The sequence below is a fragment of the Pezoporus flaviventris genome, unplaced genomic scaffold (assembly GCF_033815535.1).
Source record: "Pezoporus flaviventris isolate CSIRO_AGI_PZ_B2104156 unplaced genomic scaffold, CSIRO_AGI_Pfla_v1 ptg000001l, whole genome shotgun sequence".
Taxonomy (NCBI): Eukaryota; Metazoa; Chordata; class Aves; order Psittaciformes; family Psittacidae; genus Pezoporus; species Pezoporus flaviventris.
Window position 1 is genome coordinate 50,820,070 of NW_026892549.1, and position 288,358 is coordinate 51,108,427.

At 41.9% G+C, this 288,358-nt stretch overlaps 5 protein-coding genes and 1 long non-coding RNA gene across 17 annotated transcripts in view; 3 read left to right on the plus strand and 3 right to left on the minus strand.

The window, feature by feature from the left end:
• Positions 1-38,532: 38,532 nt before the first annotated feature.
• Positions 38,533-77,556, plus strand: STAT4 (signal transducer and activator of transcription 4). Its single transcript, XM_061457351.1, has 23 exons — positions 38,533-38,684; positions 40,186-40,330; positions 52,690-52,788; positions 53,569-53,661; positions 55,583-55,661; positions 58,050-58,135; positions 59,005-59,156; positions 60,333-60,491; positions 61,367-61,459; positions 62,257-62,316; positions 63,625-63,642; positions 63,722-63,815; positions 64,669-64,713; positions 67,734-67,817; positions 68,084-68,182; positions 69,373-69,508; positions 71,053-71,105; positions 71,918-72,012; positions 72,463-72,599; positions 72,999-73,190; positions 74,443-74,509; positions 75,022-75,130; positions 77,226-77,556. The coding sequence occupies exons 1-23, from the start codon at positions 38,533-38,535 to the stop codon at positions 77,250-77,252; spliced, it is 2,274 nt and encodes a 757-aa protein (XP_061313335.1). The 3' UTR covers positions 77,253-77,556.
• A 3,505-nt stretch (positions 77,557-81,061) lies between these two features.
• On the plus strand, positions 81,062-108,175 carry STAT1 (signal transducer and activator of transcription 1). Of its 3 annotated transcripts, XM_061457615.1 has the most exons (24): positions 81,062-81,183; positions 82,898-83,026; positions 83,609-83,753; positions 85,061-85,159; positions 87,061-87,156; positions 87,850-87,928; positions 89,018-89,109; positions 89,702-89,853; positions 90,122-90,280; positions 91,630-91,722; positions 92,147-92,206; positions 97,033-97,062; positions 97,145-97,238; positions 98,135-98,176; positions 98,647-98,730; positions 99,260-99,358; positions 99,859-99,994; positions 101,826-101,881; positions 102,988-103,082; positions 105,063-105,202; positions 105,796-105,981; positions 106,636-106,711; positions 107,172-107,274; positions 107,806-108,175. In XM_061457615.1, the coding sequence occupies exons 2-24, from the start codon at positions 82,899-82,901 to the stop codon at positions 107,827-107,829; spliced, it is 2,268 nt and encodes a 755-aa protein (XP_061313599.1). In that variant the 5' UTR covers positions 81,062-81,183; position 82,898; the 3' UTR covers positions 107,830-108,175. The 3 variants fall into 3 exon arrangements, with proteins under 3 accessions (XP_061313599.1, XP_061313609.1, XP_061313619.1); XM_061457625.1 differs by lacking the exon at positions 97,033-97,062; XM_061457635.1 differs by lacking the exons at positions 92,147-92,206; positions 97,033-97,062 and having other exon boundaries at positions 81,063-81,183.
• A 2,789-nt stretch (positions 108,176-110,964) lies between these two features.
• Positions 110,965-177,720, minus strand: GLS (glutaminase). Of its 4 annotated transcripts, XM_061457361.1 has the most exons (18): positions 177,328-177,719; positions 169,015-169,111; positions 168,423-168,544; positions 162,379-162,508; positions 161,561-161,640; positions 159,544-159,707; positions 153,179-153,237; positions 145,594-145,626; positions 145,265-145,323; positions 144,040-144,106; positions 143,468-143,518; positions 140,819-140,995; positions 139,617-139,748; positions 137,949-138,041; positions 115,670-115,731; positions 114,684-114,760; positions 114,459-114,522; positions 110,965-114,254 (listed from the first exon to the last, which is right to left on the minus strand). In XM_061457361.1, the coding sequence occupies exons 1-18, from the start codon at positions 177,678-177,680 to the stop codon at positions 114,098-114,100; spliced, it is 1,977 nt and encodes a 658-aa protein (XP_061313345.1). In that variant the 5' UTR covers positions 177,681-177,719; the 3' UTR covers positions 110,965-114,097. The 4 variants fall into 4 exon arrangements, with proteins under 4 accessions (XP_061313345.1, XP_061313372.1, XP_061313364.1 ...); XM_061457372.1 differs by lacking the exons at positions 110,965-114,254; positions 114,459-114,522; positions 114,684-114,760; positions 115,670-115,731 and adding an exon at positions 136,327-137,175 and having other exon boundaries at positions 177,328-177,720; XM_061457388.1 differs by lacking the exons at positions 159,544-159,707; positions 161,561-161,640; positions 162,379-162,508; ... (1 more) ...; positions 169,015-169,111; positions 177,328-177,719 and adding an exon at positions 147,120-147,169.
• Positions 177,721-203,589: 25,869 nt separating this feature from the next.
• Positions 203,590-213,505, minus strand: LOC133267665 (uncharacterized). The gene is made up of 3 exons (XR_009742831.1): positions 213,363-213,505; positions 204,906-205,014; positions 203,590-203,852 (listed from the first exon to the last, which is right to left on the minus strand). It is a non-coding gene; the product is annotated as an uncharacterized LOC133267665 (long non-coding RNA).
• Positions 213,506-228,567: 15,062 nt separating this feature from the next.
• On the minus strand, positions 228,568-253,728 carry NAB1 (NGFI-A binding protein 1). 5 transcript variants are annotated; one of them, XM_061457711.1, is made up of 10 exons: positions 253,435-253,728; positions 251,732-251,819; positions 250,622-250,796; positions 247,296-248,129; positions 241,626-241,759; positions 240,590-240,641; positions 235,570-235,680; positions 233,142-233,283; positions 231,828-231,977; positions 228,568-231,229 (listed from the first exon to the last, which is right to left on the minus strand). In XM_061457711.1, the coding sequence occupies exons 4-10, from the start codon at positions 248,112-248,114 to the stop codon at positions 231,138-231,140; spliced, it is 1,500 nt and encodes a 499-aa protein (XP_061313695.1). In that variant the 5' UTR covers positions 248,115-248,129; positions 250,622-250,796; positions 251,732-251,819; positions 253,435-253,728; the 3' UTR covers positions 228,568-231,137. The 5 variants fall into 5 exon arrangements, with proteins under 5 accessions (XP_061313695.1, XP_061313675.1, XP_061313685.1 ...); XM_061457691.1 differs by lacking the exon at positions 250,622-250,796; XM_061457701.1 differs by lacking the exon at positions 253,435-253,728 and having other exon boundaries at positions 251,732-252,651.
• Positions 253,729-278,052: 24,324 nt separating this feature from the next.
• NEMP2 (nuclear envelope integral membrane protein 2) overlaps positions 278,053-288,358 on the plus strand; it is a 13,966-nt gene continuing 3,660 nt past the window's right edge. For 2 of the 3 annotated variants that reach the window (XR_009744150.1, XM_061457470.1), the window contains exons 1-8: positions 278,053-278,192; positions 280,377-280,492; positions 282,040-282,268; positions 282,445-282,517; positions 283,553-283,646; positions 284,270-284,384; positions 285,003-285,228; positions 286,572-286,748. Coding sequence is in view for 2 of the 3 variants with exons in the window: in XM_061457470.1 (XP_061313454.1) it covers positions 278,087-278,192; positions 280,377-280,492; positions 282,040-282,268; positions 282,445-282,517; positions 283,553-283,646; positions 284,270-284,384; positions 285,003-285,228; positions 286,572-286,748 (1,136 nt within the window). In the remaining variant the exon portion in view is untranslated. Of the gene's footprint in view, positions 278,193-279,289; positions 279,309-280,376; positions 280,493-282,039; positions 282,269-282,444; positions 282,518-283,552; positions 283,647-284,269; positions 284,385-285,002; positions 285,229-286,571; positions 286,749-288,358 lie in introns of those variants that run through there. The other variant, XM_061457486.1, reaches the window with a different exon arrangement.

The window sequence follows — 288,358 nt, forward strand, 5'->3', positions numbered from 1 at the left end:
TAGGGCAAGAGGAAACGGCCTCGAGCTGCACCAGGGGAGGTTTAGATTGGATACTAGGAACAATTTCTTCACAGGAAGGATGATCAGGCATCGGAACAGGCTGCCCAGGAAAGCGGTGAAATCTCTGTCCCTGGAAGTGTTCAAAACCGTGTAGCCGTTAGTGACATGCTTTGGTGGTAGACTGGGCAGTCTGGGGTAATGGTTGGACTTGATGATCTTAAAGGTCTTTTCCAACCTAGCTGATTCTATGATTCTACTTCTAACATCCCCAGCCGGATTCCTGCAAGGTCGTTTTCAGCACCTCCTGAAAACATGCCAGCATTTTAAATGTAAGCACCCAAAAGTATTTACAGCAGGGTAACGCATCTTATCTGCCCAGCCCTGCCCCTGATAAGCACATAAACCATCAACAGTGTAGGTCGACTGCCCCATTGTGTAAAGAGAGGGAAAGAAAGGAAAAGCCCTAAGGGCTGTGTTCATACTGTGTGGCCATTCTCTGGCTTGAAACCGGGTCTGTGGGCAAGTAAGCAGAGGTTTCTCCCCAGCCCCCAAAACCTCCCCAGTTGAGACAGGGCAGTATTTAGGTTTACAGACCACACTCACACAGCAAAATACCCCCCATGAAGAGTTTCACCGCATGTGCTTTTTCCTAATAAGCCAACTTCCATGTTACCTCATTGTTATTTTTTTCATGTTTGAAAGTAGGCTCTTTTCAAGCTGGGTTGTTTTTAAACAACAAGAAGCTTCAACTCAACTACAAGCTAACCCCGTGTTGGACAGGTAACAGCAAAGAGGATCTCAGCTGCACACACACCAGAACCCTGCACAGTATGTGGAAGAAATGCAGCATACATCACCAGGTTCAATATGATCAGAAACACGCAGTGAAGATGCAAAATGCATTTTTAAAGCCCTTCTTGTTAAAACACGTTAGTTATTTCATAGTGAGTACTGATTCATAACTCATCACTATTTTATTACCTGGAAATCAGCTCCTAAGATTTGTCTCACCCTCTCATTCTTAATCTGTAAAAATGACTACTTTCACCAGAAGTGGTCAAAAACTGCTTCAACAAAATACTTTCCTCACTGAAAAATTTAAGGCTTGGTTAAAACTCCGAAACAGTGATAGTGTGATGCAGGTATTCTCAGGAAGGTAATTTAGGTTTGGGGTGGTCTGGAAGAGGCAAGAGCCATTCCTGAGCAGCACCATGACTCCATCCTTTTGCCCTGTTCTTCATTCAGGTTAATGTCACTTTGCTCGTGACTTTGCTTGCTGTTCTGCGACTTAGTTATTGCATTCTTTCCCAATTAATGAAGGGGGAAAAGTACTTTATTTTTACTCCTTATCTAAATGAAAACTAAATTCAGGTTTTTGTAAGGAAAGTAGTCACTGCCCAGCCAATGCTATTTACCAAAACTGCACCCAGAACATTCAGTAGCATCACAAGGCAGTCACTGCAAACATTGCACAAAGTATCTATTTCAACTTTACACATGAAAATTATCAAAACTTTTTGCATTGTTATGAAAACACAACATCTTCTACCTCAGAAGTTAAAATTCCCCATTTCATCCAAAGGGAAGCATCAGCACAGGACAAAAGCAGTGTAGCTTTCCTGCCACAGTCTTACTGCTGTGGTTCAAAAGGGTTAATGGTGGTTACTTCTCAGCCACACTCTTTGTGCCTCTTTGCTGCTTAGATTCCTGTAAATAACAATGTCCATCTGTAATAGGTGGTGGTATTTGGTAGCATTTATAACATGGATAATAATTAGCATCCTTGTGAAGGTGCCTTGTCCTCCAGGAAACAAACCAAAACTATCCAGAGTTCTCTAGTCTTCCAGCACTCTGTTCCCACTTTGTTTCATCTCTGTGTGAAAGAAGATAACCTCATCACCCATCCTTATTCTGAGGCAGTTTTACATTCTTGTGAATGTGAATTAGAAGCCTATCACTGGAGCACCTCCCATACAAAGACAGCCTGAGAGAGCTGGACTTGTCCAGCCTGAAGAAGAGAAGGCTCCAGGGAGACCTTATTGTTGCATCCCACTACCCAAAGGGGGCCTAACAAGAAATCTGGAGAGGAACATTTTACAAGGCATGTAGGGGTAGGATGGGGTGCAATGGTTTTAAACTGAAGGAAGGGTGATTTAAGTTAGATACAAGGAAGAAATTCTTCCCTGTGAGGGTGGAGAGGCACTGGAAAAGGCTGCCCAGAGAAGCTGTGTCTGCCCCATCCCTGGCAGTGTTCAAGGCCAGGCTGGACAAGGCTTGGAGCAACCTGAGCTAGTGGAAGGTGTCCCTTCCCATGGCAGGGGGTTTAAGGTCCTTTCCAACCCAAACCATTCTATGATTCTTTTTACTACATCTACTGGACTACCATAATTACTACTGGCACAAATCTGCAGTAAACGTAAAAAAAAAAAAAACAAATTTAAAATAACCTAAAAGATGTACAGGCAGATACCAAGAATGCTTTTCTTCTGGAAATATCACATTTCTTAAAGCCAAATGGTGTATCGGCATATAAGTGATCAGGGATGATCAGTATTCAACACACATTCAGGTCTCTTTTGAACATCAGTTAACCTAGAGGATATTTAAGAGGAATTTCCAACTACTGAACCATTAAGCGTGTTTTCTTAGCACACACATACGTCATTCTGAAAGGGCAGAGGCTTCATTTGGCAAGAGCCTAGAGCAATTTCAGAGAGAAAATGGGAATGTGGCTGCATCCCTGTTTCGCAGCTCCCAAATCACGGCCGCGCCAGAAGCTGTGGCAGACATCTGTGTCCATCAGAGCAGTTTAGGAACTGCTTATTTACAGACAACCTCTTTTTATTTTCCTTTTCTTCTTTTGGACATTTCCACAGGGTGGACACTACCCTTTCTTGATTACAGCCTACAGCTTCACAAGCCAAGCAAGTCAGACACAAACCCAACTGTAAAACCAGCTGTTGCTAAGACTGTAAGGGCAAAACTGTGGCATTTCATGGTCCCATTTAGATTGACAACCCACAAGTCAAACACAAAACAGCCCTTGCATTTGTCTATGACAGTCCCTGGCAATTAGAAGAGCACTAGTTAATGTCTAAAAGTACCTCCTAGCCAAGCTTGCCTAGAAAAGCAGGCAAAGAACAGCTGAGCCAGGCACTTCAGAGGGCAAAACCAGAACTACTATGAGCCATAATTTGTACTGCCTGTCAGGAACTGCAGCAAGGCAGGATAGTAATCTAGTCTCAGTTGTGTCCATGGCTCTAGGATGAAGTAGCTCACTAGAAATACAGAAATATCTGACATTATTAGATAAAATTGGATGAGAGAGAGAAGCACTCTCAAATGAATTTAGTTGGTTAAATTTAAATGCCGTAATTAAAAAATCAATACTTGAGACAAATATTCTTATCTATAACTTAAAATTAGTTTTCAACAGTTAAAAAAAAAAAAAGAGAGAGAGAAAACAAAATAAAACCAATCCTTGTTTTTCTTAATATTTCTTTCAGCCAGCAAAGATAGTTACTGATTGATGTGACCTATTATTTCATCTTGTTTGGGTATACAATTCTCATATATGGAGAGACGAACCAAGTGAGTTCAAATTATTCCTATTTGTAAATGAGGAAACTGAGTCACCAAGCAAAAATAAAATAAAATAATAAAATAAAATTAAATTAAAATAAATAAATTAAAAATAAAAATAAAAATAAAAATAAAAATAAAATAAATACAGCAGTTCCTTCACAGAGCTGAAAACACAATTTAGATGTTCACGTTCCTAATCTCATACTTAGCTGCCAGTCCAAGCTTAGCCATTTTTCCTACACCCAGGAAAAAGTGAGAAAATTCCATGCCCTCTGAATATGTTGCAGCTATACCTCTGTTCTAAATCAGTGGGACTGGGTGCATATCAGAAGTTATGGGAATACCCCTTACAGTAGCTGTAATACTTTTCCATTTCAAGCAAAAAAAACCCAGTACTCGTAACACCACCACAGATAACCTTGCTCTAAGACCAAGCACAGGGATTTAAAAATAGTGTCTGGCTTATTTGTCGTGGAAAATGGCTACAGGTTTGAACTCTATCTGCACCCAAGTGAATGATTCAACAAGCAAGCTGCCATTGGTCCAGCGAATTCCAGTTTTGTGACTGGAAAACCAGAAAGCAAAGACTGTACATGAACACAGCTCATCCTTCACCCACCTGTGGCAAATTAAACTGCATATAAGTTATAATGAACACGCAGTGGCTCTGTACAGCCTCTTGCTGGAATGCTCCTCAAGTGTTTTGGAACGCATAGATTAAATTCAGTACTGAGATCATCTGCTTTCTCCAGTGGTGGATCTTACACAGGATTTATATTCCCACCTGTCAAAACACTGTCAGCTTTCCATTTTGCCATAATGTCTCCTCACTGTGCCAAATAGGGACTTTCCCTTTTTACCCAGGCACAGCAATATGCCTTCAGTTAGCACGATATTTTTATCCTTTGCAGCAAAGACCTGCATAAGACAGCCTGAGGGTCTAGACCCAGAATTCAAGAGGAGAGGTCACCCATGGGAGATTTCACCCTGTGTGTTGGCATTAAGCACAGGACAGGATTTGAGAAGCAGCATTCACTTTCTTTCTGTCTGATTCAGGCTTGACATCAGTTTGGTGCATGATGCAAGCTATCAGAGTTCTCCAACCTAGCCTGTATGTTTCATGCTAACATCCTCAGTCCAATCCAGTGATCTCAGTAGCTGTACCTAATATCCCACCAGGCAAAATGAACCTCAGCATGGTTCATCTGCTCTGAAGGGCTGAGCATCTCCCTCTTACAAACTTGGGTGATCATTTTCTGGTTTCTCTTTGTAAGTACCTGCGATGCAACGCACAGAAAAATGGACTCCCCAGGAAAGCAGATACTGCAGTGTCTGATGGATACACCAGCTGCTGGATCAGCACATTGAGCCATGAAGCCAGGAGACCCCAAACAGGTTTTCTTCTCTCACTATTTTTAAACAAACCTCATACACATTTCCCCGATACAGTGCCTTAGTAACTCTGCTTTTCAGTTCAAGGGTAAGTACTTCCATTGAAATCGAGAAAAACACAGAAAAAGAAAATTAAAAACATGAGAGATATAAGAACCTTCTGAAACGACATCTTAATTCTGCAAACTTCTAATGTATTTCAAGAGCCTAAGGAGGAATTTGATCAGAGGTAACACTTGACATTTCAGACTTCTTAAATAATACTTACCCACCCACCCAAATTATTGTACTGTTGATGTTACAGAACAGGGGAAGGTCCTATTTTTCCTAATAGGACAGATTCATTTTCCCTTCCTCTATAAAACAGATATTTTTGAGACACAGCTGCATGTATCCATTCACAAGCACCCCCTCAAGCAAATTGTAAAAAACATAATTAAGGGAGGGAAAGGCCCAGTGTCCTGTGAGACTGAAAAGTTCATCTCACATCAGTCCTCACATTTAGTGGCAAGGGAAAAACCTGCAGTTTGAAACCATGTAGGACTAGAGAGACGTGTCTTTGCGCAGCAAAATGCAAACACAAGTATTCCCTCTGCAATCTCCATGCATACAGGGATGCGCAGCCTGAAAATCTCTGCAGCAGGATATTTATGGATATTCCTTCCTCATTTTATATCCTTCTCACAGAGTTCTTTGATTTTGTAATGCATATGTTTTTTGTGGATTCCCAAGCACAATATGTCATGTGTTAAAGATGGACTTGCACTTATATTGAGATTTCTAGCCACATGTCACATCTGTTTGTGGAGATCCTCTTTCCCACAGGCATACGAATGTAGCAATGACATGTTCTTGTGCTTTGTATGGTTCTCTATTATCTGGGACTCCACTTAGAAAGAAAACTTGCACTTGGATTAAGGATATTGGACTGCAACTATTCTTGCAAGCAAAATTACCCAAACATAAGTGTTGGAATTGAACTGTAGGTATGTGCAAGCTTATTTTCAGAGTAAACCCATATATATTATAATAATAAATCCCACATCACGTATTGAGGCTTAACAAGTTGCTGCAGACTGGAAATGACCATTCCTGTGTGGTAGTATGAAAGATGTGAAATTTCTACATATTTATATGTATTTATACATATAAATTTATACATAGTCATACAGTATTTATCAAGACTTCTAATGAGGAATTATGCTTTATCACTATTTTTCCCACTCTTTAAATCTGGTCTTCAGTTTCCACTAGAACTTGTAAAATGAAAGCCTACTTCCTACAAAAGGAATCAACAGAAGACAGTGTTAGAAAAGGAGTTGCACCACTTAAGCCAACGGAAGTTTAATAGAGAATAACATTATAAAAGATCTCAACCTAAATGCTAATACTGAAAGGTGGCCAGGCACTCACAGATAAAGAAGTTATTATGCGTGTAATTCCTTTAGTTATGTATGATTCTCTCACCTTTGTGATTTTCTTCAAGAAGAGTTAAAAGGGAAACTGACTATGGAAGTTTTAGGCTGTGGATTCAAAATCGTTTTGACTGCAATTGAAAGGGCAGACAGATGGACAATTCAGCCAAACTCTTTGCTGGCTATCCACCAACCTACGGATGGTAGCAACAATGAAGGCAGTATAAACAATGAAGAGAAGTGCAGCATGGAAAAATCAATGGCTGAAGAACTCAGGAATGAGATGTTTCTGGAAGTTCCATCTTAATAATTTTGTAAGCCTGAAAGCCTTCTATTTCCCCCGCTAGCAAAAGAAAAGGGATCAGATTGTCTGGGGCACATGAGGACAATTTTTTTCTTCCAACCTAATTGCAAGAAAAGCCTGTGGAAGGTAACCCAGCTGTGAAGGATGTGACTGCACATGCCAGACAGACGTTGCCAGCACCACAGTTCTTCCTATGTTCCCCAAATGTTAACTACTCACTGGGGATTATGCACATCTTATATGCAGGGAAATAGCAATTCCTTTGTTCTCCAGCTTTATTACAACACAGTGAACTCTTTAGGAGTGAAACCTTTTGCCAACAAGGAGCAAATGAATAACATCTGTAAATGGTGTGTTTCTGCTTCCACCATAGGTGAATGCAGCACTTGTAAGAGATGATGTTAGCAAGCTTCTTGAAGCAATCCAGCCCCAGCTACACCAGCTGGAACCAACTGCAATTCTACTGGAAGAAGCAAGGCAACAGTGACGTAACTGGTGCCTCAGCCAAACTTTTAACTCTGTCCAAATAGAAACAGAGCAAACACATCAATGCAACTTTCCTCTACATTGCCCTATTAACTCCTCATCATTGCAGTTACTCAAGCTATTCCACTACCTGTTTGAATCTGAGAATATACTTAATGAAATGTCATCAGATTAATCACTAGTCTATCAAAATGTAACTTACAGTTACGCTTTCAGCATTCACTGATTGTGATTGATTTCACTATTGTCTGTGATTATTATTCTGTGTAATATACAGATTCTCATTTTCACATTAAAAAAAAATGTAAATTCTGTATGTTTATGGTGTGTGGTCCCATGCATGTGTTGCCCTATAATACGTATTACAAACCATTTTCTTTCTTAGATCTCATAGACAGTCACAGCCTGTCTTTTCTTCAAAACAACTTTTGTCATTTCATATTCACTCATTAAAAACACTTTTACTGTGCGAGTAATAAACCATCTTTATCTCAATACTGGTTTAGCTAAAGAGGCCTTGTTACTTTTTGAAGGACTGCAGTCAGTGAAGTGCACAAACCATGTTCATCCTTAAGTACTGTTCCTAAATGTGTGCTTATTTGAAACAGAATAGCTGGGCTGAGCCAGGCTTTGAACATTGAAAATACTCTCCGTAAAATCCATAATAACTGCTTAACAAAGATCGCTATTTTTGTTCATCAGAGGCACAGGCTTGGGGCTGACTACCCCACAAGCCCTAGGTATTGTGCCCACTTCCAGCATGAGGTAAAAAAGGGTAAAGAGAGAAGGACGTAAATAAAAACCCTGTGCCAAGCCGATTTTTACCCAGCAGACCACAACAGGTCTGAAGGTCACATTTCACGTGCATAAACAGGGATATTTCTAACCGACACTTACTAAACAAGCACTACTTGCTTTAGACAGCCCTGAACAAATATTAATTGAAACCATCTGTAGGACACGTTATCTCTGAAGTGACTAAAGATGTACAGTTGACTTTGGACTAAATAACCCAACAGCTGCCACACAGAAAAGGCACATTCATGAAAGTGATTTACTGTTTTAATATAACAACGCAACTAGAGAGGGCTCACACATGACCCGATGGTTTCTATGATTATTCTCTTTAGGAAAGCACAACCAAGAAAGAGAAAATAGCTAGAAAGCTGCAGTTTCATCTGTATAATTTGTCTGTGAGCTTTGAAGCACCTGCTTAAGGGACGAATTACTCTTTTGCCTTAAAAAATTAATGAGAGAGGGGGTCCTGGGAAAAAGAGAAACAAAAGGAATCTTTCCTCCAGCACCCATCCCAAGAGCTGGTGAGAGTTAGATGTGTTATACTTAGTACAGCACAAGGATTGTTCCTCCTGTAAATCTTATAAATACTGGGAAGCCGATAAGGAAAAGGGTGCTTGCCTCTCTTCTCCATCTCATCTGCTTCTTAGTGCCTATACAAAAATAGGTCAAAGTTACTTGCTGCACTGCCTCTTGTATTTAGCAGCTACCTCAGCAGGGACAATGCCAGAAAAACTTTCATTATAGGATATGTGATGAGGGTTACAGGGCTGTACTTTACAGGGAACCATACTGTCAAAGTCAACAATGTGCCAGCAAGGCCATGGAACCCAGCAGGCTCTTGAAACACAGGACAAGTAAAGCAAAAAGGCAACACAGAAGCAGGAGCAGGTACTGTGGATATGTGTGCTATTCTAGCCCTTGAAAAGAACACTCATAGCAAGGGAGCATCTGTGATCTGATGAAAGGATGGATAAAACACACTTGCTGCGGTGGAAGACTTAGGGATGGTAACTTTATCAAGACAGCATACCAGAAAAGACAAAAAAGTCTGCAAAAAGCTGGATTCTTTATTGCAAACAAAGCTGGTAGACTTCAAGTAAAACTATGTAGGCTATAATGAATGTTTTTGCCTGTAGGGAGAAAAATGAATGGCTTGAGTCCAGAAACTGTCTCTGCCTACATACAAAGCTAGGTCTGTAGGAGATCCTTATTCAGCACGTTTCCTACAAAAGACATTAATTTACATTTTCTTGTTTAAAGAACAGATAACTTTCTCCATGTGAGATATTCCAGCAGACAGGGGCTCAGAAGAGCAAAGGAGCGCACTGCAGAGAAACACACACGTTTCATACAAACACTCACCAACTGTTGCTGCTTTGAGATTTCAAAGCTTGTGAGGAAAATGCATTGGGTTAAGGGTTTGGTTTTTTTCAGAGCAGAAACGAGGATATCAACCCTGATTAGCCTGCAGCTGCTCACCTCCTGACAGTGCAGTTTGAGAGGCATGAGGCCTTAATCAAGCTCAGATGTAAGGAAGGATTTCTTTTAAAGGCTATCAATGTTAATGAACAACTGGGTCTTGTTTAAACATCCAGACTGTGATATGGGCAAGTCTCTGAGTTTATCATGTCCTTAATCTTTTGAACAGTGAGATTTTATTTGCTAAGCATTGGTCAAGCCAAAAAGAATAAGTTTATCCTGAGTGGCAGTGGCTGGACTTAAGTCTGGACTTTAGATAGCAAAACATTCAGGATTTTAAGCAATTTTGCCCCAGCTACCTATGTGGAGTTTCAGGCTGTCTTTGTAAACCCAGAGACTAAAGGAAACTGTCCTGGAGCCTTACTGTAAAACAGAAAGGCACATTCTCACCCTAAAAGGCTTTTACTTTGTGCTTCTGTATCTAAAAGCTAAAAAGAGATGCTGAATCTTTGTGCCAAAAGCAACAATACAAGCACAACTGGATGTACTAATGTTAGCTATGGCTTTGTTATTCCTTGAGCATGTTAGGAGAAGAGGATTCCAAATTAAACACTATACTGAAGGCTAGAAACTAAATACCATACCAGTTTTAAAAACAAACCCTTCAGAAAACTATCCTCTTCACCTCATTTATGAGGTGAATTTATATGGGCTCATTTTACCCTATGAGTCCATATAAACCAGTTTTTTACTGGTTTTGGTTATGCCAGTAGTCTATAGCTGCAATACTGCTGCAAAAAACATACAGGTGTTTAATTTAAAATAAAAAGGCTTTTGTGTGATTTTTTTAATCATGAGACTGTTTTTACTGATATTAGATTTTTATGAAGCCTTTTGAACTTACACTTTTCATATACAGTGGTTCAGATCATACACTAAAGTATGTCCTGTGAAATTAGAATAGGCCTGCATAATTATTACTAAAACAAGGCTTTCCAAATGCTAACTCACTGATCTGTTCTGGGTACTGTTGCACAACAGCTCCTCATGAATTTATTAATCGCTGCTGAAACATTCAGTATCTTACACAGGGGCTTCCCACTTCTTCCCTCAGGGTAGACTCCTTTCTTACTGCTCCGGCTCACACAGTATCTGTATTATTGACTTTTTCAGTAATGCTGCAGTTCAATCTTTGAAGTCTTTAAAGAAAAGAGTTGCTGTAGAAAGATGTGCACAGGAAAGGGTATGAAATACCGATTTGTATGTCCAGCCTCCCATTGAAACAAAGACCTACCCTCTGCAAGCAAGATTCAACTAATAATGGGGCAAGTGCACTTTTAATGACCAGTGATACTCATTTAGTACTCCACATCCCTTCCAACTGGAGTGGAAGAACGGTTGCAGCTACTCCTGCAGCCTCTTACCCCTCTTGCTTTTTCAGCCCTCACTGCAGCCAAACTTTTAGGAAATTTGGTGAGATTTATATTCAGCCAATAAATAATTTTCTGAAAATCATGCCCTAAATCTGGAGCTTTGCAGATATCAGGTGGTGAAGGACTTCAACTTTTAGCTTGATCCTGCAGCTGCATTAACACTTCCTCAGGGAAGTCTGGGTTTGTTCCAAAGTTCTTATCTGCCGCCACTCTAAATACAACACAGCATGAAGTTTAGATTCAAAGTTATTTACGTAAAGATGTGATGGAAATGCTATTGTCAACTTAGTCATCCCGTGTCCACATTACACAGATATTTCAAAACAGACACCAATTACAGGGAATTTTGTTTAAAATAATTTTAACTCTGTACTTAAGAAAAATCATATAGCAAGACAAACATCCTGATGCACAAGCACAGGATGGGATCATGCTACCGCTTCACACAGTGTTAAATTCACCACCACACTGATACCCAACACAACACCCAATTATCACTGAAATAGCAAATTTTTCCTTTAGGATGCACATCTTCTGTGTCCTCATTAGCAGAAGACTATGGCACAGCTGTGGAAACTGCTGCCCTTCCGTTTTCCTAAAAGATCCACAGAATTGCTAGGGTCACTAAGAGAAAGAAAAAGAGAAACAATCTGCCCCCACATGCCAGCTGACCTTTTAGACATAGGGCAACACCTACCAGCTACGGAAGCTGGAACCCACGGATGGGAGCCCCAAGACTGCCTCTGAATGTCCTTTGATATGGTTGAGGGTGTAGTCATGTCAGGATAGAGCTAACAAGGACTGCTTGCACTATCTGAAGTCATGCTTTAGTCTTCACTGCAGGCATTCCCTTAGTGTTTTGAGGCATAGTCACTCTTTTAGTATTAAGCAGTTCGTAATTTTAAGTAGGGAGACCATGCATACCTATAGTCTTGCCTTAAAAATTATTAAACAGCAAGGCTAATTACTGATCTTAGATGTCTTTTTTTTTTTCACTTGGCACTTAAAAAGCAATAAAAATAACAAGTTGGTTTTGTTTGTTTGGGATTTTTTTAAGAGAAAAACTGTTCATCCACCTGTGTCCTTCCATGATCTGTGTGAAGAAATCTTGAGCAGCATCTCCTTCCTCCCCTTTCCTTGCCAACCAGTTAGCTACAGCTGATTTCAAACACAACAGGAATCTATAGTAACTTATTTTATTTACACAAGGGATTCAGTATTGTCTTGTTCTCTTTCTTCAGCATAGTCTTCCTAAAAAAAGAAGAAAGCATTACATATTCTAGTTCCACAGGATGCCAAACATAGACATCCCCTGAGCAAACAGAGTAAGTTACTCAGTAAAACAATAAAGACAAGAGTAAGATTACAAGAAAACATCCTTTAAAGCTGTAAATACTAGCTGCAAGGCTTAATATTACACCATAACATTTTCATGCTGGGGCTATTCTGATCTCAGTCTCTTCTTACTGCTAAAGCAAGCAGAATTGTTTCATTATTATGGATCTCCCAGGCACTATTTTTGCAGAAACAAAGGGACTTATGTTGACGAATGTGTCTGACAGCCAATCAAAACTAATACTGGATCATGCATCTCTTGTTTTAAGATTTGGCACCCCCAATAAAATAAAATACATTTAAAACAAAAAAAGAAATCAGAAGTGAATAGCCTGGGGAGTTTCTGCTTTGGCAGAACTAGTGTAAGGCAGTAGCCAAACACATTGCTACTGGCATCCAGTCTTGGAAATTTTAAGCCAGCAAGATCACAGCTTGCTTCAGTATAATTAAAACAGATGTTCAAAAGGAGCCCTGTAAGGCTAAGTGAAGAAATTATACAAAATGTATTTTAATAATCAAAATGTCTTAAGCCATCAGGAGAGGGGGAAATGGTATTTCTGTGCTTTGAAACTAAATCAGGAAAATTGAAAAAAAAAACAAAAAAAAAACACCCAAATTATTTATGGTAGTAATTAGATGAGAGTTCTCCTCCATGCCCTAAAACAGTCAGTGTCAACACTAGTGCAATGTGTTAAATGTTGTATTCTATAGGTCTTTAATTTTGCAAGCCCAAAATGCAAAGATTTTACAAAGAATAGTAAGCCATAAACCAAGGTCTTCTAAATTCATGTATTGCCATTTTCTTTAGAACACTGTTGGCTATTATGATGTTATTGCTCAGATGGACAAACTTTTAACTACATGGAAAGTGTTCATAGCATTACCCACTATATGTGCTTCACTGCGACTGCTTTTTCCTGATTGTGAAGGGGGAAAAAAGCCATCAAACTATTTAATAACTGGTTAAGGAAAGCTCATGCCTAAAACCATTAGGGTCATCATAGCTATTCTTGTCAAGCTCCATACAGTCTCTATAGGAAACAACTATCACTTTGTAAGGAAACATGATTTTCTGTTCAGCTTCTTCAGTTTCTAACAGATTTTGGATGTGTCTGTTCACATTGCTATTTTGAAGTCACTCACCTCATTTTTTAATGACTTCATAAACAGGGCTATTGTCTCCTGGATAAAGCACTGTCTGATTTACGTCTGTATTAAATACTCCTTATGACTCTCTCCAGCAGTATAGAGGACCTTCATGGAACCGTATGACACTCAGGCTGACTAAGACCCATTGCAAATGTCAGAATGAAGTAGAGGGGTCTCTTTAGAAAGGGAGAAGTTAGGCTCCCTAGCATTTAAAGAAAAAGTGAGGTACAAGCCATATGCATCTATTCTATTTTCTCCATGGATGGCAATAATCCATATGGTGACATTTCATCTATGAATTCCGTATTTTTTAGCAATATTAAGTAATAGCTTTCTAGTCTTTTGTTCAGAATTGGCACACATACTGCAGTCCTCAAAATGTTGCAGCAGACTTATGGCAGGGAAGTTGTTAAAAGAATTCCAAGGCATAGGCATTAGGAATTTGGTGGCAGAACAAGGGCAATTCAAAGCACAGCATTTTTACAGTCACTCTAAGTAAGTCCATGCAGATAAGATAGAGGTATGGCTCACAAGACACACGATAAAAGAAACACACTTTATCCAGCCTACAACATGGTTCCTGCACTCCTCAGCCTCTCCTTAGAGAAATCTGAGGGGGGCCATAAATCAGGTCAATATGTTAAGGTTGTTAAAAGAATGACTAGAAGTATTACCTTATTTTGGTTCCAGGATATTCTAAATTGCTTCACCGAAACCCTTCAGTGGCTGCTGACTGAGCTCTGCCCTGCTAGTCACAGAACCCAGAGGCATCAGAAACTGCTCGTGGGCAAGATCGTCCCTGCTGTACACTTCCAGCCATTTTTTACATCCCCATTTCAGTGTGCTGAGCAGTCTAGTTTCTAGGTATTACACAAAGTAATTGTTCCACATGCTAAGAGATGTCCTATGTGTCACAGGCAGATCTAACTTGTCTTCTTAATTTAACTTTGGATAAAGAGATGATTATTGGTCTTGTGATCAAATTTAAGATACCTTATTCTCTACATGTCAAAATTATTTTGAGTAGCCTTATGCATCTTATACAGTATAAGAATACAATGGGGAAAATAAAATCCAGGTAAGAAAACTGTACTTGGTAATACAGAGTACCACTACCCAGCCTGAAAATCTGGTAGTCAAGCTATCTCTAGTGACCTCATGGTTCTGCTATGATTCACAAATATAGGAATCCACTAAAATGCTTTCATTAATCCCTGATGTTTTACTGTACGCAAAAGGCATGCAGCTTAAATACCAAATTATACAACAGGCTTTAACCTTCTGCTGTGGCTCCCTCCTGAATCTTGCTGGCTCAGGGAGAGAAGCGGATGATGAATTTGAATTTCGTCAATTAAAAATTTAGAGACAAGGTAGGGCAAAATGTTTTGCAAGATACGGTTATCATGACTACTACGTTTGATTGAATAAATGATATTCTGAAGGCCATGGTTCACCACCTTTTTATATGAATGGGAAACCAGTCAGCTTTACCTTCCTGAAAATAGGTTGTGCAACCCCTGTAAAAACGGGTGCAGACAGGAGCTGAGGAAAAAACTAAAAAGTATGTTAAGGGAGGGAAACAACTTATTTTATTAAAACCAAGCAATTTTTGCTGTATTCCCCCTCCAGCTTCTTCTCCATTGGTGTGCATTTACATGGATTGTTATGGGATTGCTGTTGCTGTTGTTGTTCTGAAGACAGTTATAAAAGCTAGGTTCCATTCTGTTGCTTTCATTAACAGTTAACAAAAACAGCAACAAAAAAACCCACCGCATAAGCAGACACAAAAGTTACACACCAGCTGATGAGCTCCATATTTGCTACTGAACAGCAGTGATTGCTGTCCTGCATAGCTGCTTCCAGAGCCATTGGGACTGGTCCTACTCAGAGGAATCAGAAGAAATAATAAACTGCAGCCTTTTAAAAATGAAACACTTCCCTGAACTTAAAGACATGGGTTTCTACCTCCTGAATCTTTCTGCCTGCCTCCTTTCAAGGGGTAGTAATCAGGTGGCTGCAATGCAGGTAAGCTATACGGCTGTGCCCAACAGCAAGCCAACTGCCACCACTTCCAGGCTGTTTGAAATGCTTAGTTGCTTCTAGCTCTCTGCCCCCTCAAAGTTACTCACTCTTTCCTGATGAAATGCTACCTGGGCTTACCCAGAGGTCTCCAAGACACCCAGGAGCTACTGAGGGAACAGTTGTCCATCAACACGAGGGCACAGAAGCCAGCATAGCTGGAAGGAGTTGTTCTGGGCTCACCAGGGCTGGGCCATGTTGCCACCTACAAAGAGTCAACCAGCCTGATTAGACACTCATTCCTTTCATCAACCCTGCCTTCACCACCATCATCAACCTACACCACAACTCACACAGCTGCTGTTTCATCATACCCTCACAGACAGGTCACACAAGGCTTTCACCTCAGCAGAAGTGCTCAAGGCCAGCACCAGCGTAGGTCTCCGCCGCTGGCCCCTCAGTCCCGTGCAAGCATCATTTCTGTCTCATGCTGTTAGCCGAAGCAAAAGCTCTGCTTTGTCTCCACTGATATATTGAGGCTGTGGGAAGCATCTCTCTACACATAACTACTCCACCAGAAAGCACTCATTGCCTATCTGGTGAACACATTACCTCAGATGCCCAGCCCCACTGTCTTGATCAAGTAATTTCACTTTACTTATTCATGCCTAGAAAACAACCAGCACGCCCAACTTTTAAAGTTCACCATGGTAACTCAAAATTAACGCATTCAAGGGTAAAAAAGATTTAAAAAGAGGTGCCAGAACCAAGGAAGCAGTGTTTGCATCACAGGAGATTTGCTTGTAAACTTCTTTCCAACCTAAATCACGACCCACCATCTTGATCTCTTAACCCTGTCAATCTTTTTTCCAAGCTCTACTGAACCTTTTAAGCAGTACAATCATGACTGTAAGTCCTGTAGCATTCACTGACAAACATTGACTAGAGCAAAAACATACATTTCTAAATCTGAAAACCAACCAAGAAAACTAAATTTTCTGTTGTAATATAAAATCAAACCTGTCAATCCTTCTTTTTATTTTTTTTCTTTCTTATTTTTCAAGGTAAGCTTTAAATTAATGACCATTCTGGGAATACACTTGGGGGGGGGGGGGGGGGGGAGTGGGGGTGTATTCCTTCTTCTCATTCAGATTTGAAAGATTAACTCTTCTATTATTAAACTGCATGAACAGATGTGCAGTCTCCTTTTAAAAGTACATGAAAGATTAGTATAACCAGAATACCTGGAATAAGAACATTGAGGAAAACTCTGCCATGCAGAAAGCTGAAATTTGTGTTTGAGATCTGCTATATCAATTTACAGTTAATCTGAAGCTTGCTCTGAGGGGGGCTCAGGTCATTTTTTAATGGACTTCAGCAGCTGCACACACATGAACCTCCCCTCCCCAAATCAGCATTCAACACGCTAGTTTCCACCTATGGGGACGATTCAAATCCTTAGCAAAACGATTTGATGCCTGGTTTACATTTGAAACGGCATATTAATTTACAGGAGGCAAGATATCACAAGTTTGTCTTTAACAAAAATGAGTGGGATGGGGCTATTTCAAACTGGGATTGATGCATTTCTCTAGAGCCACCAGTTGGTCCTTTTGAGCTGCTGCTAAAATCCTGGTGCCCATATTTCCCAGGACTTGTGCTTTGCAGAGCTCCAGGGTGAGGAGGAGGGAGGAAGCAGAAATTTCTCCAAAGCATCACACTATACTTAGTGGTTAGTGCTACTCTTTGCAGACCAGGGCAAACCTAAAATCCACCTTTAACAGAGGTGCTGTTCCTCATAGACATTAGTAAAACAAGAGCCCTCCACACAGGTCCTCTGAGGGTCTCCTAAATATCTCACCCTGCCTATAAAACTCAGTGATTTTTGTGAGAAGACTCTCAGTTTGCACCTTTCAGCATCTGTTTCCTCAAGAAATTCAGCATGTCCAAAACCTACCCCAGCACACCTCTGCATTTAGGGGAACAACATCTCATTTTGCAAAACCTCACCTTTTTAGCACCTATCCCTAGTCAGAAAGTCTAGTAGAGGTTGCCCTCAGTGAATGATGTCTGGTGATGTCTTTCAGAATCTCCTTCTGAACATTATGCCTCATGAAGGGTTCACTGCCGTTTCTTGACGCACTAACTCCAGGCTACAAGGACCTGACATAACATACTAATATCAAACGTAAGTTGCCTCATTTAAAAAACTCCTTTAACTTCCATAAAGTACTACTTCCGAACTCACTCCATAGATCTGACTAAGCTGAGACACAACAGGACATGAAAGTAAGTGCTGATAAAATTATATGACCCCTTGAGAACAAGCTTTATTTTGGTGGTAGTTTCTGCATCATGTAAGCTGAGGCAAGAGAGAATTCACACACACAGCCAGCTAAGATGTCATGCGATGATCATCAGTCTTGAAACAAGTATTATAGCACTAGCAGGCGTCAGAAGAGCATCAGCACAGCAAGAGTTAAGAGCACGTACTTTACTGGTGGGAACAGTATGGGGAACAGAAACAGCAGGAATAGGATCCTTTACTATGACTTCAGTTTTTATTAACGTATTTTTACAGGATATCCCAGTTAAGCCAGACAGCTTGTTTACAATAGGGCCCTGTCCAAGGACAGCTTAAAACTATTATACAGTACATACAGAAGGACAATACAGTCCCAGTACAAGCTACCAGCAGGCAGTAAATCATGTCAAAGCCTCATGTTACACCTGATTAACTGCTTGGCTCCAGTACTACAACCTGTTCCAAGAATGCTTGCTTCAATGTAGTTAAGAGTTGTCAGAGAATTTATGTCATTTGATGGCAAGTTATATAAAACAGTGCCCCAGTGTATCATTTAAGAACTATTACTTGGCATGAGCTGCAAGAGTGTGCTCTTCACACCTGCAGCGTCCTCTGGTGCTATGTATCCTTAAAAAGGGACTCCATTTAGACGTCTCATTTACTTAGAGAAATCACATCACCTCTGTCCCAGCAGGATCACCTAAGCCTGGATTACAACTCTATCTGAATTATGCTTCATCAAATTCATCCAAAATGTTATCCCTTAGGAGCTGGCCCATCCTCAACACAGCCACTGCAATTAAACTAAATTTTCCGCAGAATTTTTCTTGATTCTGTGAAATGGGTTAAAAAGAGATATCCTTGTACAGCTGGAGAACTTACAGTTTTCACTAAACATAAGAGCCTGTAAGTGGACCAAACAATGAAATCTTTGCACCATGGGAACACAAAGAAAACCTTGTTTCTGTGAGGCTCAAAATCAACCCAGGCCACTAAAAAGGCAAATTGCAAAAGCATCCTAAGGTCCTTAGATGGCATGCCTGTCAAACATTCAAGGCACTATGAAAACCAGCAAATAATCTTTATGAAGTCTGTCTTCATCCAATTGTCAACCAGCAAGCCATGTGGCATTAACTGAGCTGTCATGTGTCTTGATCAAGAGTTAAGAATTTAATTGTAAAATCCATCAGCTCTGCCTCTATATGCACAGCTTTTTCCAGAGCTGTGCAGGAGCCTAGCAGAAAGACGGAGCTCAATTTTAGCAGAAACACTCTCAACACACACACAAGTGAACAAATCCAACATTTTATAGCATTCTTCACACCTCGCCAGCAGGAGGCTTCTTTATAGTTTAACAGATCAGTATCTTTTTCTAAAGCACAGTCTCATAATTATTGTATCTTTCCTTGGTCAAGGCAAGTGATACATCAGCTTTAGCCTTGATTTCATAAACTGGTAAACTGGTTTGCGCTTAAAGTCTGTGTAGGAAATGTAAACCTAGCAAAGAGGAGAATTTCTTACATTTGGCATATTGCAATACACGTGGTGGGAAGAGCACCTGAATTCCACCTCTTGTTTATTGGGTGAGGCGATGTCTTATTTTAACAATAATGTCACAGATCATAGTAAAACATTTTCTTCTAAAACTGAGTTCAGTTAAGTCTTCCAAAAATAACTGCAGAACAGCAAAGCACACATCTGTGTGCAAACCTATTTATTTGCTTTTTCTGCTTAGTCATAAAAGCATTTCCCACAGCTGTTACCAGCTATTAACAAATCAAAAGCCTGATATTCCATCACTTTTCGCTGATAGATGATGACAGAAGAGCTAGTAACAAATCCAAAGCCTGATATTCTATCGCTTTTCGCTGATAGATGATGACAAAGAACTCCTTACTCCTTCTGGAGTAAGACCCAAACTAAATACCAAGACTTTGGTGAAACAGACATGCAAAATCTTTTAGAAATCCAGATTTGGAAATGCAGATCATCCACAAGCTGTAGAGACATTTAAGGCAGAGGAGAGCACCTGAACGGTATCTCTTTGGTAGCATTTAAACACAAGCCTTTGTGGAACTGGAAGGGAAGGCAGAAACCAGCACTCATTCCTTAGCAAGACATGACATGAGTGCCAAGCACGGGGGAACAGCAACCTGAAATGGAAATACATGTGACAGCACTGGTGGGGGGAAGCTTTTGGGGGAGCAGTTAATGCTGGGGAAATGTTTGGGGATGGGTTAGCTGAGGCCAGCTTTTCTGAGGACTTTTGAATCCTGAGCAGCGTAGGAATTGTCCTTACAGATGGCACAGCTTCAAGGGACAGTAGCTCTGGCAGGACCATCTCTAATGCTGCCACGTTTATGGATTCAAAACTTGCAGCTGCCTAGCTGGGGAAGGAAGAAGGATGGGTGGGAGGGAAGCAGCTCAGCCATCATTAAGCTCAGTAGTTGTAATTGTCAGCAAGGCTGAATAGAAGTGCTCACAGAGTTTAATGTATTGCTCTCCAAGCCTTTGTGTTAGACGGGAGCTAAGAGCTATGCTGCCATGACACAAACCACTGGGCACAGCGTACCAGTTCAGACACAATGTACAGGATCCTCTTTGTGGCTGGAAGTCATGCTGACTGCTTGGCAGACAGAGTGATCATGCTGCAGTGCAATAGCTAGGTCAGGGATGGGACTTGCTAGTTGCCATCCCATTTAGTTGTCGTTTGCAGAGCTCAGTGTCTTGACCAGCCCTGATACTTGCAGATTTGAGCTGAACATTTTAATCAGATCTGCTCTGGATAATACAAAATTAATAGTAAATTTGTTTTTACCCACCTTGTTAATCTCCAGGTGGTTTTATTTAATGGCAAGAAAAATCAGAGGTTCAGTCTGAACTAAGGTTTCAGTGAGTTCAGCTCTTCAAAGTGCAACAGAAAATCAGTGACTAAAGCTAGCTGTGTTCATTGCCTTGCTCAACTGCATGCAAATGCATTAAGTGGAAGCAGTGGTATCTGCCTGTATGGACTTGGTGACCAAGTACAGATATTGCTGCACTCCATGATTTTCTTTTCCCAGTCTTGCAAGTCTTCACCCAGAGCATCAAATACCAGAGCCATGATGTGTTAACACCACCTTTCCTGTTGAACTATGCTCTACCCATTCCATGCTAGGTTTCCAAGAAGTGTGTGCCTCTGGTAATTCAGCCTGCTAGAAGTACTTGTAAGGAAAAATTGAAAGGAAACTGCTATATTCCATCCAAATGGATCCATGCAATTTTAAAATTGACTTTCAGAAATACACCAAATATACCCAGGGGAAATAAACTAACAATGTGGATTGCTGCCTGAAATCATTATACAGATAGCTCAGGGCATTTAGTTCTGCAAAGAAAGAAAAGAAACAAGAAAGAGAGATTAGCAGGCTTCACAGAAATAACATGGTTTAGTAAATCCAGCACTTCCCCTTCTGCAACAGAAAGTCTGACATCACCTAGATTTATAGAGTACTGTACATGTTGGTTTTCCCAGGTCAGAAATCCCTACTAATAATTTCAATATTACATGGGAAATATGCCTATAGTAAAGGGCTAGCTACTACCCTCATTTAGACATACCTGCAAATTTGTGACATTATCAGCTCACTGCACAGCTTTATAAGAAGTGATTTTACTGCAAATAAGGCTACTTCCTCATAAAAAGGCATGTACATTCAAGTAAGGCACTTGAAAGGCAGCTAAAGTTTTGCTTTGCCAGTATATTAGACTAGATTGACTCTTGCTGAGGAACAACACAAAGATAGATAATGGACTTCAGGAGGTCTCGAAGTCAGAGTTAGGAGCTGAACTGCCTAAATACATAGCAAGCCTCAAAATCCTAACAAGGTTTCTCTTATTTAACTTACTTCAACAGAATTTAAAGGGAACGCAGGCACCATCTGTAGGAGAGCATAGTCTGATGAAGCTCCAAAAAATAAACCTTTAGGGTTTTTTTTAGTATTTCCTTTAAAGGAAATATTCCTATGATACTGGTTACACTTAAGCAAGATAGAGGCAAGTTTTAGCATGTGCACTGAAATGATATTTTGGTATCTTCAAATAACCAGCAGGATGAGGTATCAGATGCGTTAGTCCTGGCTGTATTGTTCTTCCACTGAAACTACACCTACAGTATTTCAGCATTGCAACAATTTGCACTTGCATCATCTTTTCCCTTATTAAAAAAAACAAAACCAACATAACCTGACCAGTGTTTCTACAAGCACCTCTTGCTCAATTTAAGTGATATATCCAAACAGATTTATGCTACACCCTGTTTTGTCATGAAAGTAGTTAACTCCAGGCAATGAGTATATGTGGGAGTATCTGAACTCTGAACTCCTGTTTTAAACATATTTTCCGGACATACCTTCCATATAGAATCATAGAATCATAGAATAGTTAGGGTTGGAAAGGACCTTAAGATCATCTAGTTCCAACCCCCCTGCCATGGGCAGGGACACCTCACACTAAACCATGCCACCCAAGGCCTTGTCCAACCTGGCCTTGAACACTGCCAGGGATGGAGCATTCACAACCTCCCTGGGCAACCTATTCCAGTGCCTCACCACCCTCACAGGAAAGAATTTCCTCCTTATATCCAATCTAAACTTCCCATGTTTAAGTTTTAACCCGTTACCCCTTGTCCTATCACTACAGTCCCTAATGAAGAGTCCCTCCCCAGCATTCCTATAGACCCCCTTCAGATACTGGAAGGCTGCTATGAGGTCTCCACGCAGCCTTCTCTTCTCCAGGCTGAACAGCTCCAACTTCCTCAGCCTGTCTTCATACGGGAGCTGCTCCAGTCCCCTGATCGTCCTCGTGGCCCTTCTCTGGACTTGTTCCAACAGCTCCATGTCCTTTTTATGTTGAGGACACCAGAACTGCACCCAATACTCCAGGTGAGGTCTCACAAGATCAGAGTAGAGGGGCAGGATCACCTCCTTCGACCTGCTGGTCATGCTCCTTTTGATGCAGCCCAGGATACGGTTGGCTTTCTGGGCTGCGAGCACACACTGAAGTTGGCTCATGTTCATTTTCTCATCAACCAGCACCCCCAAGTCCTTCTCTGCAGGGCTGCTCTGAATCTCTTCTCTACCCAGCCTGTCGCTGTGCCTGGGATTGCTCCAACCCAGGTGTAGGACCTTGCACTTGGCATGGTTAAACTTCATGAGGTTGGCATCAGCCCACCTCACAAGCATGTCAAGGTCCCTCTGGATGGCATTCCTTCCCTCCAGCGTATCAACCGAACCACACAGCTTGGTGTCTTGGGCAAACTTGCTGAGGGCGCACTCAATCTCACTGTCCATGTCAGCGACAAAGATGTTGAACAAGACCGGTCTCAACACCGATCCCTGAGGGTCACCACTCATTACTGGTCTCCAGCTGGACATTGAGCCATTGACCACAACTCTTTGTGTGCGGCCATCCAGCCAGTTCTTTATCCACCGAGTGGTCCAGGGGAAGGTTAATGGGGAAGAATCAGTAAAACTGAATTGTTAAAATTTCACAGAAGGATAAAGGAAGTTAAGTACAAGAAAGGTGTTATTTTTTTGTTATGGCTTTGTTTTTTAAGGCTTGAAATCTTGGGATCCATGAGAGATAGAATCACAGAGTAGAAACTACATTGTGAACAATGAAACAACAAAATAAATAGTCTAAAAAGTTTTCCCTTAGTTAGCAAAATGCCTCTAAACATTTCTGGTATTAAACCTGCTGAATTACCCCTGGTAGTCACTTGCTGGTGTGATCTCAACAGTATTTCCTTGGTTTGTTAGGTATCACATCCCTACGTGTGAATTTCAACAGAAACACTGACTGTTTGGGATCCAGGTGCCATGGGACCCTCATTCCTAGGTGCAGAGCCACCCCCCACCCCCCAGCAAAAAAGAGTAACATGAATGAAGAAAGAACAAAAGTTAACAGATAATGACTGAGGTGATCTTTAAAGTAATCTATACTGTACTTGAAAATCTTTATTCATCTATATCAGGGTGATTTTAATAACACCATCTACTTGAAAATAAATAAGGCAGTTCTAATTATACTGCTATTAACAAATATAATGGCAGTATCATCAGAACAGCATTCTCATGAAAAACCAACAAGAACTATACAAGCAGGACAACCAGCTTCCTAGATGGCTATAGCTATTTGCATGTTACAGATAGATGCAGATAGAAACAGAGACACTTGAAGCCAAGCATGTTAACCTAAGGGGCTTTGGCTCAAAATTTAAATCAGAGAGGCAGCTGAGGGACATGACTACTGCTTCAAATGCTGACCACTGATACACTGATACTCTGCTGTCACCTTTTATTCCCCCTTCTACATTTCTACTTCTCATTCAACTGCACACTCATTTACCTTTAAATAATAAGCACTTTGGGTGAGAGATGCATACAATGTCTAGCAAAATTGAGTCAGGTCTTCTAAACATCATCTCTACACATGCAATCAGAGTGGTAGCAGTCCTAAGCCTGCCTATAGGATGGACTGGAAGGAATGATTGCAAGAGGGAATTTTTATTGTAATAAAGCTCATCATATTAATCTGACACTTCTGTTTTGCATAACTGATGCCCAACCTCACCACTCTGAAGTATCTGTGTGGTTATTATCATGCTTTTTTCCTCTAGGTCAAACAAGCATATCTGTTAGCAATTAAGATATAAACACTAAAAAAGAAGGAACAAAAAAGGAACCATAATTAGAAACATCCCTTTGAAGACAATACCAAAATAGTAAAGCAGACACTGAAACAAATTAAACATTTTATTACTGAAGAAACACTTCTATGATCTGGCAGATATGTGACATACACAAACCTGAACACCGGTGGAAAACCAAACAGGCTTCTACAGTTTGAATCTGAGCTTTGCTCCTGGACTGCTTGAAGTGCCTTTTCCAGCCAGCACTCTCTTTAGCCTGTTTTCCATATTCAGAAAGAATAGTTACAATTCATGGAAGAAAATGAACTGATTTCATGTTTTAATGGATAACAGCTCTTGGATAATCTGAATCTCAGAGTGAGACATAACTTGCTTTCCAATTTACTGGAATTAGACACACCTCATAACACACGCTACTTTGGCTTAGTTTCAAGAGGTTCTCCATGTCCCACCCAACTGGCAGACTACAAAGCCAAGACAATCTTCAGGCCAGAAAAGGTACCTATGGGTAACATAGGGAGCTATGGGAATTTGGTTTGGAAACAAGCTGTATCGAGCAGGTCCAGAGGAGGGCCATGAAGATGATCAGCAGGCTGGAGCAGCTCTCCTATGAAGACAGGCTGAGAGAGCTGGGCTTGTTCAGCCTGGAGAAGAGAAGGCTTCAGGGAGACCTCAGAACAGCTTCCAGCACCTAAAGGGTGCCTACAGGAAACCTGGAGAGGGGCTTTTTTACAAGGGAATGGAGAGACAGGACAAGAGGGAATGGCTTTAAACTGACAGAGGGGAGATTGAGATTAGATATTGGGAAGAAATTATTCCCTGTGAGGGTGCTGAGGTGCTGGCACAGGGCACTCAGAGAAGCTGTGGCTGCCCCATCCTTGGCAGTGCTCAAGGCCAGGTTGGATAGGGCTTGGAGCAACCTGCTCTAGTGGAAGGTGTCCCTGCCCATGGCAGGGGGTTGGAACTGGGTGAGCTTTAAGGTCCCTTCCAACCCAACCCATTTCATGATTCTATGTGCTACCAGTATTATCTTTCTGTAACATCAGGTACATCTTTCTCAACAGGACCTTTTAGTGTGGCAATATTAATTTAATATAAATTTTCATTTTGGTAATTTTATCAGAATATCTCTTAATAGTCAATCTTCTTGTTTATTACTTGCTACCTAGTACACCATTAGCTTTTGGTAAAGAAAGCCACATGGAAAGCACAGTCTTTACCTTGGTGATCTCCGTCAATATGACCACATTGCCTGAAAACAGTTGTCATGCATCTCAGATGTGGCCGCCTCTGAGTCACCACACAAATCCCCTGACAGCACACAACCTCCTGTCATTTGAGAACCTCATTAAACCTATCAACACTTGTATCTCTTCAGACTGGTGAAACAGGAGAAGTTTCAAGATAGCAGCAGGTTTTGCTGTCATCTAGCTATAATCTACTGAGCTTTGGAATCACCTTACTGTTGTTTTCTCTTTTAGTGCTAATGGACATGGCACAAAGAGTGGATTCACACCTTTATTCAGAATAAGGATCTTCCGTTTGAGAAAAACATAGGCAGTTCACAAAGCAATGTGAAGATGCTCGCTCCCAGCAGAACTGCAAATCAGTAAACCTTCAAATAAGAAAAAAATTCTGATTTTTAAAAAAGACACTTTAATTACTGTCTGGTTTGCTCAGTTTTCTTTTGAAGATGAAAAACATATGGCATGATTTACACAACACTGGTAGTGAGCTCAAGACAGAAGATACAAATCTAGCTGCAGAAGAATGCAAAACTTAACACCCCACATGAAGATCATTTTTCTCATCAGCTGAGTAAGGCCATTTAAGTTTGCATATATAGCTAATTCCTATTGCTGAATATTATTTTAATACTAAGAAATGTATTTTTATGTTTTCATATGTATGGTTTGGAGTCGCAGATGATGACCTAGGAGCCGCCAAGGGGTGGAGATCCCCTCCTTCCAGATTTGCACTAACTCTCCTGGCTCCAATTAAATTTTAATATCAATTAATAAAAAAGAAATTTGTGTACAAGGGAATGGCACTTTACAAGATGTCATCCTCAAATTACACAGCATACAGACCCCAGCTGTACCTCCCTCCCTTCTTTGTTTGTGCAGGTCCCTTCTGAGGTGCCCCAGGACTCAGCACCCTATGAGCTGTGCCAGCCATAAAGCCACTGCAGAGCTGCCTCTTCCACCAAGGGCAGGCATGACAAGAGGTTGGGCAAAACCCCCCAGCCATCTGTTTTCTTTCTAGGGCTTCAAGGAAAGAAGTTACAAAAGGGGCCATATACTACAAAATACTATAACCTTCAATAATATTGATGCCTTTTGGCATTGCTCAGTGCACCTCCCAGTGCTCTGCACATTCAAATACAGCATTATGTTATTTCCTTCACAGTAAATGCACTTTAAAAATCAACAACATATGGCTTGTAAAGCAAAGTTGAAAAAAAAAATACCACAAGCAGTATTAGCAGCAGTTTAACTGAGAACCTCTTGCTCAGTTCTCAGGAGTTTAGAGAACTCAGTGGTTTCTTTTCTGACAAAAGATAATGTCAGTGGTGTAGGTTATCTGCACCGCTGTAGCTCCTGGAGCAGCACTTATCAGTCTCTGGGTCACAAGTAGGTCACAAACCTTCATGCAGCAGTCTGCAAAACAGCTATACACAAAGGAAGACTTTTTTGAAAGGTGTGTGTACATTCCCAGGCATGGAAAGAACTAAACAAAATCAGCACTGGAAAAGTGATAATAATTCAAGAGCTTTGCCTCATTTTTTTGACTGCAAATGATAACTACTGTGGCAGCACTCCACAATGCAGGTGAGATTCGGTTTCTCCCCACAAAAAAAGTTAGGCAATTCTCAGATTTTTCCGGATTTTTTAGGAAGCCATATGAATAAAAAAACCCAAACTTAAGAATCACTGGTTTAGATGGTCTTGCCATCAGGGTTCCCTGTCTGAAAATCTGAGTCACAGATTCTCACCAGGGAGATGCTAGGGATTCTGAATTAGAGGAAAGAAGAGGAAAACAGAGATCACAGATTTCCGCTCATGTTGGTTTTAGGTTCAAAGATGCAAACCATACAAAGTTTATTCTGTGCTCAAAGCACTGACTAGTGTGAGAAATACATAACGTTAAATATTAGAAATGACAAATGAGTCAAAGAACATGAGAGAAAAAGTGATTGATGACTTGTATTTTAAAGGAGTACCTTCATAGTACCTGCCATTTTAATATTTTGGCAACATTTACATTAGTAGACACTTAGGACAGAAGAGGAAAAGCCCTTAACTCCTGTTAATGACTGTGAGTCTGTGCACAGAACAGCAGCGACACAGCAGTTTGTTATCTAACACAAGGCAGCATATCAAAGCAAACCTTAGAATCATAGAATCATAGAATAATTAGAGTTGGAAAGGACCTTTAGATCATCTAGTTCCAACCCCCCTGCCATGGGCAGGGACACCTTATGTTAAATCATACCACCCAAGACCTCGTCCAACCTGGTCTTGAACACTGCCAGGGATGGAACATTCACAACCTCCCTGGGCAACCCATTCCAGTGCCTCACCACCCTAACAGGAAAGAATTTCCTCCTTTTATCCAATCTAAACTTCCCTTGTTTAAGTTTTAACCCGTTACCCCTTGTCCTATCACTACAGTCTCTAATGAAGAGTCCCTCTTCTCCAGCATCCCTATAGGCCCCCTTAAGATACTGGAAGGCTGCTATGAGGTCTCCACGTAGCCTTCTATTCTCCAGGCTGAACAGCCCCAATTTTCTCAGCCTGTCTTCATACAGGAGGTGCTCCAGTCCCCTGATCGTCCTCATGGCCCTCCTCTGGACTTGTTCCAACAGTTCCAAGTCCTTTTTATGTTGAGGACACCAGAAGTGCACACAATATTCCAGCTTTATTTTTAATTAAAGACAAAGTCCTACATGCACTTAAAATGAAATCTGGATGGCATTTAGGAGCCAAGCTGAGGAATCCAGTCTTAAGAATTGCTGCCCAGTCTTTTACAAACCTAGAATTTGTGGGTGAGTGATGCCACCAAAGTTGTGCTGCCCATACCTAGGTTTGCTCAGCAGCTTGCTTCCCACTTCAGCCCTAGCTCACTTCTGAGTCAGGACTCTCCAATTTGGCAAGAGCCCAGCACACTAATCCAGATCACAAGCTTAAACAACACACAACAGGCACCAGTCTCAGGATGGAATTCCTGCTGCAAACATTGCCTTCCCCTTCAAATCCATGCACCATTTTGCAAATAAATGAGTAAGTCAGCATTCACCAGGACTCAAAGACCCTGTGTAAGTTCCTGAAGGAACCCAGACATTCTCTCTCTTTTCCTCTCCCAGCAGACTCCCGCAATCCTGCAACTGCAGGCTGCCTTGCAGTGTTAAAGAGGAAGGGTGAGGAGTACTTTCCCCACAGCTGAAGCTGTGCCACTTCATCAGACCAGGAATGAAAGCATCATTATGCCCAATTGCAAAGGCCCTCAGCTTTTACTGGGAAGAAGGCTGGGCTTTGATTCCAGTTACATGTATGTCATGACTTCTTCAGGTGAAGTGCAAAGTCCTTAGACTCTGATGCTGGACTGCCTGAATGACCAGACTGCAGTGAATCAGCAGGCTCTCTCCTTGAATATCAAATCTTTTTCTGCAGGAAAAATGAGAGAACACCCATTCCCACCTCACAGGACCATCATGACCAGAACAGCTTCAGGGACAGTACAAGATAGGAGGCTGAATGACCACAGACTGATAAAAGAATTGACCTTAAGTTTTCCCCATGTTCTTTCATGGCCACAAGCTGCTTTCTTCCCTACTGGCATTTCACCTCAAGTTAGACAGCTCTAGAAATCACTGGTTTCTCCTCGTGAAGACAAGAGAATAACATGAGTTTTATTCACACCATTAGAATAACTCCCAGTGCTAAATTTTCACATACAGACTCATTTCTTCACATCATCCTACACCCACAGACACTCGAATTGTCTCCCAGTGAAAACAAGCTTGTTTTCGTTTCTGCTGGGAACTGATCATACTAAAATCTGATTCATACTGAAAACTTTCAAACATACTATGAACAGCCACTTGGAAAATTCAGAAACAATTATGATTTCCAGAATAAATACAGGATCATTACACTAATCCATACTGCTCCTCTTTCCCCTCTGTCTTGGGAATTGCACTGCGTGAGGGACATAACAGTTTGCAGCTAACCTTCCCATCACAAGAACCCTTATCTACAGCATGCTGAGGGGCTGGGATCCAGGAACAAGCAGGTTTACAGAGGAAAAATAGTATCTCATCTGACTGGGATCTGTTGTAGGAGACTGGAGAGGAACAGAAGGATCCAACCACATACCACTTTTTTACATCCTAGAAGGAAGACAGTGAGTCCATAACAGGCATGGGATTGCCATCCTCCTTGTGATATCCGACAGTGCAATTATGGTGAACTGTACAACTGCTTCAGATTTGTTGATATTTTATTGCCTAGACAAGGAAAAAGACGACTTTATTTCTGAAGATCTGTGCTTTGTTATACAAACAATATAAACAATATAGTAAGATAAGGAGTTTCAGAGAGTAACAGAAATCAGGAGGCTCTTTAGGTACCATCAGAGTTACAACCTGTAACTTTAATATAGAATATTTCAAGTATTATCAAGCAGAGATAATCAGACTTTGGTTTAATTGCTCCCTTTGTGAAAAGACTTTATTAAATTAATTAACCAAGTTATCTTCTCAGAGCACGATCCATTACTAATTCTAAAATTATTGACCTTTTCATTTGGAAGTCATTGTTTGGCATCACACTGGATTTTACAATTAGCATACACTAGCAAGCTTATAAAACTCAAGGACTCCTCTAAGGACCCAAGAGACTGCAAAATGAAAATATTCCTGAGTATGCTCAGAAATTACCATTATGCATAGTCATCTTGATCCCAGGCAAAGCAGGCACTAAGAATTTAAGCAACTATTGACAGCACAAATCCCAGGTGAACTTACTATGAGAAAATTCTCTTTTCTCTTGTCCAGCCAACATTGACTAACATACTAATCAAATTGCATCACCAAGGGTCTCCATTTCACCCTCCAAGCTTTACCTTGCAGGAACACCTATACAAAACCACAGCATTCCCCAGATCACACTGACTTTGTATTCCTTTCTCACACTCTACTTTGGAAACCACTAATCACAAAGTCTTCAGTTTCCATGCAAACAAAAAGTGATCATTACCAATTGACAGGGAAGCTGCTGCATAAAATAAGAGAAAAGCTTCCTGAGCATCCACAGATTACACTGAGTGGAAAATTCTATTAAAATAGCACTACTAGCATTCCTGATAATCTACCTAACTACAGACAACAAAGGAAGCCTGGCTCTAAATGAAGAAAAGTAAGAGTTAAATTTGTACAATACCACTGAGGAAGTGGAAGAGTTAAATCAATCATATCTATCACACAATGAAAATTGATGAAAAAAGTAGTTATAGGAAGAGGTAACCAGGCAAAGCAGATATACAATGATATTGCACAATGCAGCCTGTCATTACCAAGGAAGTTTCATTTACAATACAAGGTAATTAATACAAGGCCCCTGAGTTCCTCTCCTTCTCCTTGCTCTTCTAAATTACTTTCTTTGCCCTCACTTCTTTCCATGCTTCCTCCATTTCTTCACAGGTGCCCTTTCCATAAGCAATGACAGATTAGCATTCAGGTAATCTCTTTCTACCTTAATTTTGTTTGTGTGTAAGTTTGTGTGGTGACTGTAGGACCCCGAGTGGTATTGGCCTTAACTTTTACAAGAGAGATGCACAGGCTTCTTTCTCCTTAGAGAAGTACCTCCCTTACAGAAAAAACTCACCAGAATATCCAAATCTTTCCTCTTGAGAGCAAATACCTCTGAGTTTTCCCAGGGTACACATTAAACCACCCAGTGCAGGACTGCAAATATGACATCAAGAGGTAAAACAATAAACAAGGCATGCAACAGCCTGTTGTTCAAAGATAACAATAAACGAAGAGAACTCCTGATGTCCCAGCTTGACAGAAGATCATCTGGCTTTGACCTTGCTAGGAGCCAGTGCGGAAGATCCTCTCCCCAGCAGCAGCAGTGGGAATGAACCCTCCGTTAGGGCCAAAGAGGTCTGGGCACCGGCACAAGTCACAGCAAAAAGCCTCAGAAGGGAAGTCCTCTACCTACAAGGCACTCGTTCTGACCTGCTCCTGCACTGCTCAGTGGTTGCTTTACCTCTACCTGCCCAAAAAGCACAGCAGTATCAAAAGGCCAGACTGCCACAAAAGCAGAGACCTAAGTCCAGTTCAGTGGGAGAAACCTTCATTTTCTGTAACTCCTGATTTCTTGTTATTCTCCACATGGCAAGTTAATTACTTTTTTTCTAGCTGATATCATCTTGAATTCGGTGAGAAGCTTTTTCGCATGGATTTATACATCTGCACACATGATTCATTCATTGCTGGAAGGGGGAAAACGATAAATTTTTCAGCAAATGAGAAAAACCAAACAGCCAACCCCCCCCCCCCCCCAATCTTTTCTAAGGATAACATTCATTCATTTGGCTACACACAAACACTGAGCTAAGAATTCTTTCCAGTATTCATAAGCAGCTTCCTACAGCATGTAACTGCAGGACAATATTGCTGTCCCTGTCTTTTCTCTAAATAAAGGACAGTAAGGGATGTGACCTGCACACACAACTGATGATTTAGCCTGTGCTGACTAGGAGGAACTACACTGTCAGCAAGACAGTTTCTCACAATTACAGTGTTTCCTACCCCCACTGAGACCAGAAGTCCATGTTCTGAATGTAAGAAGAGAAGCTACGAACAGTTCAGGTACAAGACGCAACGCATATATAGCGTGTACAAGCTAAATGAGTCCTCTGTGTAAAAGATAGATGACACATACTTTAATTAAAGGTTAGTCAATGAGTATAATGACTAGAGGCCAAACATGAGATGATAATCTTGATTACAGGTTGGTCAGACAGCTCAAAGTAATAAATTGACTCCATGTTCCTAGAAACAACTTTGTGAACTTTTGATGAGATTACCACATCCTTCTCCATCACTTGAGACTTTTTCTTCCCTTTAAACAGCCCACACAATTTAGACGCTTGTTTCTTATCCTCCTGCTTCAACTGGTGCTGAAACACTAGTGGGGTGAAATGCTACACAGTGAATATTAGCCTTGACCTGCCAAACTCAACAGAGGTCTGAACCTTTCATGGCTTGTGCCCATCTGTACCCTCCAGGGCTGCAACCTGCACCCTCACTGTGCCACTGTGAATCAATGCAGCTGAAGAAACTCCTTTTCCCTCCATGGGCTGCCTAGGCTCTTTACTTCCACACTTCATAAGCATCATTTCAGCCAGCCCTGCCTTGCCAGTGTGTCTCACTGAACTTCTTTCAGCCCACACAGCTGCCTCCCTTACACCCTCCTCATGTGTTAGCTCTACAGTAATCACTGCCTGCCTTACGCCATCTCCTCCAGGATCCTATTCACACAGCTCTCCTCCAGAGCTTCCTAGCTGTCCTGGACCATCTCTTTCTTCCTATCTCAGTCCTTCTCCACAGCAGTTTCCCTCACATCTCCAAGCATGATCACATCCTTCATGGTGTGCTAACACACCCCACTGACCCTTCCTTCAAGACAACAAAGCTGAGCCATCCCTCAGCCTCAGAAGGGAACCTCTTAGCCCTCACCACCTCTGACAGTGTCCTCTGCTGCTCCACACTCTCCTTTCTCCCACCTGTGCTTCTCAAACAGCCCCCCTCTTCTCCGGTCTGCCTTATATTCCTATGCAAACTTCAGGCCTTTTCACACTCAGCCATAACTCAACCCCTTTGTCGATCCAACTCTAACACCCTAGTACCACAAGCCTCTTTTATTCCCCTCCTCCAAGTAAAGTGCACTTCCCTTCCACAGTCTCCAGTGAGCTTCTGTAAAGCCCCAGGGCTCCCCTTGAGTCACTGTAATGCCACAAGTGACTCCACTCATTCTCCTGTGCCCCTTGATGTGGGGATCACAGCCCTGTTCTCCTGCCTCCACAGCCATGGCTCGTATCCATCATCCTGCATCCCAAACAGCTTGTTCCAGAGCTGCTCTCCATCCCAGCAGTTCACCTGCCTCTACTGCCATACCTGTCAGAAAATGGGGGGAGGAAGGAGGGAAGAGGGGAATAAGAACCATTTTCCCAGAAACTCATCTCTGAACTTCAGATGAAGAATGACCTCTGATTGACAGAGGTTTTGGGAATGACACCTAACTGAGCTTTTTTCTAATGGCCTCTTGGAGCAAGCCTTAATAGATACTTGCATTAGAGCTTAGTATCTTCTTAATAGCAACCACTCCACCATACATCTTCTTTTCTAGGTTAAGCAGAGAAACAGCAAACACAAAGGGGACTGGAAACCTGTTACCGTCTTATTTGATTGGGATGGTATGAACTACCTGTCTTATAATTATGGATAGCAATTATGTAAGAATACTCAGAGAATGAGTGCTTAATCTAAAAAGAAAAATAAATGGTTACCAATATTTATTTACATACTAAAGAAAAAAGTACAGTGCAATAGTTCCCCCTACTGACAGCACCAAATCACATAACTAATCAGTTTCGTTTCCTGGGTGGTCCTCAAATTACTAATTCAATGTCCCGACAGGGCACCTACACAGGCTTACCTGTGTACAATGTGACAATCAGCTACCTTAAAAAATGATGAAGATTTGCCAAATGGTAGAGAACAAAATCTGACAAAGCTGTAGTTGACTCCTGAGATGATATATAGGGAATATATAGGGAAGGATAGGAATAGGCATATAGGGAAGGATAGTATGCAGTCTTACGGGAATGTTATAAAATGTATGTGAGTGTATGTATTCTGAATGAAATGCCAGGATATCCATCAGCAAAACCAGAAATGTGAGTGAAGTGCAGCTGTATTGCTCCCTGTGCCTGCTGAAACACAGAGGACAGATGGCAGGTCTGAGCACAGACTTGCCAAACTCTGGGTGTATTTGGGGACTGACCTCTTCAGACAGACAGCAAGTCTGACACTCAGTCTGGTCCCCAGTTCCCAGCAAAAGGCAGTGAATATATTGTCATTCTGCTCTAGTATCAGCTCTTTTGAGCCAGTGGTGGCTCCATTAAATCAAAACCAAGAATAGGCACTTACAGAAGTCAAAATGCAATTTGGGACTAGATGGGTGCCTGGTAGTGAAGAGCAACAGCAGCATTCCTCCGGCCTCATATACCTATAGTTGTAAAGCAAACATGATTTTGCACTCCGGTCATTCAGAAAAAAAATAAGATTGTGAAGAAAATCCTCTAGTACATTATGTCCCATCTCACTTGAAAAGGGTAATGAACAAATACACAACAATACAACAGAAAATAATAATAATTTAAAAGAGGATATATTGAAATACAAATCAGACCACGCAGCTCTATAAATCAGGATTTTGCAGACTTCTTTCATGATCCTGGCTCTCTGTATACATATGCACCTGAAAAATTGCTGGATGCTATTAAAGATAAAGCCAAATTTCATTTTAAGCATGTGTGCAGTAAATATGACATCTACACAGCTGGTAATTCAGACACGGGTCAGCTGCTGACACCTGTATACCATCTTCTAGAATCTGGCTATGTGTCAAAGCTTCTACCCTCGCTTTCAATTCTCCCTCTGCTCTAACTGGAAAATATAATTACTCCTCAGTAGGGACATGCACATTCCTCTTGACTGCATCTCTGGCACCTGGCTTGTCACTTGAACCAGGCATCGCTCTCCTCCCAGCACTCGGTTGGCTCCCTGGCAGGTTCTCCGAGAATCCCTCTTACTCCAGGTTTGCACAGCCTGGCGCAGAAAAGCCTTGCTAGTGACTGAGGTTTCTGGTGAGACAAAATATGAGAAGTAAAACTATAGTCAGATTAAAGGATCCTTCTTAAGGCAGATTGCAGCTGCTTCACATCACACCGGAGCTACAATCCTACCACTCAGGCTCTGTGCCAAAGGAAGATGGATTTGAAATGGTCATAATTTAGCATTTTCCACTCAGTTTGGTTTTAGCAGCACTGTACCTCCTGTTACAGAAATCCTCTTTACAATAATGTACTTCTTTAGGGAAAAAAACAAACACTTGGAGTGTGTCTTTACTGCCATAGCCCTCGCTGTAAGAATATCATTTACAGGTTCGATGTTGGATCATTAACTCCTCAGGGCAGGGACCAAACCTCGGAGAGAAGCTCCTGCATCCCAGGTACTGCCTGAAACGAGGGATGCCGCAGAAAGCCACGGTACACGCCGTTTTCACCAAGCCCTTTGCCTTTGAACCGGCGCTCACCAGCGGATGGTGCCAGCCTCACCGCGCCGCCCCACAACCCTACGGGTACACAGGCGGGCTGGGGGCCCCACGGGCGCACCCCGCCTGACGCACAGGAAGGCCGCTCGCTGCCGCCGGCTCCGGGCGCGGCATAAAGCTGGCGGCGGGGCGGGGAGCGGGCAGGAGGCAGCAGCCGCCGCCGGCAGCAGGGCTCGGCCGGGACCCGCGGGCGCAGGCAAGTGGGGAGCGGGGCGCGGCGGGGCCGGGGCTGCTCCGGCTGGGAGCGGCGGCGCGGTTCTGTGCCGCGGGCGATGCTCGCGTAAGGTTTAGCGGTGGCTAATCCGGCTGCAGTTAAACCATCACTCGGCCACATCAGAAGCAGGGACCCAGCCGCTGCGTTCTCGCTATTGACACCGCCTGCTTCTTGCTACTCGCTGTTACACGTCGCCCGCTTCTGCTAGCGGCCTTCGGGGGCGACCCAGAACAAACAGTAGCTACCTCGGCTTCTTTAGCTTTTCGTGCGAATCCTTGTGTGCAGTGTAAGGGAAATGTATGCCGGTGTGCACTATACCCAGCACCGTTACAAAACCCCCATGTACAAACTGGCCCCACGTGTCCATGCGTGTGAGCATCCCTGCACGCTGGTCCATAGAAGGCTGAAGTGGGTTGCAGCCTGCACAAAATCTCGCCTTTTTTCCCTTTGTTTTCTTTAGGTGATAATATTGAGTTTTCTTACTTACCTTTTTAGGATATCACGATCACCAAAAATTGCAATTAAAGTCACACTAAAAGGGAACAGGCTTACAGATCTTCATCTTATTTCTGAGTGTTATTAATACACCATGACATGGTTCCTTGCACCTCAAGAAATGAGGCCTGTGGTTCTTTATAACTCCCAGTATAGCAAGGCAGACAGTGAAACACTCCTATACACTGCTCCTTTTCAGCAACGTAGAGAAACGGGTAAATGTTAGGCAATATATTTTCCTCTCTCAATGGAGCTAATGAAGAGGAGAGAAATGTCCCTGGGCACATTCCCACTGATGTTATATACAGTGTCCTTCATACCACACATAGAGTTATCCCATCCAGCCTTTGTTAAAGAGAAACTAAAACCTGTCACCTTTACTTTTGCATGAGTAAGTACTCAGGACATTGTTACACCTTGACGTATTTCATGATTTTATTTTTTTTCCCCTCTGACTTAAGGAAACACAAAATGAAAGACCACAGCGTTAAAAATATGATGTATTCTCTACTTCAAACTGTTGACATTCTGAAACTATGATTCAGAATTGGAAATAGAAAAGCTGTTTATGGAAAGGTCAGCTTTCCATAAAAATGTCAATTTTGATGAAATCTCATCTTTTTTTTTTTTTTTTTCTCCAGAAAAATTCCTATGAGAAGTGTTCAAACAGATGTAATATGTTTAGAAAGAGCCTTGGGTGACATGGTTTAGTGTGAGGTGTCCTTGCCCATGGCAGGGGGGTTGGAACTTGATGATCTCAGGGTTCATTCCAACCCTAACTATCCTATAATTTTATGTTGACCTACTGCAGTGCAACCTTCAGACTATATCTGGATTCTGTATAGTTTGTTAATGCAAACACCCTAATTAAAGGGAAGACAACCTCTGATATAGGGGTCAGGGTGGGCAGAGCCCACTGGAGGATTGATAATCCAGGGCATAGGCCTTAGGGCATCCTTCTCCTCTGCTCATCCATGATGGACTGTTCTCAGCTCTGACTTTTATCTGCATGCCATATCTAGAATTACAGCCCGGTGTTGCCTGCCCTAGGGCAATATGTTATCTTTAGTCTTTCCTGCATTGAAAAAATCACAGTGAAAACGGTGTCTTCACCTGTAGGATTAATGATGGGTGATTGGGTGCAACCCCAGATTGCAGGTACCAGAAAGGTAACATTCTCCTAAGCAGAGAGTGTCATTCAGGCTGAGGCGTCTACGTGGAGAGCCTGCTCACCCAAAACAATCTGCTCACTCCATGGAGAGAAGCAGGTGTTAATTCAGCCCAGCTAATATCTGGAGAACCAAGCTCCTAACTCCAGTATCTCAGTGAACAGCCCAAACTTGCTTGGGATAGCTTTTCCAGTAGAATTTCAGAGCCTGTCATTGGGCTATTTATGCTACACTTAGTACAATTCTGCTCTTGCTTTTCTTATAGTTTTCATATGAATTTACGTTTCCTATTTTTCTTTCTGTAACATCAAATCTCAGAACTCTGTGGCAATTACAAATGGAAAAGATGTACTAGATAAACAATTTATGTTGGAAAACGAACAGTACTCTCCAAACAGAATCTGTGGGGCTCGAGGAACAGCACAGTAACATACAACTATTATGGCTTCAGGAAAAAATGGGGCAATATAAATTCACTAGAAAGGGAGCAAATTTATTGCTTTCTACTACTCTTTCATAAGAATAGTTTTACCTGGATTTGAGGAGTACAATCTTAACCTGTCTTGGTGAGAGACACTGTGTAAATCTCCCTGTTTTATAAGCATCATACAGCACCCCAAAACATTCACGTTAAGGAAGGAAATTGGCAGAGATGCCCATTCAAGTGTAAGAGCTAGAACTTCTTTCAATGGTCTTACTCCCTCTTCTGTCTTTTTTTTCCCCTCTTTTCTCCCTCTTCTCTCTCTTTTTTTCCCTCTTTTCTCCCTCTTCCCTTTATCTGAGTAACTTTACTCAGGTACTGTCTGTTTCAAAAGACAGAATAAACAGAAACATTAAAATATATAACAAGAACTACCATGAAAGCGATTAATGCACTTTGGATTATTAATTCATATTCACCTTTCAATGGCAAAGATGTTTTATCTTCTCTTTTGCAGTATGTCCCAATGGAGTCAAGTTCAGCAACTGGAAATAAAGTTTTTGGAGCAGGTAGACCAGTTCTATGATGATAACTTCCCTATGGAAATCCGGCACTTACTAGCACAATGGATAGAAAGCCAAGATTGGTAGGATTCAGTTTATTCCCTCTCATACGATTTCAGTCAAGACTAATTCTTTCATTATCTGCCAGATTTTAGAGTGCTCATTTGTGAACTGTGCAGGCCTCTGCACCCCAAGAACAGTAGCCCATTGAACTGTCAAGGTTTAAATTTAAGGAATGTCTGGAGGTGAGGCTTCATTTGAACTTAATCCTAAACAAAATCCAGTAAAAATTGTCTAGCAAATTAACGGCATTACAGGTTTTTCATAGGAAAAAAAAAAAACAACAAACCAAAACCAACTCAAGTTAGTTTTCAATAGAAATGTATATATTTACCTCTTACATCATAAAACTCCTCACTTGTCTCTGCTGAAAGGTGGATATGTAATCTTGGAGAACAATCCAGCCATTTGCAGAAATTGTTCTCTAAAAGATGAATTTATACACAAATTTGCATCAAACTCATTGGATAGTTATCTTGAGAAAATTCTGAACTACATGTCAAAACAAAGTTTGTATTAGTCATGCCAGAAAGAGGCATCTTAATTTTTCATGCTAAATCCACAAGACTATTGGAGGACTATTGAAAAAAAGGAGAATAATCTGGAAGGGAATATAGTCTTTCCTTACTGTTTATAGCTCGATGTTTATGGGGCTGTAGAAACATGGGAAACATTAAAATCTTCTTTTCGACAGATTTAGCATGCATATCTCAAAACCAGACATCTGCCATTTGTGGAGCAAGGAGAGAGAATATCCCAAGGACAAGGATGCCATGCAGTCCAAAGTCTATCTTCCTCTATTTAGCTCACTAACGTTACTGCCTTTCATGTTCCATAAACAGCAGAGCCAGTAAAGCCTGATTGCGTTTGTGTCCTTTGTCCCCTACACACCCTTCACCAGTAGCTGCAGAGTCTTCCTGTATCCCCAAATATTTTGGCTGGGCAAAGGCTCATCTGGTGCCTGGTGTGAAGATCTATATCTGCTGACTGGCCATCTGGCTGCTGCCTCCTGCAGCAAGTTATTACTGCAATTTTCCTCAGTGGAGGCACTAATTTGGATTCCTCCCCTCTACCAACCTGCCAGTTTTACATGAAATCTGTAAGAACATACTATCTTTTGGACTTTGAGCCCACTGTCAGCTTTGAAATGATATCTGTGTGTGAGTGGCAGAGGGAGAGGGACAGCATGCATAAGCCCCATGTCCTCTGAGAAGTGGGCTAAAAATGATTAAATATTCACTGGACCAGAGACTAGAAAACCCTCGGTTGTCTCCCTTCTGGCTGACTCCATAGGCTGTGCTAAGAACATCCTCACCCTGTCTTTATAGCTGCATATCTAAATGAATATAAATAGAAAAAGATCACAAAGTCAATCATTCACAAACCTCTATGTGCAAGTCAACATACATTTAAAGCCTTTCTTTTCCTTCCTAGATTTCTGAATAGATTGTAGTTTTCTGTACAGATAGATTGATACTTGATGACATTTTAAACATGCGTGGTTCTCAATTGTTGATTCTTTAGGGAGGCTGCATCCAACAATGAAGCAATGGCAACGATCCTGTTGCAGAATTTGCTGATACAAGTGGATGAACAGCTGGACCGGGTTTCACAGGAGAAGAATCTTCTGTTAATACACAACCTGAAAAGAATCAGGAAGCTGCTGCAGGTGGGTCCTTACTGCAGATGACAAATCACACACTGATTTCTAAAGGCAGTGCCCAGCCTCCACCGAACAGTTTGTTCCTGTGCGCAGCTCAGAGCTGTCCTGATTGGTATGGACTCCCAGCAGCTATGGGAAGACCAAGCCTTCAACAGGATAATTCAAAATAATTCTACTGGCTGTTACTTTGTGGAACAATAACTCACATTTTAATGCATGCTGCTCATTTGTAAGTGCTGTGGCTTCTTAGCTCTGTGTGTGTCTGTGTTTCAGCGAGACTCTGCAGTGCTTATGGACGTTCACATTTATCACCAATGTAGTTACCACCTTTCAGACACAGATACTTAACTATGGAGTAAAAATACATATTTGGGGCTTAAAGCAGCAGCCTGAAAAAGGAACCCCTGTAAATCATTAGCATGTTTGCTGTTTTATGCTTAGCTGGGATTATTTGTTATGAATAGCTTAAAGGATTTTCCATTAGGCTTCTGCAAAATATTTATTTTGATTGTTCGAATGTTTCTCTAATAATTGTTTATCTAAGGCAAGGATTCTCAGAGTTCCACTTCATTAGTCACTTACTTCCTGACATCTATCTGTCTTCTGCATAAAACAGATATTCATCTAAGCTTAATGAAAGTTTGGGTTTTTTTCTCTCCTTTGATGGTGTTTTCCATAAGTACTTAAATGACAATTATATTGCTTGCAAAATATTCTCTTTATTTGAGATATATATATATATATACATATACTGGTCTGGAAAATCTTAGCATAACCTTACCAGTTGTTTTGTTTTCTTTATGGCTCTGTGTCTTTCTATTCTTTATCCCTAATGGAGGTCTCTTAAAAAATGTGCCAGTATTTCCATTGTTACCACTTTTTCTTCCAGTGTTATGCAAGCAGTCTCATGAAACTTAAAACTAAGGTTGCTTTTGTTTCTTTTCTGGTTTGTGTAGCAGCACTATCCATGATTTCAGTACTGCTCAAATGCCAGATTTACTTAACTGCTTCTGGAGCTAACTGCATAAAAGGTTAATCCTGTTATTTCTGGCATGGTCTTGGCACACTTTACCACAGTAGGGCCAAGAGAGAGCTGTATCACCTTAGCAGGGGTATCCTCCCACAGCAGCATACACAGAAAGAGCATTTCAGGTCACTGAATTGCATTGCCACTGAAATGGCTTAAAACATTGTGCATTTATGATTATACCACCACAATGTGCACCAGCAAAAGGACTGGTATATATTTACATACAGGCTCTACAAAATTAAGGTCTCTCACTGTTCCTTCTCCTCTTCATACCATTTATTTTATTATAAAACTTTTACTAAAGCTTGAAGTGGCATCTCTGCATGCCCTGTGAAATTGGGCATACCAATGCAAGTAATCAGGCCTTGGGCACACATGGCCAAGTTTACATAATAGGCAGTGTGAAAATGGGCAGAATGAAAACCATTTCCTTTAAGTCCTGGCATGTTTGGAAGTTGTATTGTGATGTGCTTCCCAAAGAGGCTCATTCCAGAAAAACAAAAGAAGGGGAGTTTTAAGTGATTTCTGATTAAGTGGTTACTCAGGTGGCAAAGATCTGAGTACAGAACAAGCCAAAACACTCAGCTGTCTCCATCACAACTGTACAGCTATAGTATACAACAGACCTAGCCTTTTCCTTCTCTAGATAAAGCAACAGAAAAGGTCTACATGGGGTGTCCTAACCCATAATTTCACTTGATTGCTGGCTTTGGAAAGAAATGCCACACAAATTGCAACTTGCACCAATGTGTTCTATCACCCTGTAGCACTGCAAAGCCCTGACTTAGCAAGATTTCTCAAGCAGCAAGGTCTCTCTGCTCCCTTGGGTTGCACAGGTCTGTAGCTTTGCAGTCTAAAGCATGATGAACTTCCTGAGAGAACGTGTTATGCTGGAATTACGCCACTTATTAAAAAGGATCTGTCTTGAGAGCAAAATAATACAACAGCTCTCTCCGCCGCTAATAATGTTGGCCTTTCTCCATTAGATCAAGACAGTAGATAACCTGTATTTAGATAAAAAGCTAGTCCTTCAGTTTCAAAATACGGGTGTGAAACACCAGATACTGAACAGCGCTTTCACTATTAAAGCTTTTCCCGATTTCCTATGACCTTTCACGCTATCACCTACAGTCTGTTCTTATTGCCAAATAATTTCTATAAGCTGGAGTAGGGCCAGATTTGGTACTTTTATTGTTATTTTAGATAAGACAAATCACTTAAACTTTTTCTTCAGACATCTGTGACACAGGTATTTTGTGCCTTTGTTTAAAATATTATGTTATGACTTGTAATTTGTAGAACATAGATGATAAATGCATTTATAGCTGACATGTGGGCTGTGTGTTCTACAGGGTTGTACAGGAAGTCTCCTAAGCTTCAGCTGTTAAAATTATTTCTTTATTGGTTAGGGAAGTATATCAGAAAAAAAATGCTATAGTGGTTGTAATCAGCTGACATCCTATTCTTAACTATCAAGTATTATTAATGGAGTATGTATGAACTGTACATGATCTAATAGACAGTATATGCTGTAATGTCCTCAAATTTGAGTATGCAAATTATGTAATTTTTTTTAGTGCATCACTGAGTGTATTTTACTGCTGGAACTGGGAATTTGGAACTGGGTTTTTGGCTCCCTCCCACAGCTGGATGCTCTTGCAGATACCCAGCTCTTGCAATCTAGTTTGTGACTGTTTCATGAGACCACAGTAGTAAAAGGTGACTGATGCACATAGTACAGTGCTGTGGTCCCTTTCGTCCCAACGTGCCATCTAGAGAAAGGGAGACTGTAAGGGTACTCTGTGAAACTAGTGAGATATTTCACTGTCTTGGATGGAGGGAAGACTGAGTTCCTAAGAAGGGAAGAAAGCCGCATTTGTGAACACCTTTTCCTTTCTGGTGACTCTGCAAACAGCATTGGTTTGACTTCTCTGAAGGTGAGTTACCATGAGCCCACCTTTATCTCTGCTCTCTAGCGCAAGCACTTCTTTGAAATTTCACAGTTCACTCCCCTTCCTTCCCCTCTGTACCACACACACAGACATACAGACACATATACGGCACACACACACATACACACACACAGAGCTGTTTCACCTCAATACATGACCTGAGTGCAATATTTTCTCGTTCTTTTGAGCCCAATTGTGTTACCATAATTGAGTAATACTTGTCAAACTAGATAATGCTGGAAACCAGTGCTTATTGCTATTGCAGGGCAGTATTTTGAGCTCTGGTATAGGTTATCAAATACTATGACAATAGCAATAATACAGTAATTAAAACTGGAGAACACACAAAAGCCATTCAGACACAATCTGTAGTTCTTTACAAAAGGCAAAGTGAGGGACTAATGTTTAATTAGAAATATAACTAGCTTATTAAAAGCACCCTTAGAAGAGGAAGCAATGCACACTTTACAAATGGCTTCTGCAGCTGTTTTCTAGACAGCAAAGGACTCATTAAAAACAACATTCCTGATGCTGTTATTGAATCTGGAGAGAATTATGCCCATAAGTTACCAGCACCACAGCCAAGGGCACCCCATTTGAAAGATCTCTCTGGGATTAATTTTGTTATAAAATGGAGAAAACATTCTGTTCTGAACTTCACCTGAAGCATCTTTACATAAACATCTTAGTTGCTCCATGAAAATAATGATGGAAGTAATGGAAGAAGTGAGAACTTGCCTGCTCATACTTGCAATACAGCTTTGGGCAATTTTAGGTGTTGTGAAGGGCAAAGAGTAGAAGTCTTAGCAGGAAGACTACTCTGCCTGGCATCATTGCTTTTAGAACACAAGGGCCAACCCTATTCTCTTGCCATTAGAGAGTAACTATGGAACATGGCATTTCTGCTCAGGCTGCTGACATTCCAACATTATCTTGGGGCAAAAAGAAACACTGACCAGGAGACATGCTATTTGACAAAGTTACAAGAACTTGAAAACAGTGCTGAGAAACTTAGCTGAGCAGCTGAGGTTGCAGTTAGCTCTCAGTAATTTGCTTCTCTATGTCTTGCTTTCATTGAAACATTGCTTCTTGACATTAACCTGGTATAAATGCACATATTCTGTTAAAATCAGGGAGAGCATTTTAGGTTAAAATCTTTAATATTTACTTCTTACATTCCTTCTTTAGTTAATAGATTGGATTCCTTTTTTATAGCAAGCAGCCTTTTGTTACTGTGCTTTTCAGCAGGAAACAGTACAGCACAGTCACTTGCTAAGGTTATATTTTCTGTCCATCTTCCTACAGAACTCCTGCCTCTCCCTCAGCACCAGTTGTGGAAAGGGATGAGGAAAGAACATGTTTGGAGGCAGTGGGGAAAAGAGGGGGGAAATTATGTCTGTGGTTCTTTCTCCTGCTTAAAACCTAGATGGAGCAAAGCAAAGCAGCTTAGTGCTGTGCAAGGCAATGGTTTGTGCTGCTGCCATGACAACAAAACGTGAAGGGCAAATGTTAAGCTTGGATGAGCTGCCTACCACTTCTAGGAGCCAAACTGCAGCTGCAACAGTCTGCACAACCTTAGCCCAGTTACAGCTTAGTTTTCAGAAGAAATGTTTTTTAAATAACAGCTAACCTGTCCCTGTGCAATACAGGAGTAGATATGGCACTGAGGGACAGCCCGTGTCATATAGAGACACACGTAAGATGGGCACTGTCCATCTTCCTGAGTGACGTGCCAAGATCTTTGTTTAGGGGATTGCAGCTGGGCTGCAGTGCATCAGGGGAGGTTTGGAGCAGCCTGGGAACCAGAGACAGTCAGCAGACCCCAGTGTCCCACTGCTCAATTTAGGATCAGTGCTGGTGGGCGATTGCCTGTCGGTCTGTATAATCCAGGATGTTCACCTCAAGGATGTTCTCCCACCTTCACACTCCAAGCTGGAAATTGGGAGAACTTAGCAGGTACCTGCTAGAGAAGATGTAACTCTGTGGGAAGCAGCCTGTCCTGTATGAGGGCTCAGGTGAGCTCCCAGGAACTGAAGAGCCATGGGCTGTTCTGCACACCCCGATGGGCGCATGGGAACGACAGCAGGAAAAAGCAGAAATTCCCAGAATCGTCCTACTCATAATCGAAGCTGTCATTTATACTCTGGCCTCAAGACAGCTTTTGAAAGCAATCCCTTCTCATTAACGGCAACATGCATCCATGTCACACCACTGTTTATGGTATTCAGGGGAAAACCTGATTACATAAATCTTCTTTTATAAAAGTGAAATAACAGATTTCAAGAATAATAAGAAGGGCTGCTCTGCTCATTTACTATTGAAGCTTGAGTTAATGAGTATACTGTGTGCTCTGGGGAACAATTTGCTGTAAATGATGTATATTCATGATATTCATTTAATACTCACAGCAGATTCTAAGGTACTGTTGAACTTTACCCACTCACAGCCCTGCTACAGCCTAGGATGAGGGGAGGAAGGAGAAGAGGGATTCTGCCTGAGCGAGCAGGTCTGAATGCACACCATTAGTACCTCGGGGTGTGCTTACAAAGGGAGAGGTGAGGCAGAATAACTGAATTTGCCAATTCACATCACCAGTTGTATCATAACAAGCTTTTGGAAGCATATAGTTACACTATGAAGTTAGGAAATAATACTTTAGTCATATTTCTTTCTCCTGTACAGCCCTAACCTTTTATGGAGAGATCCTGAATAGCATCTGAAAGTATCTTCTGTTACCTTAATCAACATATGTTAACATTATGGTACTTATTTCTAGATAAAATTTACCCTGTTTCGAAGTACTATAAACAAATAGCACCTTACTTTACACAACGCTATTTAAAACATTAACACACTAGTGTGTTCCTGTTTCTGTTTCAGGTTCTCAGTTATACTCCCCAGCTTGTTTCCGTCTGAAATGAGAACAGACTATCTTTGTGCTTCTCCAGATAGATCTAAAACAAACATATAAAGGCTTTTAGTTCAGGTGACTGTTTACACAAGTCACTATACTGGAAAGGTACATGCATGAGGGATCCTAATATTTAAGTATATCAAAGAAAAAGGACAAAATAGCGTTAGATACAAAACAGGACATTCCAGTCAGTACTTAACAAACAATTCTAATAAGCACTGTGCTGAGAAACAGTTGCAAAGAATGGAAACATAACCATTGATGTTAAAGTTGCAGTTTCCTGTTAAAGCTTACAACAGGGTGAGAATGGAACAAAACAGAGAAAGTTTCTAATACACCACAGGAGATCCATTTCAAAATGTTATTTACATATACTTGGTGTTCAGGTAACCTGCCAGATAACAAAGCAACAGCTTATAGTAGGAAATGTGCTTTGAACCAGTTGTCTAATGCAATTCAGATTGATTTAGTATTGGCTTCTTGCCCCCAGTAAGTTTTGCAGTTCAACCATTAAAACTGATTACAAAAAATTCTGGCCTACAAATAGGAAACTCCACACAGAAGTCTGTGCTAAAGCAGCTGTCTGCTGTTTGCCATCACAGGCTGGAAACTGCACATCAGTTAGTAAGGATTTGTAAAAATTACTGCTACAAGACCAAAAAAAAAGGTTACTTATTAAAAGTAATGTATTTTTGAGTTCCTAGTTATTATGTAAAGAACACAACTCTAACAGTTTATAAATATTTCAGTTTGGTTTTGTAGAACAAATAAGTGTTAACTTTGAAACAGAAGTAAAAACCCAAGCAGACAAATTAAACAACCTCCTGTGGGCTTTGTTTGTTGTGGTGTATCAAGGGCCCAGGCGCAGTCAAACATATGCCCAAGAGGTTAGTTAATAATACCCGGCTCTTTGTGTCCAGAAGATGGAGTGGGAGGGGGAAATCTGCCTCTTCTGCTGTTTTATGGTTTTTCATAGGAAACACTCTACTTGTATTTATTATGAAACAAATCTCATTTAAATAAGAAGCATCACTGCATTATTCATCCCCCCTGGCAGCACAGTTCTGCTATCTGATGATGAGACCTATAGGCATATATTTGCTACAGCTTTGTCTCACCCTATGCTTAGAAATATGCTGTTTCTATAGACTGTTCCCTGACTGGGTTTAGTGTCTGCTGGGAGGGACTCAGCAGTGGAATTTCGGGGCAAACTGGGAGAAATATCTGTGTCTTCACAGCTTATTCACTGTGCTTTTATAGCTTTGCCTATTGCAGTTTGGTTGCACACGCCCTAAAGGTATGAACTTTTGGAAATTACGCATTATACGATACCAAAAAAGCAAAAGTACAACACTACAGACCTATGTGTTAGGACTTCCCACACATCACAGGAGTTGTCTAAAACAATGAGGTTTAATGCCTTTAAGTTCTCTCATGTATTTTGAGAGGAGGAAGGGGAAATCTAAAAATAAAAGTCAACAAGAGCAGTCTAAACAGATAGTGTCACAGGTACTTCCTCTCAAAGACCTAGATAAAACAGAGCCATCTTCCTAGTAGAAAAAGATATTTTAGTAAGAGTATTACTCTTAATAAATCTTAATTAAATCTCTTAATAAAGATTTTTTAGTATTTAATCCCATTTGAATACAGGTTTTCAAAAAACTCCCAAGCACTTTACCTATATCAGGGTAACACAAGGACAGACTCTTTGTATTTTAGTACTGTCTTCGTTGGACTTTCTGCCTGGATGCATAAACAAAGGTAGAAAACAAATCAAGGCAAAATGTTGTTTGTCATATTTGATGGTGAACATGAGAAATAAGTGTGGATGGTGGACGGTTATGTCTTTTCACCCACAATTTTCCTTGAGATACCCAACTATAGCAAAGTCTTTTTTCTTTCAAAAATAAAATCATAGATAAAAGGGTTTTTTTTCCTCTCCTCCCCTTTTTTTTAATTACATGAAAGATGAAATATCTGCTTATCTAGAAAGATGCAGAGTATCAGACTTAGTAAAATAATAAGCATATTAGAACTGAGCAACAGGGATGGACATGTAGTTTTGCTTGACATTGTAATCCTTTTTCCTACCTCTCTGTGCCCCATCTCCCTTCTGTCAGCTGCTTTAAATACTTGTTCAACAAAAATACATCAACGGTCATACTAGTTAACAATTCCATGCCTCCAGGTAAAGCTCAATTAAAAGGCTCAAGCAGGGTTTTTCTATCAGAAACAAGAAAAAAATACAGCTGATGTTTTTCACAACTTAAAAAAGGGGAAGGAGTGAATAAAGAGAAAATCAGGGGAAAAATAACCAAATTCTGAAGAGCTTTTTCAGAATTAGAAAGCACTAAAACCTACTCAAGTTCTTTTTAGGGCATCTTGAAAAGCAGGGGATAACCAGGTAAACCCCTGACTGACTTTCTAACAGTTGCACAGCACATACTTCTACATTAAAGCATCTTAACATATTCCAAATAGTTCAAGCTGCTTTAAAATTTGGCTAAAGGGTCTAAATTGGGCACATTACAATGTACACGTTGTTTTTTGCAGAAATGCCTCTTTGTTGTTCTTCACAATCTAGTAAGATACTACCGCAGCAGATGTCTCTGGGGTAGAGAGAGTGCATGTTGCATGGTGATAGGGAGGTTTTCTCCCAAGGAAATGTCATCAGCATTCAGAGAAAATCTTCAGCTGCTCAGAATGAAAGTTTAACCTCCTCGGTTGCTTGAATTCAGCATCTTGCTGGCAGTTATTGAGAAGAAGCGAGCCCAAAATAACAGCATTGTTGTTTGTTGTGAATCCTGGTATGAAAGACCTCATCAAAACTGAAGGGAGGAATAAGAAAATTTCTAAGAACCACAGAATTACAGTAATGTTTGTTAGCAGATAAGACTGATGTTTCCAATTGAAACATGAGATGAAAAGTGAATCCTCAATTTCTCTTTATTGGTGTTTATCAAAACAGTTATAAGTTTTCTTTCTAAATATGTAAGCTTATTAATACAATTTTGCATAACTACAGAATTCTCACCCTTCCCTCCTTTCCTGGCTGTCAATGCTCATGTCACATTAAGTTAGGATTCCTCCATCCCAAGGTTTTTTGTTGTTAAATTTCCTTTACATTCCAAATTATACTCTCTTTCAATGACAGGAAATAATTTTCAATTAGTAATGCAAAAGTGAAGGTCATCTTGAACAAATTCTGCTCTCCATCAAAGACAAAATGGAAGTGCAGAAGAGCAGCAGTTGGCAGAAGATAGATAAAGGAATACAAAGTGGCATGTTCTGAAGTGTAATTACCTTTGAGAAGTATAAAACATGGGGGGAAGATATTCAGTATTATTCTTTTGACAGTCTAAAACATCAGTTATTGTGACTTTTAGTAATTATTGTTATTTAAGAAGTTACAATTATTGAGATATTTAACATTACAATTTATTATTTATCAATTTTTATAATGGAGTTGCAATCCAACTGCTAGATTACTGCAAATGAAGCTATTGGTAAGATCCACCATTATTCTAGTCTGAGAGACTTCTGCTTCAGGAGAGCAGGTGGCAGTTCTCTGTTGACCTGCTTGGTATCTGCTCAAATTGAACCACGCTGAACAAGCACTGGACAGACACAAGTATGGGAATCACTATGGGCACAACTTGTTATTAGAGCTTTACAAGTTAGAGGAGAAATAGGAAAAAAACAAGTGAATATTCACTTCATCTCTGGGTTCAGATGGTTTTCTCTTAGTGAAACAAAGCAAAAAAAGAGAGAGAGTTTTTGCATATGAACAGTATCTAGAAATGCTAGGAAAGTCCCGCATACCTGGCATTTTTTGTGGGGGATTTTAAAACATCCCACTGTTAGAAGATTTTACTTAAGTGCCTTTTCTACATAAACACATTTTCCAGCTCCAAGAGAGAATTTGTATTTCTTCTTGGCTTTTGGTAAATAGCTTTGGTTTGACTCCTTTTTGTCACAGGGTAAAAACAAAAAGCAACCATCAGTCCTTTGAGGGCTTGAATTCTGTTGGGCAGTGGTAAACCAGGATTTAACACTTCTCAAGCTTTGTAGCTTCAGATAGCCTACGGGTACCAGTGTGAGGTATAGTCCTCATATAGTAGCCATCTGTGTGGAAGGTGAGACCCTGTTGTACCAGCAAACAAGCAGAAATGAGCAGACACTAACTGAAGAATTAATACGCACATCCATGGATTTACACCAGATGTCTCACCACAGCTTTCATCCCAAGCCTCACTAAAAAGGTGACTTTTTTTCTGTCATCAAGGTGCAGATGAGACAGGCTTAGCAATACAACTGACTGCAGAAACAAGGCAGGCCTGTTCTCCCCTCTCCCAGCAAACCTCTGCTAACTCCACATGTGCTAGTCCTTGACAGCCACCTCATCCTTTGCTCGCTGAGGAGCAGAAAACCCATTCAGCAAAAAAAGCACGAGTGGTTTCCATCCCATTTAGCAATATAGGTTGGCTTGCTAAGGAACCAGACGGGCACCAGACTTGCATGAAACAAGGCTGGCACTGCACAGCCAGGAGCATAACCGTTCTTTGCAGCAGTTACTTTTCTCTGGCTGTTGCTGTTGGACCCTACCTTTGCCTTACTTCTGCATGAAACTCCACTCTGCTCTTAATCTTTTGCAGGAAAAGCATAGCCATCTCCCATGTTCCTGTATTCCCTTCCCAAAGTTACATCCTGACATAAAAAAAGCAGGCTACAGATATATTCCTGGACCTGAAGTTCAGTTGTGCTGAAGGAGGTGTGCAGTGGGAACATAATTACTACCCCTATAGCCAAGAGGCTGGCAGGGAGCAACAGCAGATCTTTGGCATTGTTGTATGACATGGAAATCAGCAGTGTATCCTTAACGTTAAAGTCCCCCCTCACTGGCCAGCAAGAGCATGCTTAGTGTTTCATCTGAGGCTGCCTGTCTTGGTGTAGTATTTATTACTCACCACTTTTTTTTTCCAGAGAAAGTCCTAAAATCACAGTCTAGTCCATCACTGCTGTCCTCAGGGTAACTGAAACAGACGATTGGTGGAGTAATACACCACCCTGAATTGCTTTTAAAGAGATCAAAGGAGGCACAGCTGTGGTTGCACTGTGGGGCATGTACTTTGTCTTGAGAAAACTTCAGAAAACCTAGGAACATTAAAGAGCTAAGTTTCATTGCCAACAATTCCACAGCAGTCACAGCTTCTTTACAAGCGAACATTTCGCGCACTAATTATTTAGTTTTAAAAGTCCTATGGCTTTCACCTTAGTCTCTACCTGGAACCATGGTATAACCAACAGCATGGTATTTAACACTATGCAGCTCAAACCAAGTCTCTATGATTAAAATTACCATTTTTAATATAATATTTCCTTACCTCATAATTGAAGTCAAAACATATTATGAAAAAGCCTTTCAGATTATTCAGATATCAGACAAAAGCATCCAGGAAAAGATTCAGTTCTGTTTGTCTAGTAAAAAGTGTTAGAAATTCATGTTCACTGTCATCATAGTAGTTGGCATATAGAAGCAGTGTGTTCACATTTCTATCGATCAGATGTGTTCATACACTTGTTTCTAATGCAACAACTGTAAACTTATTTTGTCACATTTATAGAAAGCAAAAATAAATCAAGTTCTGAGTGGAAGCAAACTATGAGAATAAAAACTAATCAGAAAGAGAATAAAATAGAACAAGCTCAAAACTGGAAAAGCTTAATTCAATGAATGGCTAAAAACTGTACGAGCACTGAATAAAGGGCATCTGAATGAATACGTGAATACTGAATAAAAGGCATAAAGAATATTGAGAAATGCTATAAGAATACATCACCATGCAAGAGCCTGCTTGAGAGTCCTCAATCATTCCAATTTGATAAATACAGCACAAACCAGTATCAGTTCAAATTGTACGCAGTGCATCAGAAATTCTACACCTTATTTTATGGTGGTGTAAAAATATAGACCTTTTTTTGGTTCTCAGGCTAAATTGTCCATAGACATTAAAATTGAAGTCTTCTGCTTTATGCTGACGAAGCATTTCTGCTTGCATCATTACCGTATTGATATGCTTATCGTTTTTTGTTGGCAGAAGTGCTACCTGCCAACAGCAGCATCCTATTGACAATGGAAGACATGATAGAATCATGCACAGAATAGGCTGACAGGAAAGCCCTTTCAAAACAGCTGTGTTAGCAGTACAGCAATTTGATCTTCAGATGATGTACATTGGAGTTGTATCTTTATAATCTCTGTAGAACATTATTAAGAATGTTTTATGGCAACAGTACTAACTAGTGCTGCACTGCAAGGCTGAACCAGCACTAACAAAGGTCAAGAACAGTAGGAGAGTCTTTTCCATCTGAACCAAACCATAGTTCATAGACACTGAAGCACATTGTGATTTCAGAGTGACACCTTGAATTCTGAATTTTAAAAAGTTGTATTTACTTGTGCTTGCAGGGCAAATATCATGGTAATCCCATGCATATAGCAGTGATCATCTCAAACTGTTTAAGAGAAGAAAGAAGAATATTGGCTGCAGCTAGCATGCCAGTACAGGTAATGAATTACATTTCACTAATCTGCTCCATGTTAATCTGCTCACATGCTTTTAGGACCAAATCCTGTCCTTTCATTTCACTTGAGTGATTTGCGTGTGCTAGCGGTTGCCAAAGGTTGCCCTTTAAACTCATATTTATACTTCATTAGTGGCTCTACTGCTGCAAGCATTGCTGTAAGTGACTTCTATGTCACAGCTTATCTTCAAAGAGCCTAATCTGTGGGAAAGGCTTTAAAGAGATTATTCTTCACAAAACATGTGTATATTTTAAATTATGCAGTGCATGAGTTCAGATTAATTATGCAATGTAAAAGACATTCTATCTGATGTTGCAAAGGCGTTGATAGGTTTTATATGAAATTTTAAAGTTTTTTCTTCAAACGACATAAAGCCATCTGGGGAAATTGTTACATGATTGAAAAACAGATAGAATTTTTTAGTCATATGTATTCTTTTTAATCACCTGTGGGTGTAATAAGTATTCATATATGAGTATCAGGTCTTTTTAAGAAATCTAATCATTTATGTTTCAGTTTCTTTAATTGACTAGATATTTAATGTTTCCAGTATACCCACACCCTTTCACCTTTTGGATTTCAAAAGTTAAAGCAGCATGTTCTTCAGATCTGTGGAACTAAACAGATTTGCCTGTTTACACCACTCTCCAGCTGGTTGAAGACGAGCTTTTGAATTCCCTCTCTATGCTAGGATTTGCAGTACAGTTACTGTCACTTGTTAGTATTACTCATCCACCCGTTATCTGGTTCAATGTGTTCCAGGGGCCGCTGGAAAAGTCTCTGCAGAACTCTGTGGTTTCAGAACGACAAAGAAATGTAGAACACAAAGTTTCAGCCATCAAGAACAGCGCTCAGGTATTGTATTTGTCGTGTTTGCTGTTTACACAGCCATGATTTTCACACAGACATACTTGAACTACCTTTAAGCTGAACTAACTTTCACACATACTTAAACTACCGAAAGCTCAAATGCTTTTGCTAGCAAGCTGCACCAACCATTTTCAGTTATTCTGAGGACCTCAGCCCAGACTGACTACTCAGGGCATACCTGGATCCCCAAGTTTTTACAGCTGCTCTGGGTCCAAGCTATTTTAAAGCTATCCCACTCATCCCTATGGGAGTTGCAGGCAGACCACTGAGTTCAATAAGACCATACCTACTGTCTCTAAAAAGACATGAGGTTCAGTAAATGTATCTCTGCAACTTCACCTCTTTGCTAGCACTAGCTAGCCTTTGTGACCTGTGAGTCACATACCAAGGACTTTGTAAAGCTGAAGGCTACATGGCATAATTATGTGTTTAGGAGACATGAGGGGAGAGCACTGGGAGCTGATGGTTAACAGTTCTCCAGGAGTTTCCCATACCATTGCAGGGCAGAGCTGGGCTGAGCCAAACCTGTAGCGATGTCCCATAAAGACCTTGAAAGTTTAGTCAGAGAATACATGCCTGTTCAGTTCAAGGCAGGGTAAGGATTCGTATTACCTACAGTCTCTTTACTACTACAGCCCCACTTTCAGCTCTGCAGTCTTCATGTAGAAGTTACATTTGACATGCCCGTGTCTATACCATTCAAGAGCGACACTTCTTGTATATCAGAAAGAGGTCCTAGTAGCATTTTCTCATCAGTGTCCCCCCTACATGGGGAAGAAGTGTTAGAGAAATTGAACCCTTATAAGGATAAAGCTAGTTTTAGAAGAATGTGATATGAGATCTCTATATATGTTTTAAGGTAAAAGAGTTGCAGAGCAAAAGCAAAGCTGCAACACAGCAGGCTACCATGCTGCTCCTTCTGCCTGCATGGGGATGCACAGCCAGCCCTGAAGACCAGTGAAAATGAGGTTTTTTTAGTAGGTAATTAAGTTGAACACAGAAATCAGCCAGTTCCTTGTGTATATAATTTCATGCTTTACACATATAATTTGAAAGTTTAGTATCCAAAATAAAGAGGAAACCAGAATGGCTAATTCTGTGTGTCCTAATTTAGCAAACAAGTGTTTGTATTTCGACAGGCACTTGCACATCTTGGAGAACTAAGAAGTGTTTTTTATGAGTTGTTGGCAGAAACAAGGCTTCCTATAAACAGCATAGAAAAGACCTTCAAAGTAAAACAGATGATTGCCTACAGTTTTTCTTGTTTTGATGTGTCTTTTTTTGAATTATCATTGTTTGGTTACTAGAAAACACCTCCTAAACTTTTTGCAGTACATATGAAAACAAACCCTTACAAAAAGTCAAAGCAGCAAAAATGTTTCAGTTCTTCACCCAAATTCCTAAGTAATTCTCCAAATGAAGTTTCTGAGCTCTGCTGCTGTTTCTGCCTCCATCTTACTTGGCTTTGCACACCCCATCCCAGTTCCATTGAAGTCAATGCAAAATAATCCATGTGCCCCATTTTAAAGCTCCAAGAGGAGTGTTAGGTTATTGTCATAATAACTTTAATTTAGCTCAGGCTAAATGGAATCATTCCTACTTTCACTGTGTCACTGAACTAGTAAACAAGTGGTTAAGCTGTATCAACTACTGTTTGAGGGCAAGAGAATAATAGTTGGCTTTCTGAACAAGTAAAATGAATCTGTGTTTATAAATGTGCATTTCTAATAAAATCAGCTTTTTAGAAGTTTACAAGATAGTAAACAAGAGTTCCCAGAACTGATTAGGGATTTTGAAATGGTAGGAAAGGAAAAATACTACATATGCATTTTCCCATTACTAAACAAATTCCTTGTTATGTCCCTGTGAAAACCCAAGTAACTTTACTTTCTTTTCCCTGGGAAAGATGACTGACCAAGATGTCAAATACTTGGAAGACTTGCAAGAGGAATTTGACTTCAGGTATAAAACAATACAAAGCTTAGGTAAGAGGTTTTGTAATAACTTTTAGATTGTCTATGAAACGGCTGATTCTGCAGCTAGACTCCAGTATCAGGGAGTTTTTGTGCATTACTATTATGGTTTATCAACAGCCAGCAAGTAAGCACCACAATGCTACTTACTTACTCCTCCCCCCTCCCCACTTCCTCACCCTTTAGTATGGGGAATAGAAGAGTAAAAGTGAGAAAACTCATGGGTTGAGATAAAGACAGTTTAATATGTAAAACAAGAGCCATGCTCACAAGCAAAGCACAACAGGGAATTCATTCCCCACTTCCCATGGTCAGGAAGGTGTTCAGCCATCCCCAGGCAAACAGGGCTCCATCATGGTTGTGAATGCTCCATCCCTGGCAGTGTTCAAGGCCAGGCTGGACGAAGCCTTGGGTGACATGGTTTAGTGTGAGGTGTCCCCACCCATGGCAGGGGGGTTGGAACTGGATGATCTTAAGGTCCTTTCCAAACCTAACTATTCTATGATTCTATGTGTAATGGTTACTTGGGAAAACAAATGCCATCATTCCGAACATCACCCCCTTCCTTCTTCCCACAGCCCTATATGCTGAGCATGACCTCATATGCTCTGGAACATCCCTTTGGTCAGTTGGGGTCAGGTGTGCTGCCTGTGTCCCCTCCCAGATCCTTATGCCCCTCATCCTGCTCACTGCTGGGGTGGGGTGAGGAGCAGAAAAGGCCTTGGGTCTGTGTAAGCTCTGCTCAGCAATAACTAAAACATCCCTGTGTTATCCACACTGCTTCCAGCACAAACCCAAAACACAGCCCCATTGTAGCTACTACAAAGAAAATTAACCCTACCCCAGCCAAAAACAGCACAGTTACTCAGATAATGTATGTAAACATAAAAATGGATTTTTTGGTGTTTATAAAGTCTTGGAACATAATAACTTTTTGGGGTTAGCAAGGTAAAGAAGATCTTGTCAAATAAGTATACATATTTTCCATAGATAAGATGCATAATGGCATGAACAGTAGTACTTTCCTTAATTTAAAGAACTTTTCCATTTTCCTCACTTTTGATAAGGCACTTCCTTGGATGCAGAAAAGCCTCTTCTTTTCCTTAGTAGAGCTGTGCAAAATTGATTTTTTAGCCTCTAAAGGCGAGTTTTAGCCTCTAACTTGGGTTTTTATTCTTTTTTTGACTACAGTGGTGATAACCAGCTGGTAAGCACTCAATGCATGTTTGATCAGCCTGTGATGGTTGAGATCTGCATATGGCAACAGTCCTTGCATGATCTCTTTCAGAAAAGAAACTGAGGTCCACCTGTGTCTGCTCAGATATCTTCATATTATCTCCTTTTTACCATGCAAAGATATTGGGCTTGAAATGTCTGAGTTCTTAAATGTGTCAGTCCTTTATGATTAAGGCCTCATGTGGCCAGACAATCAGAAGAGATCAAGTTGATACGGTTTAATGAGTTGTTAGTCATCAGGCCAATGATAATTATTTACCACAGATAATTGAAGCCTGTCCCACTTTCAAAATGAAACATGCTTACATAAATGACTTTCAGGGCTTAAAATTTCACTGTGTCAACAAATGCTCTACACCAGCACAGCCAGCTTGTAGTACCTTACAATGCGAGTGAGAAATTGCTGTGGCTGAGCTGACAATCACTTTCCTGTCTGCCTCTATTGAAGCATCTACTCTAATATAATAGGAAGATGTCAGTCCAGAGCTTAGCAGAGGCACAGTTGGCACCCATTTCTTTTTTGAAGGTGGCATGAAAGATGCGGAGCAGCAAAGGGTGGGGGAAGGTGAGGGTGGGGGAAGACCTGCATATGAAGAGCATGGGGCCATCTTGGGGAAGCTTGAAACTAATGCATGATCCAGGGAAGGGAAAGAGAGAGAGAAATACCCAGTGAGATCAGTACTCCTGGCTGCTGAAATCCCCATGGTGTTTAACACTATCTCCATTTCAAATGCCTAACCTCCATTATCTCAGCCAGACACATAATTCACATCAAGTCCAAAGAGCTTTATTCTGACTGCTGACACCACAGGCATGTTTCAGTAGAGTACAGACCCATCACCGATCCAAGACAGATGTACATAATACACATGCAGATGCACATAAAACATTTATAGATTTCTAGGTATCATCTGTATGTTCTCTAGCTTTTCCTGTTCCACATACACACCTAAAGTGTGGACTCATAAAACCTTATCTTAAACTTATACTAAGGTTAGTCCATTCAAATGAAATATGCTATTACATAACCTATTGATTTCTGCAGTTTATTTTTTCACCAGCTCATGCTGCACTCTGGTCGTGGTTTCTTTCCCTCCTTTCCTTATAAACACTCACACGCAGCCACACATGCATTTATACTGCTTTTTTTTTCATCCCCTGCAGAGCAGAGCGACAAAAACAGCGCCCTCATTAAACAGGAAATGTTGGCGTTGCAGGCGATGCTCAATACTTTAGACTACAAGAGAAAGGTTTGTGACGTGTTCTGTGGTCACTTTGCTTTCTCCCCTTATTCCCACGCCAAATACTCAAATGTGTACATGTGCCTTTTTAGATTCTCCTCTCAGAACAACAAATAACAGAGGAGTTAAAAATCCACATAAAGTTTGGGTGGGTATGGGTGATTTTACCTAGCAGTTAAGAAACTGGCAATTTAGTAAGAGCTCTATCAAGGATATGGTTCTACATACCTTAGAAGTAAGGTAAGGGCATCTCGTACATGCTGTACAAAATGGATAACTTAACTGGCAATCCATAGCTTTTAAAGTAAATAAAATACATTCGAAGTAAATGTAATCTAATAATTGCCAAGAAAAACAAACAGAAAAACAACAACCCACCAATGGTATTTGCTCTGTTCAGCAACTGAGATTTGCAAATATGACAAATATTCCCCTGACTACTTCTTTGCTGGCATAGAAAACTGTACATTTAGGCAATTTGTTCAAGTCCACGTACTTTTTACGGTTAAAAGCAAGCAAGCAAAAAAATCCCAATGCACTGGATATGATGCAGATCAAAAGGAGAACTTTTTGACCTTGAAAGTGCTAGTAAGTGTCAGCTTTTTGGAGGTGTTATGCCCACAAAGAATGCAACAATCCTCCCTCCCACCCCCCAGAAAAGACGGTTTACTGAGGAAGAGTTCATGAAGATTCAAGATTTATTTCAGTTACGATGAGTGATGAATCCAGTCACCTCTGAGTTACAGACTGAAGTGTGAGAGACCAAATACAGTTACTTCCAAAATAATTGAAAACAAATGCAATCAGCATTTATGATACTTGCTGAATTTTGTGGCTGCTCCCTGTGGTCAGTTAGTGACACCTGTCCTATTTTACAGGAAGTACTCAGTAAAATAGGGCGTGTGATTCATGAAATCGATATGCTTATGAGCAACATGCTGACTGAAGAGCTGCTGGACTGGAAGAGACGGCAGCAGATTGCTTGTATTGGGGGTCCTCTCCATGGCGGGCTTGATCAGCTCCAGAACTGGTAAACTTGCCTTGAGCTTTTGTTTCCACTGAAAACCACAGGAAGTCTGCTGCACGTGAAATGATCATTCCTTTAGATCAGCTGCAACAGCAGCAAATTCATGAGTAGCTAAGAAAGTAAATAGCTAAAAATACATTTTGCTTTGATGGACAGTATTTGCTATCCAGAATTAATAATATTAGTGAACTGCTGAGCCTGAGCTGCGGCTATCACTCATTTTTTGGCTTGATAGTTGTTCCAGATAAGTGATACATGCCCTCTTGGGGGTTTTGCTTGAGTAAGAACTGTGCTGACTGAGTTTATCACTGAGGACAGTGGGAGCTTTGTCTAGGCAGGAGCCGGGTAGACACCTTATGCTTTGACTCACTAGGTACATCACTCCTCCAGACTTCAAGCTATGCAGGAATTGAATGGCATTAGTCTCTGTGGCAACTTGCACTTTTGATTGCAAATCAAAAGAAAATAGCATGTTTAAAAAGATAATGCAGCCAGGGAATGTCAATGTCATAAACATTTTGTTCCCATCAAAATTCTCTCCTGGCAAAGGTGAGGTAAAAAGAAAAGAAGGAAAACAACCAAAAACCTTTTTAGGTTGGGAAAAAAAAAAAGTAATTTTTGCCTCCTTTTTTTTGTTTTTCCACTGAAGGTTGTTTTTTTTTGTTCCAATTAAGATGTTAAAAATAGATTTTAAAATTTGATTTTATACACACATACCCATTAAACTGTTAGCAAGTGTGCTTGCATTTGATTTTCCTTACTGTTTTTACATTTCCTCAGTCTTGGTAACTTGCGCATATTATATAAATATTATCCTTTTAAATAAGATTGCATTTTGCAAAACTACTGAGCAATAGGAAGCCATTACATTGGCACAGTTTCCCAGCATGTAAAACATCAGCAGCATGTATAGATTTCTTCTGAATTATCACACAGCATAGCATTGCTGTTGATGACACCCTTTACATAAATATTTCCTTTTGGAATGAAGTAGTTACTTTGCCTGAATTATTCATACACTCCCGTGAATAAAAGATGAACAGACATGAGTTTGGATAAAGCTAGAAAGCACCAGTCAGCACTGATTCTGATTTCCCAGAGCAAGAACTTCGGTGGCCACTATGTTCTAAGAAATGGTTTACATGGAAGATTGTAAACTAATCCTTTGTCTTGCTGTAGTTTCACGCTGTTGGCAGAGAGTCTCTTTCAAGTCAGAAGGCAGCTAGAAAAACTGGATGAACTGCTGACCAGACTGACTTACGATGGGGACCCAATCCCACTGCAAAGACCTCAGCTGCTGGAAAAAGTCAACTTTCTGCTGTACAATCTCTTCCGGAAGTACGTAAGCTATTGTCAATGTACATAAGTTTATTTGACTTGACTCAGATTTATTGGCAACAGTGAGACCATATCGTTAAGAAGGAAAAAAATGAAACAAGCTTGAGTCCCTGAGGATCTTGCAGACCAAGTTTCCAATATAAAAAGTATGTACAACCATCATCAAAAATCCTAGGAGCTGAAGGTGCCAGGCAGCTTCTCATGTTCAGCAGTTAAAGGTTTGTGATCAAGTTCTGCCTCTAAGTGAACACACAAAATCCACTTATTTCAGTATGAGTTATGTACATAATGCTGAGAAAAATTGTGGTGGTTGGCTGTGGTTTTTCAAAGTGGCAGGTGCCAATTTGTTTCTTGTCTTTCCTCTTCCCCACCAAGACATTCTTCCCCACCCAATTCACCCTTCTACGAATAGGTAAATTATCATCATCCCTCTCACCTTTTTTACTGGCTATACTGGAGATACACCACAAATTACTATCTGAAAGCAAAACATGGTCAACTTTTCTTTATAAAAAATGAAAAAAAGAGAAAATGATTGTTAATTCCATTGGAGCCAGGCTCTGTATTTTCATGCTCTGCTTTATGGTTCTGTTAAAAGTCTTGGTCTTCCAGATATTTATCAGCCTCGTACTTTAGGACTATGGAATTGTTAGTTTGGGGGGTTATTTTTTGATGTATGGAACAAGTCAACTCTAAGTTAGACCACTGGATCATTTTGAGAGCTGAGAGTTAGAATACATACCTCCCAGTTCACATCTGTGGAGAAATAATCTCTAAGATATACAAGCACTTCCCTCCCCACCCCACCCTGCCTAATACAGCTCCATGTTTATGCATATTCCTCACAATCTATTGTTTCACTTCTTTTCACGCAGTTCATTTGTGGTTGAAAGGCAGCCCTGCATGCCAACACATCCCCAGAGGCCAATGGTTCTTAAAACATTAATACAGTTCACGGTTAAATTGAGGTAAGGAAGGGAAATCTGATATAAACTCCTTCATTTGCATACTGCATTTTATGCTAGTTGAATCTAGAAAGCAAAGCAGACCAACTTGTGTCAGAGACCCTTTTGACTCCATGGAGATTTTCTGGAATGGAGATATAAAAGCCACAGGACCTGTCACTCGTAATAAGTGGCAATAAAGAGTAAATCAGTGAGGAAGGAAGGCAGATTGTGGCCAAAAGTCAGCAACTTCAGGGTTGTGTAGGCACTGAAATCTTGTTTTAATGACTTTGCAAACTCAGTAAATAACAATAAATATCATACAAGCCAACATCAGAGAAATTTCTGCATTTTTGGGGAGCTCAGGAAAATCAATGACAACTTGATTCACCCCCACTATCTCCTTGTCCGACTTTGTGAAAAGACTGAAGACTGGAGAACTCTCATTTCCACCTCACAGTAAGAATGTAAGGATGGTTGGGTGGTGTGGAAAGGGTACGTGAAGGAAACTACTTGTACATCTACAGTGCAGTCAGATAAATCCATCCCTTAATTGTTACTTCTTTGTTGTCTCTCTCTAGCCATTCCCTCAAACACACTTTCCCACATACTTGCAGGGAGGGTAGAACACCTGCCACTGGAACAGCCCAGCTCCTCTTACTGAGTGTACAACTCTGTAAATCATGATATAATACTATATGCTGATCTGTTTTCAGATTATAATTATTACAGACACTTTAGTGAGAAGCAACTGGTCTCCAATATCTTCTGTTGAGAAATTTATTCTATTAATATTTACTTTTACATTTTCTGTTTTGAAGGTTGCTGATTAAATTGCCGGAGCTGAACTACCAGATCAGAGTGAAGGCAACTATTGACAAGTAAGGACGTTTAAAGTATATAAAGAAAATATTCTCTCCTCCTCTACAGAAACACAGGTTTTTCAATTGCTACTGGATCTGATTTAGAAGTTGCTCTAAAAAGGAAAAAAGCAAAGCAAAAAAATCCCCAAGCAAAACAACACCCCCCCCCCCCATAGTTAAAACACCAAGTAATGTTTTTCTATTTTTAATGTGGAAGACTTGTCTTTTTCTAAAAAAAAGCTGCTATGTCTAATTGGTATTTTCAAATTGGAGGCAGGAAGTCATTTAAGATTTGTTTCAAGACCGATAAAATTCATTGGTCTGAAATAGTATCATCACACAAAGTTTTAAATTAAACCATATTGCATTGTTAGCTTTGAAATACAACTTTATTCTACTTGTGTTAATAGGCCCAGTAGCTTTGATGCAGCTGCTCCAAGCAGCACCCAAACCTCGTGCTTGAAAAGCTAATGCTATTATTAGTAATTGGCAGCTTAGTTTTACCCCTGCTTGAAATTAAGGCTGCTATGTAAACTCTTCCTTCCTAAAATGTTTGATTCTCCTTTATGTTCCCATTATTTCTTACAGTAGACCCAAATGAACAGGATCCCCAGCTTCTCTGATTATAATTTCCTAAGTAAAAAGCATCTCAGGGCCTGTCTATACTATGTGAAAACAGTATTAATGCTGCCTGGTGTCTCTTTAAGTTGATGCATCTTCTCTCAGCAAGGTATATTATCTTAAGCAATGCCCCGTACTGTGGAGCAAGCTTGGTGACAGATAGGTCACGGCACCCTAGCATGATTAAACACAGGACAGAAGACTTGCTGACAAGGTATGATATCAAAATCAGCAAAGGGGATCCAAAGGGCCACTAAAACCCACCTTGACCACATGCACATAGATGTTGGCCCAAAAGAAGGAAGGAAAACAGTAGCAGAGAAGCTAGGACTGTTTCTCTCAAAAGCTGTATACTGTCCAGTTTGCTGCTATGCACATGTTCTCCCCATACACCAGGAGCTAAATACATAGGCTTGTATTGTTCCAGAACACAGGCATGCAGGTGATTAAATAGTACTGCAGCTTTGAATACCCACATCATTCCAGTAGGAGGAAAAAGCTAAATATACTACTTGCATCTGGCCAGGTACAAATTTCAGTTCTTTAGTTCAGAAATTGTTGCTTGATTTTACTGGTACTACAAGTTAACTTTGACAAGGCAAAATCTACCACCTCAAGATATATTTCTCAATACAAGTTATGGCTTATACATTTATTGATTCACAATCTGTTCTCCCCTCTTCCCCTGCCCCTCTTCTGTTTTAGGAATGTTTCAACAGTAAGGTAAGAATATAAAACATCATATTTCTTAGCTTAATCAATATGACATCATTGGAGTACATAACTGTAATGTCCCCCATAGTAACCGTAGATTCATTCTGTGTGGAACACACACGAAAGCAATGAACATGGATGAATCTGCAAATGGAAGCCTGTCTGTAGAATTTCGACATTTGGTAAGTTTGACTTCTTTTCCTGTCATTTACCTTTGGTATAGAAATCAAAGAGTCTTTAAAGGCTATGCTGGGAGAACTGTATTACTGTCACGTATACACACTCATTTTCTTTTTCCTTATACAGAAAGTTTACCCCTGGAACCTCTTTATCCCATTCCATACTTTATCCATTCCGTAAAATAAGACTGTATATTTTCACTGAAATAACAAAGCAAATCCTAACTAATACCAGAAAAGGAGAAGACTAATTATGCTGAACTACAGTTTCTCAGAAACTGGGTTTTATTTATAAGAAAAAAAAACCAAACCAAACATCATCACTGTCTAGGGAAAATTATAATTGAATGCTCTAGATCTAGTTGAAACTAATGCCTGCCTGCAATAACTGTCTTTTGAGAGATTACAGCACTACTTCTGTAGCTTCTCTAATATCTCATTGAGCCATGCTTTCTGACTGGACTCGCTTCCCTATGGTATTTTCTAGAGCTTAACCACAGATGCAGTGAGTCAGTGTAGGTTTGCAACAGGCGATGGAAAGTGACAGTCATTAGTGCTTTTTCTATTATACATTTTGTAAGCACCCTAATTAACACTTTGTTACATTAATTTCTTAAAAAATACTTTAAAAATATCAAAAGACTATTCACTGAATAGACTTTCCAAGGCATAGTGTCAGAGACTTTGTCACAGAGTATGTATGAAAATAAAACCTTATCATATGAAGAATATCATGGTTAAACATGTTAAATATTAAAAATTAAATAATTAGAATTTATTAAATAAAAATACGGCCTTTATATGTATTTCTGTCTATAGTTTCTTTGGCACATAAACATTGTTTTGCTTTATACAGCAACCCAAAGAAATGAAATCAAGTGCTGGCAGCAAAGGAAATGAGGTTTGTGCATTTATTTTTCATGTTATTCTTGATTACTCTCACAAATATTTAAGATAGAATTTTATTTAAATCAAAGATCAACCATAGGTCTTTTCCAGCCTAGTTGATTCTGTGATTCTATTCTATTCATATGTTGTTAGATTTTGAAATACATATTATCCTTATAATAAGTATAGGACCCAACTGTCATATGATAGTATAATGAGAACTTTTCAGAACTACTCAGAAATTTTAATTATATGCCGTAGTATCATATATTTTTAAAGTTACAATAGAAGGTAAGAAGTAATAATTTCAATACATGCATTCTTCTTTTAGGCTTCCTTTTTGGTCACTTACATTTTGGGAAAAAGAAGCTTTACAATGTTTTTGTTGAAACAATTTCTCCTATAGGAATGGTTCTTTTTCTGTTGGCCAAGTTTAAAGCTGAAGTAAGGGTATAATTACATTTGCATCAAAGAAGTTTGCGTGCCTCAACCAGGACCAAAAGTGTGCTTAGTTTAGCAATACTCATTCGACTCTGGCTGTAGGTTCCCCTCTTGTGGTGACACTTATACTATGACATGTCAGCCCTAACAAAACAGCAGATACATTGTAGTACCCAGGTTTCAGAGATATGCAGGTACCACCCGACACACAAGGTGAAAAGGTATTGCAATGCTTGCTTGCCAGCTGGGGAGTTCAAAATCCACGCATTCTTGCTTTGTGGAGAGCAGCAACCAGAAGTATTGACATCAGCACACCCAGAACACTGTGTACCTGTGATCACCTGTATTGTATAGCACTCTTTCCATTCCTTTAGCACCCCTATACTTCTTCCCTTGCCCAACTCCTAACCCCTTCCCCTTCCTCAGCATCTGCACAGCTCTACTATGTGTCCTTCTTCTCTGCTCTGGGGCTGGAACTAGATGATCTTAAGGTCCTTTCCAACCCTAACTATTCTATGATTCCCAAGTGCCTCAGGTGTCACAGACAAAATCAGAATCCCAGTTACCGCATGCCTTCATTCACCTTCTGCATCTCTGCCAGGAGGGGAAAGGAGAACCACCCCAGCAGGGGAGAAGGCAGGATTATCCTCTTCCAAGCCATGCTGGAGGCAGCAGGCAGGGAGGGGGAATGCACAAGTACACACAAGAACTAGGGTGGCCCGTCACTGTAAATTTAGCATGGCTATTTGACAGGGAAAATATGCACATAAATCTCTTACCGAAGCAAGAGTCAGAATTCTGCAGCCATTGATACAGCCTCTGCCAGTGCTACCACAATTGTGTTTCCCAAGATAACTGCAGTCATAAAATGCTTCTATGAATGCCACCTACTTACCTATGAGGGAAAGTAGCTTATACTGGTTTAAGGTATCTCTGTACACTTTTTTGCAGAGTGGAAGTGCCAAGGGGAAAGTTGTACTAGCAAGTTTAAAAAAAATATTTAATAATAAAATCACTCATCACAGATGTAGTTGTACCAACATAAAAGTTATTACAAGTAGTCTTTAAATACAAAGCAAAGGTGTGATCAGCATGGAGAATTTTAAGCAAGAGCCTAAAGCAGAAGATACTTGTGCATCTTTCGCGTGGTGTTTCTGAATGGAATAACTTGCAACCTGATTAGCAAGACTGAAACTCAAAGCTGGCCTCTCAATTGCTTTGACCAAGTCATTTGCATCAAGACAAGCAAATGCAAAAATGTAGGTGTAAAACTGTTAGTGTTCTACTTCTGGTAGCATTTTACTCCCACTTTCACATACTGTGCTTTTATAACTGTGTAAAACACAGAGCTGTGGAGAATTAGGACAGCTGAGCTGTGACACTGCTGATTTCCTCAACCAGAGCTTCTCCTTGGTCAAAATCAGTCTGGGAAGTCATTGCTAACATAAGCATTGGATGATTCTACCTGTATTAAAACATTTGAGTTCACTTGATGGTTAATTATCTCATGTAAAAGCCCTCAGCTCTAAACTGGATTTTCCCTTTGCAAGGCAGATTTATTATTCAGATACCTGAGGATCTCCTGTGGTCTCAATCCCTTATTTATACAGTATCTTTGGTTGCAGTGGCCTGCATGTGTCTTGGAGGAGGTGTTCCATGGGAAAGATAAGGCCACAAAGCACTTTCCCAAGGAACAGTTTTATTTTACATTGATTGAAACCAGAGTAGCACAATAATTGGGAGCATCTTGATTTGGGATTTTTGATCCTTTTTACAAGTCTGATAAAACAATTATGTGATGGGGAGGGGAAAAACACCACCATAGGAAAAGGACAGATGGATTTTACTTATGGGGATGGAAATATATTTCAAAAGACCTGTTTCCCAAGGGGCAGAGATTCGGATCTTTACAGAGCTATGCTGGTTTGTAATCAAAATAAAATGCTTGTATTCCAAACTTTAAATCAACTATGACAGACAGACTCCCTACCTGGAAAAGCTTGGCGTTTTAATACCAGATTTACATTAGGTTAGTGATTTAGAGCTCTACTCCTTCAGCTAGTACCATCAAAGTATACTTATGACAGGCCTGCGTTCCTAGAGGCAGCCTACTTGTCTGCCTGTCATTAAAGTTGTGGCTTATTCTTTCATTTCTAGGTTGTTTCTCCTGAAGTTTAACATCTCTTTTTAAATCAGAATTGTTATTCAGTAAAGAAACTTTAGGAAAAGTTGGAGATACTCTTTATCAGACGCAAAAAATAATCCGTTAACATTTTGTGTGAAAATCTGTGTTTAAAAGTACCCTTTTATTAAAAAATTAAAGGCGAAAATTTGAAGTTTAAAAGTGTTCCTTTAACAATGTCAAGGGGTTTTTTTAGATTCATCAGGAAAAAACACACCAGACTTCTGGACTAATTTAACATCAGTGTTTAACAAACAAACGATTTCCTTCACTGCCTTCTTTTCCTGTTCTACTTATATCTTGGATATGTGTTTTCTTGCGAAGTTGTGTCATGTCAGCAGTCAGATCCCTAGAACAGTGTTAAATACCATCTGTGAATTCACAGTTTTATAACCTATTTACTCCCACAGGGCCCTCACATGGTGACCGAGGAGCTGCATTCCATCAGCTTTGAAACGCAGATCTGCCTATATGGATTGACTATAAACTTGGAAGTGAGTATTCAAGCCAGATTTTTTGAGGCAAGAATAAAAGGCGTTTTTCCAGCAGTTTACGGAAGAACAATAGTGTTGGGCCAGACCACGGGTCTCTATCCTAGATGTTATCTTCAGCAGTGAGCAGACGCAGACATAATATTCCAGAACTTCTGGACAGAACTGTATGCTTAAGCAAGAAAGAGGAGGCTAAAAAAACAAAGTATAACACAGCAGTAACACTTTCCTTGGCAGCATTTACATACTGCACTCATTCTTTCCACCAGACCAGCTCCTTGCCTGTGGTGATGATTTCCAATGTCAGCCAGCTACCCAATGCGTGGGCTTCTATTATTTGGTACAATCTGTCAACCAACGATCCTCAGGTAGGTTTTCAGTGTGCAAGTACTGACTTGCTGCATTTTCACATTCCTATTAGTCAGTTACCAAATATACTCATTATAAAAAGGCTGTGTTTCCCTCAAACTGGACCTGTTTTCTTCACATACACTGTTATCAAGATCATAGGTTTATGTTTGCTTTATCCTTTGCTCCCTGTCCAGATACAAAACCATATGCATGCTTAGCTTTCCTTTTTGTAGGCTAGAATAGCATTCTTAATCTAAAGACAGTCAATAGCCTTTCTCCACAACTTTTCTAGTTTCAATTTGTCTTTTTTGGATGTGATTGACCAAAGCTGTAGATGGTACAAAATAATTCTATTAGTACAATTCAAAACTATCCAAGTAGGTGCATAGGTGGGTCTGCAATGGACTCAAGTTCTGCTTTCCTGCATACCTTTTATTGGAGCTTTCTGTGGAGAAGATAAATGTCAAGTAGCACCTTCTATGGGCTCTAACTGTGAACAAAAGCAGAGTCTCAGGCTCTAAATTCAGTCTACAGTGTTTGCAGACTGTAGAATAATACTGTCAGTAGCTCTCATGCTTTCAGCTGGGGATTAGTGGCAATCACAGAGTGTTTGGAGGAGAGAAAGGGTGAGAGTTGACCATAGAGTGTGCCTAAGAATGATGGCAGGCCAGCCGACCACCAGCCTGGACTATGTTATCACTCTGTGAGGCTCCCAAAGAGCTTTTGCACGGTCTTTAGTACGTTTATGGTATGTACCAGAAACCAAATGAAAAACTAAGATGAACCAAATGATTCAACAACATATCACTATGAGTACATGATGGTTTAAGATTTCCATGCACCAAACATATTAAAGTATGAGACTATCTGCATTAATTGGACAAGACTTAAACATATTTTCACTGTCTTAATAGACAATGCTATCAGAAGCATAGCAAGAAATTTTATCATCCAAGATGCACACGCAGACTCTGTCTCTCTCTAGGGGTTTCCCCCTACAACTCTGCTCAGGCACCCAAGTGGACCTTGCTGGGTACCTGCAGGGGGAAGGGTCAGCCTTTTGGCCAATTTGCCCCAATATATCCCCCTCTGCACACCTCATTTTTAACACTTCCAGATTCTGCTCAAGTTCTTGCAGCCTCTTTCACAGCCTGCACTGTATTTCATGGTTGCTAACTGTCTAAACAAAGCATTAATTCTGTTGCAGAATTTGTCTTTCTTCAATAACCCTCCTGCTGCCACTTTAAGTCAGCTCTTAGAAGTACTGAGCTGGCAATTTTCCTCGTATGTCGGCCGTGGACTCAATTCTGAGCAGCTCAACATGCTGGCAGAGAAACTTACGGGTAAGAGTGTAGAAACATACAGGTTTTATTTGCTCATGAGCTCTTATATTTGATAGTTGCAGGTAATGAGTTCAAGCATATGTCATGGCTTAACACCAGGCAGCAGCTAAGCTCACCACTTCCCATGGTCAGGCAGGTGTTCAGCCATCCCCAGGCAAACAGGGCTCCATCATGTGTAATGGTTCTTTGGGAAGACAAACACCATCACTGCAAACATCCCCCCCTTCCCTTCTTCCTCCTCCAGCTCTATATGCTGAGCATGACACCATAAGGAATGGATCATCCCTTTGGTCAGTTGGGGTCAGCTGTCCCAGCTGTGTCCCCTCCCAGCTCCTTGTGCCCCCTATCCTACTCACAGCTGGGGAGGGGTGAGAAGCAGAAAAGGCCTTGGCTCTGTGTAAGCTCTGCTCAGCAATAACTAAAACATCCCTGTGTTATCAACACAGTTTCCAGCACAAACCCAAAGCAGCCCCATTGTAGCTACTGTGAAGAAAACAATCCCAGCCAGCCCAGACAGCATGACCTTCACTTCCAGAGCTCACATCAAAAATGCCACAGGGACATTCTTTTCTTTAAAGAAAAGCACATGTCAGCTTATTGTCTCCACAAAATGATTCAACTTCTGAACTTCCAGACTGCTAAACTGAAGAGGGCATCAGCGTCACGCTGAACTGTGATGTTATTTTGTTACCTTAGCAAGTAATTACCTCATGCATCTGAAATCAAAAGGAAGTCTTTTTGCTTGCTTATGTGGTTTGGTTTAGGTTTTGTTTCAGTTTTAGTATCTGTCTGTGTGGGTCTGTTTAGTTCTGGGACCCATCCTTCACCAGTGACAGCATAGCAAGGGGGCCCTGTAGCTTCAGAGAGATGGACTATTGAACACTTTGAGCTGACTGTCCCGCAGAAGAGAGTCCTTAGAAGAAAGCTGGCAGAAGGAAAGAAAGCTTTATCTGTTTCTGAAGAAGAAACAGTTATAAAACATGTGGTGAACTGTAAGAAACTCCATGCTGAGGGTGTAATAAAACATCTAATCTTAGGCAAGAACAGAAGCATTTGTCAAAGACCAGGGGGAATCTTTACTTTTATTGTTTCAAAGCTGGAAGCAAATACTGGTTTCCCTGCATAACAGTCACTTCCCCTGCTGGTTTCTTGGAGGTTCCTTGCTTAGTGGAGGTAGCAGAGTTGAGAGGTGTCATTGTAAATCCACAGAAATCATAAAAAAAAAAATAAACTGTCTTAAAATGTGGAGGTTCAAGGTAGAGCAAATGCCAAGAGAAGTAACACTTGGGCTAAAAACTAAAACTGAGCATAGCGTTGCAGAAACAAAGTCCCACACTACTTCAGGCAAATATTCCCAAAACTACTATTATCAGCTGCTTCAAAAGAATACAGAAAATCTGATCTACATCCCCTTAGCACACCCCTCTCAATCCGTCTCCAGGTCTTGGAAGTACTGTACTTCTCCCCCTGCACCAACTATATCAAGGTTTATCTATTTCAAGACTTCAGAAACACAGGCTCACCATTTGTTTTTTCCCTCGCAGGACAACAAGTTAGTTACAATGATTATCAACTATCCTGGGCAAAGTTCTGCAAGGTAGGGTTCCAAAAGTAAAACTGAATTCTTCTTTCTCTTGCCGCTCATGTGTGTGCCTGTCTCTCAGATGCTACTGATAAGACTCCCACTTGTGATGTGTGGGACTTACAGCCCAGCACAATCACATTCCTTGTAAAAGTTTAACTAGGAAAATAGTATTTCCAGAATTTTAAAGTTTGGGCTAAGAGATATACTTACAATATAGAGTTACATTGCTACAGATATTGGAAACTGTCATTATAGCATGCCCTATATACTTCTGAAAATGGCCAATAGATCGTGCTGGCAAACCATACAGTATATTTTCATAATATATTTTTCATATATATAGCCACACAATATATTTTTCATAAAGCACACGGTAATTTTTTTCATATGGTCAGCTGTGACCTAAATTATTTCAAGTTAGATGATATATTCAGCAACTTTGATGAAGAACAGATAAATTGTTGAGAAAGAAGGGTAAAATCATTTTATTCTCATTAACTACATTATTTAAATAAGTATGGAACCTTGGAAGAAAGCTCAACTTTCTTGTCATCATTTCTGTCAAAATGGAATTTCATAACCAGGAAGAAACAATGACTCTTGTTTTTTTTTTCCTTGAAAAATGAGGTGCTTCCAATGCGGATCTTAAAAATCAATTGGTTTTATGTCAGGCTGAAAGAGAGACATTACTCAAAACAGCAGTTCAAATTTGTAATTCTGGCTTGAACAAACTAGATTATTCTTAAATACCAAGACAGCCATGTCATATGGATGTTGGCTAACACCTCTCACTTCTCTCATGGTTGTTTTTTTTTAATGATTAGGAACATTTGCCTGGAAAGTCTTTTACCTTTTGGGTTTGGCTTGAAGCTATCCTGGACTTAATTAAAAAGCACATTCTTCCTCTTTGGATTGATGGGTGAGCAACAAGGAAACTGCTCTGTATTGATCTCTGCCTGCTTTGTCTTTTTTTCTCTTTACTAATCATCTCAGTTTTACCTATGCAGAAGAGAATTTACAAAGAGTTTAAAACTTCTCCCTCTTCCCATTTATAACTTTTGGAATATTTTGCCAACAGGGACCACCACTGAATCTCTTAGAAACAGCAGGTTATCTATTTATCTGTTCTGCCAGTGTACAGTCAAGTACTGAGATAAATTTCATTATGCTTCATAGCACTCTGCACTCAATGCCATTGAGCTCCACCTATAAATCACATGAAGCTTTTGTCATAGTTTCAAGACCTTGTAAAGCTTTTGTAACCAGCCTTTGAACATCTATATAAAGTTTGGCCAGTTGCACTGAACAGACTGAAATCTGTACTTTTTTTCCAATAGTAAACCCATGATATTTTTTTGTTACACTTCAGGTACATAATGGGATTTGTAAGCAAAGAAAAGGAGCGAATTTTGCTCAAAGACAAGACACCAGGAACATTTTTGTTAAGATTTAGTGAAAGCAATCTAGGTGGAATTACCTTTACTTGGGTGGATCAGTTAGAAAATGGTAAGTATAATTTTTTAAAAAATAACATAAACCTCAGACTTTGCAATACACCTGTAATACAGAAGCCATGGTTTCTTCCATTTGAAACTAAAATTCACGAGTATCATGTCTTAGTATGGTTTCGGGCAAGATACAAGTATTGTATTTACTGAAACATAAACCAAAACTCTGAAAATCCACCTCTCATTTTTTAGCTATCTTAAGTTCCTTAGGAAATGAACTTCCTTACTGCAGGCTTTAAATTTGCGTACGCATGCACAGAAGGTATATCTTGAAAGCTCATCTGAACAGGTAAAATCCACACCAGTGTAAGTTGCAAGAGAAAGGCAAAAAACCATTTCAACAGTAGATACTGATCTACCAGTTATCAGTGGTCATGATGCCTTTGTATTTTTACAGGAGACGTTACATTTCATTCAGTGGAACCCTATAACAAAGGTCGCTTATCTGCACTGCCTTTTGCTGACATACTGCGTGATTACAAAGTTATTATGGCAGACAATGTTCCTGAAAATCCTCTGAAGTATCTGTATCCAGACATTCCCAAAGATAAGGCGTTTGGCAAACACTACAGCTGTCAGCCAAATGAAGGTTAGGCTCCATTTCTCTATTTGACCTTTCTGCAAAGCAGCTGCAAAATCAAGAGGCAATTTGAGGCATGTGGGGAGGGGAGAAAGAGAACAGATTAAGATGCCTCCTTTAATTGGCATCAAGATAAGTGTTTTAACATGTGTCTATCATTTAGACAGCTTCATTTTGTAAATACATTCTTGGTCTTAGAGGTTATATTAGAGGGGACAACAACATTTCAAAGAAGCTAAGAAATAGATCTTAGGGTACAAACAGTCAAAAAATCAGGATTACTTCTTTTCCTGACCAATGCATTACAAAATTCAGTGCTCGAGTGTTCAAAGGAGATGAAACTGAAAAGTCATCTTGCTGATTGGCTTTGTAATTATGTTACAGTAGCATGCAGTCTCTTCAATTTCAAGAGAATTCTGTATTTTCCAAACAGCTTGGAAGACCCGTTTTATTTCATTTCATTAGGTGGAACCCTATAGCAAAAGGTCACTTACCTACACTGCCTTTTGCTGACCTACTTTGCAATTACAAAGTTATTATGGCAGACAGTGTTCTTAAAAAACCCTGGCAACTGAACTGGAAAATACAAAAAGGCTAGAAAAGAATGGCTTCAAATACGTCCAGGCCCACACTTGCTCTTGCCTAAGTTACAGGTCAGGCCATTTTTAGACTAAACTTGCTCTTGCTCAAAAAGCCCTCAAAGCCTTGATTTTTTTAGTAGATAATACACATTCTTCTAGACTTCCGATATTAAAGGTTACAATTCCATCTGAGTTCCAATTCCTACTCTACTCAAAAATATTTGGAGGCTACAAGTGGTTTTCCTCTTCATTTTAATGCAGTTGACTTTGCCTAATGCTCCATGTATGTGCTTAATTTCATGCAAAAGACATCGCTGAAGCTATATGTGTAGAGAGAGAGCACAAGCATTTGCAGAACTGAAATCTAGAAGCTCAAAATCACCAAGCTTGTAAAATTATGGTATATTTGCTTTTGAAACCCCACCAAGATCTCTTTCACCAGGTCTAATGTTCTGATAGGGCAATTCATATAAAGGGAGCACAGTCAATTATGTGACTAAGACCTGAGCCCAAAGACCAGTCTCAGGAATTCCCCTCATTTTTATGGCTGTTTATTCAAACATGAACAGCAACATTTCTGTCTTAATATAGTATGGTCTGCAGCACTTAGAGCAGATATCTAATTTCAAATAAATAATAAAACTACTAGGCAATATTTAATTTCTAACATTTATTTTTAGTCTCAAAGCCCTCAGATGGAGGCGGCAAAGGTTACGTTCCTTCTGTATTTATCCCAGTCTCTAAAATGTAAGTATTCTTATGGATGTATTACATTTCAAATGTTATCTTTATTAAATTTACATACTGCTTCAAAGTTATCCCTGCCTCCCTTCTCCCATTCTAATAGTTCAGGAAAGCAATACATTGCATGTTTTTGTTTGGCCAAAGACTGCTAAACACAAGAAATGGAGGTAAAGAGCTTCACTTTTATGGAGCTTTTCCCATCCATGTGGCAAAACATTTGTAAAAATTGAATGAAGGCTTTACAGTACTCTGATCTACTAATCTTTCATTGCCTCCTTTTTCTCTCCAGCAACTGATATTACAGTCAGGTTTATCCTCTCTTCACTTGGTCCTATCTCCTACATTTTTAAGTGTATACCAGCTTGTTAGCATGTGCTTACAGGCCAACCAGCAAGCCCAACTATAAGCTTAACTTAAACATTCACCCTACTCCACTGGTATGCATCAAGTTAGAGGGATTTAGGTTGCTTTTAAGATTATTTTTGTGGTTTGTTCTTTTTCCTTTTTTTTTTAAGCTTAAATGATTCTGCAGATCCACATTCTCCATCAGATCTTCTTCCAATGTCTCCAAGTGTTTATGCTGTGCTGAGAGAACATCTGAGTCCCACTGTGATCGAAACTGCTGTATGTTGTAAACTTTTCCATTCATAAGTTAATGCTGTACATACATAAGCAAGTTGAACATGTACAACACAGATGCTGTTTATACAAAAGGCTGCTTGTACAATTATTAGAAAAATCAGTGCTCTTTCATCATGCAATGCAGACATTTCCTATTCTAAATGGGACAGGATGTACAAGCATATTTGGAATCACTGTATTATATGAAATTGTCTGACACACTGGCCAGTGAATCGTGAATGTCAAAATTCGAAGATCCTGGAGTTCTTGCACAAATGAAACCTTTACACTGACAAATACACAATGATTACACTAATTCTGTAGCTAGCACAAAGGACTTGTCTTGCATAGGGAAGCTGCACAAAGAATATAAAAACTTGTGATTCAGCAAACTTGCACTTTTCTGTGCTTCAAGTTTCTACTTGAGGTACCAAAGTCAGAAATTAGAAGTCAACTAAAATCTTCTTAGCAAATAAAACTAATATTCACTAAGTATATAGAAGGATTGGGAAAATACTGTACCAACATCCTATGTGAAATATTTCCCTCTTCTACTTACTGACTAGAAATTGTGTTCTGAATCATTGCGGTATAGAATACTTCAAGCACTGATGTGTAGCCACTGGAGATTTGCCCAGCAGACTTCTATCAGGAAACAAAGTAGTGGTTTGGCTTTGAGATCTTTAAAAGAATACCTCATTTTTTAATACTAGGTCTTGGTTTTCTCTATGTTCAATGACTTATGGTCTTAAAATAGTTATGCATTTAAATGCTTGTGAACTCCCCTTCAAATGCCTCTCTGTAAACACTCCTCCTCACCCACAGACCAAAACTAAACAAGAATCCTGACTGCTGATGATTTGAAGCAGAGCTAAACTTTATATACAAATAGAGGAGTTCTTTAATATACACCAAGCTGAAGATCTGTTCAAGAGCAAAGTATCTTTTTCTTGCTTCTTCACCCTTTTCTCCAATACCAAACTAGTTCTTCACCTAAAACTGAAATACTACCCTGAATGGAAAGTCTGTATTAAAATGTACACACCCTATTTGAGACATGACCCCACTCGCTTGTTGTTTGGTTTATGCCATATGAAAACAGTTCTGACCTAAACTGCATTCGTGAACTAATATGCCTTTGCCTTTCTCAAAGTTTAGGGAGTGCAAATAACAGTTGGCTTCACTTCTGCTTATCATCAGGCTCCAAATGTTTTTGGTTTCTTTTAGCATTCAACAGTAATTCTCAAACCAGCTCTTTCCAGAGCCTATAAACAAGCTGTGACCATTGCCACCATTTTGAGTCATAACTGTACAAAAACCCCCATGTGTTTGGTAATGAACTGGGAGGGTCAAATACAATCACATTGCAGTTTTTAAGGGTACAAGTGAAATAGTTCAGTGCTGCTAAATGGTAGATGATTTTCTAGAGGCTCTTAACTAGAAATATTTTCTAGAATTAGTTGAGAAAATAGTTTTAGAGGATTTTAAGTAGTCCCTCCTTAGTTTTAACATTCTATTCAACTTGATAAATGGAAAAGAGGAAAATAAGGAGGTTTTTTCCTTTATCATCCCAAATTCACACAACAAACTACCCTAGTGAAGATGTGCCCAAGTAGAGCAAGCAGACGATATGCATTATTAAAGAAATATGTTCTCTCACTAAGATGCCAGTGATAAAGCACTGTGTGAGATGCGGAGAACAAGGGTGCAATCTGCAGTGGAACAAATTATCCTGTAACTCAGTAACTCAGTCTTAGAAAGATACACTTTCTGTATTCTTGCTGCATTCCCTTCTAGTTCCCCCCTCCCAGGTTTCCCTACACATCAGGAAAACAAGACTCCACTAAAACCCCTGCACTAATGCAAGAATCACAGAAGTTCAAATAAAAATGTCTCTTTTATTGCAACTACCACACAGTGTTTTCTAATGAGCATTCCAATATTTTGTGAAGAACCAGAAATGGGATCCTCAGTTTGTATTATGTTGTCAAAATGACACTGCAATTACATGGAGCCAAAAAAGGTTTAATGTGCAGTTACTTTTGAATGAACAGCAGTTAACTGCCACAAGACTAATCTTTCCCTTCTTTTCTTGCAGCTGGGTTCTCCTTACTCAACTGACTGAAGTTCACAAACCAGAAAAATCAGTAATCATGTGTGGGTTAAAGATGCAGTAATTTTTATAGTTTTCCCCCTCCATCATGTAAATCAGCATTTCCCAGAAACCATTAGAATGTTATTCTTGGGACCCTGTTACCAATATCATGTAAGCCGGGAATCTTCTCCCTAGGGATTACGAATAGCCTCCTGCAAGTCAGAATTCCTCTCCTCACTGATAAAAGGCCAAATCCTTTCTGGCTTGCAGGTCATTTGACTTCGGCAGGGTCCAGCAGAATAATTCTGCAAGTAAAATTTATCGTCCATAGAATTGCTGTAAATAAAAGTACAAGAAAAGAATGTTTTGCTTCTGAAAATAGCACATAAGGATAACTAAAGACATTAATGCATGTGAGGAAATGATGATTTATTGTTCTAAGTAGTTTCTGTTTAATCATCATCTTGCACACTATTGGTTTAGCGACTATTTTAAAGTGAAGATTCTCATCCCCCTGAGTTGAGATGTCCCGTAGGTGTCCGGGATTTGCTTTTTCCAAAGATGAACTAGCTTCAGCATAGATTTTTATGTGCCACCACAGCACAAGTTGTGGAAGAAAAAAGGTCCGCAAGACAAGGGTGTTCCAGAAAGGAAACAGCCACAAAATCTGTGGTGACAAAAGGCTGTCTCCATTTTGCTGCTGAAGTGCAGAAGTAAATCTATTTGTGCATAAAGCACTCAGATACTACAGCAAGAACTATCAGAGTTTAACGTGGAAAAAACCTGATCTGGCAGAGTCTGGATGCTATCTGGTAAATGTGGACTGGGAGGCAGTTTTAAAGAAATAATTACTGAAGAGCTACAGCATTTGCTGATCACTGGGCAATTTGTGCTACATGACAAAGTATTGCATGCCTGTCAGATTCATTTAACAAGCAGAATAACTAGTTTTTGTATAAATGGTAAAGTCCCTTTTTAAAATATTCTCCTTTTTTTTATTATTTCAGGCACTGTGTAGTGCTGGGTTTGGGCTGTTTCGTTTTGTTGTTGGTTTGGGTTTTTTTCACTTTCCTATCAATATTATCCCCAAAACCCCTGTTAATAATAAACATGCAATTCCAAGGCTGCTGTATTTCACGTATACAGTCTCATTCAAGATTTAAATCTTGTCTGCAGAATATGTGGTTAATGCATGCAAATGCTGGCACATTTGCACCTTGCGATCTTCTGCAAATTAGGTTCAAATTAGACATCTGGGATGAAAACAACCTCCTTGAATCAGTAAGTCCTGAATTTTGCTTTCATTTTGCCTTTTTTACTCACTCCTCTCATGCATACTTTTAACGTTAGTTGAAAGCAAGTGAATGGAAACAGAGTAATGAGATATTTCTGTGCTACATAGGAACATGAACAAACATGTCTCTGTTCATCAGAGTGAATTAAAGCAAGCTGCAGATAAGAAGTCATTTTCCCCTCAGAAAGCATCATGTATAAATAATTTTCCAAAACAACCATTGTGTATATAGTTTGGTAACATCTGTAATTTATATGACCAGCATAAATAAAAATGGATTTTAGCTTAAAGTTGGATATCTGGGCTTCTGTGGCATTTTTTCCAGATAGAACAAAAAGAGTCAAGCCTTCCTTGTGATGATCTCAAGTCTGAACTACAAGTAGTAACAGACTTCTAAAGCAGCAAACATAACTTTACCTCACACCGGCTAATTGAATGCTTTTTCTTTCTAACCTCAATACAAACGAAACGGCGGGTAACCTGTCCTTTTGACCATGTAAACTTCATGGTGAGTACTGTGAGTACTGTTTCATGAAACAATCTTCCCTCTCCTTCTTCCTTGCCCCTTGTGCAATGCAACTCTTCAAGACTCTCGAGTCTTGACTTCAACACAATATACTTTGTGTTACTGAATAGCATTGTGGATAAGGTTTTGGCATTACTGCTCCTACTATTGTTTAAACTCAGATTTCACAAGCGGTAGGTTTAACATTTAATTGAAAGCCATGTGACTTTAAATCAGTTCACTCCTTTAAAGGAAAACTGGGGTCATTTTCTGTAAGATAAATATATACAGTCCAAGCCTCCTTCCATTAAAAAAGTGAGAATTTTGTCCTTATGCCACTTTGAGTAAGAACAGGGCTCTCTAGCAAAATGATGGGGGGAGAGAGAGGGAGGAGAGAAAAAATTGTACTGAAAGGGATGCCTCAAGACACTGCCAGAAGAAATGAAACATCTGCTTTTAAGTACTTTTACTGTGGTTGTGCTTTCACTGTATTTTGCAACAGCAGAGTCAAAAATAACAGGAAAATAAAAAAAAAAACCCCAAACGTGATTGTTCTGTACGTTTTGTCTTGCCACACCACCGTAATGATTCCAATCAAAAAAAAAAAAAGTGAAAACAGCCATTTACCTTCTGCTACAGCTTTCATTTATAGCCACATTTATACCCACTACTTGGTAGCATTTCATACCATACAAAAGATACCAAAAAGGATCCAAGTATCTTGCAGACTTGCATCAAACCCTGAACTTAATTCCTTCTGGCCTTTGTTGACACATACACAAGACAAAACTTGCCACGGCAAAGTAGCACCAAGCGTCCTAGCAAATAACACAGTTGCAAGAAAGATTACATGAAGGAAACCAAAACTACTTTGTCAAATTATTCCCTGGGAAGGAAACTCTCAACTGACAAACGCTGGGAACTGTTAAGACACTCAGCCACCTGCAGTTTATAGGCATTCTTAGTTTCTGTAACTTGGATGAAAATCTGGGTTACAGTTCATAGCGGTTTCAGCTGTTTGTACAGCCCTTATTGCACTGGCATGCCTTCTTTCTGTGCAGTTGAGACCATGGCTGCCCTCACAGGCCTCTGCCCCAGCTCCTGCTTTCCAGCGCTAGCCCACCGCTCCGCCAGCGAGTATCCCACCAGCAGCACTTGCAAAGGGTCATTTTCTCATCGCTACAGAGGGAAAGGGTGGCGGGGGGTGTCCGGGGCTGGAAAGGGGGTTTCTGGTTTCTGTTTCGACTTCCCCTCAGCCGCCCCTTCCGGATACTCCGCTGCCTTCCCAGAAGTCACGTGGCGCGGCTGTTCCCGGCTCGCCCTCCCCTCCTCCCGCGCCTGCGCATTAGGCCAGGCAGGCTCGGCTGGGGGCGTGCTGAGGCGGCTGTGCTCGGAGCTCTTACTCTGCGGCGAGGAGGAGGCGAGGAACGGCGCTAGGAGCTTTGCGGCGGTGCAATAACTGCACCTCAGGAGAAAAGCCCGGTGTAACTAACCGGCGGCTCCCTGCGACCAGCCACCGCTGGCCAGCTCGCCGTCCTTGGTGCTGTCTAGGGATCGCCCTTTGAGCTTTACGCTTCACTGTCTTTCCTCCTGGGGGAACGGGAGCCATCTACTAAGAGTCTTCACTCCCGACAGGGTCACCTCCTTCCTGCAGGGACACCGTAGCAGCATCGCCACCCTCCCAGGCAGCGGGCCGTGTTTTCCTTTCACCGTTACACCTGCTCACAGATCCTGCTGCTTAAACGTCCCGTAGCCACTCTGCGGCTGCACATTCCCTCACACGCTTCCAGCACTGCTCGGGAGCGCCAGAAACAGAGGCGTCCCTGGGGTCGGCGCTCTCCCTGTTATTGTCAGCACCTGATGGACAGCTTTTTCCTAACGGGTGCAGCCGCTGCCTGTCCACCCCGCCCAGCTCTCCAGTCGGGCCGCCGGAGCCCCGCGGCACGGCTCAGCGGCGGAATCACCCCGATCCCACCCCAAAGCGGAAGGGAAAGGGCTGTGGGCGGTGCATCCCGGCATTCTCGCACTCCCATTGGCAGAGGCTGCAGGGGGCTAGGCTCTGATTGGCCCCGCGGTCCGCCGCCGGTCCACGGCTTCTCGGGTATTTCTGGACAAGAGTGAGGGTCTGTGGAGTGGCGTTGGAGTGCAGCTTCGTCTCACGGGTAAGTGCGGGCGGTCGAGGGCGGACCGGCGCTGCCGCGGTGGCGGGGCGGGGAAGGTAGGCCTCGGGGCCGGCCATCCCCCGGCCTTTGCTCCTGAACTACCATCGCGCGGCTGCGCTGCGATCACCCGGGAGCGACGTGAACTGTTAGGAGGCAGCGGGGTTAAATGTAGTTAGTGGGCAGCCAGGAGCGAGTGCGAGCTTGGTGCACGGGTGTTACCGAGGCCCCCACAGCTACAGATGAGCCACCCATTTAGGGGCTTCCAGCAGGGGCTCTTCTCTCCAGAGACTGCAGTTGTATTGCCCTTACCCAGGGCAAGGCAGACCAGCAAGATGTCCCTCCTACACCACCTCACTTCTCAGTGACAGCCTGTATGCCAGTGTCATATACTGGGATCCGTGTATCCCAGTACTGGTCTCTCTAGTGCTATCTCCACAAAAGTTGCCGACTTCCTGCTTTTTAAGTGTTTCTCTGCTTGCATCCTCAAGGATCACGTTTGCTGCATTATCATATTGTTCTGTAGCCACCTCTTTGGATGGTTTCTGCCACCAACCCTAAGTCCTTTCCCAGTCTGATTGCTTTAAGACACAGGAAGACTGGAGTACATTTGCATTTAAGGACTAGAGGAAAAATAATTAAGTTCATGTATTTAGACAAAATCTTCCAGCTTAGCTTTCCTTGCCAATGTCACATTAAACTGTTTGCCTTGGTGCCGCTACAGTATAATCAAATGGTGTGTTACTTGTAATCTGAATCCCATGCTTGGTCTCAGTCCTGTATCGAAATCTTCAAAGCCCTCACATTAAACATAATTGCATTTTAAACTCTCATTTACTTCTCGCGCTTAGCATGTGCCACTCAGCAGCTGAGGAAACGGGCATGGAAACACGGACTGGCAGTAAGCCCTTTACCCCCTTGCCACCCTGTTCTTCGAATAGGTCTTAGAACCCTTTTAAGGAAAAGTTGCAGATGGGAGAGAACTTGCATCCCACCACCCATGTTCTCATCCTGGACTTATCCTTGGATATATCTTTATATGCCATTTCCACTACAGGATCCTAACTTGCAGCCCAGTGAGAAGACTGTAACTAGTCTGCAGCTAGAGACCGTACATCAGAACATAAAGCCACTCTATCATAGAAGTGTCATCGTACAGCATAGCTTCTGTCAGTCATATTGATATTAAGTAACCTTTGTCTGCTGCACGGATTACTTGAATTTAACCTGAACATTTGATCTTGGGAACTACGTATCAGAAAAAATATCTTCCCCGTACTTCTCCATTTCAGGTGATTTGAGATCTAGTCCATATTCAGAGCAGCAAATGGGGCACAAATATCACCTGAAAAAGGGCCCCCTAGAGGTTTGGTTGGGTTTTTTTCCCCCACTCACACTCTTGATGTTGGGGAGCTCATTTGCACCAATGTGAAATGAAATTCCACATACAGGATCTCAGTCAGGCAGTGTACAGGATCCTGGTGGGATTGGGTGTAGAATCCAAAGAGTGAAAACAAGAAAACTTAATGGGTTGGGATAAAGGCAGTTTAACAAGTAAAGCAAAAGCCGTGCTCACAAACAAAGCAAAATAAGGAATTAATTCTCCACTTCCCATGGTCCAGGCAGGGGTTCAGCCATCTGCAGGCAGGCAGGGCTCCATCATGTGTTGCTTGAGAAGACAACTGTTTACACTGTTCTTACTCCCACCTCTCTTCAGGATGGCTCAGTGGTATCAGCTACAGCAACTTGATTCCAAGTTTTTGGAGCAAGTTCACCAGCTATACGATGACAGCTTTCCTATGGAGATCAGGCAGTACCTGGCACAGTGGCTGGAAAACCAGGACTGGTAAGCATAGAAACTGGCCTTCAGCTTACGTGCTAAGCAATGTTCTCATACATTCAGTTACAGGCAGCAGCAGAATACTGGGGAGGCAAGCTACTAGGTTAACCTTTGCTGGTAGGACACTTCAGTAGCTGTGTGGGTGCTATAGCCTCTGTTCCTCCCCTCTTCAGGCTGCCTTTCTAGAGGGGACTGACACCTAGAATAACAAGTGTACTATCTATCTCATATTTCCCGTGGCCGTTTTGTAACAAAAGTGGCTGTTTTAAGACCCATCAGTTACTACCTTGGCAGTTCAGTCTCTCGCTGTTCACAGACTGAACTTTTTGCCAAGATTTTGTAGAGTGTCTTCTCTTTAGATGTGCATGGAATGGGTAAATGAAGTTGCACAGAACATGGCAAAAATAGAGCAGACAGCATTTTGTATTAAGGAAAGTCAATGAAACTGGCTTATATTGGAAGGTAATCGTTACTGCTTGCATATACTACAACTGGAGTTGGGGATTAAAAATAATTTACTCCTGTATGTGTTTCTTGAATGCTGTATTAAAAGTGCATTTAACACAAGTATGCCTTAAACTATTATAGGGAACATGCAGCTAACAACGTCTCTTTTGCTACGGTGTTATTCCATGACCTGCTGTCACAGCTTGATGATCAATTTAGCAGATTCTTGATAGAAAACAACTTTCTGCTGCAACACAACATAAGGAAAAGCAAACGTAACCTTCAGGTATGCCTGGGGTATATGTCTATGCATTTGCTTCAATTACTTCAGTAGTGCAATTGGATGCCTCTAGGCAAATTACAGTGCAATGAGGGATCTTCACAGAGAAGGTGGGAATCCTAATTTAAAAACCAGAATCCAAATGTTGTCTTACTTTCAGTTTAATTTGCTACAGTTAGAAAGTTAGTTTCGTTACCAGTACGATTACAGTTTCTGAGAACACGAGGAAAAAGAAAGTTCTAGTTTTTACAGTGTTTACTGGAGCACTTACTTGAATGTAATTTCACTTTTTCCACCCCTTCGTCAGCCAGTTTCCTGAGCATCCTAATAAGTTTCTAATTCAAAACAAACACAGGGTAAGAAATCCCTCAAATATAACCACAGGGCTACAGTTAATAGCAAAGGACTTGTCATTAGACAGCACTTCTGTGCCTTGTATTGTACTGACAAAGAAAAGGGCCAAAGCAGTTGGCAGTGAGTGTCAGTGCAGAACTTAATCCTTGGTGACTTACCTACTTCTGTTAGTTGGTCCTCCTCTCCTCCCTGTAGGGCTCTATGCTAGGTGGTCTTCCATAGAGTCACTTTCTCCACAGCATATATTTCCACACACCTAGCTTCTCCTCACCACAAATTGGTGACTAGGGACTGTTTTCTGAACAAACAGGACCAGGCTGTACTTACCTGATAGTAACTACAGACCACCAATGAAAGATCAGTCAAGAAGGCTGGTACAGCTCAGCAACACCATCCCAAGTGGAGCAGGGTAATACTCAATCCAGAGCATGTTTCAACTTTGTATGCATGTAAAACCATAAGGTTGAATTTGTATCCAGCCTTGACTCTGTGTTCATAAATGGCAGCTACACACATCTCCTTTACGTTACTGAGCAAGAGCTGTACCTGCTAAACTATAACCACTGCCCTTCAAAACCAGCAGTTGTACTTCAGAGGTGTGGGAGGGTGGCTCTCAAGAGAAGATGTGCTCTCTCTGGGACTGTAGGGTAGTACCTCACTTCTCCCAGTAATATCTCTGACTCTTTCCTGTTGTTTTGTGCCAAGTTTCATCTCTTCATACACTGATGAACTAAAATAGAAACTCATTCTTTGAGATGGTTGCATCTGTCACATCCCCTGTAATGCTGGAGCATATTATGCTATGACCAATGTGTTTCCTCTCTCACACACACACACACACACACACACACACACACACACACACACACAGTTATCCACTGATCTTTTTGCCAGTCTGTTTACTGAAGTATAAGAAATTATGGGTATGAACTTTAACAACAGACTGTCTCTAATGCCAGGATAATTTCCAAGAGGACCCAATACAAATGGCAATGATCATCTGTAGCTGTCTGAAAGAAGAGAGAAAAATTCTAAGCAGTGCCCAGCTGTCAAATCAGGTAACAGTCTTGGAACATACTGCGATTGTATCTACCCTTTTCTATTGTTTGGGACAGAGGGAGTGGAAGAAAACTGAAAGAAGAAACAGGCTATCTTCTCTGCCCAGCAAAATGTTTCCGGGAGACGAAAGAGTTAACACTAATACATACCAGCTGGACAGTGTGCCTTGTTTGTGCTGTATGAAGCATCTGGAGGGGAAATGGCCAGGAAGTAGTTGCTATTCCTTGAGTGATACAAAAGCTATGCTTTTTTTTTTTTTTCCTTAATTCTTCTGTATAGTCTAATGTACTCATCAGATTTTACTGCAATTTAATAATTAGTGCTTGCCTTGTTTCTCCAGCAAGATTCTAGCTTTTTTCTCCTGCATTTCACTCCTGCACTTACTCCATATTAAGCAGCTGAGCCTTGGTGTTCTCTGGACTGTCGCTGTGAGAAAATGATGCGTCCCCTTTCCAGTTGCCTCCAAGTATTTATTTATTTATTTTTTATTTTTTTAAATGAAGCCCGTTTCGTTCTTCTGAACTATGGGTAAAGCCATGTTCCGCTCCTTCCTCATCTGCTCTCTTACTTTTCATCTTTGTTTTTATCTTTTCAGGGAGAACTGTTTTGCAATAAAAAAAAATCTGCAGTTGGGAAAGGCATGTAAGCAGTATAGCTAGATGTAATCTACTTCTGTGTAATAAAGTGATGACTGACTGAGCATGACAAGTTCTGATACCAAAATACTTCCCCTTAGGGCAAGTTTTTGAATACATATTGGTAGAGCGAGAACATTAAGGCATAGGGTTTCAACAAGGGGCCTGATGCAACTGTGTCCAAAGCAGCTCCTCTAAAAATGTGACTCTTACAGAGCCCTTGGAGCTGCAGCACAGCCATTCAGTTCCTGTTTTGGCCGATGATGCAGTTGGCAGTTGTGAGTGCTATGTATGTGATGCATTTGGGCCATCAAAAAGGGAAATAAGTCATCCTATACTTACTGTTGGCAGTAGGTAAAACACCATGTCTTACCTCTGCTTTTTGGTAAGTGTTCTCATTTCCCAAAGCTGAGAAGATTAAATGCAGAGCAAGAACAATTATAAGCATCATAAAAAATAAAGGAAAATCCCAAATGCACGAGTATGCTCAGATTGCCATCATAGTCTGACATAAATCTATGATGGGGGACCTCTGGCAGTTTACCAAATAAGCTAAGGTTGTCTAAAGTATTTAAGTTGAAGCGTTAGAGCAACAGTGCATTCCTGACTGTCTTGCAGTGGAGGAACAGCAAGCTTCTAACACCAATAGTACTGTTAACATGCAGAATGAAAAGATCCTGCCTTTTAAATTACTGCAGCTCTCTCTAAGTGATGTCATGTAATAAAATTCCTGAATGTTACTGAGGTCAGCTTTCAGAAAAACTGTACAGAGATCTAAAATGTGCTTGAATGCTCAGTAGTAAAGAAATTACATACCAAGTTACCCCATTTGCCTATATACAGACATATCCTGTTCTTTACTCTTAGCCCATTTTTCTCCATATGCCCTATGGATGAACATAATACTTGATGTAGATGTCATCCAGCCTTCAGGGCTGCTGTTTCTTTGAAATACATTTAGAAGATACATGAAAATAAGAAGAATATATTTGTGCAGAGAGAAAACAAAATATGTTTATAGCTTTATATTGCTATGATGAAAATACATCATTACCACACAACAGGCAATTTTTAATCCTCCCTTGTTTCTGCAGATTCATCAGAACCCAATTTTGTATTATAAAGCCTTAGTATGATCTGTCAGAACCAGCCAGCTTCATCAGGTTGATTGTCAACAAAAGCCACTAACTTACATTAATGAAAAAGTATTTGCTGTCATCAGTCACTCTGGTTTGACTTCTGTTACTGTTCTGTTTGTTCCTCAGATGGAGGTAGGGGGTATACAGAACACTGTGATTGGGATGCTGGACAAACAGAAGGGGCTTGATGTGGAAGTTAAAGGTGTAAAAAACAGTGTTATAGTAAGTATAGTAGAACTTTTTAAAGTAGCGTTTGTTAATTCGCAGATGTTGAAAACTTTTGGTACATGAGTTATTTTAAAATAAAAATAATGAAAAAATGGTTTGGTTTTCAAGTTATAACTGGTGATTGAAAATAGAAAGTAATTATTTGTTAGTAGCAACATAATACAGATTGGGATTTGACTGGTTTAGCCAGATCAAATTTCTTGTGCCTAAATTTTAACAACAACATTTTACCCATCTGAAGTACTAGCAACTGAGGAAACTCTGAAGAAGTGATATACTGACTAATTTGGTATTAACTAGAAGATAGATTTTCATTTAGCATATGTATTTATGGTCTTGTCATGACAGATATTGCTTGGAAAAAAGATTTCTAAGAATTTGAGGTTTTGTTTTAAATGCTGTGTACTGTTCCAAGGTTTCCCACTCTAGCTTAGGTTCTCATGAACTCCATATTTTCCATACTTTATTAATAACAATTATAGTTAGCTAAGAGGAGGAGGAAGGTTGAGTCAGTAAAAGGTTGTTAAGTTTAGGCATATTTCCTGTTAGGGAGGTCCAGGAAAAGGCATGGCTACAAAACTGGACTTCATCTCTGTAAAGGGTTGATACCATGCAATTCCTAATCACAAGTTACTCATTACATGAAGGTATTGAATAATTGTGGCCACCTTAATTTGTGCTTTGTAGGATGTGGAGCAAGACATCAAGACATTAGAGGATATGCAAGATGAATATGACTTCAAATGTAAAACCTTGCAGAATAGAGGTAATACCAAGGACATATCCCATTGCATGTACTTTCTCACGGTAAACTGCTGTCTTATGTCAGGATTCTAAACCTAATGAGATGTAGCCAAACTTATTGGCAATGTCCCTTCTTTATTAATTCTGCTTTGATAATGTCCCTCCTTCATTAATTCTGCTTTGTGCTGAAACCTAAATTCCTGAAAATGCATTCTCTGCTTCTGTCCTGACAAGTAAAAGAGCCTCTTTGTTAATGTAGTGTTCTTTTGTCCTTTACATCCTTTTGGTACTAGAAATAGCAAACCCTATAGATTTTGTGATCATTCAACCTTACACCTGAATATTCAAGTTTAGGCTTCTCTTTGCTATCTTGTATTTCACAAATGCCTTCCTGCTTCAAGTTTTGTAGGCGTTTGTCTACCAAGGGAAGCACGTGCAGCTGGTTTCATTATATAGATCTGTCTTTTTGACTTTGTTCTAGAAAAGGCTTCAGTTTCCAACACAAATGAGCAGTTGACTGTCCCTCAGAACAGGGATGTGTTCAGAAGATATTAAGGGGAGCATTGAGCCACAATCTTGCTCTTTGTGTCTGGGGGCAGGTAGCACTTCCATGAGGCAGATGGGAACCTCTAACCTAAGGTCATTGGCAGCAGAGGTAGTAACTAGAGTGACTGTAGGATCTGTCAGCCTGGGCTATCCTCAGGAGGCTGTAAACATCCTCCCTTAAAATAACAGTTAGCTACTGTTGCAAGGTTAAATACTAATTATTCATGTCTGAAGTCAGCATGAGAACAAATTGCTCAGCATGTATCTTTATGCAATATAACTATTTTAGATTAGTTTCTTGCTCTTAAGAAGTAAGCAAACTCAAATCTCAATTACTTCACTGGGGTGACAGCTTTCCCTTGTGTTAGTGCTTCAGGTGTAGACTGTCCTTTCAGAAGGAAAAGGAATCATAATAACCTAGAAGGCAGTAAACATTTTCTCCCTTAAGCTTTAAAGATATACCTAGACATTAGCCAGGCAGGTCCCCTCCTCCCCTCAGTGGTTTTCTCACTCATACTTCAGCACTCCACCAGGCTCACCTTCACAATTTGGACTTATTTTACAGAGCACGAGTCCAACAGTACGTCGCAGGAGGAATATAAGAAAGAACAGATGAATCTCAATAAGATGTTTTTATCACTTGACCTGAAGAGAAAGGTAGCACTCAAGTTTTCTTTCAGGAGGCAACAGCACTTCATTTTGACTGCATTTTCATTGGATTTTCATTGGCTTGGCATAAATTATGTAAAAGAAAACTTTTCTACTACTATTAGTTGTGTTAAGATTTCATTCTTTCCACCCTGACTGAAAATCTGGGATCTCTGTAAGCAATTCTGATTCTCTTTAAGGAGCCTTTACCAAACTCTCAGGTAAAGCAAAACAGTAAGAGGGAAAAGGTGTCCTATCAATACCATTAGAGTTAAAAGTGCTCACTCTTCTTGTAATGCTCAAAACTACAGCAAACACTGGGTAATCCCAGATATACACCTGGGACATCCATGAAACATTGGCTCTTCAGAATTCAGCGATACTGAATGTGCTTTGTTTCTCCGTTGTTCCTTCACTTAATGTAGCAACTACTCCAGTTAAAACAAAGCGGGTGTTTTCTAAAAGCAGCCTCTGTTGACAGAAGTTAGTACTCTGAGATGCTTGCAGAGTTTTGCAAGACAGATAGCATTAGCTAAAACAGTACTTAGTTTTCCTGTGTGAAGTATTTTTAATAAACAGGGTAATTTAATACTCTCTGTAGGAAGTGGTGAACAAGATAGTACAGCTGCTGAATGCCACAGAGCACACACAGACTGCTCTTATTAATGAGGAGCTGGTGGAGTGGAAACGCAGGCAACAGACAGCATGCATTGGTGGCCCACCCAATGCCTGTCTTGACCAGCTACAGAACTGGTAAGTCTGTATTCAAGGACTGCATTGGACGGGAACTTGTAATGTTTTACAAGAACACTGGATCTGTGAAATACCCTGGTGATTTGTATTATACATTTTCATTCTGTCACAGTATAACTACGTTTCATTGATTTTATTACCTTACCACATTTCCAGTGAGAAAGAAGTGTTCTCTGTACACTGCCTAGTCCTTTGGGACAATCACCTGCCGTCTCAGCATTATTACACTAAAAAACATGCTAACAGTAATAAGACTGTGTAATTGTAGGTTCACTATTGTTGCTGAAAGTCTACAGCAAGTTCGTCAGCAGCTCAAAAAGCTTGAGGAGCTGGAACAGAAGTTTACCTATGACCCTGATCCCATCACAAAAAATAAACAAGTTCTGCAGGACCGAACACACAGTCTTTTCAAACAACTCATCCAGAGGTAACAGACAAGAAGTGTCTTTTTGCATGAATAAGGGGATGGAGAGCACCTTCTCTTCCGTTTCCTCAATGTTTCCTGAATGCTAACTTTGCATTTTCTGAGGTTTTCCTAGGTTTGTCACAAACATTAAAATAAATGACCACTTTTGAGATTTACTCCATCTAGGGTTTCCACAGGTTTAGGCCCATGGAAAGGGTTTGTGATCAGTCATCATTTAACTTGGCAGGAGCTATGCTACAACATGCGTTGACTACAGAATCAAACTCCTAGGCTGCTAGTCCTTTTCATGCTTTAAGCTTCAGCCCTGCAAAGCTCTGGTAAATGGAGGCAGGAAACTATCTGCCCTAACCTATGCCCAAGGTAAATGCACGCTAGATTCTCCAACCCTTTGTCTCTGGGCACCTCTTTTCCTTGAGCTTAGAGATGTCAGCCCTATTACTACCATCTCCACGATGCAAAATCCTGTAGCTGGTAGTTGTCAAACATAAGATCTGAGTCCCATTCTGTAAACATACAGTAGGCAAATTGATGCTGCAGAAGACTTGAATCTAGCAGATAAGAGAGGGGCTTTGATACAGGAGGTAACACTCTGTTATGGGGGGGCTAGAACCCAGGTTTTCTGAGTCCTGTTCAGATGCCTTGACCCCTAATCTTCAATTGGAAAACATAGGTACTGTTTTTTAAATGAAGTGAAGGCAATGAGGAAGAGCTGTAGAAATCCAGCTGCTGTTTAGTTATCTTGCCTATAAGTATAGTTGAAGGAAAGGTCTCCATGCTGTGCAGGGCTAGGTAACAATTTCAGGATTTAGGTCTACACAGCACAGTTCTACACAAAAAGGCACCCAAAAGAGCAACAGTTTGGAGTGTCAGAACAAGTTAGCCTCAGGAGGTTCCTTCATGGGGTTAGCTAGCCATTATCAAATCCCCAGCTAGTTTATCTGGCTCTTCGGCATGTTCTTACATAGCACTGTAACTAAGTGTAGCAGGCACTGGGATTGGCAAACAAAGCAACACTCTCCTTACTTGGATTGTGCTGAGTTACATCAGTGTTTATATGCCGTTTGATTTTAGGGAAGTTTGAGGTAGTGCTGTCCTTCCACAAGCCATCAGTATATTTAGGAAAAGCCAATCCTTGTGAAATCACTTTATACTTGCAATATTTCTAGCCCCATTGATACAAATGAAAGAAACCAACACACACCCCTCTGTGTAGATTGAAACGGAATGAACAAAGTGTGTAGTACTACTGGTAATTCACTGTTCTTTTGAAGTTCGCTTTTTACATAACTTCTTATTCCTTAAGTACAACATTGATAAATAAGAGTTCTTTTAATCTGTTTTTTCCATAGCTCCTTTGTGGTGGAGAGGCAGCCTTGCATGCCAACACATCCTCAGAGGCCACTAGTCCTGAAGACAGGAGTACAATTTACTGTAAAGCTAAGGTATGTTTTCCCCTTTCCCCTTCCTGTTTTGTGGTAAGCCTGTTGTGTCACCAGCTTCCTACAGCCGAGAGGATTGCACATCTTACACTTGTAGCCCAGGTGCTATGGTCAAGAGGAGGAAAGTGCCACGTGGCAGGGAGTCTATCTTCTAGCAAAGTTTAACTTGCATTAACAGAATTGAGGGACATTGAATATACAAGAAACACATCCACAGGCAAGAAAATATGTGCAGACAGCCTTGCCAGCAAAACCAGTAACTTGTCCATCTACTTTCCCCTCTAAACACTATCTTGTATGGAGCAAGCTTGGAGCCTGTATGCAACCCAGAGTTGTGCAGCTTAAATATATATCTGTGATAAGTAACATAGTAGAAGAGAATCTGTCTTTTGCAGCTGCAGTCATTTAAAAAAAATTCTCTTTCCAGATTGCTGGTGAAATTGCAAGAATTGAACTACAACTTGAAAGTGAAAGTCTTATTCGATAAGTATGTTGCATTTTTCTCATCTCTGTGTTTATTAATGGTAAGCAGTCCCCATCTTCAGACATCCAAAAGGCAGTGATATTTAAGTGTTGAGTTGACCAGGAGCAGGCTGATTCTCCATGGCAGCAGGTATACCCTCCATTTTTTATACTCATGCCCTTGCTCTAAATCTCTCTGCCATTGGAGACATGTCACAGAGTACAGACAACTTCATCTTCTCACCACTAGCTCCACTCGGGTGCACCAAGGAGAGCCCACTGCTGCTAAATCAGTTTAAGCACAGAGCAGCACTTGTGCTTTTGCAGAGCACATGCTGCCCTTCTCTGTTGTGCGAGTTTCACTTGGGCTAGCACTAGATGAAAGCAGAGAATTGAGCTTTCAGTTGCATGGAATTCAGTCATGTCTTCTAAAAGTCTTACTTTTTGGGTAGTCCCTAGTGAAGAATAGCTATTCTAAAGCTATCTCTGAATTAAGAGTATAAGCAGTCTACCATTAACATATCACATGTTCCCAGTTTGTGGAAAACTTAAAGGAATCTAAGCTGACTACTACCAACGTTTTGTAAGCAAGTTCATTTTTTTAAAAGCAATACGGTTCAGATGAAGGAGAGGTAGGTGAGAATGTGGGGCAAGGCCAGCCCACAAGGCCACATAGGGAAAGGGAGTCAACTTTGCACCTCAAGACTGCCTCTGTTAAGAAAGAAAGAAGGGTCATTGTAGTAGGGGATTCCCTTCTGAGAGGAACAGAGGGCCCGATATGCAGAGTTGACCCTCATCATAGGGAAGTGTGTAGTCTGCCTGGAGCCCGGATCAGGGATATCACCAGGGCGCTCCCCAACCTGGTGCACCCGACAGACTATTACCCGCTGCTGGTCTTCCAGACAGGTGGGGAGGAAGCTGCTTCCCGCAGTCTGAGGGGGATGAAGAAAGACTACAGGGCCTTGGGGCGGATGGTGAAAGAGTCTGGGGCTCAAGTGATCTTCTCCTCTCTCCTTCCATCTTCCACTGATGTGGGAAGGAATGGGAAGATTCAGTTCATGAACAATTGGCTTCGAGACTGGTGCTACAGGCAGGGCTTTGGATTCTTTGATAACGGCTGGTTTTATAGGGCACCAGTCTGGACAATGACAAGTGAGAAAGGTTTGTCTCACAGAGGGAAAAGGATGCTGGGGCACGAATTAGCAGGGCTCATTTGGAGAGCTTTAAACTAGATTCGAAGGGGGATGGGCTTGTAGCTGGGCTTGCCCCAGTGGGGCAGCGCTCCAGAATTAATGAAGACTGGGAGGCCTCCTACAATCCTAGGGTGAAATCGGTGTGCTCAGCTCGCTCCCTGAAATGCCTGTACACCAATGCGCGCAGCATGGGAAATAAGCAGGAGGAGTTGGAAACCTGTGTTAAGTCAGGAGATTATGATCTGGTGGCAATTACAGAGACGTGGTGGGACAGCTCACATGACTGGAATATAGTCATGGAAGGCTATGTCCTTTTCAGGAAAGACAGGCCAGCCAGGCGGGGTGGTGGGGTTGCTCTTTATGTGCGGGAGGAACTACAGTGCACAGAGTTCTGTCCAGGGACAGATGATGAGCGAGTTGAGAGTCTGTGGGTGAGAATTAAGGGGCAGGCTGGCAGGGGGGATACTGTTGTAGGTGTCTGTTACAGACCACCGGATCAGGGTGAGGAAGTTGACGAGACCTTCTACAGGCAGCTGAGAGCGGCCTCACAGTCACAGGCCGTGGTCGTCGTGGGGGATTTTAACTTCCCTGATGTTTGCTGGAAGGACCACTCGGCAACCCAGCCACAGTCCAGGAGGTTCCTCCAGTGTATGGATGATAACTTCCTCCTGCAAATGGTGGATGAGCCGACCAGGAGAGGAGCGCTGCTGGATCTCATCCTCACTAACAAGGAGGATCTGGTCGAAGCAGTAAGGGTTGAGGGCTGCCTTGGTTGCAGCGACCACGAGATGGTGGAGTTCAGGATCTTGTGTGGCAGGACTAGTAGAATACCAAGTAGAATTGCAACCCTGGACTTTAGCAGGGCAAACTTTGGCCTTTTCAAGCAATTGCTAGGGGAAATCCCATGGGCAGGGCTGCTTGAAGGTAAAGGGGCCCAAGATAGTTGGTTGACATTCAAGGACTGCTTTTTCCGTGCTCAAGATCGGAGCATCCCGACACGTAGGAAGTCAAGGAAGAGGGCCAAGAGACCTGCGTGGCTAAATAGGGAATTGCTGGGTATGCTCAAGTGGAAGAGGAGAGTTTACAGGTCATGGAAGGAGGGGCTGGCCACTTGGGAGGAATATAAGGCTGCTGCTAGAAGATGTAGGAAGGCAGCTAGGAGGACTAAGGCATCCTTAGAATTAAACCTGGCAAGAAGGGTCAAGGACAGCAAAAAGAGCTTTTTTAAATACATGGCAGACAAAACTAACACCAGAGGCAATGTAGGCCCACTGATGAACGGGATGGGTGCCCTGGTGACAGAAGATAAAGAGATGGCAGAGTTACTGAATGCCTTCTTTGTCTCTGTCTACTCTGCTGCGGGCAGTCCTGAAGAGCCCTGTACCCCTGAGACCTTAGATGAAGTCAGGTCGATGGAGCGGTTTGCCTTAGTCGATGAGGAATGGGTTAGAGACCAGTTGAGCAATCTGGACATCCATAAATCCATGGGTCCAGATGGGATGCACCCGCGGGTGCTGAGGGAACTGGCGGAAGTCATTGCTAGACCACTCTCCATCATCTTTACCAAGTCTTGGGAAACGGGAGAGGTGCCTGAGGACTGGAGGAAAGCAAATGTCACTCCAGTCTTCAAAAAGGGCAAGAAGGAGGACCCGGGTAACTACAGACCGGTCAGCCTCACCTCCATCCCTGGGAAAGTGATGGAACACCTTATCCTTGGTACCATCTTAAGGCATATCAAGGATAAGAAGGTTATGAGGGGCAGTCAACATGGCTTCACCAGGGGGAAATCATGTTTGACCAATCTCTTAGCCTTTTATGAGGAAATAACACAGTGGATGGATGATGGCAGAGCGGTGGATGTGGTCTACCTTGACCTCAGCAAAGCATTTGACACAGTCTCCCACAGCATCCTCACGGCTAAAATGAGGAAGTGTGGACTGGATGATCAGGTAGTGAGGTGGACTGCGAACTGGCTGAAGGAGAGAAGCCAGAGAGTTGTAGTCTATGGGGCTGAGTCTAGTTGGAGGCCTGTGACTAGTGGAGTGCCTCAAGGGTCAGTACTGGGACCGGTATTATTTAATATATTCATCAATGATTTAGATGAGGGAATTGAGTGTACTATCAGCAAGTTTGCTGATGACACTAAGCTGGGAGGAGTGGCTGATACGCCAGAAGGCTGTGCTGCCATCCAGCGAGACCTGGATAGGCTGGAGAGTTGGGCAGGGAGTAACTTGATGAAATATAACAAGGGAAAGTGTAGAGTCCTGCATCTGGGCAGGAACAACCCCAGGTTCCAGTATAGGTTGGGGAACGACCTGTTAGAGAGCAGTGTAGGGGAGAGGGACCTGGGGGTCCTAGTGGACGACAGGATGACCATGAGCCAACACTGTGCCCTTGTGGCTAAGAAGGCCAATGGCATCCTGGGGTGTATTAGAAGGGCGGTGGTTAGTAGGTCGAGAGAGGTCCTCCTTCCCCTCTACTCTGCCCTGGTGAGACCGCATCTGGAGTATTGTGTCCAGTTCTGGGCCCCTCAGTTCAAGAAGGACAGGGACCTGCTGGAGAGAGTCCAGCGCAGGGCAACAAAGATGATTAAGGGAGTGGAACATCTCCCTTATGAGGAAAGACTGAGGGAGCTGGGTCTCTATAGTTTGGAGAAGAGGAGACTGAGGGGTGACCTTATCAGTGTCTATAAATATATAAAGGGGGAGTGTCACGAGGACGGAGCCAGGCTCTACTCAGTGGCAAACAATGATAGGACAAGGGGTAATGGGTACAAACTGGAACACAAGAGGTTCCACTTAAACTTGAGAAGAAACTTCTTCTCAGTGAGGGTGACGGAACCCTGGAACAGGCTGCCCAGGGAGGTTGTGGAGTCTCCTTCCCTGGAGACATTCAAAACCCGCCTGGACGCATTCCTGTGTAACATTATCTAGGTGTTCCTGCTCTGGCAGGGGGATTGGACTAGATGATCTTTCGAGGTCCCTTCCAATCTCTAACATACTGTGATACTGTGATACTGTGTGAATTTAACACTTACTGTAAGGACAGGGAAAGAAATGTAACAGGCTGTCCAAAATAATGACAGTGGCCATGCTTGCAAGAAGGTAGGTGGGTTTTTGTCTTGCCATTCAAGCCTTTTGGGGGCATTCTGTTCATTTGAAACACCTCGGGGGTCCAGAAGCTTGAATGGAATTGGGAAAAGGAAATGAAAAAGAAATTCTTACACGGTGGATGTGGGGGCTGAGGCTTTGAGAAGTGCAGATAAAACACAACTCAGTAAAATCCCAAGGGTTGGGAAAACAGATTGAAGTGGCACAGCAATTTATTTGGTAAGTTGTATGGCTTGAAAGCAGATTTGGAATAACAGTACTATATAATTTCTCAGACCAAGAGTTAAAACCTATCCAGTGAAAGAAAAGACTTTGATTATAAACCTACCATACCAAAATTTAAGCCTCAGTAAAAGACACCCTGTGTAGCACAATATTGATGTTGACTGCCTGAACCAGTTGCTTCTTCTTTTACACTTTGTGCGCTTTTCGCAGAAGCATTTATCAGTTCTCAATCTGCTCTATCAGCCACTAAAACACACACACATTTTCTGTCTGTGGAAGAATCTTTTAGAGATTGTTACTTTGTCTTTTTTTCTTTTTGACAGAGATGTAAGCGAGAAGAACTCGGTCAAAGGGTATGTGGCATCAGTTTGGTATGTTCATGTTGGGTTCTTTCAATGAACTTGAGACTCAAATCATTTTTCTCTCTTTGAGAAGGTTCAGGAAATTTAATATTTTGGGAACAAGCACAAAAGTGATGAACATGGAAGAATCCACTAATGGAAGTCTAGCAGCAGAATTCAGGCACTTGGTACGGGATTTTTTTGTCTTTTATTAACTCATCCATTTAATTGTGTGGGTAGAGGGTGTGGTAGGAAGGAGACAAATTGTTTTTATTGTTGAAGTCATAGTTTCCTTTTCTATTAGAGGAACTGTGGTCATCTCTGCTTTTCTTTGTTCTTCTCTCTTTGAAATCTTTAGCCTGTTTCAATTGAAAAGCTACTGCTTTTGTCACTGAAATAGGGCCAGAAATGAAAACGAGTATTTGCTGCCATACAGTTTATGTTGCAATGAGTTCTTTGGAGGAGTAAGAAAAATAAGCCTAGAAATGCTTTTCTGGGTCTTTAAGAGGAAGGGTCGCAGGTAGGAAAGCTTAGACTACTTTAAAGAGTTTTGGGTCTGGAAGATGAAATGGACAGCTACAAGAAAGTCAGTGCCTTCAGCAAACTATACAACACGTCTGATCTGCAGATTGTGAGATAAGTCAAATTGGTTCCACCATTACAACATGAAAGGAAGAATTCAAGTCCTGACAAGTGAACATGGGATTTCCCCTTCCTCCCTTCATTGCCCAGAACAGATGCTGTGTAGAGCTTATTGTCCATTTCAGAGGGGTACTTCGATAAACCACTATTTCGTCTAATCCTTTCCAATTTCACATTACTTCTGTTCTTATAAGGCTTCTTACATAAAGACATCACATCATAATGGTGCAATATCTATTTTCACAGCTGAATAGTTTATAAAATAGTAGCTACCTACAATTTAATCCTTTGGCTTCCACAGCTTAGAACCAAATAGAGTCAGACACTAGTGCAGCAAGTTTGCATACAGTTGAACTACCAGAGCATGCAAACATTTCCATCCTCTACCACTTTCATTTGTGGCTGATGTAAATGACAGGGTATTTTTTTTGTCTGTTTGCAGCAACTGAAAGAACAGAAAAATGCAGGAAGCAGAACAAATGAGGTAAGCAGCACTCACCTTGTTTGTAAAGCTTTTGCATAATACTAAAAAGGCATTTAAGATGGTGCTCTGCTCAACCCCACAAGGAACCACACGGGATGACAGACTAATAGGAGACAAGTTGAGTCTCTTAAGAAATGTATGTGTAGATGGTGCCTACAAATGAGAATGGCTGCCAGAATGGTGTCACCTCAGGGCTCTCCCTCACTGGCATCTAGCTTTAGCAGGACTTTCAGGCAAGGACAGATTTCTCTATGGCTTCCAGGTAGGTGCAAAAAAGTGCCTAGAGAATACCTATTGTAACAGGCAGTTTTAGGAAGTCAGCATCATCACTTGACTTCGATTTGTAAACTGAGGTCTAGAGCAAGTCATCTTGATCAGAAAAGGCTTTTCCTTTGTGATAAATCCTCTTACCTTCCCCATAAACAATTTTCAATCTCTGAAAGGTTTGTTGGCTTTTGTTTCTTTTAAAGGGTCCTCTCATTGTAACAGAAGAACTTCACTCTCTGAGTTTTGAGACACAGCTGTGCCAGCCTGGCTTGGTAATAGACCTAGAGGTATGTCTTAGGTGATGCAAATGGACTTAAATTCCTGTATGTCACTCATGCTGACAATCTAAACTTTCTTTTTCTTTTGTTTTTTTAGAAGTATCAAGCACTTTCAGTTATTTCAAATATATGAATGACACTTCACAACATCTCTGCATAGACAGATACACTGAGAATGCTGTCAAAACTCTGGCTGAATAGGAGTAGATGTGCTTTGCAAAGTGTCTGATAACCAACCCTGTGCCTTAAGCTCTCTAAGTATCAGTTTTAATTTATTTCAGAAGCAATATGCTATGAACTTTACCATTACTATCAGTGCTGTCATAACTGACACTAAATGAGAAGGTCTTGATCAGACAAAACCACATCTTTCTAATAATTCATCATAGTAACATTTTCACCCCTACACACAGACTTTGAGAAGTTAAGATGATGCAAGTGAGGAATTACAATGGAATTGAGTTTGTAGGTAGTCTAGAGGAGGACAGCAAGACCAGTGCAGGGTAGCCCAACATGTTTCCTTTTGTGTCCCTTTCAGACCACGTCGCTCCCCATTGTTGTTATCTCAAATGTGAGCCAGCTTCCAAGTGGATGGGCTTCTATCTTATGGTTCAACATGCTGTCTACTGATCCCAAGGTATTTAAAAGGAAAATGTATGAGAAATACCATTTGCTGTTTTCAAGCATTGTCTGTATACCAGTGGCTGCTGCATTTTTTTCCATGCACATGACTCTTAATGGCTTTTAGGTACAGAGAGAAGCACAGTGACATACTTCCCTATGCTAAACAGATCAATGTTTCAAACCCACGTAAGGATACTACTATACATTGTATTCAGCATATATAGTACACAGTGAGAAGCCAAATAAACATCCAGGAATTCAAATATAGCACACTTGAATGATCTAGGAATTCTGCCCACTGTAAGAAGGCAAGTCCAAAGCAGAGTCATCATCCCAGAAGTTGCTTTTCCTGGTAATGAGTCAGAATAGCAACTTGCTTTTGCAGCGTTGTCTCAGACTGACATCTATTCTTAAGTCTCCATTTTGTTTCAGGATTACGCTTCTGTAAATTCAAATGCCATTCCAAAATTAGTATTTATTGACTATAGATTGTATTTTTCCCTTCCATTCCAGAACTTGTCCTTCTTTCTGAATCCACCTTATGCAAAGTGGTCTAAACTTTCTGAAGTTCTGAGTTGGCAGTTTTCATCTGTAACAAAGAGAGGACTTAACGCAGATCAGCTGAGCATGTTGGGAGAGAAGCTACTTGGTATGGTCTGCTTCCATCACACATGGCCTGTTTGAACTGGACCTAGTTCTAGGTCTTTTCTGTAATCTGTTTTAAGTTGTCATTTCCTCTCATACCTTTTCCCCCTCATACAATATCTCTTTATAGGACTGAAGTGTTTTCAGTATGGTAGAGTTTGTAAAGGTCATGACAAAATCTGCAGTTCTAACTTACGAGCTCTGTTCATAAGTTAGAAGTTCTAAGTCATAATGCAGACTGGGGATACTTCTGCTTTTGGAAGAGCTACTGCATGTGTTTAGTCAATCTTTGAGGTGACTGCCTTTATTTTTTTTGTTTTGTTTTTAAATCGATCTCCATTAATTTTAACTTCATGTGTGTCTTCAGCTACAGTAAGGGTTTTCTCTGCATAAACAGAGTTGCAGTATCAAAATGCAAACACTATGAAACTGTTAAAGGATATAGAATTTATCATCTCCCAGATAAGAGTCCTTAGTAAAAGCCTAACCATCCATGAGTTGTTTCCAAGCAATTCATCAGTTTGCCTTATAGGCAGGGCACTTGACACTGCTACTGAGTGTGCATAGTAGACTCTAGATAAAAATACTGTTGATTCGGTATATTCCCCTAACCTTAAGTTTCAGGAAACATTTATACTTTAAGAGATTTGACATTATTTGGTCTAGGTGGCAAGTACAGCATTCCAGTGTCTAATTCCTTTCCTCTGATTTCCCCAAGACACAAGATGTGACAAAAAGCTTACTGATTTAATAGATTACTTGTCAAAATTCCACAGGGAAAGTAATTTTTTTGTTTTAATTAGCCACCATGAAGACAAAGTGACCACTGACATATTTTGTGGTCAGCTTGCATTTCAGAGCTTCAGAGATTTTTGTCAAGCTCTGGTAACAGTAGGGATGCTATTTAAATCTTATCTCTATAGCCAGAAGTATTTCACTACTGAAAAAAATCCAGGTATTTGAACATGACATATCTGGGACTCCTTAATGGAAGCTAACAGGGTGCCAGCATACAACTCGCTGTTGTGATGTGAAAGTTGACAGAATCTTGATCTCTTAAAATTAGCAGCATCAGAAACAAGCTTCCCTAACCCAATTTACTTTTAGAGAGATGAGAGGAAAAAGCAGCATATTTCTGACTTTATTGAAATCTGTGGCATGATCTGTAATGGAAGGAATTTGGCTCTGAATACAATATCAGGGTCTGCAAAGCTTTAGCTACTGTACTCACAGCATAGTATTCTCTTTGTGGTTTGGCTGTGGTTTATGAAACACTGTTGACATAAAAACAAAGCAGGGAGGAAACGATTGCAACAGGAGCGAGATGAGTCTGTTGTGGGGCAGACCTAGGAGCCAAGAGTTCCTGGGGCAAAAGCCTACAAGTCACTAGAATTGAGACAGTAGAGTGCTTAATCTAATAAAGCCATTGTAGGGTCTGCTGAGCTTCTACAGAAGAGCTTACAGGTTGCAGTTTTCTTGTTTTGCTGGAGAGATGTGCAAGATTACAGTCCCCTTTCCATTTCAAAATGGAAGCATTTTGTAAGTGGTGTTGGGTATAGCACAGTGTAGAAAGGGTCAGAATGAATTGGTGCCCGTAATCAATAAGTTTGTATTGGAATGCATACGTTTGGTTATTCTGATGCAGTGAACTCCAGAGGGGAACTTTGCAAGCTGTCCGTACATGAGCTGTGAAAATATAGTAGCCTTCCATTTCATTTTAGTCCAACAGCTCAGAGTTGTAAATAAACAGTCAGAACTTGGTTCTCCAGCTACTTTCCCTTCAGCCTTACTAAGTAACTTATGGAACATGACTGAAGTCAATTTATTCTGTCCAGGGCCAACAAGTGGAGGATCTCACGATTGCCTTATTCCTTGGACAAGATTCTGCAAGGTATGAACACAATTTAAACATTGAGATGGAAGAGGGAGCTTTGTCTTGGTTTGTTTGGCTTTTTTTCCCAGGGTACTTTCTCAGTAGTGTACCCTAATTATTCTGGAGCTTACATGGCTGTGGGAGGTTTTGGTGGTGAGGTTAAGGTAGCAGCAGAAAGAGAAAAAAGGGCTCATAATAGCAAGGAGTAGGTGATTTTGAGATTGCTTTTGAGCCACGTAAACCACCCTAAAAGATGCATTTTCCTAACACAACGTTTTAATTATTAATACAGTTGCTTTTAGTAGTTCTCCATTTTAGCTGTTACAGAAAATGTAAAACCAACCAAACCAAAACCAAACAGCAAGATGGTCATAGGGAAGGATGCTTGTGAGACTAGGGACACCTGGATTAGGGTGAGAATTAGCACAGGATGGCCAGGGGGGGTCAGCACAGTGACAGAAAAATGAATCATTATATTCCGTAACCCCGGCTGCATCAAGACAGGATGACATTTCACATTTTCTTTGGCTTTTTTTTTAGTTGTCCTAAACTGGTATAAATAAGCAGGTGATGGTAGCAGGCAGGAGCAGACTCTGGGGAAAGAGCAAAGCTCTTGTGCCCTACAAGCACTCAAATTCATTAATACAGGTGTCTCATGGGGAATTGAAATCGAGTCTGAACAGAAAGTGTCTCTAAGCTGTTCTGCTAGCCAGCCTGGTTGAATGTCCAGTAGGATGGTTTGGATGTCCAAGAGCTGTGATAAGGCCCAGGCAGGAGCCAGCGCCTTTGCTTTTAAACCAGAGTTTTTGCAAGAGAAGCTATGGATGATGTTTGTGGGTACTGTAGGCTTAAACAGGCATTTCTGTCACACTGCCTCTTGCCTTAAGATTCAGTACATGCTTCATGCCCAATAGTTTCTGTCCTGGAGTAGAGAAACAGAAAGGGGGGGGGGGGGGGAATTGTAAGAGAATATGGGGAGGGTGGGACAGAAGAAAGAGGGAAGAAAAACGCTACAACAAGTAGATGCTGGCAGGATTGAGAGCTTGCACCCTCTCTGCTTACCAAAACTCATGTTTTGTTACCTTTGTTCTCCCACCCCTGTCTTGCCATATTCTGAATTCCAGGAAAATATAAATGATAAAAATTTCTCCTTTTGGCTGTGGATTGAGGGAATCCTGGAGCTTATTAAGAAACACCTCCTGTGTCTCTGGAATGATGGGTAAGACCTGACTGAAGTTAAAGATCTGGTCATTGCCTTCTATCTCCATTTAGGCTAGAAATTCTGTCCTCAGGTCCTGAGGATGTTTATGCAGATCCAATAAAGGGGGGCTTGGAACTAGAAAAGTCTGAGGCAAATGAATTCTAGTAGTGAGGAAGTTCTAATGAGGAAACCGCTTAAAGCAAAACCAGCAGATGACCAAGCTGTCCCAGCTAAGTCACAGAGCAGGGCTTTGAATGTTTGCTATTTTTTTGCCTCTGCTCCCACTGTAAGTAGGTTCTTTTCACACCCTAGAACCCTCTTCTCTGATGGGGAAGACTGAAGTACAAAGTCGTGAAGGGATCGTCCGCGTTTGAACCGAAACACAAAAACCCTACCCACAGGCCTATTGTGAGCCTCCTGTAGGTGGCAGCAGCCACACTGAACATCTGTATCTTCAGTGAGTCCAGAAAGTAGTCTTTATTGATTTAATAGAGTATTATTAATTAGTAAGACCCTGCCGGAAGGAAAACCAGCTCGATTTGCCCTTTACTACAGGTTTAGTAAACTTTCAGTTCTGGTATTGCCGATTTCAGAAGTAACTGCTGCCAAAACCAGGACAAGCCAAGGTCACAATCCTGCATTTTAGATTTAGCCACATTATGAAACCCTGTCAATAGCACACTCACATTGGAGCATCCTTGCATCCCACAGTTTTCAGGATCTACAACAGCAGGGTTCTATCGTGCTACATTCAGCTGCTGCAAATGATTACCCCCTAGTTTTGTCAAAGCCTCTTTGCACTGCCTAAAACCTAGATATTTCTTAGCTAAGTGGACTCCAGTGCAGCAGGGGCTTTTGTCAGCATTACTGAAAGAGAGTTGCAGTTCTCTCTTATTCAGTGTTCTGCCTCAGCATGGCTGCATGCCTGCAGGATTGTTTTTGCATGTGGCTCTCATAGCATACAGTCTTGAGTAGAGCTCATTTCTCTCAGGTGTGAGGACAATCCCCTGCTTAGGGTTTAACAGAAAGAGGTGGTGCAAGTCAAATCCTGAATGTAATCAAAACCAGAGATTTAGTGCAATTTGGTTTTCCTCCCTCAGCTGGCTTTGTTGGATAGAGATCTTTATTGCCTAGAAAGGCAAAAAGGGAAACTGAAGGGAAAACTTGTCAACTGCAAAGATACTTTAGTGGGAGAGACAAATCTATAGTATTAATTATAATAGAGACTCCCTTTCTTTACAAAATAGTAAGTACTACAGCCTTAAGGACTTGAAAGATGGGAAGGCAAGAGACTTTCATTATGTATAGGATATTTCCTACTGAACACATTTATTACCTAAAGCATACCATTAAAAAACAAAACAAACAAGACCCCATAGAACAGGCCCTCTGAATTTCTAAGCAAAACCATGATTTAGTAGGTTTTGTGCAGAAAGCACTTTCCTTAATTTAATGCACAGAAGGCCAGCATCGGCACTCAAAACTTAATTATTGATAGAGTATTTTGAGGAATAAGCAGCATTATAAATAAATTCTGACTGTTTATAGAAGCAGTTGGGGTATGAACAGGGTTATGCCCTAGTGCTGCTGGCTTGTACAACTTCCTCCCCAGTACCTCTTCAGACCAACAATCCATTTCTTACAGTAACTGCTGGCTGGGATCTGACCATATTACATACATATAGCTTTACTTCTGCTTCTACCTCATAGCTTTTATTCTGAGCTCAGAAAAACATCTGTATAAGCCACCAGACTGAAGGAGGAGTGCTAGGGGAAGCTGTGGCAACTCATGGCTTCCACACAGTAGCCTGCTACTAGATTTCCAGCTACTAGATAGCCTGCTGCTAGATTTCCAGCTATTCCCAAGACAATGCCTTCTGTGAGGCTTTCACAAGTACTTCAGCACTTTTGATTGACAAAAGCTTTTTGGTTCTCCTAGCTAGCCCAGCATAGGTTTTACATTGAGGAGTAAACTCAGCTTTGTTTTCAACATTACAGTTGCATCATGGGTTTCATCAGCAAAGAGAAAGAACGTACTTTATTGAAGGACCAGAGTCCAGGAACATTTTTGCTAAGGTTCAGTGAAAGCAGCAGAGAGGGAGCAATCACATTTACCTGGGTAGAAGGATCTCAGATTGGTAAGTCAGTAACAGAGAACTTCTTTGTCTTCAAGATACAAGCTTACATCAGAAGAAGTCATGTTTATGCTCTTCTCTTTCACACTGAGAACCAATGCAATACACCACCCTAGCAGTCCCAACCCTTACAAGCAACAAGCTGCAAGCAACAGCAGACACATACCTTAGTGTTAGCTCGTAAGCCACGCTGTCAATTGGTGTTCAAGGTTACAGCTAGGACTAGTACCACTTCTCAGGTACTGCTTCTGGCCTGGAAGTCTGTTGAGGACTTTACTAAACCCTACATCCACAGTTTTTTTCTTAGCAAGACACCTTTAGTACATGTGCACCTGCATCTCCCTCCAAACACATAGCACCTTATCCCTCAGATTCATTTTGTCATTCCAAACACAAAATACACCAATAGCAAGGGTATGCTATCCCTGCATGTGCCTTCCTATCCCACAGAAGAGTTTTGCTTCCTTTGATGGTCATTAAATACTGATCTGCAGCATAGACCTATGAATTTGTGGAAGTGGCTGCAGCTTTACTGGGCAGTTACAGAAAACAACTTTGAAACCACCTTTAAGAGTTGCTGCTTCTCTCACCTGCAGAGCCCCAGTTCCATTCAGTGGAACCATACACCAAGAAGGAGCTTTCTGCTGTTACTTTCCCTGACATCATTCGCAACTACAAAGTGATGGCAGCTGAAAACATTCCTGAAAATCCACTGAGATTTCTGTACCCAGATATACCCAAAGACAATGCCTTTGGCAAATATTACTCCAGGCCTAAGGAGGGTAAGTGCTATAAATGACTCACACAGTGTGTGATGTTTGTTCTGGAGGTACTTGTGCACTGTGTAATAGAAAGAAAGGGTGGCAGTCGGAGTGAATGTCTTGGCAGCTTATCCCATGCTTGAGTGCAGCTCAGCTGAAAGGTGAGAACAGGCACCTAAGCTTTAGTAGGTTAAGAAAAGGTCTGGTTTTAAAGAGGCACAAGATTGAGATCCAGTCAGATCAGAACCTGAAAATGTTGCTTCACTGGCCCTCTGATTCAGCTTTCAAATGAGCCTGTGAGACACTTCAGAGATGCAGGTTCTAGCTAACAGCTGGACCCGTGACTCATATTTGACTGTTACACAGGACTGATCCTGGCTGTGTGGGCCTGGCAGGATGTGTTGATGCAGCTACATCAAACCTAAGGAGAGGTTTTGTTCCTCATTTTCTATAGGGGAAAAACAGAAACGAAAAGCGGACTAAAGAATGGAATGAAATCATCTTAGTGCTGTAAAATGCATAAGAGAGAGACTTGCACATTATCTGGGTCACAGGCTTTATTTTTGGTACAATAAAAAGATAGCAAAGTGAAGTAAACTTGCTAAAAAAAAAACACCACCACCAAGGAAAAACCCACCCAAAACCAAGCTTTTTTCCTTTTTCCCCTCCTTGAAGCACCAGAGCCTATGGATTTGGATGGTCCCAAGGGAAACGGCTACATCAAGACTGAGTTAATCTCTGTATCTGAAGTGTAAGTTTCTACAGAAATGCTGGGTTTCTAGGAGCTGATCATAAATTTTTTGCTATAGTTTATGTCTCTTCACAGTATTTAAAGTGAGGGGGCCCTGTCAGGGGCCCCTCTTTCCCTTTGAGGATCTGATCACACCACATTCATGCAGTGCTGTGTTTGAAAGACCGTTTTTAGGTAAAACCCCAAGAAACTTACAGGTAGTTGCACTGGCAAATAATTTCATGAAAAGCAAGTTCTTAAAGACTTGTTGGATTTGCTTGATTACAATGTAGATCACTGAGTAGTCCCAGGTTTCATTTAAATCCGTGCTGGCTTTGCAAAGCATGGCGTATTGCTCATAGGCTAGGACTTCTTCACAGGAGACCTCAGTAGTAGCCCTTCTGGACTCAGAGCTAGACATGATAGCTCAAGTGTGCCTCACTTTAGTGAAGGTTTGTCCTTACCCTTCTCCTTCTGTTAGCCACCCTTCCAGGCTCCAGTCTCCAGAAAATCTGCTCCCCATGTCTCCTGAAGAGTTTGATGAGGTGTCCCGGATTGTGGGCCCAGCAGAGATTGACACTGTGGTATGTATCATAACCCAGCCTTTTGCAGGAGGGCTCAGCCAGAATTTGCTTTCTCCTTTTTTTTTTCCTTTCAAATGCATAGGAAAAGGTGGGAATCCAGAGTTAGACTGGGATTGCTATCAGTTGTTGTTTCCACTTGTTTGTGAGGATGGGGATAGGGATGAAGAACAAGAGAACAAAACTACCAGTGTGTATCTTGCAGGAAGGGCTGAAGGAATGGATGAAGGAGTAACACTGTGGTCCTTCTTGTGGGGTCTGGGTGAGGAGGAAAGCTGGAGGAAGGTGTGCAGCTTGCATTGTTGCCTTGCCAAGGCTGGCAAGGTACTGCCGTTAACAGAGCAGAGCCATCCCTTTGGGGTGTGCTTCAGAAAAAACCCAAATCCCAGCTTCCTCCCTCCATGGTAGTTTGACCCTAAGATGCAAACCTGGTGCTACTTGGTGAAGACCTGGTTGTGCTCTGTGGTTAGCAAAAACTAGAGCATTAGGGCTTTATTTGGCTAGTTTAGTTGACATTTACTTTTCTTGTTGCAGATGTGTTCAGCGTATTCAAGTTAAAGGTTGAGCTTCTTACTGCATCATTAACATCATTGATTAGCTTATGCATCCTGCTTTGCAGCCAATGACTTGGTGACATGCTTCACTTCAGTTTTTTGGTTTCTCCACCTGAAGGTCCAGTGGCAAGTTTTAACTAATGGGAATATAAACAGCAGTCTGAGTAGCCTCCTTCCATGCACTTCTTTTGTTTAGAAGTTCTTTGTTAAAGTATTTCCAGTTAGTGAGATACCGTACCAGAGTGAAGATAGGAATGAGAGGTCCTCAGCAAGAGTGATGAGTAACATGCATTTTTTGTGTAATGGAATTAGTTAAATATAGTGTGTAAAACAGCTGGCTGTACATAGAAGGCTTCAAAGGAAAGCTAGTTCTTTTGCAGAGGTTCTGTTCAGAGAGCTTGCACCTTTTGCGTAACTGCGTCTGAAGAACTTTCATAGCTTTGAATTTTCATCTGTGTCGCAGAAAGGAGAAGAGAAACACTCTGCAGGTGTGTGCCACACTGAATCCATCCTGCTGGAGTTTGTCCTGGTTTTGCTTTTTCTGAGGGCATGGCATACTGAAAAAACGTAAGCCAGATCATTATAGAATCCCAGATTGGTTTGGGTTGGAAGGGACCTTAAAGCTCAGTTCCAACCCCCCTGCCATAGGCAGGGACACCTTCCACCAGACCAGGCTGCACAAAGCCTTGTCCAGCCTGGCCTTGAACACTGCCAGGAATGGGGCAGCCACAGCTTCTCTGGACAACTGGCTCTGGTGTCTCACCACTGTAACAATAAAGAATTACTTCCCAATATCGAACCTAAATCTTCCCTCTTCCAGGTTATAGCCATTCCCCCTTGTCCTGTCACTACATGCCCTTGTAAAAAGTCCCTCTCCAGCATAGCCTTGTAGGCCCCCTTTAGGTACTGGAAGTCTGTGAAAAGGTCTCCCCTTAGGAGCCTTCTTTTCTCCAGGCTGAACCAGCCCATCTCTCTCAGCCTGGCTCCAGAGCAGAGCTGCTCCAGCCCTTGCAGCACCTCCGTGGCCTCCTCTGGACTTGGTCCAACAGCTCCACATCCCTCTTGTATTGGGGATCCCAGAGCTGAACATAGGACTGGGGGGGGGGGGGGGGGGGAGGTGTCTCATGAGAGATTTCATTTTCAGTTCTGCTGTCTTGCACTTGCAGTACCAGACAAAATGAGAAACTACTCTTACAGTGCAAAAGGGGTTGATGTATGTTTTTACTCACTGTGCTTCATCTGCCAAGGTGAGGATCTGGTGAATTTGTATCTTTTACAATAATACGTGCTCCATTAGGTTGTAACAAGTGGAATAGAACTTAATTTTCAGATGCACTATGAACCAGGGCATTTATTTAACTGTTGATTTGAATAGCTGCAAGACCCTACCAACTTTGATACTGAAGTGGTTTTGCAGTTAGGGATAAGGCCCAGGAAAGTGAAGGAAGTTCAATTCAAATGGAGTAATGGTTGCAGGATATGCAGTCCTTAGCACTTAAAGAATGAAGTTGTGCTTCCACCAGAGGAGGAGCAGGTTTGTTTCTCTGCATGCTTGAAGATAATTAACAACTCACAGTTAAGAGGCAAGGTTGTCTTGAGTAGCTGATGTCTTGGACTAAGGGCATCTATTAGTCCAGACTGCTAACTAGCACAGAGCTGAGCAGAGGGACTCCAGAACCCTGGTACTGGATCCCATCTGTTCAGGTACAGGTCCTGCTTGAGCTTGGGGATGGAAAAGATATTACGTCCAGCAGTCCCTCCAACCTCAGCCGCTCTGTGCCACAGTTGCTACTGCTGTGGCAGACCCTGCTGCTGTCTATTCCCCATGCCGGGGAGGGCAGCAGTGGCCAGTGAGGCTCAGGGGTGGCAGAGCTGCTTCTCCACTACTCAGAAATGGTAGATTGGTCACCTGCTGCTTATATGTTAAACAACTGGTTCAGTTTAGTGTTGTGCGCAGGAAGACTGATGTGCCCCCTGCAACACTCCAGAGAAAGAAAAGTGAAAGGACCTAGAGCAGTAACGTACGTATTTAAATGGAAAGCATTGCTAAACTGACTTGGTTTTGGTGCCTTGTGGTACAGGGGTTACAGTGCTGCAGCATATTCACATGCTAACTGAATGCCTTTATCTTTCTGTAACTAGCTGAATGTGTATCTTTATTGTAATACAAAAATCAAACACTTGTTTCTTGAGCTACACTTGTATTCACGTTCTAGATGCAGCAGTTTGTTTTCATTATACTTCAATTTTATCAATCAGGGTGAAATTTTCTGGTGAGGTTTAAAGCCACAGCCTTATTCATGGCTTTGTCTTTACTTAGCCAATAGTTCTAAAACCCATGGTTTTTTTTTCCCCTGCTGGAATAGCCTTTTGCCATTTTAAATAAATGGAACTGTCACAGTTGACACTTTTGTCCTTTCTCTTGTGTTTTGGCTACTTCTGTTGCAACAATGATGTGGCTGCCAGTAGGTTACTGTATTCATACTGTTTAAAATGTACTCATTTTAAACTTGTTTGTACAATGCAACAGTTAGAGCTCTGAAGTCCAAAGGCAGTATGGATGCTCTTAATTCACTGCACTGTTCTGCCCATCTGCATTACAAGGATCTTGAAAGGTGGCTGTTGGAATAATTTATTATTCTTATTTTTCCTCCCCAACCAAACTTTAATAAACTAAACTCGAATTTCTAACTGGAGTTCATCAGTAGGATAACTGACCTACAGCTAAACCTGGTGAGCTGCCAAGCTGGCCATCTCCTGCACCACTTTTCTCTGGGGCTGTCGAGTGCCTCACACTTGTGACGCTCTTATATTAACGACACAGACAGAAGTATAATAAAGGAAAGAATCAGTTGGTGCAGTGAAGGATAGCAGGGGCGAAGAGTAGGAATGAGAAAGGTAGAGCTGTTGAGGGCGCTGGGCCAATCCATGTAAGAATCACTTTAACAAAACGCAACCAGTGAAAGGACATAGGGAAACAAAGCAAAACCAGATCAGATAAACTCATTCTGACTTCCTGTAAGCTTTGTGCAACAGAAATGGCCAAGGGAGTTTTTACTGGACAGCCTTCCCCATGACAGAAGGCTTTATTTCAACATCAACCGCACAGACAAACCAGTAAAACCCACCACAACCATCATCTTGGTATTTCCATTTATTATGCTGTAAAAAGCAACACTATCTGGATTTTATTTCTTAAAATAAATAACTTTCATTTTCAGAACCAGCACAGCTCAAGTTTAGATTCATTCATGGGAAACTGCTAGAAATACATTCATCACTGTCTATTCCCCACAATACTGAATCTAAGAGTCAAGATCAGCCCAGTCAATTACAATGACCAGAAGTACACTGCCAATAAGTATAGTCACTGATAGTCCAGCTCTGAAGCAAAAAAATCTGGTACAATACATTTTGTTCACAAAGAGAGGCCTAATTAATGCTAAGACTATCACAATATTTCTGAGTACAAAGCATTAAGTTAGCTTGACGATTTTAGGTTGTGATACAGAAGAAACATACGTGACATAAAAACAAAGGAGTAGGGGAATCCTCTTTGGAGCATAAGGAAGTCAGCGACTGATAAGATAACCAAAAGCTATTTACGATAAAATCTACATGTCAGTGTCATGAATGCTAAACAGCCAAACCAATGTACTGCATCTACTGATATTTATAAATATAACGTCATGTCTAGATAGCTGCATTGCTGAATTGGACGTTACAAAATAATCCATCTTCTCACAATGAGAAAATACTAAAACTAACCAGCATAAATGCACTGAAGCAAGGACTGGCTAAAAGCACTCAGTATGATTCAGGAAAGCATTAAGCTTAGGGACAGCCATGATCCTTAAATGTTAACTCAGTATAAATCCTTCTTTTGGGTTGGTTTGGTTCTTAATACACGTGTATTCTATAATATACCTCTATTTTAAAAATGCCAGTTCAAGCAATGCAAATTTCAGTTAAATAAAGCTGAATCAGGTATTTTTCTGAGAAGCTAAAGGATATGTCTTAATAGGAAATAAAACATGGAAGAAGTCAGATTAGCACTGAGATACAGAATACTTCACTGGAATCCATCTGAAAATATTCCTCTGCACTGAATTTGACAGAGAAAACATGCTGGGATTTAGTTCAGGGTGCAGTAGGGCAGAGGCCTTGTGCTACTGTGTGACTGATGTGGCTCAAAGAGCCAGAGGCCGTTTTGTGTAGTTCTTGGTTAGAAGTGGGTGGCTGTGATACAGGATGTGAAAAGAATGGGTTAAAAGCCTTCAGAAAAATAGCTGATCTCCAAAAAAGAGAAGGAGAAAAAAAACAAACAAAAAACCCCAGTTTAAGAACAGTAAGATTGATGAGAAGTGTTTGATAACCATACCAGTCAGCTTCAAAATGCTATGTTGGGCCTTAGGCTTTCAGACTCTTCCAAGATTCCACCATCATGAGGACAGTCGCTGCTCGTGATGAGTATCAAGCACTTTTCCCTGCCAGGAGGCAGTATGGCATATACCAGCCAGAGCCTGTACAGGAACGTGAGAGAATTTACTCTCAGCCACGCTGACCTGCTGGGTCACTCTGGAGAAGTTACTTCTCTCTATGCCTCAGTGTACTCGTTTGCAAAAGGACGATAATGTGGTTCAGATCATCTTTATAAAGTGCTCGGGCCATTCCAGAAAGGATTTGGGCATTATTTCAGGAGGATTTTGGTGCCTCAACACAGAAAATTTTGACTTTGAGATCTACTGCTGGCTTGTACACTATGTGCTAGAATAAAAACAGCCACACACACAACTCTCAAACACAATCTCCTTTTCCATGTGCTAAATGACTCTTGCCTATAATTCTTGTGCTAAAACTCTTGCCTATGTGCACACCTGTGGTGTTTTGTGAATATCCAACCCCTCCGTGACTGATCACTTCAGAGGTTCTGTGCCACGGTATCAGCAGAAGCAATTGCACGTGGGATAGGGAACAAGTAACGTACTTCCGCAAATAGCAAGTATCTGCAATGACATTTCCCCATGATGGGGCACATGCTGAGCTGGCTCCAGTGACAAGGCAGGAGTGCCACCGTTCACCACAAAAGGCATCACCTGCTTGTGCTCCTGATGCTGAACAACATGTTCTGCACCAGTGGAACCCCACTGGTGCAATATCCTGCTCCCTGGTTGATGGCAGTCCAAGAAGAGAACATACCCAAAAATTTGGCTTATCTCCTGCTCTGCTCGTTCTTTGACTGGCTCTATGCTCCTTAAAGCTGGTTGACTCTGTCCGTGTTCCTTATCGCAAGCCTAAAGTAAGTCAGATCTACATGCAATATTTGGTTTAGTACTTTGCCTTTCACATGCTTCCATACCCCTCTCTGGTTCCTGGTGCAAGCACCAAGAACAGCACGCATGAGCCCACTGGGGGGTTCTGCAGCTTGCCAAGGCTTGCTGTAGTGCAAATGTACCTGGCTAGGAACACAACTGCATAGAGTGGAAGCACCCGCTTTCCCCAGTGACAGGGAAGTACTTTAGCAGCTGAACATGGAGAGCGAGGAGGGAGGTGAGACAAAGGGAACTGAAAGAAACTCTTCCAAGACAAAAACCTCACTAAACACTCTTTGATGTCCCATTCCCCTACGCTATTTGGTCAAAAAACCTTAAAACAAATTCCGTGACAAGACTACCTAAGAACAAGTCTAGACCATTGACAACTGTCATCTATATACTCTGTTGATATTTATATTATGTAAACAAGGTGGACTTTTTTACTTAGGTTTATTTTCCCAGCAGTAAGTGCAGATCCTTACTTAACACACCCAGCTTAAATCTACATCTGCATCCTCAGCTTGTGAAAAACCTCACTGATGCTCAGACCTGACAGCACTCTGGCTCACCTTGGCCATACTGGAAACAGAGGCTATAGGAAACAAAAACTCAGCAGAAAAAATCCTGACCACAGACTAGAGTTCACATAGAACACAAAAATAAATTAAGTAGTGCACAGTAAAGCCAACAACAGCTAAATATTTTTATACATCAATTATATGCAGCATGAGGTAATATTGCTCACATTATGGAGGGAGATTCTTAGTTGGTTTTGTTTCTTTAGAGAGAGATTGGATTTGTCCTGTGCGTATAGAAACTCCTGTAACATAACACTGAAGTAACAGAGACTTCCGTAAAATATATACCACTATCAGATAGAAACACACACGCTCTTCATTACTTATGTATACCACAATTAAATAGGTGATTTGATTCTTAGGATCTAGCTGAAGATGATTATAGTAAGCCATCTAGATTTTTATGAACCGTTCGGTTCTCCTTCCCATTCTTGGAATCCTCTGATGGCGTGTATTGGACCTGATATTCTTGAAGAATTTTAAACACATCGTGGTGTCCGAAATGTAAAGCTTCATCCATAGGAGTGTTATTCCACCTACAAGAAGGAGCACAGTATTTCCAAGATCAGCACCTAAGCACAGAGCCAAAAGCACCAACAATCTACTTCTTTACATACTGTGCTAGTAATTCTGAATACATTCCAATCTGACTTGACAGACACGTTCTCCTCAGGGGTGCTAAAGCATCTCGGAGAGATGCTATTAGTGTCTTTCCTCAAAATTTCAGTAAAACCACTCACCTGTCTTTGGGGAAAGGATTCACTTTGCATGCTTCCAACAAGAATTTAACAACATCCACATGTCCTATAAGAAAAACAAGCTTGTGAGTGTATATATTTTATCTATGTGTATCTATGTATATACAAAGTTTTTAAAAGCAGGTATGCACATAGAGTGAAGACACTCTAATGCAAGATGACTACACTCCATCAACAGATAGCAAACAACATCGGAGGAAACACTACCTTCTGCCGCTGCTACATGCAGGGCTGTTCGTGAGTCATAGTCTCTTTGTTCCATATCCATTCCTGACAGAGCAAATCTAGAAAAACAAACATATATTACGAAAAAAAAAAGTCTTACATAACTAAAACAAGCTACAGAACTAGCACGGAACAATACACCTAAGCTACAACAATGAAACTTCCACTGCAAGAGGATATGAACGGTATCAAGAGCCCATCCTACCTTCAGTTATAAGGAAAGGGGCCTTTACTGCTTTGGCTTTAACTTTCAGTTCTCTAGTTGTTAGAAAGAAACATAAAGTGTCTTTACAGGAAACTTAATATATCTGATTTAAAATCTTACATGGACAAGCTAAGTCATAGAAGGCAAATTACATTTATGCCACCTGAGGAAATCCAGGGAAGACTCCCAGGCCTGAAAAGCCCAAATCCAGAGTTAAGCTATTGGCAGGGTTCTTTCATCACACTACAGTGCTCTGGGACAGCAGAGTTAAACTATATGTGTTTTTCCATTCACTAGCTATATTTAGGTATATTGTAGCCAAATTAATACATTCATTTAGTCTCTTACCATCATTACTTTAAACGTTGCCAGATTCTATTCCAGATTTAAAAAGCAAAGCTAGTTTTTCTAACCTCTACAACAACAATGCCTGAATCTTTGTGTCAGTTTCAGAACTGAATTATAAAGCAGGTGAGAGCACAGATAGGGTTTTCTGCCATGACTATAAAAAAAAAAATGGTTAAGGAAACTTATTTCACTGTGATCCAGAAACATAAAGCAATGAGGTTGCAGCATAGCATGAGGATACCTCTGTGATGGTTTGAGTTGGGTTTGTTTGGTTGGCATTTGGGTGAACACAGTCAGCCTCCAGCACAGCTGAGATGTTCCCAACACAGACACAGTGCATATGCATATCCATAAACAGTAACAGCAGGTACCAAACAAGCAGCATTCTTATTCCCAACCCCACACCGATTTTTACCTCCGGAGCGCAGACACATCCCCCGTGTAGGCAGCAAACAGAAGATTTATCACAGACTTCACCTACAAAGAGAGATGAGATCCTGTTTATTTAGCTTCTTTCCTCAGAAAGAAAACTGATGGAAAACCCAGAAAACTCCAGCATGGCCAGAGTTGATCCAGTGCTTATGAACTCGTTAATTTTGGCCACATTTTGCAGTATAGTGTAAAACACCAGAAGAATTTGTTCCAGCTTGCTTTGTTACCAGTGCTTTCAGGTCTGTCTTTCCAAGGTTGAAGTCATAAGGACAGTAACAGAACCATAAAATGTGCATTTTTACCCTGCTGTGGTAAAAAGTATGAGCCTTGCTGTATGAACAAACCAGATTTCACTCTGATTACCCAATGATACTGAATATTGAATTACAAAGACAGTGTCACTTTGCATAATGCAAAAAAGCATAAATAACTCATGAGACAAACTCATTCCAGAAAATAAACTGGGTTTGGGCTTTTTGGAGGGTTTTTTGTTTTGTTTTTTCTTTTTGTGTGTGGGTTTGTTTTTCCAGAGAAGACTCCTAATGCTAGAAGAAATCTGTGTTAGCAGACGAGAAGAATGGCACGGGGTTTGCTTTATGTTACGTATTTTCTTTACATACATTTAATGCAGAGGCTTACTTCAAGTAAACCATTTAAAGCAATTCTATCACATAATGAGCTGCTGCAAGAACAGCAAGGTTTCGAGGCAGATAAAAGTAGACTCCTCCTAGATCAAGTAACGCGGGTAAAGCCTCAGGCAAAGCAGTGTTTTTTTCAGCTGTATTAATTACTCTAGTAAGAAACGCTACCTCAACTTTGTCTTGTGCACATTTTTAACATGGCTGTAACAACTCCGCAAGTTTTAAGAACCCAGACTGACAAAAAGAGATGGTTTTAAGCATCCCACATTAGCGTCTTTCATAAACAGATACAGCCACTTCTAGGCACCATTTCACAGTCATTTCCAGTCAGCTTTCCAAATGCTGCACTACTTGTCGAGCCTGTAAAGTTCTGTCGCTGGTACGAGCCAAGTAACAGAGATAAAGGAGAAAACTGATGCTGCATTGACCTTCTACAACAAGGAGGAGAAACAAACCAAGAATCATGGCCCACAAACAAGCCTCCCACAGATTTCTGCAGAAACACTGGCATATTTTCACAGGGCCACAGATGAGCCAACATCTGCGCCTCCTGTAAACCCAAGCCAAAGAACTGCTTAGTGTTCTTTACACCTTAAATGTTCACTGATGCAAAGAGGGACTGAAGCAAAAGGAGATGGAGGCACAAAGGCCGGGATGGATACACACGGGGGACACAGAACACTCTCCTTACTCCGGTATCCACAACCTCCTGCAGCTCCTTTCCAGCTTGCACTCTGGGGCTCCTCAGGCTTACCAGCCATGCGCAGCGAGTGTGAGACCTGCTGGGCAAGATCCGCAGGTCTCCATCCCTCCTCATGAGGCTCAGTGTCCCCCAGGAAGCTCCCAAACCTGACTGGCTTCAAAGGCTGTGCCCTGGGCTCTACCTCAGCAATGACCTGAAAGCAGCCGCATCACCTTTAACTGCAGCAACCCTGACATCATGTCCCAGACCAAGCACTGCAGAGGACAGGCTTGGAGCAATTCTGCTCCTCTTATGAAGATGTTTTTAGTTTAAAGCTTCTGAAAAAGACAAACCCAAACCCAGTGACAACAATACAGCATGTCAGCATGGGCTTTGCTCCGGATGCAGAATCAGCCATCCCTGCCTGAGCTCACTCACCCCTATGGCCCTTCTTCTCCACACAACACAGGCAGCTCCTCCCAGGCTGCCCCTGCCTTCTCTCAACCCCTGGCTCAGCACAGGAATTACAGGAACAAACCATTACAAGCACTCTTCAGGGCTGCTGTGTCTCATCCTTGCTGTGGCAAACTTCTGTGGCTTGGATGTGGAGACTTCCATCACAAAGGCTGGTTAAGGGCAGCAAATACCCAACAGTGCTCTCCTTAGGCTTCAGTAGAAAATACCACACTTGCACCAAATTATTAAAGCCTCCTAAAAGAATGTACATCTTTTACAGCCATTGGGCTGCAAACTGTATTCACACACAGGCATGAAAGGGGAATTTAGTCCGATCATCTCTAGGTTTCACCAATATGATTCAGGAGTTCTCCTTGCTGAGAAAGAAGTTGAGCATCGCTCTACTGCTGGTGCCATGCAGACAGGACAAAGCTGGTTGCGCTCAGACACTGCAGGTTCTTCAGGTGCTAAACACTCTCCCTTTTCAGGATCGAGGATGATCAAAGGACGTTCTGTCTTTAATAAAAAGCCATTTCAGAGGTAAATGATAATTTTGGCTGGGCTTCCTTATGTTTCTGGGAAATGCAAATCTGCATTAAAATAACATAAAAATAACACACATTCCTTCCTCACAAAAAATAACCTTCAAGTGCAGATGGGGCCAAGAATCCCTCTGGATTCAGCTGAGCATTTTGCTAACAAGACATTTTCATTTCCCAGAACGATGTGACAAAGTGCAGTCTGGAGATTCCTGAGGCTTTCTACACAATAGGGCCAGATCTTCCAGCAATCTGGGAAACATTAAAGCATAAATGTAAAATCCAAGGTCACATTTGATGAAACTGAACTTCTTGACAGACCAAAAGGAAACGCAAGTCCAGACAAAAAGAAAAAACATAAATCTCTGCTTCTTTAGTTCAGAAAAGAAAATTTGAGAAGAAATATGACTGCCCTCTGTATAACAATAAAGGTAATGGGATACAAAAGGCAGGACACAAACAAATTTAGGAGGACAATTGTTAGCAGAATAATTATCCAAAACTGGCCAGGAATGAACTCAAGCTGGAAAGAAAAGCAGACAGAGTTCAGACATCATAGCTGAAACAGCCCCCATAGGGCTACCTGCCTGTGTTTCAAGTGAGACTTCAAATGACTTTATGGGAGACTTAGGTTGGATTTGCTAGCAGCAAAACACACTCTAACTCTGTAACTGCACCCTGCTCTACCAACAGCATGGTTATTTTTTGGCCTGGATGTATTTTATAAGGACCAAAATGAAACTGCTCAAAAGGCAACACGAACAGCAAAGATGGATGTAAAAAGTGAATTCAAGAATAAAATCTAAAAATTTGCAAACACAAAATCCACTCTGAATTCAAAGGAAGAAGATACAGTTTTCATCAACTGTCTCTAGACAGTAAGAGGCTATTTACACTAAGAAAGAGTTATCATTTGAAAACAACTTGCTGCCAGAAGCTTTGTATCTGCATCAAGTCTCACTTGGACTGCCATGAAGTCATACACAATCAAGGCTTCAAAAACGCAAGTAAAAGTTCTCTACCCCCAAATTCGCAGCCCATCAGCCCAAAATAGCAGATCCATTGCAAAAATAAGGAGCCAAAGAAACTCAGAGTGGGAGCAGCAAACATATGACTGTGATTTGGGTTTTTCTACTGTAGAGGAGGAAAAAACAAGATCGAAGACAACAGATGAGCTGTATCCATTCAAACTAAGTAGGGTACAAGAGACAAGCCAACTCATTTAAGTGGTTAGGGACTGTCAAATAGTTTCTCACCGAGTGGTTCATTATCTTCTATATATCACATTCAGTGCTTGTGTTTCTGTTAACTGTAGTGATGAACACAGGTTTTCCCTTATCTTCAGAAGCAAGAACAAAAAAATTTACTTTCAACCTAACAGCCATAAATTACAGTTTTCTACCATGCTGAATACTTTAACTATGAAAGTTTAGTAACAGGAAAAGGGATGCGGTCCCTTTGCTATGTATGAGCTGGATCAAGCATTACTGAACAGCTATACAGTAGTATCAAACCCAGAGCAAAAACCGTTCCACCTTTTGTCAAATGGGAAATAACCTGCATGCACCATGCCAGAGGAACTTAACAGCTCTCTTGTCGTTGTGCCAGAAACGCACAGCACTACTCCCTCAGCTATGATGAAACCCTCTGTACAACAATCCTTCCCAAGTGCTGGGCATAATCCTTGTTATCCAAGTGGTGAAACCAGCAAGGGAAGTTTTTCCTCAGGGATAGTTGTGTCACTCAACACTAAGATCAGAAGCCCCAGACCACACACCTTGTACTTTCACCTTCAGGGTAGGTGCTAGAGGTCTCAGGCTCAGCTGGATGAAGCCATGATGGACTCAAGCTAATTCTGGCAACTGTCCTGCTTCACACTGGAAGTGGCCAAATGACAGTGACCTCCAGAGGTACTTTCCAACAAACAGCTCTGTGAGTCCATGGGCAAGAATGTCAGCAGCACAAGAAAGATAAACCAAGACTGTTGTTGCTGAAGAACGGAGGTCAAGTTAAAGGAAGGCAACACTCGGAGTTCGGACCAGCAGGAAGACACAGACAGTTCAGATAAACATATACAAGGCAAAAGGAAAAAGAAGTAAAACACTCAACCCAAACCCCAAACCAAGTGAGATACAGCACTGAAAGATATAAAGGATAACCCAGTGTTAGTGACTCCTAGTCCAAAGCTTTCATACTGCAGTTAAGTATCTCCTGAGCCTGACTGTGCTAGAAGTTTCAAACTACTCTCCTCCAAGCAGCAGGATTGCAATGGGAAGCTAACTGCACAGGAATGGAAGAAGAGCAGCAAAACACACTGGCTGCCCCTGTGTTTTAGGAAGCACATGCCCAGCAAGTGCACTGCTGTCCCCCATTTCTCTGTGAACACATTATCATTGGTAGGACATGACCATCTTTGGTTTTCAATTCTCAGGGTACCAACCTGAAAACCCCAGTGAAAATATCAGTTTAACTTCAGTATTAATGTGCTGAGGTTACTTATCACAAGCAAAATTTCAATACATTAATTGATTTGAAAGGCCTGACTGGTATGTGGGAACAGCCTTGGTGGAGTATTTGTAACAAATTAGTCCTTCCTAGCTGAGCTGCATGCCCAAATCCAGCCCACACAAGATGACTTACTTCAATAGTCTCGGTCTCATGATGGCTAACAGCAAATCCCCATACAAGGCTGAGATGAGACTCACTTCTCCCAGCACAGACTAGTTCAGAGGACTTTAAATGTACAAGAACAGAACATGTATCACTGCCTACTCTAATGCTATCAACACAAGATCTCTCCAAACACTTCACAAGAGAACAAGCTGCTATCATTAACAGCACTAGAATGGAAAACTGAGGCCCAGAGATGGAATTGAACTGGGGGTCTTGCTGTGAACAAACAGCGACCTGGCAGCTTCTGCCCACTGGCTCAGATGCTTCAGTGTTGCTATAAAACAGCCGAACCTTAAGCAGGAAACAAACCCAAGCAAGCTGACCCTGCCAGCCCATGCTCTGCACCTGCCTGTGTGTCCCTGCTGCTACAAGGCCATCCATCCTGCACTGCTATCACTGCCATGGCTCCAGCGAGCCACTGCTCCGTATGCTGCTTGGGTCAGGAGAGGGAAAATCCAGACAGCTGTGCATGCAAAGAACACAAATCCTTCAGAAAAATTAATTTAGCTTAGAGCAGGACTAATTCCATGAGAAGCTCTTGGCTAAAAAGGTCACGGAATCTGGGTTTTAATTTCCTACCGTGTCCCACTTCCTGAGAGAGCTCACACGCGCACACACACACACACAAGTCCTTTGAAAACATCACAGAATTTACAGCCTAAAAAAGGATTAATTCCAACTTTTCTGTTTCTCCAGGTGGCGAACAAATACAGTCGAGCACAAAAGTTTACAGGCAGGGCTGCTAAAGGTAGTGCAACCAGGAATAAACAAACAACCGCCCCTAATCTTTCCAGTGCACTTTCCATATGTTTAGGGACAATGCCACAGGTTAGCAGTCAGAAAAGATGTTCAAAATACTGGAGAAAACGGGTTGTTTGAATGCATATTGTTTCTCAATAACTCTGCCATATCGGAACTTTACTATGCACCAGACCCAGTATGCCAACAGGTTCAAATACAAGGGGAGGTAAAAAAGATAGTAGAGCTAGTCAAGATAAAAAGCCACCACTCTTATGTCTTATGTTTTTGTGCTTAAATTGGGATCCAGTGTTTCCTTTTGGGAACATTGTCCTCCTCACTAAATGGCCTGAAGAGCGGTTTTAAACATTCCCCTGCACAGCACAGAGGTGTGGAGATAAATCGGGATATAAGCTTCAGCTCTTGCAGCTCAGGACTTTCCTAATGACAAGCAACTGTCATACTGACCCCAGGTCCTGATGCCCTGAGATGTCAGAGGAGGTCCCAGATAAGCAAGAGTCTTGGTGCACAACACTCCACCACCCAGACCCTGACAAATGCTTCCAGCTGCAGGAGAGGTGGAACACCCACTGAAGGGGGAATAAAGTTCTGTGGCTCTTCATCAGTGCACAATGCACCAGAGAAATGAGACTGACTTGTCTGGATGTGTCTGAGGCACAGTTCTCCACACCACTAAAACCTACCAATGCTGCAGCACACACAGTCTGCATTTACGATACCGTGGCTATCTTCCTTTGGCACCTGCACCAACAGCCGAGGATGATGGAGCACAATTTGCTTCTCATATAAATTATATGAGAAGCCTGTCCAAAATTATTCTTCACCCTGAGGGTGGTGCACGGTTTGGCCAGAGAAGCTGTGGAGGCCCCGTCCCTGGCAGTGCTCAAGGCCAGGCTGGATGGGGCTTGGAGCAACCTGCTCTAGTGGAAGGTGTCCCTGCCCATGGCAGGGGGTTGGAACTGGGTGAGCTTTAAAATCCCTTCCAACCCAAACCATTCTATGATTCTATGCTATTCCAAAACTGCAGATCCTGGCAGCACACTGTGACAACAAGGAGAAAGACAAGAGCACCAAGTGTTCAGTAATTCCTCTTACACGGTCTCTCCTCTCCCACCCCATTTGGCAGCTGGGTCATACTGACAGAGTGGACACATGAGCGAAGGCCCTGCTTGCCAAGAGACCTTGAGGTGCCCCTGCACCCACAGCCACAGCCACTGCTGTGCGTGCTGAGCTCTCGCACCCATTGTTATCAGCACACGGTATCACTAATCCAGCTCAGTGCCGGATTAACGCTGAAAGGCAGAAAATAGATTTTTAAGCCATCCAAGGTGCGTGTTTGTCCAGTGAACAAGGATTAACATTTCATACTGGGAAGAGGCTGACTGCTATAAACTCTTCCTATTCTCCTGACCTGTGCAAATGACCAAGTACCAACAAGTAAGGCAGGAGCAAAGAGTTTACAGGAGACAAAAGGGTTTGCACAGAGTAATAAAAGCTCCAAAATGAACAGAAATTCAACTTCACAGTCACTGCTCTACTTTTCCTAAAGATGATCTCCTAATGATGGTCACCTGAGTATCACATTCCTCACATTCTTCAGAAAAACTGCAGCTTTTTAGAAACTTATCAAAAGGAAAAAAAATCCTGAAATCCAAGACGCCAACATAAATTCTGGAACAGCAGTGGTGACCTACATAAACAGAAAAAGTAAATCTAGAGCACAACAACCCAGTCACCCAGCTCTTCACACTGAACTTATAATTCAGCAACACAGAAGCACAGCCCATAGATTACCTTTCTCCCTCCATATAAGGTTTCAAAATAGAATTGTAAAAAATCAAAAGCCAAACCTTCCCAAAATGAATTTTCATGCTTCAACTTCGAAATTAAACCTAGAATGCGAATAATCCCTGAAAGGACAAAAATAAACTAGGGGTGAATCTCAGAGTGTCTGCACATTCAGACACTATAGATAGGACCACTTACGTTAAAGCAATTGACCACTTTTGTATTTACAATTAATGTGCAGTAAGGTGGCATCAGCTCTCCAGGATCTGCTAACAAGGCAGGTCCATTTCTTCTTCAGGACTTTCTCTCCCCACCTCTTTAGCCTGTTTTCCACACTACTGATCCTTGTTTCCTCATGTAATTTGAGGAAAGTGCAAAAATAACTCTAGAATATGCAAATATTGACTCTTCTGTGTCAGGAAAAAAATAAATCACCGTTCAAGTCCAGAGGAGACAGACACAGTTTTCCGTTAAAACACTAGTCCTCAACATGAAGGTAAGCTGTACTTTGTAGGGAAAGAAAACTCAACTGTAAGTCAGTATCTCTGCAACCGAGCTTCTGCTTCGCTGCCCATGAAATAAAATGAGGGTTACTACTTAAAGGCAAAACATTTACTTTTAATAGCAAAAACTATGGCTGAACTGCAAAGAAGTATCTAAGCAAAACAGCATGGGTCTGTCAAAAGCTCTTAAGTATTACTCTACCCTCCCACTGAAGTCTCTTTGAGATTTTAAAACAGCCGGTTTTCAGTCTGGCACAAACAGATCTCTAACATCCAACATATTTGAAGAACTGATACTGGTATTTAGATGTCCACGGTGCCCTGGAGGAGTGCAGGCATAACAGCTCTCAGCAGAGGTCTCCCAGCACAGCTAAGCATCACCTCCACTCCACAGCTGAGATGCAAACACCATGCTTACCACATGCCCCATCCCAGTGCCAGCATCCTGCCAGGATACAACACCCAAACCCACGTGCTGCGCTTTATTCACCCAATCCCAGACTAGTTTAGGTGCCACCCAGGTGAGGGCCAGCTCTGAAGCATCCTGAGAGGGTCCCTGGGGAGGTTCTGCCTTCAAGTATTTCTAAGGATGGGTAGTCAATGAAGGCACTCTCAGCAGCCTCTGCATTAAGCCACAGCACTAACTGATTCTAAGTTAGGTAAGGTAATTTCTCTGACTTTGTGAAGCATGCAAAAATAAGTCTTTCAGCCTGAGTAAAAGTGATCAACAGACCCCACCTGGCTCTACAGCCAACCTAACAACAACTACCTCTAACACAGCCTCTTGCTCCAACTTTAAACCAACACAAGGATTGTAACAGGTTTATAAAGCTGGAATTCCTTGGGAAAATCTCTGTTCCCATTATAGTATAAGTAACTAGAGGATATGTGAATAAATTAATGCATACACATACACACACTAATGACATACAGAAATACTTGAAAATACAAACAAGGCTACCTGTTCCATAAAACTTCCATTTCGTCTTCAGGACTTTCTCCCCCCACCTCTTTAGCCTATTTTCCGCACTACCGATCCTTGCTTCCTCATGCACTTTGAGGAATCTGCAAATATTTACTCTTCTGTGCTTTGAAACTCACTCAGAAACAAGATTCTGTCATTTTTTCATTCCAGTCCCTTTTGTAACACCTCAACTATCATTTGCTACCACGGAGTTTATTTTTGGAGTCTCTCTGGTGGAATTAACTTGAAATGCCACTTGCACAGATACTACCCACATAGCTTGTGCTGCTTGTAGAAAACTAAGACTCATAAAACATTTATTCCTCGGTAACTGCCTTAGTTCTCAACAGCCATGTTCAAACACCACCCGTGTGTACACTGGAAGCTGCATGTCCCAACAGTTACATCTAAACTGCAGCCACACAAGAGGCTGTGTTTTCACATTAATGTACCCAAAGCAGCTTTAAGCCAAGTCCACTGCAATAGCTGCAAAAACCTCAGGCAAGCCAGCAAGCCAGGTATTTATTCCCCTGGGTTCACAGAAGAGCTTCCCTGTCTCCCCATGGCCATATCAGATGGCAGTACAGCACTAACAGCTTCCAGTGTGGCATCACTTAGATGCATTAATTGCATTTATGACTGCAAGACCTGTTACAGTGCTCTGTAACCTACACACAGATCCTTACTGAGTCTGGATAGCTGAGCTGATAAAACAGAAATACAAGGAACATATTGTTTTAGGTAATATTCCTGCTTTTTTGTAAATTTATACTTTATTAAAAATGATACAATGTGCTGGATCATTTTCTAAGTCGAAAGGGTTTTTTGACCTTTAAAGTACTGATCAGCGACAGATCAGGACAGCAGCAGGCAGCAGCTGCTAAAAGCAGCTAAGCAGGTTATGGGAAATGAACTGATGCCCAATTAGCAGGCAGCAAGTAAGCGCATGAGAGACAAGGGCATGAGAGAACTTCCAGAGAATTTCCAGAAAAGAGAATTCAGAAAGCTAACACTGCAGCTACCACCTCTGCCCTCAGCATCAGAGCACACTTTGGACAGAGCGAGAGGAAGGTAGGAAAAGTCACAAGGCAGGTACTTTCGCTAACAAACAGATCAATTCAGCAGGAGAACTATGTGAACCTGAGATTTATTTTTTTTTAATCAAGTATCAAGCTGGGAAAAATCCCAGTAGGATTTTCAGGTCTTATTGCAATTCAGCTTTTAAAACTGTTTCAAATCCAAATTCAATCTTTCAGAACGAAGTTGGTCATTTTCTTCTTCTGACTTCATACATTTTTGAATTGGCTGGTACACACTGACGAAAAAGACTTCTATGATCCTAATAGTGTCAGCTTAAATCTGAGAACAGAGCAAGGAGTACTAAGTTCAATTCAGACACAGGAGCACTAACGTACAAACAAGCTTGTACCGATAGCTCAATCTCAGTACTTGTCGCAGAAGCTGTGTATGTAGCTGAAGGTAAGAAACATTTAATTAAATCAAATGTATACATTGAAGATTTCTCTCAGCACCAGAAAAAAAAGCAAAAACTAAAAAAACAGAAACAACAAATTCCTTCCTTCAACCTAAGAACAACTCTTAATCTCCTTTACTGGAAAAGGTATAGGCTGAAGTCACAAAAAGAAAAGGGCAGCCTTCCTGCAGTTGAAGGCTGAGCAGAGATGGTTTCCCTCTCACTCCCTACTCGCTGGTTTCAAACAGATTTCTGCTATTCCTGCTTCCTTCAGAACCAAGCCTTTTAGATGAGTCAGAAAATTTAGAGTGCTAGATTATGCCACACAAAATTGCAAAACAATGCCTCATTTTGGCCTTTAAGGTGCCTTCCTCCCTTCCAACCCTAACCATCCTATGATTTTACAGTAAACAGCATTTCTTCTCTGCCTGAAGTCCTTTTTGTAAGAATACTTTAAATTACTCTAGGTTTTAAAAAGCATCTAAAAATGATACAAACTAGCCCAATACCCTGTTTGTGCATCTTTTCTGGTCTGTTACTGTGCTATTTTGCATTAAATGTTAAAAGCCTAACAAGTTCAGAGGAAGCAGTAACTGGGAGCAAAAGGTACTTTTTCTTTCAATCACATCTGGAGCCATGAAAGACAGACTAAACCAGAATTCACCTCTTCCAATACAAACCTCTTGCTCATAAGCGGCCATCAAGAGGTCACATATTTCTGGAAAGAGTCTCTCTCACTTGTATTCCTCAAAACAACATCTCTCTACCTGTGAAAAGGATAATTAATCTTAAATACTAACAGGCAGGACATGCAAGCTCTTCAAAAGGTCAAAAAAACATCCTGTAACTCAGACGGGGAAAAAAGCAAGAATCATAGACAGGACTGAGCTCAGTTCTACAACTGACTGCATACTCAGACCATCACATTTAACTCTCATAATTTTAAGTGATAAAGAAGATTTAGTATCTTGTAAATTAAGTTTAAAATACTATACATTTCCAATATAGTTTTTGAATCCATACGTAATAGCCTACTTTGTAACATGTCTGGTTTAGCTCAAGTGCCTGAAAGACAATAACAACAGCACTGATTGAACTGTCCTTGAAGATGTCAAGCTACAGAAGTAGAGACCTAATTTCACCACAACAAACACTGTGAATTTGCAATGACTCATTATTTATACCTATGGCTACCAATTAATTCTAAAGTACTAGCAAGCTGACTGTTAAAATTATAGACAAGACTATTTAATTAAAACAAATGAGTTACATGATTTAACAAAATTTTTACTAGATTAAGTGAAACATCTACTTACATTCAGGAACTGAGATTCTTTCAAAAAGACCATGCCCATTTAATTCCATTCCTGAGATGTGTAAACCCCATGGGGTGAGGCAAGGCTGTTTTGGCCAGCCATGTTTCTCAGCTCATGCACTCCCACCCCTGCCTCCCCCAGTGGAGGCAGAAGAATCGATCCTTCACCAATACTGACTCCAGAGGTGGACAGCGGGCCACACAAACCAAAGTTTAGTTGAACCCCTGCATACAAGCCTTCCCCACAAGAATCGGGGCATTCAAACTAATACTAAGCTAGAAAATCTTACATAATATTGCGAGAACATCCAAGGTGCGTGGATGAAGCAGCTTCTCCTGTCCTGTACAGAGGCAGGGGGAACTCAGCATGACAGCAGGAAACGTGGCAAGACCAGTGCATGACTGGTTTGTCTTTCCCCCTCCTAGCAGACAGAACCATCATTAAAGATGAACTGCTTCAAGGGGTACACAGAAAACCCACACAAGGCAGAGCTTAGGATTAAGAGCCACTCACTCCATTAGTATCAGACTGCAAGATCCCAGGAACAGAAACCTTTGTAGCTGGAAGACAATTCCTGCAAAAAGGCCTCAAGATTCCCTTATACACAACTATGCTACACAGTATTAAGAACAGGTACTAGGATGTACACTGCCAATATTGCTCTGTCACAGACAGCCCTGAAAGACTGACAGGTGGTCCTAAATTCTTCAACACTAGAGGTCTTCAGTAACTAATGAAGCTTCATCAGGGATTCGATGATGATGTACTGACTAGAGAGCTTCCTTCCTCACGCACATGCGTGCTCAGACAAATAGACAAGTCTGGCAGAAGAGCAGCTTATCTCAAGTACTACTCACTGACAATTACTTTCAGATGTTTTATACCTATGAACTTTGCTTTAGGGATGATTATGTTGACTTCAAAAGGTTTGAATACTGGGAAGAGGAGAGAAACTTGAGTAACAAAACTGCCCTGACTAGATTACAATTAGCATAGTCATGCTTGGTTCCACCTGCTGCTTCTGATTTCTTCTGGTATAAATGAATAAACACACGTTTTACTCTTGGATACAATAGAATTAAGCAGCATATTACTGACAAGACTCCCAAAAAGAAGATTTAATGATCTTTCACCAGACTGAAGACCTAAAGCTGGCTGATTCCACTTAACCAAACAAAACCACACCAGACTCAAATTCCATGAACATTAATAAACTCATAAATCATACCAGCAAGCAAAATAAAACCCAGTAAGGAAAACCAAGTTAGAGTAACTGCAGTCAATCAGGCAGTTCCAGAGAACCATGACTTAACAGGAGGAAGTAACAGAAAAACCCAGCCTGGCTCCTGTCTTGAGGATGTTACTGCTGTATTGTTTGCCATGAAACGCATGACAAAGGAATAGTACGTAGACAAATTATTCCAACAAAAAATTTTACTAGATCAAGTGGAACATTATGGCATGAAGAGGCACAAAGACTTTCCACCCTCCAAGACAGAAGATAAAGAGCAGGCAAATGTCCAGGTTTAGGTGGTCTGCATTTGCCATCAGTAGCTTGGATGGGAATATATGAATTTTGCTGCCATGTCTAAAGCATCAACTTACGTGGAAGAAAATGTATGATTCTCCCAAAGGCTTTAGCTTACTCTGCTGTCAAACTTCTTCAGCACTTATCCCAGTGAAATAGGGTTAGAGTTAGGGTTGTTCAAAAACGGTAGAACAATAATTCTTGCAGTAAACTACTACAGGAATCTTAGGGTCATCATCATCTCCTGATACAGACTTTGGTAGTTCCTGTTCAGTCCTTTTTCATGGGCTAATCCCTGCAAACAATTCTGCAAGAAAAAGCATGCAGAATACGTACAGAAATCTTAGCAGTGGGAATGACGACTCACTAGTTAACTCTGGATGCAGAAAAACAAAACCCAAGAGCCTTTGAAGTAGTGGATACAGACATTATTTACACTGCAAGATTTGGAAGATCTGGAAGCAAAGGACTGGATCAACAATAATCACATGGATAAAGCAGAACAGTGATGGGTGCTTTAGTGATACTAGTTGTATTAAGCTCATAGGACAAAAGAATGTCTGCCTTTCCAAGGCCCTATTGACTGCAACTGAAATACATACAACCCAGTAGAGCAGTGCTCCCGCTTCCCAGGCTATAGGTATTTTGCAATTTATGGACAATGGTTTACTCCTAACTGCGAGACTTGGAGCTGGAATTATTCCCCAAATAAAGGAGGATGTTCTCAAAGATACTTACTGGAACTTTTCTAGCAGGAGACTGACTACACCCTACAGGCTGACAGGAGAATAGGCGAAATCTTACCAGAAATTCGTACTCTATTCTTGTTGGGAGGGTTGTTTCTAAACTATTAGGAAGAAGTTTCTAGAATTTCTAGCCTATTTATTCAGTATCTACTTTTGTTGCATCAGATATATTCATTAGCTTAAACAGATGTTCTGCCTCCATGGTTTTATCTCCAGATTGTATTATTCCCCATCAGCCTTTGGTATATGGGGCAAAATATACTCAGCTCTTTTAGCTGCTTCTCCATGTCCTCTATCATAACTTTTCATTCTTTTTTGCAACGGCATAGGTGGGGTTATGTTGAACATGCTTGATCTGAACAGTTTAGTCTCAGACAGAGAGGACATTTTAATTAGTTGTCTTGCAATAATTAGATGCTGGAGAAGCTTAATAATCCTTTAAAAGTGTGAAATGCACTTCCCATACAGAAAGCCTAAGCTGCGCATAAAAGAAAAACCACGTCTATCAGGCCAAAAGACAGATATTGAATGAATTCCTGAACAAACAATAAAGTTGCCTGCCTCAAGGAAAAAGCTGGACTAGTGAATGACATCAACAGGAAGCAAGCAACATTATCTCTTCCTATCACTCGTGTTCTCAGTTCATTGTTTTGATAAGCGCTCTGATCACAAGGGGTCCTAATAGTAACATGCTGTCCCTCAGCAAATAACATACTTCCATGTTTGCACTTAGCCTGTTACGCTTTAGTAGAAAAATAAAAAGGGAAGCTGGCCTTTTCAAATCCTTAAATCACTCTATTTTCAGTGATATAAAGAGCATAAAAAAAAATAGGATCCAGTAGAAAAATACAGCAAGAGGTGAAAATGTTAGTTATTACTGACCAAAAGCCATTTTTAGCTATGCCACACTTCTAGGACTCCCTAAAGGCCATCAGATTTCCACAGTGAATGTCATCATCATAAGCTGCAGAAAGAGAAAATTTCAACTGGAGGATAGGGAAAAATATTCTTTGATGGAAGTGGTAAAGCACTGGGAACGTTACCCAGTGAGATTACAGAAACCCCATCCCTGGGGATGTTCAACACTTGACCGGCAAAGTCCCTGAGAAACATGATCTAACCAATAAGATCCTGCTGTAAGCATGAGGTTGGAGTAGACTATTTCCAGAGATCCCTTCCAAGTTCTATGATCTTATGGTCTCATTCTTAGGCTGATTATAGTCAGTAGAATCTCATGCACTGGGTCATGATGACTGCACCACGTGAAGTACAACTGACCTGAGTTAAGATAGAGTATGAAGATAAAACCCCAATTTACAGTGTGCACAAGAATCTTGCAATAACACTTGAATACTTCAAATTCTGCATACCAGCTCTTTGGCAACCAAAGTAAAAAGCCTAATTAACAACAGCACTTTACTATTGAAGAACCTTCCAAAGAAAACAACAGGTATTTGTTGACTGTATCAGCAAAACAATTACTTCAAATTTCCAGAATATTCAACAATGTAAAAAGAAGAATCAAGTTCAAGCAATTTCACTGAAAAATCATGCCTGATTAACAGAAGTGCAAATATGGGGTGGGATGAGATGGCACGTCAGGCTTTATTCTAAGTCTGACCAAATAACAATGAAATGAAAGCACACTGACCTCTAAGGGGAGAAGCACTACCTGCTGCCCAAAATTTACAAAATAATAGTGCTCCTTAACTGATGAACATCCGCTGTAACTGATCAGATAAAGGGGTCAAAGGAAATCTGGAACAAAGATATGCAGAAGACAGCTTTTGCCTGGTATCAGGAAAGCACGCTGATGACAGCACAGAAAGCACCAGCTACGTGCCAGCTGGGTCAAAACCAGAGCAGAGCAGCAGCTAACACAGGAAGTGTTGCTTCACAAGAGATCTGCTCTCTCACATGCCCACTGCATAAATGAAACACATGAAAGTACGGCTGGGGCTGGAACATTTCTGAGGGTAGAAAAGCATTCAGAATTATTTCCTTTTCCACTTGTCCTTCCTCCAACCTTGTTTTCCTCATCAGCCTTAGCGCAGATGTGTCAAAATGCCTGTTATTCCTCCAACATGTAATCATGCCTGTCTTCCTTTTGGAAGATCTGCATGGTCCAGTTAACTAACAGCCTTGCTCTAGCTCTAGATCCTGCATCCATGTCAGCTTCATTACTCAAATAAGCTGTATTTAAACTAGTTCAACCAGTGGGAGAAAACAAGCAAGGAAACAAAACCATCACACAAAAAGAAAGCCCTCCCAAAACCCCAGAAACACAACAACAAACTTGCCCCCACCACACTCCTGCCATCCTAAACTCTACTGTAGGCTTTTATCTAGTTTAACTGCAGCTTCAGATGTAACCATTACACTTCTGCTATGCGCAGAAGAAATGCATGTGAATTCTCAGAATTAACTGAACTGCAGGTCTTGAAAGAAAAACCACAGCCAACTTCCAAATTCTGAGTGTGCAAGTGATAACAACATCTGCATAAAGCAATATTAGATACTAGTAATAAAGTAACTTCTAATTGCATGAAAACCAGAGGGAAACGGGGCATTTCTATTTTGCACACAACAGTCTCTAGAATGAGGAAATAGTAATTTGAAAAGCACACTCGATTCAAAGTAGGTAATTTAGATTGCAACCAACTATTCAACATACCAGGACAAGTAACAGAAAGAAAACGGGGTTGTTCATGACCCACCCTTTAAAAGCACATCACTATACATACTACTTAATCATGCATTTTCTAGACTGGGTAAGAGGTGTGGAACAGGCAAGATACTAGCATGACAAAAAAAAACTAACTAAACATTAGATTACACTAGATTTCTACCTGATTAAAAGCTTCTTACCATCCCTGCAACTACTATAGACATCTGTGACATTCAAATTCCTCGAGACCCTGCACTAAAGATAAATCATTAGCTGTATTCAGCCAACCCAGGAAGAACTGCTGGAAAAATGTCTGTTTTCACTGGAAAAACTGCGTCTGAACTCCCGCCAGAAAACTACGGAAATATTTAAAGAAAATTAAAAAAATAGTCAAAGCCAACAAACAATGTTTTGGATACTAAAACAATAGATATAAATTACAATAAACTATGACACTCATAATTTACTACTTTGCTCACAGCTAACTACCATGCATGCATGTATCAAGACCGAGAGAAGTAAGAGCAAATGGAAACCCAACATTCTCTATTCCCCTCCCACCCACCCCCTTCTGACTCCACTGCCTTTTATTCATCTACCCACCCCACTGGTCTTTTGACGCAAATGCACAATGAAAACCAGTAAGAGCCAAACTAATTCTACAGTAAATCACGCGTGGTTCTCCCTTTGTACTTAACTACTCTTCTACTCTTCCTTTTCTTTATGGCTTTTACAGAATTAACTCTTCTGATATGTGATATTTTATGTACAATAAAACATACAGCTACCTTTAAAAAGGTTGTACAAGTAACTGCAGTTTATAAACCAACCTACCAGAAAAGCTAAATTAATAGTTACGGCCACTCTCAGTATAGGCATGATTCTAGTGAAAAAGTCTAGCCTTGGAACCATCACGTCTACTATTTAGTATCTGAAATAAATTTTCATGGAAAAAAAGGTAAGCCTGTGACAAAGGGCAAGTGCTTTGCCAGGAGCCCAGATTCAACTAACTGTTGTTCAGACCCCACTCTTGGGTGTGGGTTTGGACCCACTAGGCTGTGGGTTTGGACCATTCTTGCTAAGCGTGACTTATTACAAGCTATATCGTTCAAGTCATGATGCTCAGGATCAACAGTTACTACCATACCACTGATACCATTAACCACATATTCTCCCAGTGACTGAATTAGTATCTTTAAAACCACACAAATGCACAGTGACATTAATATCCTACCGCACCATGACATTTATAATCAAAAAGTAATGGTGAGAAAGTTCTCCAACTTTGACTTTTGCTTTCAACTTTAAGATAATAGGTCAAATTTTTCAAAGAGAAAAATAATTAGATTATTATACAAGATGTTTAAGAAATTTCAGGAAGGTTTTTAATGGCTGGTTTAACCAAATCTGCTTATTCCACCTACTTCTCCAGAATTTTATCTTTCTTAGAACGGAGCGCTCACTATCTCACCACCTCCAGTCTCAAAAATGTGTTTGAGCAAATCTGTTCTCCATTGAGAGAAAAAAAATACAATAAAAATCAGCTTAAAATAAATTTATTAAACAATACAAAAATAAGCATGCTGGAAATTGAGATACATAAATAACGTACAATGCAAATGAAAAATGGAAAACGAGACAGGTAACTTAACAACTGAGCCAAAAGGTACAACACAAATGCTAAAGTAAAATTTTAAAAAGCATTTACATTTCTAATGAAATGTTAATGATGCTGACAAAGAAAAACAAACAAACAGCTAAAATGCTTGAATATCAAGAATTGCTATTACTGTAGCACAGGTGAACACTAAAACCGTTGCAGACTTCAAACATTCAATGACTAGCCTCTATCACCGCATTCTTTCAGACCCGCTCACCAAACACAACGTAGACATGGGTAAGTTGTCATGGCAGGCCTAACCGTGGTCCCCCGCTTCCTGTGTACCCTGCCACCAGTACAAGCCATCTGCAGGCATGGCAGGCCAGAACAAGGAACTGAGTGTGGGCAAGTTACACAATAAGGAACCTCCTCATGATCCCTCCTGGCTAGAGGCTGGCTTAAATTCTGAGACAGGCTTCAAAAGCATGTATTACAGAACTGCATTATATATATATATATATACACACATATCTATCTCTAAAGTAAAGATTGTGTACAGTGTACCCTAAATATTCTTATTATGCATATTAAGAGCTAGTAGTTTCCTTAATTTTAGATCTCCCATGCAGGACTTGTCTCTACCACAAGTTTTGTACATAACTAGTAAGCATAAACATGGTAAAGATTTTTAAGTTGAAGATGGAAAATTATTCCATCTGGGTTTCAACCACATTTTTAGAATTAGCTTCAAATAGTACTAAACCCCAGAAAATTATGTGTGTAGAATTAGATCACGCAAGTCCTGCATCATACACTTGCCTTTTTTTATTTGAATCAGTAACTTAACTAGCAACATGTAATCACTGTAAATACTTTCCAGTATCAGCAGACACCTTATTTTCCCTCTTGCAGTTGAGGGTACTTCAGGTAAAGACATGTTGTTTTGCAGGATCTGTATACTTGTTTTGCCTCTGTAACTACTAGCTTACTGTAAAAATCTTCAAAAAAGTGAGACATTTCTGTAATTTAAGACTTTGCCTTTACTTCAGTTTATTTTCAAGATAAGCACTGACAAACCCAACCTCATCATCAGTGATAAGATTATAAAACAGCTATTACTCAGCAATTTATCACTGACAATATTACTGACATCTGCACCGCAGATTTAACTCTTCATCTCAGTAAGACTTCAAATTCACTGAAAATTGATGTTCTGTATTGTTTTCCTTAGACATTTTAAGCTTAGCCTTCAAAGACAGGAAGTCCATCCTTTTACAACATACTACTAGACTAAGACTATTCAGGGCTTAATCAGAGCTTATTTCAAATGTTTACACAGGACTAACAATACCTAAACAGAGCAATTAAGAACAGCCTGCTTTCTCAGAGAACATTAGCTTTGCTTTATGCATCTTTCTGAATTAATAAATATTCAGATGGGTCAAAAAAGGGGCAGGAAAAAACCTAACTCTCCCCTTACGCAAAACTCTTATATGAGCGTACTCTGGAGTTTTAGACAACTAAGAAGGATAAGGGGGTAGAGGTGTTATTAAGGAGTTATCTGCCTTCATCTTTTAAAATTCACATCAAATACTATTTATCATTACTTGGATGAGTTTTCTGCGGTTGTATAAACCAGGACTCTGCATGATGTGTACTGGGGGTGGTGTCTATCAAGTTATCTTCAAACTTATAAAGGGGAAAGCTTTGCAGAGAATAACTTTCTAAGATTTTTAGCATCATTAAGAATGTCAAGAGTTTAGCAAGTCTGTGCCCTCTTTCCAGCATTGCCTATTGAGCCTATCTGAAGCTTACATACACCATGCCAAGCTACACCCTACTCAAGAGACTAAAAATGATTATCAAGTGCAGATGAACAGATGCGCTGTCTGTAGAAGAATGTAAGTCCTGTTTCTCAGCAAGCTGGCAGAGGTGCAAACTCACTAACACTTTAAAAATAGCAATTATGGATAACTCTTAAAAAATCTGCTTATGTGATAACTTTTAAAAATATTGCTGTCATAGATGAACATAAACACACATAAGCAGCTGAAAAATAAGTTAATTGTAAACAATTTTAATAGTATCTACCTATCTGCTTTCCTCAGAATACACTTCCTGTTCACTACTCGGTTGGTTGCTGCTCTCAACCCAAGATTGCTGACATTCCTCTCTAGGGTGGAGCACAGCATTATTACTAAGGCAGACTTCTGAGTCATAGCTACCAGCTGGCAGTACAGGCAGCTAGCAAGACACTCAAAATAGTTTGGTCAGAAATCTTTCTGCTGCATTAGTCATTTTCCCCCCCTTCTCACAATCCTCCCCAGCCATTTTTGTTCTTTTAAGTTTTAGCATTAATAATTATTAAAGGTTTGATTAAAAAGAACCCAAACAAGATATTAACCTCACTAGCATGGCCTATGCAAAAGATCCATTTCTGATCATAACAATCTGAAAGCTCATATTAAAAAAAAATGGTAATACCATGACTCAGAATCTATCTCCACTTAATACACAATTATTTAGAGATCCATGAACTTCCTGTATGTTGCTGACATTATTTTACTTTATATTTTAATTCAAATTCTTCTCTCTTTACACGCTGACCCTGATCACAGGACACATCAAAAGTTCTTGCTTATCCTTTAAAGTTAATTTACTTAAAATTCTCAGATATAAACAAAAACAAACAGATATACACAAAAGTGGTATATCTTTGAAAACATTCAGATTTATCTTTTTATTTTTTCCTTTTCTTCTTTTTTTTTTAAGCAAATGTGTTTTACGTAACTACAAGAGTCAGTTAACAGCTTTGGGTTTTGTTGTTTGTATGTGCTTCCCCCCACGCTTAAGCTTTGACAGTCTATTTGGTACAGCATACAGAATTTACACAAAATGTATATATAAATGAAACACCAGGCAAACAATATTCAAATCAAAGTTAAATCTAGAGATGCTTGAGGGTTTTTAAAATGAAGATTTGAGTGAAACTAGAACCCATTCGTTTAGTTTTGCTCTCCCCGACCTTCCATTCTATACACTACGGTTCTGGAGATGTCCTCGTTTGATTCAGGTGACACTTTTTTCCATACTGTTTCTTTTAAAGCAAGTTCTTGTTGGAGATTCTCATAGTCCATTGGTCCAAAGGAATGCTAGTTGTTCAAGCAACATACATTATTTATTAGTGTATTTGAAGGAAAAATATCCATACTTGCAGTCAATGCTAACAGACTCAAGTCTCTCACCTCTTCACATAAAACTCCTATTTTCTCTTTTCCATTTATAAAAAACTCAAATTCCAAATTGGCTATTTTTTAGATGTACACATGCAAATAGAAGCATTTTAAAAATCATTCTACCACATCTTCTCCCATTGAAATCTTCATGCCATAGTTAAAACATTAATGATAATAAAAGCAGAGCTTTTCCTTATCTCAAGCTCCCTCACACTTTCCTCTTTTGTACTGTAGCTGGAGTGGATTCAGTTCCTTCCCAGAGATTGCTTATACTGCTTCCTTAGAAACAGGCACTTATCCACAGCACTGTAACACCTGAATTCACTGCCTGTGCAACTCTCAGCAAGATCTATGGTCTCAGAGACATCACTGCAAAAAAATGCTAAACACACATCTCATGCACTGCAGCACAGAAAGATTAAGCCCATCAGCTGGTCAAATCTTCATTAGAGGCAACCAGTACAGTAAGACTCTGCAACTTTTATCAGATACCACATATTTAGTCTAGCACTACCCCGTGATAGTGTGGTCCACCCAGGTAAGTGTCCACTAATAATGTAAACTAGGTAGGTTATATGAAAGCTTTGATGCAATGCATGTCATTGAGCAATTCTGCATTTAGAGAAGAACTTTCTGTATTTCTTCTAATGCCTACAAGCAATGCTCACTAAACACACGTATTAACTTACCCGCTGATCACCACCTTCTCTGCGAGGATCAAGCTTTTTTGCAAAGTGCCTCAAGTTATCGTAGTTATGGAAATTGCACAGAGAAACCAGATCCTGCAAATATTTGAAGAACATGTATTACTATTTGCATGGCAGTCAAATGCATATTAAGATTATAATACTGCTATCACTTGCATTTTACAGCACAACCTAGTAACTTAAACCATTAATGAGAAGGTTATTTAGTAAGCCAATACGAATGTCTACAAGCCCCTCAAACATGATACAACTATATGATTAAGTTCTAAAAAAACCACTAAACTCATTTTTAAAGAAGTACCAACCAAGCAGCAAGTTGCAGAATACCCATTTTAATATATTTCTACTCCAGCTTTTTCAAACACTTCAGGAAGAATAGTCTGGGTGAGCCCAGTTCATAAAACTTTAATCAAAAGGATAAAACAAGAAAATGTGTGACATAATGGACTTTAATTTAGTTTTAATTACTACATTAAACATTATAATTACAGGACTTTGCCATGCTGTTGTATTTTTAAATGTGAATGTTATATTCATGTTGTATGCCATGATCATCAGGTTTTAGGTCTCATTATAACACACAAAAAAAAGGAGTAAGTCCTTTGCTTACCTATTGTTCTAGGATTTTGTATTAAATTATATTTTATATCAAATTTTATATTAAATTATCAAGTCTATTTCATATGAACCTTTAATATACTTAAACTAGAATTAGTGATTTCTTAGTACTCTTAATTGGCAGCTGTACATTTAGATAAACAGAAATATTAATAGTTAACTGCTGCTTATCCACATAAACTACACCCTTGAAGAGCCTAGTTTGAACACTAGCAATCATCTTATGTTTCCTATAGGGTTCTAAATAGCCTACTATTCTCTTTTTTGAGATTCTTTCCCCAGTTTATAATTACTTGATTGGCACTACAAGGTAATTTTAGGGGAGAAAATAAAGACAATTTTTTACATTCTTCTCTCCCACAAAACATCTTTATTCATCACTACAAAGTACTTGACAAAATCTTTCCTGCGTCTAATGCTGCTATAAACAGACCGTCCACAGCCCGTTTCAAAGCAAGAGATGAAGCTAAAAACGGCTTGTCCAACTGGGTCTGATCTATGAAGGCATGTTTCATGTCAGATTGTTTATAAAAATCACTGAAAAATACATCAGAACTACTGTATTTCATTAGAATCTTTTCCTCTTATTGTATTGATAGTTGCGTTTCCAGAAAATTGTTTACTTTATGACTAGAAAGAAAAATGAGTCTGTAAATAGAGGTCTGCACCTTCTCGTGCAGTACACGGAGACCAGCTCTTCCATTACTTCATGCAGTGTTCCTTTTAAAAGCCTTTCCGCAATAAGTTTCTCCAATGCTTCTGGCATCATATTTTCTTACTGCCCACTGAATTAAAAGTGTTATTTATTACTAAAATGAAAAGCCTCTTCTTGGACTTTCACCCTTGGATCAGATGAAACTTGCTATGCACAGAAGAATAACAAATCAGCATTTAATTCACTCAGATCTCACCATACTAACTGAAGCTCGGTAAGCATCAGCTGCAAAAGGAAAAAACAAAAAAACACACCAAAAAAAACCCCAACAAAACCCACACACACCCCCAAAAGGCACTAAAAGCAATGCAGCTTACATGACAAAAGTGAATTCCTTTAACACTGTTGCCCATCTTGTCCAAAGGAGGTGACCAGCACATCAAGCCCATGACATTAGGAACAACCAGAAGAATCCCACCAGCAACTCCAGATTTTGCAGGAAGACCAACCTATAGAATAATCAGAGAATTGCTGTCCTCTGCGAACATTCTTCACTATTGTAACCCAATGCATTAGGCGTTTTACTGAAGATTATGATGCAGCATTATAAAATGTAGATCTGGAAAGCACTTGAAGCTAGGAAAGCATTAGATAAATGACAACCTGAAGCACAGTTTGTGGCAATCCAAAGTACATGATCATAAAAACTACTCGCTCTGAGTAACACAGTCAGTAATACAGTGAAAAAGACAATTAATCCTTATAAAAAAGCAATTATGACTAAGCAGCAGTACACAAGTGTATCTGTCATGAACAGTTTGCAAGAAGGTAATAATACAAAGCTATACAAATGAAAAAATACTGACTGGGAAAAACAAAACCTCAAGAACACAAAAGAGTCTGTCCAGGAAATCACACAATAACCTACTTGTTTATAATCTAGATAAAGATAGGAATTAACATGTCATATACCCTCACAGATCTGTGAGTAGTAGCTTTTAGGTCACACACAATCAAGTTTATGTATATGCAGTAAGGAAAAATTTAAAAATGCTGAAAACAAAATGCTGAAAACAAGATGCAGTGTATCTTGAAATACTTACATGTAAGGAACATACTGCTGTAAAACAGGATGGTATATATGCTGTGTACGACAGCCACTTTTACAACATGAGGACAATTCATGAGCCCAAGTTAGTGAAGAAAAAGCAATTATCTGCAAAGGCTTTTTGCTATTCTTTACTCCCATATAACAGGATTTCTTCAGATAAGTTGTTTCCAGTTACTTCTGTATCATGAGCTTTTTTTCTCTCAGGAACAGCCTTTCTTAAGGGACAGTACTTCTGGTTCAACATGAAAATTATGCCCAAATGTAAGTGCCATAAGATATGCTGTACTAGTAGTGTCATGAATACTAGGTGAAATTTTCTGATACGGAGTGTTTAATTTCTAAACAATTTATGCAACACCCTCTCCTCTTCCCCAGAAGCAAGCAAGCAAACAAGCCCTGGAACATGGAAAACACCAGCACAGACTAACCTTCCTGATCAGCTATAACACGTATCTGAAAACTACTTACATGGAAGGCAAACTGCCCTGAGAAGTCATACATGCCACAGGAATGCATCAAACTCAAGGTATTCCGGACTGCTTCAGGACTCAGTACTCTTTCACCAGTGATTGGGCAAAAGCCACCATTAGCCAGAGTTGCTGCCATCACACTTGCCGATTCACATGTTACCTCTATTGAGCAAAGCTTATGAAAAAGAAAGAGAGGTTGTAAGAACTGACACTTCTAGCACAGTAAGGCCAACTATAGCAGGATCAACTATATGTCTCTAAAGAAATAACATCTCAAAATAACATGTAGTTTAACAATCATTACAGATTATGCTAGCCGCATCAATTCATATGGTCTGAATCTTCCTACTATAAAGATCCCAGCAACAGTGTTTGCAAGCCCTCTTAATAGTCTGGGACAGCATTTTGCATAGGTTAGTGTTTTGTTCAATTCCTCCCCCCACCCCCCTTATGTTCCTTTGACAGGAAGAGGTGTGGAAAACAATCTCGGTATTTTGCATCTGCTTAAATGGCAAAGCCACAGAATGACTGGGTTTGGTTGTTTTTCCGTTGGAGTTTGTTTTGTGTGGTTTGGTGTTTTATTTTATTTTTTTTTAAGCCTTAGAAGACCCCACACATTATTAAAAGTACACTTGAAAGCTGCAAACTCTAGCACATGCAAATCTTAATGCCAGCACTTCCTGCTGATGCAGCCTTATTTCACCTTTCTCTCATATATACTTAATGATATGTTAATGATACAACCACACGATAGTTTCTCCCAGGATCCCTGCTTCAGTACAAACTATACATACTTTGGTGACAGATCAGGAAATGTGATATGATGCCATCACCTGATGCTGCCTCATTTCTGCAGAAACCAAAAGATAAGCTGGTTTCAACCTGAAGCTGAAATGCTACTCTGAAAAGTAAACAATTTAGTGCTTGTATTCTTGCTTTTGCCAAACAGACATTACATGATACTTCATGAAGTTACCTAAGCCAAGTTTTCATGAGTAGTTACTACCTGGAATTCTTATTTTCCGGGTGCCAAACTCAATACATCCTAGTCCAATCAACTGGAGTTGCAAATCAAGAGATTGTCAGAGACGCATCTAAAATGGCAACTGTGTTTTAAACATATGAAGCATTACATAATATCACCTACTTTGAAAAAAAAAAGTGTTTCTAGGTTCTCAGTTTAAGCACCTGCATTTTGTACTTCGGTTCTCTAAAATGAGAATTATCCATCCTCACTTTACAGAGATAAAACGGAAAAAAAGTTTATTCCTGCTCAGAAAGGTCACAACTTACACGAGGGAGGGAGGAGCATCACACAAAACCCAAAGAAGAGGAATAACTAGCCTTTTAAGTAGCATCTGAGTAAAGTGTTGGAAAGCAAGCATTGCACAGGGAGAAGAAAACAGAACTGCTGCTCATGTATGAGCTGTCCTTTTTCTGATGATGGAGCGAAAAGGGGATTTTGCGAGGGTTAAAAGAAAAAATGACACACAGTCATGAAATTAGAGGTTATAACGCACTAAATGAGGTCACATTAAAATACACAGAAGAGTTAGTTTTGACATTTTGTAACTTATTAATAAGCTTTACATTCAGAAGCCTATCAAGACTTGAGGCAGTGGGATAGGAAGCGTTTAAAAAGCATGTTAAGCAGTAAATTTAAATAAATTATCTGTTTTGTTCTGTAAGAACAGAAGCTCGCAGTAGACTATTAACTTGCACCTAGTTTCCAATTCAATAAAAGGTCAATTAAGGCTAATCACATGCACCTTATTTCATAAACAGTCATTCCATACAAAGATGCATCCTGATACAAAAACCTCAGATAAAATTTGCATTTAAAAAATGTTGTTTGCAATTTGCATAAGTACAAGCAAGTCTCATGAACCAAAACCAGATTCATTTGATAACTAAATTCGGGTGGGTTTGGGGTTTTCTGGGGGAGGATTTGGGTAGGCTTTTTTGTTAGTTTGTTCCGTTTTGGGTTTTTTTAAGAACTATCCCAGACTCAATCAGTACCACAACTTGAACTGCCTCTTGATCAATATATGCAGCAGACCTGAGTTTGTTTTAACATTAGGAAACCCCTACTGAGGAAATACCTCACACTTGCCAAGTTCTCACTTTGTGACAGTTGCAAGTAACTTGCTGAAAGTCAAAAAGGAAAAAAAAATGGGGAGGGGGAACATATATGACTAGATTCTTCGTTTTACTCATAAGCACCAAATTAAAAAGGAGATACTCATATTATTTCATTGATAACACTACCCTTGAGCTTACAATACAGCATGCATATACTATTCTAGTTATACACGGAGTTTAAAGTACTTCACAATAAAGAGCAGCAACCCCAAGAAACAAAAATATTTTGTCAAACTCACTGAATACAAGACATTTTAAAACAGTAGTAGTTAGGAACTTCAAGATTATTGCTACTTTGCATTAGTAGTAAAGACACCTAATTACATCACATAAACAAAACCAAATCTGGATACATCAGGCATACATCGTTCCTTTCTAGAGTTTAGCAGAACCTGACAAGTTTTAACTACAAGCCATTAAAGCCTTTACAACTATGAACAAATCAGCTTCTACAGCTTATAATAATTCTAAGTCTGTAACAAATCTCAGTTTTCAAGTCAGTTACCTGAAAATAGAAGTCTAGTATAGCAACCATATCCGTGCCTTCAGGAAAGCACTAAGGAAGAAAAATAAAAGAGTCTTTAGGGAAAATTATAATTTTTAAATAAGACTTTCACAGAAACAAATTAATCTGTATTCTTGTCAGCACATTAAGCACTAGGCAGATTTTAAATTAAATATTTATTTCAATGCAACAGTAAAAATATTAAGTCTCATCAGATAAAAAAAGGGCTAAAAAAAGGGCACTGAGGTCAATAAGCTAGGTATTAAAATATTTTTAGTACAGCTTTCAACATCTTTAAATCAGAAAACTGCATTTAAGAGTTTTATAAAGTCATTTGTACAGCTCAGATTATGGATTTTACAACAAATAAAACAAATTATCATGGCTACGATGCAGAAAAATGATAACAGCATTCTATTAGAATGACCGCATTCTGAAGAGCGGTAGAAAGCATATACAACATTGGAATAATTTATGCCATACTGTACATTGAATAAATAAAACATCTCCACTGACTATGAAATGAACCCCACCACACAGTCTTCAAAATACAATGAATAAAAGAGATCAACCTTTTTTTCTTTCAAGTAATAGCCGATTGCAAAATTTCTATCTCCACTCTCTCTTTCTGACTGGAACCTTAAATAAACAAATAAAAAATGAAAAAAGGCAACACGACAAACTTTCAAAGAAAACCAGTGAATTTCGGAGACACATCATGTCATTCACTATAACTGCATGTAAAATACACACTACTGCTGAACACAAACATTCTACAAACAGGACAGACGCTGCCTTAGAAGCTCATCCCAGTAAACCCAATTGGAGTGAATTAGCTTTGACATCTGAATACACACAGTACTGGTTATCTACACATACATAGCTGACTTTGGCATAAGGCAAAGCAGCGTTAAGATCCCGATGCTTGAAGCATTATCTAAAAAGGCCACAGAGGAACAAAACATTCCTCAAGAGCTGCAGAGAATGGGTAATTCACTTACAACACTGACCAAACTAGAGAGGAACCTGAAGATCAAGTTGCAGGTCAGGTAACAATCAACTGATAGCTGCACAGTTATCATGATGATTAATTAAGGATGAAACCTGAAGGAGGAATCTGTATGACGCAAGCATAGGTAATTCTCTCCTGTCTGCTTTTTTCCATGGTAAGGATTTTTACATTAACAAAGCTCAGGAAAAACACTAGTTGATCTCATTCACTTCTCTGCAACCTGGAAGCAATTTTGCTATATGGAATCTTTATGATTTTCCTAGTGCTGTCTCAAAATGATCTCAAGATTTTTGGAATGCTATACATTGAGTTAATGAGGGGAATTGCTTTAGAAAATTATTTCAATGTGCAAAAAAGAATTATAGAATGATTAGGGATGGAAAAGACCTTAAGATCATCTACTTTCAAGCATGAAGAGTCCCAGTTGTAAGAAGTATGCTTGCTAAACATTTGATATGCAGCTTTCAGCTTGCAGAGTTTGATTTTTAATATGAATGCCAGTAAGAGCTGCACTTACAGCTCTCACTGACATAACACCAAGAGAGCACTAAGAGTAATGCAATCTTGAAGAGATAACCAACACTTTCATGTGACATTTAGCCACAGTAATGTTAGAAACATGCACAACTTTAGTTCTTGTAAATTTTAAGCCAAAGACACCCTCTAATATTAGAGATTAAGTGATAGCTTCAGTATCAATATCTAACTTTGCCATAAGATCAATAGGTTAACTATCAGTTGAGGCATATTCCACCTAAATTCATTAAATAAATAAAAATACTTACGTAGCATTACTGAATCCAACATACTCATTACCAGCCATTTTATTCATGAATTGCATTACCTGTTAAGAGACAGAGAGGATGGGGGAAAAGCATGCTAACATTTTCAGACATTAAAGTTACAACTAACAAACTTTTAATCCAGCTTTACCCTAAAAATCTTATAACACATTTACAAACGCAGTTCACATCACTACACATGTAAACAACCAAGCGCAGACAAAAAGACAAAACACCTGAAATTACTAAAATTTCACTTGCAATCCCTTCACCATCTTGAAATGTTTACCACCGAGTTTAGTTAAAAAAGGAATGTTGTAACATTAACTTACGTAGTCAAACTTTTCTGCATTATTTGCTCCTTGCTGCAAGAAAAGAAAAAATAATTTACAAAAATTGTTAACATAAGAAAGAAGTTAGTTCACTTAACAGTATTAGGAATTTTAATGCATATAACTAAGGTATGAGGCTAATTAAGAATAAGGTACTACAATCATTTCATATATTAATGAAAAATTAAAGTGTTAGATAAGTAAAGCTTTAATTATCATTTAAATTACAAAATACTGTAAGAGTTTTAACAAACAACCTGTACGTTGAAAATGACTTTAAACTGAAAAAGGTATGCTTTAAGTGTTCTCTATTTTACTTTACGTGTTTAGCACAAAGTAAATGTAAAAAAATACCAAAGTAACTACAACTAGAATAATTATAATGAAAATACTAACTTTTTCTAGATTAGTAACCCAAAGGTATTTATGTATTACCAACAGAGCTGAGCATAGGAAAAGTTTAGGCTACTGAAGTTAAAGTATTTCCATGGCTAGCATTCATTTTAAGAATTTAGATGAAAGACTTAAGTGTTACCCCTTACTACAAAAATACTTGAATTGAATCAAAAATATCTGATTTGATTAATAGCTGATTAATGCCTCACCTATTAAAAATGAAACAGCTAGAAAAATAGAATTTTACATCATGTAAGGGAAAAAAAAAAATCTAAATTCCACTTAAGGATGATAGTGAAACTTAATTCTCAGGGCTGGTTGGTTTGTTTTTTCATGGAGGACAAGGGGTGTTATTCTGGGCCTTCCCTCGAGTTTAATAACAATTTAACAGCTGCTAGTTAAAGACTGTATTAATTCTTTACAGGTCTCTGATAGGTGACCTTTCACAAATTTCTGTAGCAAGATGGTTAAAGAGTGGCGGGAGGTAAGTAACAGCACATGGTGTCCCTGGGGGAGTTTTTAACTTTTTGAAAAAGCCAACTAGAATTTTTAAGTAAGTCTAAAAAACAATGGCACCACATCCACAAATGGAAATAATATATGTGGAGAAGATGCTTTTATAAATAATTTTAGCATTGAAGATACTCTATTTAGATAACATAATTCTGTTTCACACATCTCAAACAAACTCAAGACGCTACTTGCACTGTGTTTGGTATGTGAATGGGGAAGGACGTGGAAAAAAACTGAAGCTTTGTATCAACCAGTATTTTACTTAATGAAACACATAAAGCCAGTCTTATTTCCCACTCTGTATGTGGATTATGGTGTTGCAGATAATCTTTGAAGCCCATGCATCAGCTCAGCTACAAGAGGATGTGCAGTCATACACGTACGATCACTAGCTGAAAGGAACACCACACTGTTTGGTCAAAATTATACACCAGTGGTTACCTTACGCTTAAAGGCTAATAACCTTACTCTTAAAGGCAATACTAAATTGCAGTAAGATAGAAAAAAAAATTATGATACATTTCATCAAAATGTTTCTGTATAATACACCAGAACACAAGTCTTAAAAATTTATCTCCAAATCTGTTCAATGAAAAATAATTAAAAGAAGAAATTACCAACTTCATTGAACTGTTGCAGTTGTCAAAATATTCCATAGATCCTAATGCTGTAAAATATGTAACAACATTTAAACCACAAAAACCTTTTCAACCTTTCAAATGCACAATGAACATCTTTTTTTCTGGGAAAGTGGGTCAGCATTAGTCATGGGATGCTGCATTGATAACTGTATGGTTAGAGACATATAACAAATTGAAACAAGTTCTTTTTGTTAAAAAAAAGAAAGAGGGGGAAAGGGATCATGCTTTCTGCAAAAATACAAACACATAATGCTTCACTTTTGTGTGTAGTTGAAAAAAAAAAAAATTCCTATCCCTTCAACAAAAACCTGGCTTTCCCAGCAGCATGTAAAACTGGTGGGCAAAAGACTATGCAAACTTTTTCCACATCAGCTTGTTATAAAAAAAGTTTTCCTTTTGAAATTTACATCTCATCTTGTATTTTGGGAAGAAAATCTTCTACATGCTAACTCAGATGATCCATTTTTAGTCTCTGAGGTTCCACACACTTGTATACATACTCTGTATCAAACACAAAAGCATCATTACCAACATTAGACTGCTTGTATAACTAAAGTATTTGCCTAAGTAATGACATGATCAAGACCTCGGTAGGGATTTAACATAATGCAGAACTAAGCCAGGAAACTGCTTCCATACACACGACAACTGAAAACCCAACATACTAGCTTCCCTCTTTCAGCAGCTGACAGAGGCATGCTGCTCCTGAAAAGCTGAAGAGACACAGAGGTAACACATATTCTATGATTAAAATTCAACTGCAAATATAAAAACCTAACATTCAGAGTACTGAGCAACACTTCCATAATAATTTAAACAAGAGACAAGAAAACTTCCGTTCTTGCACAAGTGCTTCTTATTTTTAGCTTGATTGTATAAGGTTGAGGGCATTGTGACAATATTTCTCAAAAAGCATTTTGGTTAAGTCCAGATGAAATACATCTGTCTAGAACATCAAAGGAAACATTCCATGCACTAACTCCACAAATACTTAGTACACTTACTGGAACATATGTTCATATACACACTTATGTACACATGCTTGTGTGTATACGCATATGGAAAAAACACTTCTAAATGAACACAAAATGAATTTGAAAATGTTAAGATTGAAGCAGTTTGAGAGGCAGAAAATTCAAACTTGCAGAAGACAGCACAATACAATTCTGCAAATACTTAAAGCCACAATGGACACTACAGCTGTCAATCGTAAATTTGAATTTTTTGACTGTGTCAGGTTCTAGTGATCTTCTCTTTTTCCATTTTAAACAAGGTACTTTCATTATCTGTATTTCTACTAGAAAAATATAAGCAGTTGCATAGGTTGCATGCCTACATGTACATAGGAAAGAAGAGACTCATGGATACTCACCAGAGCTTGCAACAACAAAATCAGGCAATATTTATTAGAAAAGTCGTTAATATTAGCCACTTTTCATTGATCAACATTGAGTTTACACAATTAGACCACATAAGCTCTTACCATGTGTCTCTTGTTAAAGTCATTTTTCAATTTTGAATCTAAGCCAAGCTAATAAAAACATCTGGATCATCAGAAGTTTATAATCTTCTAATAATATAAGGTTATTTAAAAAAAATTTTCTAGTTTGATTTTTTTTTTAAGCCAAATTTATAACCTATCACTGTATGAAAAACATCCAGGGGAAATAAAATAATCTTAATACTATGTCAAGGATGCAAGAAAACATTGTTTACATTTGTGCATTTTACATTAACTAATGTGTTTAGTTTTCTGTACTTACATATGTTTTTAATTATATGTGTTAATCTGGGCCTTTTCTGTGAGAACTGGTGTCTTGACGGCTTAGCGTGCCATTGCAGCTCTGAAATACTTGAGAGCACACTGTCACCGACAGCATTTGACCCACTAAGACCAGTACTATTACTATTTGAAATACATGTAGGAATTATTTGTGTCCTTCAGGTATTAAAATATTTATATGTGACCATTCAACATATGTCATTTTAAACATCACTACTACATATTCTATGTCAAATAATGTTCAATACACTGAAGTTATAATAAAAAGTGCAGAATAACATGAAAGTATATTCTATCCAAAATTAGTTACTCCAGGAGAATTAATAACTCAGGAAGAGAGGAAACTTCATCAAAATAAAGACAAGTATCTGGCAAAGAAGATCACAATGCCAACACATGTTTTAAGGTGGTATGTATATACATTTACACATCAGTCTATCAGGAAGGGTAACTGCAGTGGGTAGCATACAGCAATTAAGCTAAATCTGTACTATTTATTGTAACTATATTGTCAAATAAACCCAATAAACCATGTGTTTTTCCCCACTCCTCACGTAGTAAGCCATAACTGTATGGGTTTCCCAGTAACTATCCCAACGGCAAACAGATCCTTGGCACAGCTGGACAGGTTTTTGCACCACACTTTGTCTCATTTGTTTTATGATTTATCAGCAGAAAGCTCTTAAATATATCATAGAATCAGCCTCGTTGGAAAAGACATTTAAGATCAAGTCCAACTGTTATATCAGATACACCTCCATGTTTTATACAAAAAAAACCAAAAAACAACCCCCAAACCAACAACACAAAGCTTTCACTGAATGTAGTTTCTTCAGGGTCAGTAAGATCAGCATTTTCATCTTGTACACCACTTCTTCTGCAAGGACTATGATTATTGCTGTGCCACCCCAACATGTCTAAATGCTTCCCACATTAATCTGCCACCACAGAATACCTCCCCCTTCACTGAGCATTCTAGTCTACCACAGTCTGTATAAGATTATGCATGTGGCTGTCAGCACCTGGAGGATTCATAAACACTGTATTTGCTGTTTTACTATGAAAATGTCTATCTACAGATGGAATCTTGAATCTCTGGTGATTCCTTCCACAGCCATTTGCCTCCTTCTACATATTTCACTCCAAAACCTTTTTTCTTCACCTCATTTGCATCTCTACTGCACCATCCTCCCCAGTCAGGAAAGATACATGTAAGTGGGCAACTGCTGACACAAACACTGACATTTCTGGAGTTCTCAGGCTTTGCAAATTGAGTTTGAGGTTTAAGAAAAAAACAACAGCTCAAACACTAAATACCTACTCATACTACAGGCAATGAAGACTTATCCTAGTCAATGTGATGTGCAGAAAGCTGAGTGGTTACAGAGCACTGAATCTGTACTAAATCTGAATCTTCTGATTTCAAGCACCTGCATTTCCTTGGAGACACGGAAGAATTTACCATTTTATCAAATATCACTTTTCCACAAACTTCGGTAATTGCCACTACAATTTTCTTTTTGGTAAGAGTTATTTGAAAATTCTTGCAGCTATGCAATTTATGTAAGTAGTAATAAAGGCAAATGGCTGTACAATTACAATCAAAGGAAAAGGTTCTTAGGGGTTTAGAAAATTTTATTTCCTTAAAACTGGCCCACAGGAGGTCATTTTGCTCAAGCATTTTTATTGTCGATACATGCTTTAAATTGCTGTAAAGTCTGTGGAGTGCAATGCAAGTACAGTTAGAACAGAGCCATGAGCTAAAGCATCAAAATGTAAATATATCGTAGTTCCAAGCACATGACAACAGAAGAATCATGTAAGCTGGTAAAAGTATGACACAGTCATGCCCAAGTAAGCCAAATAAATGTTGTACTAAACATGCACATACACTTTCTTATGAGTAGCATGGACTAAACGTAACGTTATAGTTTAGGTCTATGCTCTAAGTTCCAAGGTGTGTATACCAAATTCTTAAATTTGGAGCTGGGGATATGATGCTAAGAACCTTTCCCCCCCCACCTCTCTCCCCCCCCCCAAATGTTATATTAACATTACATATTCTGACAAAAAGCATCATCTCTTAGTAATTGTAATTTGTGTCAGATACTAAGGACAGTTGTGTGCAAGAGCGTGCACGCTAACATCTGCTAAATTCAGTGTGATGTACGTAAATTTTGGAAGACTTCTTGAATCAATTTCTCAGAAAGGTAAAATAATGACTATCAAAGGAGGTAACAGTGAAATACAGCAACATCTCTCTACAGCTATCAACATGTTACCATTAGATGAGTGTCATACATGCTGAATGCAACCATGTTTAAGAATCTCTTAATTTTCTTGGACTCTAAGTGCCATACAGAGTCTTCAAGATACGCAAGTAACACCTTAGTAGACAGAACGAATGCACAGGAACTGAGGGCAAAACATGGGTTAATGAAGCCAGCTTTTCCAGAAAAAAAAATAAAAATAAAGACTTAGATTAGATCAAATATAGAAGCCAATCACTTAAATTGCTGCATAGTTAGTAGGAATTTTGTTAAGTTGGAGACTGAGAAGAAGTTATTTTACAACAAATGCAACTATTAAGTAACTTTGTACCTGTGACCCTCTATGTAATTTTCCTCAGAATATGTTTACTTTGGTTAGTTATTCAAATGATAAATGGTATCTTAGTATAAGCAGTACATAATATAATCTACATTTTAATCACACTGGAAACAAATAATGGAGTGTGATAAGATATGCGTCCATTAGACGTGCAGTTACCACATGCAAAAAATGTTAGTGCAATGCAACACTCTTCGTAAGAACATTATGGAAAAAAAGAAATTAAAAAAAAAAACAACACCCAGCAAAAACAATCCCCCAACCTTCTAACAAATACCACAATTGCATGCAGTAAACAAATCCATGTTATCTGTTCAGAAGTACACCATTTATCAAGAACTATGTGCCTTCAAGAGGCACATGCTTGTGTCTTGCCTTCTGACCAGTAGGGCATGTTGTAGTACGACTAACATTTCAGACAAATGTGTTCAGTCAGGTTTTTAAAATTCACTATTATCCAAAGTGAATTTCAATGCTCAGTCAACCTTTAAAAAGATATTAAACGTGAATAAATTTACCTGTCATACTTAAGGCCATTTTCTTTCACCTACAGCTATTAAAGATAAATGTCTTTAAGCAGGAGTTCTTATACCTTCTTTAAATATAAAATAACAGAAAATCATGATCTAAGTAATTTTAAAAATCAACAATTTGGAAATAGGAAGTAGGAAACACACTGATGGACCTTGAAACATAAAAAGAAAAACAAGATTTTTAGACCTCTGAAGTAACAGTATTAAATTTTCTACTTCAAAACTCCAGGGGACTGACATGTTCCCTACAGTTTTACGCAGCTACCCTCCGGAAAAATAAAAACAAATAGTATTTTTATTGTAACAGTGGCTACCAAAAAAAGTCAGAAAATACAAGTAAAGTATCTGGCAAACATTAGCAATACACGGAATTTGTGCCACTTACAACTGCAAGAGATATATACAGCTACACTAAGGAAAAATCAAATACAGTTTTCTAGAAATCTCAAGATCATGGACTAAAGATGCTTTGTCATTATTCAGCTATGCTTTACTGCATAAAACACAGGTAACTGTTTCCAAACATACTTATTTGAGAAAACACATTTAACATACCAACAGAAACTACGAAGCATCAAAATTAAACATGATTTAGTTGTAGAGTATGTTAATAGCAGACAAATTCAGTATTAAAACTGACATATAGCTGCATTGCTCCTGTACAGGTTATAGTCTCTTGCATTTCTTTTGCACAGCAAGAAATATTCTTGTAACTTTATACTATATAAGAGCATTAGACATTCAGAAACACATTTCTGAGTGCTACAGAGTATACTCCTGAGGATATATTCTTAGCATTTAACAAGTATGAGGCAATTCTCTCAAGAGAGTATCAAGTACTGTGCAGCTGAAGAAGGAAACAAAACTAAAAACTCTAAGGAAAAAGAGAGTCCTTCAGCTGCACTGTTTCTTTTAAAAACCTACTAATCCAATACTGCATTTGTTTGGAAGCGTTACTGTTTCCAAAACATCAGTCTGTCTACCTACTCATGAGTAAACTGCCATCCAATAATGCACACACAAAATGAAAACAGTTCATAATCTGCACAAAATACTTTTTCTACCTTCTATTAAAATACTCCGAGAGAAACTAAAAATTAACTTTTTACCTTGATTAAAGATGTGATCACAATTGCTCCAGCATTCACCATAGGGTTATGAGGCCTGTCTGTGAAATAAAGTTTTCAATTACAAATACATGCCAAGACACATTTGTCAAACAAAACTAGAAAAGTAATTAAGAGAAAAATTTTAAGTATTAACTAGCATTTAAGAGAAAAATTATAAATATTAAGGTAAAACCAAGTATTAATCTATGACTGAAAGTTATGATTACAGAATACCATCCTAAATTAAAAACTTTTTAGTCCAACATTATACAGACGGTTTTGTAATTGTGAGCAAAGTATTTTTACACTTTAGGACACACTTAGCCTAACACTGATTAATAGCCCAGTAAATTTATCTGTTTGCTGTCATTTCTTTTCTTGAAGATTTTGAATCCTCCTCAGTGTTTCAAGATTTGATCAATGCAACACATCCAAGTGGAACAATCCCTAAAGGACTTTCCAATTTTTCCTGCAAGTTACCAAGTCTCAGTGATTTTAAGCATTCAGACAGGTCCTTAAACAAAAAGAATTCCAGTTCTTGAATTTCTTTATTGCTGTACATGAATACAAAATCCTGTGTCTTTTTAAAAATCAAGAGGTTCCTATTGGCAGTTCCTGAAATACAACTAACAATTTACTCATCCTCACTAGAACTTACTTTATAATTGACTTGCATGTACCTAATACACTGAAGTTGTTTATCACTAACCTCCCTATTAACAGTATTTTTACATTCCCAGTCATTCTACCGGCTCATGTGAATGAATCTTTCTTTTCCATAAGAAGCTTTCCTTATCAGCCATTTTTAAAAAGTACATTCATTCATTAACATCTACCTCCTAATACTTATCTTCTTTTGCTGTTGTATTAACTAACATTTTTGCTGTGCCTTTAAACTAGGATGTCGATTCTTGAGAGTTCTGGTGTCTGAAAACCTCAACCAATTCTCAATGCATTAATATTGTGGTAAGTTTGAATTCTTCCTTTAATTTGCCATTACTTTGTTTATCTCCAAAATATTTATTTTAAAAACACACACAGAGTTCACTATTCCTATATAACACATGCACATTTTAAAAAGAACTTGAGATGACTGCTTTTTGGAGATTAGTCTCATATTCACAGTATATACGCAGACATGTATTTTGTCATGAAAATTATCCTGGTCATGGTCAATAGCATTTAGCCATACAGAACTATAAGATAATCTTAAAAAACGAATCATCTCAAGTTCCTTTTAATATGTTTCAGAAAACCAACATTAAAAGGAACTTTTTAAAAAGAAAAAAAAAATCAAGTTATTCTATTAGTGAAAAGCTAAGACCAATACCTTAAGTGAAATATATTTGACTTCTGATTAAAAACAGATTTTGAGTAAGAAAAACGTAGCACTTCCATAGCTTCCCAACTCTCTCTCCTTAGGGACTACAAACCTGAAAACCAGTCAAAGGCGTTTCAAGTCAAATGACAAACCCCAGCATCACAGACTGCTGGTCAGAAGGAACATCTGGAGGTCATCTCCTCCACCCTCCTACTCATAGCCAAGCTATTGCCAAGGGTTCATCAGATCAGTCATACCTTTATTCAAGTCTTGAAAACAACCAAACATGGCAAATCCTCTAACTCTCCATCAATCCTGATCCTTCTAGAGTTTACCCTAACATCCAGCCTGCAAGTCCCAAGCCACACTGGGGAGGCCACTGGTCCTTTTTATATCACCTGCCACTACCAAGAAGAGTTACACAAACCTTCACCTTTGCAATTGCTCCTCAAGAGTTTAAATGGCTCCCAGGGGAGCTCCTAACCTCCTCTTTCAACTGCTCCTTGAAGTTACATGGCCAGGACTGCACAGCGCTTTGGTAGTCATTCACTGAAGCCCTCTCCAGTTTTTCAACTGGAGATCCCAACTCCAGACACACAGTCCAACACAACACTGGCTTTGTGCATTGCTTGCTCTAGCTACACTTAGGGTATACCGTTTCCTCTCATCAACATCAGGTATTATTCCAGTCCATAAGTACATTAATGACTTAAATCACACACAATCCTCTACACATCACATGTATATTTTATTAAAAAGGATATATAATGTTTATTCAGCATTTGGCAACTCAAAAGCTTATCAATGTGATACATCCACAGAGCACATGCCCTCAGAAATTCTACTGCATCTCACTTCCTTCAAGAATTCTCCACTTATCTTCACTGTCACAAGGCATTCTTGGTTACCTTTTCCTTTACTCTGCAGATTCCCATCTCTCATTGCTTAGAATCTCAAACTACGTGTACCAGTTCTGGCCCCTTTCCAACCAACACACCTCTATGTGCTGCCCTCACATAAGAATGGCAAGAACCTTCTGATGAAATTAAACATGGACTTTTCTGAATGTGCTTCTGAAATTCTGATGTTGTATTTTGTTTCCACCTTGATAAGTCAGCAAAGAAAAATCATTGTGGAAGCATTCACAGCTACGGGGACATACAGCAGTCTGGCTTACCACACACTAACAAAAGCTCTTCTCTGAGGGTCTCCTACTGCTGCCTAAAAAACAGCACATTACAGCTCTGACACCCTCCATTAATCCACTGCTGCCTCTTCTAAGCAGAATAAACCTTGTCAGGGTACTAGGTCCCAGGAAAGCAATTTTCACTATTATCCCTAGATAGTGAAAGCACCAGATAATACCATTTAACACCTCTTGCCACAATAGCTACATAGGCATCCTGGAGAGATGGTGGATGCTCTAAACCTGTCAGCCTTTAAAAGGCATTTGGACAACACCTTTAATAACATGCTTTAACTTTTGGCCAGCCCTGAAGCAGTCAAGCAGTTGAACTAGATGACTGTTGTAGGTCACTCCCAACAAAAATATTCTATTCTATTCTACAATGAAGAAACTCTCCACAGACTTACTGGCCTTTTCTAAGGGCCAGGATGCCTAGAAAAAAAAAAAATCTTTGAAAGATTCCTGCTTATTTCAAAGAAGAGCTGTCTTCCACTCCCATCAATAACACTTCCATTCCCCGGTATTTTTTTCACCTCTTAGGGATATATAGGCACCATCAGCAAGGGTATTTCACATTGTACAACAAGTAATGAAGGTTGATAACATAATTGCAACAAAAAGGTGAACAAATGGATCTATTAATTGTTAGAGATATCAAACTCTGCAAAGCTAACTGACACACATCATAAACACACACACATATGTTACATATAATCAAATAACAAAGGCAGTGATCTGCTCAGACTGAAAAAAACCTTTTATGAGACTTGCAGAAGTTGTGTATTACTGTATCATTACACTCTGGAGTAAATTCATGTTTTTAGCCTTAATGAAAAGCACAAGTCTTAATAACCCTTTGCCTTTATCTGGGGTGCCCTGATTAAGTTTACCACTGATTCAACAATTTGCCTCTTGCATAAACCACCCACCTAATAGCCTCTGAATAATAAATGCATTCTTCACTAATACAGCACAGTGCTCCCTGTGGGAAGGAGATACTTATCTGGAACAGCCTTTTACCTAGACAGCTGTAACATATTTAATAGGTATATCTAAATTCAAAATAAGAGAAAATATATTTAGTTATTAGAAAATGCCTCCACTGAACATCACTACTGAAATGGTGAAAAATACATAATTTTTAATATCTCAAAACTGTTTGACAGCTCGCACAACTGCTCTACCAACCTGCCATGAAATTATGCCATAGACAAACCAGAGCTTTCCCCTAATAAGCTGAAGTTACAGTGCTTTTCCTCTGCCAGTTCTTCTGAACTTTTTTGTCCATCATTCACCTTAGGCCTTTCTTGTACAACTGGCTCACAGTGTTTGTCCAAGACAATAACTTACAGAAAGAATGATGTCTTCAGTTAACAAAATCCTTCAGCAGAATAAAGAGTTTCCTAGTGATCCCTCATTTAATTACAATGCAACATTTATTACTGCACTAAATTCCACAAAATTATATTACAGCACTAACTTTACAGATTATCAGCAAGAGAAGGTCATGTGTATGGGCAAGAGATATTAACTGTACATGCATACAGGTATTGTCAGACATGTTGCATTATAAACTCAAAAGGCATGAAAAAAACTGCAAACTGCTCAATGACATAACCAGGAAAATTATTCCTGATGATACCTACTTCAGACACATTTTACTATGCAAGATTCTTGATCTACTTCAATCAACTATAATAATCTTGTTTTAATTAACATGGGAACTGCTTTATTCCTCCAGAACTCTGAACTGTTTGATGTGTTCCTTTTGATTAAAGGAAAGTTTTAAAATTTAATATTCATAAAGCTGCAGAAATTCCCAAATTTCTATCGTGCAGCACAGATTTTTATTCAAAACTTATAACAAAACAATGTTACTAAAAATCACGTAAGTTGACATTTTTAGCTGATTTAAAATTGCCTTGTAATAGTCTTGCTCGAATCTCAATACTAGTAAACAAAGAAAATGAAGAACATCCTGGTTTATGAATCTTTAATGCAGTAAGTATAAAAAAACAGCTAACCAGTTTTCAAGTATCTGTATATCACTTCATCAAACCCTGATTACAAACATGAAATTCAACTATATCAGAGTCAGAAACCAAATAAATATCATTTTTTATTTTCAAATCTGATCTTCAAAGTAGTTATGTATGTTCAAACTGCCAAATACTCCACATATCCAAATTTCATACAACAATTTAAGTCTTCATACATTAAGTGTAATCCCTGCCTCCCTCCTCTTCCTTTACTCACAGAAACTCAAATTCTCTTTCCCTATAACTGAAATGTTCCTATTTATTAGACTCCTACATTCTGCTTTAGATCTGTTGTTTAAGAAGCTTTTCAGGTTATATTCTAATGCATTTTTCTCATGCCGATTGTATCAGCCACACAAGCACAAACTTGAAAACTACAACTTTTACCACGTGAATTAGTTTTCTCTATGAACTTCATGCACACTGGTCAAACTTTCAATAATCCCAATTCTCTTGCTGCATAAGTCTTACAAGCACTCTTGAAGTCTAACCGTAATATAAAATACCCCGGCCTAACAATTCACCTCCTCGTATTTCAATTTTAAAAGTAGCAATAAAAAAAGAAATTATTACACTATAATTCCATTAAAAGTAAAAATAAAAAAAAAACACAACAAACACACACAAAACCAAAGAACACCTATATTGAGCCAAAGAAAAAATGAGCAATTTTCAGCACCAAAGCTGGTTTTTTTTTTTATCTGAAAGTTTTCTTAGGACATGAAAGGTAGTCATCTTTACACTCTATGACACTGTATTTGGAAAAACTGGGAAAGCAAAAACAAGACAGCAAAGCTTGACAAAAGGCTTCATTCCTTCTTGGCCATATATATGCATGTTGGTATTTCATTACCACTTACTAACATAATAAAAAAGAAGGAAAAAATTGTGTTTAAGTTTGAAAAGATGATTGTAAGGTATATACTAAATACAATTATGTACCATTAACATATTTAATAATATAGATATTTAAGTCAGAATTCAATAGAGTCCTTGCCAAAATATAATCCAAGCCCTATGCTGTTAATTAAATATTAATTTCAATACCATGGTAACAGAAACATTGCCTGTTCTCCGCTAGAAGGAACATTTGTGTTTCAGAGATAACACCCAGTATCTCCTCTAAAGCTACATGAGTCACTCAACTCAGATTTTTGCCACAATGTTTTTAAAAATAACATTTTCATGCTTGAGAGTTAGTATAACAGGAAAAAAAGAAATAATCTAAGTAAGTAATGTATGAGAAATTCATGCTAAAGCACTCCTGCCACAGGGAAAAAATACAGTGCTTTGAAACAGTAGCCAAATTCACTTTAGAATAATCTGTGGGAAGATATGTTCAGTTTTGCCTTCTGGAACCTGCCCAGTGCTGGCCTTTGGCACCAGCACCTGCTTCTCAGAGGTCTGAGAAAGGAAGGAATATAAAAGTTTCTTAAAATCAGTTTAACATCTTTGATTCTTTCACCATCATTTTTACAGAAGACACTATTAAGAAACACATGCTATCAACTCATCTAAATAAATATACATTTCAAATACTCGCATTATCAAAATTCATTGTTTTTTCCTACAGCTGGATAACGAGCAGATAAAACAGAAGTAATAAAACATCTTTTACTACCATTCTAAATTAGGCTAAAGCAAGTGACAAAGGATAAGCCTACCTTGCCGATAGCAAAATATTTTGGGACATTTTCTAATAGTAAGACTCAAGAGGATATGGCAAAATGAACAGACAAACAAAAAAACAAAAACCTGCATAGCTTGTTTCATAATTTTCTAAAATTATTTGCATTATTAAGTATTATACATCTCTTACCATCTTCATTCAGGAACAATTTGTTGAATCTTAATCCACTAGGCTCTTTACCAACGTATCTGTGCACATACTCTGTGCCAAGATCATTAACAGCAATAGCATATTTCAAAGGTTTTACACAGGACTGGAGACAAAATGGAACTTTGGTATCGCCAACAGAATGCCTGGGAAAAACAAAACAGATTATGAATTTCTTGTTTGCCAGCTGTAGCAAGTACAGTGGTAAACGCTTCATTCTATAACATATTAGGACTATTAACAAAAGACTCCCAAAACCAAATGCATATTACTATTAGGTCTCTTTTTAAACATGTCAAAAAGCTTTAAAGTCTTTAACAATTGCCTCCGTAAGCTAAGCATAACAAAGTCAGGTGCTGGTGATTACTTCAAATATAACAAAATAAACCATGTTCAGAAATGGGTCTGTACCAGAGAAAATAAAATCACTTCAGACCTCTAGTACACTTACCCTACTCAACTGTAAACACATACTCTACAGCTGACATGAATATAGCCTCTATACAAACCCAAGCTTATATAAACAAAGATGAGATTCAATTCAGTTTTAGAACTTGAGGGCAACAATTAAATAGCTGTATTTACATTCCCTTTGATAACAGCATAGGTATTTTATAGCAATTATTAAATGCTATCTTTTGGACAGTTTACTTTCAACATCTAAGACTGCATCAAAGAAGGACTCATACAAGCATCATATGCCCAATCTAGAGCAAAAGGCTCCAAGCAACCGCTTGTCTGATGGCAAAAATCCAAAGTCTGCTTTCTTCTTTTTTTTTTTTCAGAAAGCTCACAAAACCAATTTGTCATTATAAAAACTAACATTACACACCATTAAATGTTATAAAAATTAACATCATAAAAACTTTCATTAGTACCTGTTATAGTATCCAAAACAAAGCAAAGTGCCAATTTAAAAATTGTGAAAAGGGAGAATATTTTTACTTTTAAAGCTGTTTTACCATTAATAGATTATAATTCAGACACTTTAGCAGGAAGCTGAAAAAGACTTCAGCTCACTTGTACAGCTCTTCCCCTACAGATTATGAGCCATATGCTCTATAAAAAACAAACATACAGGACATAAGATAACATTAAAATGAACACCAATCCACAATCACCATAAGCAAGTCTGATGCTCTTTTCAGGAATGCCTCAACACCTAAAAATTGTGTCAGTCAGAATACGCAGTGTAACCTATCAAACTGCAGGCCAGCAGAGACATGCAAGCTGATGAGTATCTCATATTGTCTAGTCACAGAGGCAGACATGAAATAGTTTACCTTACTTCTCAGATAGTCGGTGTGAGACAGCCCTTTACACCAGCTCACAACTGTCTCTTCTACACCAAGTTATGAATGAAGGAAAAATAAAAGTAAGATGACTCTAGCTACATTCAAGACGTATATACACCCTTACAGGACAAAGTTCCATGAAACTAAAAAGCAAAATCATGTTAAGCTCTGTACAGATTCCCCATCTTTGTTTTCTTTTTAAATATGGATCAGATTTTTTTTTTTTTTTGGTGACATACAGCAATCGCATAAAAATCGTACAGTAAGAACATTAAAATGCAGAAAAGGTATTAACTTTCAAGTACATCGTGACCTGCAGAAAAAGTAATACAGCCTGGGGCTTGCATACTGTTAGACAAATCTTCAACCTCCAAAGATTAATACTACATAAGCATTGTCTCTATCCTGTCCTTTCATAATGATAATTACATACAGCTTCATTACTGTTTGGATCTTAAACGCAACATAATCCAGCTTTAAATACAGTATTTACGAATACTATTTAAACAATATTTTATGAGAGCAAAATAATTCAGATAAACAGAAAAGTTGAAAAAAGTTAAGAAAGATGACCAAGTGTATTTTACTTCTTTAACAACTCCAATAAATCTTTTCCTTTATTAAGCCATGAGATAACATGAAGTGCTGTATATGTTAAATAGTTCAAGTAACTGAAATAGCAAAATCTAAAAGTTAGAATATACCTCTGTCCGTCCACTGTGCAAAGTGACACACCCCACAAATCAGGGCTGAACTTGGCCAGTTGTGGAATATAGTCAGCAACCTATTACATGAATAAATAGAGAGACATTACAACATCCAAAATGTTTAACTATGTGTTAATAAACATTAATTAAAATAAATGTCAATGGAAAGGATGCACAACATACAACTGCATTATTCCACTAATAACCACCTAGTGTACCTAAAATTTCATTAGAAATTATTATACTCATATTATATAGACGATTATAAAACCATTTTTTTCAAAGTGCAAACTTCAGCACATTCTGCAAGGAATCCCTTCTGTGTTACAGCATGTTCACCTTTTCAAAACACATAAAACTTTAGCTTGTGACAAAGTTCAAAGGTATTCAATTTATTTATTAGAAATAACCGTTAGAATAAATTTTCATTATGAACACAGGTACAGTGTTGGCAATTATTTGACACACAACCTAGCCAGTTGTGCAGGGTAGCATAATTTTTTTACATACTGCTTAGTCTGACAAATTGTACAGCGGTTTTATAATTTATGCATAGTTTATGTAAAATAAAGAACAATGCTATTTCTCATTCTGATCTCAAAACTGTAAAGTCTGTTAGAGGTAAGAAGCTGTATTTCTAACACAGTTTAGAAGTTGCAGACATAACTGAACTTCCAAAACTATTTAAGCAAGTTATCAATTTAACATTTTGCTAAAACATTAAGAAAAACCTGCCCACTTAAAGAATGAAGAATGTATTTGGTTAATATTAAGAAATCTACAGAAGTCTGAAGTTGAATTTACAAAGAGGTTACCTTCCCTCCAGATTGCTTTTTAGCACTTTCATAGAGCTCATCAATATGTGAAGTAAACGACATAAAATCTGGAATGACAAACTTCCTCCTGAAAGCTTGAGTAAGCAACACAATGTTACTTTGTACACACCTGCAAGAAGTTAAAAATTTATTAGTATTTTTGACAAAGTACTGCCAAAAAGCCTACTTAAGTAGCAATTACATGCTATTTAAATAAGGACCATCAGTCCCTTGTAGTTATATGTCCACAAGAACATGTCTTTACTATGCAAGTTTGTTTTTACATTATTTACAAACGTGTCATTGCATTCATTCTTACGCCTTTTTACTTAAAACTCTTCTTTGAGGTTTCAGCTGTGAGGCTGTCCTGCTAAACACTATCAATTTGCCTTCAAGTAGCATCTAAACTTGCATAAGGGATCTAACCAACCCCTTTAAGATCAAGACATGAAGGTCCTCTAACCCAGCTCTTGCCCAAGTAAGCACCAATTTCAGAGTCAGGACAAACTTCCAAGGTTCAGGGTTGGTCTGTCTCACTTCCAACTAGTTTCTCCATGAATGGAGCGAGAACCCTGCCAACAAACCAAACTGGAATAAGGCTCCACTCGAGCGAAACCTGTGGAGTTACTCAATAACATCTTCTAAACTAAGCAAAAGTTAACAGTGAGCAGTACTACAAGTCTCTTGCTCCAAACTACCGCCAGTTAAGGCATCTTTGCTGCCTTTTAGCCCAGAACACAGTTATATTATCACCCACACCCTCCAAACATCAGCCCATCTGGTACATTTAAAAAACTGAAGAATTAAAAAGGAAAGAAACAGATGAAAGGGAGGACAGAAACACAAGCCGAGGCATGCTGCTGGAAGTGGTGTGCCAATGAGTGGGGACTGAGCAGGAGCAGGGGTGGGAACTGGAAGCCATTATCACGACAGTTAAAATATGACCTGATAAAGGGTATTAACAGCCCCATCCCAGTGCAAGGAAGAGAAAGGGAGATTTAACACCAAACAGTTAACACATTCATACTCTGCTTTCTGGCAGTAATAACAAAAGAAACAAACTGTTAATACAGACAACTGGAAAATTAGGAACAATGAAATAACACACTAATTTTTAGGGAAATGTTTCCACTTGGAATAAATACTTCCAATAATCTTATTATTAAAAGTCATTATCAGTTCAAAATTAAGATGCATGAAGACCAATGAACAGACAGAATGATCTTTCCTTTGAATCCCCTCTCTTTTTTTAAACCTTCAGGCTGAAATCCTTCAAAGGACTTGGGAGACTTTATCCCAAACTGAACTAACAGCAATTTCAAATGCTGGCAGGCACTGCTTTCCAAGGGCAAACAAGAAACATTTGAGAATTTTCCATTTCCATTTTCAGAATTGCTCCGTAATACACTTGTTAGTCTAATACTGCAGTTGAGCCGGTTTTGTTGCAACTTGTTATGCTTATCCACTCCTTTTTTATTTATCTTGTAAAAAATCCTGTTTTGTTCCCAGCAGCCACCAATTACAGTTACTTACTCCAGGTGCAACAACCCTTTTTTGACAGTAATTAGTAACAGTTAAGGCAGCTAGATGTGCAGAAGGAGTAACAACATAACACGCTCTATGTTTAAAATTCAGATGCAGCCTTACATTGTCTGTACCACCCAGACAGCATTAAGCACTCTTCTTGGGTTACCTACACCTATTAGAACAACTCAGTAAAAAGCACGGAAAAGAACAAGAATACAGCATGCACTGAAATACAACCCTCTGAAACCACATTGCATTTTTGAAAAAGGAAGGGCTTTTACGCATGTACTAACTTACAGCAAGTCTAGGATGCTCACTTCCTAGAGACTGAAAATCACCGCAGAAACTGCTATGCTGGTTAAGGACACTACCTATTTTTGCAAGCAGATGCTGTTCCCAGAATTCAGCCAAGGTCAGTGTCTGGGTATTTATCCTGCATACCTACCCTTAACCCAGGCAAATTATATGAATTTACAGACTAAACTAAATAAAGGAGTTTAACTAATCTAGATGAGTATTCAGAACTACCCTTGCATAGACAAAATAACGTAAGTCCTGGAAAACTCTAATTAACAGGGCAGTAATACTTTCAGTCAACACAACACTAGCCTTGACAGCCTCTAATATTCTGCAACTGACATATCCTCCCCATCAGAGTTTCCAACCAGTTTACGTCCCAGGTAACCCTTCAGAGATGAATGGCCTCAGGCTGAGGGTAAGTGCAGCAGCAAGAAAAGATAAGGAAGGAATTTAAATAAATATATATACTGATAAATAAAAGTCTTTCTACAATCAAATTCGACAAACAGCTTAGGCCTTATCTCCCACATACTTTAGTGGTGTTCAAGATAGGTAGACTAAAAACCTTCCAACCTCAAATTCTTCCATTTCCCCAAACTTTATGATCTCAACCTAAAATATAAAATTTGCCTTGTCAAATCCCAACCCTAGTATTTCTTTTTCTATTTGAGAACAGGTCTTCCAAACTACAAAACTTCCCCAACACATTTGCTATTGAGGATTAGGATGCGAGTCTTACCATCTGTAACAACTTTCAGCAACTTGTATAACCTGAATATAAATTTAAGTTTTGGTTGGGTTGGCTGATGTTTAGGTTTGGTTTTTTTTTTTTAAACCGAATCTTTGGGCTTAGCATAAAGATTGAATAATTTTGTTTCCTTTATCATACAACTTGTTACGTTTACTATTCTTTTTAAAGTTCTGTCTCACACTGCTGATTATTGCTTCCCTACACAAGTAAATACTTGCTAAAATAAAAACAAAGCACAACAGCCTGCACTCCCAGCTGAAGAACTGTTCAGCTATCTATATAACTGAATGGAAACCTTTTCTCCTGTTCTAAGAGCTACAGTATAAGCATTACGGAATGTAAAACTTTATTTCCAATGAGCGAGATTAGGTCTGTAGAAGTGTAAATATATCTATTAAACATTTCAGAAGGAAAAGTGATGTCATTTTGACAAACGAAGTATTAATATTACAGCAGAAGTCCTCTGCATCTTCTGTCAAAACTTTTCTAATTGCTCAAAGAGGATGAAAACATTTATTAATATCTGGGTTAAGGACAGCTCAAATTAAGGTTTTGCTCAGGATTTGCTACCTAGACTGAGAGCAGCACAGCACCTCAGCAACAAATAGATAACCATGTCTGAGATCCAGCAACAGATTGTCTAGCTCAGAACATAAAACTTATCCAGATTGCTGCTTCCTACCCACAGATCATAGGAAATTTGGCTAGCAAGACCACAGTTCTAGGTCAATAAAGCAGGACAGGCATCACCTCATGACAAAGCCAAGTGAATCAATATGAAAAAGAATTGGGTTTAAACCTTAGTTGTAACTATTACTCAGTAGCTATCATCCCATCCAAGTGTAAACCATTTTCAAAATAACACAGTTCCGATAGCCTCACGCCTTCTTCTCACCCTAATATTGTCAGATAAGAAATAGGGCTTTTTGCAAGTCTTCTCTTTTTCTGTTAGAATTCTGACGATTAGTGTGTACAATCTTTCGTATTTTTTGAGCTGCCTAAGTTTCATCTAACAGTAGTTAGAGTGCTACTACTATATTAAGTAGTACCATAAGGTACCAAAAAAAGAGAAAACAATTCACAGAGCAGACTAACTAGCCCGCTGTTCTGCTTTCAGTAAACATGCTGCTCCCAGTGAGGTATCACTCATTCTGCAAGGACCATGTTATGCTAAATAGATGCAACATGAACAGCTAAACCACTCTCTCCACAACATACACTACTGAAGCCTTCAACTCCAGAAACTCTGGACATAAAAGATTAAAATCCCAAGTTGTTGTGCCTGTAACTGGGATTATTTTTTTTTCCCCCAAAGTTTTATTTAGGTGGAGAGCACTACAAAGCAAAAAATCTCCAAAATAAAGCAATTTTAGCCAAATTGGAGCCTAATGTTTAGAATCACTAAAAAGATCGCGAAATTTCTGTTAGAGGCACAGATGCGTGAGGTAACGTATTGTACAGGTAATTTCTAATGGACTTCATCAATTCAGGCAAGCTTATGCTAACACTACTCCACGTCATTTATCCTTAATGCTTTACATGATCTAGCAACTTTGGATTCAAATTCAACAGAACTATACCACTGACTTTTAAGCTTAGGGAACTGAAGCTTCAAAGTCCTAAGGTAATTACAACAGAGTAGATACATTATTATATTTCACTCCTTAAATACTTGGAGAAGAATAAAAAATGCAGGAACCTTGCACAAGTCTCTACATGGCAAATGCAGTGTGCCTGGGAAGAACATAAAACTGAAGTTGGGGGGGATAATTTATAAAAAATGTTAACACCTGCTGCTGTGCAGAAAAATCTGCTACGTGGAAAGAGATTCACTTCTCCACCCTCTGTATTATGTCTTTGTTCAAAACTCTTCCTACATAAGAAGCAACCCATGTAAGATTTCTAAAAATTATCATATTAACATCACTCCTCTAACAAAGGGGATCAAATCCTAGAGCTTGGCCATAAAATTATGCTAATCTTGCTAAATTGCAATCATGTGCCTTTTGTTTTAATGTGGAGCCTTTGCCTAAAAACATAATCCATAGCTTACTACTACAAACAAGCCTTCTAGTAGAAGTGTAATGCATAATAGCAAATGCATTTTCTTTCCAGTCCAACCACAAACCCAGGAAGGTGCCCGACTGTAACAAATTAAGAGTTTTTACTGCACTGACAAATAACCACTAAAGACCTGGTCTTAGACTTAAATACAGGAATACAGTTAGTCCATGATGTACCTTTAAGATGTATCCTACATTTGATTAAAGAGTTGACTGGTTTGTTATCTTGTCACACAAAATTTTTTCTCAACGTACTTCCAAAAATGTTTAGATATATATACATATATTAAAAACCACATGACATATATACTTTATATTTACATAAATCATGTAAATATGTAAGTATATGTCATATACAATATACTTTATATACTTAAGTGTATATACACTAATATATACATATATGTAATATATATACACAATACACATAAACACACTTTTGTATACAAGTACGTATTTTAACTTGTTAGAGGAAACAGCACTAAACAGCATTCATTTACAAATTAAAAACAATAATATACAGCAGCAAAAAATGTACCATTTTGAGAAAAGTATACTTTTCACAAAAGAAGCAAGTTTTAGATATTATGTCATTTACCCTGCAAATGGAATAAAGATACAGACTCAAAAAATTCTACAAATTTAATGTCAAGATTTAACAGCCTCTAAACTTCCAATCTTTCAGCCCACAGAAACTGTAGGCAGGGGAGCAAAGGAATGTGCTTGGAAAGAACTGAAGACAACCTGAACAGTGCTTATATTGTTCAGCTACCTAACCCCAGACTTCTCTTAAAAAAAAAAATAAAAAAGCACCACTAAAATATGGCACACAAATCTTTTCCAAAACAAACCAGAGCAGTGACTACAGTCCTAACTGCTCTCATCTCTACATATCCCGAAATTTAATGTCACTCTATTTTTCATATACTCACTTTTAGAATTAGCTATGGGAGTACAGATATATACTGTGTATACATACAGATACAGTATATGCAGACATATACTATATCTGTACACCCAACTTCTCGCTACACAGAAGCGGCATCCTGAATTCCTGATTAAAAACTGGTGAGGCAGCGAGAGAGAAGTTTTATGTACTCATACTAAATACTCCCTGCTGCCTCAATCAATTCATTTGGCATCTGACCAAGAGTTGAAGGATGGGGTCAGATACACATGCAAACAACACTGATACATTAAACTCTTGTGGAGATCACACAATCCATCTGCTCCACGAAACCAGAGAACAAACTCATATGAAAATAGCATCAGTAGGAGTGTGCGTTTGACTCCCCTTCTAGTTATGCATAGATATATATACGCCTCTCCCAATAGAGCAGTCAGTAACACACAGACAATATTCATCCAGAATTATACAATTACATTATTGACACAAAGTTTACTTTTTAAAAAGGTCTTTGTCCAGCATAACGCCATCTGAAGTTGTTTGAAGGGTCAATCTTAACATATCCATGCATTCTTTCAATCGGGGATCAGATGTACGCAATCCTGTAGATTTGAGTGCCTATTACAAGAAAAGAATAATTACTAAAATGAGAATGTAAGTTTTTACTATCAAGTTCTCTATTGCTCAGCCTCATTTATCAAGATGAGAGCCATCTGCTACTGCGCTCTCAACACAGAGACATTTTGACAGTTTTTTTGATCCTTTCGCCATTTTCTTTTGCCATTTTGGCTGCATCTTATGTAAAAGGATTAGTCATTGAAATCCACAGTGGCCCAACTGCATTTTACATGTGTGCAAACACTACAGACACAGACACAGATGCATTAAAGCTTACTCTTCTGCACAGCAAAGTAGTAACAATACAAGTACACTCATTCTCTTAAATACAGAAACATTGGGGGTGGGGGAAATTAAGTTACATTCCTTGCTGCAGCTATCCATGTATAATAAATTCTTTGCTTTGTATCCTTGCATTTGGAATGTTTCATATAGCACTTTCATATAGCACTCCAGAGCGGTAAACTTACAGTTATGAATTTATGAACTGGTATTTTTTCTTGTCCTTCTGCAATAGTATAGAAAAGTAGATCTTCTAAGCTAGGAAGGAGCCCTTGCTTCACTTTACTGGAAAAAAAAATAAGGAAAAAAGACAAAAGACAAACTAGTGCATATTTTTCTTTATATGCATTTTTGCATTATTTACAAGGAAAAAGCATATTTACATTACCAATACAGCTGCTACCACTAATTTCAATGCGCACTCTTATTAGTGAATACAAAGCTTAATTCAGCTTTAAATAGGAAAACAACAGTAATATTACAAGTAGCATACATATCCTTTACAGTGGCAAGCATTCTTAACTGCAATGTAGTCATATTTTTACTAACACGGATTTATTGCTCAGATACTATTTAGAATTTTTTTGGAGTAAATTCATCACTTTTCCCTCTTCTTGATGTCACCAAGGATAGACGCATATCTCACACAGAGGATAAAGATTCAAAGACCTACATGCCTCATAATAAAGCTGTAAGAGCAGATTGACCCAATGATTTTATAAGCAAGAGGTGATAAATGCATATTATTTTCACCAAACTAGTCCTGCTTTTAGGAACTCCTAATAGGAGTCCTAAAGCCCTTCTAGAAGCTTATGTAAGCCACATCAGTTACAGTGAAAGCAAGTAAAGCTATCTGCATAATGCAGTAACCTGAACCAGCTCAGGCAGCAGCAACTCATATCATGCATATTTATCAAGGTTAACATGCAGTGTAGATACATCTTCAATGGTCACTATGTTTATCAAAGGAAATACACTGGCTTTCCAAATATTCTATGTGTTAGCTATTTTACTCCAAAATACGCTTACTGTATGTCTCTTTGTCATAACTTACATCTCCATTTTAAGTGAAATGTGAAGGAAACCTACCAGATTAAGCATCGATATTCCTTTCAAGAAAGAAACCTTTTAATACTGACAGCTTTCCCTCAAAGTCTTTGGATGCTGTCTATTGGTTTAACCTTGGAGTTTCCCCTTTCCTTGATACTCCAAAGCACCCTGCAGCAGGCAGGAGCACAAGACAGCACTCAGTTGTTCACACTTCCCCTGTTATATACAGCATCATAGCATAGACTTCCAAAATGTACACTTCCAAACTGCTTGGGGCAATGACAGCAAAGGGCTTCGGAGCAACTATTTTAGTCCTTTGAAGTGATCAGATTTGCTTCCAGACAAAGTCAGTTTAGAGAAAGCCAGTGTTCCAACGTTTGACAAACAAAAAATAAAACCAAAACAGTTTGCTAGTAAACATAGAAGTAAACTAACTGAAAAGCAGAGTATGCAGTCCTACATTATTTTAGCTAACAGTTCTAAAGTTCAATCTTATAATTTAGTAACACTGGCAGTACTTTGTTACTATAGTATATATACTTTGTTATTTAAATAATATATAAAATCTTTTAATTAATAATTTTTCTACTTACATAAATTCAGTATCCATTACTATAAATAAAAATATATAAAGAATTAAATAATTTTTACTGCCCTAAACTAGAATGTTCAGTGGCAATTTATCTATTTTTATACACGCATGCATATGCGTACAAAAAGCAGGTCTAAAGTTTTCACAAGACTACTAAATCTTTGAATACCAGTACCTAGGGTTAAAACTACAAAAATAAAATACTACAACTAAGCACAGATCCTAGGTAAGCCAGTGCAATCTCACAGACTGACATTTAATCCTCCTTCCTCACCCAGAACTAGCTTATTCAAGCTCAACAATAGGCCAGATTTATGATTGGTTTTGATGAAAATCTGATTACATCCAAGTACCCTTTTAAATTTAAGACAAACTAGACTGCACTTGCCTCCCTCCTTTCCTCATAACTAGCAGTGAAAACCAGTAGTAAAAATCTCCCTTCTCATTTTCCAATTTATTTAAAACACTGTACTTACATACTAAGAATAGAAGACAGCTTTGTAAGCCAACAGAACTTTCTTTGTCTTCCAGTCTGGTTTTTGGGCGTTTTTTTTTTAAATGATGCTAGCTGACTAATGCACAGACAGGCTGGCAATTCAAGCAAGACAAATAACTTGCAACTACCTCAAGCAAATCACTGAACAACATTTTTCCTAAAGAAAATTCAGGCCTTCCATGAAACACATTGCGCTTTCAATCTTTTGAGAACAGTACATCCAGTCAAGCCAGCAGAACCAGAACTACCAACATACCAATTATAACTTCAGCCTGTACCTGCAGCGTAACTCTGCAGCTATGGACTTTTTTACAGCTATGCCGAGTTACAGCCTACACCCCTACACACAGCATTTAACAAAGTTACCCAAAATGTTGACATTTCGCGTTTTAAGGAATGTCTCTGCTACAAGATTCCTTACTCGATTGCTGAAGGTTTGACAGAGAAAAACTTTCGTATTTCACTTTGACAAGACAATCCAGGGAACACATTGAGTAATTTTAACTGACAACCTACTTAATTACAAGTTCCTGAGCAATTACGCAGAATTTAACAGCTGTTCCAAATGTGGAGTTTTTATCTGGGAGGGTGCAGAACAAAAAAATTCCGACATCTCAACAAGATTTTTACCTGCTTCTTCATGAGATTTTAATCTATTAAAAAGAGATGTGCACCTTTCGCAGCATAAACTATCTCTTGACGTCGTTTCTGTATCTTTCACATCTGCTGCTGTTCAATATTGGGTCAGTCAGCCTAATTAAACAATGGATCTGCACTAGCTGGCAAAGCAAAGAGGATGGCATTCAATATATTTACAGAAAATTGCTCTTTGTCAAATAGTCCATCTTTTGATAAAGTTTATCAGTTAAATAGAGGTGGAAAGGCTTGCTCTGCAGTTTATCAGGGCAGTGATGTCAGTAACTAATGTTTGCCTAACCTAAAAGCTATGTTTTGGCACCACGAGCACACTTAGCATGATAGTGCTGTTCAACAGATGTTTTTCAAGTCAGGGAACTTGCAATTTTCACAGCTGAATTAAAGTGGAAAAAAATCCAGTCTATTTCACTCCATGAATTATGGCTTATGATCCTTATTTCCCTTCTTAAAATAATAATAATTAATCACCAGACTATTACACAACTAGACTTCTTCAGTGGTAATCCAAGCTGTGGACTAGAATTCTGGCAGAGGCTTCACACTGCTTTTTGAATACACACACACACACATATATATATACACATACACATATATAAAGCAGGAATTCCAAGCACAAGGACTTTGCAATTTTTATTGTTCCCTCCTTCAGCTCCTCCTTTTGCATCAGTACAATACTTATACCAGATTCCATGGAGGATTTCATTTTTACAAAAACTGAATTAGAATCACTACAATATAAGAAATTAAATTCCTACCTTGCGCTTGAAGATGCAACTGCTAAAATGCAGAACATGATTTATGGAACAACAAAACATATAAAGATATGATACAGGTAATAATAATTTCAGGTTCATTGTTAAGGCACCAGTCATTAAAATGAGGTCACAACTGTCCCCAGCAACAGTCCCTCAGGGGGTCTGTACTGGGACCAGTACTGTTTAGTATCTTTGTCAGTGACATGGACAGTGGGATTGGAGTGCCATCCTCAGCAAGTCTGCAGCTGACACCAAGCTGAGCGACGCAGCTGACACACCTGAAGGAAGGGATGCCATCCAGAGGGACCTAGACAAGCTCATGAAATCAGCACACATGACCCTCGTAAGATTCAACAAGGCCAAATGCAAGATACTGAACCTGGGTCAGCACAACCCCCTGTATCAATACAGGCTGGGGGATGAAGGGATTGAGAGCAGCCCTGCTGAGGATGACTTGGGATATTGGTGGATGAAAAGCTGAACGTGAGGCAGCAAAGTACACCCGCAGACCAGGAGGCCAACTGTATCCTGGGCTGCATCGAAAGAAGCGTGATCAGCAGGTTGAGGGAGGAGATTCTGCCCCTCTACCCTGCTCTTGTGAGACCCCACCTGGAAAACTGCCTTCAGGTCTGGGAGCCCCAGCATAAAAAGGACATGGGCCTGTTGGAGTGAGTACAGAGGAGGGCCACAAAGATGATCAGAGGGATGAAGCACCTCTCCTATGGAGAAAGGCTGAGAGAGCTGGAATTGTTCAGCCTGGAGTACAGCAGGTTCCACAGAGACCTTATTGCAGCCTTTCAGAACTTAACAGCAGCCTACAGGAAAGATGGGGACAAACTCCTTAGCAGGGCCTGTTGTGATAGGACAAAGGGTAATGGTTTTAAACTAAAAGAGGGCAGATTTAGACTAGATATAAGGAAGAAATATTTTACTATGAGGGTGGTGAAATACTAGAATAGGTTGCTCAGAGAGACGGCAGATGCCCCATCCCTGGAAACATTCAAGGCCGGGTTGCACAGGGCTTTCAGCAACCTGACCTAGTCCAAGATGTTCTTGCTCACTGGAGGAGGGGAGGATGAGATGACCTTTAAAGGTCCCTTCCAATTCAAACTATCCTATGATTCTACGAAAGCTGCAAGGGCTGCAACTCGCAGTTGTTAGTCACTCTATCTAAAACAGGTATCTTAAAGACGTTGTCACCATACTACAGATGACCATCTCCAACTAAGAGATACACACACCCAAGTCACTAAATAACTATCTTCTGTTCACTTGCATAATTAGCCACTGATCCCATAAACACTGGTGGATAATCATTTATTTACTTGAGAACTTCCCAAGATTCAGACAAAACTATGTATTTATAAACCCAGACCAAAGACAGACACGCTTTAGTAGATGTCAAAGTGTTTACAGTAAAAACAAGAACTGTTGCTTCAAAACCTTAGCCTCTAAGGAAGTTATGAAAGGTCTACTGAAAGCGCAGTTTCTTGTATCTGTCAGCGTGGCAGCCACACTCTGACAGGAGTAACAGTGTGATGAACTATACAGTTCCTATACAACTGGTTCCTTTACAGTTGAATCTGGCTTGGATGCAAAAGCAAGATTAAAAGACATCTCCAAAATTCACCTCTGTCCTTAAAAAGGAGTGCTACCACTTCCTTGACATTCTAAGGAAAGAGAAACAAATAAAAAACCCCAACCCAAACCGAGACCAACACACTTCCATCAACCATTTGCTACATTCCATATACTAGTACTCATCAGTATTGCAATTTAGCTATACTTTAAAAATCAGGGTTGCTCACATTTTGCTCCTCTCTCTCACCCTCATAAGGCCTTTAAAATTTAGAAATAGCTTAGACTTAGGTAAACTACGTTTGATCCTACTACTGTCCAGTATAAGATGCAAGAACAATGCATACTTACACTGAAAGTAAAAGTGAACAATACACAGTTATATCAAAAGTAAAAGTAAACACTAATAAATACTATACAAGTTTATAATTTAGGACTGTACTGTGTTATTCTGTTGTAATTATTTAGGCATGGACATATAGAAATGATTGCATTTTAATCCACAGCCCTCACTAATCAAAATTACCAGTGTGTGACCAGTCTCAGTTTAAGCTGAAATATTTTTCCTTTCCAAAAGGAAAGGAAATTTCCAGTTTCAGGTGGATGCACAGAGTGAAGACTGGATAGCAGGGATTAGGAGGTGGTGGAAAATATTCAGGGAAAAAAAAAAAAAACCAACACAGAAGGATCTGGTTATGCAATGGGATACTAGTTATTTCATCAGCCACAGGGCTCATCATTTATTCTCTCTATGAGGAGTTAAACTGTTCTACATTTCTGTATACTTTTTGCACAAAACATTTTAGGTTTTCACTTGTAACTCCCACTCTGTAAATGAGGACTGTCAGGCAAGCAAAGAAGCAAGAAAATCTTAGTGCTGCCTTCTGACACTGTAGGTTATTCCAGTATCCTAGAACCACAACCTTACATGCAAATGGGGGGGGGGGGGGGGGGAGGTAAACCCCCAAAACAAACAAAACAAGGAAAGCCTCAAAAGGACTACTGTCTTCCCAGTTGGGCCCACAAACCATCTGCCAAACACAGCTCAAACGTTATATACTTCTGGATTGCAAAGCGCTGGAATCAGCAGAACACAGACTGCCCTGACTTAGCTCAGCTGTCAGCTTAGAACTTTTCTTCCAAACCCTGTCTTAATACAGTGGTGATGACCACATGCAATGTACCATTTACAAATGCTTAAGGAAGATTTTCATAATTCTGCATCAAGAAAAGTAAGAACGAAAGTATCCAGCAGCCTGGCTAACACATCACCAGGAATTCCTGCAGAGCTGGAACTGAAAAGAAACTGTTTCCAGTTTTTCACTTGTTCATAACTACATGCTACATGTCATATTTCCTTGTTCATTTTGCAGTAAGGCTCAAAGAATGAGCATTTGACTTTCAAATACATCCTTCTGTCAAAAGCCAAAAATGACTTAAAGTGTATAACTGGTTGTGACTACATAGCTTTACCAGACATACTAGAAATGACAGGATTTCCCTAACTGATGCTAGCTGTAGGAAGCTGTTATAAAAGCTCAGGTTAAAATCATGTTACCCCTTTAATATATTACCTTTTCAGCATTCTCAGAACCCCCTCATAGTTGGCACACTTGTTTTTTATAGTACTTTCTGTATTTCTTATTGAAAACATAAGTACAACCTTTATACACACCTACTTCAGACACAGCTGAATAATTTTTGTTTCAAAATGTTACATATAGAGCTAATTGAAAGACTTCAGATACGTTGAACAATTTTATAACTACAATAATCATAATAATACACATATAATTGCGTATTATATTCTACATAGTTATGTAACCTTAGTTGCACGTATTTTTTAAAGGATTTTGACAGCAGCAATTTTAAGTGATACCTTTAAAGAAGACTATATCCCACTGAAACAAAAGGCTTGAACAAAGCTGAGCAGCTAAGACACTTACTGGAGAGAACAAGAAGAGAGCTTCTTTTCCTGCCTGCCTGCCATGCTGAAGTAGAAGTTGATGTTAAAAGAAAACAAACCCAAAACCACAACTCAAAAGCAGAACTATTGATGAGTTAAGGGCTGCAGCCTTCCCAGCTGGCTTTGTGGAAGACTTCCTCTTAGCATCAGGGTAACAGAGACTTTGTCCACTATTAAAACAAAGTATTCCTTTATTGGCCTTATTTCCTCTGTCTTTTGATTTTTATATCTAGACAATAAGCATAGCAAAGCCTGGGAAAGTGACTTCAGTTTAGACTTTAATTAGGCTGCCCCATAAGCAGCACAAAGAAGACACACAGGCTGCCTACAGGAAAGCCAAGGGTCAAGCTCTGAACACACACAAAGGAGATGTGTCTTCATGGGGATTGCAGTTAATCTGCCAAACTTCATGTAAAAGGTTATCAGCCACTAAGTGTATCCAGGTTCAAACAAGCAATGGAAAATCTGTCAGACGGGGAGGTGAGAAATGAACAAGGCTTCTTCAAGAGCTGCATGATGCTGAGGACTACCAGAGCAGAATGCTTGAGAGCCATCAATCCATTTACCTTGTCATTATACTCTGTGTTTTCAACCACTGGTCATCACAAACTGGAGCTGATACGCTTGTCCCTGACCACTTCTGTAAAGAGTATTTCAGGTTCCTAACGAAGGAATATTAACTTCACAAATATATACAGTCTTATTCTATTACCTGCATGTACCTTTGTCACGTAGGGACATATCAGTGCTTCTTGGCACAGGGTCGCATTCTGTAGCGCCTATTAACATTTGTGGCGTTATCCATCCCTAGCTGCACTAGATGCAGACATGAAGACAGCGCTGCTAAACTTCCCGGGCAGAACTACACACCATGTATACCGCCTTTAATAATTAACGTGAGATGACACAGCTTTCACTTCAATAGGAAAACACCTTTTATGCAAGTAGCAGCGCTAGAAAAAGCCACACTAGCGTACGCTGGCTGCGAGCTCCGAACCAAGACACGGGCACGGCCGTATGCGGAAGGGACGCCGAGCCCGGTGGAAGCTCAGGGTGCGGCAGGACGCGAGTAGCGGCAAGGGCAGCACCGAGAGGCACACACGCTCCTCAGGCCACACGTCTGCTCGCGCTTCCTCCCCACTCCGAGCCCGCCCTCCGTGCCCCGCGGGACCCCACCTGGCCGGACAGGCCCGCACCGCGCCCCACGAGCTGCCCACAGACCCCAGCCCGCCGCGGCAGGGCCGCGGGAGAGGCGATGCCCGCGCTTCGCACCTGCCGGGACAGCGGCCCCCGCGCCCCGCCCGGCCCCCTCCCGCAGCCACCACGCGTGCGACTGGAAGGCGGCGCTCACATGGCGCCTCCGCATCCCGCCGCCCGGCCCAGCCCCACCGTCCTCCTCGCACTCACTTCTCCCCCCCGCCGCCGCCTCCGGCCAGCTCCTTGCCGCCGCCGTGGTTATTGTTGTGGCCGCTGTCGGCGGAGGGCTCGCCGGGGGTCGGCGACGGCGCCTGCGCTCCCTTCCCCGGCTCCTCCAAGGCTCCCTCCGAGCGCGTGCACAAACCCCTAGCCGAAGGCGGCGGCGGCGGCAGCAGCCCCGGGCCGCCGCGGCGGGAGACGGGTGGGCTCGCTCCAAAGGCAGCCAGCGGCGACGGGCGGCGCCTGGTGCCGGCACCGGTACCTGAGCCGCTGCCGCCGGCCGGCCCCGGCGGCCCGAGCAGCAGCAGCTCCCGCAGCAACGCCGATCGCCACAGCCGCATCATGCTGCGCCACTTCCCTCCGCCGAATGCTCCGAAGCGCCGGCCTGCGGCGCCTCTCGCGCCCCACCGCTCCCGCCCCCCCGCTCATCCCATTGGCAGAGGCCGCATAACTGTCAGGCACACTGCGCGCTCATTGGCTGTCAGGGACGCCACTCCAGCCGAGGCCGCGCCCCCCCCGGCAGGACGAGCCGCCCGCAGGCAGCCTAGGTCCCGACGCGCGAGGCCGGCGGCGCAGCGCGGGAGGTTGGGAGGAGGCGGGAGAGGCGCGAGAGGAGCGCGGGGGCCCGCGGGCGGGAAAGGACGAGGGGGGGGGCCTGTGCAACCTGCGGGCGGGAACAGTGCCCCCTAGCGAGCGGTCCCGCTGAGGGGAGCGGCGAGGCGTAGCGGGCTCTGCACCGCGGTCACCGCACCCTGCTCCACCGCCTCCATTTTTTACCGGCCCCGGCTCTGAGAGAGTGGGAAATTTGAGTACCCGGCAAGCGCGGGAGGGCCCAGGCCGCGGCCCAGCGGCGGCGGGGAAGCGGAGCCCGGTGAGTATGGCACCTGCGCCGCGCCTGGCGCGCCCGGGGATCCCCGCGGGCCTCGGGGCGGTACTTCCCGCCCTCTGGGACGTGGGGGGGGGGGGGGGGGGGGGGGGGGAGGTAGAAACAGGCTGGGCTCCCTCGGTGTCAGGTTTAGGTTGTCATGGAAACGGGTGGTTTACTTTTTTCCCCCAGTTTCATGTTTTTCGCTACGAAGCACATCGCCTCTCCCGGGCCTGAGGAGCGGAAAGGCAGGCACCCCGGTCTCACCGTCAGGCGCTATAGTAAAGTGCTGGAGCTCATTAGAAATGCCCTTAAGGGGACTAGGAGTTTCCAAGCTCTTGAGACCAATTTAGACCCGGTTTCCATGCACTTGCAGCAGAAGAAGAATGGTGTAGCTTGATGTCAAAACTTGGTGGAGGCCAAAGCATACAAATTTAAAAGCAAACCAAGAAGCAAAGGACCTGGTTGAACTGGGTGCAGCTGCTCTTCCTGTTCATCAAACATTAATCAGTGTGAAAATTCTGCTCCTACTCATCTACAGGTCTCAGTTTGGGAACCACCGACCCATAGTGATGCGACACCAAAGGCCAAAGTGGGAAGACTGGCAGAAAATAACTGTAAGGCTTCAGCACAGGGTATAAACGTCACTCCTTACATATAGTTAAGCTTCTGTCACAGCATCTCAGCATGCTGCTTGCCAGTATATAGCATCTTGAAGTGATGGATTTCGCAGTTACTCAGTGAAATTTTTTGCTCACATAACCAATAGCTAAATTTGTCCTAGATGAGTGCAAATCTATATTAGTAAATTGTACCCGTTATGGGTAACAGTAGAAGAGGAGCCCTGCTGCCATCCTAATTCATCAGTAATGCCAACACGGAAACCAGTATTGAAATCGTCGCTAGTTTTCTCACTTCAGGAGCCATCATTTTGTGAGAAAAAATGTAAATACATCTGGAGTTCTGAGCCTATTACTGCGAAATTTCCTTGTGAACAATTTTTTCCCCATCATGCTGGTTTATTTCCTTCGGTATGTATATTATAGGAGAGGTTGGAGGTGGAGAAGTTGTAGTTCTGAGTTAAGGTGATCTTGCTGCACATTTTATTGGAAATCTTTTACTCTGAAGATACTGATATTTTAGTTTCCACCACACACCCTCCTCCCAGATTGAATGTTTCAGCTGTCTGGGCATATTTAATTGCTCTTAAATAAAGCACAGAGGGTTTTTTGTTACCCGTTTTCCACGCACTCCGAGTTTGAGACAATCACTACTAATAGACATCATGAATAGCCCTTGCTTATACTTACACAGCAGCACAAATGCCCACAGGAGTTCCCTATGCTAATAAATTGTCACAACAGCCATGAAGGGTTTTGGAAGCAGATTTAAAGATAGCTGATAATCTGTGCCTATAAAATGAGCCTCAGCGCACTGATGGCTTTCCTTCCCACTGAACAAGGAAACTTGAAATATCAGTGTGGGATGTGTAATCCTGTACTGCAGTTACTTCACATACAGAAATGCAAAGTACCTACAGTTCTCACATACTTATTACATTACCTATTATATTTCCTGGAACTAATTCTGGATTTCCATTTGCCAAGTCTTTTTGGCAAGCCAGTAACTGCCTCTTTTGTCCCGCCACCCAATAACAATATTTCTCATCTTTTAAGTTTTGTTATATAAAAGAAAGATAGAACTTTTTCAGGCACCTATTCCATTCTCTCTACATGGGCTACTGCTGAGGACCAGACAGTAAGTATGCTTCCAGTCTGTGCATTTGGTCACTAATTGAACACAGTTCTGCAGACACAAGACATCCTGCTGACTTTTAGTGCCAAGGTGATATTTTTGGTGTGACATCTGTGCTCTTTCACAAGCCAGCTGTTTAGCAATGACCTGATTCAAAAACTTGTCTAGTTTCTTATACTGTAGGGGCAGGGGGAGAAGAGGAAGAATGCAAAATGTAAAGATCTGGATCTTTCCTTTCAGCACTCTGGCTTCTGTTCAAAACAGTGCAGATAAGGTTGTGGGAAGAAAAGGAAAAAAGTACTACATTAACAAAAACACTTGCCTCTCATGGCAGCACCCTGTGTTACATTCTTGACCCTACATGAACTCTTCAATTTTACTCATTTCCTTTCTTTTTTTTTCCCCCTTTGCATGCTACTGCCTAGTTTCTTTATTTAACCTTTCAGTAGTAGCTTCAGTAATCTCCCAACACAAACATTCTTCAATTAAGCTTTTCTTAAAACTCACTTCAAGAAATTAATCCTCAACTTCTCTCCCTGGAAATTCCCTTTTGTGTGAGGGCAGAAAAGGCAAGTTCCTCTCTGAGTGGAACTGCATATACACAGCTCAGGAACAATGCAAAATGATAAATATAGTTTCAGATTCACAAAGTTCAAGGGCAGCAGTGACTCACTCCCTATTCTGAGAACTTTTACTGCATATTTCAGGCCATCACTCCCTGCTCCTCTTATGACTAAGCCTGAGAAATATCACCCAGTGATTCTCTCCCCTCCTCCCAAAGATGAGGGTATAATAGAGGGTCTTAATTTAAATATTAATTTTTTTTTTTCTTTTTAAACTGACTCTTATTTTTGTTTTCATCCAGATGTTGGACCAGGCTTTCCATACCTCTGTGAAACTCTCTTTAGACTTCCCTCTCACACAGGGTGATATTGGTTTTCTCTTTGGAAAGAGAAGACAGGCCATCTGCTCTGCCATTCTGTGTTCCACACAGTATCCCAAGGAAACAGAAAATGACAAAAATGGTTTCCAACAAAGTGCAAAGAAATTTGAAATTAAAATTCCATGTAGCTTTTCTTTTGAGTTAGTTACACAACTGGCAGTTACCATAAACTGATGATTCTCTTTAATTTCTACAACTATACATGTACTTTTGTAAGACAAAAATGATGAGAATTTAAGACATTGTGGTTCTTCTGCAAAGACAAAAAGTGGATCCTTTAAACAGGCATTATTAAGTATTTCCCCTAAGCTATATTGTAGCAAAATATTCCTAGTACATGCTTCTAAAAATAATCCATATTTCAGAGGATATCCTTTCAAAAAGGGGCACAGTAGTACTAATATTCTAGGAGAAAGGGCTCTGAAAAGCAGGTGGAAAGAGGTCTTCTCAGTTCAAGCACATACACTGGTAACAGCTTTCAGGAAGGTTAAATCCTGGCATCAGATAGGCAGGGCAGATCTCAGATAAGCAGCAGAAATTAAGGATTATCTTGACTACAACACGAACTGTTTACTTTGCCATTTTAAATGGTTGTGTTGGCTCCATTTCATTTGTTGCTGGGTAATGCTTTCCAAAAGAGGACTGAGGACCAGACACCACAATTTATACTCTATTCAGAGTAATCCTACCGACTCTAGCAGCAGCTCCTAAAAATAACTTTTTCTTTTGTGAGGCTAACTTGCTGCACATTTGGGTTACATTCTGATATTGATTCAGATGAAAAGTTCTCAGTGACAAGAAACTTTCCCTGTTGGATTGTATCAAGGATACAGTGTAGAAACATAAGCAGTAAATAAAGTTACTGTTTCATCTAAGAAAAAAAATGAAGGCTTGAATGTTTAGGTGTAATAGCTCAGAAAGCTAACAAGGAAGAAAATACTCAGACGAAAAATTTACCTGGAAAGTGATAGTTGAGGGAGTGACCCTCAAGTGACAAGCAATAGAAAACACATCAAAATCATCTTCCCTGTGTAGTGTGTCAATGAGACCACAGCTCATTTGTCATCACTCTCATTCCAGGCAAATAGGGACAGTGAGGAATTAATTCAAAGAAAGGGAACAAAAATATGTGGATGATTTGCTGAGACTGAAATGAAGAGAGACTACAGGGGCTTAGGACATTCCTAGCATGGTTAACAGAAAATATATGATGTTTTCTAGTGTATACCTCAGAGCAAGCAAACAATAGAAGTAGGTTTATTGGAGATGATCTGCAAAGACTGGCATAATTTTTTCCTATTACTCTTATTTGTTAACTTGCTTCCTTTCATCTTCACCAGTGAGACAGCACCATCGTTCCTCCTGCACATTATCAGTTATAACACTCTTCAGGTATAAAATTCTTCACACATCAGAACATTCACCTTCAGAAAACAACAACTTACCTACCCAAGAACTATTTTCTGCTGCACCCAGCACACTGCATGTTATCTGTGCTATAATATACCTAAATCATAGCATTCCAAACTCCATGCATTCCACCCACAATCATATTTAATGCTTAATTCTGATAACATTTGTCAAACTGTAGTCCAGGTTTTGATACTACAGAAGGCCAGGGAGTGGAAGCAAACTTGGATCTTCTGTTCATGTTCTCGATCCTCAAATATTACCTTTGGTAACCTTGTGCTAACAAACAGAAACAAGGGACAACATCATCTGCTGCATGCATGAGAGAGCCTGGGAGCTCAGGGAATTGAGTCCGTGAACACGTGTAGCTGCTTTTGAGAACGGACACGTAAAATTGCTGCCTGCATTTAAGCAAAGGTCAGAGCACTTAGGCTGGCTTATCATAGGATGGTTGGGGTTGGAAAGGACCTTAAGGTCATCTAGTTCTAACCCCCCTGCCATGGGCAGGGATGCCTCACACAAGATCATGCCACCCAAGGCCCTGTCAGCAATGGCTAGCTGATACTGACATCTGCATGTGCCACCCCGGTCCTTAAGTGTTGGAGATGACAGTGTTCTGTGGCCACACCTCATCCTGAGCCGATTGCATTCAGCTCTCACTTCCAGCACCTTACAAAAAGACACTTGGAGAGATGCAGTCTTTCAAGCAAAGACATGCAAGTGAATCCCATGTAATAGTTCCGTGTAGGAAAAACCCTCTCTCACACATCTGGTTTTTCCCTTTCACAAATTGAGGTTGAAATTATTTGTGGGTATGTAGAAGCTTAAGCTTACAAGGACATTAGGGTTTAGGAGCAGAGCTACCCATCCTGGAGAAAAACAAAACAAGGTATAATGTCAAGCAAGCAAAACAAGCAGTCAAACTGCAATGGAAACTGTCTCATCATAAGTGGTAATCCAAATAGTTTGTTTCCCACCTCCAGAAGCTCCTCTGGAGTACACAGAAAGCACCCTGAGTGCAGGGAATAATGGTAGCACCAAGAAAACCCTGCTACCTCTGAAATGGAAAACTAATCAGCAAAACCACACATTTCTTTCTGCCCTCATACTTTTTGGCACCTTTTCATTTCCCAGCCTTCCTTTGCAACCACCATGAGTTATGAGCCTCCTTGCAAGCTGCAAGACTGTTTAAGTCTCCTGTTGACTTAAAAACAAACAGCTCCCAAAAGACTAATGGCAAAACATCCGATGTTTTTAATTCTTGAAGGATGTAACCTTGAAAGAAGATTTCCCCCCCACCTCGTCTAATCCTGTCTTTATAAACACCTAACTTTTTTAAGGAGGTGATAGGGAGAAGGCAAGGAAGCATAACAAAGCAGATACTCTTCGTACCCGTGGGTGAGCCTACCTGTTCCCGGTGATTGTGGACATGCTACCAGCAGCACTTCCAGTAGCACACAATGTACCATGACACTCCAAGGGTATTTAATATTTAAACAAAGACTTATGAGCTGTTCCACAACAGTAGGCCAGTGAGGACTGAAGATTTGCAAAACTGGATTCATAGATTAAAAAAATAGTAATAAAAATAATAGAGCAATCAAGATTGTGAATTAACCTGGATTAAGCATATGTTTTTGCTAATAACCAGTTCTTAAATGTGTGTGTGTTCCTCCTAACTTCCAAAACTATAAACATTAAAAATATTTGTAATTAAGGTATTTTTGGGCATATGAAACATTTCTGAAAGCACAAGATTCGTGCTTCGTTAAGGTAAATTGCAGTCACAGAACATCTTCACATCATCTTCAACTGCTCCATATTGCTCCAACTGTTCAGACAGGGCTTGAAACAACTCTCACAGAAGTCAAGAGTCGATGGAAAAAAATACAAGAAAAGAAAAACTCTATTTTTTATAGAGTATTTTTTAGCCTTCAGCATAGTTTCCATAGCAGTATTAAACCAAACTATTTGGGATTTTGCCTCAACTGACTGGCTTATGCTGTTGCAATTCAGAGCATTTCTAACATTACATGATGTTAGAATTCCATGATTTCTGGTGGCAAAGTCACTCATTTCCATGCACATGCCGCGGCTTGTCACCCACAAGTTGTTCTGACACGACTATTGAATTGGGTCACACTCTAAACTGTGTGAGGCAACCTGGGTAAAAACTGATGAGTGATAATTCTCCTCTTTGAGAAAGAGGAGTTTCACACAATAAATCTGTGGAAGATGTCTTGAAGAGCTTTGAATTAGACATACCATAGGAATAGCATTAGCCAAGAAGCATTGATAATTTTGTTTTTCCCTGTATACTTGGCCTTGCACCACAGGAAAGGGATGTTGTCGGACAACAGTGTTCACAGACTTCCTGTCACAGACAATTTTTAAATGATGACCAGGTGATTGGGTATTTTGAATATTTAAAGTTTCACCTGGTTGCTTGATCAATGAACAGAGCTTTGTGCAATTAGATATCCTTATAATAAATCGTGAAGCCAAACTGTTGTCTGTCTGGATAGTACAGTTATATTGATTTTAGGAGGAGATAAAAGCAGTTCTGGAATTACTAGATCACTTATTCTGTCACATACTTGCACACAAAGTAACCTTTAATACCCGACAATAATCATCCAAGCCATTGCAGGCCTAATTTGAGCACAAATCTAATAAAGCCTATCAGCAGTTCATTTGGTAATGATTTTATTTCCCTTCAGGCTCTTTGCCATATATGCTATGTTAGACTAAACCCTCATTAGATACTTGAGGATCAGCCCTGCTAAAACAGTCAGAAGAACAGTGGCATAGCTGAGCAACAAGACCAGAAGCAGGCTGTGGTATTTTGTGGATATTTTGGGCTAAATGGGCTTGAACACAACAAATGAAAAAGGAACTATGTTGAGTATTTTGGGCCAGAAGGCATGCAGGACAGACACATGTAATTATTCACGTACTTATGGTTAGGAAAACATCATCCAGTCACCTTTATATTTCCTCCCCAGCTTTGACTTACTGCATCGTGTCTGCAACAGAATTACAAAGTTTAAAGATAGGCACTATTTTTCCTATTAGTCATGGTTGATCAAGAAGTTATGTTTGGTTTATTTCTTGGACTTTCATTATGTGTATTCTGATGCAGTTCTTTTATTCAGTTTATCTCACTTTGTGCATTTCTGCAAGCTTTTCTTTTGGTTAGCTATTTTCTAAGTTGTATCTCTTTGTCCTTTGATTGATATACTTTAATAGAGAGAGCATGGTCTAGAAAAGTAGTTCAAATAGTGACTCAGTTTTGTTTTACCTGTTAGTTACATTGTTTGATATGTCAACATATTTTATTAGTATTAAAGGTGAAATTCAGAGTTGAATAAAACTCAAGTAGTAGAATGTATTGGCTCTTTACACAGCAGTGTGATTGAAGAGAAAGGTAATAACTGCTCAGTGTAGCTTACTTAATCTACCTTGGTGTAAAGCCAAATAAATTTCACTCTCTGAAATAAAAAGTAATTCTTAAACTGCCAGTAGTTGTTAATGATTACTAGAACTGGAAATAATCAATCAACATCCACATGCTAGTGACTAATAATCTTCTAGAAACATCCTGAATACAGAGACTATATTTTAACAGCTAACAAAGAAAAGGTGAAATTACATCTCAGTACTAATTTGCCTAATGAGAACCATTAACTTATGAAGTTAATGAACTGATACATCCACCAACTCAGTCCAATGACCCTGCACTGTGGGAAAAGCTGAAGGACGTGTGTGGTGGAATGCTGCTGACCATTTCTTGAGGATTTGGCTGGGTTCTGAGAGCCTGGTGAATAGCATTCTGCCCTGCTCAGGCTAGGGAGTTGTTTGGAAAAAGAAAACCATGAGGAACGGTGCTCTTCCCACACAGTAGTTCTGAAAAAAGGCTACTGGCATTTTTTCGCATCCCTGAATAGATTGCACACAATTGGCTCCAACATTGTCCATTAAACATTATAGCGAGGAGAAAAAGCATGAGCACCTTTAATAGCATTAGAGCTGTGCTTTCTCACCTGCTCATTCCTGTCCCTTGTACACTTCTAATGTTTAAGCAACATTTATTGGCATGCTGAGACTTGCAACTTAAACATCAGAAGGGCATTGCATCAGTGAGATGAAGGGTAGAAGTAGCTTAGTCACTGGATAGCTGTCACCTCGACGGACAGTTGTGAACCAAATCCTAAGTACTGCTGAAACTCAACGTTGGGAACTTTGTGCTCCCCAAAAAAAGACAGAGCAGACCAGCTTCTGCTTGCCTAGAGCAGGACAAAGCTGGTTTCTCTGTACCTCTGCTACCTACTGGTCTTCTCAGTTCAAGGGCATGGGAAGAGGCAGCTGCGCTGAGAAGGCTACAAGTGTAACCTTTCAATGCATATTTCAGAGTTCACCTATAAAGTCAGCCTGTCTATTCCAGCTGGAACTCAAACTGCTTAACCTTCAATCTCAGCATCTTTCAGATCAGGGCTGCAAATGGATGAAGAAGATTGTTTCCAAACAGCCTGGCAGCCTGTTACACATTATCTTGGAGTGGGCAGAGGGATGTCAGGGCGCTCCGTCCCAGCATGAAAGGATACCCTAGGATACAGCCCACTGGTCCACAGCTTGTGTGTGCATAAGTTCAGGCAAGTTTGTTAAAAGGCCATGCAATGCCCCAGGAGGGAGGCCATTTGTATAAGTGCCTTCCTCAAAGGTGTCAAGAAGCTGTAAGAGATGCGAGGCTTCCACTGAAGGCAGTTGAGAGCTAGGTGCTTGAAATTCCTTAGAATTGGGCTGCATGACAATGAAGTCATAACTACTTCACTTTTCCTCCCTAAAGAGTTACATACATTTTTACTGTGCAATAATAAAGAGAGAAGAGGACATACGTTTTTACTGTGTAATAATAAAGTGATGACAGAAGAAGACATGTTTTTACTGTGTAATAATAAAGTGATGAGAGAAGAGGTGAGGGATGATGATACTGAGGTTTGTAGTATTTCTAACAAAGCTAATTAGTTTTGGTTTAAAAATACAAAAAAAAAAAAACACTAACCCACAACACTGTGTTCCGGAAGTGAGCCTCTAAGGATGAACTATGCCATATTCTACAAAAAAAAAATAAAATCCAGAACTCTAAGTGGCAGTTTACACAGAAGGGCAACCATAATCTGTTCACTTCTCACTGTTGTGAGCCATTTCAGTTTTTACTCATATTAATGCAGCAGATTGAACATACCTTTGCATGGGAAAGGTTTCTTTCTGTAGCATTTTATCCATCCTCAGTAGAATTGGCTACAACACAGTACATTTTAGCAGCAGTGCCAATCTGTTCAGCTTTTGTGACATGAGGCAGCACACGGGAGCACTGCTCCTGGCAGAGGCCCAGCCATCAGTGCTCTGCATGCTGCCCTGAAAATGGAGAAGACGTTTCTTTTGAGCTGGGGCTGGTGTTGCAAGCAAACAGGAGCAGAAATTGCTTCACAATAGCCAAACAGAAGCTTATCATTTTTATGATTGTCTTTTAGAACTAAACCTTGCTTAAAGCAACTGTTATGAGCACAAAACACAAGAACAAAACCACCCCTTTTCAGCTGTGAGGAAGTTCATCTTTTATGAAACCTGGAGGAACAGATGTTACTGTGTTCCCAGGCAAGTAAAATCTGGAAGGAAATGAACACCATTATCCAGGAAATGAAAATGATTGGAAGCAGCTGTAAACTGGAGCCTTCTGACTTTTTCCTAGCATGTTCTGTGGCCGTCGCTCATCCCTGCAAAGCATGGCTTCAGTGTCCCTTTAATTCATTTTACACTGTCAGGGACACCCCCGTGGAGGCTGGCTGCCACAGCCCCACTAACATACTTGAAGATTAGTTTAGGGAAAGCACAGATGCTCTCCTAATCCCACGTGGAAGCCGCGAGAGAGTGCAAACTCCGTGTTACACAAGATCCCTTCTCTGACTCAGTGGAAAGGATTTCCTGGATGCCCAAGGCAGTGTTTGATCAGACGCAGGGAGAATATGCACGTGAGTGTGAGTGCAGCTCAGTCAGTTACACCACAGACATGGCCTATCCAAGCACTTGAAATAAGAGTTATTGGCACATTTCTACATTTCTAGGCAGCCTTCCTGCCTACAGGACCAATATGCTCGTGTGAACCCATGCAGCTATTTGGTTCAGAACCCTAAGGATTAAAACAGACCTATGTGAGGCTTCCCATTGTTGTTCTCAGATGTGTACAGCCAAGATCCATGTACCTGTGCTGTGTGCCCAGCTTCTCCTCACCACAAAAACATCCTTCCTAGCTGCTGCCAGAAAAGAGTGCTGTGATTGCCACCACCTCGCAGCCATCTTCTGCAGCCTGGCTGATGGCTGTCAGCGCTTGCAAGGAGCTGAAGACAAATGAAGGGAGGGCTTTCAGCAATCTGATAATGCTGCAATCTGATAGCAACTGCACAAAGCAAGCTTTCCTGGCCCGAAGAAAGGTGCATGATGAAAGAGGCTATAATACTATAGCCATAGCAACACAAATGTAATGTCTTGTGTCTAGGAAGGGTTTGAAATAATATGGATGGTGTTATTAACCACCTGCATTTTAGATATGCTAAATCATCGCAAGAGCTCTGATGCAGGGCAAGTGGAAGAGATCCTTTTTTGTTCATCTAGAGATGAAACACACCCTCACCCTGTGTTTGTTTGAATACATGAGCCCTGCTGAGAGGACTACCGGCAGTCAAGGTCTTCATCAGCTGCTTGGGGACACGCAGGTGACATCAGCCACAGCATTAAAGAGGTGGCATGACAATAACAAAGAGAGCATGAGTTGTCTCGAGCAAGCTAGTCCATGTTCTCCAACTGGCTCCAAGCCCCAGCTCAGAAAGTCACATAGCTGTGAGTCATCCCCTGATACTGTGTCCCCGGAACAACTCATGTGGTTTGGCAGCACTGAGGGAGGTTCCTTCTCCTTTCTTGGAGCCCAGAGTTAGTGTTGACCTACAGAACATACAAAGGGGTAAAGCCACCAGAAGAAATCTATACAGCAACTTGACCACCTTGCTAGTCATCTTCACCTCCTAGGTGATGACTAGCAGCACCAGACAGGATTCATACCACAAGCGTTACTTGCAAAGCTGTCTAGATGGAGAAATATGTATCAACACAGCCAAAATACACCCACCTACAACAAAAATAAATGTTTACAGCCCAGGTTGACTAATAGACTTAGACTCTCCAAAGTCCCTGCTTAAATACCAGAACGCATACAGATCTTAGCCAAACGCAAACAACAGACATTCACAAAACACTAAGATGGATAGCCGATCCACACAGCACTGCAAAGTCAGGCCCATCAGGTCATACAGATTTTATTCATGGTCTGCACCATTATACCCTCTGAATCTACTCCCTAACCAGACAGTCAAAGCATCGGAACATGACTGGCATCCTGACAATGTCCGCTAGGACATTGCCGACTGTCACTCCATCAGAGTATGCTCAAAGCCACCATTCTCCCACAAAACCACCCTTTCGGCTTGGGCTGGCAGGTACAGGGGCTAAAGCCACAGCCTGCAGCAGCTGGCTGTAGTCAACTGGGAAAGACGCACATAAATGTGACAGGGTACATTAATCACAGAGAAAGGCAGGCAGAAAGCTCAGATGCAGTGGGTCTTCTGGCAGAACATGGAGCAGAGGGGTTCAGGAGCAAGGGAAGAAAATAACAACAAACAAACCATGCAAGTACATTTGAAAATTACAGTCCTCAGACTAACCTCAGGTTTGAGCCCCCTGAGTTTTGGCTAAACTTAAACATTAAAAAAGTCGTGTGCATCAGAGGAAAGACACACTGTTTCAGGAGCAAGGACATGGAACTAACAGATGAGAGAAGCAGAAGCAAGGCAAGGCAGGAGTCCTCCCAGCTTGCCAGACGTGGCTCCATCCATTCTAGACAGGTACTGCCGGTTAACCTGGAGGAACAGATGCTACATGTGGAAGGAAAACTGCCTCACTGGAGTGCACAACAGCACCTGGCATGTAATTTGTCACTTTAATGATAATGGAAGGATTATATTAATAGGCAGGTAGCTATAAAGAGAATAGTGACACAGACCACAAACAGTACATCTTTTCAGATGCAAAAAGAAATGGCCATGGTGACTGAGCAGTCTATTGACCATACAGACAGATGTTTAAGATGGGTGCTTAAAAACATAGTTTTTCATGAAGAGCAGAGCAACTGAGACCACATTAGGTCTGATGGTCATCAGCTCAAGAACAGCTGGGATTTTTCTTCTGCAGTGAAAGAAAATATATATTTCAACCCTTAGCTAAAAGCTGTCATCTCAAAATGCTGGATAAAGTGCTGCAAAACACCAAGGCTGTTTTGTATCATTGCAGAGATGATTCGTGCCTTTGAAGGCTGTGCTAAGCCAAGACAGATCCTAAGCCATGAGGCTACTGGACATAGAGCTCAGTATGTGCCACACCAACCCTGGTCAGTTTTAAGGCCTGTTACAGGAGCAGTGCTAACAGCAGCACCTCAGCAGCTGCCTTTGACCATCCTCATTGCCATGTCAGTGCTGCAGCCAGTGCAGTGGCTGCCCTGGACCTGCTGCAAGGTCTACTGCTATGTGCTTTCCAGGTGTTGAGAGACCACCACTCCAAGGAGCTCACAGCCTGAGGTGTTTAACATCTCTGGTGGACACCAGAGGCACATCACATCATCTGTTGCTTGTCACCAGCAATGCAGGTAGCACATCTCAGCCTGCATAGCTGTGATGCTCAAGAGGACATGTGAGCGGCTGCCACCACCACCATGGCAGACGCTTCTGTTTAACAGAGCACAAGATGAGCGGCGAATGAGCCCAGAACAGCCTTCAAGTCAAAGGCAAGTCATAATATGCACCTGAAACAACGTTATGCGTACAACTGTCTACTCCAAAAAGCTACATTATGCATTTAGGGATAGACACCAGAAAAGTGGTTAGGGAAACCATACACTAAAATCACAGGTTAGAAAAAGGATGCTCAATAATACTTTTCTAGATGCTAAAATACTGACAAGAGGCAAAGCTGGGAGTTTTAACCAAGGCTCATACAAAAGAACTTACACTCTGTTTCCCAAACTATGTGTTAAAGTTACTCATTAGCAGTTCTCAGTCAGACAGAGGGATGGTTAGTCAGGGCATGAATGTATGTTAGTTTTTATTTCCTCAGAAGCATGTAGCTTACATCTGAGGAAGATCAATTATTAACTCCGGCCTGAGATGGAAGTGTAGAGGTTTAACTTTCCTTAGGGACATCATGTTTCTAGATCAGAAAGGTTCTGTTGTGTCTTGCTCCCACGCAGGTCATTAGATATCAGCAAACAGTGAAATGGTCTCACTGGGAGAAAGGACACCACAGTAAGTACTGACGGGGATGAGACATGCATTGATTTAATTTAAATTCAATTTTTTACAGTGTTAATAGAAACAGTGTTGCTGGGAAAAAAAGGATTTATTCTTCCTCATTAATCCTAGGGCTTTGGTTTTGTGAAAACCTGTTAAAGGGGTTTTGTCAAGGTGCAATGTTCTACACCTGTGCTTCATGGGTGATATTTCAGTCTTCTAGAGAGCCACTTATGTACACATGCATTTAATGTGGGAAAACATCTTTGTGCCTCTGAAGGCTGCTCTTGAAGTGTAACCCTAGGCTCATTCATCAGACCTAATTGAGCTTTTGAATATCAGGTGTTTCTGCACAAATACAGTTTTTCCATGCACAGCCATATATATGTATCTTTACATTTTTACATATATATGTATTTTTACCATTTTATTCTGTCGATCCTTCTGTGAGGGGAATTGTTGCTTTAATAACATCAGCTCTTTATCCTTGCCACCTAAAAATTAACCCGGCTTTACAGCTATGTGACAGAGCAACATCACCCGTACCTACTAAGAGCAGCGGCAGTGGTTGGTACACGAGTGCTCCCACAAGTGGGTTTCACATGTTACACAGCCAATTGCCCTCGGGGTGTATTCTGGAGCTAGACCTCCTCCCCAAAAGTCATACCCAGGTTCAGAGCACCTCTGATGACCTGTACTAAACGCCTCCCTCAGAGGTACCTCTCCCCTTCAGGGAAGATCCATTTAACTCAAAAGCAGAAGGAGACTGATCAAGCTGAATTCCCGAAGTGCGGAGGTCTCTGCCCCATGCTGTGGTCTTCAAAGCTGTGCTCAACACCAGGCAAGATCAGGTGAAGCTCTTCCGTTGGATGACAGCACACAGCAAGCTGGCGGTGGTTTCTCAGTTTTGGCCCGTGTCTTCTAAAATGAGCAAGGGAACTTCCCCACATCTGCTGGTTTGCAAATGCAGTTTCTGTCTGACAGTACACTACAGCAGCCTGCTATAGCAGCACTGGAGGAAGCACAGGCAGAGCCAGGGGCTGGAGTATTGCCACAATACTCTGCTTTGGGAAGCTGCCTTCCATACAAAGAAGACCTTATACTCTCCCACTGAGGCTGTGTTTCATCCCATCCCATCCCAGCAAGCCCTCTGCAACCACTGCCTCGCAGCTGAGATGCTGAAACCCAGGGGAGTGATGTGGCTGCGTGGCAGACATTAGCAGATCTATTTAAATTGATTATACTTCAAACAAAACTGGTGCTGTCAACGTCTATTTTTATTAAGGTTTCAGGAACAATTCATAACCACTTACCCTTTTAATTAAAAACATGCATTACCTCCATTGCTGAGCCAGCAGTTCTTGCAAAGCATCTTTGCTGTCTCCTAACACTGTGTTAGCTCAGGAAGGGACCTGTAGCACAGGAAAAGGAGCTCCTGGCCCAATTTCCCCTCTCAAAACCAGTGCACTGCTTGGGCACATCTTCAGATTGATAAGGCTCTTAGAGACTGCAGCATGAATGATTTGCCTCTAAAACCAGAGAGGACAGCTCAGACTGGGGAACAGGGTGAGAGCCAGGAGCTAAGACAGGCATGTTTCCTAAACCAGGGAAGGAACCCTCTCCATCCAGCTGAAAGTGGATGCCTGGTAGTCCAGAAGGCGTTGATAGCTTCCAGCTGAGGAGGAGTCAGTAGTACCAGTCTGCAATAAAGACACTCTGCGCTGGCTGTTACAAAGGAGGCTCCTGTTCAGACCAACTTGTAGATGTTTCTTTGGCATGTCTGCACACACTGCTCTTCAGAAAGAAGCTGGTGGCCTCTTGCATGCTGAAGTCATTTAAAGGAGGGTTGTTTTTCTGGCCATCCCTGCAACCTCCTATTTGACACACCACGGCATCGCTTTATGGATTTCTCTGCCAAGGACAGGCTCGTTGGAGAACTGCGCTTTCCGGCAGCTCCCTTATAAGGCAAAGCTCTGGGCTCAGCTGGGCATAGCTATTCCATTAATCTTTAGTTTTCATTGCAAAAATAGACCCTCGCTCTGGTGTCCATTGTACCGGTGTCAAACTGGAAAGAACACGATTCCTCTGTTTCCTTTGGCTAAACACCAGCTGACTTCACCAATTGAAAATAAATAAATAAACAATTACTCCACCCCCCCCAAAACAAGCAGCGCAGAGAATGTGTCATGATTGTACCATTAGCTTTGCCCACCAACAACATCTTGCGAACTCTTCAGCTCCTGTGTCTTGACCACATGCCCATACAGTGCTTGACTCGACAGAGCTCTGCCCCTCATCCCTGACCCCTGGGCATTACAGCCATATGATCATTACAGGACATAGGGACAGACCCATCAGACAATGCCCTGTGATGACTTGGGTTACCAGGAGACTGGGCTGGGCCCTTACTCATCCCTCTGAGGAGCCCTCTCACAAAGGGCACCAGATAATAGGTAATAACACATGCACCAGCCCAGCTAACTCCCTTTTGGGCCTTTAGCCAAAAACAGCTATTGTCACAAAGGCAGGGGCTGCAATGCAGTTTGAAGATGACAAACACTTCGGTTACTGCAGCAGCAATCCTGAGAAGCAAATGGAAGAGACAGAATACATGTACATGGGTACATTTATACTATGCTCAAGTTGGAAGCCAAGTTTAAGCCCAACCATGTTCATGCTGATAAGGCTCAGCCCAGATCTCAATTCCTAAATTTTCCAAGGAGCTGTAGAGGTGTAAGTTTTTACTTAGTTCTGCACATGATTGTGGTGCCCTGGGTAAAGTTATTCTATGTCAACCACCCTAATCCATAAAGTCTTAACAATTAACACCTCACTGCAAGTGTAAAGTGGATTACGCATTTGCCAAAAAATGTGCTTTTCTTAAAGAAAACCTATGGCTCAGATCCAGTTTCAACCACCCTAATGAACTACACAGGCAAGGTGACAGAAAAGATGATAATCTGCAGCAGACAGGGCAGCTGAGGATAGCAAGCCAGTGGCCAAGCGTCTCTTTAGCTTCAGCCTCCTCTGTGTAAGCAACAGCAATTACTCTGGGATAGCAAAATAACAAAGTCTATTTGTAAATGATTAGCAATATCCCCACTGATCTTCCTATATGCCCGTCACTGGTCTGCTTAAAGCTTGATGACTGAAGCTACAAATGCAAGTCACCCTGCTCTGCAAGGCAATTGAAAGGAGTCATTGTGTGCTCCTTGACTTAGAGATGACTCACTTTCAAAACTGAAATGTAATTAGTTACATGGTGGTTTCTCAAGCCCAAAGAGCATTCAGTTGGAATAATGTCATAGGGGAGAAAAAAAAAGTCATGTTAGCTAAAGGGACAAGCTGAAAATCACCACCTTGTAGCTGCTGTCTGCTTTATTTGTTACCTGTCTGGTAGGACATCACCTTACTACATGTTGTTTCCTTTCTGAAGGGACACTTCATGAGCCCTTTGCAAAACCAGTGCATAACAGGCTCTCCCTCCCCAGTCCTTTTTCCTCCCTAGCAAACTAGCCATGCTCTTGGGATGGAAGAGAAGAGCTGCCCCCATGCACACGTAAGCCCTGCTGAATGAGTGCCCGGACATGTGCAGAGTCAACGGGGGATTTACTGCTCCACCCAAAATTAATCTCGTCATAATCAAAGCTATTTGTATATGAGCATCCGCTTTGCTTTAGATAACAACCAGGGCTACTGTGCTACAGGAGGCTTGTCTATTAGGTGGGGCACGTAGTATCACCCATTGCTTTCACGTGTTACCTTACAAATACTATTGCAGCAACAAGAACAAAGGCAGGAGGTCATAAAAGGTACTGGAGGACAACATAAATATTTTGATTGGTAGGTTTGTAGTGTGTTGTGTTTACTTCCTTGTGTAGTACCACCATGCATGCCGCAGCGACTGCTTAATCCAAAATAACATTATTTTTGTGTGTGAGAGGAGGAGGAGAACCGAGAGAGGAACATGCTGTAAAAACAATGAAACTGGGTATACAGAAATGAGGGATATTTTTGTTTTCTTCTACAACGTCACTATGCAAAGAAAAATAAAACCTGTCATAACTAAATTCAATTTATACAATCTCCCCATTGCCTCCTGTGCCTGCCATGTCCAAGTTACTTCTGCATTTAGCAGCACAACCCTTCCCTAACGTAACAGCAAAATCAGCCCAAGCTATTCACAAAGTTTGAGAGCTGGTACATTATCAGGCGTGGTGAATGACAGTGACATTTCATCATGAAAAACAAACAAACAAACAAGCAAACACTCTCAACCATAAAAAACCTTATCAATCCCAGGGTTTGCCTCATGCCATTGACGTTCATTATGCAAGCTCAAACATCCCAACTATATTAGGCACTTCCCCTGAATGACTGTTTGCTCTGCAAGTGCTGCAGGGCAAAGATCTGTCTTCCAAGGCTTTAAAGTGCTCAGCACACTGTTGGCGTCATGTAAAAGTATCATAAAGCATATACAAACGCATATCTGCATAGATTATTACTATTCAGGTCGCTGCTACATTTGCTGTTATTTTACCCTGCAGTGGCTACCTCACTCTGATTTATTATAAGCTCATTATGGGTTTATAGAAATGCAGGCGTAATCTATCAAATGCAAGCGATTAACAATTCCCCCAACAAAAATAATCTGCGAGGAGTGAAATGCAAAATGCGTCATTTCGCAGGCAGGGTCTGGGAGAGCAACTGGAGCTGATGAGAAAAGCTGTCCAGAAGCACAACCTGCAGGTGTAAAGTGATACTGCATTTAAGGTTGCAGGGCTCACACGGAGTTTATGCTTAGGGAAAACCACCTCGGTTTAGAAGGTAAAGTGTCCGGTTCCCAGAGCCGCCCTCCCCCCCCCCCCGATTTACAGGTTAAAAACGGGTTATGGATGCAAAAGAGAAATAAATTCCCAGAGCACAGGATCCAAACGCACCCTCACAAAGCCTGCCACTCACCCTTCCCAGGGAAGGATCTGAAAGAGGATTTCCAAACCAGTTATGAACACACAGCACAAAGTACTGGGAAGGAAGAGTGAATGAAGGTTGAATCATCATATTAACGATGATTTTCCATTTAAGTTCTTCCCTTGAAGTGAATTAGGCACCATAATTTGTAATATCACTTCCTCCTCCAACAAGTCAGGAAGACCAGGAAGTCCACACAAGCATCATTTACACCTGATACAGAGAAGATAAACGGCAAAAGGAAACATGGCTTACCTCCAGGTGAGGGTCCTGGTCTTCAGATTTCTCCATGAGTAGCTCTGCAGGCACCCTTCCAGCTACCCTTTCCATCTCCATCCCCTTTCTCACAGTGATTTCACAGGGAAAAGTCCAAGATCCATATCCCTACGTCCCAAGGACATCACTTTTATTACCAGGCAACACCAGGAACACCTCAACGGCTTACCTCCAGTCCCACCAGCATACCCAGGTTCAGCAAGCTTATGCACAGCCCTAGCAAGCAGCTACAGCCAGGGGACCAGGGCTTGTAGGGCACCCATCTATCATGAGCAGGACCATGCTGCTACCAGGTTGCTGTGGTTATCCAGATCATGGGTGGGGGAAGAAGAGCAGAGACCCTGTTGGGTGCTAATGCTCAGACAGCTGTGCTCCCTGGGGTCACACACCAGAAACAAGGGATCCTTTCAATTCCTCTCTCCCCAGGCAGCTATTTCTACATCATGGTTATGTCTACATCAGTCTTATGACTCCTAAATACATTAAAATTGTGTATGTGTCTCAAAGCCTGCAGGTGTTCAGCCACTCCAGAACTAGTGAACAAGGGTGTCTCTGGCCTGACAGCTCTAAAAAAAGCCTGGGTTTCAGCTGCAATTCCTCAAAATTGGCTCCGCTTGAGAGGTTTCAAGTGGGATGGCCAACAATTGCCTTCATCTCGTCAGAGTATCAGCCTTTGTATTTGCCCTGTGAAGGCCAAATACAACTGCTCCCAGGTAATTCAGTCTTGCTGTGAATAGCAGCAGGTCTCTGTGTGGAAATTGACTGGAAAAGCTATTTCTGAATCACTACAGACATTTGGGGATAAAGGGAGCATTATTTCCTTGATTCCTTTTCTTTCTTTCTTTTTTCTTTTCTTTTGGTGGAGAGTCATATGGAGGCAATCATCACATGGGCATCTGGGAGAGATTCCAGAGCAGAAGCAAAGAACATTTTTTTTCTCTGTTGCTATTCCAGTAATTTTCTTCATGTGGAAAAACACTGACAATGGTCAAGCTCATAGTGTTGCTTAGCTCTTTTAGGGCATGGAGAGGTGTCGTATACCCTACTTTAGATCTTAGCGTTTCAGCTACTCATGTGATGTGTGTGAGGATGGAGGCACGGACCCAGAGGTAGAGTGCAAGCTGGATCGTTTATTGCAAAGATTACAGGATATTTATATGCTTCCAAGCAATTAGCCAAGCACATCTGTGTTTGCCTTGCGGTTACATCAGGTGAAAGGTCTATCTGATTTTCTTATCGACATCCTCTTTCCAGTTCCGACGTCCTTGTTCCTTGCCAGTTCCAACATCTTCCAAGTACCAGTCAGGGACAGGTCACTCTTAATTGCCTGCTGTAGTTCTTCCTTCTCATGGTCACTCTTAATTGCCAGCTTTAGTTTCTCCTTCCCATGGTCTCTGACAGCTTTGATACATTCCAGCCCCCACAATGTGTAGCTACACATTCAGCAGGCACACAGATCTGGTGGAGATTTCCAAAAGCACTGGGATCTGGGGCAGGAGTCCACCCAGTCAGGCAGCCTCCCCAGCTTCTGCAGATCCCTCCTTAGCAGCTCATGTTTTCAGGAATGGCAAAAAGAGTTAATGTAGGTTATAAAAGACAAGAAAGCTGCCTTTTAATGAACTATGTATGTATTTCGTTTGCACTCTCCTTACAAACCAGCAGGGTGTGCCTGCAGACCAGCTTTCTTGCACATAAACAACTCATGTTTTGCCTTAAATGATGCAAACTCTCTTCTGTATGCATCATGGCTTTTTTCAGTCAATAAAAAGAAGAGGCTATGCCCCCAGTTAAACTCATGAAAAAGGATCGCCCTTGCTGACACTAAACCACCTCTCTGTAGTCTCTCACAAAGAGTGCAACTAAACTTCCTCAATGCATAAAATGAGCAGTGAGCTGAGAAACGGAAACCACCTCTGGTTTCCTAATGAACACAAAATACTCTCAACCTCCTCTTTACGCTGCCTGCTCTTAGGCGAATCAGCTTGGCAGCCTTCCCACCAGGACCTCTAAAAGCAGACTTCCTGGGAAGGCAAACGAGGGCACCACCGCTCCTTCTTCCACCCTGGTCCCGCCAGACCCTGCTTAGAACCACTAAATTTAGCGACTTCTCCAGCTCATGGGGTTAAGAAGGAACCGTGCCTCCAGGAAGTGCCCCATCAGCAGCACAGCCAAAGCCAAGAACTGGATGCAAAGACTGAATTGCACAACACTGAAAGCTGAATCTATGCAGAATAATACTTTTATAGTATCAGGCAATTTAGCTTACTGCTGGGACACACAAAGAATTGGGCTGTGCAAAAGGACAGGAGAAATAGAATTTGAAAAGCTGTTTAAAAGCACTTTGTGCTGCTAATAGGAACTCCAGGTTTTTCCCTGCCATTGCAATATTGTGCACATCAATCTGTGAGTTCACCTCCACTGACCCAAAAGAGCTACAGCTGGCATTTGATCTGTTTTTGACACTAATGCAAAAAAGCTGTCCTGGATTACTGCGAGCACCATCTGCTCTTTGCAACTGAAATGCCATCAATTCACACACCAGGGCCAGGAGCTGCAAAAATAGCTAGTCTAAAGTGAGATGCCTCGATCTGTATTTAGGCACCTGCCTGACTTTCAGGGACAGCTGAGCGTGCTGCAGCTCTATTAACCTGGATTCAGTGCCCCCTGCCACTGCAGCCTTGGCTGTGTCCTCTGGGATTCTCCAGCCTAGAGGCTGGCAAAAAAAGGGCTGGTTTGTACTAAATGCTGATCTAGCAGTCTCCCAGATGAGTGAAATTCTCCAAAGCATCTAGAGCACCAAAGCTTGAAGTGACCAGATTGCCACTGACTTTCCATTTCTTAAGCCAGAACTACTTTTTAGCTCAGTTACTTTAAAAACCATGAAGTTAGAAAGGTAATTTTCACTTCATGGAGATAATAAAAGACAAACTCCACTTTTAGTGTTTACAAAGTAAAAATCAGTTTGCACGAGCAATGGGAATGCTACGCTAAACTGGCAGCTACAGTCCCTTGCGCCCTATTTACACAAAAGACTTTCAGGAATATCTTTGTTCGTACCACACGGATACACCATTTCATTTTCTTCCAAAGGGGACCAGAGAAATGCAGTGTCGTATCTACAGTGTAGGTCCAGGAAGATGTTTCTGTACCAGTGGAGATTTGGCATTTTTACAATGCAACATAAAAAATTCTGAAAGCTATAAAAGATGTTTTCACTGTATTAGTGACTATCATTTTGATGTGAAACTCTCTTTAATGAATACCTGACAACCAAACCTTTTAAAGGAATGATTTGACTTTGACATGAATGTATTCAACTGCTGTTTGTTGAACGATACCCCTCTTAAACAGCCAGCCAAAGAATATAGCGACACTGTAAATCAAGGTTTTACAACTCTCAGGACCCTGTTTAAAACCTGCCAGTGTACTCAGGCCAATATGATACTGGATTTAAGAATAAGTTTAGTGGGATTTGCACAAGCAGAGAGAGGCCTTCAGCAAGCCAGTAGTTTCCATGTAGCCAAAAAACAGTCCTCACCACAAATATTACCAGATATTGTACGCAGAATAGTTTTTTCCATCAAATGCAGACTGACACAAAGCCAGCCTCCATGGACAAGGTGCTCACCAGTTTTAGTTCAACTGCCCAACTCCAGCCTCACTGCTCCAGCCAGAGCAGGGCACTGATGTGTGAGTATGCCTGGCAGCTCCATGGCCCATCCAAGCTCTACAAAATGCCATTTAAGCACCCTTGGACCAAGCAGGTCCCTCCTGCACAAGATTTTTTGCTGGGACCCATAGAGGTTAGCAGGCTTGCAGTCACAGGGTCTCCATGCTCCTCCTCTCCATCACTAGTGCCTTCCTCCACAAATGCAGCAGGCAGTTCAGGTAACACAGAGGGCAAAAGCTGTACAAAGCTGATGGCATCTTTACAGCAAAATGACAATGAAACATTTTCAAGTTTAATGAGTTTAGGGGTTGAGTTCTTTGGAAAGCTCATCTTTTGCAGAGTCAAAGAGATATGATGTCTATAGATATGTCCTGTACACATAGGTGCCTTGGACAAGTACATTCCAACTGCCAAAATCAGTCAGAGTACTGAGAATATCAAATCAGAGCACCAAGAAGGCCTGGACAGGCAAGTGGTAAGAGATGCATGCTTTTTGGACAAATAAAAAGCCACAAAGCAGGTCTGTTTTCTGAAAGGGAGCCGTGCCTTTCCTTTACCAGCAGGTGTCAGATGGAAGTAAGATGTCTCAGCTGACATTGCATTGTCCCCTTCCCCAGGGGCAACAAGCCTGTCCCGAGCTCAAGGTGGTCCTGAGGTCTGTCAGCTATGATCCTCATCATTTACAGACACATTACATTCCACATAGGGGTCCTGGATAGCACTTCAGAAGCCACCTCTCACTAGGCAGTTCTCTAACAGGACACACCAGCTTGCTTTCTCATACGAATAATGACTGATAAGGGCAAAGATGCCTGACAAGTAACACTTAGCATACACGCATGGATGGGGGATTTTAGCAGGACATGTGAGAGCAAGGGTTTGGGTGGTGTTTCTTTTTGGAAGCACTGAGATTCCCTTTCCAAGATGTGACCTGTGAATGGTGAGCAAAAGAAATACAGGCAAATAATGATTTCTCATCTCAAGACAATTTCTAAGCTTTGAGTAAACACCATCTAGGTCATTTTCTAAAGCACTTCAACAGCTGTTCTCACTCAGTGGAGTCCTATGGAACCGGAATCTCTCCTCAAGCAGCCTGCCAGAAACACCATGGGCCTCAGCATGGCTGCACAGCAGAGACACTAATTCCCACCTCTCTCAGAGCATCACCTCCTGGAAGGAAACCTGCACGGGTGTATGCTAGCAACACCTGCACGGGTGTATGCTAGCAACACCTCTACCACCACTTGCACTGCAGACTCCCCTGCTCCTGAGGACTTCGCACAGGAGGCCTGAGAAAGGTGTCCCCAAGTACACCATGGGCTGAGGCATCTTGGTGATAGCCACGCCATTGGACCTCAGCTCTGCAGGGGAAACCCTGTGCTGGACACCGGGATGAAGGGAATTTGGCCTTGGATAAGTGCCTTCAGCTCTGCTAGACCACTGGTAAGAGGGAGTGACAACCATTTCTTTGCCCAAAAGGAGAGTCCTGAACTGTAAGCTTATTAATACCCAGAGTACGTGTTATCTGAGGAAACTCTCCATGTAAGCAGCTGCTGCACTACAAAGTCTAGGAGATGTCTAGGAGAGAAGCAAATCATGACAATTACAACTCTATTAAATATAATCATTGATCAGTGCAATTCACAAAGTCAGAACTCTTCTAGAATTATGCCATGTTATCTCACTTTGAGAGAGAGGTTTTGCTTCTAACTTTGCTTCCAGAAAAGTGGGCATCCGTTACAGAATCCATACAGCCTTGTACTCTGTTCCCCTCCTGGACCAAATACAAAGGGGAAGATAGATGCTTCATAGGTATCAATTTTCAACAGCCCCGTGAAAGTGTGGGAGTATGAATGTCTGACATCCCCCCAGCTCCAAGCATCCCCAGCCCTATCTACTGCTTGCTGGCTCCACCAGCCGATGATAACCTGAAATACCTTGAAATAGAAATGATTCATTTGTATGAGCTGGTAGCTAGCGTTTCTTTCATCAACCTTCTGTAAGCAAGAGAAGAGTCTTTCAATATATAAAAAGGAAAAAAAGACAACAAAAGCATGAGTTTTACTGAAATGAAACGTTCCACAAAGCTTTAAAACTTAAAAATAAAACATCAGGGTGACTAATATACTCACTGCAGCTGGGGGGAAGGAAAAAACATAAAGAGGAGGTTTAAGTTTCTGTCCAAAGCTCTCCTTGCTGGTCCCAGGATTTGTCTGCCTTTCACAACCTTCACTAGGCAGGGCCAACACTTCACATGGACTTGTAAAACCAGCACTGTTGTTGCTGGTTTATAGCACCTCTTCCTTGTGGCTGAACCGTTCTGCAGCAGCAGCCATGCCAGTTCAGGCATGCCCCAGCACTTGCTTCAGCTAAGGTTTGGGTTGCCACCCCTCCTGTGGCCAGCACCTCCTCTGCTCTGCGTGAGATGGTCCTTCTATCTGTGCTTCCACTACAGGACAGCTTTTGCTCCCTCCCTCTCCTTCTCTATTTGGTAGGCAGGTTTCCAGTACAGACCTCGGGAAACAAAACCGCAGATTTGTGCTTTGTTGACTTGGAGCAAGCAAGCAGCACAGCTTGAGTAGCACAAGCGGCACCGAAATGCTCTGCAGCGCTGGGACTGAAGTGACCCACACTCATTGTTGCCAGACAAGAAGCAAGCTCACAAGTGAAGTCATCTCAGGATGGATATACTCTACCAGGGATGCAGGGCAGAGTCTCCCATGCACACACAGTACACACACAGGGGAGAGGAGCAGACAGGAAACACACATGCAGAAACATTCGCTTTGCTCAAGCGATGCATGGCCGCATCATTCCACCATCTCACTATCAGTCTGTTTCCCCATCATCATTTCTCTCCCTTCCCAGGCCTCATTCATCCTGGGACCAGCAGCTCCAAGAGGCTCATTGCAGAGAACATGTCCTCATGCAAGTCCAGTGCAGCGGCTGCAGGCAGCAAACACCCAACTGTTCCCACCTTCCTCTCTGGAGTATAACTGACTTTGACACTCAAACATCTACCAATGTTCAAGTAGTGATAAAATAAGAAACCTATTTAAGCAAACAGATTCACTCTGTAAATGCTATGTGTAGCCAAACTGGATTTCACAAGGCACACAGAGCTGCTCCTCAGCTGGTACAAAGCATACTGCTGAAGGATATTTGCTCAGAGGTAACAGCTCTGGAGAGCAAAGGCCAAGCCTTGTGACAGGGCAGAGATAGAAGTGATTGCAACTGAAAAAGAGGAAAAAAGGAAAAATCAGAAGAAAATTACGTGTCATCTTTTCAACCACATATTAATGGACATTGAAGGAAGGCTAATGTTACACTGAAAAACAAACCAGATTTTGCCTTGAAGCTGTCACTTATGCTGTGCTCTGACATATTTTTGCAATGACTGACTATTTCCCTGTGCTTTCTTCATCAAGGGCAGCGCCATCAGTGAAGGGACTGGCATGTAACCCTGCATGGGGCCCAGAGGACCCCTCTCTCCTTGCTCTGAGGGTGAGCAGGCAGAAGGGGAGGCAGAGAAGGGTCCCGCAGGTCTAAGGCAGCTCATGTGCCCCTTGCTCCTAAGGCAGAGCTGTGGGCAGGCAGCAGGGCTGGTGGACCCTGGTAAGGTGTTACACCAGATTCATCTGTATTAATCACAGCTCAAAGGCACCAGGAGGAGCACAGTTGTGTTTTGCTCCTCATATGTCTTTTCGCCTGCAGAAAGACCAGGCTACAAGCACATAGATTTTTTCAATATGAGTCTTAACTGATCAAAGCCCAACCTGCAAGAAATGTGCTTCTGGTTGCTACCTATAACATGACTTAACCCTTCCTCCTTTACAGGAAGGGAACTGTTATCATTAAAAAGGGTTTTTTTGAGTGTATATATTTGGATGGAAAAAAAAAGGATTGTTATTCTTATGGTTTTAGCCGCATGTGTCAGAGCTTCTCTTGTCTTCCTCCCACAGCTGGTTTGCTCCCACAGTCATCGAGTCCCAGCACAGCCAAACCCCTGTGCATTAAACACATTTACAGACCATTAGCCATACTGACCTCTTCACACGCTCAGCATTTGCTGGGAGCCTGGGGCAGCCACAGCCAAATTGTTTAGCTGTATCAAAGCTCTGCGGCAACAAGGACAGTGTCTGGTGGGAACAAATTAGCCTCCTGCATCCATAGCATCTCACCCATTCTGCTTCTTCCCTTCTTCATCTCAATGCTCCCTTTGATTACAGGTGTTTGAGTTGGACTTCTTTAATTTTCTCCCTAACCTTTGGTTATTTTTCCCCTAACCTGCACAGCACAGGTAGTGAGGGGTGATCAGAGTTTCACCATCACCACGTCCTTCTGCAGCTATTTGGCAGCGTAGTACGAGGGAAGCCCCAACAGCAGAACTGTTGATCTAGGAAAAGAGATGGTTTGGAATCAACGATTTCCAAAACATGAGAAGTGGAATGCTTTAGCAATTATGCAATTATGACATTTAGCAGAAGCAACGTTAAGATAATACTCGTTTACATTGTCTGAAATAGAATTAAAAATAAATCAGTGTAATCTTTTTTAAATGGAAAATTGTGTGAGTTCACAACGGAAAAAATACTCTCTTGTTCCTCCCTGATTGCTGACTGCATCTGGCCCACCACTGGGGGCACAGCCGGAGCAACCCCTTTCCCTGCTCCACTGGGAAATGTGCCCCCAGCACTGGGAATGAGCGGGGTGAGGTGATACATTCCACTGCCCCTTTTGGTGACTTAAAACCAGACACAGAGCTCATCACCATTGAGCTTTGCTGTCTTAGATCACCTGTCAGGCTGCTACCTGGTGCCCCATCACCTTGTTCAGGACAATGAAAGTCAAGGGGGGTGCTGGTCCTGCTGGGCTGTGGGATCCCAGTACTTTTAAAGACCCAAGTTTTTAAAGATTGCCAGGATCTTGGCACCATCCCTGGGGCATCTGGGCAGATCCACAAGCCAGTAGACATCGTGACTGAACCACGTGCAAGGAGGTGAAAAACCAGCATGGCAAAAGGCTGTCACTCATGGTCAACCCAGATGGTGGAGGGCAACAGCGAGAAGAATGGTTTTGATTTATAACTGCTTCACGAGCCTTACAGAAAAAGGAGAAAAAGGGAAAAATAAGGCAGATTCGGTGAGTGGAGAAGCAGCAAAAGGCAGCTTTGGTGCAAAGGTGGGGCGGCAGGAGGCTGAGTCAGTGTGAGCAGGATGGAGCAGGGGCATAGGTGGACATGGCCTGGTACAGGCACAGCCCCATGGGTCAGGGAGGCTCGGGGTCCCTGCAAAACACATCCGCTCCAATTGCCATGGGGAAAACCAATAGATAATAATGGCAATAGTAATTGTACTAATGCCTGGTTTTACACAAAAGTAGAAAGCAGAAAACTCCATCAGTTAATGGCTCTGGGCTCCCTCCTACCTCCCAGACCTTGGGCAGTCATCTCAAGCTGGTTTTAAACCTACAATGCTTCTATCATCAAATATAAAACACTCCTGCCTGGCTGCAGAGCCACCACGGCCCAACCTGCAGGGCGAGGGGTTTCAGGAGCAGCCCTGGCTCTGGGGAGAGCCTCCAAGCAGGAGAGAGCTCCACTCGCCCAGCCCTCGGTCCCCTTGGAATAGCTTTCCAGACTGAGCGATCATTGTAATTAAACCAGAGTCAAGTGTCATGGCAGGGCAGCAGCTAAATTACAGGTCTCAGAGGTTGGCCAAGGCGTACATCTGACTGCCTGACAATCACATTTGTAAATGGAACTCTGAGTTCCCATACACTGTAATTGCACCCCGATCTGAGAACAGACAGGAACAGAAATTTGCCTCCAAAAAACCCATGTTGCAGTTAAATTTCTCTCCTTTTCTTAACATAGAAGTTGAAATACAAGTATTTCAAATTACGATAGGTGATACTTCTGTAAACCAGATATTGTTGAAAATGAAAGGGCAAAATAAAAAGCTATGTAATAAGTAAACCCAGGCTATCTCAAGTAACTTATATTCCACAAAACATCTTGCAGTGACCCAGGGACTGCAGCAAATAAGGTGAGCACCAGGGTAGCCAAAACTGCCGGAGTTCCAGCTGCCCTCCATTCAGTTCCTCAAATCCATCCAGGATATCCATCACCCAGCTGGTGATCCCAGCTCATCACCAGCTGCCTGTCCATCCTGCTGGCAGGGATACCTGGCTGTAAGGTATTGGACTGGGTAATCATTTCAGCGCAGCCTTCTTTAGCTACAAAGAGCAGACCACGACTTGTCCAGAAGCGAAGGGAGATCTGGGGTTGGAGCCGGCGATGGCTGTGTTGGCGGTGGCCTCTGACTGCACTCAGCAGAGGACAGTGCTGCTCACAAACGCTGGGAAATGCTGTGTGGGCTGCTCATGCTACAGTGGACACATTTAGAAACACTTACACTGACACTTCAAAAAATACATTAACTTTACACATCTACTACTTCAAGAGGGCTGCCTTATTTATTTTTTGATTTGATTATTCAGAACATCACCCTTTCTCCCTGCTAAAATGTGCTCTGTGTAGCAATCAGGGTGAGGAGCAATCCTGTGGACCCTTGTCTCTGCAGAACATCCCCAAAACATAAAAATACCAATAAGTTATAAAACCTTCCTTCCACAGCCATCTGCTTGGGGAAGGAAATCCCCACGATGTGCATCTCCTTGGAGGGTCAGCAAGGGGGATGCAGGGAAATAATAGGTATTTACCCAGCAATATCTTAAAAAAGATCCGTGGAAATGCTCTATTAAAATACCACCAACAAACACAGACTGTTTCCACTAGAAGCTAAGGGTTTTTCTGGAGCACACGGGTAATCCTGAACTGGCAGTCTGAGAACATGCAGGAACCCAGTTGTAGGAGCCCTGGAGGACATCTTTTCTGGGAGCTGTGTTTCAGCACATGAGGTTTCATGGCTTATGAGATGCCTGAGCCATTTACCCTCGTTGGCAGGAAATCTAATTACAATTCATCATTGAATGCAGCAGGAAAATGCATAGGGAACTATTTCCCTCTCATCTCACTTTTACATAATGGCAAAGCTGGCTTTGGAGGATGACTTTTTTCATTTTTTTCCCCTTAAAGCACATAAAAATTACTAACAGACCCGAGTAAGGTGATACTATCAATTAAGCCAGCAGCACCGTTACATGGAAATGAGGCGTAAACATCAAAAGCACAGACGTCAGTCCCAGGCAGGTATCTGCTACTGCCAATCGCTTGCCCAGGTCATGCACGGAGATTTAGCTGGTTATGCAGGTTTGTGGCTACAAGATGTTTCCTGCATCACTTGTTGAATAAGAGTTTATTGATTTATTCGTTTTAATCAGATTTCTCTCATGTCATGCACACTTATCATATCTGACTGACAGGGCATGAAATAGCAATGCCTAAAAACAGCAGTGAGGAAGAGAGTCTCACTCTGCTTCCCCCTGAAAGCTCCTATATGGGGCTGCCCAGAGGTGGGGTCCTGCAGGGAGGGAGCCAGCAAACCAGGGTAATACAGGCACTGTTGCCATCACAGGGGCACTGACACCAGTAACAAAGGAGCCAAATCCAGGTCCCTTGGAGGCAGTTAACTGCAAGTGGTTTGCATTTGCTGCAAAGGCAGAGGTAAATCCCAAGAGTGGGCTTTCTGGATTGGAATACTGAAGTCACATCATGAAGGGGATCCAGTGCCAGTCTTTAGAAACGCTAGCATTGGGCACCATAGACAAACCCCCACCGACTTGAGCTTTTCTGTGAGCTCTGGGCATGATCCTAGTCCCACAGAAGTGTGTGGGTGTTCTGCAACTATTCCCAGTAAATGTAGATCTGCTCTCCACTCCTTGTTCCCTTAACATCTCTGCTTGGCATCTCTTCCTCCCCTCGGCTCTCCTTCCCTGGCAGGAGTCTGCAGGTCAGTGCCTGCGGCCCAGGGCAGGGCTCCACCACCTGTCCCATGAGCTGCTCATGGTGTACACGGCAGCTGGAAAACATCCAGTTTCCAGCAAGCAGCTGCCTGAGATAACTCCCACATCAGCAGGGATAGCTGGCTTCTGGAGCTGAGCACCCGACGGGAAACGCCCGCCAGCCCCCGAGCTGCTGGGAAGCAGCTATTTGGGAATGCCGCATTTGCAACCTGTGCCTTTAAATTCATTTTACTATTACAGTCATTTCACTAAGCACTTAATTGCAGCCATCCCTCTGCGTCTGTCTCGGTCCGACTCCCACAGATGCTCCCACGCTGGCCCACGCTCTGACTCACGCACCCAGCCGCTGTCAAAAATCCCTGCTCCGCACCGAACGCAAGCACTCCCTTCAAATGTGTGCTGCCACTTTGATCTATTTCCATAGATTCCTGTGAGTCATCTGATCCGTCTCTGATCTAAACCCAGTAGACTAGAGCCTACATGTATGTTGTTTCGCATCAATTTGACTCTCACGGAGGGCTGACCCTGCTGTAACGCATGGGCATGCGAGAGCAGAAGATTCATGGGAACTTCTAGGAGTGAATTGCTTACCTATCCAAAAAGAAGAGCAATTATTTCCCATTAAAAAGACCTATTGTACTCAAAAAATATTCTATATATATACATACATCAAGAATAACATTATTCTGAGATATGAGGTCATAGTGATGCTCAGAAACCCTTTCCAAACCCACTTGCTGCAAGCACTGTATCACGCAGCCTTTTCCCACCCCTACCAGCCCAATACCCTCTCCCACACTTTGCAGATGGCTCCATGGTGGTGCCAAACCTTAACATGTCCATTCCAGCAGGAGCAGGAGCCAGCCTGCCACTAGCAGCACAGCTTAATTAAGGCATCAGGGATGATTAGTCCTGGGCACCTCAAGGGCTGTGCAGTTTGGCTGCCATCACAGAGGAAGGCAATAATGACACACAGGCTACCTCTGAGATGCTGTGCTCATGTAAGATTTCATACCTACTACCTCTCAGATTTGTGGCCCCTCATTATCCCAAATTCTGAAGCTATGCCCCAGGGGGTACACCCAAATTCCTCCTGAGTATTTTCACCTGGCAATCTATCCACATGTAGCACTTGCAACTGAATCCATGAAAGCCATTGGGGAACATCTCTAAGCCTGACATCTCTTCAAGCCATGATGTGGTTTATGGGGCCACTGATGTGGGTAAGTGTGGATACTCAGAGGATGCTCATTCCTACCTGGAGGCTGTTTGCCTCCGCGCCAGACTCGGCATGAGCTAACCCCGTTGCCCCTCCACTCCCAGCAGGCAGGACCACTGGCCATGCCTGCACTTGACATTGCATGTATACCTCTGCAAACGTTGCTCTCAAATCCACTGTTACTATTCTCATTGCCACAGCCTCTCTGGTGCAGCAGGCGGGCAGGATCCCTTCTTGAATGCGTTGCAGGCATGTAGCAGATGGTGCCTGTCACTGAAAGCAAATAAATGCTTTGGTGCCCTGATTTATCTGTACAAATACCACCTGAATTATCGAGGACAGAAGGCCCAGTTACAAACACCTTTCTTGGTGGATTTGCACTTGGTGGTAACAAGCACTGAGCACACAAGGTTCATGCTTTTACAGAGTGTACATTATAGCACTGTTGATGGCTTATTTAGACTTGCACAGATGCATTTGAAAGATAATTTAAAAAATAAGAGAAGCCAGATGGGTTTCATGAAGTTGTCACAAGGATCATTCCAAGACATGCCTAAAATGCTAAATATTAAGGAAAAAAAATCGTGAAACTGGAGGTCTACACCTAAGCTTACTGAGCTCATTGGCAAAGCTCCCATCGTCTCCCTGTGAGTAGAGGCTGCAGGCATGCAATTAGAGATGGGAAACCCAAGGCTAAATTGCTTCCTCTTGCTCCCTGGGTATAAATCCAGCTTAACTCCCTTCTGCAGAGCAGATTAGTAACTGAAAGCCGAACCTTGCTGCTAGATTCAAAGCTTCCTGCTGGCTAAGGCTTAGGCTCACCATTTTATTTTCCCTACACAACCATCCATCCTCCTAATGGGTCTCAGCTTTGCCATCACACCTGTACCAGCGGGGTGGAGGATACCCACATACATCCATCTCCCCCTGCAAAGCACAGCCCAGTTGTAAAGGAGTTCTGGGAGCTGGAGGTTTATTTAAACCAAGTCAGCAGGGGCTCATTCCACTCCATGTGGCTGGCCTCAGCTCTCCCCAGCTGCTGGCAATAGAAGTAGCACTGCATCTCCAGGCCATTCATCATGGGGATGCACCATGGGGGATGCTCTGCCTGGTGGAGCGCGATGACTGTTATTTAAAACATCTCGTACTAGTGAAGCATGAGTTTCAGCCAGGTAGATTTTCACAGGAAAAACATCTGCACCAGGAGGGTGACCAGCCCTTACTGCAACATACAGCCGTCCCCCGGGCCTGAAAACCCCCAGAAATGAAAGAAACTGGCTGAGCAGCCTGGGGAGCACAGCAGGGCTCAGCAGCCACCAGGCTTTCTTCTGGGGAATCTATAACTACGTAGCACACAGGTACTGAATAACCCCTCCCTCTCTCACACACACCCCCCCCCCCCCCCCGGCTTGTTTTCATTCATTTTCTTTTGGTTTTGTTTGTTTTCAGGAGAACTGGGGGGGAGGAAGAGGAAGAGGTAGAAAAAACATTACATGATTTGATTTCAATCACATTGCACTTTCTCCATGCTTTTTCATGCTCAATGGGAGCAACATGTGCAAGCCAGAGAGAACAGCACATCACACCGGCCTAAAACACATTGCCTTGGGCAGAACCCAGGTTTTCTCCAGCTTCACTGGAAGCTGGATCAAGTCTTCTGAATAGCCAGAGCTGCAGTCTGTGATACCAGGGGGTTTAAGAAAAAAAGGATATTATATAGTAATTTAGGTTGCAACAGCCTCAAATACTTTTGATGGCTGTCAGCGCTGCTGAGCATCACACTTAAAGCGGCACTCTGCCCTTCCTGGTCCCTCGCAGTGCTTCCAAGCGGGAAACAGTAAAGCAATCGAAGCTCAAGAGGGAGACCTTTTGTTTCCCAGTCTATAAATGACACGCAGTGTATTAGTAGAGTGGGAAAGAATCACAAACAAGCATGTAAACTGACTGTTTTCTCCTTTTACTCCTAACAAATAAACTCTAAATGGTACACCCCAGAGGTGCTGCAGTTAAAACATGGTTGTTTATTCATTTATTTCCATACACATTGTCTTTATTGAAGATCAAGATAAATAGAAGTCTGCTCTGCTGGCATTAATCTCCTGCATCCTGGGCTGCTGGGGATGCGGGACATGGAAGGAACGTGACAGCCGCACACGTGGGCAGGCACAGAGGTGGGTGTTCGCCTGTTGGAGCAGAGGTTTGGAGCAAGCCAACATGAATGCTGAAATTCATGGCATTCCCATGGTCTCCCACAGCACTCCCTGATTATTTGTGCTATTTCTTTAAAAATACCTTTTCTTTGCAAATTTTATTTGTGACAAGACGCACATTGTCAGGGTTTGGGGCTGAATGTCTCTGGGGATAAGGCAAAATGTTTGTTTCTCTTTGTTGGAGGCTCACACATCTGTGTTCTTTGAACACCTACTTTCAGGCTTGCCTCTCCACCGTGGCTGTAGCACCTTGGCACTTGAGCGCTCTCACCACGAGCTCTCCCTCTCCATTCAGAGCCATTGAAAGCGCCTTGGCCATGTTTGAACAGGAGAAAATTTGTTCCCACTCACTGTGGCACAGGGAGAAAGCTGGATGTCAAGAAACAACATCGGTACAGCATTCAAAAGTGCACTCAATATAGCCTCTAACAATGCGGGCGCCTAAGCACAGGCATGGCTAGCGCAGCTCGTGGCAGGAATGAAATCAATTTAGAGGAGTGAAAATAGGCTTGTTGGGAAGAACCACGGCACAAGAGCCGCGGCATTGAAGAAGCCCACAGACACCCTCTGCCACACAGGACAGGTTTTCCCTCCACCACCAGCTCTTTGTATTCCCCCAGCCACTGACTCTTAAACTAGGTCAAACCCTTTCTTGAACATTTATTTAGCTTGACAGCAGCTAATTTCACCATGAATGTGGTCCTAGTCTATTTAATTAGCACTGATTAATACCATTTCTAAACAAATTAAGGCAGCCAGAAAGGCTTTTGCACCAACACTAGTAAACCAAATCACACTAAACCTGACTAAACACCCTTAAGTTAAATATCTCAATTAATCTCTGCATAGCAACACCTGAGAGTTAGTCCTTTAGTTTAAACCCCAGCAGCAGCGTACACCTCACAGGGTGTTATCCCACCTCTTTAATACCTGAATGTACTTATTTATCTTAGAACCATAGAATCATTTAGGTTGGAAAGACCCTTACTGTCATTGCATCCAAATGTAAACCTAACGCTGCCAAGCCCACCACTAAACCATGTCTGTAAGCACCACATATCCTCTTACATCCCATCTAGTTACAACAACAAGGAAACCTGTAACATCTCCTACACATGTGATACATGACCCAGCTGTGTCCACAATGAATTACATGGCTTTTTAGCACAGCAGGCAGAACAACTCCCTCATTGGGTACCCTCTGCCATAAACAGAGGCTGCATTGGTATTACAGGACTGCTGATGTCCTGCTGATGTGAAGATCAACCTCACACAGAAGAAGCTGACAACAGAGAACGCTCACAGAAGCAGCAAAGCAAAAGGCAGTCTGACCCACCTTTACCTTCTGCTGATGACTGCCAGTAACAGCAAGGAAGGCTTCAATCTCACCAATGCCTTAGGCAGTGTGTGATAGCACCCATCCTCTTTCATCCTTCCTGAGGAAAGTCCTTAACATAGCAATGAAGAAAACAGGTCAAAATGTAGGTACTGCTTAAATATGCTTTGTACCTTCTTTTCAGAATACTTAGCAAAGACCCCAAGGAGGGACAGGCTGTATCCCATCCTGCCCAGAGGAAATGTAATCAGCAGAACAGGGGGTAGCTGCTGTCCCTCTCCCAGCTATGCCAGCACCACCTATTTGCCTTCAGCTCATTTCACTTTAAATGTAAAAACCAAAAAAGATAAAAAATTCATGTATTTGGTTCCATTCACCAAGCAACAAAAGGCTGGTGTGAGTATGGCAAATGAGAAATCAAGGTGATCTGCAGAGCAAAAAGCGCCTCATCTTCCTCCTTTGAAGTACATAAAAAGAAAAGCTTTAAAAGATGGTTCTTGTTTAAAGCTAAACAATGAGGAGAAAACATAAACTTGCCATTTTTGCCCTCAACCACAAAGACTGCAAATTTATTTCGGGAGAAAGCAAAATGGCATCTCAGAGCCTAACACATTCAAGACTCCAAGCGCTCCAAAAATAAACCTGAGCATCACAAGGCAGGCAGCGCTGTGAGCAGGCTCTGTGTGGAGATCGCCTGCCCCTGTCAGAACAGGTTTCGTGAGGCTTTATAGCAAAGTCATCTGGTGAGAACTCTACTGTCTAATCCACAAAGCACACCTGATACTGTAGGAAGAAGTCTTGCATGTACTCAGTATTCATACTGTCAGATTGGGGCTCCACATAGCATCAGGAGCGCTTTCTAAATAGGACAAGTGAGTGATTGGGGAAAGAGGAAAAAAAAAGAATATACAGGATGACGCTTATATAGATGCAATGGCTAACAAATGGCTTACCTGTTACTTGTAGAAACATGCCTGTTGAAAAATACTGGGTCAGTTGCCTCCCAGTGTTGGAGAATGGACACCTTGTTCTTACACAAAGCACAAGGTAAATATGGTCCTTATGGCAGAAAATTGGTGGGGTTTTGTTCCAAGAATAGAAATGGATCATTTCTAGAATTAATACTGAAAGTCAGTATAATGCTATATCAGACTATAAAATACACATTCGGTTTTCTGAGTAAATCAGCCTTTACACAATGCGAGCAAAGGTGGAAGTTCTCTAAACACCACTGAGGGATCAGCTCACTGGAAAAGCCCCATTTTACCAGTATATTTGTCATTATAAGGTAGTCTTGACAGAAGCTCTCTGATCTTATGAGATGACCCCTGCAGTCCTGCATTCAGCTCTGGGGCTCCCAACAGAAGAGGAACATGAAGCTGCTCAAGCAGGCCCAGAAGAAGCCATGAAGATGCTGTGAGGGCTGGAGCAGCTCTGCTCTGGAGCCAGGCTGAGAGAGCTGGACTGGGTCAGCCTGGAGAAGAGAAGGCTCCTAAGGGGAGACCTTAGAGCAGCTCCAGTGCCTAAAGGGGCTGCAGAAAACTTGAGAGGGGCTTTGGACAAGGGCCTGTAGGGACAGGACAAGGGGAATGGCTTTAACCTGCCAGAACGGGGGAGACTGAGATCCGATATGAGGAAAAAACTCTTCCCTATGAGGGTGCTGAGGTGCTGGCACAGGGTGCCCAGAGAAGCTGTGGCTGCCCCATCCCTGGCAGTGCCCAAGGCCAGGTTGAATGGGGCTTGGAGCAACCTGCTCTAGCGGAAGGTGTCCCTGCCCATGGCAGGGGGTTGGAACTGGGTGAGCTTTAAGACCCCTTCCAACCCAAACCATTCTATGACTCTATGTATTTCCTGCACTCCTGAAAGTGTATTCACAGGGACTGGGTATCTACCGGCCCCAGGTGCTATGTATTGTAGTAGACAGCCCCTTCAAACAGCTATCACTCCTGCAGGGAAGAGCTGAATTATCCCACTCCCTCCTCCTCCTTCTCCTCCCAGCCGGGTCCTTGGCATGACATTCCTACCCCTGCCAAAACACAGCGGGGATCTCAGCTGCACCCTGGTACAAGGCTGAACCGCAGAGCCCCCTGACCCTCACAGTTTATTCACTTTCACTGTTGAAGGACGGCGGTCAGTTTTGGGATGCAGAGTTGGGCTCTGGCAGAGCATCTTACAAGCCAAGCTGCAGGTTCTCCTCTGCGTTTGCTCTGTTGAAGTAGGTTTGTGTAGAAGTGATGACGCTTTCACTATGGGTAGGTGTTAATAACAATACCTAGACAAACAGTGTGATTTCAGATGCTGTGTTAAGGCTGTATCCCACAAACGTCTATGCTCCTGAGTAGGGTGAATAAATATGCATATGCATCTGTGGGATCACTCCCCTGACTCACTTGCTATCTATCTTAAACCCTGCTGAAATAAAAGGTACTGTCACCTCCACTGCAGCTCAATATTTAGGCTTTGTGGAAAAACAACAATAAATCTCTACATGCAGTGGAGTGTCTTTTGAGGGGGGCGTTATCCAGCATCCCCTGGCCTTGGCACAGCCTCTGCTCTTCACCAATCTTTTCTAGTTGGGAACACCGTGCATCCATTAATCACTGCTCTGGGCAGTGTGATGGATTGGGCTGTGTTTAAGGGGAGGAACAGCGGTTCCGTGCGCTCCAGCTTTCGCAATGTCTGCATCTCTTCCCCCCCTCTCTGGTGGAAAACAACAGCCGTGACAAGCGGGGGTGCAGCATCGCCCGCTGCCTGCTCCCACTCGCTTCAGGAAGAAAACAGCCTGGCTCCTCCTCGCTTGTGTTGGCTTCCAGCAGCACACCAGGCTGCCAGCGAGGTAGGGAAGTCATGTCAGCCCAGTAGGCACACCACTGTGTACATGAGGAGGTCACAGGTTAAGAATCTCATGATTCATTTCCAAGGAGTTGCAGGAGTGCTTGAGGGGGTTGCAGATTGCCACCGTTACAGGGTGGTGCTCACCTGTAACAGTCACCTATCTGCTATTTATTTCCCTTGGTTTCCACAATACGAAGGTGACGCCCATCCAAAAAGCTCTGGGCTTGGTGCCATTACTTAAAACATGTCCATCCAAAGTCATCCACCCCCAGCAGCCTCACCCCCAGCAACACCCAGCTGTGAGCTTCAGGTGGGAAATAAAAGAAAAGGAAAAACAAAAGGGAGAAAAGGAAGAAGTAATCCAGGTTCCTGAGGTCCCCCTCAGCCATCAAACCTCCCTATAACCTCTTTATAACACCAGCTCCCCACATGCTCTCCGTCTGTAACCAGCCACTGAGTCAGGACACAAGGCAGCCCCAAACCTCAGCATCAGCTAATGGCATTGCCACAGCCTTATCCTGCTGCCGGACTTAGCTAAGACCTCTTCACGTCCCTGCGGGTCGCAGGGACACGGATGGCAATGCCACGACCGAGGATTTCTAAATCCTGGTTTCTGAGCAGTTAAACCAGGACAAGAGACCTCTGCAAGGCAAGGAAGAGCTTTTTCTCAAGCCAGGAAAGGGAACAGTGTCTCTTAATATAGCAAGGGGAGTAATATAAAAAGAGTTTTCCCTATCTCCCACCTCACATCCCTCCTACAGACTGACTTATTTTAGTGCCTAGCTACACCCCGTCATGAAGAAAACCATTAGGGTTGCCAAACGCCTGTTTCAGGAGACAATTTACATACACAAAATAATTAAGGTTTTATTTGCTGCTCCTCAGCAGAGCACCTGAGGCTAAGGCTGGCCAGAAATCCCACTGACAGCTCCTGAAGTTTCAGCTAACTTCACCGGCTGGCTGGCAGCAGAATGCAACTTTTGGCTCCTTCCCCAAATCCCAGCAAGCTTCTCTGGTCCTGGCTATGTCTCCGAGTGTGCTGGCAGCTAGGCTGAAGTAGTGGGATGCCGCAGGGCATGGGGAGGGGCCATGTCGGGTCCCTGCCTGCCCCAGCAGCCTGCGAGGGGGTGATGGGAGATGTTCAGTGGGTTGTGGCTACACAACCTGTCATGAGCAGCGAGCCTTTGAGTTTGGAGGGAGGAAAGTGAGACCCCAGGTCTGGCGCACGAAGGAAACCTGCCCTCCTGTCCTAGCCTTCTTCAGCACAGACAGACATCGGTCAAAGCCACAAAGTAAGATCGCTGAGGCATAAATTCAGACCACAAAGGCTGTTTGCATGCTGGTTTGGGAAAAGCCTGAGCAAGAGAATCTCTCTCGGGAGGAAATCCTGCAGCTTCCCCACTTTCTAATGGTTGTCAGCATTCCTCTCCTAGTCCCAGCACAGCAAAGCTCTTGCATTGTCCCCTGACACAGGGCACATCTGCAAGAATATCTCTGCATCTGAGCACCAAGGACTCCACACTAATGAGAGCCATTCCTTAATTTTTTGGTCAAACTAAGTATTTTCCATCCCAAAGACACTTGCAACAGAATTCAGCTGTTGATGAAACGTGTATTAATGAAAATTGTCTGTCAGTAAACAAAGGATTCTCCATGGAAAAAAAAAAAAAATCATTCTATTTTATGGAGTTCCCTTCTAATAATATTATTTTCACCTATTAAATTGCATATCAGAAGTAGTTACTGTTTCATGTCATATTGTGACAAGAATAATAGTTGAAATATTCTCATTTTATTTTCCATTACAATTACAAAGAGCAGCTGTTATCTGGTACTATTTGAGACATCCTTTCTCTGCTCCAGATCAAAGTGGCTCCCATTTGTGCCTTAGCAAAGCCATCAAACTCTTTTGTTATGACATGAACAGGAGCCACTTTGATCTGGAAACAAAGGCAAGGCAGCTCAGACAGTATCGAGCCCAAACCTCTCAATTAAAAAGTAAAAAGTAAAAAGTATTGCATCTCTTATGTCATCCGATGATGCATCAGTAATTGCAAGGCACATAATGCGCTGCCTTCATAGGTGTGACATGAAAAGTCAGAATGGCAAAACATCCCCCTGCACTAAACAAATTCTGAGATATCCAAACAGATTTCCTCAAAATTCTAAATAAAACAGATTTTTCAAAAACTCCAGTTTATGGAAAACTGAAAATATTTGGGTTTGTTCTAATCCAGCAGCTATAGATTACTTTCCGCTTTGACATTTCATAAGAATCCTGAAATTTAACTCTATCAGTTACTGACTTTCCAAAATGTCATCTTCAAATGACTTCTACTACCGCCTGATTTGTTTAGGAATGTGTTACCACATGAATTGCTGAATTCTTTCTGAACCAGCAGATCTCCACAGGGAAAAAAAATCAGATACAGTGAATCTGGAATACTTCAAAGGCTGTTTCAGTTTCATCAAGGAGATCCCTGGATAAATAACCTGAGATTTTTCTTTATGATGCATTTATAGATAAAAATAGCAAAATAAAATAAAAAATGCTTCTATTAAAATGTTAAAGTGAGGTATTTTCATATGAATTGCATAAAATAAAGTTTTAAGATGGTCAAAAGACATTTCAGAATTCTTAATTTTTAGATTAGAAGATTATAAGTTTCGGGATGAAGCAACATTCCCGTGGTTTTCTCATCAGCTTTCCTGGCCATCTCTCCTGCTGAAGAGGGAAAGGAAGAGCCCCATTATCTCCCCTGTGCAGAAATGCTTCCTCACTGGAGGCTGCAGCAGGATAGGCAGCAAGGACCACAGGTTCATGTTTTCCTCTATAGAACAAAGCTCCTCAAGAAGCCCAGCTCCTGCCCCTGCACCACAGAGCATCTCTGCTTTCCATTTGTTTGCTGCCCCTCAGCCTTGATTGTTACTTTTATTTCTGCAGACTTAAAGCCATAGATTTGAAAGGAGTCCAGCAGATGCAAAGCACAACAGCTGGATATTAATATACTAATGCAGCTTGGCATCACAACAGTTTTGAGGCTGCTTTTTTTTTTAATTAACACTCTACCATATTACAACAAGGAAACAGTTTCTCTTCTTTTATTACCATCCTAACCCTGAGCCAAGTATTAAATAAGATTTACTTTAATTAGTTCTTATATCCTCCTCTCTTGCAGGATTATTCAGCAGCACAAGGTGCTTACCCAGCTCCCTTTTTTGCAGGCAGATAAAAATCCTGCTGATGGTGGTGGGAACACATCAGACGCCCAATTTACATGCAAGATGTGTTACTGGGTTATGGAAAGCAGAGATATTTTCAACCAGTCCTGCAGTTCACCTTTTGCTCTGCCACATATTCACAAGCTGCTCCACTCCACATGCTCTTCAACAGAACATGGGGATGTCACCAGCCTCAGACCCTGTGCTCATCCCACCTTTGTGGTGCTCCTGAAAAGCTAAACCTTCGAGCTGTGGGTTCAAGGTTTATATGCTGGCATCCACTTTTCCCGCTGGCATCACTCCTCTCCCTCATCCCCAGCTTTTCGCTGCGGACTAGATGAGCCAGTTTTCCTTACCCTTGTGGCTTGGAAGAAGGATCGGTGGTCTTCGGAGTTGCTTCTGGTCTTCTCTTTAAACATGCACCTACCTGGATGCGGACCTCTGATGTTTTCAGACTCACTGGGCATTTGCATCTATAAGACATTCTCACAGCTCCGTTCATGAGCCTGCCAAGTAGGACCCCACCAAAAGCCTTGCTGAAGACAAGGACTGCAGCATCTATTGCATCCCCACGCGTCACCACTGAAGAAACCCAGTTAACTGGATGTCAGCTGTGCCCTGTGCTCAGTCTATCAAGGGGAGGCTTCCACCAGGATTTGAAGACATGGAGTCACTTCTGCGTGTGCCCAAGGTAGAAATGACTGAATAGGACCTTGAGAGATGTGGCTGCCAGGACAGAGCTCCCTGAGGGACTGAGCTCTGTCCATGAGGACTGAATCCCAGTCTAATCTTGAGCAGGAGCTGCTGTGAAATGCCTCAAATGGTGCTCACTCTGGGCAGTGAGCAATAACAGCAACTGTAAAGGATGTTACTGAAGGGTTTAATGTTTTGGCACTGCTAACCACAGCTTGTCAGCTTGATCTGTCCCTTGGGTGACCAAGGGTGCTGTGTGCTGGGCAGCCTGGGCTGGACCCAGCTCTAGAAGTCTTGTAGAAGTCTTTGCTTTGGAGTGGGCATCTCATCCTTTTGAGACACCAATAAATAACCTGAATGTTGCAACTAGTCACTTAAAATCAATTGACTTTGACAGCCGCAGCCTGAATGGAGCATGGCAAGGGAAGGAGCCCTTGGGAAGGGGAGGCAGAGTGTCGTGTCACACAGATCATCTTTGGGGGGTACAAAACTGCGCCCTAACCTTGTTAGCTAGGCAGTGTCTGCTCTGACGGTTTTGTTCAGTCCAGAGCAGAAAACCCATCAGCTGAGTCAGGCTGCTCTGCTGTGAGTCACATCCACTGATTTGATGATATCCTGCCAGCAGGCTCGCCTGAGCAGGGGATAAACCCTGCTCTGCACCCAAATCACCCGTGCCCCAAGCACACTGCCCGCAGCAAATCCATCAGAGAGCCGTGCTCCAAAAGTAGAGCAAGGACAAGTTTTGGCCACAAGCAGTGTCTGGAGGAGATGTGGAACGGCAGCAGCTTTGTGGGAAGATGGGAGAGATTGATGGGGAGAGCAAGGAGAGGGGAGAAGCCCAGGCAGGAGTGGGTGTCTGGTCCAGGTACTGGTGACAGCTGCCGGGAGGCTTTTGAGTGTGAAAAGCACTCTGCGAAAGGAAGAAAACACTCGAGCAGTGAGGGGAAAGGTCTGGGAAAAGCGGCGGGCGCGAGGGAAGGAGTAGGAGGAAACGTGGGCGCAGAAGTGGGTGGTGCCACATAGCAAGTTTCTGATGTAGCCGGGAAAGGCATCCAGAGCTCCCGATTCCCAGTCCCACACCTTCACTGGGAGACCATCTGTCCTCTCCCCAGGGGGAAGGAGCCCCCGGGTCAGGCGAGAGTGCTTTCCTCATCCCGTGAAAAACAGGAGGTGGCGCGGAACCTCGGCACAGCACTGCTTCCCATGGCTGTGCCCCGGCAGCTCCGCTCCAAGATGGGGCTGTGCTGGCTGGTACCCGCTCCAGGGGAGAGTAGCATCCTTCCTCTGGGACCAGCCACAGTTACCAGCCTCCTAAAATGGTGCCTCAGCAGGTGCTTAGAAAGCATCACATGATAGCCCTGATGTTTTCCTCCTTGGTGCACAGCTACTGCTAATCCAATTCCTCCCTTTGGAACATCTTAAAGAGAGTTTGGGATTGTTTTTTTTTCTCAGGTGAAAGGTTGTCTTTCGGGACGACAGACTTTCCCCCAAATTCTGTTGAACGCAGACTGTAAAGTAAAGCCACCAAACACTTTAGTGGTGAGTCTCTTTTCTTCGTTTCTCCCCCACTCAACCTTAATTCAAAAGAAAATCTTAACAATGCTGAACAGTGATTTTTTCCCTGGTACCATCTCTGTGTGTGGCTGTGTGAGCAGGCACAACATTCACCCCTTTCCGTAAGTCCTGACACTTGCGCATCACCAGAGGAGGACTCACAAACAGTGCTGGGAATAACTTCAGGCTTGTCTGTGCTGCTCAGCTGCAGTGAGGGCACGGCCCCATTGCACTGACTTCACTCGCTGGAGCTGCCAACACCCTATGCATCATCTACCCTCCCCCTGGGGCGTTGCGGCAGGTACAGGTGCACTGAGCCATGGGGATGACCTGCAGCAGGGAGGACGTGGTCCGGACAGGTCCTTCAGAGGGTGCCAACCTACTGGCATGATCAAGGGGCAGCATGCTGGTGGCCTGGGTGTCCCCTGTCACACAGACCATGTTTCCCAACATGATCCACTAGACTTCGCATCTCAAGTAGTAGGGGATGCCTACATGAATGTTGGAAGACTGAATGCACACGCAGCTTCTCATCGTCATCTCCCTCTAGGTATGTGGGGTTAAGTTTCCAGGATCAGGAGACAGAAACACTGCTCAACAGTTCTCAAAGTCAAGGTGTAGCTCATCCACCAAGAACCAGGCACCTCTGATGGGCAGTTTAGCAGCACCTCGTGAGGTCAGGAGCAGGGTAAGCAGCAGCACATAACACATCCTACCTCCTCCCCAGTGTGGCTGCAGAACTGCCCAGAAGCCCTTACCAACAACAAAGTGCTTTGCAAATATCACAGCAAAACACTTTGCCCTTATTTATCAATCAGGGTGTATAGCAGGGACACACCACAGGGAAACCCATCAGCTCTGGACCACGTCCCCCTGTAACCCCTGCCAGCAGCACAGTCCTCCTGGGGGCAGGGGGTTGCCAGCACCTCCTCACACAGCCCTTTGCAATGAGGAGCAAACCAAATCAGCTTTTTCCATCCCATGGGAATGCAAACTTTTGACATCACTCGAGAGGCCCCATCGGTGTGAGCTGTGCATTTACATGTCTCTGCCTCCTCCCTGCAAAACGCGAGTGCCAGCTCTGCTGTGTTACCAGCAATAAACCCTTAATGCCACGTATTCAGGATCCCTTGTTTGCCCCGTAGAAAGTTTCCCTTCGTGCCTCTGACTGGGAGAACAAAGCAGGGGCTGTTTAGCCGCGGGATTTAACCACCTGTTGTAATACTCTGTTGATCTAATCTCTTGTTTTAATTAAAAGCCTTTCAGTTTGGTTTGCAGGTTTTACCCCCCTTCTCTGAAAGCAGACTTGCCACTTGCTTCATTGGCTCTGTCTCGTTTCACATCAAACCTCTTTAATTGCCTCCAAATACTTGGAAATGGATAGAAAACAACCCAATACCACAGCAAGCGTCCAACCTGAGACCCACCACTGTGCAGCCACTGCTTGGTGCAGCAAAGGGTGAAATTCAATGGTTCCATGTAAGTGAGGAGGCAGCAAGGTGTTTGCAGGGTGAAGCTTCAGTTCAAGCCAGCTGATCTCTATTTGAGGGAAGAAACAAATGGCCTTTGGAAATGAGACAGGACCATGCACTGTGGGGACCCAGGGGATTGTTTCAGACACCAAGAGAAAGCCATTTGCATGATGATGAGATTTAAACTTGGTTTCAAGCACTGGCACGAATTCTTCCATATCTCATAACTGAAACATCTGCAGTTACATCAGAGATCCCTGCAATGGGTGCATGCTTTCAAATGGCCACTTTGAATATCAACCCAGCTCTTCTTCGTCTGCAAATTTAAATAGAACCCAGACTTCAACAGCCAGCAGCAGTCATTTTTAGCCTTTTGAGCAGGTCATTCCAGGAGGTGAATATCAGCAAATACAAGAATGAGATTTCAGAAGATACAGAAAAGAGAACAATCCAGCCATAGGGATGCCACTCCTGCTGAAGCCATGCACTGGAACTGCCTTCCCCAGCCTCTCATGGCAGCTCCTCAGCAAGAAGATACGATTCACTCTCCCTATCATTTGTAATCCATTGTTCCTATCTAGCTTGAAAAGTTTCTCTGTCTTTATGAGGAGCGATAGTCCTTTAAAACTGGCCAATGTTTAACATGCTGAAAACTGTATTCACACTGTTTCTGGCACTTCAACTTTCAATGCTAGCAACACAGCAGGGAACTTTATGTGGTTCCAACCTGCCCTATGGAGTCATCTTCAGCTAATGTGGCCGCCACCACCTACAAGAAAGAAAAGACAAATACTATCTAAGACGAGTGGAGCAACCTCTGAGCACACCAAATGGCTGCAGTTTTCCCTGCTTTTCAAGAAGTGTATATGTATATGTAAACGTATACGTATATGTATATTAAAAGCCCAGACACCTTTTTATGTCATCACCATTTACTGCATCCAGCATCCTCCTCCAAAGATGGGCTGCTGCAAGAGCAAGTGGGTCCATCCAGCGACGCATCCGAGAGCAGTGGAGATGGCTGCTCCACGCTGTGCCGTCAGGATGCGTCCCAACACATGGCGGGTCGTGCATCACCACTTTGACGAGCTACAGGCAAAAAGAAATGGATAAAAAGAGCTGGATCTAATATGTGAGTGGGCCGGTATGTGCAAGGGAGATGAATATGAAGTAAAACATGCTGGATGCTACAGTAATAACCGGCTGCATGCGGGAGACGCTGGAAGTGGGCCAGGGAGGGGAAATACGAGAGGGATGCTGCTGAGATCAGTCTATGCGTGGCTGCGATGCTGCAGCTCCTGAATGAGCGCGAGGCGGATCCTGAGGCTGCCGCATGAGAGCAAGGGTGACACCACTTCATGAAACCAGTGGGAGCACTCGGCCAGGGCTGTGTCCCCTCACCAGGCACCCGGAACACTCATCCTGTGTGCAGGGAAAGGCTGGATTTTGTCCCTTAAAATGAAGAGGCTCTTACACACGCACTGGGTACAGTACCCTGTGCTGGCAAGCAGAGAGAGGAGTGACTCCAGCTTGAGAAACATAAGAATGTCGAATGCATCCCACAATATATCTGTGTTTTGGCCAGCAGGTCGAGGAAGCGGATTCTCCCTATCTCCTCTGCTCTCATGAGACCCCCCCTGCAGTCCTGCACTCAGCTCTTGAGGGCAACAACATAAGAGGGACGTGGAGCTGTTGGAGCAAGTCCAGAGGAGGCCACAGAGATGCTGCGAGGACTGGAGCAGCTCTGCTATAGAGCCAGGCTGAGAGAGCTGGGCTGGGTCAGCCTGGAGAAGAGAAGGCTCCTAAGGGGAGACCTTAGAGCAGCTCCAGTGCCTAAAGGGGCTACAGAAAACTTGAGAGGGGCTTTGGACAAGGGCCTGTAGGGACAGGACAAGGGGAATGGCTTTAACCTGCCAGAACAGGGGAGACTGAGATCCGATATGAGGAAAAAACTCTTCCCTATGAGGGTGCTGAGGCGCTGGCACAGGGTGCCCAGAGAAGCTGTGGCTGCCCCATCTCTGGCAGTGCCCAAGGCCAGGTTGGATGGGCTTGGAGCAACCTGCTCTAGTGGAAGGTGTCCCTGCCTGTGGCAGGGGGTTGGAACTGGGTGAGCTTTAATATCCCTTCCAAACCAAACCAGGCTGTGATGAAAGGGGACACCAGCTCATGCTTGTTTTCACAGCAGGGCAGTGCTGAACCTAAGGGTGGTGACTTTGTGCCTTTGAAAATCCCATTCTGAGGACAAGCAGGAGGGGGACTGAGGTCACAGGCAGGTACTCACCACTGAGCTGCATCCCAGTGCCTGCTGCATCCCAGTGCCTGTGCCTCCATGCCCTGCCCATCAGCAGCAGTAGGAAGGGCTGTCTGCCCAAGGGTGCTAAACACAGCCCCTTTTCGCCAGTCAAACACACACTGAGCAAGCACAAGCTTCTAATGGCACACGGATGAGTCATTAAGGGGTTTCAAAATGCGTCAATAGGATCACATCCTCACTCAGTGTGTCACCTGGGAGCTACCCTGGACCTGGAGTTACTCGGCTCTGCAGCAACCTCAGAAACTCCTGCCCAGCCTTGTGATGACAGAATTCATTTACATTGGTGTCACTGCATGCACAGAGTTAATTCTTTGGTTTGCTTTTCCGTTTGGCACTGGGTTTCAGTGGAGGCTTACGTGCAGTTTTACAACCCGGTGCTACTATGTTTTGCACCAGCAATTTACAACCGAGTAATAAGTAAACACAAGATTTTTTGGCTCCACAGGATTTTCCAAGGTGATTAAATAATTTTCTAAACGGCTCTGAATGAAGCTGTCTGAAACCCCCAGGAAATCAACTGCATCCACATGCGCTCTAAAGACACAGGAGAATCCAAATTTGCTGAGAAATAATATAAAGTATTTAAGAAACCAAGCAAAATTGAGCTTCCCCCCCCCCCCCCCATGTAAAGTAAATCTACCTGAACCAGCAGTAACTGCCCTGGCTGCAACAGCTCCTCCGGGGGACTCTGCATGTGCACCAGGCTCTGCAAGGCCCCTGCTCCAGCAGAGACCACAGCAGATGGTGCATGTCTCAGATGAACGCACCTGAAAGACCTCTGAATATTCTGTTAAATGGGGAAAAGCATTCATCAACTCTTCCAACACCTCCAACCACTTCCCCCCTACATGAGAGCCCTGTTCATTGTGGACTTACCCAGAAAACAGGACCAACCCAGATTTGGCTGTGGGGGGTGGTTTTGCGGCAAGCATTTTTGGGCACCATCTGATGACCCAAGGACTTGGCTATAGCTTACATTAGGTCTTCCCAAGCTTTTCCATAGTGGGAGCCACCTCTACCGCCTCCCCAGCTCTGGAGCTGCTGTCTGCTGGAGCTGCCAGCTCACTGAGGGATGGGCAGCCAGCCTTGACCCAGCTGCAGCCCAAAACCATGTGAGAAGGGGCCTTGCCCTTCATTAAGGCTGCAGGTGCAAGCAATAGGGCAGTGCAGACTGCCCAGCCTGGGGACCTTCCTGGATCCAGGGCAGAGCTTCATCCCAGCATGGCCGGACAGCAGGAGCTGGAGGAGGAAGGGCTCTGGAAGCCAACCCTCCTGAGCAGCTCGAGGAAATTCATATTTCATGCTCTGCTCCTTGCCTGCCCACGGAGTTCTTTCTCGTGGTGGTGCGTAGGTGTATGTGAGGGATTTATCCTTTCCCCACTGAATCACTGCAGCACAACATCTTTTCAACCCTTCTGTACAGCAGAAAAGAGCCTCCTGGCATTTCTCCTCGCTTTCCTGCTTAAGGAGGCAGCAAGAGAGCTCCTCGGTGCGATCCAGGCACACCCCAGCCCAAGCAAGGCTGGAAAGCAGCAGGACCATTCCTAACCCTGGTGAAGGGATGCCTGAGGGAGCAGACAAGCCCCCTCCTGCTAGCTGGCACCCCCAAACCACAGCCCTGCGGCCAGGCATGCTGCTGCTTTTTCAGCTCTGTGCTCAAGGGAAGGAGCAGAGCAGGGCTCCCTGAGCACAGAGTGCTCTTCCCATCACCTCAGGAGCCCAGATCCAAGCCAAAGCTTCACCAAATCCCAGTTACTGCAGTAGCGAGTGTTCTTGCTCTAACTGTGGCTCGTTGGAAGACCTTTCACCACCAGTCTGAACCTGGTATTTGCCATTTTCTGAGTTTTGAAGAGAAAATGCAGAGGGAATGAGTTACAATGGGCAAAGCGACGGCCATGAGCAAAGGCACAGCTGTGAGCAGATGTTTTCCCTGCTGACCCTCATACAACTTGCTTATTTAGAAGACACAGGAGCTTTAGGCAGGTAACCAGCAATAAAAGTTTTATCAGTAATGACGTTTTTTGGCTGCATGAGAAACTCGCACCTCCTGACATTTCAGATGAACATTAATGACCCTTCTGTTATGGCTGTTTAATCCAACAGCGCTTTCCAATGGAGGACCTCACAGCACCAGAGCTTCACAGCACCTTGCTGAGACACAACCTGGTGAGGCTGCCACAAGCCTGTAGGCCCTAGTAGGACCATACCTGTCCAGCGTACTGTGCCTTTACTGAACTGCAGGCACCCACTGCTCAGCTCAGATCAAGCCAAAAACAACATCTAAAGGTTTTCCAGTTATACTTGCGTGCAGCCTGGAAGATCAACTAACCGTGGCATATTCTGTCCCAGCCTTGCACCTTCAAGACAGTAGAACCCAGTTCCTTCCTTCCTCCTCCTCCCTCTCCAGGAAAAGGGCAAGCTGACGTTGGAAGTGCAGACAAAACCCAGCAAACACTAAGCCACTGGTTCTTATTTCCCACATTTAAGCTCTTCTGAGCTGGGAGAAGTCAGGGGCATTGCACTTCACTCTTGACTCCACCAGGCCGAGCCCCTCTGCTTTGAATTGCACCCGACTTTTATGCCAACTCAGCAACCTGCATGTTTCTCAAAGTGTTTGGTGGGTTCCTCCACTTCTTTTGGATGTTTTTGATCCTTGGTCTGTTTCTCTCCCCTTTCTATACCCCATCTCCCATTTGGTTTCTGTCCTCCAGCAACACTTTAGCTGATATGAGAGCCACCATTTGTAAAGCCAGTGAAACAGGGTGGACCACCAAGACACCTGAGGGCAGGCTGAGCAGCAATGCTTTGACCCCGAAGTCCCAAAGATCATCTCTAACTGCCTGGTACCACCTCCTAGCAGATCTGCTGCTTTCATTTTGCGCCAATGTAAGCACACACAAAAGCAGGAGGTGGAAAGAGCATTAGGTAAGACTGCCATGCTGCAGAGACCCTTCCTGGGTTTCAGTTCATCCCCCTTTCCCTTGGCCCACTACAGCCCTGCAGGCTGTGCACATATGGCCACCCATAAATGAGGGCTCAACCACAAGAGAAGGAAAAGGTTTCCTCCACAGAGAGCTGCTCCCTCCTCCCCTATCCCCAGAAAATTAACATCTCCTTTCAGAGAACACCATTAAAATAAAAAGAAGGAAAAACCCTGAGGAAACTACAGAGTTCTCACGGTGAATTTTATTTTGTAAGCAACAATATAAACATGTGAATAAGAACAGGCATCATCTGCAGGGCTGGCCTTTGATCCAGGGTACCCTGAATCTACCAACCCTTCCAGAGCAGATGATGGCAAGCCTTCACCTGCGGCTCCAGAGGCTAAGCCCAGTTGCAGTCCACCAAGACCTCTGTCATGGAAAGACCAATGCTTGAGTATTTGCTATTACCAAATGTATGTGCAAACTCGGAATGCACCTCCCACCCCCCCCCAGTTAAAAAAAAGTAATTATCATACAGCTGCAAACCAGTAAAAAAAATTGCTTCCAGCTTATTGAGACTGAAATGGCCTGTTGGACTATAGACTGAAATATCACCCTGGAGAGAACCAACTGGTCGTGACACAAAGTACTGTATTTACAACTCAAAAATATAACTGTTATATACTTTAATTTATAGCAAATTTAATACATTAGTGTTTACAAAATAAATTCTGGACTCAACTGAAACAGCGTGCTGCTTAGCAAGTTCTTTTTTCTTCCTCTCACTTTAATCGAAGAGACCAGCAAGCTTAAGAGCTTCTTCTGCGATCCATACAACTGTTGATTGTGCCAGGTGTTGAAAAACCAGAACATTTTCTGCATCTCTAAAGTTTTGTTGCTTGGTACCTTCTATCACACCAGCTGTACAGTTCAAACCTTAAGCTGTCCTTTAACAAGTTCCATACATGTCTCATGAAAGCTACTCAGATACTAACCAGGGCACTGGCTAACGTTACAATCTTATCTGCATCACTAGCTCACACAACAGGAAAGAGGAAATATAACTACACATTCAGTCTCTTATTTCTAACAGCAAAGCTGCGAACTCCATTGCTTAAAGATACTTCAGTAAGTGAAACAGTACCATACAGTTCAAGAAACATTTTTTAAAAAAACAAACATTTGAATAGTATAAAAAGTTGTTTACTGGTGTTTCTACTATAAAGCTTTGTTCCACAAATCAAGTGATAAAATAATTAGATATGTTTACAGTGATAAGAGACTGCAGTGTAGACATTTCAGCTCACATTTTGCTGACTGTTTCAGTACAACACAGACTGTGACTGAATCGTTAATACACATCTATGACACAGAGCAAACTGCAGACATGAAGTGCACACCTGAATATGGAAGTTTACCTGCTGGCACGGTAACTTACTGTCTTCAGCCCTCCCTTTCCCCTCCAGAACATGTTGTAAGCAAAAACTGTATTCAGAAACTGAGGCATATAACTGTTTTGACTGCTGGAAAGCAACTCTTATTGAGGGAGTTGCACAGAGGGAAAACGGATGCACACAAACACGCCATGGTAAATTCCAAAGTTATATGCCGACTATTTCTCCTTAGATAAAATGACATCTGCAAAAGTGAAAATGTACAAAAAATAAAAACTGTCAAATAAATAAAGAATACAGATGTTAATTAATCACATATATAAAGAAACGTATTGGCATACTGTATGCAGTATACGGTATATTCATAGAATCATGTGGGCTGGACAGCACTTAATTAGGAGTCACACGCTAAAGATGTAACTCCTCGTCTTCTCCTCCAAAAGATTTTATGGTTTCTGGATATCAAGTGCAACCTTTTACATCAATGCATAAATCATGCACCATACTTCATCTCTGCCACACCTAGGATGCTTTTTGTTTTTGAAAGATCCACAGAGAAGTCCAAAAAGTTATAATGGTCTGAATCACAATTTTTGCAGCCCTGTCCATGCTACATTGTCTCTTGGGTTTCCCACCAGCTGAGATTTCAGTAATTGTACAGTATTATCAAACCATAGTTTTTTTCCCCCCAAGGAAATGGGAGCCAATCATATGGCCTCTTCCAACTGGCATTCTCTACACTCCTGAGCTGTAGGTAAGTATTATGCTGTAAGTGTGTTACACAAAGGCTGCTGAAACCATTGAAAGTGATGTAACAATAGTTAAGTGTCAAGTACGTCCGCTATAATACAGAATCAGGGTCTAGGTCTATCAAATGCTATATCCACATAACATTTTAAACCATGAAATATTTTATGCATTTTCCTTTTTCTACACTATTGTTGCAAACTTGCTGTTAATTGTGTCACAAGGTTCGCATTCCTAATTCTCCAATGAATTTTAATTCAAATGTTTAACAACCATATCTACGCTAGGTACACTTAAAATAGACATTGAAATTTCAAGTAAAATGAACTGTAGCCACATCTACTGGACTCAATACACGTCCCAACATCTAGATTTACTTTGATAAGTTATACAAATACATAATACATTCTTAAATAATGAAGACCCACAATATTAATTTGTGAATCTTCCCATGTTATAAAACCACTTTTACAGGAATGTTTATCCACCTGTATTACTGTTTTAGTTTGCAGTGTCTCTTGCTTTCCTGTTTCCACACATTACTGTACCAGTTCTTAGGCTTTGGCTATTGAAATCTCGTATTTGAATGAGGCAACACTGGTTATTAAGGCTGGTTTTTTTCTCTTGTGAAGTTTCATTCGTTATTACGACACCATTTTCCAGAGCAGAATGACTATCTTGTGTCTTCAGGTTCTGTTTTTATGACCTTCCTTTCTATGTTGTTAAAAGCCGAATGAGGAAAATCCTTTAAAATACCAAGACCTTCTGCATTAAAAAAGAAAAAAAGAATAATGAACCTGCTGAACCCAGGACATTATGTTAAAAACACTGCTTGGAAAAAAATATATTGTGCTCTTAATTCAAGAAAAAGGACCATGAACCATATGGATACTAACAGTTGAAGCAATGAATTCTGCCTCCTCCTGCTGGGCTTTAGCCCAGCTGTGTTAAAACTGAACATCACTAGGTCCTCATAAACCAGAATAAAAAAACATTTTATAAAAAAGTCAGATTCTTTATAAAGGGTGAAACCATGTTATAATCAAACTGCAGTACAACAGCAACCTAAGTATTTAAAAGCAGTAGTTTGGGTCAATACCACTTTCTGAGGACAGACACATGCCAGAACTTGCTTATCTGAACTTAGTTACTGCACCCTGTAAACTTTTCCCACATAATATTCAATCTGATTCTAGATTAACAAGTAACACTCCTCTGGAAGTTTTGTCCAAAGTCTTGATTAAAAGGTTACACACAAAGCATGCCAGGCTGAGCTACTAGCTTCTTCACCTGGAGACATTGTCTGTTAATTCATCACAGCCTTTTAAGAAACAATGGGTAATTTACAAGAAGCAGCACTAACCTGAAGACTGGGACTTTGCCTCACCACTGGGGTAAAGCCGTATCAGATCACCGCACAGAGGTTTTCCAACATGCTGCTCTCCATCAAGTGAAATGTGCTGCAACTGTCTACTTGGCAGACTGGACATTCGGAGATTCAGCGGTCTTTCACCTGGAAGTTGGTCACAGTGAAACATTGATCCATTAAAAGCAAAGCAATATCAGAGATTAAACAGGTAGGGACTTAAAGACATACTAATTCTATCAGGAAAATTGCATCCTAATTTCCAGCTGCTCATGGAGGGTTTCTAGAAAAACAAAGCTTATGTAAATATGCTGCTTTGCAGACACAGATTTGCTGGAAAGGGACACTCAGCCATACCAAAAGTAAAATTAAAACTCTCCTTCTGCTCAAAAATCTCTTTGAGATCCTAAAAATTCCAGCTCCCACTGCACAATGGAAAAATGGCATAAAGAAGCTAGCACTATCAAGAACAGCTGGAGCCACACGCCCCAATACTTCCTGTATAATTGTGTACCACTTTGCCTGACCAATACACACATATGAAAACCTGTTTTAATGCTTACTTCTATTGATTCCTTTAGTTGCCTTCTCTACTGTTTATCTCCCCCCTTAAACTAGCTGTAAAAAAACACCATACACAAAAACTTATGGTTTTATTTCTTGCGCTTAAAACATTTTATCTCCCTTCACAACAGTAAAAAAAGAAATCTAAACAGAAAACAGTCAAACAAAACAAACACTCCGACAATTAATTTAAGCTAAGGAACAGCCAGTTGGTAAATCAAAGAGAGAGCCACTAAACCGTAAGCTTTTTGAAGAATAACAAGCTCTTAAGGACACCATTAGAATCTCGTTAATTCTAAGTTATTTACGTAGTCAGCTCTTCAGGCTTTGTTCCTAGACTGCACAACCAAGTAAACAAAAAGGGGTACCAACTACATGATCCTGCTCTACTTTCAACTTCCACAAAGCAAGAACACAAACAAAATGCAACATCCTGCTCTATTTTGAAAACTTAGGATAAAGCTAGAGCCAAGGTTTACTCTCAGTAACACTAATGCACCCTACCTTTTTCCCTCCCCACAGGGCTATCCATAGAGAAAGCAGTTTGCCTGGCTACATTAGAGTAACAGAGCAGAATGTGACTGTACATCTGATTGCATTACTTAGACTAAGCACTCCAGGGCAGAGATCCTGACTTGTCCATTCAGCGCTCAGTGTTCTATACTAGATAAATAACACTACTGAGGAAAGTTGCATAATACCAAATGTATTTGCTGGCAGCAACACCATGCCTGGAAGCTACCGTACCTTGTCCATCAGTGTTATCTAATGACATGCCATTCGGGCTGTGCTCTTCTGAGTTTTGCCTGTAACACCCTGTGGAAAGACGTCTCTCTAATGCAGCCTGGTTGCAAAGAAATTCCATCTGTTTTGCCATCACCTTTTCTGACTGCAAATAAAGGAAAAAAGATATCTCTCTATATACATACATACAGTGAGTCAAAACACAGGAAAGAAAAACATCAGATGATAAGACTAACAGCCTAGATATAGTTTTTTGTTGACTCATATGTACAGATGTGTGTTTTACGGTTTCTTCAAAACTACCTAGCAAACAAAATATTTTTGCACCCATAGATTTTCATACTGTTCTTCTGAGTCACTCAAGAGTACTTAAAATGCAAGCTGCTGTAGTTCATCCACACAGAAATGCAACATTAAATTCTACTCTTTGAAAACACAGAAACCACTTTCTGCAGTTTAGGACTGCAGGTTACGTTGAGAGAATCTCAAGAAAAGCAGAAAATAACGTCTTAATTATCAGTTAGCTCTGTTCAAATATATGTCTTCACAAAGTATTCCAAAAAGTATTCCAAGAGCAATGGCAACATCTGCTAAAAACTTATGCCAAGATTTCACCAGACATCTTGGAATCTTTATTTTAGGCAACAGCACTACACAAGCTTAAAAATCTGCCATTCTGAAAGTGTAGGATCGCAGTATGTTTGTGGGGGATAAAGGTGTGAAATGTCTGTCTAGAAGAAGAACAAGACCTATACACCTCTCGAGAGTGAAACTAAACAATGTGGTGCAATGTGGGAGGAAATGGCGTCTGAATGTTTGTCATTGACTTTAATGCCAAGAGAATTCTAATTTCACTATAATCTTGTTCCTGAGAATGTAAATAAGCATCTTGCAAAAATAAAATCACAAGTCAAGAAAGTTGATTTTGAAGAGCCACGATGAACACAGGAACAGAAAGTGTACAACCTTAACATCTACAACTGATTGGGAAAAAGGCATTTCTCTATGAGGTAATGCAATAATCGTTTCAACTGGTACACAGGCCCGTTAACTGCAGAGGACTTTTCTTGGGAGATGATGAAAGCCCTGACTTCCCATGAAGGTCTGCTTATCCAGCATAGTTCAACAATTTACAAATACAATGGAAGCAAAACAGACCAGCAAAATCTGAGCTTCTGCAGCACAGTCATGCCCTGATAGCAGGGTAATGACTTGACCAGTATTTACTTACTCTGGCTTACAGCTCATCAGGTTCTGCAGAAGAACACTGATAGCTCAGGCTTGGTCTTGGGAGGCAAGTAAAAGAAGAAACTGCTCAGTTTACTTTCAAGTGTGCTTTTTGCTATTCCATCACTCCTCTTACAACTTCTGAACTTCACAATAGTTTTCTAAGAGTAAAACATTTCTCACTCATGCCATTTTTGCTATTTAATTGGGACAACCCCAAAACTTTGACCTTCTTATCACCACAGAAAACCCTGTATAGTCGCAGATATCTTTAAGCTTAAAATAAATTTCTAGTCCATTGTTACATAGCAGTGACCAATGAAAGCTTTAAAGCATATACATGATGAAAATAAGCTTGCGAAAATCAAGTGAAGGTCATCATTATGTGACACCAGAACATGTAGCATGATTGTTTTTTGATGTACCACAATGAACACATTTGTATCACTGTACACTACTATGCAACAGAAGAAGGTAAAAGACAGGGCAACACATCCACTCTCAGGAAACAGGAATGTAACTCCGTAATCTTACGTGAAAATTTGGTGATTACAGCTGCTCAAATCAGCAATACAATTTGTTGCAACTTAGCATAAAATCCCTCCTTGGCAACAACTGGCAGCAGGAGATGCATATTTTGCCTCAAGGCTGGGATACACTACAGAAAAGACAAAGCATCTGAAACCTGTCTTCCACTTATAGAAAGCTTTCTGGGAACTTGAAAACAACGCACTGCCACAAGGGTAGATGTTATTTAGGCAATTTATCCTCTCGGATCCAGAAGTTCTGTATTTCCTCATTATACTGGCCTTTCTTCTTGTAAGAAACGTCAGAACTGAGGACTCCAAGATCGCCTACTCTATTCCTCTACACTCAGTAACTTGAACTTTCCATTTATAGCTAATAACGCAAGTAACACAGCACATACTGTACCAATAGTACCCCACTTGCTCTCAACAGGCAGTCACGTATTTTTCAAGCCTACTACACTAGATCTTACCTCCTTGGAACTATCAAGGCTAAAGCTGTAGTACTGTGTCAGAACACTTCCAGCAGTAAACCCCAATTAAGAGTGATGCAATCACACCTATGCTTGGCAGCCTTTGAAAACTGATGGTAATTACTTTAGTCATCAAAACAATACACCAAAATCAATGTACAAAGACATGACTGTATTATTCACAGTGTAGTCTAGTTGGTTTACCTGGGAATTAAGAGCTGTTGAGTCTTCATTCTTCCCTTTAGCCAAAGCAAGTGGCATTTTGTCTTGCTGATAGAGTGTCTGGACCGTGTCCTGGAAATCAGGATAACCATCCTATTGAGCATAAAAAGAAACCAAACAGCAAGAGGGACATATTACTGATTTTTCATCACCCTCTCTGTATACTCAAAAGAAAAAAGGAAAGAACCAACAAAAAACACATTCCTGAGAAAACTTCTGAGAAAATTCGGGGCTGCAATTTACATGTTTATGCTATTCACACGGTTTGTGCATAAAACACAGACAACCCCTCTACACCAACCGCTATATATCTAAAATGGCATACACAGAAAGTCATCTCTCACAGTTTCAGGTGAATGCAGCCTAGTGTTGCCACTGACATTAAACTAGTTTACATTCAGCCTTGCCAGGCAGATTTAGGCCTGTGGTTTCTGTCACTTGTTACATACAGCAGCTTTGGAGATTCTTAAGAAATCAAGCTTATATCTAGTCAAGATCAAGGCACAGCAGCTGCATATACTAACCTCGTGAAACTTAGCAAAGCCGCCTGAAATTCAAGGTGTTTTACACAGAACCTACAGTAGCATCACAAAATGAAATATCATCACTTTAAAAGCAGGGTAGCTAAGGCTTTATATACTATGGGAAATCATCATTCAATTTTTTTAAGTCTCAAACGCTTATGACATGCAAATCTTTTGCAGCTTGCATATGTACCCATAAAGCAAATAAAGTTCCTGTGAAAACGTGCCAGACTCCATTAAAATAAATTAATCATCGAAGCAAAGGTTTAAGATGAGAAAATTTATCCTGCTCGGCATTATAAAAGGAAAGCCCATGTAAAAGAAAGGAACATCCATAAATGTTTACAAAAGAACAGCATATATAGGTGACTGTTAAAATGTGGAAGGAAGCAAGAGATCTAAATCAGACCAACACCTGAAAACAGTGACACTGAGGATACGTACGTCCACGTATCAAATATGCCAAATTAGACATATTTTCCTTGTGGATTCTAGAGGCTCATGCATGTAAACAACAACATTTTTTTACACTAGGTGGACAAATAAGTTACAGCCCAGGAATAAGAACAGCAATCTTGCAAAAAAACACAAGGGAAGGATTACAAGGTCCATGCCACTGGCAGGCTGCCCACTGACCTGCAGCATGATGGCCAGACCCTCAATGCAACCCAATGCCAATAAAGCTATTCTTTATGCTCAGGGAAAGAAAATTAAATAGAAGTATCTGTCTGAACACTGCATATTGCTTTTATCCACCCATCATACTCCCTCAGGGAAAAAACAAACATATAGGTATAGGTATGCAAAATTTTATAACCAGGGAAACTGCCACAAAACCCCATCCTCTAGAAACAAAGGCTTTGCAGCACATCTCCATAAGCACTGACCATTTTCATAGTTAGAACTGAATTTGTTTTGGAGAGAACGACTGTGTGTAGGAAGATCAGAAACTGAATACGCAAAACCCCCTATCACTCAGGATCCTATTTTTGCAGCAAAACAGGTAACACGGCTCTTTATAACATACATGCGATCACACAAAACCAAAGACTGCTTCCTGAAAGCAAGACCAGCTGCCCATTGCTGTGACTGTCACCTGTCAGTCATGCAGATAACTTGGATGATGATGCCGTTCTGATCACCCTTCCTGGAACCATTCCCCATCACTGGCTGTTCTCTGCCCTGCTGCCTCATCTAAGGGCTGATGAGGAGCAGGCTAGGCCAGCTGACAACCTGCTCTGCACAACGTTTGCCTAGAGGCTCCTTTTCAAACCTCTGTGGTCAGAAGGGCCTGCTGTATGCAGTGCAGCAGTTCTGTTTTGCCCATGCTGCTGCTCAGTTGTTTTTCAAGCAGCTTCATGCAGCAGATGTTCTCAGTCCCACATGTGATTTTTTTGCTCCCTCTAATGACATTTTTCCTAGGAAAACAGTAGCTTTTGCTGTTTTTGTGAGAAACACAAATCCCACACTTCGGTTTTCTTTTCAACCTTCTTAGCAATGGCGGAGGTGGGTCTTTTCTCTCCCTCCACTCATACCAGCACTAAGGGAAGATGCTTCCTCACAGCCCCCACTCAGGTCTTCCTGCCTGCGCCCCTGACTCCCACTCAGCTTTGTGAAATTAGCTTTTGCAAGCTCTCCCCACCCCTCCCGTTCAGCTGAATGAAGACACTGACAAATAGAACAATTTCTCCATACCACAGACAGCAAGAGTATTTTTAAAACTCTCTTTCTTCGCTCTCTTGGCTGTTCACACTAACTGAGGGGGAACCTCGCCAACCCCAACACAAAGCAGCAGCAGTGATGAGTAGCCTCTCCCTCCATGCCTTCTGCATGATATACCTGTGACTTGTTTTGCTTTCCAAGCTGGTGCCACAACAGCTCATTGCTCGGAGCAGTGCTGGCACTGACTCATGGAAGATGACAAAACAAGGGGTGCCCCCACCCCACAACACCTATGCAGGAGACAGTCTTGCCCTGCAGGGGGATGTGCTATTCGCCTGCTTGCAAACAGCACATCCCTATTTGCCTGTCCTGCTCTTTGTCCAGAGTAGATTTAGAAACTACAACCCTTTCCTTATAATCTGCTTCCAAATCCCAATTCATTCCATTCCCTTTTTCACTCCCTCCACACCTTTAGTCTGTCATTTGCCTGGAATTTTTCCCTTCTCCTCTCTACACTTCACTCCCACAGCTCGCCCACCCACTCTACGAATAAGAGGGGGAGAGCTCGCTGGGGAAGAGAAAGGCTTTTACAGGTAATTTGATGTAATTCATGGCATATTGTTTCTTTGTAATGCTTTTGTGAGTTTCATATTCGTGAAGAGGATAAATTCACAATGGTGGCTGTAACCCAGCAATATTCAGCCTGCTCACACAGCTCTGCTAGCTCTGCTCCAGGATGACCTTCAGCCTCCCTGGAGTTTGGGGGGGTGAGGGGGCTAAGTGTTATTATATTTCCAGATATTAACTCTTTTTTGTTTTTTTTTAAAGTAATCTTTGACACTATGCAAACAGTTGTGAAGTCTCTCCAAATTCAAGCCCTAGTATTTTAGGCCACGCTTTGCAGAGAAGTTAATGACTAATGGGTAAAGGAATGGTGAATAAAAATACAGGGTTCAGCCTTAAAACAGTAAGGCAAAATGACCTTTACAAAAAGAAAAAAAGAGCTAGTTATAACACCACCACACTCTCATTCAGATCCTCTGCACGATACTAGCATGACAGTGAGCTAACAGAGCCATAATGAAAAATAACAACTTAAAAAACAGGATAAAGAATTCTGACCCAGAACAGAAGGAAAAATCTACAGCATTTGCTACCATTTTAATTTTTACCTCCACCTTTCTAAGAACGAGCCTCCTCAAAAATCCTCAAACATGCTACTAAAAAAAGGCCGCTTTCTTTTTTAGAAATCTAAGCCCCAATAACCCGAAACACCACATGTAAAAGTTACTATGTAATAATGCACCCTTTTAAAATTTATTGGAAGAAAAGTCCATGACTTACAGTGTGTCTCCATTATAATATACTGTAGTAATGACTTACTCTTAGAAGACTCCCAAAGGGAAAAATAAAATGTATGCTGATGACAACACTGGTTACTTCATAATTAATCATATGCTATAATGCTATCAAATGAAAGAATATTTCATTTAATTTAATTTGAATTTCTTACTGTGGAAAAAAGTACTATTTCTGAAATAGTCATTTGTACAGCTAGGACATGAATCTTCCACCAGCATTTTAAAATATGACTGGTAATTTTAGAGAGAAGGAAACCAAGTAAACATCCTTTCTCAGAATTACTGAACTAAAAGGTGCCTAGAGAAAGCAGCCCTTCCAGACTCAGGATTTCACCATGCATGAAAATAAGAGAACAGAGTTTCCCTAAGGCTGTCCAAATTTCCTGCTCTCCAAAAACCCTAAAGTATCAGCCTGTGTTTTTCAGGATTTTAATCTTTTTCTTCCAATGAATAAAAAAGCACCTCCTTTGCAGCATATAATTTTAGATACCTGCCCATCATCAATATTACTGAATGAAGGAAAAACTCTCTAATGCTGAAATTTAAGTCAATGAAATACTATTCCAAGCAGAGGAGCAGCAGATCCCCACCAACTCTCAAAAATCAGGACTAGACTGGACAAAAAAGGGCAGACTCAAGCAACCATCCCGCAATGTGTTGGTCAAGGGAGATAATTGTGAAGGTGGATAAAAAGATTTAATGCACCTTTTCTCTGCTCTTTCATGGATTGAAGAACAAGCATATGTCAAAGCAAATCCTAACACATGTAAATGACACTACTGATTTACCATCAAAGGTATGAGTAAATCCTCAGCACATGTATATGCTTTGTATTATATAATCTACAACTGTATACAGATTGATGGAACTTAATAAATAAAATAGATTAACTCCTATATACCTATTCATAACTGCCTTTTCAAAACGAACTGCTCACATTGAGGTCTGTCTCATGGGAAAAGCCTTTGTACAGGCAAAAGCATCACACTGCTGAAAAATTATGAAAGCCTTGCATTCAGTGCATCATTTGTCACAGAATGAGTTACATGAGAAATGCATTCCAGAATATGCTCCAACTTTCCTCTGCAGTTAAAGAATGTATCATGTATCTGTGTCACATACAGAGCTAACTCGGGCCTAGCTTATACTCAAATGCACATTTAGCCCAAACTTTTGGAGTAGACAGTAAAAAAAAAAAAAAACCCCAAACACACAATGCTAAGTATGAATCAGTTACCCATGTAACAGAGAAACAGTACTTTGTTAAAAAAAAACCACATCATAAAGGAAGATCTGCTATTCTTATGAGGTATATAGGTATATACACTTAGAATTTTTTTTTTACCCTGTCTTTCACATGTTTTTCTGACACATTTCCTTAAGATAGCTCACTTCAAAACAACAGTGAATTTTAGCATGCATAGGTGAAAAAACACAGGAGTCATAATACTTTACCTCTATCTTGATTCTCTTTGGTGACAGCTCATCCCTTTCTCCACATTTAGATCTAGAAAAGAAGACACACAGGCTGTCAGTAAACAGCACATTAACCCTGACCATCAGAATTAATAATGAAAAACAGAGTCAAGATAAAAAAAAACAAAACCGGGCAAGAACAACTGAGATGCACAGAAAAAGCCTCTAATTCACCTGGACGTGGCAGTATATGTCACTCAAGTACAGAGGAATACAAGTGCCTTGTGTGGTTTTCAAGATGTCAGAGACATTCTTCTGAACAGAACAGAAAGCACCTGAGCACGGAGAATCTGCTTACCCAGAATGGATGTATTTTTACATAAATCACTACAGAAGGAAGGGGAGCAAAGGAAAATCATAAGATCCTACAAGCATAGGAAAATGTATTTTGAAAGGACACTGCATTACACATGAAGGAGTTAACACTTAAAAACAATAAAGTATTGAGACTTTCAGTAACACTTATTAATTCTAAAGTTTTAATTGTATTTGAAAGCTATTAAACCCTTGCTACTGTTTCATAACAGCAGTTCATTTAACAGAACAGTAACAACTGAAATTAGGAGTCAGCTTCAGTCCCTTAAAAGCAGGTTTGTAAGCTGCTCCCCATGACCTTATCTTTCTCATTCCCTGAAAACTAACGAGCTAAATCTGTATAGGTAAAAAAAAACAACTGATATATTGAGCAGCTTTGGCTACTTTGCCTATTTACATTAACCTTGAAATACACAAATGCCTCAAATACTTGGAATGCCAGCCTCTCAGATGCCTCTCATCATGCACTATCATCAAAAACTTTGGAAAACGAGAGAGCAAATAAAAAGGTAATTCAAGGCAGCTAAATCCTAGCAGTTTGAAAGCTTCACGACTTAAATGGCATTTTTCTACCTTCCTCAGAAGAACACTTTGCTAGCTAAAGAGCAGGAAGAAAGTGTCTCTAGCACTTCAAAAGAAATGTTATTTGACTGATTCACTCCCTGAAAATAAAGGTCCTTTGAGTTAATTAAAACCTTACTTGGTGGTCCTGTAAGTATACTTGTATGTAACTTCTCGAGAGATTTGCCGAGCTAGTGCGAAGAGTTCATCTCTCCTGGTCAACAAGGCGTTATCTTTTACACACAGCTGAGCGGCTGCTTCATTAACTGTTAGCTGGAAATCAAACACAAAACCAGGGATTCATGATTTTGCATAAGTTCACCCACTGTGCTTGTAAAAGTACCCATTCTTCTGAAATAATGACAAATTTCAGCTGCAAGTAAAATTACCCACAAATGTACAGCAAACCCTGGAGGGTTTCTTCCATTATACTCTTACTAAGCCAGGTAAGCCTCTGGGAAGAAAAACGTGTAGTTGGGGCATTTAATGTCCTTTAAAGTAAAAATGTTATTGTAAGACTCCCTCAACGTGAGCTGCCTGTGCCTCATCCCAGCATTAATTAAATCTCAGTATAAAACAGTAGCTCTGAACGTTCACAGTGTTCGGCTCCCAAAGCCTGGTTTACAGGGAATACTATTTTTATAAATGCAATATGCCCAGGACTTGGGGGAAAAAAAATGACAGTGTGGGTACAGATGGCTTTCCCTGGTGAATACAGCACAGATTCTGTAGAAGGTGATGGTTTAAGAAACGATTAAACTTTTTTTAGCTATGTTTCTCACCCTCGTGTTTGTGAAGACTATCTTCAGACATGAATCAAATGTGACTTGTTTCAAGGATGTTTTCCTGAGCCTGCCAGGACACATTTCTAGTGCCTCTGCTGCTGGCAGTAGCTTCACAAAGAGGGGAGGAGAAAAAAAGCCCAAAGTTAAGGCTCAAAATGGTTTCACAGTGCTCGGAAGCCTACAGAAAGTGGCAATACTGTCATGATTACACCATATACAACACTGCGGTCTGAAAAGCCTATGGTCAACAGTATGGACAAGCAACAATATTAATACAATGAGAGACACTGAAACTGAGATGCTGGAGAGGAGATTCTCTGCTCCTTCCACAGTCAGTAGAGGCAGAAGAGACATTTTCATTTCTTCCTCAGCTGAAGAGCAGCCAGCACTTCTAATGAGGCATAAAAGCCAGGGGCCAGAGTACTGCAGGTGTTTTTTTTTCCCCAGAGTGCCCACAACTTTTCTACTCTTTATTTCTAGAAATAAAGCTGCTTTGAATGGGCCTGGCTTCTTGCAAATGAGCACAGCTGCTTTGTTGCTCCTGTCAACAGTACTTTCTGTATCTGTCTCAGGCTAATGAATATTACAAAGTAAGTAGGTTTTCCACAGCACAGTCAGCATATTCATGACGGAATGAGATGTACCATCCCCAGCCCCTGATCTGGCAGAGCAAATCACAGCCGCAGTGCAGTGCACAGGGTTGTGTGGCCAAGGGCTGACAGGACCACGCACATGTGACCTCAGCCACTGAAAACACTGCCACTACAAGAGGTGCTTTTCATGGAAGAGAACAGAAGATGAGGCTGAAGAGAGGCCAGCAGGTCTGCAGTTACATGGTGTCTCTTGAGAGAAGGCTAAGAATCATGCTCCTTTACCCTGCTGTCTACCACACTGCACAATGTTACTTGGGAATTAAGCACAGCAATTCACCCAAAACATCACGCACTCCATCCCTGAAGGATGGAAGCTGTCATAATATATGAACAACACACAACCCTGCTGCACTTGACTGCAGTGCTTGATGTCATCCTAATTCAAATAGATGTATTTTGCCCAATGCAACACTTGTCCTCCAGGAGGCTGAAAAAAACCAAACACATGTACCAGAAGACCTGAGACTCTCTCACTGCCCTGAGCCCATGCAGTATTTCTCGTAAAACCTCAAACAGAACTGCTGTTCCTAATATTTCTTAAGCATTTTTTTCCTGTGTTCAGTATAAAAGCCTCTGATCTGAGTAGGGCATTTCCTAAGATACCCGAATACTAATCAGAGTGCAAACATGTCTTTAACAGGTGAACTAGATATGTTGTCTGATCCTTTGGTTTCTGTACAGACCAGAAAAAACCCTCAGAGATCAGATGTACAAGGGTGGGAAGTTTAGATTTAATCTGTGAAACAGCTCAAGGTTACTATGCTCCCACAATGTACTGAAGTAACTGTTACCCCTTAGACAAGAGCAGTTGTTCTACAATGTCTATCATCTCAGAAAAAAAAACACAGGGAAAAAATAAAAGATACAAAAATAAAAGATAACTACAACGCTGACACAAAGTATTACCACCCAAAGCAGGCATTAATTTCTGTAACGGTGATAGCTAGTACTTTGCCAAGGATGAATAGCATGGCCAATGCTTACAAAATAATCTGAGACGGTTTTTATCCGTCAAAGTGTTGAAAGGCTGCAAGAAGCTGAAATCACTGAAAGTGCTTTGGGTGGCTGTAAGCAAGTGCTGTTTATCCTAATGTATGAGAAAAGCCAAATGTTTGTTTTTCCTGGTTTCTTCTTTCAGGTCACATCCAGACTTACAGAACTGAAGTGCATTATGGCATCCTGCCTTTTCAGGAGGCACAATACTGTGGCTAGAAAGTGTTGCACGCCTAAAAATAATTATTTTGGTTGTTGGAAGCTTGAATGATATAGAGGAGCACACAATCATACAGGCTGTATGGAGAGGGATGGGTACATTCCCACCTGATGGGGTTCATAGATTCCCTCACTACAAAACACAAATAAATACCAAGCCCTACTGTTTTGGCGAGTCAGTAAAACAAAAGGAAGAGGTCGAGCTAGACAAATTTTTTTTACTTTCATTTCTTATTTCTGATTCTCCCACTACTAAACAGGATTTGTTTGTTTGTTTTATAGGTACCTAGACAAGCACTGAAACATTAAGACAAATTACAAATCTGACTCAAACATGCACAGGTCACCAAGTTCAAGGGCATGGCTTGTACTCATCACTTTTCCAGTCCAACTTTAAGGGCTCTCCATGCTGGAAAAGCTGTGTAATACCAAGACAGTGGGATGGATTACAGACAGGAAGTTTATTAGTTCTGGGATATCTCTGAAAGATTCTGCATGAGATTTTAGGCTCATCAGTGCCTTATAGAGATAATCCTACCAATAACACATGCTTCCAGACCAGCTCAGTGTCTACAGCTCCCACTGGCCTCTACGAGCTGCCCAAGCCCTCTGAGACACTCCAATGTTCATACTGAAACAGAGAACACTCTCACTAATTTGCCAATAATTCCATCAGATTTGATTTTTATTTGCATGCATCTCCACTCTGCTTCAGGAGCCAGACATAGCCTGATCTTTACATTAAGAAGCTAACCACTATTTAAGCTTTTTAAATTCACAGTGAAGTTTATTCAGCTGTTCATTGCCAGCTGCAAGGAGAGATCTTGAACTGTGATGCAGAATGACAGTCTTGGAATGTATTAACACGTGCAGAAACAGTCTCTGGACAAGTAGAAACTTACCTCCCTGGTTGTTTAAGGTCCTTCCTTCTGAGCAGCAAATTAAGCCATCAAAACCAAAAATCCACTGAAGTTGAGTTTACAAAAGGCAAACCCTGGTTTAGCAGATTTTAAACAAACAAACAAACAAACAAAAAAGATGGTCTCATTGCTACTATTTGTATATTTACTGCTTTAAAACAAAGACCACTCAAGACAAAACTTTGTGAAATCCGGCCTCTTTAAGCAAACAGTAAACCAATTATGAGCAAATTCTTCTTGCTTGCATGTGTGCAGTTCCCATCAAGTTCAGCAAGGCCCCACATGTGTAAGTGAGGCATAAGTCAGCCACATACTCCTTTGATCTCATGCCCTTAATCATAATAGCGATAGAAACATTTCCTAAAGCCAAACCATGCTCTCATTCCATTTTTAAACACGGTTTTACAATGATGTTGTAAAGCTCTTTAGTGCAGTACTAAAAAATATAATTAACAAGGTAGAGCAGTCATCCTTTCCTCTGGTTCTTTGCTACCCTGCTCCTTCAAACCACCACCACACTACTCTCCAGCTTCACAGAGCCACTCCTCAGCCTATCACACGCCTGGCACAACATCTGCCCCTGGTGCCCACCTCCCATTGCCAGGGAATTATCCTACAAGAAGTCTGCCCAGATTTCAGAGTATATTCTGCAGCCCCAGAGAGAGACTGTGAAAGCACACAGCTTCACATGTTGTACATCTTTGACGGCCTCCATGCCTAGGTGGGGAGAACCCCCTTTCTCTGAACCCTGAAGCAACATATACAGGGCATCTACATAATTAATCCTTTCAAGTCTTGCCTCCATCTCACACACAACTTGCTCTCCACAAGGTCAGGGGAGTAAGATGAGATCTGTTCTTGCATACTGGATGAATTCGTAGATTGTAAGTGTTCCACATAAGCCACAATACACGTAAGTAAAAGCTGCACAGCTAAAACTGTGGTAGAAAAGTCTGTTGGAAGTGTCTCCTCAGTCTGTACTAAAAGTCCTTGGGAAGTCTCTGCTGCTGATGTGCAGTTGCCTTATAAATGCAAATACATAAACCAAAATGTAAAGAAGTAAATCTTGTTTCCCCCTGCCCTTTTACTCAGAAGCATAAAGAGAACCTAGTCTTATGCTGTAGATCACACACCTACAAAACTTCTTCTTGAAGTGAAAAAAGTCTAAGCCAGTACAGCTTTTTTGGCACTCCTGTAACATAAACATTGCCTTTCCTTTTGGGAGCTAAGCCCTACATGCCAAATTTTAAATCCAACTGAAATTTTGCAATCCCTGTTAACTGTGAAAATGCTGATGCAGCATTCATATCAACAGTGTTTTGGCACTGCTTTGAATTAATGTTTGTTCTCCTCTTGCACTGTACTTTGGCTCTGGCAAGCCCTTCCCCACACAGACACACCTACTGCGTTACAACATACGCAGTGTGAGCCTCAAGAATACCAGAAGAGAAGCGAAGGAGGTCCAAATGGTCTTTTAAGGACAAGATGGAACAGATGCTATTCAGGTATTAAAGGACAAACCTTCAAATTACAGCTACCCATCAATACTGGAGACAGCCCTTTCCCTTCCTCCTCACACAGCCTGCACTTCACTTGTCCAGCTTAAGATCACTGCCCAAAACAACCTGCAAGTTGTATAGTTAAGCATCATCCCAAACCAAACACAAAAATTCCCATCCACTGGATTTAGGGACCTCATCAGCAAAATCCTTTTTACCTTGAGGGCACAAGCTACACAGCAGGGTCTCGAGGTAAGCGAAGACAGCACAGTGTAATAACCAAGCCAGGTGATCCTCTTCCCAGACACAAGCAATTTTAGTTACTAATCTTCCAAACAACCAGTCTACTCTCAAAGCTGAAAGGGAATACCAAGCCAGGACTGCTTTAAAAATGTGCCAAGTGCTTAGAATCCCAAGGGCCACGCTCACTGCAACGCTGGTTTGCTATTTCAGTGCCAAACTGTTTAAACCCTCTGTCTGACAGGCTACACCAGTGACCAAGCTGTCTGATGACGCCCAGCTGAAGTCATCGGTGCACACATTCACACACCCATATAATAAGGGGGACTTCTGCACTTAAGATTTCTATCCCAGGGCAGGACTGCCTACGGCTCCAGTAGGACACACAGCTCTTGTAACCCAGTGAAAAGTGCCTGCACAAAAAAGTGTACCCTGTGAACAGCAGCTCATAAAAGGTGTAGGAAAAAGGGAGGAAGCCCACTGTCACTCAAGATTTTTACCTCGTGGAGGGTGAGATGCTTGCCATCCTTTCTTTTTGAGTCGAATCTGCCATATATTGCACTGTACTTCCGGATCTCCTCCTCTTTGTGAGGGTCCTCATCACTCATCTCAAAGATGTGACCAATCATCTTTGCCAGTTTCTTATTTGTTTTCAGTAACTCCTTGACTTCGTTCGAGTCACTTTTGGGCAGGGAGGGAACCATACGTTCTACGCATTCAGCAACTGACAGAGCAGCAGCAGCATCCAGGGTCTCACTGTTTTCCTTTGGTGAAGCTGGAGAGCCAAGGTCAGCTGGAGAAAGACTATGTTCACTCTCTGTGGTGTGGTGTCCTTGCCAGAGCCTCGGCTCGCTGCCGCTCTGCAGTGGCAAGTTCCCCACCACATCGGATTTGCTTGCACCCACACTTTGCACACACGTCGTGGCAGCACACTTTGGAATCTTCAGGTGAGGCTCCCTGGTGCTGCTGTTCCTTTCATAACTGCTGCAGGATATCCCCAGCCACGCAGGAGACCCTTCTGGCAACTTATAGATTGGAATGCTGCTGACCGGTAAGGAGGTGAGAGGCTGGTTAAAAAGACCAGGGTTTGTGACCCAGTCCCTCAAAGCCTTCTGCAGCCTTCGGACGTGAAGAGGCTTGCTAGCCATGCCTACAAGAGCCATTATCTCCAAAAACTCCTCTTCACCTGCTTCACAGAGCTGCTGGACATCATCACCACCCTGCTGAATGAAGGCATCGAAGTAGAATAGGAGATTTGCTTTTTGTAGTATTCGATACAGCTGCAATTCCCCAAGGGTTCTGGGTAGAGCTGACGCCATCACGGATAACAAAACCTGCAAACAGTAAGAACAGAGAGAAGATGAGCACCACAACGCTGATGTCCAGATGCATTCCCCACCACCCATCCTTCCGTAAGGCTGTCAACTCAGAGGACAGGATTTCTTTCTCTTGTTACAAGACCAGATATGGAAAAAAGGGCAAAAGCTCTACTTTTTAATAGTTAATGGAAACATTTGTGAAAAAACAAATCAGCAGATAGATGCGATGCAGCTACAAAAAAAAAGATGATTCAAGCATGAAGCCAGCTTGTTTTCAGCATTCCCTCTTCATGTTTGTTCCCAAGAATGTCATTCAATATTGCTCACTGCTTCTACTTGACTCTTATATCTTCAGATCAAAATGATCACAAAACACCCTGAAGAATTACTGAATACTTGATCCCCTGAAGAAGACAAGAAGAGCTCATCAGTTTTAATTCTTCTTGTTTTCCCCCACAGCAGTGTGGAGCACTGTAAAAGGAAAGTAAAGAAGGAAAGTGCTTCACAGAAACCCAGAGAATTAATGAAGCTGGATCAATAAAAGGGTGTTTCAGAACAAAGTATTTCTACAGTATTCCCCATTTCACGTAGAAAGGATCTAATGCTTCCACTGATCTCAATTATGGGAGCAATATCCACAGACAAAGCAAAAGCAGTGACAGATTACAACACATATAATTTAAAAAAGTTATTCTGAATTCACCTGCCTGTCCCATCTGCTAACAGGCCTGCACTTCACTGATACTTAGGAAATGAAATACCATACAGCAATGTAACAATTGTGCTCTACGGGCTCCCAAGGGACAAACTGCAGTAGTATTCTACCCTTATGGCTGCAGAAAAACATTTGCAGAGTTTCAGCTTCATAAAACCTGTTATCCACAGTTATCCTGCAAAAAAATAAACTCTTCAGAGAATTGCAGGACCTCACACACATACCTCTTCACTCTACAATGACTTTCACAACTACAAGCGGATAATTTCCAGTATTACTGTGTTAAGCTAAACCACCAATCAATAAGGTCTAAAGCATGTAATATATAGTTGGTCAGGCAAGTAACAGAACTAAAGAATGGAGCTGGTCTGCTAACACTACTCTGGCTCTACTATCACGATGCACTTGAAAAAACACACAGCAGTAACCTAAAAGTCAGCACTTACAGAACAATTTACACAAATTGGGGGGAAGGTATTTTGACAACATGCAACATGCCTCACCCCAAAACTGAGATGCAAGAATACATCCATGCTTAGGGGCACTGGGAGACTGGTAACCAACAGTAAAATTAAGGCAGAAATTACAATATGCACTTTTTGCGTTTTTTTTTTTTTACAACATGCATTTTTTTCTTCAGCAACTCAAAGCAAATGTAGAGATGTAACAAATGGAACTCAACTTCTATTCAAGAAGCATCTGAAGGATCAGGCTTTCGCTGTAAATCTTTGATTAAACTCTAGTAGAAGAAAATGAAATGAGGAGGCCAACAGAAACTGTATGTGGCAGCACCAGGATACCTACGAATAATCTCTTCAGGAAAAGAGATGGAGTCCCAGAAAAAGACCAAAAATCCAAAAATCCAAACCCACCAGCTGTATGTATCGTTCTCTGTATGCTGGTGCTTGTAAAACAGAACGGACGGCAAGAGCAGTTCAGATCTGAGCAGCCACCTCATGGAGCTGCTGGTGAGCTCAAGAGCAAATGAACTGCACACTCTGGAACTCAGGGTGGATGCAAGAGGCAACTAAGGGCAATGAGGAAAACCACGTTAGGCAATCCTTCAAACGGTACATAATTCTGCGACTCAAAAAATTGACATTACTTCACAGAATTTCAGAAATTCCTCAGGAAAATCCTCCCATTCCATACCAGCTTTGACAAGGTGAACAGAACTAACAGCTTATGGTTTACCAGCAGTTCAGTGAACCATTTCTATTCTCCCATTTCAAACGATGTTGACTTTCTACCATCAATACCACAATTACACTTCCATAACTGCTATAAAAGAATAACCATTTGTTCTGAAAGTCATTCTTCTTAGCACAAAAATCTACACACATGGACTTTGTGCAAAGAGCTAAACTGAATCCTAGGAGGACAGTGGCCGTGAAATTACACAGAGCTCAGGAGCTCCAGGCAAGGCATGGAGCTCATTTTTCCAGCCCACAGGCTGGAAGAGCAGCAACAGTCCATGAGCAGCCTTTACCTGGAGGCTTCTAATCACAAATCTCCTCATGACAGATGAAACTGGATTAATAGGCACTATGATGCATCAGTATTAAGTCCACAGTTCAGACTGCATTGAGATTTACATTTAAAGCAAGACTGAAATCCCTTTGTTTTGTACCTTAAATTCTGTTTTCCAAATTTAGTACAGTAACTCCTGAGAGGGCCACGCAAATTTTCCATTTATGACTGCTACCCATTTCTGCAGAAAAGGCACTTTCAAACACTCCTCCTTCTGACCTCTTTTCTCCCCTCATTTAAACGGAGTTCCTTCTTTACTCACCTCAATGACATCCCAAGTATTTCTAAACCTTAACAATGGGAAGGCTCCCTTCCCTTTCCGAGAGAGCCTCACCACACCAACAGCTCCACTGCTTTTCTAGACATTACCAGTCCGCTCCACCGGCTCGCCTCAGCTCACAGCCGACAAATCTGGGAAAGGAGGTAAGCTAGCTGACCTGGAGGAGTAAGATGAGGCTTAGGAAGAGCACAAGCAACAAACAAGGTTAGCTCAGACAGCAGTGCAGTACCACCACTCAGACAGCAGTGCAGGACCGGAAGAGACCATTAACCCAAAGGCACTGCTGCCGCTGCCTGGCTCTGCTTACCTATCTGGCTATGGAAAAGCCTTAGCACACCCACTCAAGTCTCAGTGCCATACATCTTTTGGGTGACCTTTAAGCTACATCTAAGAGACCTAAAGTACTGCTTTCCACCACTGCTGCTCTCATTTTTAGTGCAGTAGGGGCCATGCTTCTGGGGCAAAGGGTGAGCACGAGAAGAGATTACACAACGGGAAGACATGGGGCAACCTCACAGCCAGGAGACTTGTGTATGCTCCTCACTGGGAAGAATAGCTCAGGTAAGACCCTAGGGCACCACGTGTGCTCCCCTCTTTCACTGCCTTCTCGGCAAGTCTTAGGCTTTCTAGTCCGGTTCAGGAATAACAGCCTGGAACCGTCCTCTGGTAAACCCTAAGAAGCTAACCAGAACGATCGGCTGCCTTAGGAGAGAACGAGTAGAGCTTCTAAGGCATGGCCAACTGCAAACCCTTTTAGGGCAAAAGGCAGGAACACAAAGCTGGCATGGAAAGGTCTGCAGGAATAAATGAATGCAGCAATGGCAGTTGAGCTGCAACTTGTCCCGCTTCTTTGCTTGTTGTCCGTAACAGTAAGGAGTGTGGGAACGCACAGGGAAGAACAGCTGTCTTCTACATTTTTTTACATATAGAACAAACAAAGATGCTAGGAAAGTCCCCATCACAGACAAAGCTGTTTAAAATACATGCAAGGTTGCATACTGCCACAGCCACAGAAGAATCAGGAAATCACAAGTTAGATTTTCACACAGCCTTTTGCAACCCACAACCGTGCATTCTGGTTTTCCACATTACCTCATTCACATCCACAGCCTATCACCCCATATGCCGAGCCCTCCTCTCCAAACGCTGGATGTCACCTTAACTCTGACCACAAACATAACTCCTAGGAAAAAGGAAAACAAAAACCACAAGAACACCACAGAGCACGACTAAATATTTGTAAACAACCAGAGCAGGAATCACAACCTATTCCTGCAACCAGCTCCCTCTATCAAGATAGCCGGCAGCGGAGGCAGCCCGGCTCAGTATCATTAACCACGGGAAAACACTCATTTCTTCCCGTCCTGCCTGGTCTGAGATCAAAGCTGCACATTTCCCGGAGGTGGCAGGAAGATACATGGCTGCAGCGAGCAGGTGGTGGACGTGGGTGAAGGACCGGGAGAAGGAAAACGCGGGAGCTGTGGGATGTAAGCATGGGGCAAGGACTCTACTTGCAGTTTTCCTGCTTTTCAAGGCTGCACTAGAAGTAAAACCGATTGAGCAACCCTAACTGATTTTTAGAGGCTTTTATTTGAGGTGAAATTATATTTGAGCTGTCACCAACTCTATTAGGAATACGCACGAGAAAGCGCGAAACATCACATTCCTGTATTTTAAGTAAAAGTGATTATTTCATAATACATCTTGATCACTTTGGGCGTTTTGAAAAGTCTCTGAAGACAAACCGGATTCGGATTTGAGAACTGGCTGCTTTGCATATTCATTACGTTTCTGCAGCGTTTCCAAAGGACTTTTAGCAGGAGAAGAAAATTACATGTAGCTGCAGAAGCGAGACTTAGCAAATTAAATAGTCTTGTCTAGCTCTGAGATGTGCCAAAATACAAGCTATTAAGTGAGTTTCACATCCAAATACAGATGTGTATCTCGCCGCAACTACTAAGAAACTTGAAACGTGCGAAAAAACACCCCCAATCTCATAAGGACAGAAAGAACCCGAGTACTTCGCGACTCCCGCCAGCCCGGTGCGAGCTGTCGGGTCCCACCGGAGCCCGGCCCGGGGGTTTACCTCCAGCCGCATATGCCAGCCGGGCCGCGAAGGGAGCTGAATCGAAGGAAACCGACGCAGCGAGCACAGGGGAGCGCTGCGATCCCGGCACCAAGTTCGCATCCGCCGAGCCCGCTGACGGGAACAACCCGGAGCCGCGGCCCCGCACCCCTCGGGAAGCGGCCACCGCCCGCGGGAAGCCTCCCCGGGACCGCTTGCCCCTGAAGGCTGCACTGAGGTGCCCGGGTGCCGGGCAGCGGGACAGCCTCCTCACGGTCCGGCCGGCGGCGCCCGGAGCCGCCGGGTCCGGACAACCCGGCACGTCCCAGCAAGAGCTGCGGGGCAGGAGGAGCACTGCGCGGGGAACGGCGGGGGGGGAGAGGCCGCGGAGGGGCAAGGCGCCACGCTGCAGCACGGGACGAGGGGGCGGCCCGTACCACAGCGCCGTCCCTGTCCGTCCCCGTCCCCCCCCCCGATACCCCTGCGCGGGGCCGACGGGGCACCGCCCCCGTCTGTCCCGTCCCGTCAGTCCCGCCCCGCCGCCCCCCCGCGGCAGCAGGCGCGGTGGGGACGTTCCGGTACTTTCCGCCCACTCCCCGTCCCCCCCGCGCTGCGTTCTCCGGGAATCACCCACGCACGACCCGCCCGCTCCTTCCGGCCGTACCCCGCGGGTCCAGGGCCGCGCTGCCCCAGCTGTCCGCACCCCCTCCCCGGGCCGTCCCGCACGTACTCTGCTGTAGGCTGCTGCCGCCGCCGGATGCCCGGCGCTTCCCTCGACGCCGTCCCGGGGCCGCAGACTCAGCCCTGCCGAAGTTGCTGCCAGCGCCCCCCCGCCTGCGCGCCGCCGGCCCAGGCTCCTCCTTTCCCATCGACGGGGCGGGTGGGCGAGCCGGTCTCCGCCACCGCCTGGCTGCTGCCGCCGGGCGGAGGGGAGCTGGGGAGGCCGCCCGGCACAGCTCGCCTCGCCGCGGCCGCTCCTGCCGTGTAGCGGAGGCCGAGCGGGAGGGAGGGAAGGAGGGAACAGCCTCCGGCGCCTCCGCCCGCCTCCCCCCCCCCCCCCCCCCCCCGCCCCGCACACCACACACCGCCCACTCCCGCGCGCGGTCACATGGGGAGATCCCGCGCGCGCTACCGCCGCCCGCCCGCCCACGCGCGGGCTGCCGCGTGACGCAGCGCCTCGGCGGGGTCGGCAGCCGCGCGGGGGCGGAACCGGCACCGGCAGAGCGCCCCGCCGCGGCCGCACCGCGCACCGGCACCCGGGCGCCGCCACCCGCCCCGCGCGGGGACCCGGGCACCCCCGCTGCGAAACGTGAGTTCAAACCTTCCGCTCGCACGGGGGGAGCTGCCGCCTGGTCCCGGGGCTGGTGCCAGCGGTCCCGGCCCGGGCACAGGGAGCCCAAGGGCTTGGGCCACTGGCGGGTCCAAGCGCAAGGCCGCGTGTGAGGGAGGTGGTGAGTGGGGCCGCGGCGGTGTCAGCTGCACAGCGTGGTGAGCACCACGGTTAATGAAAGCAGCTCTGGTAGAGCACGGCTTTGATAAAGTGAGGGTTGGTGAAAGTCAGGACGAGGCCTGGGCGTGGCAGCAGGACCTTGCCAGCTCGGCCCGCGGCTGGGACTGGCGTGCCACTGACACAACTGCCCCCGGGCTGGGATCCGCGGGGGGGGTGACACCTTCCAGCTGGGGCTGGAGCAGCCCCCGTCGCCCATCACTCAGGTTGAAGGATGCCATACATCACCTCTCTGGAACGAAAACCTTCCTCCTGCTCTTCACCCAGCGCACCAAAACACACCAGCCGTGGGAATAGGTGCAGTCGCCATTCAGGCCTGAGGTGCCCACTGTGTGGGAAGGATATCCTTATGCCTGGTGAGGAGTGGCCACAATACTGCTGCCTTCAAGACCGGGGTTTGGGTGGTGCGGCAAAGGGCAGAACTCAAACTACCAACCACTAACGAGATTAATCTAACTTTTAGCCCATCTTTCCAGGGTGCAGCAGGGACACCAACTGATGGCCACAGCTTGGGGTACTTAGGGGAGGATCTCCACCTGCAGCACTATGAGCTGATGTCCATTCGCCATAAGATTACCCACTGGTAGAGTTTTCCTCTTTGTACAACATCTAATGCAGCAGTAGGAGAACCCATTCATTCTCCTCATGGAAGTCCTGGTGAGCCTACGGTCAAAATTTGGCCCCTTTATTACGGTACTGGGATTTCATTCGAATTTATTATTCTACGGTTTTTTAGTCTGTGCAAAGCACAGATGTACAAAAATCTGCATCAAACACAAAGTGTCAAATCAAGTGAGGAGAAAGGATACCATATATGTATTTAACTGAAGGAGAGTTGATTAAAATACGAGGTTTTAATAATGTAAATTATACTTAGTGACTTAGTGCAGATAAAAAAGAGATGGGGGGGGAATGAGAAAGTGAGGGGGAAAAAAGCCTCAATAAAATATGCTTGTCTTGTAGGCGATATCCAGCTCTTCCCACAGCCAGGAATACTTATCACACAGGGTTTCTTTCCAGTCTTCATTGCCTTCCAATCAATCCCTTGGCTATCAGGAAGCTGTGTTGCAACTCACGGCTGTTCATCTGAGTAGGGACTGTCTGGGAAGCTGAGCTGCAGACTGGCTCTTTGGTAGCCACATACAGATAAAACTGAACATGTCTTTCAGTTTGTCAAACAGAAGGCTACTGGCTTTGTAGCATCTTAATAACGAACCTACATCAAGTCACTGGTGCAGGAACTACATGGCTATGCCTAAAAATTACTATTTGATTTAGGAACAAAGCGTAAAAAGTTTTCTTTCTGTAGCTAGGGAAATGCAAGCATCTTTATTTCATATATTTTAATTTGGTAACACCCAAACTCTGAAAATTTGCATTCCTGCTTGGGGTATCCTCCTGGTTGTCAGTGGTGTCTGTAATGGTCAGTGGTGACCATCAAGCTGGTCGCTTTGCATTGGGCCTGTTGGCAGTGCCAGGCAGGCTGCCGTGGGGAAGGGAAGGTGCAAGAGGGGTTTGCCCAGCCACCCATGGCCCCTCTGTCTGTCCCCTCACCTCTGCCCATGCCCAGGGACATGGACAAGCATGATGTGGACACGCATGACATGGACGTGGCTGACAGGAGCAAGAGCTCTGGCTGCGTTGTGTGCCCCAACCAAGGAACCGGCAGTGCTGCTCTTGAGGCTGCTGGCAAACCCATGCCAATTGCCCAATCCTGAAATCATCCTCCAGGTGAAACTGCTGCTCATCCTACCGAAGGGGCATCGCCTGAGGGAAAATACCCATCGCTTGCAGAAAGGGGCAGCACGCGGAGTCCTTCTGCAGAGCAGGGGCAGGGGCAGCCCAGCTTTCACCTGAAACGAGTGACTGTGGTTGTCTCCTGGACTCCGGGGTGTGATCCAGTATCCCAGCGGAGCAGATGAGGAGGCAGAGGCAGCTTTCCTCTCTGGCATGCTGTGGTTCCCATGAGAAAACTCAATTGCGCATTGCCCAGCAAAACCACAAAAATGTTCACAGCACTGCCTCCTCTCCTCCCACTCAGTGTTTTTGCATACGCCTCTAGGCACTACAATCATGGTAATTAAAGCTGTAAAATATTATTAGTATCACACTTCTATAGACTTTTTGTCCTAAATGCTTTCTATACCATACAGCCCCTCCAAATAGGGAAAAGGAGTAGGGTAAGCATGCATCAAGATGGGAGGTCAAATCTTCACCAGGGATGTTCAGTGCTCCCAGGCCACCTCTGAAGTCCACGCAGGGCGATCCTGTGCTGGGACTCGGGCAGAGATCCTGCACATGTGGAACTGTGTGTGCCAATCCTGGCAAAACAGGCACTAATCTCAGTGCTTCGGGAGCATTCCAGTGGATTTGCAGAGATGCTGCCAGTGAATGAGGCATAACTCAGCCCCATCCTACTGAATATATCGGGGCAGATATAGGAGAGAGCTGAGTAGACTGTAGCCCTCTGTAGCTTAGACCAGGAGCGGTGGCGTATCTGTTCCAGTCTGGCATCTCGTGCTGGGGAAGAGGAATAAGACAAACGTGCTCTGCTGTCTCCCTTCACCAGCAGATCTGAGAATGTCGGGCAAAAAGCCAGAGGCAGCCGAAGAGACAAATTGAGACTTCCCCAGCAAAAAGCAGGGAAGTGTTTTTACAGTGTTTTTTCACACTGTCCTATCATTAAAATTCAAATACTTTCATTGCCCGGGTACTGTTTCTGCTTACATCCCACAGAGGACACACCAGCGCAGAGTCCGATCCCTCTCCCAAATGTCCTGATATCTGGAGGTAGAAGTGTCCTTCAGAAGACATCTGCCCTGCACAAGTGGTAAGGAAGGGATGGAAAGAGTTCTGGTAATTTTATAGCTAGTTTTATGCTCTTGTATTTTGATTTTGAAATGCTTGTAGTGTACCAAAAGTAGATAGGTGAAAGCAAGAAATAATAACATTAAGGAAGTGAATAAATCAGGTGAATCCAGTGATGGAGGTAGCAGAACTTCAGCTCAGAAGAGAGCCTCTATTTCAGACCTCCTTGTTTCCTAAAATGCTAGAGAATAAACAGCAAATTTTAAGACCTTTAGTTAGTGTGAGGACTAGCTAATCTGATCTCCATGACACAGGCCCTGCTGAGTGCCAGAAAGCTCATGATGAACATTCAATGTAATGCATAAAAAGCACACATGCCCTTGAACCAAAAACCCAACCATTTACACATGCTTTTCCTACCACTGTGCTAAGGTACCTGGATGGATATCATTAAAATTTCAGCCAATTCCATGAAGTGATTTGTTTCCTCAAGACCTCCAAAGAATGAGAAGTATGTTCATCCATGGCACATGCAGATTTCCAGGCAGACACATTCATGTTCCTCAAGGACTCCCCATAGCCAATGCTGTTCAAACAGTCCAGTTTGAACATGCCCCAGTTCTGCAAGAGGGAGAACATGCTGTGCCATGGAAAATCTGCAAGGTTGAGGAGCAGTGTGGGGCATGGGGAGGTGAAGCACAGGGTTAGAAAGGGGGACATATAGACATGCTGTCACCTCTACAGAGCAGGGACTGTCTCTGCAGAAATGGCTTCTTCCTTCCCCACTCAGAACACAAACCTTGCTGGTACAGTCTGACTCTGATGTTCTGATTACACACAAAAAAAAATGGAATCACGCATGGCATAGGGACACATCCATAATATACAGAAGAAATATGCAAATTATCAGATCTTTTACCTCCTCAGGCTCCCCAGGTTGCATGGTTGATGAGGAATCCAGGTAGGAGACAAGTGCCACAGAATCAAAGGGAAAGGAGAAAGAAAATGAACCGGCAGTGAGCAATTCTATTCAAGGAGACAAGACAGCAAGGCAGACCCAGAGGCAGCTCCACGGCTGCCAGCACAGCAGCTGGTACAGCTCCCCAAGGAGCTCCACACAGAACATCTCTGTGGTCGGTCCCCAGCCTCCCCGACTGCCACTGGAGGAGGAGGAGGAGCAGAGCACAGGGGCATAGGTGCCACCTCGCCCCACTGTGCCCCCTTCTAGCAGTCACAGCTGCTGCGTAGCTGCAACACAGACAGAGGTACTGCTGAAAATGCATATTAATGACTGTGAAGAAAGAGAACACAAATTATTCACTGCTAATGGAGAAAAATGCATTGCAGAAACACAAATCTTATTAGCTGCCACTGATGAGGCTGCAGGGTCTAGTGGCTGGACTGTGTATCTGGGGCCAGAGATGGCTGCAGTCACTTTCTAACTCCTCTGCTGATGTTGGGTAAATTAGTTCACCTTGCAGCACCTCAGTTCTCCATCTGGAAATTAGGATAATGATTTGACTGCTTCCTCAGTGAAGCAATTCCCGATTTGTTGATGGGTCAGAGGCAAGGATTATTATTTAGCATTATTAATATTCATACTACTGTGCAGTGGGCAGGACTTGCTCAACAAACAGCTAAAGACCATGCTGCAGAAAGTTTACAGTCTCCTAAGGCCTATACCTATAAGTTAATCCAATGCAACAAAGAACAGATACGAAGCAGGATGTATTTTTGGCAGCTACAACACCTGACTGAATGCATGGTTGGGAAAAGAGTTTTGAAGAAGAGTTTGTGTGCTTGGTGCATGTAAATCAGAAGGTGGCTTCAGATGAAAAGGACAGTACCCCACACACATAGAAAGCTGTGGATGGGCTGGAGTGGAGCTTCCAAGAAAAGATATTTGCGCTTGACTGGGGGGTGAAAACCAGGAGAGTAGGGTCAGGACTGAGTAGCAGAGGAGATTATCTCATCAAAGTGGTATCTTTCTATTGATCTTCAAGTGAATAGATTTTATGGCCAGGAGCAACTGCCTAAAATCATCATCATCTCACCTCTTGTACCCCGAAGATCAAAGAATTTCATCTAACTATTTGAATTAGATTAATCCTATGTAAATAAAATAGCGTGCTAATTATGATCATTTGGAGGATACAGATTCATGACAAAGACACGTGCAGGCATAAGGCTTATAAAACAAGACTTTGCTAAAACTTCTCAGTTAGTCCTCATCCAGACTCACATAAACCCAGAATTTAGTCCATTTCAGAGTTGTACCTGCATCGTATTTTAGCCATGCCTGTCTAAATCCCTCGGAAAGCACAGGTCTGCCTCCCTCCAGGCAGAGCCCCAGTCACTGCATACTTCTACAGCTGGAAGGGCTGCATCATGGGCAGTTGACAGTCAAACTAGCAACTCCTTGTCTGGCCACCACACACACCACCACAGCATTTCTTGCAAGGGCGAGAAGGTACTGCTGCTCACTGCACTCCGGCATCACCTAAGCCCTTGGGAAGAGCTGGGCAAAACATCTGAAAGGAAATGTGATGAAACATGGAGCCCTGGAGGAACTGAACATCTTCACAGGTTCAGCCTGTATCTGACAAAGAGCTTCATCTCAAAATCGCAGGGAGGAGGAGGAGGAGGAGCAACTGCTGAGATGTCAAAATACACCATTTCAACATTTTCAGAATAGCAGGGCTGAACTTTTTTGCCTTTAAGCACCCCATTTCTGATAAAAAGCACCCCAAAACAGGGGTAAAAACAACAGGAAAAAGAATATTGGAAGAAAAATTGCTTTTTAGAGCTCAGTATGCCCAGTATTGTGACAGTGATGGAATCATCATCTTGGCTCAGACTCACTGCCTTGGTCAAATAAGAAAATGTAGGCACAGCAATAGTGCTTGTAGTTTTACTTCTATGCCTTTCAGCCGTAAGACTGAAAAGGCCATTCTTTGCCCAGTCCTGATGAAGATACATGGGTGGGGGGAAAGCAAGAAATCACACTGTGAGTGTATCTATCTCACAGATAGGTCATACATACAGGTTTGTATGAGACCAAAGGGCTCTTATGTTTGTATGAAGTGCCAAAGGACTTGCAACCCTCCCCGTGCAGTTACCATCATCAGCGGCTGCCGATTGCCACCCCTGCCGCCCCAGCCCTGGCCCACATCCCAACTGAAGCAATCCAGAACTGCAACATGAGGCGCCAGTGGAGGCTGCAAACCCCAGCAGCTCGGGAATGCAATGAGGGGGAGTGAAAAAACACCTCCTTGAGCCACCGGGTATCGCTCAGGACCTCCTTCAGGGCAAATCTGGTCCATTATTTAGTTCGCAGCCTGTCAAAATAGCCAGAGCTGGAGCCAGGGAAGGGTGGCAGCACATGTGGCACCGCACCTCTGCAGTGGGAATTCAGCTTGGCAGCCCTGCGCTGGGATCTCATCAATAGCCCTGGGAGGGGCTGGTTTGTGACTTTAGTCTATGAATGCGGCACTTTCCTCATATGTGTGGGTTTGGAGCACATGTGGTGGGTTAATCCTCCGACTCTTCTCCTCTCTGACAGTGCACCCATGCTCAGCACTCAAGATGAAAACCAAGGCAAGGGGACGAGGGGTCATCTCAGGGAAAGGGCTTTTGGCAACCCAGGATTCAAGGCACCCCAAGTTTTCTGAAGGCAAGGCAAGCCAAGCCAGGGCCAGCAACAGAGGCCTCCATCCTGGGAAGGTGGAGACACGAGCACCAGACCTGGCAATAAAGACACACAGCTGCAAATGGTGGTGTGTGCTCACAGTGGAGACCAGGGTGGTCTTGCCTATGCACAAGGGCGGTGCCCTCCAAGAACAACCCCCAGGAATAACGTCCCAAACTTCCCACAGGAAAGCCTGATGCATGCTTGCTCTGCAGCTTGGTACAAGCCTCTCACCACTGACATTTAAAGCTGGAGGGCAAAATCCTGACCTTGCAGGGATCAAGGAATTATTCACCACTTACTTTACTGTGCTTAATCCATGCTGAATTCCCTTAGAGTAACCTGGCTCTCCAGTGTGCTGTGAACTTGCATCTCCCAGTGCCTTTATACAGACCCCATTCCCTAAATGTTAGATGCACAGATTCAAACACCCTGTGCCTCGGTTTATCCATATCTTGATGGCGGATGAGGGTTATTCACAGCATTATGGGAATCCAAGCATTTGCAAAGAAGCCCAAAGCCTACAGGTGGAAGCCTGCAGAGGGAAAGGGGAGCGATGATTCCCCCGGGCCCTTTTTTCCAAGTAAGGAGAAGGCTTCTGCGCCTTCCAGCTCGTCTCTTGGCAATGATCTGCGTGTAGGCAGTGGTCATAATCAGGAAGTGCCTCCTCCAATTTACAGCTGGTGGTACCACCTGTGCCTCTCCAATTCCAGCCAAAACAACCACCTCCTCAATCCCACTTGTAAGGCAGGGCAGAGGATCCAGCGATGACGGCTCAGATGGAAAAGCAAGACTCGGGTTTAAGTGCTGACATTTCCCTAGGTGTGTGCCACTGTTTATGGGCATTTTCTTTCTCTTTGTAAAGGCAATTGCAGTGTCTGCTGAGAGAAGATGACCCTGCCATGCCACAACAGCAAGTGATCTGTGGGTGGGAGGGTAGGCATGAGAAAACAAGAAACGGTTAAGACACTCAAACTTGCTGGGTCAGTGAGGGACCAACGTGCCTGTGTGGCAGCTGGAATTGAAGAAAGTGGAGCCGTTACTCATCACTTCAAGTCTGTCAAGGGTTTTCTTTCTTGAAGGGAAGTTAGTAGCTGCTGGTGAGGCAGGGAACATTCCTGTACAACTGAGATAAAGCTGTGTATATGGCAGTATGTATATACACATAGCCCATCGGTATTACCCCGTTGTCCCCTATTTCTTCATAGCCAGGTCCTCCTTGGCCTTTCACTTCATCATGGTTGAAGCCATCTCCCTACTTGTGGAGCATCTCAAGAACCAGTTCTGGATTAGCAGTCCATGCTTTAATCTACTCCAGACCCTGAATGGAGCTCTTTTACTTTGGGAACTGGAAACCTGAGGTGATTGTAAATTACAGAAACTTGTAAGAATAACACCTCTGGTGAGCCAAACCTCATACCAGAAACGGAAGTCTTGCTGTTTCCATCAATGCATCCAGCATCCAAGCTTCCCTGACTTCTATGGATGAGATAGTCTAAACAAAAAGAACAGAGCCCACCACTTTATGAGCAGGAATTCATTCCATGTGGCCTAATTTTTCCAGATATATGTTCCTTGCATGTTATATATTGTGATCCTGCTTTGGTCCTACTCACAAAACCAAGTCTGACTTCTCTGGAGCATGCAGAGCCAAAAGGGACTGATTTTCAGATTTACTAAATGCCTGTATTTCTAGTTAATCTTGAGCTGTGGATGCCAAAACCTCAGAGAGAGTCACTTACCCTCATTGCAAATATAACTTCAGCCTTCCTAATGCCACTGGAAAAGTAATAACCTTTTGAGAAGACTTAAGGCCACTCTAAAAGCTATATACAAAAACCCCAACAGGATCAGGACAAAAACCGACAGTTTCAGGTATCAGATAAAACACTTCCTTTCATCAATATTTTCTCCATTAGTGATTTCTTCTCACCAGCTTCCCATTGCCTCAAAAAGTTTTTTTGGAATAACCTGTTTGCTTCAGATTTCCTGAAGAGGCCAAACCATTTACTCAGCTTGCTGCTGTCTGGTCCTACAGTTACTTGCATACGAGCCTAAAGCAGGCAGGTTCTCATCTTCGATTTAGATTATTTTTAATGGACAATGAAAAGCAGAAGCCATTCAGCCGAGCAGCTCTGTAAAGCTTTTGACTTGCAGCTTCCCCAGTCCAGCACCATGGTGACAAGCCAGCATAGGGAAAATCTACTGCACAATAACCAAGAAACACGCATTTGGCATTTCAGAGAGAGTGCTCTTCATGTGGCAAAACATCTGCCCAAAGGTATACAGCAAGCATTTTGCTGTCTTTCACAATACCTGCAAGTCACTCTTCTTAGAAAAAGGGGGACTTTACTTTTTATGCTAAACTCTGTATCTGTTCATCAAACTGATCCCCACCATCTGTACCTGCTGGATCCACACAGCATACTCCCATCTCCTAAAACTGGGGTTGTCCTGTAAATGGGATCCAGCACACAAGGTTCTGACCTATGCTTAGGATATCCTACAGTGCTACTGACACACATAATAAACCACAGAGTTTCTTCCCCTAATCCACAAAAGTCACCTCATGTCCTTGAATCAAAGCAGTCCCCTCTGAGACAGGGAAGCATGCATCAGAGCATCACTGGCTCTGACCAGCCTCATGACCACTGCTACTGGATGTAGAGTAAGCAGCCCAATCACTTCCTTCTGCTAGCTGCTTCCTTGATGTAGAGCAGCAAGTTTAGTCTTTTCCTCCTGTGTGACCCAGGCGGTGGTGCCTCAGAGATCACTAGTGGCAGTTGGATGAACTGGAACAAAGACGAGCCTTGTGGTGTGTCAGAAGCAATGGTGGCCAACACACAAGTCTGACCCAGGGTTTAGCAACAAATAAAAGCAAAGCCTGTGGCTTGCTTTCCTCCGTGCAAGTTTGACATCAGTGACAGAGGTCACATTCAGGTATTGAACACAACTGAAATACACACAGAACCACTTCCAAGAGGTTTGCCAAGGAGCAAAGCAGAAAAGACATGGCCGCAGTTGAATTATATGTGGGTAGCTGCAAGGTTCACTCCAATAATCACTGTGCAGGCCTTTTTGTGTTCAAAATTAGCTGCCAGCTTTTCAAAGGCAGAACAGTATGTGACCTTCTTAAGGAGCTGATTACTTAAGGCGATGATTACCAGCAGGGCCAAGAGCTTCATCTCTTACCTAACACTTCCTGTAATGAAGACATGTTTTAAGATGCTTTGATCTTCCTAAACTTTAATAATTTGGATTAAATTTTTTCCATACCAGGTATTTACCTCAAGTGGATTTTTTTTTTTTCCAAATCCATACATCTTTGTGACTGTTTTTATAAGTCTTACATCAGCATCCTCACTACACATGATATTAAAATTGCTCACTAGGACTACTACCTGCAGGAACAGGGGTAAGGAGGTCCAGTATTATTCCACAAGGAACAGAGAACTGGAGATGTTAAATGATCAGATGTTTTTGACAACAGATGAAATTTTTGTGGGAAGGAGCAATTCTGTTCATTCCGTAAGCCTTTTTTACATTGAGACTTATTTTTAGCATTGGCAAGACACAGCTCGTTAAGTTAACCTACACAGAAAGATATTTTACAATAAATTAGTACCACAAGTTCATTGCAATGTGTGGAATTCTGCAACCATCTGAAAGCAGGCCGAGTTTAATTTTACCTGGAAGGATGTTTCAAGGGTGTTACTGACCCTTCGCACATACTGGTAAAGGGAAGATCAGATGGCAGATCCTGCACAGTGGTGGGGGATAAGGCAGAAACTGACAGCCCAAAGGTTGCTGCTGTCTCCCCTCACATTGCACAGAGAAGCGGATTAGGCTCTAGATCAACTGCTGCAAGATGCTAGAAGAGGACTCCACCAGCCATGCTTGGTGAGCCCTGCTTTCTCCCTGCCACATTAACTGAGCACAAGAGTTTGGGGTTCCCTGCTTTCTGTTGTATGGCTGGTGGCAATGATCAGGCTCTGAGGGATGCCACCAAAAACACGCAATTCTGATTTCATTATTATAGTGATTTGGGCTTCTTTTCCCTTTTTTCATTGTCTTTTCTGCAGAAGAAACTGGTTAGAGAGGATGAAGTACCTGTGGGAAAGGAAAAAACTAGAAATGGGAACCCAATAAAAGGTAGCAATGAGAAGTCATTAGAAATCCCTTTAATAGTGAGGGCATTTCAGGTTTGTTGAGAACAGGACTACTCCTCTCAGTGCCACAAGCAAAGCTGAACTACACTGTTTTCTCTCAGCTAAAAGCCAGTTTAATCATACAGATTTTAACCATGAAGGCAATGAAAAATAATTGTTTCCCATCAATTTCTTTCACAAAGTAGAGGCAAAAATGGCATATTTCTGTTACTTTTTGAATTCATTTTTATTTGTGCCAAAAGTAATTTCTGACCTCCAATACATGCTCCAAAAATGGTGACTGAGAATAGAAAGTGAGACCTTGCCTCTGACTAAATGTTGTTATGGTTTATGGTCAACTAAGACCCCCTGCCTAGTGCTTTCCTGCAATTAGGAATTCCTGGCCAACCTGACCACAGCATTTCAGGAAAAAGAAATTAAAAGGAGCAGCATTTCAACAATTATAGTGGCATAAGAAATACATATGGAAGTAAGAATTTGAAAGGCCAACATAATACTTATCCACAGACCCCAGCGGTAGTTCCAAGCAGGATTTACTCTAGTAATAAAAATATCTATTGGATACAGGTATCATAACAACACAGGAGTAGCAGCACTGGTAGAGCCAAGTTATATGGACACGATGTCACCTCCTACCTGCCTGGCTGGATCACTCTGGGCACGGAGCAGGTTCTGTGGGATCACAAACGGGCATTTTTGTTAGCAGGAGACTTGGGAGCAGATGAAAGCTTGGGTCCACCATCCCCCAACATACCTGCCTGAGAAGCTGAGCTGGTACAGGGTGGAGAAATTAACTGTGCTAGATAAAGGAGTGGTATTAAAATCTCTATTTGCCTGCAGCAGTAAAGAAACCAAGAGAAGGAATAGTAGCTCTGCAAGGGATACAGCTGCATACCACTCCTTTTCGAGGGTGAGCTGCCATACCTGAATTCATGCCTGGGGAATTAGAATCTGGAGGAAAACTAAGGGGAGTTATTTATTTTCACCAACCCATTGTCCTTTATTTGTGATTTAATAGCTTTTTACCATTCATAATTTCTGTATTTTCAACCAGGGGGGAAAATGTGATAGGATTTCCCATGACTCATGGGTCTTGTGAAGTACTTTGAAATGGCTCATCTTTGAGGCTTTTTAACCACATTGAAGCTGAGTAAAAACCCGAATTCTGCAAAATGTCTCAGACACTGAGCATCCATTGGTGCTTTTTAAAGGTGATTTTCTTCTGAACATGCAAACTCCTATGGAAAATTTGGCAAATACCTACCTGATTAAGCCCACAAAGCTGCGTTTCTCCATTCTTAGGTACATTCTTGCATACCTGCACAGAGCTACAGGCTTCTTTTTTTTTTCTTTTTTTTTTTTCTACTTTAAAACCAAGGCCAAATTTTCAGTCAGCAAAGTACATCTGCAGATCTGAGTTTACTAAGCCAATGAGAAATATTACCAGAGGCTTGCATACACAGTTACTCTGCTCTCAGCTCCATTCCCACTTTCAGTTTCTGGGGCCAGATTCTCATTCTCTGGCATGAATCTGCATAGGGCCTCCAGAAAACTTATTGCCAGAGATCACCCGCCTTTATTTTAGTGAGCGATTGTCATATGGATTTTCCTTTACACTTAGCTCCGATGTGCTTGTGTCCTTTGTCCTGTTCCTTTACCACTACTGCTTATAACAGAAAGGCAACTAAGACAGGGAGACATTGTAAGGAAGGGATGGACTAAATAGGCAGCAAGAGAGAGCAGAGGCACATGCCTGGAAATTGTCCTTCAGTGTGGCTGTGGAAAAGGAAAACCCGTGTCTGACACACAGAGTAATAGGTTACAGGCTCTAAGTGGCGGCATCTGAAAATCCTGACCTTTCCCATGGTAGGGAGAACTGTTGTGCTGCTGCCGAGTAACTTCCCTATGAGACTTACTAAAAACAACAATTAGCAATAATAATAACGGGTTACAGAGCAAATTTGGGTTTATGACTGTCATTCAGCAGGGAACGAAACATATCACAAACGTCTCTTTTAGAAGTGCTGGGAAAACTTGTCATAGTTAAGAATGAAAGTATTAAGCAGATGTGACATTTAATGTCTGAACTGCCATCAGACAGGAAATTGAATTGTTAAATCACATTGTTACCCAAGTTAATTTAAAAAAATAAATAAGAAAGGAAGACACATTTGACAGTGAGCACTAAAGGCCAGTTCATCCCTAGAGCATCCCAGGTCGCTGTAGCCCACAACACTCATTCTGGCTCCCCTTCTGCAGCATCCCTTCAGCAGCAGCCCCACGGCTGGGAATGTGAGCAGGCTTCACGCAGGGCTCCTGTAAACTGCATCCAACACACTGCAAGTTTCTAGGCCAAACTATGCAGAATGACAAACCAAACAAAACCTAAGCAGCTTTCCCAACCAAATGACAGTCATCTCTTGCCCCCTCTCCAGACTCTTATCTCTGAAATGCTTTGCTGTGTTTGCTTCAATCTTTCAACGCTGAAAAGGTGGCAGCACAAAAGTAGCTGGATGAAGATGGATGGACTTAGTTCTGGCAGAGCTGGATGGAGCAGGAAGGAAGTTAATGGGGAAAAAAGTTTCATATTTCAGTAGACAGAGACAAGCGTTTCTCTATAATAAGGAAAGGATTTGACATAAGTTTTTGTGTTTTAAGCTTTGTGTGCATTTCTTAATAAAAGACTAAGCCCCTTTTCTACTTCTGACATGGTGCATTGTGCCTCAGATAAAATCCTTCTGAAGAATAACATGCACACACAGTATAAACTGACATTATTCCAGTGCTACAGGGAACATCTTGAACATAATTGCACCACATGGAAGTTGACTTGCTATGAGAAAAACACACAAAAAAGCTTTCACAACAAATCTGTAAACACATTTATGCTCCCAATAGCCATGATAAATCCAATTAAACAGCCAGGATTTGTGCTACAAACTGTCTCTAAAGGAGTTAACGCAGTTTATGTGGCAGGGAATATACCAGCTTTAAGCAAGGAATCAGCTCCTAGCTGCCTGAGGTTCACAATTTCCTAGTCAAGCCTCACTTGAGAGGAGGACTGGCAGCCAAACCACAACTCTTCAAGCCTCGCTCACTTGTATCCCACCGATGGTGGTACTGTCCTGCCTTACTGTCACTCTGCTTAGTCTTGGCATCACCTTCCCTCTGCCCCAGCTAGCTCCTTCAAGGTGCTCTAGTGCCTCTTCCAGCAGTGCTGGTAACACGACATCAGAACAACGTTGCCTGGTTTTGCTACAAGTACTGTTTCATTTCTGGTATGACATATCCCTTAAAAGAAGTACCAGATGCCAAACAGGGTCCTGCAGATCCATGTGCCCTGCACAGTACCAGTAAGCCCAAGTTCAGGATGTGACACCACAGAGAACCAGTTGCAAAAGCACAAGTCCTAAATGTGAAATAATTCACTTGCCATACATGGTTCAACTTGCCCATGATTGCTTAAAAATGTGGTTAAAAATGTGGTTCTAAAGCCAGTTTAGCAGAAGGTCTTGTTTTGGTCCAATCTTCTGCTCCCATTATAGTGAAAGCATATAGCTACCACATGAGAGGAATTATTTCAGCCAGGAACTTAAGATTTTCTTTCCTGCAGATGCCAGTAGAGAACAAAGGAGGGATGCTGCCTTTGCACTGGAAGGGGCATGATGTATTGCAGCATAAGGGAACAAGAAAATGTCCAAAGAACATCTGCTTCTGAGGGGCATCAAGCAGTGCATATTGAGGTTTGTGCTGGCTACCTGTTAGCCATGCTGAAAATAAATCCTACTAAATCAGTAACAGCACGATGTCTGTGATGCCATTGCTCTGCATCAAAATCAACAAAGCAATTGAAGTCTCACCAGTGAAGGAGGAAATTCTGTTTATGGGTGCTGAAACTTGGTCCCAGCTGCAGCACAACAGTGGAAACCCCAAGTGCTGGGGGGTGTCTCAGCACTTGGCTCAATTTCTGAGCATTCTAACTGCACCTTAGTCTTGTAGGAGAGACTTCAAAGCTCAGCAGTTAATCAACCTTCAAATAAAGGGAGTGCAGTGAGCCCAAACATGTCCCACCCTTATGCTACAAGAGGCTGAGGAGCACTTCAGCCGCTGCTCCTGTGCAGTCTGCCTGTTGCTGTTCCCCCCAGATGCTTGTTTCTGTGCGTACAAATGACAACCTCTTTACAACCTTCTGATCTCTGCTATTCTTCAAAGGTTTGAAGCCTCCATTTCCAGTGGAGGTACCAATAGTCTCTGTCAGGGCTATGGTGCTATGACTCACAGCAAAGGAAACTGCTATAGCAAGCTAGGAAGTAAAACCAGCAATGGGAAATGTTTACAGTATATACCTACAATAACACTGGCCAGTGATTTTGAGCATTGCAAGTTTTGGTCACTTAGAGACATGTTAAAATTGCCTAATAAATGGCAGTACCCCATCTTTGTCCAATATTAACATTCTTCTAAAGGCATCCCATGGCCATGCAAGTTCAGTACAGAGAAGATGGGCATTTTGAGCTGGAAGATGCTGTTGCGTTCAGGTAAAGCTGGGATCTTCTCTCCCTACACAAGGGCTATAGAGACATAGGTACAGAGAAATGGACAAGTGTTAGCTGTGTGATTCTACCCTGCTGAGTGCTTTGGAGCATCCAAACTGCCCAAGCCACACCAGGCTCAGGCATAGGTTGAATGTCTGTAGTACTGCCAGACACTTTGAGCAATACTGATGAGACTCAAATGCCTTATGAGTATTTCCAGGTGTGTGTAAGCTGTTTCTGACCTCCTCAGCCTGCAGTGTGTTTGGGTTATGGAGCTGGCAGGATCCCCTGGTGTGTCTGGAACTCGTAACTCCTTTGAAGCAGGGAATGGTGTTTGCCAGGTTACCAGTGCTGTGGTGCATCTCCACGCCAAGGAAGATGCTTGGAGCTAGGAATTGCCAAAGGTCCAAGGCAGCTGGCAAGTAACACCTGCCTATAGATGCTTTCCTTTGGAAACACAGTTCTGGGAATTCAGACTTGAAGTTTAATGACACAAAAGCAAAGCTGATGCTTCCAGACCATGCTGCTTCTGAGAACAGAAGCTTAAAAAGTATCTTTTTTAGGCAGTGAAAGAAAACATCCAAGTCAGAAGCTCACTTCCCAATTAACTTTAACTGTTTGACATAAAAATGGACAGACATATAAAACATCCCTCCACTATAACATGTGCGTTATACAACTGGAATGGCCAGAAGAGTGCTGTGCAGTTAAAAAAGCTGACATCTCATGGAAACAGTTTCAGCGTTCAATGTGGAATCACTCTTGTGCCTTCATCTCTCATGCATTTTCTGCAGTAAATGTATATATAGTCCACCAGGCTATATCCTGAGGTGGGGCTGTCCAGACACCTGTGCCTCAGAGGAGCCTGGCACTGATGCTACAACCTTTAGCAGATTTATAACCAGACTGTACCTGGTTCCACACGCTGAGGAAATGGGAGTTTGATACAAGGTCAATCATGAGCAGACAGTATGAACCGAAGATGTGCCCTGCAGTCAGGAGCGGCAGGATTGTCACAAAGACTCAGCAGCAGAGGAACCCACCAGCTTCAGCAGAAACAGAGCAGCAGGACACAGGCAGCAAGGGGCGATGCTGTAAAGCCCCAGGACAAGTCCCATCACAAGGGCATCTGGCAAGTACCTTCACTGTGTTTGGCACTGGATCAGAAAACTATACCCTGATAGTACTTTGAAGAGAATGCCTCTCTCCTCAGTTCACCACCCGACCTCTTTAAGTTATTCTTTCTTATCCTGTCAGAATAGACTACAAAGCTGGAAACACTCAATTTGCAAGGAGGATGGAGTGGGCAAAAGTATTACTATAACAATTCTTTTGTTCTTCGATTCTCTTGAAGCTTCTCTGGCCACTGCCAGAGACGAGCCCAGGCTTGTCCAACCATTCATCTGAGTCCGTACAGCAAGACTTTACCTTTGGTTTCCAGCTGGCATGAAAGGGGAAAAAAAACAACCATTTGTACTCTGCTGGAGTTACCATCATGAAATCCTGTTGTTGTCAGCAACGGCGAATATGAATACTGGGAAAGGCTGAAATGAATGCAGTGGGGAATATTTGTAAAGACCTATTTGGGGCACATCCTGCATTCCTCAAGTGCCTGCAGGACGGCTGTGACTAGCAAGGGCAAAATGACTCTACATCCTGTACATACCTAGGCACTCACACATGCACCCAGCATCTCTTGCTTGTTGGTATTTTACAAAAGATAGCCCTAAAAGCAAATTACCTTGGTTTAGGGAAATATACCGGAAAGCTGCCTAACTGGTAATGTACAGTCTAAATGCATTAATCAAGCAAAGCCACTGGTGTATCTCTGCCTAATCATTCAACAGCACTTATTTCCTAGTCTCTCCCATTTTTATATTTAGATAGGAAAAAAACAGCAGCCAAAAAATTCTGAGTTGATAAGGAAAACACAGAAGAAAAAAGGTCATCAAGCAGCCTGTTTGGAGATGTACAGAAACTTGGTAATGAAGAAGGGCTGTGTCGGAAAGCAGGAAAAGCAGACATCTCAAACCAGGCATGGTGGGAAGGGAGAGGATGCACGCCAGGCTGGCAGACTGTGCCAGTAACAGGGACTGCACACCAGTGGAATTCACATGTGTGCAGAGTGAAGGCTCTGAACCAAGGAGATCTTGTAGGTAGTCTGGAAGTGCTCAGTTAGGGGTGTGCTAACAGCTGCCAGCCTGAGCTGGACCTGCCAGAGCACACACAGAGAAGAAAACAGCAGCAAGACATCCAAAAACTTAATAGGTCGAACACAGCAGAGAGCCACAGGTCACCTCTGTACTGTACCCAAGACCTGCAAGAGTGACTGCCCTTCCTAGGTCTTCCCAGTCAGGATGGCTTAGGCTGCTCCGTCTTCCTCACCATTTACTTGGTTAAAGCCAGCTGTTTGAAGCACAAGCAGGGCTGGCTCTGCCAAGGCTCTCCTGGTCACTGTATGGGGCAATGACCATGCTGGCCATGGACTGTGGGCTAAGGTAGTGGGTTCCTTCAGTTCCCCTATCCCCATAACTTCGTTAGGAGGGAGCTATCGCCTCTCTCATATTCCTGGGAAGCATTTTCTCATGTAAAGCCTCACAGGAAGGTTTCCATAAAACAACTTACTATTATTCAAGATAAGAGCATCAACATGAAGGACTAGGTCTTGAGTCAGTTTAACTCTGTTCCTGGCTTGCAGATAGGCATGGTTTGGAAGAGGTGCCCACCAAACACACATCTGGCTGATCAAAATCCATGATTTTCCCTGGCCAGTGTAATGGCACACCAGCAACTGTGGCAGCATTCATGCAAAAGTGTGATTACAAAGTAACTGGAAGACATTACCAGAGCCTTCTTAATACAAAACAGCCTCCTTTGATCTAAAAGAGCTTGACAGGCCCCTTTGACAGCATGGAGTTTAATCATGAAGGTAGCTGAGCACATCAGGGCTAAAATTTAATTTCCAGAACCACTGGAAAGAGAGCAATTTTTTCACATTTGTTTAACACTGTTAGCAATTCATTCTTTGAAGAGCGTCAAATCTCAGGACAATTACTAGAGGCTGCTGTATAAAGGTGGTAAAAAGCATCAATGGTTAATATGAGTGTAAATCTGAAGGCACAAGACAGACACACACTTATCCATAACAAGACCTTGTTCCCGTGGGCTCTTTATAAAACTATACCACCTCCTGTGGTTTCCCAGAGCAGACGTGGGGGGGCGAACACACACATTTGATCAGTTAGCTCTCTTTCATTCCCAGGCTCTCAACTTCTCCTACTCTTCAACAAACTTCTATTGTTTTTAAACCATAAAATGATGGTTTGAAGCTCAAGACAGTGGGCAAGTCCTCAGTTTCTCCACAGGAGGGATGCAGCAACAAAACTGGTCCTGCAAGGTAATGACCTGCCTGTCTGCAAACAGCCAGGGCTGTCTAGCTGCCAGTGAAGACCTGGGTACGTGTCAGACTATCAGTAGGGATCCTAACATTAGTGGTAGGGCTTGGTTTTTGTGATGTGCTTCTCTGCCAACTAAAGACTAGGCCAGGATCACCAATCTAATTATCACAGACCATCCATAATCAACTAGGTTGGAAAAGACCTTTAAGATCATCAAGTCCAACCATTCCCCCAGCACTGCCAACACCACCACTGAAACATGGTGGTGAAACATGAAACCAAGGGCCTCAAAAGAAAACAACAGATTTTGTTAAATACTAAGCAAAGCTATGTATAAACTAGTGGCTTAAGAGCCAAAGGTGCTTATTTCAGAGCCAGCACGCACAATCACGTGCTATTTTCTAGCATCTCCATCCACCAGCCTAGCTTACCCTTCACGCTTCTTTTAGAGGAAATGTCCTTCCCACAATGTTGGGACCTTTCCCCACAGATAAATCCATGTAAGGTACTAGTGCCTGCACAGGGTAATCTCACAGCTGCTCCAGGGCTGCACCAATGCTCTTTTAAATAAATAATAAGTTCACTTATGCTTAAAAGTGGGGGTTAAGTGGGCCTTGAAAAATGATGTCTGTAACACATTATCAGAGCAAATTTAACATAACAAATAAAAATTTTAAAAAACAACACCCCCCCTGCCTATTGCAGATTCCAAGCAAAGAAGGAATCCAGACAGATTTGTATCTCTGCTTCCTTGCTATATAAATAGCTGCAATTGACATGCTAAAAATAAACCAGATAAATATTTAAGGCCCAGAGCTATTTAACTTCTTGTCATGCTTACCTACTGCTTACTGTTGTGTAAATCAGGAATAATATCAGTGAGACCAATGAATTTACAGCAGAATCCTCTGCTGAAGTTGGAGGGAGGGATTGTGTTTCCAGCAACTGCAGACGCATCCTCCTATGAACACTTTACCATCAGCAGAGCTTTCCTTAATCCTGACCTACAGGCCCCTTTGATAGCAATGGGAAAGCGAGCACAGGGTTAAGTGCCAAGAAAGCTGTGTGACTCAGAAGCCACACAAGAAGGAAAAAGCTGCTTTATTCAGAGGGGTTTATCTAAAACACTCAGATTGAGCCGTCGTCAGACATGCCTGACCCCCAACAAAACAACAACACGGAAATGTGTGTGATGGCACTGAGATTTTCAAAAGCCGCTAGAGTAAGTATCTTTCACTTAGATAAATATGCAAAGGTTTCAGAAAAAGCAGCATAATGAAAAAATATGGTTCTTTTGCCTAATCAATAAGATAAGACAGGTAACTTTTAAAAAAAATAACTCTTCTTATTATTTTTTAAGGTTATCCTGAACAAGGGCTGTGAGGTATCTACTGCCTGGAACAGTTTAGGAGAAGTAAATATTCCTGGTAGAGCAGTATCTACCTCAGTATCTACACATGTCAAATAAAACTGATTACCATGAAACTACATCAAAAATAAGTAGCTGTGCTTTTCTTTGGTAGACCATTTTTCTCTCCCCCCTCCCCCCCCCCCCCCCCAATAACTCAGTATTTTGCCAGTGAAATACTTCAGACTAATGCACTCCTGAAAAAACAGTTGGAGATGAACAAAATAGTCTCAAATGGCTCTTCTGTCTAATTTTAACTCTAAGAGACCATTTTACATCAAATAAAGAGACAACATAATGAACCTGATAATAAATTGCATTATTTGCAAAGGCACTTATGGAACACTAATTATTTGTGTTACTGGAATAAACATTCAACAGAATCCACCAAAACACGTGGAACAATTTCAAGAGAAATACAGTAGCTCTCCATCCTCAATAACCAAGGAAAAAAGAAAACTAACCCCAAACAACAAAAAACCCCAAACCAAACTGTGTTCAAGCATGTTTTGGAATTGTGTTGTTCTGATTACATGGGGAAAATAGACACAAAGGCTGCCTGTTTTGCTGCATTTCTCTTGCTTTTCCAGGAAACCAAATATTAAGTACCTGGCTTACAAACCTCCTCCAGCAGTTGATCCCACTTCCTTTGACGTTCCCCTCCTACGAATGACACAATCCAACACCCACATGCCAGCTCTAAGAAAGCAGGAATGCTATGGCTTCAACAAACCCCCATCCACGCAGGGCTGGCCAAAGAAAGATAAAGCACCCTGCAACTGTGCAAACAAATTATACCCATTGCTGATGTAAGGAGGCGGAAGGGAGAGCAAAGGCGGGGGAAGGAATAATATCAGAGACAGCATCCTTAGTCATCCGGAATATGTGTTGAGGTTTTTAAAAGCACACCTGGAAATGAAAAGCCTCTATTAGCTCTAGCTAGAAAGTAAACAGCAGGCTTCAACTGGGTAATGAGCATCACCTTGCAGAGTGGGAACTGGAACCCCCAGTGCCTTGTCCCCAGCTTGGACTTGAAGATGCTGCAGGAAACAGGGTCTGTCTCCAACAGCAGTAGGGCCTAAGGTACGTAAGGCTTTGAGGAGCACAGAGGACATCCCCATCGGTGCCCTGCACAGCTGTAGCCCATATTTATGGCTGCATAGGCCAAATAAATCATCATCAGGGAGTGGCTGGATTCTCTGTGGAAGAAAAAGGATTCAGCAGTAGAAAGAGGATTTGGTATTACATCTAGGGTTGCAGGCAGCTTTTAGGCAGCTACACAAAGGCATTGCAGGTATATTAAGGAGTGCTTTACAGGACAGAAATACAACAGGTGGCAAAATCCAGAGCTCCAAAAGCCTGAGGAAAGCACACACTGGGGACATGGCTCTGCACTGCTCACCTGCCTCCTTCCCAATTACTGAAGTCGCAACTTGTCAAAAGCATGGAACTTAGAGGCCTGCATGCTGCTTCCCAGGAATGTCACCCATTCCCAATAGTACCAGCACTGCTGCCTGCCACAGCTATTCTTGTCCCTCGAGCTCTCCCAGCCAAAAGCTAGTATCACTCAGTAATCCCATCTTACAAGACCTGAGAAGGGCAGAGCTGCACCTGTAAGCAAACTCCCCATCTCAAACTATATTTGTGAGCGAACAGTTAAAAATACCACCTTTAAGATCAGAACGCAAGCTCTGCCCTTAGCAATTCCACCATTTAGGAAGACAAACAAACAAGCAAGGAAAATGTCACATAATTACTCAGAGCCACCCTGACAGGAGGGCTGTAGCAAGAGCACTGAGTCTCTTTTATGAAGCATTTCTTGCTGGGGTAGAACGCTGCCTAATAGCTGCTGTATCCTGCTTGAGCAAGTGAGTGCGTTCTCCTTGGAAATCAAGCAAAGGTTCCTAATCGTTTGTGACAGAGTGCGGTCCCCTAAAGCTACATTTTCCATCTGATTCATGCTGAGTGCCTGTAACCCTACGACAGTTATTGAAAGTTAATTAGCGGTGAAGTGCAAAGAGCTCTAGGAATGAAAATACAAGTGAGAACTGAATGTGGATTGTCTCCTTTCTCAGAGAAAATGCTGTCAAGAAGGTGAATGTAACTGAAAAATTATTGCAAATGTGAAGGGGATTCTGCTAATAACTTGGCTATGATTGTCCCTCGCTGTTTAGACATGCAACTGAGAGATAACATTTCTAAGGGAAGCAGGTAAGCACAAAATCCAGCATTTCTTTCTTCACTGCCTTTGCTAGAGCAAGCACCCGAAAAGTTATATAAAGGCAACACCCAAATTACATAAAGACAAATAAAGATATAAATCAATCACTGCTTCCTTTGGCGACTGCAGTTTGTCAGATGTTGCACACGCTATCAAATCCCAACTATTTTTGCCCTTATCCTCCACTTCCTCAGTACTTGCAAGGAATAATCCACAGTTAGATGCGAGCCCAGCCAGCGCAGAGAGGGTGTAGGAGGTGAGGCAAGGAGAGTGCAGCCCCTCAGCACCCACTCCCTGCAGAGGCGAGCGCCAAGACATGGTGCAAGGCAGTGGGCAGCCCCTCCAGGTGTTAAAAAAACCCATCCTGGCACCCCTGGGAGTTGGATCCGGCCCTAAACAATGAAAAATAAACCCAAAAGCAACCTTCACACAGAGGAAGTGTGTTGAGAACAAGGAAGGGAAGACACTAGCAAAGCAAGTAGGTTGGGAAGGTCAAGTGTTGGGCTCAGGATAAAAATATATGGTGATGCCAGAATGCCTTGGCAGAATTGTGTTTACTGATTTTCATGGAACAGGAAGAAAGCACCAGCCCTTTCCACCCCTGAGTGCTGACTGTGACTCACATGCCACCTAAAATGAGTGCAGTGAGTAAGCAGGGACTGAACAGTGGTGGACCTAGCTCATCTACTCTCAGCAGTGGTGGGAACGAAGTGTCCTGTTCCAGGCTCTTCCTGTGGCTGCCTAGGAAACACAGGAAAGTGGTGGATGTCCACCTCATCACAGCACCTAATAACATCTCATTCAGGGAATTCCTATATGTGTGCAAGGGTCGCAAGTGGTTCACGTGAGCCTTTGGTTTTGGACCAAAGCATACCCTGACTGCTAAGGGCAGTCAAAACATTGCATCTGCCAGTCAAACATGGGACCACAATCATAGAATGGTTTGGGCTGGAAGGAAGCTTAAAGCTCACCCAGTTCCAACCCCTGCCACAAGCAGGGACACCTTCCACTAGAGCAGGTTGCTCCAACCCCGTCCAACCTGGCCTTGAGCACTGCCAGGGACGGGGCAGCCACAGCTTCTGTGGGCACCCTGTGCCAGCGCCTCAGCACCCTCATAGGGAAGAGCTTCTGCCTGAGAGCTCATCTCAGTCTCCTCTGTTTTAACCCGTTACCCCTTCTCCTATCACTACAGTCTCTAATGAAGAGTCCCTTCCCAACATCCCTATAGTCCCCCTTCAGATACTGGAAGGCTGCTATGAGGTCTCCATACAGGTTCTCTTCTCCGGCTGAACCGCCTCAACCTTCGAGGGAAACGCTTTTCCCTCACTGTTATGTCCATGTGTTTTAGTCCCCCCAGACGCACCCTTTGAACCCCGCAAAGCTCTAAAGCACAACCCAGAGACACGCGGCAGGGTAAGACCCGCCAGAAGCGGTTCCTCCCGCCGCCGAGGGGCTGTCTCTGCCTCCTGCCAAGCCACTCCTCACAGCAGGATTAGACCGAACCGCGCTCAACCCGTGCCGGGGCCCGGTCACCCCGAGCCGCCCCGCGGGGGCAGGCAGGCAGCGCAGGGCCGCACCGCCCTTCTCCGTGCCGGGGCCCGCCCTCGCCTCGACCGGCAGGGCCGAGGCGGTAGCCGGCGGCGGCCACATGAGCCCGGCGGGGCGGCGCCCCCGGGCCCGGCCGGGGCTGCTCGGGCAGCTCCTGCCTCTCTTCCTGGCGCTGCCCGGGGGCACCGGGGAGGCGCCGGCAGCAGGTACGGGCCTGCCCCTCTCGCCCCGAGGGGACTGCGCGGGGCGGGCGGTGCCGCGGTGTGGTGCTGGGGGGGTCCCGTTTCCCTGCGCGGGTGGTCGTAGGCTGCGAGGGTTCCTCACCCCCCGTCCCGTCGGGACACTGTTCTCCCCTGGCTTCCCTTGGTTTCCATGGCCGCCGGTTCAGCGCGACCTGCTGCCGCCCAAAATGGCGCTGCCCTGCGAGAAGGCCGCGGCCGCCGTCCTGCCCGAGGTTGTGTCCGGGGCCAGGCGCGGCCCGGAGGCGTTTTGGTGTGTTCTGCTTGTGCCATGTCAGCTCGGTCTACACAAGAGCACTGTGCGCCTTACCCTGCGGGACAGGGAGACACGGGCGCTGGGGCTGGCCCGTGGACCCGGTAACAAAGCGACCGCAGATACTCGCAGGACAACTGCCTCGCATGCGGCTGTGGCAGGGGCTGGCGGCTGTGGCAGGGGCTGGCGCCGCTGGCACTGGTTGTCTGCGTTACCCCTGATGGCTTGCTCGTTAGCTTGGCTCAGGACACTGGAGTGCGGAACAGGGCTTTTATTGATGAGGGCAGCTAAAGCCTTGCAGGTTATTCTCAGCTGTAGCAGTGAAACGTAACTGGAGAGATGTTCCCTCCGGGTTCTGCAGCAGATGCTGATTCTTTCCAGTGCTCATCATCTCAAAACTCGAGAGCTGCCTTCTCTGTCTGTCCTCATAGTAGTTAAAATTCTCCTCCAACTCATGGTTACCTGTTCAGAAGCATCTTTCCTTTTGGAATGCGGTTATTTCACTCCGTGGAGCTGGTGTGTTTGAAGGAAATTATTTTCCTCAAGAGGGCAGCTTAAAATGAAGGGGGAGTAAAAAAATACTTGCTAGCGATGTATATGGAGGACATTACTTAGTTGATCCCAACGCACCCTACAGGGAAGGTGTGGGCACTCCGGGCTGCATTCTGGCCCTGCAGGGCTATTGGATTTCCCATCACTGGGTTATCTTGGTCTCAGCCCTGGGTAGTGCCCAGCCTCGCCCGCGTGCTGTGTCAGTCAGCAACACTGCAGGGAAGAATGGAACCCTTTGCACTTCATCTGATGACTCTTACGGAAGCGCCTGTCAAGAGGTACATCCAGTCCTCGCCTGGCTCAGCCCTTCCCGCTGGGTTTGCCGTGGGTGGAAATTAACCACAGGGTTAATTTTTCCCGATAAAATTACCCAAATTTCAAACCAGTTTACTTCAGCAGGATCATCTGTGGACACTTTAGTAAGCACTTTAGTGCTTTAGCAGTTATTACTGAGCTTGGCTTAGACCTACATTTTCTGCTTGGTGAGCCAGATGATTCCCTCTGTTCAGATCTGTAATTATTTTCTTTATTTCGTCTTTAATTATGCTCCTGGAACACTGCAGCAATGCACTGTAGGGTATAGTTTACACACGTCTATAGATTGGAACATATGTTACTCTTCAGAGTTTGCTCGATAAATCTTTCAGGTGCATTTCTGCTCAACAGTGCAATCTGATTTTGAGGACTGCAGGGTGTTCACTAACATTGCAGGGGTGTTACAGCAATTAGCATCCCTAATAAAGTGACTTAACCTTTAACACAAGCTATCAGTGCAGTTACCTTACAGCATGTCATGGCTGGACTATGTCAGGAAGACTTGCTTTACAGAGAAGAATTGTGTTATTTAACATGAGGAACATTTCTGAGGGAGAGGAGTCTGCTTTCTGCGATCAGCAGCCGTGTCATGTGCTAAATGACTATTTAATACGTAAACTGTTTACCTGCTCAGACTCCCACAGTGGTATTCACCATTGGTGTAAGCACCGACTCCAGTGGAGTTACACCCACTCGTGCCAGCAGTGAGTTTGGCTCAGAGGCCCCATTCCAGTGCCACAAAAACACTGATACCAAAGCCAGACTGCCATGGACTACATTTGTTTAAAAAATATCACCTTTTACAAAGGTGTTGCAGTTTCCTCTGGAGCCCAAACGACTTGATGAGAAGTCTAATTTGAATTTTCATCTAGATCATGCCAAACATACTACCCTGCAGCACAGCTTTTACTTCTGATTATCTGCAAATGCTTATGATTCCCTCAGCATGTGCAATAATGAAATGGAGGAAAATTATTCATTTGTATTTGATACGTGCTTAAAATTAACTTTTCTGTCCTCCCCCCCCCCAGGTAGAAACTGTAGTTTCTTGCAGGAAATGGACGTCATCCAGAAACGGGATGAAAGCTGCTACTGCTATGTGCAGAACAGAACCATGCACTTACAGTATGTTTGGTCAACTCTTCAGGTAAGAGGCTGTTTCGGTGATTATTCTGATATGCAATATTTTTCACATAAACATTGTGAGCAAAGTTTACGATCAAAGCAGTATCTCTCTGCAATTGGTAGTTTGAACAGTGTATAGGTAGGACCATGATAAAAATGCAGCACTGCGATCATCCTTTTCGGATGCAGTGAGGTTTGGCTTGTATTTATTAGAAAGATGATAACCAGGCTTATAGTATGATGCCACACAAACATAAATGTAGAGTTGTGTGTTACTTTGTTGCACACCTTTTCTACTGATGGACCGCTCAACCTCTGCAACAAATGTTTTTGCTTATCACCAAACGCCTTCATAAAGCTTTTAAATTTGAGGATAAAATGCGGTTCTGAGTCACTCACTGTAGCATACCAGGCCCCAGTGTAGAAACCAAAGGTGTATTAGATTGTGACTAACAAAAAGACAGCAGTAGCCGTGCATGTCTCTGTTCCTGAGTAACAAAGGGACATCTTATAACAAATATGTTCAGAGATTCACACAAAACAATATAAAAACCTCCTAACAGTGGAAGAGGTAACAGCTAAAGGAACAAGCTGACTATCTGTATGGTTCTTTTTTTTTCCTGGGAAGCCTGTCTCTGGACAAAGGAAGGAAACTGTTTCACTTCATCTCTGTTGGAAGAATTTGCTCTCAGATATAAGGAAGTGAAGTGTCTCTTTGTCTGTTGTTCCCAGGACTGCTTTCCTCAGGAACATGGTGCAGATGTTTTTATGAATGGCAGCAAACTTCAGGTGGTAAAATCCTCTGGCAGTCACACACACTTTCGTGGAGGAGGTGTTTAAAAGCAGGAAGTTCAGATCTTTCCCACAACAAATAGGCTGTTGATGTGTTGTCTCTTCTCTCAGTAGAAGCCGGGTTTATTACCTGTTGCATCACTCTTTATAGATGGGTCTTTGTTGTCTAATCGGCTCTGATGAGAGCTCACAATGAATCACAATCTTCAAGCAGATCACTCCATTTCAGAAGATGGACAAGATCTTTTACCAGTTTCATGGGGGGATGTGTGCTAGGGACAAATCCTGAAATACCCAACAGGAACGTGTTTATATTTAAATTTCTGGTTATAGCTTTCATTTTCCTTATTCCTCTTCTGTCCCTAACATGAAAATTGCATTATTAATTACAAGAAAAGCAAGTCCAAATTCTTACGGTTCAGGCGGGGAACAGGGAAGTCTATGCACATCCACAGAAGTAACTGTTGTCAGTCAAAGATTACTGGTTTTGTTAGAAATTTGTGTGTGGGCAAGTGTCACGGTAAATCCAAACCCACCAAGTTTTCGGAGGGATTGAGGTCCCTCCATTGAACTTTGCTGACATTGAGTTCTCCGAATCACCTTCTAAGGCCTAAGCAGCAGATCTTTACATAATATTAACCAATATGAAACAACTAAGACTTGAACTCAAACTCTCTGTACAGATTTTCATTATATGCTGTATAGTTCAGAAGAACACCCCCCACCCCCCCCGTGCTTCTAAGCTACTTCTCTGTGTATTCTGTGGTTTGTTTGTAGGTAAAAATTAACAGCAGAGAACTGTTCAGGTTTGAGCCCATTTCACAGAACAGCAACTGTCGTAATTCAGAAACTGTTTTTGAGTTTGCTGCATGTGCTGTTCAAGTCTTCTGGAAACCAGAGACAGCTACAGAAACCAGAGTAAGCGTAAAACAATATGGAGAGGATATTTGCTTCAAAATACAGCCCCTGAAAACCGAACCGTACATTGTCAGTGTGAAACGAGAAAGTAAGTAAAAAACCTTTCCATTTGCATTACAGATAACTTAGTATTGCCACTGTTTCTGAATGTACCATCTCTTCTGTAAGAAGCTTGGAACTTTTCTGTTGATATTTTATAATCAGCATTTCAAACTGAATTAGTCTAAAGTCCTTTTCTATTTTTTTCCACCTTTTTTTTTTTAGTGCTAGATGGAAAGCTCTTGTTTTTGTTTATTGCTGGAATTTTTCTGTTCCATTTTGCAACCAGCCTGAGCCGGTGAGTACTAGCTGCTGGTGTTTGACCTTCTTTCCCAAAGCCTGTGCATCTTCGGTCTGTTTTCTAAGCTAAAGAGGCGGTTCTTTGGGAAAGTGAAATAAGGAAACAACATATATTTACAACTCCTCCATACCATTTCTATTTGGAGTACTGCACTCTGTTAATCACTTAGCTGTGTTAGAGTTCTTCTATCCAAGCTTCCTTCACTGGGCAACACCATGTCAATCCTCAGTGAGCAATTGTGGGAATTCATACAAAATCTCTCTCCCTGTTGTAGACCAGTGAGGTTCAGCGGATGCTAAATGCTGCTGCATGTATTATCAGTGATGCTTTCTTGCAGAAAGAAATGTTTAGGATGAGATCACTCTGGGGCCTTGTATGCCTCCACCTCTGTGCCAACCTTTCCCCATCGTTCTTTCAATGCACATTTTGGACAGCATGTAAGGGAGGATAGTTAATTATTATAGCAAAATAGCGGCCCAGGACTTCAAAGCAAAATGAGTCACACGTTAATTGTTAGGAGGCACCTCTGAAACAAGCAGAGCAGCAGTAGGTTTTATAGAGTTAACTGAATTAAAAAGTCAGATTTTATAAATTAATAAGTTTAGGGAAAAAAATGACTTGTGGGTTTGTGGAGATTTTTTTACATTTTAAATTAAAAACAAAACTAACCAACCAAAACAGCAACAAAACACCCACTTTTCTTGCAGTACAGAGCCATATTGGTACACAGAAGAAAATGAGTTTACTGGAAATTAGAGGGTCAAGGCAGTCAGGAGTAGTGTGAGCATTAAAGAAAACAAACCACAATCTGCTAGCCTGGAACACCTCCAGTGACCTTAAGTCTCTGTTGGGACTTTTTCCTTACATCAATTTAGTATGTGAACAGGGCCTATCAACCATGTAACTACAACTCTTAACTTACAGCTGTGCTAAGTTCTTACTGAAGATCACTGCTGCTGTTTTTAGAAACACTGGCATCGTAACCAATTACAAATTACACTTCTCACTGTATTCTTTCTTGCTCTTTTACAGGAGTACCAAGTTCTTTTACCTCTGTGGAATAATACTGGGTGTTCTTGCTCTGCTAGTCTTTGTCCTGTTGATACTTAAAAGGTTTATTCCAAGGGTAAATCTACATTTCTAAAACAGTAATAAGCATCATCATATAGAAATGAAGAGTACAAAGCCAGATTCTGACCATGCTCTGTCCTTATGGCTCTGTTTTAATGACTACAGATTGCTTGTGTCAAGTAAATACAATTAGGTCAGAATCAAGTTCTAGTTAGCTTGCTCCTGAGTTTAAATAGAACAGGAGGTTGTTGATGTACAAGAATAATTTATTCTGAAACATAAATTATTTTTACTATAGTGGAACTAAGTTTACTTTAAATCTCTGAATCAGTCTAAATCAAAATGTGGTGTTAGTGGCAACAGGGACAGATTCTCTTCCATTCAACAGAGAGAATTCATTGAAAGGGGGATGTGAATTTTTCCTTCTGCAAAGCCCATGCATTCCCACAATATTAGGATGTCAACTGGGAATACACTGCAACAGGCTTATACCATGACACCAGAGCACTGTACCATAGAAGTGTAGTAAGTCATCTGGTTTTGCCTGCAAGTTCCCTTGCAGAAAATAGTTGTGGCTTTGATTTGAAATTATTTTAAAGGTTTTATTTTTTAAAATATATTTTTAAAGTTTTTTTTTAATATTCTTTTAATTGTGGTTTGTTTTTTTTTAATTTCCAGCACAGCACCTTCTGGATCTTAATGAGTGGCTGCTGGATGTCCTCTCTGTATTTCATTTACTGCTTCAAAGAGAATATGCAGTGGTTGTGGTCTGAACACAGAAACTACTTGTTGGGTAAGAAAATCATCAAGAAATGTGCTGCAGATTTTAGTTTAATTTAGTGGTCAGATGAATACCTGCCCAAAAAAAACAAAATCAAGTGAGACTTATTATAGCATACTTTTTCCTCCTAAGCAGTAGATGTTGGAATATTCCAAAGGTTCCTAATCCATTCAAATAAGCATTTACTCATTAAATAGGAGTTGGATATAGTGGCCATTAGCAGCATTAAGAGCAGATTTTGCCTGTATTATTTGTCCAGTGATCTGCCATTACATACTTTCCCTGTAACAGAAAAGGGTGGCTGTGCTGGCTCAGATTTTACTGGGATTTGGGAACTGGATGTGGCTGCAAGGGATGACCAATGTATTGATCTAGCATGTGCCCCAACATTCTAGCATGGGGAGAATTCACGTGCATCTCAGAGCATTAGCTAAAGGTTGTTCATAGATCACCTCCTTGCACACTTTTGAAATAAAAAGCCCACACAACAGAAAGCAGGTACCTGTAAGACAATATAAGAAACAGCAGGCTGTACTTCACTGCAGTTGTAAGCTTTGTGAAGCAAGCTAATGACATTTATATGAGTAATTTATATCTTTTTCCCAATATCCATCTCTTCTGTTTCTACAGGGTATTTTCTGGCTGTTGGAATGACCAGCTTTGCTGCTTGCTATCAGCATGGACCTCCTACCACTGATCTGAGCATATCCTTGTTTGCATGGACGCTGCAGTTAACAGCCTTTGTCTTGATTTATTGTGGAGTCACCATACCTCAAGTTGCATATGCAGTAATAGCAGTCAGCCTCTGTTCAAAGGGCCTGTGTTACCCCCTGGGTGCTGCGTGTCACATAGGCAGGTACGTATTGTATCTGTGAATGTCCAAGGCCCTGCACTGCCAAGAAATGCAGAGGCTGATAATGAAAAAACCCATATGCTTCAGTAATGATTTATGAGTTTCTAACAAATTCACATTGCTATCAAATGTAAAGCTGCAATAGGAAAGGTTCAAAGCCCCAAGACACAGGAATTTTAATTATTTTCCATTTGGCAGGTTTATGCATGAGTTTTGTTCTATGAATAATCGAGAAATGTGACTGTTCTTGAGTACAAACATAGCACCTTCTAGTCTGCTGCATATTATAACCAAAACATTTCTGTGTGGTTATTTGGTCAGACTGAAGCAATACTGCCTTGGTTTCATGTTCAGGGAGAGAGTCTGCAGGTAACTACTGAATCTTATGGGATAAAACAGCGTACTGTCACCAGGGAAGCAGATGTTAACAAGTGACAGTCCTTGTAGGTTACATAAGAGTTCAGAGACTAAAAACCTATATCCACAAAAATAATGGTTTCCAGTGATCACAGTTCAGAGCAGCTGATACACCCATTATCTGTTGTTAAGATCAGTAGATCCCACTAAGCCAACAAGACTTTTACCATTTGATCTGAAGAAGAGTTACAGTTCATTCTTGCTTTACAGGGAAATAAGGAGGAAAGCTGAATGCTGCTGGTTGGAGCAGGTGTTTTATACAGAGCTGAAAGTTTTATGGGCATCCAGCCCTTGCTTATCTTAACTCATCACAACATTTAAATTGAAGGCAGTCGACAGAAGGGAACAGAACATGGCACACTTTCTAATTGATATCTAATTATATTATACAGCGCTACGCAGCAGCTAAAAAAACATCAGACTGTAAACATTTTGGCCTCACAGTACTCAGCTTTGTAATTTAAAGCAAGATTTAAGAGAAGTGATCTAACAAACATCATGAACAGCTCATAACAGAGCACTGCTCGTCTTCAAAGTTACATATGCAGACTGGATTTTGATTCAGCCCGCGCCTCTGCACAGACACATTTTGCATATTGCACCTATAAATGGCTGAGCAAGCAGCCATCTATCTAATTCTATGAGATTTTAGTCCATGCGTACACAATAAGGACCTCTTCCAAAGCTTATCTGAAGTTCATTAAATACCATTCTGTGCAATTCTGCACTGTCAGTTAAGACCTGAGGTAAACATGCTAGCAAACGTTAGACACCTTGTCCTAAAATTTTAATGCAAAAATGTAGCTTGTCCTCTTAAAAGGATAAAAGTGATGAACTGCATGTTAATAGCAGGTAGTAGAGAAAAAGGACAGACAACAATCACATGCCAGAATACCTTAGAAATACTAATCATTTTCATTTCTTTCCAGAAAAATGAAGAACCACTTTATATCAAAAAAGTTAGTGTTTAAACACCTTACTGAAGAGGAGTACCGAGAACAAGGTGAAACAGAAACTGTCAGAGCTCTGGAGGAGCTACGCTTATTCTGCAGAAACCCTGATTTCCCATCATGGTTAGCTGTATCCAAACTCCAGTCCCCACACAGGTAATAAAATCTGGCTTCTCTAAAATAGGAAACACCTTGTACAGACACTTACAGAGCAGATCCAAATGCCACTTCAGGTGCTGTTCCAGGTGTATCTTGCACGTAGTCAGATGTGCAGATGTGGGTAGCTTTATCTTCCTGAGTAATCCCACCAAAGATTACTGGGATCCCACAGCCAGACCTCTCAAGGATATTAGTGGTGGTGTTAAGCCCCCTCTTTTCTCCTCCCTGACCATGAATTACTCTGAGTTAATTCACAGTAATCACAAAAGGAAAAGCCTACTAATGCTTCTCGGAGTTCCCACACAGTGACACAGGTGGATGGCTAACCAGCAAAATGCCCCTTTCTTCAGTTTTCAAAGCAGTACACTTCTGCATTGTGTAAAACTGGGGCAGGCTAAAGATACATGTTCAAATATTACCTATGTTAAGTTCTCCCAACCGCGAGCCTGCACAGCCAAAGAATCCTATTACTTCAAGTATCAACCAATAGCTAGGACTAAGAATACAGAGAAAGAAATCAATGCCAGCACCTAGGAAGTGTACTAAGTAGAAGAACTACTCCAGATGTAGTTTAAGAGACCAACTTAAGACAAATACGGGATAGGAAGGATTAGATAAGCGCAGCCAGAAAACCTTGCAGAATATAAGATTAATCATAATAGCAGTGTATTTCTGTCCAGACTAAGGCTTCGGGATTTCAGAAACAGAGTGTCACATAGTAGCCAGCCATAAACACTTGGCCCTTGCTACAAAACCAAGTGTCACAATTTCAAACTAGTTACAGAAGCTTCATCTTCCTTGGATGGGCACACGGGCAGCCTCTCTGCCAGGTTTTATAGATCTAAACCATCTTATTTTCTAAGCTGGTTGCACTCTGTAGCATGATTCAAAGATACAAAAAGTGAAAACTCACTGCAGTATTGTAAAACAAAACAGTGCCAAATGCACAAAACAAACAATGGAGACACATGTATTTGCTAGCCATCTCAAAAACTGTTCCTATAAAAATACAAAAAGAAAAAGCAGAACCAACAGAAGCCTGATTTAAAGTTGAGTACCCCTTCAGGCTTCCATTAAACATCAGAAGATAGTTCAACACAAGGCAAACCTGTAAAACAGCCTGGCCAACAGCCAGTTCCCAATTTAGACTAACAGTGCTTCCAAGAAAAGCGACGTGACAGCATTCGTGTTACAGAAATGTTAAGTCAAAAACGTAAATTATTGATCAGTTTACCAGAACTCCAGAATGTGGCTGCATTTCCTTTTTCTTACATTTCTCTGATGCTGTCGACACTTACCAGGTGTCAGAACTGCCGTCTGTTTCCACATGCCTGCCAGAAACCTCCAGCTCCATTCTAGCTCTCCAGTGTGGTTGTCCACTGAAAGTAAGATTTGTGGCAATCTTAAATGTAGGGACAGTGCTTAGCTTAAACACAAATCTCCAGTTTGGTGTTTAGACTTTAGCTCAGCTTGCCCAGGGTGCGTGTGCAGCACAAGAAGTGAGGTGACATTGCAGCAGTGTAAGAATATGATGTTCTCACCATTTTTCCTTTCATTAGCAGTGTCAACACCTGAATTCTTACAGCCTTTCTGTCAGATATGCTACA

What these genes read in the sequence shown, in the direction of transcription:
- STAT4 (XM_061457351.1), top strand. Translation starts at nt 38,533, where the DNA reads ATGTTTTATCTTCTCTTTTGCAGTATGTCCCAATGGAGTCAAGTTCAG. An exon ending in CCATCAAGAACAGCGCTCAG is followed by an intron (nt 53,662 to 55,582) that starts GTATTGTATTTG and finishes TCCCTGGGAAAG; the next exon opens with ATGACTGACCAAGATGTCAA. An exon ending in TTTATCCCAGTCTCTAAAAT is followed by an intron (nt 74,510 to 75,021) that starts GTAAGTATTCTT and finishes TTTTTTTTTAAG; the next exon opens with CTTAAATGATTCTGCAGATC.
- NAB1 (XM_061457673.1), bottom strand. Translation starts at nt 252,827, where the DNA reads ATGCGAACTTGGTGCCGGGATCGCAGCGCTCCCCTGTGCTCGCTGCGT. An exon ending in GCTGGCATATGCGGCTGGAG is followed by an intron (nt 248,130 to 252,725) that starts GTAAACCCCCGG and finishes TACTGTTTGCAG; the next exon opens with GTTTTGTTATCCGTGATGGC. An exon ending in CAAAGAGAATCAAGATAGAG is followed by an intron (nt 235,681 to 240,589) that starts GTAAAGTATTAT and finishes TATGCTCAATAG; the next exon opens with GATGGTTATCCTGATTTCCA.
- GLS (XM_061457361.1), bottom strand. Translation starts at nt 177,680, where the DNA reads ATGATGCGGCTGTGGCGATCGGCGTTGCTGCGGGAGCTGCTGCTGCTC. An exon ending in ATGCAGAAAAGTTTGACTAC is followed by an intron (nt 145,324 to 145,593) that starts GTAAGTTAATGT and finishes GTCTCTTAACAG; the next exon opens with GTAATGCAATTCATGAATAA. An exon ending in GAGAAGGTGGTGATCAGCGG is followed by an intron (nt 115,732 to 137,948) that starts GTAAGTTAATAC and finishes CTCTCTTTGTAG; the next exon opens with GTGAAGTCTGTGATAAATCT.
- STAT1 (XM_061457615.1), top strand. Translation starts at nt 82,899, where the DNA reads ATGGCTCAGTGGTATCAGCTACAGCAACTTGATTCCAAGTTTTTGGAG. An exon ending in GAGAAGAACTCGGTCAAAGG is followed by an intron (nt 97,063 to 97,144) that starts GTATGTGGCATC and finishes CTCTTTGAGAAG; the next exon opens with GTTCAGGAAATTTAATATTT. An exon ending in CTTGGACAAGATTCTGCAAG is followed by an intron (nt 101,882 to 102,987) that starts GTATGAACACAA and finishes TCTGAATTCCAG; the next exon opens with GAAAATATAAATGATAAAAA.